Here is a 288,358-nt window from a genome sequence, read left to right as displayed (position 1 = left end):
TGTTATGTGGTGTTGATGAATCAAGTTCTTTGGATAAATCTAATTAAGATTTGTTGCAGTGTGCCATCACATGCTATTGTGTAGGAAACAAAATTGTTTTTGTTATTCTTGCAACATATAATGAAACCATTGCAGTGATAGTCTTGCATATTTGTGAGTTTTTCAAACTGTCTCCAAAGTTGATTACAAATATTCGTCCACTAAGTAACATATAAATTGTCAGATAAGGCACTGGTCTATTGTTAGTTTTTTGTGAGTAAATTTGGTGTGCATAAGGTCCTCATCAGGGAAACATACTTCTTATTCTTATCAGTATTGTTCTTTCACAATTACTTAAGGTTCCAACAACATTCTTTTATAAGCATTCATTCACTACTAATCACATTCAAGTTTTTAGATTAAAGCAAGTTAAAAGCACATAATAAAGCACAGTTGCAGGAAACATTTTGCCATTCTTGCAAACAGCTAATTTAACAAGTTTAAATTCAATATAAAGAAGTCTCTTTGTGCTTTGGAGATTAAGGTATACCCACTTAGGTCTAGTGGAGCCTAAAATGCAGAGTAATTTGGTCTTTGACCATTCCTGTTCATTCGCCAAGGCTGATTAAGATATCAGTAGGAGATTTGGCAAAGCTCTAGGATTTCCAATTTGTGGTTTTGGGAACCAACAGGATCCATGAGGGAAAACATTGTGAAAGAGAAGCATTGTGGGGAATTGGCATGTCATTTTGGAATTGACAAGACCCTTGAGTTGGTTAGGAGATTCTATTTCTGGCCTAAGATGCAGACTGAGATCAAAAATTATGTGGAAGGTTGTGTGATTTGTCAAAGGGCCAAGGGTAGCAGTTCAAATGCAGGTTTGTATACTCCTTTGCCCATACCAAGCAAGCCATGGGATTCAGTTAGCATGGACTTTGTATTAGGATTCCCAAAGACTAAATAGGGTCATGATAGCATCTATGTAGTTGTTGATAGATTTTCCAAAATGGCTAACTTTCTACCATGTAAAACCACACATGATGCATCCCATATAGAAAGTATATTCTTCAAGGAGGTTGTAATATTAAATGGTTTTCCACTGTCAACTATCATAGATGGGGATTCTAAGTTTCTTGGACATTTTTGGTGCACTCTTTGGAGAAGGTTGGTTACCAGTTTGTCATTCACATCAACTTATCATCCCCAATCTGATGGATAGACTAAGGTCATCAATAGGTCACTTGGAAACCTATTAAGGTGTCTGACTAAGGATCAAGGAACTACATGGGATTCAATTCTTCCTCAAGCAGAAGTTTCTTATAATGACTCAATGAATAGAAGCACTGGTCATAGTCCCTTTGAGATAGTGTATGAATCATACCCTAGAGGAGTATTGGACTTGACAGATGTGAAATATTTGGACAAAAGAAGTGCACAAGCATAGGACTTTGTAGAAGTGAGGAGGGATATCCATCAACAAGTAAAGGATAGGTTAGAACAAACCTCATACAAGTACAAGCATGCAACAAATAGGAAAAGGAGAGATTTGTAGTTTAAGGTTGGAGATATGGTGATGATTCATCTCAAGAAGGAGATACTCCCTAAGGAGAAATACACCAAGTTGATGATGAAGAAGATAGGTCCTTTCAAGATCATTCAAAAGTGTGGCAGCAATTCCTACAAGATTGATCTCCCACTAGACATTAGTCTCTCTAACACTTTCAATGTTTCAGATATCTATGCATATAAAGGTCATGTTACTGATGTGTGTGATGTAGGTTCAGATGATTCCAACAGGGAAGAGATGTTACAAGACCTGCCTAAGCAGCCTAAGCTCACAATTGAGCATTTACTTGATAGGAGAGTGAGTAAGAAAACAAGGAGGCATACTTACTATGAGTATATGGTCCAATGGAAGGACAAACCCTTACAAGATGCAACATGGATGATATAGCAGGCTTTGGAGAAGATTGGATGCAAGGTTCCAGCTTTGCCAACTCAAGAGACTTGAGCTTTTTTCTAACCTCGGGAGTATGGTGTAGGGTACCTCCTGGTTTTGGATTTTGTTTATTGTTTGTGTGTTGGTAGATGGTCCTACACCCTAGGATGGTGTTTTGGATCAAGATTGGATCTTTAAATCTTATGAATGTAATAAAGAACCTTTTGTAAGGTCAATTGGCTCTAGGTCATTTATAAACCTAGAAACCAACTTTGACCACGGGTTCATGTAGGGAAGGAGGTATGTCTTTAGGTTGTCCTAAGTTGTTTTAGGCTTAGGGTTGGTCTACAATTCCATTAGGGACGTTGGAATTTCAAATATGACAAGTTGTCAAAAATTGTAAAAAGTTGCAAAAAATGCTAAGCAACTTTTCAAAGTTGCTAAGCAACATTTACCCACCGATTGGTAAAGAAGTTCCAATGGCAATAACTAGTTTGAAATCAATTGTAACTATTGGGGTGAGGCCTATTTGTGCCTTTGAGATCATCTATGAGTATGTTGGAGGATGGGTGTAAGAAGTTGGTGGTTTGAATAAATAAAAAACTCAGATTTTGCCCATTCTTCATTGTTTTTCGTACTGTACGATCTAACAGAGCATTGGTTGGCATGAAATTTTGAATTTTTTGGATTGTGGTGTGAGTGTAGGTTTCAATGCAAGTGGTCTGACTCGAATTGGTGGAGTCTGGAGCAAGTTGTCGATAGTTTATCAAAAACTGTCACTCAAGGACCTGGTACATAGGGTTTCACAAAAAGAATGGCCCTAACTTGCAGATCCTATTGAGGAACTCATCATCCCTTTGGGAAATGCAGGTTGAGGGTTTGTAGATTATGATTCCAAAAGGGTGGAAATTGGGAGTGATTTTTGGTGTGGTTTCCACCATACCCTAGGTTAAACAAAACCATGTGTTTAGCATAACCATGAGGAGGAATGAGAGAACAATCACTTAAGGAGAGTTTGGGAACCAGTTTAATGGTGGATTTGGTCCATTAGGAACCTAATGAACATGCCCAAGGTGTGAGTTAGATTCTGTAACCCCATTCTTAAGTAGTTGCTTTGGAAAATGGACTTAATTAGACCTATTAGTTCTCTAAACCCAGTAGGTGTTTAGGGGTGCTAGAGAAAGTTCATAACTCTATCTCTTGGAATTGGATGTAAGCCCCAAAAGGGTACTCTAAAATGTAATTATTTCCTAGGATTTATTTGAGGAAAATTTGAACTAGGTGGGAAATACCAGTCAGATAGGGCTATAAGGAATAGGTCTAATTGGGGGTTCCTTGACCCGAGTGCAATAGGAAGTCTTCAAAATTGGTTGAAAGGCATAGGATGAGTGTCCTTGGTTTTCAAATATCCCTAACCCTCCTTAGGAAGTGTTGTGGTTGATTGAGTACATTAGTGTGTGTGTAGAACCCTAGTTGTGGGTTGAGATAAGCCTTGTCTAGGCTTAGAAGGGTGAATTGGGTCTTCTTACCTTCTTGTTGCCCACTCTGTATCACAAATGAGAAGAATAAATCCCTTTTATACATGCCTAAGATAATTAATTCATCTCACCAAAGGCTGAAATGGGGAGTTTGAATCCCGAAGAGCAAAATAGGGTCAAGGGTCAGATGGACCTATTTTGGGGCCACACAAAGAGGGAGGACAAGGGCATGGCGCCCCTATCCTAAGGAGGACCAAGGAGCCATGCCTTGGTTCTTCCCTTTTTTGGTGCCTGAAATAGGGTCTAAATAGGTTATAAAGTGTGGAATTGAGGCCCAGTTCCATGGTGGAGGCATAGATGGGTCTCGATCAAGCATGGGAGATGATATCGCCAAGGTAAAGGGCCCAAAACATAGTCAAATTGCAAGGGGTACAATTTTATGACACTACGGTTAGGAAGGGGGTCATTTGTGTTCACAAAAGAATTTTATCATGTTTGAACCATATTTTAGATTCCAAGGTGGATTAGGTTGTTCGAGTTTGTGAATTGTACAAAAGTGTCAAAAGTTGTCATGCAACTTTGACAACTTTTGAGGATGCTTGTTTCCAACAGCTAACTGATTCAAATTTCAGTTGGTGGAAGTTGTATACAAGTTTAGTGTGTCCATAAAAGACCTAAGAATGATGTAAACCAGTTGGACATGGTAAAATAATAAATTTATGATGGACTGTTCTGAGAATTGCAACGTTGTTTCCAGATTTCAAGCATGTAAAAACACTAAGGTGGATTGAAATAGACTTCTAATATATTGATTCATATTGTAGGGTGAATTAATAAATCAATAAAATCCACAAATTTTCATTTTGAAAGGTTTTGAAGGCAGATCAAACAAAGTTTTGCATACCAGCTTTGAAACCCTTCATTTTCTAGGGTTTTGGCCCAAAATGGTTGCAGTATAACATTCCCTCACTTTTAAAGGCTAAAATTATGGGGAATGTTAGGAAGTATGATGTATTATAGGGTAGTGGTGGTATTGGACTAGTTCACCATGGTGGAGGAGTTCTTGAACAAACCCTATGCTTGACATCTTTATGTGGCAAGCAGATTAGAAGGTAGGAGTGATTGGTGGATGAGTGTTTTGATGTAAAGGAGTGTCCGAAATTTTTTGTGCAATGTCCTAATGTGTGGACAAACCTTGAGGGAGGGTTGGAGATCAGGGTAGGCAATTTGAAGTGAGAACCCCAATATACCCCTTTGTAGACCCTAAAATACACTAAATTTGGACAATATCGGGTTGACTAGGTCAAAGACAAAACCCACATCCAATTCTGAGATATTGTTTATAAGAGAAAAATGGGTGTTTGTATCTATAAATTTTTTGGGTACTTGTTGAGAAAATTTGGAACTTATTGCCAAAATACTGAATTAGGAGGGCTAATTCTAGTAGGTCTTCCACTAGCCTAGTTTGCAAAATTTGATGTTTCCAAGCCCCAAACTATGGGAAAGGGGTGGAAATGTATTGGAAACCATGGAGGAACACAAGAATGCATCCAAAACATACACAATGATGTCATTTTGACAAGATCCTATTTGGCTTAGGGGTTGGCAGCTTAGTAGGCTTTGAGGGAACCAGGATTGTTGTGAGAAGTTGTATCTCACAATTGAGTAGGGCATTGTCCAAGTTGTGGTGGACACTAGGAAGTGTGATCCTACAGTATTCCTATTGTGTAGGTACTCATTGGAGATCTAGAGTGTTGACAACCTTGTTTAGGTGTCAAGTGAAGATTGTGTTGAAGAAGTTTGCTACTCCCTCACACCCCTCTGCATCACATATATACATACATGCATACATGTATATATCTATGTATGTGTATATATGTATATATATAAGTGTGTGTATATATATACATATACATATACATACATACATACATGCATGCATACATACATACATATATGTATATATGTATATATTGTTAATTCTACGAGGATCCAGTTAGTACTGAGGGGGGGTGAATCAGTATTAACACAAATTTGAAACTTTAAACCCAAATCAAACTTTCAAAAAATCTAACTTCATTTACCACATATGCCAATTCATTAAACAGTATTGGTAATCACTGATAAATCTCTGATAAATTGCTATAACCAGTGTATTCAGAAATAATGAATAAACTAAGGATAATCAATAACATCACATGAAAATCATTCCACACATGAACACCATATTTTTGATGTGGAAACACAAATAGGGAAAAACCATGGTGGGATTTAGTACCCACAAAGATTTGTACCCTTTTGAAGTACACCCTGTTAGGAGCAGACCATGTTAGGAGTCACCCGGTTAAGGGATTTAGATGTGTGGCCCAATTAGGAGCTTAATGAATTGTTGGGATCAACCTTGTGAGAGGATTTACCACTATTTTTTAGAGCAACCCTGTTAGGGGATTTACAAGATTAGGGCCTATCAAGACATACTAGTTAAGGGATTTAATCTGTTATAATTGTTAGAGAACAATAGTGAAAAAGTGATCTGTTACTTGCACTTCTTAGCTTGCTAAATAAGATCCAATTATACTCCACTATCTACAACTCTCTGGTATATCTAGCTCTTCTCTGGTATGGCTTCACACTCTTCTCTAAGACCAACGACACAATAAACATCAACTAAGCCAACACAAATAATGCTCACCACTAGGTCGGCCACTAAACCCTAAATTAAATCATAGATCATCATAGATATTTACTACTCATTACAGATCCACCTATGGATCATTACAATCAATTACAAATCATTATCAGTTCTTGAATTATCATAAGTCATCACAGCAAGTCGATCTAGTACAAATTCAAACCCTTAGCTCACTTCGCTAAGCACTTTGCACATTCCCTAGAAATTTGCTCTACAAACGCACCAAAACATCTTTCAAACATTTCACGCGGTTTGTGCCACATTATCATCAACACATGAACTTGATGTCGATCACCGTCATACCAAAAGTCATTGCCGGTTTTATGATTTCTTCATCTATTCTAAAACCCTGGCAAAACTTCATTAGAAACTAGAAACATGCCTTTCGATAGTCATCACAAGATGCGGTTCTGATCAGATACTCATTACCATGATTAAAGCTTACATTCTAAACCACAAATCACCAATCATCCACTTCAACTAAAACATCTCTGCATATACTAGTTAAAGTTCTATTTCACAGTCTTCTGTATATTGTCGGTAAACCCTATCTCCGGTAGACTAAATCACTTAGATGACAAACCAAATATCAAGAAACATCAGTTAACCTCATTTAACATTAGTTGCCATCAATGAAAACACAAATAACTGATCAAGTCATCTAATCACAAAATCTCAATCTCTTCATCACAAATAGTCTACTATCCTCTACAGGTTCAGTCACCAGTCTTTAACTGCATCACCTCATCTACATCAATTATGCCAATCATGCCAACAATCTCCCCCTTTGGCATTGATGGCAACACCAATCAGATATACCAATCAGATTTCAACACCATCACTGCTACTTTCTATCGATATCATATCATCTGTCGGTCTCCTCCTTTTGTCTTCTCCCCCTAAACCAATACTTCTCCAACTTCTTTGATCCTTTTCTCCTCTCAAATTTGATCATGTTCTTCTCTCAAATCTGATCTTGTTCGTCTCCCCCTTTGACAGCAATGCCAAACAGGTATATGCATCACTGATCTTCTTTATTGTTTCTTTTGTTATCATCATCTTTGCTAACCAAATCAAAACATTATATCCAATTATATCAGATCATTAAATTGGAACTTTATATCTGAGCTACTCCCCCTATGGAGTAGCTTGCACCTCATCAATCCTTAATCAAGAAAAAGCATTAGATCCAGAGGATTAATGCATCTCCATCAGTCTAGTTCTTCTAGCGTAGGGGTCTAACCCCTAGTTTACCTCTAAGAAACTCAAAGGTAGTCTTTGGTAAGGGCTTAGTAAAGATATCAACTATTTTATCTTTACTCTTCACATATTCTAGCTTGACCTATTTTTCTTGAACTCTTTCCCTTAGAAAATGATACTTCAATTAAATGTGCTTGGTTCTAGCATGAAGTACAATATTCTTAGAAATATTTATTGCACTTGTACTATCACAATAGATAGTCACTGGTTCAGGCATATCTATTTTAAATCCTTCTAGCACATGTCTTATCCATATTATCTGCATGCAATTCATCGATGCAGCAATATACTCTGCTTCAGTTGTAGATTGAGAAACACATGTTTCTTTCTTTCTTGTCCATGCCACTAATCTTCCACCAAGAAGAAAAGCTCCACCAGTTGTTCTTTTCCGGTCATCCACATTACCTACCCAATCTACATCAGTAAAGACATCCAAAGTAAAATCTCCTTTATAGGGATACCATAAACCATAGTCTGTTGTGCCTTTGAGATACCAAAAAATTCTCTTTACTGCCACCAAATGTGTCTCCTTAAGCTCTTTCTAAAATCTGACAACTAATCCAACAGCATGAGCAATGTCTGGCCTACTATAAACAACATAGTGCAACTTACCAATCAGAGACCTGCACTCTGTTTCACAAACAATAGGAGAGTCATCTTTTTTTGGATAATTTGCAGCCTGTCACCATTCAGTGTTCCTACCAGTTCACAGTCTTTCATGTCGAATGTCTTCAATGCCTCTTTGACATACTTGCTCTAACAAATAAAGATACCACCATCCAGTTGTTGGACCTATAAACCAATAAAGATCTTATTTCACCAATTAGAGACATTTCAAATTCCTTTTTTATTATATCAGTGAAATCCATACTCATATCATCATTTCCACAAAAATTTATGTCATCTACAAACAATTCTGCTATTAGCATTTTGTCTCCATCAGTCTTCAAATAAATGTTGTCCTCACTGGTACGTTGGAATCCAATTTTAATCAGATGTACATGTAATCTCTCATATCATACTCTCGATGCCTACTTTAGACTATATAGTGCTTTATGCAATTTACATACCATGTCTTTATCATTAGATAGAGAAAATCCATCTAGTTGTTCAATGTAGACTTCTTCTAGAATCCAATTCACAAAAGATAATTTGACATCCATTTGATAAACTTTGAATCCCTTATATGCAGCAAATGCTAGAAACATTCTCACTCCTTCTAATCTAGCAATAGGTGCAAAGGTCTCTCCATAATCCTCACCTTCTTCCTGTGCATACCCTTTGCAGACTAACCTCGCCTTGTTTCTTACAATTTTTCCTTCTTCATCCAACTTATTCCTAAAGACCCATTTTGTTCCAATTACATTCTTATCCTCTAGCCTAGGAACAAGTGACCATGTCTGATTCTTCTCAATTTGATCCAATTCTTCATTCATTGCATTAACCCAATTATCATCTTTTAGTGCTTCCTTTACTGTTTTGGGTTCTATTGTATCTATCAAACAAGAGTTTTCTCTTATTTTCCTCCTTGTTTGCACACCAGTATTCTTATCACCAATTACCTGCTCTTGTAAATTGTTTAATCTAACATACCTAGGCAATACTGGTACTGAATCTGCATCTTCTACTTCTTGTTCTCCATTTGTCGGTTCTTCATTGTTTTGTACTTCCGGATCAATAATCACAAGTTTCTCACCATCTTTTTCAGGCTCAGATATGCTGGTACCTTCTAACTTTCCAGAGAGATCATCTTGTTGGGATCCAAGAACACTAAGAGGGGGGTGAATCAGTGTTCTACCTGTAAGATAAGATTTTATCCTTTTATACCATACACATATAAATCGGTAAACAAATAAACATATAACTTGAAGCAAATAAACCATCCACATGAATGAACACCATAACACATAGAATTTATAAGTGGAAAACCTCAAAGAGGAAAAATCATAGTGGGATTTGTGACCCACAATATCAGTTCACTGGCCATATGAAACGATATTACATAAAATGGGGACCTGCACATGCAGGAAGGCACACTACTCATCAGTAAAGTGTCTCACTGACTACAAGCTTTTGCTGAAGTAAAACAATGAAAATGAACTCACAAAATGCATCTTCTATGCCAAATAGAGTTCTAGTTCTAGATTTGCTTTGTATTGGTTCATAAACCCTAAATACTATTACCGGTATCACCTTCCCTCTAAAAATGTCTTACAAAACATTTATATATCATTGCACAATACAATGTTCGCATACAAATGATCTTCGCATTCACAATCCACATCCACAAGTTCTATCCTCACATAAAATGATGATGTCTCATAATGACCTAACACACTAACCTATATACCCATTACAAACTATATGCCTTATGTCGGCTTACAATACATTACAAAAGATATCCAATGTTGGGCTTGACAATAATATCAAAATGATTTTCTAAATAAATCTTCCTTGATGTCGGCTTCCTTGAAGTACTTGATGTCAATGCTGGTGTCGGTGTTGGTGTAACCCTGGATACTCCAATGTCGGTGTCTATCGGAAAAATGCCTCCTAATGCCAGTATATGACTTCCATCTGATCTTGTTGCCATCAATGAAAATAAAATGAATCCAATGAGTGTCAATTGCCAACAATCCCCCCCTTTGGCATTGATGGCAACACTCATGTGAAAAATGGATTCCCTAGTGATTCAGCTAAAATATGCTCCCCCTGAGCAATACACTCCTTCTGATATTCATATTTTCCTATCTGATATTTTTCTGATATTTTTCACATATATACACTCCCCCTTCGGCATCAATGCCAAATACTGGTGAAATAATTGAAAGAATTCAGAACAAAAGAATGAATAAATATTGTTTGTTTTACCAGAGCTTGACTAACTTCAAAATTTCTGGGTAAGCCTTATCCAACAACTGTAGGTATGTATCCCAGCTGGTTTTGAAAGTTTCAGATATGGATGCTAGTCCACTTAGTAAGTGTGCCAGTGTTTCCTTCTCTTTGACTTCTGCCAGTGTGGGTTTAGCAATCATGTCCATACACTCTTTTATGTACACCCAGTGAATCCAATCTGGGACTCACCAATCCTCTAAGACTCCTTTCTCTCCAAATGATTTTATCTCTCTCCTTCTCAAAAGCAAAAATTTGGTTCTCCAAGGACAAAATTTTTCCATCAACAGATGTTGTCAATGAGGTTAATCCATCAAAAGAAAGCAATATTTGCAACCTTAACATGTAATTCCTTTAATCTGCTATCTACATTTGCTGTAAGAATTTCTATGTTACAATAGACCCTATAGATATTTATACATTGTTTCAAGCAATTATCAATAAGAATGAGTTTAGATTCAATTTTATTTTTCTTTGTTTCAATGATCTGGTCAAAGGTGGCTTTCTTAGCCACATTAAATCATTCTAATGCCTGTTAGTCTAATATCTGCTGCAGTGATTGAAAATTGTTAGATATGTGCTCTGTTAGTGTTTTAAGCTTGCTAGAAGGGCTTGCTTCATTCTCAATCTGACAATCGGGGATTAATTTATGCAACACTGTAACTGATTGATATATTATTCCCTTATCTGTAGATCCCTCCTTTAATAGTTTTTAAGTAGCCATCATCATTAACTCAATTGGACTCATCTCAGTGACTGGTTTCTTCTCAACTTGAGAAGTGTCAATTGCCAAAACCTTTGTCAAGGAATCAATATGAGCTATCGGTGTAGATTCAATTCCCTTTAACTTATCTTCTTTAGCATCGGTGGCTTCACCACTTGGTGTAGTGTCAATTATTGCCGGTGGAGTATTATCCACAATATTCATAGTATCCTATACATTGCCTTGCTCAAAAATAGTTTGTGTCGGTATAGACTGTACACTTTCGTTTACTGTCAGTTGTGTCTGTATATCTATAGTTACTATCGGTTTAGTAAAAATTGGAGTTGAACTTCCCAAAATACCTTTCCCTTTTGATTTATCTAGAATGGTGGAAGTTGTTACCTTAACAAACTCTTCACAAGATGTAAGAAAGTCTGGATACTTCTAGAAGAATTTTGTCCAACCCTCACTGGTCTCATTTATCACCTCATTAACTCTCCCCATCATTAAGATTATTTGTCAGGGGTTACTACTAAAAATTGTCCTATTAGCAACATCAATACATCTCTTTATTTCATCATTACTAATAGCACCACATAAAGTCAAAATTTCTACCTCTTTGATCCCCCTATCTCTCTTGACTACATCAAGTCTTCTAGCATCTAGTTTATTGTACAATGACAGAGGTATTTCCTTCAAAATTTCTACTAAGGCTTTCTTATAGATATCTATATGCAACAAAATTGCCTCTTCTAACTAATTCTGCTCACTTTCTTCTAAATCCTCATAATACATAGATACATTTTTCAAAATTCCATCCTTTGTAATTTCATCAATTAATTCAGCACACGTCATTTTGGTCTTACTAGACTCAGTATCATCACTCTTCTTCTTTTTACTTGGGGTTGTTGGAGTAGATGTAACTGGTTTTCTCTTTTGTATAGGCTTCCTTTTCGGAGGTGGCGATGCAGTAGGTTTAGTTGCCTTTCTAACAAGTCTCCTCCTAGGCTCCACCTTCTTCTACTCGACTAGTGGCTGATCTACTTTCTTCCTTTGTACCCTTCTAAAAGCTAGAGGTTCATTATCCTCAGGGTCTGAATCAGAAGTGATGGTAGAAATATAAGCTTCGTGCTTCTTTACTTCTGAAGTACTAGCCACTATCAGTTCTGCTATCAGTTTGGATCCAGAACCTAGTTGAGTGTCTATCTTATGAATTACATCCTATATATATGCAAACATCTTGTCTATTTTCTTCTCCCTTCTCTTCCTCTTGAAGCCAATTTTGACTTCAAAGGCCTTCTCTTCTGCCATGCCAAAATTCTATATTTTGTCATCCAATGGGGCATCTAACAACATTTTTGCATAGAGGTCCAGAATGTTATCATGCACCTCATATCCAAGTTCTGTAACCCATATGGTCCTTGGTTCAACTTCTTCCATGAGGGTTTCATTATTCTTCACCATGAAATAGATATCAGTGGAGTACTTCTCCACAATGTTATTTGATAACCTCTCCCTTTGCCTCATGTTTTCTTGGAATGTTTCGAAATAACCCCAAAGTTTCTCATCTCTGTCAGTACCAAGACCGGTGATTGCTTTCTTGATCTTCATACCTACCGGTATGTCATGAGCCCAATGCTTCTTCCCTAGACTAGGTAGCTCATTCAGGAAGTAAAGAATTAAACAAACAATCAAATTTCTATATCTAAAAGTTCCTTTCTTAACTCCCTTGATCTTCCCAAGGTTCTACATCAATTCACTCCTCAACCATTCACATAAATCATATTTCACACCATTCCTCAACATCTAATATGTAGCATGAATGCAAGAACTAGCAATAGAATTCAATCAGCTAGATTAAGTTACCTTATAACCTATTATCATGCTTGCAAATTTCACATCAATGTCAGTGATTTGTTGATCCTCATTGATCTCCTATCATGAGTTGCACCGGTGAGTTTCTCAACCTCCGTGTTGGAAATTTTCTTGCTAGGTTCTTGTCCGACTTTGGGTAAGTTGGTGACTACTTGAATAGCCTCCTTGGTGATCATGTAAGGTTGATCCAGCCAAATGAACTCCTTGTGAACCCTGCTTAGAACGTATCTAATGATCTCATCTTTGAATTTCGGTATGTACAAAATATCGATTAACCCTAGATCCTCAATTGCTTTGTATTCCAGCTTGATGGTTCTGGAGCTACCTAGTATCATGGATTGATACATGCCTTTGATTTCCTCTGTTCCTATATCCTCCAGGGTGCGGTGAAAGTATACCCTCACATCTTTAAAATACATCACGTCATCAAGAACCCTATAAAATGCTCCCACAAAGTCTTCTTTTTTACCAATCAAGGGAACCTCCTTGAATACGGGCCTCAGCTTATCCTTAACTTCGATAATGGTTAGATTTGCAATAAAAGTAGGAGCTAAAGATCCAGATGCCATTTTTGAAGAATACCTAAAAGTGAACACCGGCGGAAGATTGAGTGCTTCTTAGATAACAACTCAAAATCCTTTCAGAATGCCTTTGCTCGCTCTTAATTCGCTTGAAATTCGCCTTTACTTCACTCTGAATGCTTGAATGCACGGTGATTGAAAATGAATCCACTTTCCCCTTTTATCAGCAAATAAAACCCTAATCTTTCTCTGTCATAAATGCTTCGTGATCTACCCTACCGGATGCCAAGTGAACCTTCAACAATGATGAACTCAACTCTCTAGATCTCTTCCAATCTCCTCCAGAGGAATATGCAATATTTGTGATGAATTTGCCAACCCCTAAGGCCTATGCCTCAGTTACGGGTGGAATTTGCTTTCAGTGCAGGAATGCTCTATTCTACCGGTGGAGTTACTGGTGTTGTTGCATTTCCACTTAGTTCTTCAGATTTTCTAACCCATCTCTTGGTGTGATCTTGTTGTATTTCATCTACCTTCTTCTTTCCTTTCTCATTATCTTTATCATTGCTAATCGGTTGAGTCTGTCTTCTGTAGTACTTAGCAATATGACTTATTTTGTTGCATGGATAACATGTAACACTATTCTTTTGAATTTCTTTGACATATCCAGTTTCATTCCTTGACCTACAATGATTAGAAAAATGTCCAAACTTTCCACATGCATGACATTTGACATTCATTCTGCAATCTTCTGATCTATGACCATATTTTTTGCAATTTGTGCATTGACCGGGAACAGAATTGTAGTTTTGATTTGCTCTATTTCTACATTGTTTAGCCATATGCCCAAATTTATTACAAACAAAGCATCTACATTGAATTTATAAGCATTAGATTGTCTTATCAATTTTCTTTGTTCTGATGAGTTCTGCATACTGGTTGTCTGATATCAATTTGCAATACCAGAGCTTTCACCTTGTACAAATCCAAGTCCTCTAGAATCGTCAATCTACCTTTGTCTTTTCAATAAGTCATCCAACTGTGTAGCAATAATCCTGAATTTTTATGTATACTCACTTGCAGTAGTCAGATCATCTCTCAAAGTACTTATTTGTCTTTCAAGTTCTTGTTCATTGTTCTAAGAGTGTGCCAAATCAGTTCTCAACAGATTATTCTCATGACTCAATCTGCCACATTCATCAAATTTGATCTTCAGAGATATAACAAGATTATATTCCTCCTTCTTTCTATCCTCAATATCTTTTGATAATCTCATAGTCAGGTCTTGTATTTCATTCTTCATGAGCATGTTTACTTGACTTAGTTTCTGACATTGTTCCTTAAGTGCATTTTTCTCCTCATCATCCAAGTTTTGCAAAAGTTTCTTTCTCTTGTCTTGAGATGATGATAACCTTTCTTGCAGGATAAGAATGAATTCATTTGCAGAATTCAATTCATCTTGCAGTTTCAAGTTCTTCATCTTTTCAGCATCATAATCCTCAAGAGCCATCTCAAGTTGCTTCTCCATAGCCATGTTCAAAGATTTCGGTTCCGGGATCTTCCTCAAGCTATTAAACTTCTTCTAAGGAACTAATCTTTGATACCAATTTTTGGGATCCAAGAACACTGAGAGGGGAGGGGGTGAATCAGTGTTCTACTGGTAAGATAAGATTTTATCCTTTTATACCATACACATATAAACCGATAAACAAATAAACATATAATTGAAGAAAATAAACCACCCACATGAATGAACACCATAACACAGAGAATTTATACATAGAAAACCTCAAAGAGGAAAAACCACAGTGGGATTTGTGACCCACAATATCAGTTCACTATCCATATGAAAGGATATTACATAAAATAGGGGCCTGCAAATGCAGGAAGGCACACTGCCTAGAGCACACTACTCATCACTAAAGAGTCTCACTGACTACAACTTTTGCTGAAGTAAAACAATGAAAATGAACTCACAAAATGCATCTGCTATGCCAAATAGAGTTCTGGTTCTATCTCTTCTCTGTACTGGTTCATAAACCCTGAACACTATTACCGGTATCACCTTCCCTCCAATAATATCTTACAAATTATTTACAGATCATTGCATGATACAATGTTCGCATACAAATGATCTTTGCATTCACAATCCACATCCACAAATTCTATCCTCACATAAAATGATGATGTCTCATAATGACCTAACACACTGACGTATATACCCATTACAAACTATATGCCTTATGTTGGCTTACAATACATTACAAAAGATATTCAATGTTGGCCTTGACAATAATTACAAAATGGTTTTCTAAATAAATCTTTCTTGATGTCGGCTTCCTTGAAGTACTTGATTCTGGTGTTTGTGTAACCCTGGATACTCCAATGTCAGTGTCTACTAGTAAATGCCTCCTAATTTTGGTATATGACTTCCATCCGATCTTGTTACCATCAATAACAACAAAATGAATCCGATGAGTGTCAATTGCCAACACATCTACCTTCAAATTAGCACTCTCAATAATTTTCTTAGTTTTCTTATTGTAACATTTGTATGCCTTACTCTTAGTAGAGTAACCAAGAAAGTTTCCCTCATCAGATTTTGCATCAAACTTATCAATGTAATTATCTTTCTTAATAAAACATTAACTCCCAAAAATTTTGAAATAACTTACACAAGGAGTTTTTCCATACCATAGCTCATAGGGTGTTTTGTTGTTACCTCTTTTTACTAGTACCCGGTTTAAAGTGTATATAGTAGTGCTGACTGCTTCTCTCCAAAACATTTTAGGTACATTACCTTGTAATAGCATGGTTCTAGAAGCTTCAACTATTATTTTGTTCATCATTTATGCTATGCCATTCTATACACACACACACATAGATATATACATATATACACATATATACATATATATACATATGTATACATATAGATATGTATATATATATATGTATGTATACATACATACATATACATATATGTATATATATGTATGTATATATATATATATTATATATATAATATATATATATACATATATATACATATATATACATACATATATATATTTATGTATGTATATATATGTGCATGTATGTATATATGTATGTATATGTGTATGTATATACATACATATATATATATATGTATATATGTGTATATATGTATATATTTATGTGTGTGTATATATACACACATATATACACACACATAGATATATACATATATACACATATATACACATATATACATGTATATGCATACATACATACATACATAGATGTGTGTGTGTGTGTACATATACATATATATGTATATATATACTTATATATGTATATATATACATATATATGTATACATATATACATATACATATATATACATACATATATCTATACATACACATACATACATATATACATACATGTACATACACACACATATAGGTATTTTTTTCTTGATCACCAGTGGAACTAAAATGTAATAGAGGGATCGTGTATTCAAAATGAGCCCACAACTAGGTCTTTAGTTTTAATTATCGGGATTTTTATGTACACACTGTCAGTTTATTTGTCAATCCTTTTAAGCGGTTCAAATCATAATAATCATGACAAGACAATTTGTTTATTAAATTATTAATGATATAAAATCAAGTGAATTGACTCTTATTGCTGATATAATAAAACATGAGTCAAATTATTAAGTTAGATAAGCCACACTTCTTCCCTTTCATTTCCTTCATAACTAACCATTGCCACTTATTAAAAATGCAAACATTTTGTAAGTCCAAGTGTACAAAGATTATTTATCTACATGAGAATGCAATTTATAAAGAGATATAACTAAAAACCACACAAAACCCTTCACACTAAATAAAATTATTTTTATTTATATAGATAATGCTCTTTGTGTAGCCTACCTGAAAGAGCTTCTGCTTGAAATGCCTTTCCAAGAACAATGGGAATTTTGATTGTAGGAGATGTCTTTACAAAATGTAGCTTTAACATTTGCAATCAACTTCCAACATTCCATCCACTCTTCTTCCTTTAGCTATCTCTAATTTCTTTTGTCGTAGTTAGGGAAAGTATTGGCAACGGTTGTGGTATGTGACTTTACAACTACCAATTGTAACTACTAGAAAGTTTCTAAATCCTTTTCAACAATTCCAATTTGTGGATATCCTATGATCATTATGTTCCATGAAACCACAATTATTTCAATCTTTTTGTCACATATTTTGCATGCATTGTGTATCTTTTTATATTTTGTACACATGTCTACCCAGAATTTGTAACTACAACATTCGACACAACTCCTCCCTTCATTTTTTTTCTTTATGGATGTCCACACCCCATTCCAAAGCTCCCAATCAAGCATTGCCTGTAAGGATACTCATGAGGATACTCATGTCTCATATATGTTGTAAAAATCCCACAAAATACAATGCCATTTCTACATCCTATCAAGTCTCCCCCTAATTCCATCCTTTCCTCCTTATGCTCCTTAATTGACCTCTTATAACCTCTCAATTATACCTTTGTTTTTTGTCCTTCCTAAGAAAGAGACTCTCTATCTCCATTCTTAGAGCTCTGTCCCTTTTCTAATCTAGTCATGGGTGCAAGTTGATGTGGTCTTTGTGCATTGAAATTGTCCCAACAAGTTTTGGACAGCTCTAGGGTAGGGACGCCATGCTTCTTAATGGAATTGCACCATTCCTTCATTTCCTTTGTATCATGATTTGTACATCCAGCATGATGGATGAGAATAAGGGACAACATACTTCTTAATGGTGTGACAAAAATACTATTCATAGTTGTGGAGCCCTCATTTCATATATCCTGCCCATACCTGTGTCAACAGCTTGTCTCCTCGCCTTTTTTTTAAAAGGAAGCGACTAATCTCCACATAAAATGGCATTCCATACAATTTTCAAAATGTGCAAAACAAAATGGATTTGGACGAAATCTTCATGATCTTCATCCCCATTGTTGTAAAAACACAAAAAATTGCACAAAAACTTCTTGTGTTTTGCACATTTGAGACTTTTTTTTTAAAAACCTCAATGTCATTTTATGTGGAGATTAGTCTATTCCTTCTTAAAATTCTATTTACCTCAGTCAACCACCGTGGAAGTCGCTAATGTGGGGATGTGACATCCTTCCTCTCTTAGAATAAGTTGTCCTTAGCTTATGGAAAGGTTTATTTTGTTCATTTATTGTAAATTTGGGTTGCTAGCTACGTTAATTGCTTTTGGGAACTCCTTAACCTTGCTATTTCATGTGGTTCTTTTTCTCGTACTCTAACCAATTTTAAAAAATATTACAAGATTTAAGAGGAAGCATACTAAAATTTGACTCTCCAATTAGCCTTTTCACTCGATCCTATCTTCCATTTTTAACTTTATATGAGTTGATTTTCTTTGGAAATATTAATAATATACAATTGGATACACTAATTTACACCTTAATTTGTGAAAGGTACCAATTATGATTCATAAATTTTCCTAATGGGATCAAGTGGCCTTCGTCAAGCCATGCTCTGAGTGAGTTGAATTCACCTATCACAATGTTCCAACATTAGGGAAATTTCAACTTAAGCAAGTTTATTTAATCATTAGAGCATACAATTGCAAGTATATATACATTATGTGTAAGGTTTTATTCATATGGTTTCATATTTATCCTATTGCAATGCAATCTCATTTCTAACTCAGAGCATGTCATTTGCAATGGAATGAAAGTAGTGGATGCATAATAGTCTTCACACACCTATCATTCTTCCTAGACACTTTACCATTATTGATAAGAATCTCTACTTGCTCATTCAACTTACAATTATGCCATCAAGTATTCAAGTGGTTACAAAATACCCACGAGGGTGTTACCAAATCTATCTTGAACACTTACTAATACATTAAATGGGGAAGCAATTCATTTTCAGATCACAAGAAAAAATCTTCATACTCTTAGATATACCGTGACAGTTACCACACATCACAAGGTTTCAAATCACATATAACAAGAGGGTTATCAAATAATAATAATTCAATACCACAACTTTCCACTACATGCTCTAATATTCATTTACAATTTATATATAAAAACTCCCTTTCAAACCCCCTTAGGTTGTCTTGGTTAACACTATCCAACCAACCTCACAAGCTTAAATTCTATTTAAGAATTTAAAAACTGTTGGTGTAAATAAATATTCACTATGGATATTATTACACTTTACTTGAGTTAACTTAGGATAATGCATCTCTTCGTAGTTTGGATTTGAGACACTTAGGGAAGTGTGCACATAGGGATAGAGCTTGTAGGAGAAATTCCACCTTTTGTGGTCTTATTTTGCTGTTACACTCTACATTCAGTGGGTCATCCACCTCTTGTGGAATATTATATTATTTCTCCTACCTACCCCTAGTATTTCTTACCTACCCTTGTTTCTCATTGAGCCACATGTCATAATTGTGTGCTCGTACATCCATATGGCCTTGCCTATATAAGTAGGCCTATATTCATTGTATTGGTTAATCCAGTTGATCATTTGCGTATTGATGAGAATACAGTTTTGTTCTTGTCATTTTATTGTCTCTCTTTTTATGCTTTTCATTGTGCCCTTGATCTTGGCAAAATCCTACATGGTATCAGAGCTGATAGGGCTTCATTGATTAGTTTTTTGGAGACATTTTGGAGGCTTCAATTTTCGGATTTGGGGATCTTATTTTTTGGGGGTGTCGTACAGTGATTTGGACATCACGGTTGAATCTGGGAGGCCGTTTCCATGAATTTCGACTATAAAGTCGACCTATTTTGGTGAGAAAATTTTTTTGCCCATTTTGGCTATTATTGTACGAATTTCGAAAAAAAATTAATTATTTTTTGAGAAAAAAAATATAAAAATCAATTTTTGGGGGGATCTGCAGACCCCCACCCCATGCTCTCCGTACTTGCGTGTGTTGTAGGTTCTGGAGGTTTCGCTACCAGTTTTTTGTTGGGCCCGCAACCCACCGTCGTCCGTGGACTTCTTCGGCCCGTACCTTCACCGGCTGCTACTCCCTTTCCGACGGCACCCAGCGACCCTCCGGACCGACACCGCTGCTACCTCCGGCAATCGTTCCATCTCCTCTGCAATGCTCCTGCGTGCAGCCACCCGCCAGTCGTCACGCCGCTCCAACGCCACCATCCGCAGGCTGCCACTCATCACGCCGCCCATCTCCACTGTCCGCAGCCCGCGTAGCTCCCGCGCTGCCCATCTCTGCGGCGCCGCCGAGACCTCCATCGCCAACAGTGGCTCCCCCTGATGCTCCAACAAGGTATTAAAATCGGTGGACCTGCACCCGCCATGTGGCAGGCATCCACTGGCCTGCGGTCGACATCCGTACGCTAGCTCACCGCCCGTCACACAGTGCCACATCAGTGTGTCCGTACAGTACGGATGCCACGCAGGGGGGTGAAGTTTTTTTTTTATGGCCAGAAGGGAATCAAATTTAAGCCCATCATTTGATGACATCAGCACCACATCAGCAGACTTTTGAAATTTTTTGACCCCCTCTTCATTGAGCTTTTCAGTTTTGCAGTTCAACTTTGAAAGGCCATATCTTGCTCATTTTTGCTCCTTTTTTGGTGCAATTTTTTTTTAAATGGGCTAAAATTTCATGATCTTCATAGTGGTGTGGTTATTTTATAATTTTGGTACATAGGTTTTTCAGAATTTTTGGATTCTCTCAGTTGTACCTGTCCAATCCTCAATTCTGCAACTTCAAAGGCCTCGTTTGAGCTCATACGACCTCCTTTTCAGGTGTCATTTTTTTTTGAAAGTGCATGTTTTTTCATCTACTTTCATAATCTATGATCAGATTTCAGAGATTTTGAGTGGAAGTTGTACTTTCAGATTTTGGTCTTATTTGGCCTCTTAGGTACTTGTAAAGTGCTTGGATCTTAGTTTAGATCTCTTGCATTATTAGTTTGAGTCTCTTTTTGGCCTTCTTGAGGCAGTTGTAAAATTGAAATCAAAAGCCCACTTTGCCATTTTTTGCAAGTGGCCCATTGTATACGCACTAATTATAAAGTGCCAAATCATCACTTTTGGGGGGGGTCTTTGATTGAGTGAATTTGGGGGGGTGTCTTGTGTGATTGTACCTCTCTTTGTGCTCTTTCATTTTTTTTGCAATGAGTCCTCATAAGTTTCCACCTTTAACTCCACATAATTATGCATCATGGAAAATTAAAGTATGGAGTAAATTAATGGAAAAGGGTCTCACGCATTACATAGATGGAACAATAGTAGCACCACATGATCCTAAGGCTGATCCTAATGCTCAATTAGAATGGCTCACAAAGAATTGCATGGCTCTTGGAACTTTGTGCAAGTATGTATCAGATGACCTCATTTTTCACATTGAGAAGTGTAGAACAATCAAAGAGGCTTGGGATATGTTTCAGAAATTGTATGGTCAAGTTGATGAAATCAGAGGTTACAAAATTGACAATGAGCTCACCAACTTGGATCCCAAGAGTTTTGATACAATCCAAGATTATGTCACCAAAGCAAATGAGCTAAGAGCAAAGCTTAAGGACTGTGGAATTGACAAAAAGGATGCTCAGTTGATATTCAACTTGTTGGACAAGCTTGCACCAGAATATGCAGGATTTGTGTCTAGCTTCCAAACTCATCGTTTGATAGTGGGGAGTTCCTATGTTATGCCTTCATTTGATGCTTTCACAGAAATGTTGATATTGGAACAATCTAAGTTGTTGAACATGGGACTTCTCAAGTCTTCAAAGTCTAAGGCTTTGGTGGCTAATCAAGGGAATCAAGGAAGTCAAGGCAAAGATTCCAACAACAAGAAGAAGCAATCCAAGTCTAAGCCACAACAGGAAAAAGGACAATCATCCTCTCCATCACAAGGTGATTTTTCATCCTCTTCCAAGAAGGGGACACCACCTAAGAAGGATAAACCAACTTGTGCATATTGCAAGAAGTATGGTCATGATGAGCATCGATGCCAGGCAAAGAAAGTTGATGAGTTAACTAATCTTCTTAAGAAAAACAACATCAACTTGCCATCCGCCTACACAAAGAAGGATTCATCTCCTTCCTCTTCCTCACATTCTAAGGGAAAAGGGCAAGCATTTGTGGCTACAATAGGTTCTTCACAGCAATGGATACTTGACTCGGGTGCTTCATATCACATGGGTTCTACAAACGAGTAGTTTTCTTCATTGGAGCCATCTAAAGTACCTCACATTTACATAGGAGATGATACACAAGTAGAGGTTGAAGGGAAAGGTTCAGTTGACATGGATGATGGAACATTTGAGAATGTTCTCTATGTTCCTAACTTGTCTACCAACCTTCTCTCTATCTACCAAATCACTCACTATGGAAATGGGAAAAAGGTTGAGTTTACACCAGATTCAGTTGTGGTAAAGGAACTTGATGATGATGCCTTGGTAGCAGTGGGACAAGTCAATGACAACTCAAGGCTTTATTCATTCTCCCACTTTGTGCCAAGTTCACCTTCTAGGGTCTTGCTTACTCATTCAAATTCAAAAAGTAAGCTATGGCATGAGTGGTTTGGTCACCTCAACTACCGCTATCTTCAACAGCTCAGCACTAAAGACATGTTCACAGGTCTACCTCGAATCAGTTTTTCTGAGGGTGTATGTTCAGGTTGTTCCATGGGCAAACATCCTAAGGAGAAGTTTGATAAGGGGAAAGCTTGGAGAGCTTTGGAAGTTCTTCAACTTGTTCACAGCGATGTAGCAGGTCTATTTCTAGCTCCTTCATTTAGCAAGGCCCACTATGTCCTCGCCTTCATTGATGACTACTCCGGCTTCACTTGGGTCTACTTCCTTATTCATAAGAGTGAAGTATTTGATAGATTTCAGGACTTCAAGACTCGTGTGGAGAAGCAATCCGGGAAAGTGGTCAAGATTCTTCGTACAAATAATGGAAGGGAATATGTGAACAAAAGACTTGAGGTTTTTTGCAAATTTGAGGGAATCGATCTTCAGCATTCTGTTGCATACACTCCACAGCAGAACAGAGTTGTAGAATGCAAGAATAGAACTCTCAAAGAAATGGCTAGTTGTATGATACATGCACGTTCTCTTGATCCCGCCTTTTGGGCAGAGTCTGTCAGTTGTGCCACACACATCCAGAATCGGGTTCCTCACAAAGATTTGCAAGGTATTACTCCTTTTGAGGCTTGGGCTGGTAGGAAACCGATTGTGAGACATTTCAGAGTCTTTGGGTGTCCAGCATGGGCTCGCATACCTCCATAGAGACGCAAGGCATTGGAACCACAGAGTCGGCCTTGCATATTTGTTGGATATCCTGAGGGTGTTAAGGAATATAGATTGATGGATCTTGAGACACATGAGGTGTTCATTGAGAGGAGTGTTCACTTTGAGGAAAGCTCTCCTAGCTTAGCCTCTTTACCTCCTCCACCTTCCTCCATTGTGGATAGTGATGTTAGTGATTCAGATGATGAGACTCCTTCAACTCTGACTCGCAGGGTTACACCTCCATAGGGTCCACTTGCAGTTGAGGAGCCTCATTCTCCACCTCCACCTAGACCTCGTTGGGCTCGACAGACACTTGAGTCCGCGGGTTCTCTTGTTGGGGATCCTTCAGATACACGGAGAACTCGATCATAGCATCAGGATCTACCACATGCATTCATTGCTACCGCTTCCAATCCACAGACATTTAGGGAAGAATCAGGGGTTCCTAAGTGGGACCAAGCTATGGAGGAAGAGTATAGTTCCTTGATGAGGAACAACACATGGGATTTAGTCCATCTCCCTAAGGGGAGAAAGATGGTTCGCTGTAAGTGGATCTATTGGATAAGTATAAGGCTCGGCTTGTTGCGAAAGGTTTCTCCCAGGTAGCAGGTGTTGACTATACTGAGACCTTTGCGCCCGTAGCTAAGATGAACTCCATTTGCTTTACACTTGCTATTGCTGCAACTCATGGTTGGGTTGTACATCAGATGGATGTGAAGAGTGCTTTTCTTCATGGTGATCTTGATGAGGAGATTTATATGGAGCAGCCACAGGATTTCATCTAGGATACTTCTTTGGTTTGCAACCTAAGGAAATCTCTCTATGGCCTTAAGTAGGCCCCTAGGGCTTGGTATGCCAAGATGGATTCCTTTCTTCTCTCCGGAGGGTTCACCAGGTGTCATTCTGATCTGAATGTCTACATTTTGTGACAAGATGACTCTCACTTGATACTTGTGCTCTATGTTGACGACTTAATCATTACAAGGAGTACCACATCCATCATTAGCAGGGTCAAATCTACTTTGCATGACAGATTTGCTATGACTGACTTGGGTTTTTTGCACTACTTTCTCGGGATAGAGATTTCACAGTCACCTTTCAGGATTACACTATCGCAGCCCAAGTATGCTCTTGATCTACTTGCACGCTTTCATATGGCTGATTGTAAGCCTGCCTCGACTCCCTTTCTTTCAGGAGTCAAGGTTGAGGCTCAGTATTCTTCTCCACCAATTGATGCCACTTTGTATCGTCAGTTTGTGGGTAGTCTCATCTACTTGACCCATACATGCCCTGATATTTCATTTGCAGTTGGCATGGTTTCCCGCTTCATGCAGAAACCACATGAGCTTCATTGGAAAGCCGCCAAATGCATCCTTCATTACATCCGGGTACACATCACTATGGGATTCACTATGCAGCAGGCACAGGACTTCGCTTGGTTGGTTACACTGACTCCGATTGGGCTAGCGATCTTGATGATCGTAAGTCTACCTTTGGTTATAGTTTTCACCTTGGTTCGGGCCCCATTTGTTGGCAAAGCAAGAAGCAACATGGTCTTGCTCTCTCTTCGACTGAGGTTGAGTATCGAGGCGCTGTTAATGTAGCGACTAAGACCATTTGGCTCCAGCAGATTCTCACAGAGTTTGGATTCACCACTCCATGGCCAACAGTTCTACATTGCGACAATTAGAGTGCTATTGCGATCTTGCAGAACCCAGTCCAGCACCAGTGGACCAAACACATCGAGATTCATATACACTATATCCGAGAGCTCATTCAAGAACAGGCCATTGATTTGCAGTATTGTCCTACAGCGGAGCAGGTTGCTGACATATTCACCAAACCTTTCACCGAGAGTAAGTTCCAGCAGTTGCGAGATCTCTTGGGGGTGCAGGATGTGTCATTAGGGGGGGTCAGCTAACTTCTCCTTCCTCTCTTATGGGGGGGACTTTTTCCTCTTTGAGGTTTTGTCCTTCTTCTTTGAGAGTCTTTTGTACTTTCATCTCTCTTTTGGGGGGGGAGTTTTTTCCCACTGGGTTTCCTCCTTTTCTCCATTTGTGAGAGATTGCATTGCATGGTTTTGCTTGCATGGGTACCTATCATGGCCTAGTAGCTGGGACCCATCTTGCATTGTTGACTTGAGTCTTCATTCCCCTAAGTTGCACTTAAGGGGGGGTGTTGGTGTAAATAAATATTCATTATGGATATTATTACACTTTACTTAAGTTAACTTAGGATAATGCATCTCTTCATAGTTTGGATTTGAGACACTTAGGGAAGTGTGCACATAGGGATAAAGCTTGTAGGAGAAATTCCACCTTTTGTGGTCTTATTTTGTTGTTACACTCCACATTCAGTGGGTCATCCACCTCTTGTGGAATATTATATTATTTCTCCTACCTACCCCTAGTATTTCTTACCTACCCTTGTTTCTCATTGAGCCACATGTCATAATTGTGTGCTCGTACATCCATATGGCCTTGCCTATATAAGCAGGCCTATATTCATTGTATTGGTTAATCCAGTTGATCATTTGCATATTGATGAGAATACAGTTTTGTTCTTGTCATTTTATTGTCTCTCTTTTTATGCTTTTCATTGTGCCCTTGATCTTAGCAAAATCCTACAAAAACAAATACATATGCATTTGGAGTCCAACTTAGTTATGGTAATTCAGTACTACAAGACTATAACCTAAATCCAAAGTCAAGTGGGTTTCATAGGTCTCTAGTGTTTGAACCTGGTTCCTTTGATACCCATGTTATATCCACCCCTCAGACTGTAGTGCCCCTCCCTAATTCATCTTGTCTTCACGGGTCTGAGTGTGTCTTATCCCAATGCCAAGTTGACTGGAGATGACATGAAAACCCATTCTACACTCTAGGTTTAAGTTGATTACCCTTGTCGATGTAGAATCTTGGTGTGAGTTGATGTTTAACGTCAAGTGGTTTCTTGAGTTATCCTATGTTGGATTATTTTTAGTGTTATGGTTATTGAATGACTTAATTATTAATTAATTATTTGATTTATATAGTTTTAAAACATTAAATTAAATTAATATATTTACATAGTTTAAGATTAATATATTAAATAAATAGTTGATATATATATTATATAATAATGTGTAATTAATAGTTGGGAATTATTATTATTTATCCTTTGGATTTATATTTTGATTGTATATCATTACTATCTATCAAAGATTATTTGTTATTTATTTAATTATTAAGTTGTGGTTATTATATTTATGTGGGTATTTGTTTGTATCCTTTAATTATTTAATTATTGGGATTTTATATTTAATTGTGTCCATAGTTTTATCATTGGTTGTTTATATTATTATTCCTCTTTTTATCCTTTTCGGATTAATTAATATATTTTTTCTATCTACCCTATTTTACTATTGGTTGTGAGTTTGGGGTAAGTTAATCAAATAATATTTTATTATTCTTACCTTGGTTTTTGAGAAGGGTTGGTAAGAAATATATTTTATTCTATTATTTTAATTGGCTGACATTTTCATATAGTTTGCATTTGATTTTCTATTTAATGGATTTCCTATGCATTCACCCGAGTTGGCCTCCAGAAAGATTTTTCGCATATCCAGTTGTGGCTTTGGAGTTGGATTTGTTTTGCTTGAAAATTGTTTGGCTTGGCTGGAAAATCAAATTACCCTTCATCAAATTTCTTTTGGCCATAACTTCTATTGTTTCCAAGTTGGATATTTTAGCTTGCAATCTTCGCATTTGGTTTTCAAAGATTGTCTCCACAATGTCTGTGAAGTTTGCTTGGGTTGGGATAAATGAAGATTCAATTGGAAATTTAACAATATATTTTGAAATAAATTTTATAAGGGGCTTTGATTTATATATATACTGGTTTTCTGTGTATTGTTCCTAGTAGCTATTACAATGGATTTCCTATGTATGATTGTCGTGTATAATTTTCTCAATTGAGTCATGATTTTGGTCTCCTTTGAGATGTTTATCTGGCTCCTTCAATTGGGTATTCATTTGTGTCTCTTTTGATACTATTTTCAGAATTTATCATTGCCCTTGTGTTTTTCTATGTTGATCGCAAGTTTCAATTTTTTCGTTTCTAAGTAAATGCGCTAAAATTGCATATGTGCTAATTCATTTATCATGTGTGTTGTTTCTTGTTGCAAATGTGAGGTTTCTTTTAGCAAATGCACGATTTTGTGTGGAATATGTGTTGTCTGTTTTAACGGATGCACTAAATCTTAACAAATGCACTTAATGATTTGATAAATGCACTACACTATTAGTCAAAGGCACTACAAGAATTAGTAAATGCATTGTAGGATTTGGCATATGCATTGTTTTGTCTATTTTGTCAATTTTGATGATTTTTGAGATTTTTGACTTGGTTTTAAAGATACTCAGAGGCTATTTCCAATACCTAAGGTGTTCCGAGTTTGTTTTATTGATTGATTATTGGTTATTTTGACTATTTGGCTTATGTGTGAGTTTATCTTGTAGTCAGTCTCCTTGGTTATATTCCTTTATGTTAGATTCTTGCATTTGCCTAAGAGGCTTCCATGTTGCATGGGATGTTATTGGACTAATTTGACACATTGGTTTACCAAGTCATGTATTGTGAGCCCATAGTTATGTGGAGGTATTTTATGCATTGCTTTGTTGTTTCCCTAAGGTCTAGGTGCATGCTAGGGGGAGAGTGGGATTCCAAGTGAGTGACTTGGATTGCATGGAGTAGATGGCCAGGTTAACCGGAGTCTGGATCGCCAGAATATCTCATTGGGAGTTTGACTTGTAATCAAGTGATAAATTAATTAATAATTCTTAGGGTTTGGGTAGAATAGTTCACCTTAATAAGATAAGAAATGGTTGGTGGCCCCTTTGCCTTGCCCAATGGTGGCAAACTGAGATAGGATTGGGAAGGCCTTGGTAACCCAGGTAAGCTAATCTCCCTTACTCCATAGAGGTTGAGATGGCTCCACATGTGCATCTAGGATGGTCAAGACAGGTATCCAGGTATGGCCGGGATAGGTGCCCAGGTTCCCATTTGTTGCATGTGATGACACTATTTTCCCTACATGTAGGTCCTAGTGCCTTGAGTCTTGATTTGATGAGTTGCCTCTGGAGGTTTCGTATTGGAGATTTTATGTTTTGCATCCCTATGTTAGTATTGTGTTATCCTTTGGTTGTTAGGTGTCAGCCTAGATCTAGAATGTGAGTGATATCTTGTTTCATCTCCTAGCACGGGGGGTGGTTCCTTATGGTTCCACATGGTCGGGTGGTTTGATGCCTTCTTCCATTGGGATGTTCTTCGTTGGATGCTTTTGCATGGATGTGGATCTCATTTCTTCTCAGCTATGGATGGATACTTGTAGCAGATTGTTGTATATATTTTACATGGAATTGTATGTATTGGATACATGATGTAATTGTATTTGAGATTAAAAGAACTATGCTCCTTGATGTAATTGGTTATTGTGTATTAGATGGTATAGTAGTGGACATATTGATGTATCATGTGTATCTTGTGATTTTTTCATTAATGGAAAATGGAATTGGCTTAATGGTTATGCATTTAGTGTTGTAGGTATGTCTATTAAGGTTTAAGGGATGGATTAATAACATCGTAATTAGTATTGGTAATAGAGTAAGTGATTTGGATTAGGAACATTGGTAATGGTGTTTTAAAATGAATGTAATGAGGTTAATTGGTATTTGCATTAATGAAGATCACATTTTTGATAGATAGATTAGAAATGATCTTGCATATGTGCATGGAAAGAATAGTTGATAATATAAGTAGTGTGTATTGGATTAGTTGTAATTTTGATGTTGTTGCTTATGATTAGTAATGTAGGTAATGACGTTGATTTACCCTAGGGAAGATATATGTTATATTTTGTTTTATTTATGCTTGTGTATCATGATTGGTGATTATGTTCATGATGGGTAATTGTATATCATTTAATGGATGTTAGATGCATATGAGTAGTTAGTTGATTATGTTGCATTAGTAGATGTTTAAAAAAACAAATTGCATGTTAGTGTATTTATCTACAGTATTTTGGCAGGCATTGCACAGACACTACAATTTTTTTTCCAAGTACCAACTTAATCGATTGAGCTTCTTGTTCCAACTTAGAAGTGTTGACTTCATAATTTATTCATTCACCATAGTGGTGACAACTCTATACCACCACTTATGAACACTTAAAGGTGGTAATCTCTTGAGGTTAGGATCCCCATTAGACCTAGACCTAAGCCTCGTGGGTTCATTCTTAATGACCCTGCCTACGTATCCCTTCGAGGGAAGTCAAAGGCTTTGTAGTTAACTCTTGAAGTTTAGATGGAGTTCATTCTTTCCTCTCATATTAGATCTTTGATATCTCTTTAACCATGGCGATTTATTAAAAATTAGCCAAACAATAATAAAGCAATATCTAATTGTGTTCAAATAGTGTACATAGATACACAATTGCACTGGGGGTCGTACCCTTCAAAAAATTTCAATTTCATAAAAAGTGATTCGAGCACACTTCCCATCAACACATGGTGACTAGCTTGTACACATCACACACATGATGAATAGCTCTAGCTTACATCACATATACAAAGTGACTAGCTCTAGCATACATCCCATATTCATAGGGACTAGCTTCAATTGGCATCACATACCTAGTGACTAGCATTTACACAGTGAGGAACTGACATATGCATAATGATTGGCTACCACTTGCCCATAGTGCATCCCAGATAAAAGAAATGTTGGTGCACTGCGCACTACATCATGGGACACATTCTTTTGTATAATATTTTGCACCAACAAGCAAGTGGGAACAAGGTTCGATGTATCCCACACTAGATCGAGTGTCTATCCTCATCGTAACAAAATTGAGTATACCATTTCCACATCAAGATATGCCCAAAATTAGACAATGAGATTGATCCTATTATTACCTACCCATTCTTCATTAAAAATTCTCTTCACTCTAGTCCATCGGATGACTAAGAAACAAGGACATCTATTGCCGACATGCAACTATCCCACAGGCCTACATGCTCTTAGTGGAATCTATCCAATACCCCATATCAGTGCATGGTATCCCTCGCCTCTATGCAACTAGTGATAACCATTTGCTAGCTAGGTGGTATGGCTGGCTGTCTACCAACATATTACGCTCCTTAACTACTGTCAATCTTGAGTGGATAAGCTTATCTTAAGAGGGCTATAGGATTTATCCTTCATTGATCACCTTAGATAGAGAGAACTAGTCTACATGATAGAGGAATACAATCCTCTACCTATGCCCTCGTAGGGTCCTATCTCCATTTGTTGTCATAAAAGTCAACACCTTTACTTGGCTTATCACTATAACTAGAAGAGAGTTTCCTAATTGAAAACAAATAGATCATAATTGAATTATCTAGGAGTATATACACAAGGTCTTATAGGTCTAGGATTGAATTACACAACCACATAAGATAACTTGGATCCAACATAATATTGTCTCTACTCAATAGATAAATGACTAACCATAAAGTGGTCTACCCTTTCACTTATCAAATCATCGTTCAAAACACAATATTTATTAAATGTGGGATATAAGGCTTTCTTAACTCTTCATAATCTTCTAATGCCTATTTGGCCTCATTTGAAGCCTACTAAAGAGGAAAGGTTGACAAGTTAGGAACAACCCCAAACCTTGGAGTTATCCCCCCCCCACCCCCTGCCCCCCCAGATCCTACCACTAGAGACTTGAAGTCATAGGGGAATCCTTCACCCAAGGACTGCCTACATTCCTCCTTCCAAACGGGTCAAAGTCACATGCAGTTCTCCTCACAAGGTTTCTCAAAGGACACCTACACATAAGTTCTTGTAACCTAAGATTTCTCGAGGATTCTCTTTGATTAATACACTCCCCTTTAAGGGTACCAATGTCTCAATTAAACTCCACCTATTAATATTAATGACTCAACATAAATATACTAGAACCCTTTTCGACTCACATTATTAACATAGATACTAGGTTGGTCACCTATCCACAATAAATTCCCCTTGTTTACACACATATTGCAACCATTATCATATGACCCACAATGTACAAATTTCAATATCCAACATCTCATAACTTGCAAGCAACTAAAAAAACACAATTTATGTAAGTTCCTTAAACTTAATGGATCAATTTTATAGGCTAAATTGGCACCTTATTATGAACCCATTTCATACACTACTTGAGCATACAATGGTCCAACCCAATATTCTTGTGTTTAATAATTTCCCATCTTGAAGAATTTATTGACCACATATATCACAATCATATGAGTACACAACTATTTAGACTTTCCTTATGAGTGATGAAATACTACATTTATTAATGGATACATGTATGATATCTATTGTATCATTTTTATGTCAAAGCCATTAAGGTAGAGTTTCACATATCTATATAGTTTGACTTATATAAATACCACTTCATATCTAATCTTATAAAATAAAAGTCGTTTCATTGCTACCCAATACGATTCCTCTATTACTGATTCTCAACCATTAATAGTGCTTAACCATGTGCAAGAAAAGTTGATCTCATTCCAATGTTAATGTAATCTATATAAGTTCTAGACAACTCTTTTTCCACATACCTGAGTAAGACGTTGCTTGAGTTTTCCAAACCCCGAGTAGATAGTTACCCTTAAGAAAACAAAAGATGGTCTTTAATTAATGAAGACCATGTAAAGAAACAATACCAATATATATGATGTTACCATTAATGAATTAGTTCAATGTCCTATATGTTGGCAATTGACACTCATCCAGGCTCATGGTGTCGTCGTTGATGGCAACACACAACATTTTGGGTTGGATATGTTGATGTATGTGGTTAGCAGTGGGAGATATCCCAAAGCTACTAATACACTATGCTTTATATTTGTTAGATGATCCGACCTTGATGAAGCAATTCATATATTAAATATGAAATGAAATCAATTAATTAATGCATGAGTCATGTTCTTAAGGTCCGACCCTTTGTGAAAGGGTACCACTTATGTATATATATATATATATATGAGGTACGACCTCATTCACTCTACGATTTGATTATTCATTTGAATACAAGAGCAGTCCAAGTAAATAGCAGAGCATATCGAATAATAGAAGAGTCATTAGAATACCAAGAAAAGTAGGTCTTTACATAGGAAATGTGCTCGAGGGAGATGATAACAAGATATCATCTATGGTTGGGAAGGCAACAGATCTGAGTCGTTGCCTATGGTTAAATGACCACCTAGTTAACATTTTTGTTTACTTACATCTCTGATCTGAAAACTAACATGGTATTAGAGCCAGGTTCATTTTTTGTGCATATCATTTTGCGATGAGAATATAGTTATTTTTCTTAATGCAGCGATCAAATAAATGAGCTTTGTTGGGGTCCACGTGACCAGTGCCATGAGCAAATGAAGCCGAATCTATGCCTGAATCCGCATCTTTCAGAGTTTTTTTTCTCCCATGTTATCAACACTATAAGCCATGGTCATGATATGTGAACTTGACTCTATGCACATCCATCTCCAGACTTGACGGCCCCGAGGTAGGCAACGAGGATGTTAACACCCGGAGTGATGATGTTGGGTTTTAGAATCTGGAGGAATCCAATGAATCGGAAAGCCTACCCATCATGATATTGTCGCACATCGACTACACAGGGATTGTTATGGATGGAAAACTTGTTGTCATCGGAGGGTCTTACAAGGATGGATAGTGCATGTGCGTGTACACTTCAGATGAGGCATTTGACATGGCATCCGACAGATGGACACTGCTGCCTGATTTATGGGTCATCAAACGCAACTATGTTGAGGAATTGAATGATGCGTAACCGCTAGTTGTAGTGATAGGGGGTCACACACTCTATGCTATACAGTCACACTCAAACGAGTTAATGAGATCACGGGAAGTGTTCAATCCATGAGATTCAAGACTATCTTATGTCAGCGCTGGAATTACCAAATATGAACATGAATCAAAGAATGTCATTGAGCCGTTTATCTTCTCCTTGTAGTCTGTTATGAGAGTTGGAAGGGAGCAGGCTCTGTGTTCAAATCCCACATGCATCCCAAAGAGGGCCCTACACACTTTCACAGTTTGGACTATGACGAACGATATGAGTACTTGAAGGGCATCATTATAGAAGTCGTTCATAACTCAGGGTGCGGCGCTCCCCTCTACCTCATCAACTTCAGGTATCCTTCCCGTTATAGATAGAAAACTAAGCTATTCATCGTTGTCGAGGGTATGTATATTGGCCAATTTATTTACTGTGATAAGAAGGCAAATCTGACTATGGGGAATATCTTGCCTTTGATATCTATTCCCAAGGATGTTGTGGTTTGTAATGTGGAGCAACATGTGAGCGATTGTGGCTTCCTTGCCAAGGCTTCTGGATATTATGCCATTGTCATTAGTCACAACCTTGATAATAGCACTTCCAGTGACAGGATACATAAGTTCTTGTTATTTATTCAATATTTCAAAGGAAGAAGGATGATACAATTGGTGCATGATATGTTGTTCTTATACATGTGATACCTGTGAATGATCTGTTGTGCATTTACATGTGGTTGTTCGTGGAATATATATACTGTACATATACTCCATGCAAACTTAAACTTGGGTTTGGAAGCTTAGCAGAATCTTTTCTTTAATAATCAGAGAATCTTTGTGTTGAAAATTGAACAACCACAAAAGAGCAAGGGAGATCTTAAGAGGAACCATGGAAAAAGGGGAAGTGATAGTAATTACACAATTACAATGTCAACTCTCATTCTCCATAGTCGGGGACTTGGTTCATACTAAATAGAGCATTTCAATTCATCTTTGGTGAAGGTTTGTTGGGTCTAGTGCATACCTGAAAAGCGCTTAAATACAACACTTGAAGAGATTCTGATTTAAATGAGATAAGTATTTCATGCTATAACTTTGATAATGAATCATGTATGCCTTATTAGATGAACTATTATTAATCTCTTTGAAATGCTTTCAAGATGGACCAAGAAGCATAAGAGATTGCATTCAACGAAGGAAGAACTTGATGCTTGTTGCCATGAGACTGAGTTGGTGGCTGAAGACGTTTCTTCGAAGAGGAGGAATCAACATTCAGAGGAAGTTTGACAATCCATCAAAGGCAACCTTGGACAAGGAGGGTCGAAGGTTGATATCAGATTCAGAGGGAGTCTGACACTTCATCAGAAGTAACCTTAGACAAAGAGGTCAGAAGGTTGATATCTGCTTCAAAGGGAGCTTGACATTTCAGCTTTAGAGGGAGCTCGACTTTTTAACTTCAGAGGAAGCTATCTCTTTTGGTTAATGCATTTTTCTCTGTGATGGAGAAATTTCAGGTATCAGCCCTTGTTATGCATTCTTCTCTATGAGAGAAGTTTGAGGTATCAGCCTGATAACTCAATGATGAATGAATAGTACCAAACCGGTACTGAGAGGGGGGGGGTGAATCAATATAGACAAAATCACAAACTTAAACCAGTTTGTCAGCAGACACTATGCTTTGACAGACAAATAGTAACATTGGTCTTAAACAGAACACAACCGGCAAAACCCAGAATAATTGAGACAAGCATAAACCGGTTGACACTTATCTTCTCATTCAATCTAATACTTCATTTCCATTTCATCCTAGTGCATGAATAGGTAATCTATCATCAAGAGATATATAAACAACTTAGATCAACATGATTTACCTTCAGACACACATTACTCAAACCATCACAAGAATATCACCACACATGACACACAATTTTTTTCACATGGAAACCCAACTGGGAAAAACCACGGTGGGGATGAATACCCACAAGATTGTTTTTGAACTCTTTAGAAGTCTGCTCTGTTAGGAGCCTTGTCTGGTTAAAGACTAATACAATAGGTTCTGTTAGGAACCAATCTTGTTAGGGATCACCCGGTTAAGGGATGGCTAGAATACTCGGCTAAGGGTTAAACCCTATTAAAGGTTACCTTGTTAGAGGATTTCAAGAACTCAATGATTTTGAGTCACCCTGTTAATGGATTTATAGCAAGCCAGTTAAAGCTACCCTGTTAAGGGATTTCTCAACTGTTGAAGTGGTTAGAGATCAACAGGTATTACAATGATCTGGTAACAGCACTCAATGCCAATACAGATCTGCTTTAGCTCCTCTTCACCTTCTGCACTTACACTCTGCAGGTATCACTTCTCTCTTCTGGTCTGGCAAGAATTACGTATCTCTTCTCTTGGATACACACACACAAATTTTGCCAACAACCTTAGAAAGAAACACAACATCGACCTTATAGGAAAATAGATAGGTCGGTAGCATAAACCCTAAACCCTAAACCTGTTAGGTTAAGGAATTCAAACGGTTCAATCCTAACCATTGAGCACATTGCATTAAATGCAATAGTCTTGATCCAATCTCAAGATATTCTCCATCGTTCATTTTCCATCGATTTCTTGGCAGCTGATAACCCATCACACATTATCACCATTTACAGACTTCGCACATTCACAAGGTAGATAGGGACAATCTCCTTCATGCAAGATCCTTCATGCGCACAAGGCTTACGTGGCAACACGATCTATTCTTCATTACCATGCTAACTCATCACAAAAAGTCATCGGTTGAGCCACACAGGCTTGAAGCACTTCAACCAGAAACCCTGAAGTTGAGACTACCAACTGGTAGTCATACAAAGCTTCCATGTGTCAGTTCCCATAATCATATGCTAGTTCACCTTGAACAAACACACCTCTTCACTTTGGCACAAATGTCAGTTCACAGTGTTATATCGGTTCTCACATATGTCGGTTCTCACCTCTTCAGCATATTGACATCAATGACAACATACAATGTCATTATGTCCTCATACCGGTTCACATAATGCCAATAGTCTCCCCCTTTGGCATTGATGGCAATATACAAAGATATCTCTCTACTTCACATCTTCTCCCCCAATTTTTGCAGATATCTTCTCCACTTCACTTCTTCTCCCTCTTTGACAACAATGCCAAAGTGGAGGCACAAGCTTCCTTGTTCCATTATGTTGCTCCCCCTGAGGAGTAGCATCCTTCAACACATCAATCTTGAAGAAAAATTTGACTATGCAATACCTAACCTATGTGGAGCATATACCTTTAGTTTACTTCCTGAAGGGGCAACACCCCTAATTCACCTCTTGAGTACAGAAATGTAGCCTTTGGGAGAGGCTTAGTGAATATGTCTGCTAACTGCTCCTTACTGGAAACATGTTCTAGTGTAATCTCTTTGTTTTGAACCTTTTCCCCCAAGAAATGATACATAAGCTCAAAGTGCTTGGTTCTAGAATGTAAAACTGGATTCTTGGAGATGTTAATTACACTAGTATTGTCACAAAATATACTTACCAGTTCAGATACAGGAACTTTGAAGCCATTTAATACATGCTTCATCCAAATTGTCTGAGTGCAGTTCATGAAAGCTGCAACATACTCTGCTTCCGTTGTAGACTAAGAGATACAACTCTGTTTTTTACTCATCCATGAGACCAGTCTACTACCGAGATAGAATGCACCACTGGTTGTGCTCTTCTGGTCATCTACATTACCAACCCAGTTAGCATCTATGAACACTCTCAGGTTAAAATCATTATTGTATGGATACCATAACCCATAGTCAATAGTTCCCTTTAGATACCTAAGAATCTGCTTGACTGCAACCAAGTGGGATTCTCTAGGACTTTTCTGAAACCTTGCAGTAATGCCAACTGCATGTGCAATATCTGATCTGCTATGCACTACATAATGCAATTTACCAATCATTGATTGGTATTCCTTCTCATCAACCAATGTTGAGTCATCCTCTTTGGATAGTTTACAACTGGTTACCATCGGTGTACCAACCAGTTTGCTATCTTCCATGCCAAAGGTCTTCAACACCTCTTTGGCATACTTGGACTGAGTGATAAAGATTCCATCTTTCATCTGCTGGATCTACAGTCTAATGAAGAACTTAATCTCCCCTATGAGTGACATCTCAAACTCTTTCTTCATCTCATCTGCAAACTCATGACTCATCTTGTCATCTCCACCAAAGATAATGTCATCAACAAATACCTCACAAATCAGGATCCGGTCTCCTTTAGACTTCAAGTAGATATTGGTATCTTCACTTGTTCTCTCAAATCCAATCTTCACAAGATGGGAATGCAGGCATTCATACCATGCTCTAGGTGCCTGCTTTAGACCATATAAGGCTTTATGTAGCCTACACAGCATGTCACTATCTTTAGATAGGGAAAACCCATTTGGTTGCTCTATATATACTTCCTCTTCAAGTACACCATTTAGGAATGCATATTTTACATCCATTTGATATACTTTGAATCCTTTAAAAGTTGCATATGCAAGAAGCATATGAACTCCTTCCAATCTGGCTACAGGAGCAAAGGTTTCTCCATAGTCTTCTCCTTCCTCTTGGGCATATCCTTTGCACACCAGTCTATCTTTGTTTCTAATCGCTGTACCATCCTCATTCAACTTATTTCTGAAAACCCATTTAGTACCAATGACATTTTTATGCTCTAGTCTGGGTACCAAAGACCATGTACCATTTTTCTCTATCTGGTCAAGTTCCTCTTCCATTGCCTTGATCTCTTCTTCATCTTTATGTGCCTCTTTGAATGATTTAGGCTCAAATTCAGAGATCATACATGAGTTTTCTCTAACCTTTCTTCTTGTAAGGATTCCTACATCCTTATCTCCTATGATCTGCATAGGATCATGATTCAGCTTGACATACCAAGGAATGGTCTTGATAGATTCCTCTTTCTTTTCTTCTTCATCCTCATCTCCATCAGTATCAGCATCTAAATCTGTCGGTGTAGGAACACTATTACTTGTACTTGGTTGACTGACAACCAGTTCCCAGAAGGTTACGGCTGGTTCATTTACCGCTTGCTCACTATCGATTTCCTCAGTTTTCTCAAAGGTTTCATCAACTCTTACATTGATGATTTCCATAATTCTCTGAGTCCTATTATTTAAACACTTGAGAGCTTTGCTCTTGGTGGAATACCCTAGGAATATTCCCTCATCACATTTCGCATCAAATTTGCTCTGGTGTTCACTCCTCTTGACATAACATTTGCTACCAAACACTCTAAAATAGCTAACCACAAGTGTCTTACCGGTCCAATACTCATAAGGAGTTTTATCCTTACCTTTCTTGATGAGTACCCGGTTCATTGTGTAGACTGTAGTGCTCACCGCTTCTCTCCAAAAGGTGTGAGCTACCTTTCCTTGAATCAACATGGTTCTAGCTGCTTCAACCACAGTCCAATTATTCCTCTCTGCTAGGCCATTTTGCTGTGGAGTCCCAGGGGCAGACAGTTGCCTCTTGATGCCATGTTCTTCACAGTACTTGTTGAATTCACCGGAAGTGAATTCCTTTCCTTGATTAGTTCTCAAGCACTTGATCCTTTTGTCGCTTTCCTTCTCTACTAATGCTCTGAAAGCTTTGAACTTTACAAAAGCTTCAGACTTATCTTTCAAGAATGTCACCCACATCATTCTTGAGCAATCATCAGTGAGAATCATGAAATACCTATCACCCTGCATACTCCTAGTTTTCATAGGATCACACAAATCAGTATGCACAAGATCAAGCAAATTGTCAGCAGTGAAAGGTTTACCTTTAAAGGTTGAGGAAGACATTTTCCCCAATTGACACTCTTTGCACAAGGTATTATCCAGTTTGCTTTGCACCGGCAACCCTCTAACTGCCTTGATCGAACTGGCCTTCACAATGTTATCAAAGTTTACATGGCAAACTCTCCTATGCCATATCTAGCTATCATCAAATTTATCCATAAGACATGCACTTACATTTGCATTCAACTAAAATAGGTTACCTTTGGTCTGCATGCCAGTGGCCACTAGTTCACCATTCTTTCCTTTGATTCTGCACACTCCATTCTTGAATTCCAGAGTGAGACCACTGTCATTCAGCTAGGCAACACTCAGAAGGTTGTGTCTGAGACCATCAACCCAATACACATTGTTAGCACTACTTTTTCCATTCAGATAGATTGACCCTCTGCCTTTGACCATGCATGGTGCATCGTTTCCAAAGTGAAACACACTGCCATCATATTCTTCCAAGGATAGAAACTTGCTCTGGTCACCATTCATATGGTGAGAACAGCCACTGTCAATGATCCACTCATTGGAATTATCAAATCGGGAGACAAGAGCCTTCTTGTCTGACACATCTTCCTTGACAGCAACGAACACAACATCTTCATTTTCTTCATCTTCTGATTCCTCATCTGTGACACCTTCATCAACTGCCACAAAACAATTTATCTGGTTTCCTCCTTTGAATTTCTTGAACCTTTCTGGTTTGTCCTTATTGTCACCATTAGGACAGTTTATAGCAATATGTCCTATCCGATTACAAGAAAAGCATTTCAATGGGAGCTTACCTCTGTATTTGCTGGTCCTTTAGGAAGTTTCCTAGCAAGAAGAGCTTCGAATTCCATCAGAATCTCCTCATCATCCATTTCTCTACTTTGTCTTGTTTCACCACTAGTGCTAGCTTCTTTTCCTTTTCTGCATGGTACAGTAGAAGCTTTAAAAGTTGATTCAGTGTTTGAACACTATCATCAAAACTATTTAGCTCATAGGCTGTCAACTTTGCAATGATGGAGTCTAGGGATACCTTAGTCTTGTCTATTGATCTCAGCTCCTGAATAGCAGCAACCCTTATTGCATAGACCGGTAATAAGGATCTCAGGACTTTGCTTACCACAGTGGAATCTTCCATTTTACCACCTGCACTCTTGATATCTCCAACAATGGTTTTGATTCTTATTCCATACTGTTGAATGGTCTCACCTTCAACCATCTGCATGTCTTCAAACTTCCCTCTAAGGCTTTCTTCCTTAGCCTGTTTTACATGCTCATCACCGCCATAGATATTTTCAAGAGTATCTCATACCTCTTTGGGATTTACCTTATCTTGGACATCAATAAACTCAATGTCAGATAAACTACTAATTAGGGCTTCCATGACTTGCCCATTCTCCTGCATCTCACTCTTTTGGTCATCGATGAGAGTACCGATAGGAGGAGCAACATAGGCATTCTCAACATTGCTCTAGTGTTGAACACCCATGCTTCTGATGTATATCTTCATTTTGTCTTTCCATATACTAAAATTTTCTCTATTAAACTTTGGACCTTCCCTCTTCATCATTAGACTGGGATCTTTACCTCAAGCGGTTAAGCTTATAACACAGAGGACCTGGAGGATGCTCTAATACCAATTGATAACTCAATGATGAACGGATAGTACCAAACCGGTACTGAGAGGGAGGGGATGAATCAGTACAGACAAAAACACAAACTTAAACTGGTTTGTCAGCAAACACTGTGCTTTGATAGACAAACAATAACATCGGTTTTAAACAGAGTACAACCGACAAAACCCAGAATAATTGAGACAAGCATAAACCGCTTGACACTTATCTTCTCATTCAATCTAATACTTCATTTCCATTTCATCCTAGTGCATGAACAGGTAATCTATCATCAAGAGATATATAAACAGCTTAGATAACATGATTTACCTTCAAACACACATTACTCAAACCATCACAAGAATATCACCACACATGACACACAAATTTTTTCACATGGAAACCCAACTAGGAAAAACCACGGTGGGGATGAATACCCACAAGCTTGTTTTTGAACTCTTTAGAAGTCCGCTTTGTTAGGAGCCTTGTTCGGTTAAAGACTAATACAGTAGGTTCTGTTAGGAACCGATCCTGTTAGGGATCACCCGGTTAAGGGTTAAACCCTGTTAAAGGTTACCTTGTTAGAGGATTTCAAGAACTCAATGGTTTTGAGTCACCCTGTTAAAGGATTTACAACAAGCCGATTAAATCTACCCTGTTAAGGGATTTCTCAATTGTTGAAGTGGTTAGAGATCAACAGCTATTACAATGATCTGGTAATAGCACTCAATGCCAATGCAGATCCGCTTTAGCTCCTCTTCACCTTCTGCACTTACACTTTGCAGGTATCACTTCTTTCTTCTGGTCTGGCAAGAATTATGTATCTCTTCTCTTGGATACACACACACAAATTTTGTCAACAACCTCAGAAAGAAACACAACATCGACCTTTTAGGAAAACAGATAGGTCGGTAGCATAAACCCTAAACCCTAAACCTGTTAGGTTAAGGAATTCAAATGGTTCAATCCTGACCATTGAGCACATTGCATTAAATGCAACAGTCTTGATCCAATCTCAAGACATTCTCTATCGTTCGTTTTCCACCGATTTCTTGGTGGCTGATAACCCATCACACGTTATCACCGTTTATAGACGTTGCACATTCCCGGGGTAGATAGGGACAATCTCCTTCATGCAAGATCCTTCACGCCCACAAGGCTTACATGGCAACACAATCTATTCTTCGTTACCATGCTAACTCATCACACAAAGTCATCGGTTGAGCCACACAGGCTTGAAGCACTTCAATCGGAAACCCTAAAGTTGAGACTACCAACCAGTAGTCATACAAAGCTTCCATGTGTCAGTTCCCATAATCATATGCTGGTTCACCTTGAACAAACACACCGCTTCACTTTGGCACAAATGTCGGTTCACAGTGTTATACCAGTTCTCACATATGCTTGTTCTCACCTCTTTAGCATATTGACATCAATGACAACATACAATGTCATTATGTCCTCATACCGGCTCACATAATGCCAACACAGCCCATGTTATGTATTCTTCTATGTGAGAGAAGTTTGATGTATCAGCCCTTGTTGTGCATTCTTCTCTATGAGAGAAGTTTGAGGTATCAGCCCTTGTTGTGCATTCTTCTTTGTGAGAGAAGTTTGAGGTTCCAGCCTTTGTTCCACCCTTTGCGAGTAGGCATGGTGGATGTCATATGAGAGACTCCATGACTTAGCAATTGTGTTTATTCACCCTCTAGGAGTAGCCACGGTGAATGTCATGATGAGATGGAAACATCACGATGAGATGATAAGCTTCTTTCATACACATGAGTGTAGTCATTGTGTTAGTCATTATGATGAGGTGATGTGACTTGTAGATATCAAGAAGGATATCTCCCTAGCAAAAGAGGGAGTGTTGATGTATGTGGTTAGTAGTGGGAGATATCCCAAAGCTATTAATACACTATGTTTTATATTTGCTAGATGAGTCGACCTTGATGAAGCAATTCATGTATTAAATATGAAATAAATTTAATTAATTAATGCATAAGTCATGTTCTTAAGGGCCGACCCTTTGTGAAAGGGTACCACTCATGAATATATATATGAGGTGCAACCTCATTCACTCTACAATTCGATTATTCATTGAATACAAGAACAGTCCAAGTAAATAGTAGAGCAAATTGAATATTAGAAGAGTCATTAGCATACCAAGACAAGTAGGTCTTTACATAGGAAATGTGCTTGGGGGAGACGATAACAAGATATCATCTACGGTTGGGAAGGCAATGGATCTGAGTCATTGCCTATGGTTAAACAAGCACCTAGTTAACATTTATGTTTGCCTGTGGAAATGAGATTGAAGACTGGAAAAAGAATGAAGAAAATATTGCCAAATCTCTGAAAGACAGATCTAAAGAATGCATTAGGTTGGCACATGAGAATGATGTGTTGGGAACTGAATTAGTACAGTCTCAGAACAATGAGCAAGAGTTGGAAAGAATGATGACAGTTCTAAGAAGTGATCTGGATGCCGCAAATGAATACAAAGAAAAGTTTAGGATTAGTTCTGCAAAGCTTGATGAATTATTGAAGAATCAAAGGGACACTAGAGACACTAGAGGTCTTGGATTTGAGCATGGAGAAAGCTCTGGTACTGCAAATCAGGAGAATCCACTAGACAACTGGAATCAGAGGTCACCGATAAGACAACCCAATGCACATAAATTTAATGGTAGATGCTATGTTCGCAATAAGTTTGGTCATATGGAAAGTCAATGCAGAAATAGAGTCAATCAGAATAATAATCCACGTATTGTTCAATGTTTCAATTGCAAGAAGTATGGTCATAGGACAACAGATTATAGAATAAATGTGAAATGTCATGCATATGGAAAGTTTGGGCATGTGGCTAATCAATGTAGGTCAAGAAATGATCAAGGTTACAATAAGGAAATTCAAAAGAACAATGTCACCTGTTATGCATGCAACAAAATAGGACACATTGCTAAATTTTGCAAAAGCAAGAACCCACCAGCAGGAAATGATGAGAAGGGAAAACAAAAGGTTGATGAAATCCGGAAAGAGCATGAGAAGAAGTCGATTAGAAAGTCTGAGGATCAATCGACTGAAGCAAATACCCCGATTACTCAACCGATAGAGCAGAATGTTCCTGCACCAGTAGGAGACTCATCCGGTAACTAAGGCATTAGCCTTGGGGGGAGGCAAATTGATGACAGATATTGCATTACCCCCGGTAGTGGTATGAAAGCTTGTTTCAGACATTGGAGAAGTCAGTCTGAAGATTCACCAGCACAGATTAGATGGATCTTGGATCTGGTATCATATGTCGGCAAGCATTTATGTCAATGAGGAATTAGGGTTTCATAGGTTAAAAGGCAAAAAGTGATTCATTTTTCATCACCAAGCATTCAAAGCAAAGCAGAGCAAGTTGAAGGCGATTTAGAGTGATCCTAAGAATTTCCAAGCGAATACCAATGCATTCAAAGCAAATTTTCAAAGGGTTTTCACCAACAAAGATTCTAAGGTATGTCTCGGTTTTCAAGCTATCTTCGAAATTGCAATGGCTTCTGGATCTGCTCCTGCTTCCGCAGATGTTGTTGTTCTTGTTGTGGTTGATATCAAGGATCGTCCATGCCCGGTATTCAAGAAACACCCTCAGATTACGAAGGTTGATAATTCAGTCGACTCATTTTCTAGGGTTCCCGACGGCATTCTTTATGTTGAGGACGTCAGAGCTTACATTCACTACACTCTGGAGGAATTGGGCACATCAAAGATGAAAACCATGTATATGACAACATTGTTGGATAAGAATGGTGTGATCAAACCGGAATTCAGACATTTGAAGGATCAAGGGTTTACCGAAATTTTGGAGATGCCTGAATTTGATGATGAAATCATCCGGTATGTGTTGAGTCGTGTTCATGGTGAGTTTATGTGGCTAGACCGGCCTCATTAAATCACTAAGGATGTCATTTGGGCGATTACCGGTTTTCCCAAGGTTGGCCAGAGACTGGATAAGAAGAAAATCTCTAACAATGAAGTCACCAAGCTAACTGGTGCTACATTCAACAATCGGTCTATGAGGATTAGTACAATTAGAGATAAGGACGTGCAATTTGCCAGCATGGTTATTGGATATAAGGTAACTCAATCTAATTGGTTGAATTCTTTTTCTAGTTCCTGTTTATACTGTGTACATAAGATGATCAAGGAAAATGAAAAATATGATCTTTGCCAGTGGATGTGTGATGAGTTAATTTTGAATCTTGGGAAAATCAAAGGTGAGAAGAAAGGTGTATTCCGGTATGGTAATCTTGTTGTTTGTTTGATGTTATTCTTTCTCAATGAGACCCCAGGATCTAGTAAAAGGCAATGAGCCTTTGACATTCCGATAGGGAAGCAAATCAAAGATGCCTTAAGAAGCATAGGTCAGGATAGAGAATCCACCTTATGGGGATATTTCAAGGCTTTTCAAAAGGCAATGAAATAAAGGGAAAGAGTGCCTAAGCACATTGTTGATAAATGCTTTATTGAGATATGCTTTATGGTAAAAAAAGATGAAACTTTAATGGAAGAAGTATAACCAAGAAAGGTATGGATAATTGAGATGGGCTATGAAGCTGATGTAAAGATCTTGTATCTATATGCCAAGACACTTATAGATGCCCCGGTAGATGAGTCAGAGAAGACTTTTGTGACAACTAAACAAAAGGATTGGAGGTGAAAATAGGGTTCAGTAAGAAGAAGAGGGAAGGTCAGATAAAGAAGGTTGGACAGGTTGTTCAGAAGATGTCCATTGAGATCAAACAAATTATTGAACTAGCAGAGTCATCTTCTCTGGCAGCAGTTCGGGCCTCACTGGTAGCAGCAACCGACAAAGGTGTGATGAAAAGGAAGAAACCAGAAACCTTTATTGCCCCTATTGCTTCTGGATCTGAAACTGAAGATGAACCTCCGAAGATTCCCAAAATTTGCATGAGAATTCAAAGGAAGAAGCCTGAGGAAGGAAAGCAGCAGAAAACCAAGGTCACCCCTCCAGCAACCCATAAGCAACCTTTGAAGGAGAAGAAGCCTACAGAGAAGAGGAAACCGGTAAAAGAGACAGCTCCCACTCCCAGTAAGAAGAAGAAATCTGATTTAGATATGGCTCTTGAATATGGTAAAAGTATAAAAGTTATCTCTCCTTTATCTGTAGATGAATTGGTAGAACAAATTACTAAGGATGGAATTTTGAGTAATATACAATATTACTATGAAAATATGGATGATAAAGAACAAAAGGAGATTGAGGAAGCAGTTTTGTTATACTTAGATATATATATATATAAGAAAGCCTTACTTGAGATAGAAAAGAAGATTCTGACAGAGTTGTATAACAAATTAGATGCTAGGAGATTATCAACTATTGAGGAAGATAGACATATAAAGGTTCAGGAACTGTTAAGTGTTTGTGGTGTTGTAACTGAAGAGGAGATGCAACAATGCATTGAATTTGCTAATAAAACAATTTTCCAGAGTAAGCACAGGCATATTAGCTTAATGGTGGGAAGAGTGAATGAAATAGTTAAAGAGACTCATGAGGCATGGGTAAAATTCTTTGTTGATAATCGAAGATTCTTTACATCATCGCAAGTCCCTCCTAAGTCTAACATTCCAGACATCCTGACTGATGCTAGGGGGAAAGGCATATGAGGTGAAGACCCACTGGTTTTGGATAAGAAATTAACTGAGGATATAGAGGAAAATAAACCGACAGATAATATTGAGGACAATTCTCATCTAGTTATTGGTGTGGATACAATTGAGATTCATGATGTAGTGGCAGAAAAAATAACTACACCAAGTGGCGAAGCCACCGGTGCCAAGGAGAAAGAACAAGAACGGATTGAAGTTAGGGTATCGACACCATCACCAGTTGTTGGTCCCTCATTGTTGGCACTTGACTCATCCGGTCAAGTAGATTTTAGTCATTTTGAGAAGAACATTGAACAGCTGAGCAATTCTAAGTTAATGTTTGTTGCAGCACAAAATCTTATGAAGGAAGGATCAGAGGACAAGTATGTTATAGAACAAGCCATTCCAATCTTACAGAAGCTTGCCCCAAAATATAAGATTAGTTAGGTAGCTAGTCCATCCGGCAAGCTTAAGGGTTTGACTGAGCACATTGCCAAGGAGTTCCAAACTCTTCATCAAGTATGAAATCGGCAATTGGTGGAGAGGTACAATGCAGCTAGGAAGGTCACTTGTGACAACATGATCACGTCAGACAAGGCCAAGCTGACAAAAGAATTGAGAAGGATTGATGAAGCTCTTCGTCAATGCAACAGTATATAGCGGTCTTGCACTAACACAGCCAAATTAACAGTAGACTTGGAAGTTAAAATAGAGGCGGCTAAGGTCCAGTTGGAGCATCTTGAAAATAATTTTGATGGTACTCAGTCATTGACCAGCTCTGTTGATGGTCAAATTTTTCTTTTTGAATCAGAGATTTCTTCTTTGGAGAAGGATATGGACAGGTTAATCTAGTGGGCCAGAGAATTGAGAGGTTTGGTCAATCCCTGGCTAGGTTAATATAGAACATATGAGTAAGACCACACCGGAAACATTAATAGAAGAAGAATTACATGCATACATTCTTGATGGGTTTGTATCAATTTTGAGAACATTGAAAACTAGCTGGGACAATTACTTGGGATTTTTGAAGAGTGCTTACCCTGATATATTCAAATACATCTAGATCCGGTAAACACAATTTTGATTTCATTCTTTCATTTATTTGCCCCGGCTTTGGCATTGTTGTCAAAGGGGGAGAGGTTGGATGTGAAAAATGTTAAGGGACATAAGAAGTAATGTATAGCTCAGGGGGAGCAGTGTAATGTCCACTCTCAACTTGACTTGTTTTGACTAGAGTTGACTTTTAATTCATGCATGATACGCATTATTGGGCATAGGCTATTTCGGATGATTTATATGATGTTGATACTATCATTATTGATCGTATGATTTATTAGTCACTATATACTTATTATGTGATTAATTATCGAAAGATTATATTGATCATGTGTTTTGATGAGCATAAGTGTTGATGAATTTTACATGCCTTACTATAATCATGAAATATACTAATCATGCACTTGATGATGTTTTTATGTACTAACCATATTTAATGATTATCTATGATGAGTTGATCGTATGTTGTGTTTGATTGTTGTCTGACTATCTTGGGGATAGAGACAATGCCACATCACTCATTGTGAGCAGGATGTGTCGTTGAGACTCTCTAACCCTTGTTTGTTATAATATATATATATGCATATGTTGTATCGTTCTTTGTGGATGCAGGATTTTTAGGTACCAGACATCGACTCCACCTGGCTCCACAGGTCTGAGTGTGTCTTTAAATCCCAATGGTATGTGGTTCAGAGTTGGCACAATTTCCCCTCACATAATCTAGATCTAAGTTGTTCACTGTGAGTCGTCAGTGTCTTGGCGCAAGTCGTCATGATAGTTAGTAAGTTGGGTTTTTTCTGTGTTGTGAGTATGTTAGTATTGGTTGATTATTCCTTTTATGTTGAGATTGACTATTTGATTATTGATGTGAGATTAAATAATTAATGATGTTTATTTTAATTATTTTGATTAATAGCGATTTGATTATTTGGTCATCTAATGTTTAATTTAATTTATTGGATTCTTGCCTTTTTGGTTATTTGATTATTTGATATTTAAATGTTTATTTATTTTAATGATGATTTAATATTTATTTAATTTTTATTGTTTAGCTTATGATGTGTTTTATATTTATTTGTAATTTGACCTTTATTGGTATTTATTTATTTATTTAATCGCCTATGGTTTAATATTTATTTGGCTTTTAATGTTTATCTGGTTCATTAATTCATTTATGAGCCTTTGGTTTATTTAATTTAATTTCCCCATTTGATTTATTTAATTGTGGCTCATGTTTTATTTATTAGTTTGACTTTTATATTAAGTGGGTTGTATAAATATTAAAATGATAAAACATTCCCACCAAATTGTAAAAAGCATGATTTATATTTATCTTACCTACCCTCTTCTCTTATTGGTTGAATTTAAAAAGGGAGGTAAATTATATTTTATGGTGGGGTTGGTAAAATATATTATAGATTGGAATATTTTGATTGGATGAGATTGAGGCTAAGGTTTTTGGTTAATGTTTGTCTTTTTATTTTCTTTCCCGTGATGTTTCGGGGGTTGGTTCCTCTTGGAAAATTTTCTCCAGCAAGTTTTCTTCTTGGTTTTGGTTCTCTTCTCTCTTAGATTTTGGTTGGAGCTTGGGTTGGATTTGGTTTGGCTAGTGGAATCTCTTCTTCAGCTTCTTCCATAACATGGGTTGCAAGTTGGAGATGTATTCTACCTTTTTATATTTTATTTTACAGTTTTTCTGTATGCTCCGTGTCTGCAGATTGAATGTGTTTGCTTGGGGAAATGAATCTAAAATTTGTATAGTGAGGAAGGAAATATATGAAGACATAAATTTGTTGTAAGGTTTTATTCTATAGTTTGTGGGAAATGTTTGTATTTTTGGGTTTGTTGAAAGCCTTATGTGTCTTTCTGAGTCTGTGTCGTGCATGGAGTTTTGATTTAATATTGGCCTTCAAGTATTTATTATTTATTTAATGTTGAAGTGAATTTTATTTATTGGGTAATATTATTTTACTCATTAAGTAATTTAAAAGGGGGTAATTTGTATTCTTTTATTTAAAAGTCATTTTCACCCCAGGTCAATGGTTTAATTTATTTTACCTACCCTTGGATTTGATTGGATGGAAGTTTATGGTAGGTAGAAAACATATTTTATTTTCTTGAACTTTGGGAAGGTAGGTATGGAATATAATATTTTTGAAATATTTTGATTGGAGGATGGTTTTGCTTTTTTTTTTTTTTTTTTTTTTTTTATCGATAAATAGGCCTTCTTATGCATTCACGGGAGTTGGCATCTTTGGTGAATGAATTTAGATTGCTAGTGGTTGGATTCGAATTGGTTTAAAGGCTTGGATTGCTTTTTTGGATTCTACATCAGATTTTCTTCAAATTTCTGCATTTTTCCAGTTTTTCCTGTAAGTTAATTTGCTAGTTGCTTGCTTGTGTGGAACTTTCCGGATTAATTCTTGTACCAGAGGCATTGTTGAGGGTGTTGGTGAGTTTTTTAGTTTTATATCTTATTTTATTTGATGTATTTTGTTGGTTTCAAGCATATTTACCTTCCTATGTTATTGGGGAAAGAATTGTGCTTTCATCCATATTGATGTGCTATGGTTGGTGAGTTGGAAGTGTTGTTGTTTTGGGGCAGCAAGTGAGTTGGCCTTGTTGTGGTTTTACTTTCATTAATGACAGCAAATTTTATGGCTTGATATGCCTATGTTTATTGTTGGCCAAGAGGCTCGTTTTTTTTTATGTTGTTGTAGTTTTGACCGTGTCAAGTTTCCTTGTCATAAGGCTTTATGAATATGAGTTTGGTTGTTGTTTTGTTTTCAATTTTGTCTCAGATTTAAATCAGATTTGAATTAAAAGGCTTTTATGATATTTATGATGCTTTTCATTGATGGTTAATTGTAGTTTTTTGATGTGGTATTGCCAAGAGATTCATTGTGATTTTTGGCTACTTGAATATCCTTGTTTTGGGGAGTAAGCCCTTGGATGCATATGAGTGTTATGTTGCAGATTGGTATTTTGTTTTAGAGCCTCTTGTGATTTATTGTTGGGCCATGTTAGGAGGAGTGGGCTTCCTTGTGATGACCGGGGTCACGAGAGATAGGTTAGCATGAGGTTCCTTGTAAGGATGCATGAAGTCTGGACCACTAGGGCACATTGGAGTTTTCCATGATTTGTAAACAAGTGATAACATTGATAATGAATTAATTGGGATGGGTAATTATAACTCATTTAAACAATATAATGAATAGTTTTGAGCCTCATGGCTTAGTCCTAGGGAGGATGTTTTAGGATAAGCATGAGAAGGTCGTGAAGATGGTAAGCTAATCTCCCTTGGTCTCTCATAGGTTGAGATGGCTCCACATGTCCATCAGGCTAGTGCCCTGTGTTATTATGTTATGAGGATGGCATGTGATGACACTCCACTCCTACATGTATTCCCCCTTTATGATTTATGATTATGCTTATTGGATGCATTTATGTCCTAATGAGTTTTATGCCTCTGGGAGTTTATTCTTGTGGCTCTGTGTGAGTTCTTACTTGAGATTCCTTGTTGGTTAGTCTCTTTGGTTTTGAGTGTCAGCCTAGATGTAGAGTGTGTTTTGGGACCTTGTGTCATCTCCTAGCACGGGGGGTGGTTCCTTTGGTTCCACATGGTCGGGTGGTTGGTGCTTTTAAACCATTGGGATGTTCCTGTCTTTGGATTCTTCTTGTGTGGATGAGGATGCTTCTTTAGATTGTTCATGGATAATAATTGTAGCAAGAATGTAAATGATGATGTGATTTATGTAATGAAATTCTTATGTAACGGTTGTAAAAGAAGTCATGTATATGAGAAATGACTATGCTGTTCTAGTTATAGTGATATCTTTTGATTATGGTAGATGATTGTAATGATGAACCTTGAGTGGTATTGTAATGCATTTATATTAAATGAAATGGATGCATGAGACGTGGGTAAGTATTGTTGTTCGAAACTAAATGATGTATTTTGTATTCTTGATGAACCATGTTAAAAGTAAATCAGATAAATGTTATGATAATGGTATTAGATTTGAAATGATGTCTTTAACTAATGATTTAAGTAGAAGAAATGTTATGTCTTGATAGGATGTGTGAGTTTGAGTAATATTGGAAGATATCTTAGGACATGTTTATGAGTTGTGATTAAAGAAGTTGAAATTATAGTATCATACTTCGTAGTTAGTGATCTAATGGTAGGATTGAAAATCTTATAATGTTTGGGATGCAATCGAATGTTCCTTATGAAAATATTGTATGGATGTCCTTAGTGAATGAATTGCTAATCTTATAAATAGAAATTACTAGTAAGTGTATGGGTAGATAGTAAAATGAATGCTTGTCTTTAGGAAAGGATTATAATGTATCATGTGTTATGGTTTAAGGTTATATCTCCATTTGGTGGATGCTATTAGTGGTTATGGAATTAGGATATTGTATCATAGTTTGTGTTGAGATGAATTCATCTAGTTACCTGATTTGTAATGAGATGATTGTTGGTTAATTGATATAGTGCAAGAGATTTTATGATTATTAAATGAGCTATGGGTTATATTTTTAAGGAGACTTTGTGAGTATTGCATTATGTACTTTTGGAATCATGATGAAGTAATAAGTATGCTAGGAGCATAGAATTATAAATGACTATGTAGAAGTTAATTGTAAACGAAAATCATGTTAATGCAATGTAAGGGATTAATCTTGGTATGTGTATGGTGATGTTTATAGTTAGAGGTTGGTTAATGATAATAGGAACATTTGGACTTGGTGTATAAAATGAATCTAAGTGAAAAAGGAAATAGTGGTGCATTGAAAGATAGAATCTCATATTAAATGAAAGATTAAGAAGGTTGCATATCATGAGTGTTATGTATTTCTATGTTGCACCTATGTGTGTATAATGATTAAGATTGTGAGGTATTGAACTGGAAGAAAGTAAATTCTTATTCCTTATGTAGGTAGATTAAGTAATGTTGTTGAGATACCCTAGGGAGGCAGAAGTAATGATTTATTGTATTCCGCTTGCGTAATTGTTTGAATAGCTTGAGTGAATTATTCTATGTTCATAACACTTAAATGTTGTTGTGTGCTTGTTGCATTTCTTAAGTGATTTTATGTGTTGTATTATTTTTAAAAAAAAATTAATTTGCATGGTTTTAGCTATATTTCTCTGGGGTATTTTGGCAGGCATTACAAGCAACTTTCTGACATCAGTTTTGGGAAGTTTGTGGACAGGAACCGGAACATCACTTCATTGATCCATTTTTCACATGAGTGTTGCCATCAATGCCAAAGGGGGAGATTGTTGGCAGTTGACACTCATCCGGGCTCATGGTGTTGTCATTGATGGCAACACACATCATTTTGGGTTGGATACTTATCTGGTATCCTCCGTTATTCAAGGTTTAACATTCAGCATTCAAGGAAACCAGAAAGCAAGGGAAACCGGCAAACTAGGAACTAGTATTTGGAGGTCGACATATGAGATTGATCCAGCGAAGGTTTTAGCGGCAACGGTCACGAAGATTAATGTTTATATTTTTGTCTAGGCCGACATGTATTTATCTTTTGTAATATGATTGTAAGCTGACATAAGGCATTCATGTTTATGTATGTAAAGGGTATATAAGTCAGTCCGGCTAGGTCACTTTGGGATATAGATGTGATAGGATATGTAATATTATGCAAGCGAGATCTTGATCGATAGAATGCGAATGTAATGATCTATTGTCAGTCTTGGTTATTTGTCAAGAGGACTGGGAAGCAAACAAGGTTACCGGTAAGGAAGGAGACAGTGATAACCGGTACAGACAGTGCTTAAACCAAAACTCATCTAGCATATCAGATGCACACTCAGAGTTCAAAATTTTGTTTGTAATTTAGTATTTTATATATGTAGTCAGTGAGGCTCCTTTGTGATGAGCAGTGTGCTCTAGGCAGTGTGCCTTCCTGTATGTGCAGGCCCCCCTCTTATGTAATATTTATTCAACTAGCCAATGGATAGATATTGTGGGTCACAAATCCCACCGTGGTTTTTCCTCTTTGAGGTTTTCCATATATAGATCTATGGTGTTATGGTGTTGATATTTGTGGTTACTTTGTTCTTCATTATATTTTGTTCATATGCATACCGGTTGTTAATTGGTAAAGTATCTAAAGGAATTAAATTCTACTTAACTGGCAGAACAATGATTCACCCCTCCTCCCCCACTCTCAGTGTTCTTGGATTCCAACAGTATAATGGGCATTACTATGATCATAATCTCCAAACTTCTTCATAATAAACGGTCACCATTGTCAAACATCTTATAATTAGCTAAGTATTAAACCATAACCTATCTTTAAGGAATTGCCTTAGATAATGGGCACTTATAAGGATGACTTGTCCAAATCAAATCCCTACACATAAATTAGGCATAATAGCATAGTTAATATAAAATAAATCTAATTTAACTACAGTGTCCTTTCTTTAGTTCACATGATAATTCCTATATCTAGGTTCTCATCTTTAGGAGGTTGATAGACATTTTATAGTCACATAAAGCCCTTACCATAGTATCAACATCTTACCAAATAGTAAGTTCCAGCATTAATGATGAGTTTAGTAAAATGTCTAAACAAAGTCACCCTCACAATATTATGCAACCAAGATCCAAGATTCATATTAATTACATCTTAACCTTGGTTCATGCTAAAAGGTTACCTTAAAGCCCAAGAATTGATCTAGAACTATTTGCCATACTATTCTCTTAAAATTTAACATAAAGTTATTTGATTTATTATCCCTTGATTATAGTAAGTTCATAGTTAGTAAATTCTCTTGAAATATGCTATATGTCCCTCTCCATCACACCAAGAACAAGAATTACCTTAGTCTACACAAACCATACATAATCATTTGTCCATGACACATACCATATAGAGAATACAGAAACATGAAGTTTCATTACTGCAATCATAATTACCACATCTAGAAGTTATATTGTAATGCACATCCATGTAAGGTTTTATTTGGTTACCACACAAGAATAAACAACACCTCTTAGGCATTGATATTATATCACTTTTACATTTATACAATAAGGTAGAAGTACTCAATTCAATCATTAATTTAATCTTGACATCACTATGGAATACAATTCGAAGAACATTTGCCGATATGAACATTGCAACATTATTAATAGCCATGATATCCTTTTTAAACCATATTTATATTATATATATATAAGTATTTTAGTCTCGATCACTAGTGGAACTAAAATGTAATAGAAGAGCCATGCTTTCAAAACGAGCCCACTACTAGGTCTTTAGTTTTAAGTATCAAGATTCTTATGTACACATTGTAAGCTTAGTTGTCAATCCTTTTAAGTGGTTCAAATCATAATAATCATGGGAAGACAATTTGCTTATTAAATTATTAATGATATACAATCAAGTGTATGGACTCGTATTGCTGATATAATAAAACATGAGTCTGACTATTAAGTTAGATAAGTCACACTTCCTCCTTTTCATTTCCTTCATAAGTACTCATTGCCACTTATTAAAAATGCAAACATTTTGTAAATCCAAATGTATAAAGATAATTTATCTACGTGAGAATCCAATTTATAAAGAGATATAACTACAATCCACACAAAACCCTTCACACTAAATAAAATTGCTTTTATTTATATAGATAATGCTCTTTGTGTAGCCTACCTGAAAGAGCTTCTGCTTGAAATGCCTTTCCAAGCATGACAGGATCCTTAAAACAATAGGAATTTTGATTGTAGGAGATGTCTTTGCAGAATGTAGCCTTAGCATTTGCAGTCAGCTTCCAGCATTTCATCCACTCTTCTTCCTTCAGCTGTCTCTAATTTCTTTTGCCACAGTTAGGGAAAGTGTTGGCAACAGTTGTGGGATGCGACTTTACACCTGCCAATTGTAACTACTCGAAAGTTTATAAATCCTTTTCAACCATTCCAATTTGTGGATATCCTATGATCATTGCATTTCATGAAACCACAATTCTTTCAAGCATTTTGTCACATAGTTCGTGTGCATTGTCTATCTTCCCCATTTTGTACACATGTCTACCCAGAAGTTGCAACTACAACATTCGACTCAACTCCTCCCTTCTTTTTTTTCTTTTATGGATGTCCACGCTCCATTCCAAAGCTCCCAATCAAGCACTGGCTGAAAGTATCCTCATAAGGATACTCATGTCTCATATATGTTGAAAAGGCAATGCCATTTTTACATCCTATCAAGTTGCCCCCTAATTTTGGCACTGGCTATGTAGCAATGTAAACAGCACTACATAGCCTAGGCTCATAGTTCCTAATTTCTATGCCTCGTATACCGTAACTGTAGAGGTCCATAGTTCCTAATTTCTATGCCTCCGTATACCGTAACTGCAGCGTTCCATAGTTCCTAATTTCTATGCCTCCGTATACCGTAACTGCAGCGTCTGAATGAAGTACACCGTCCAGTTTTCACGCCTGCCTAAAAGTTGATGCCTGGTCTCATCGGAAACTTTTCCTCTGCACCCGCTGGCCTTTTAGTGGGATCCATGTCTTGCACTGCGGAGGTGCGATGGTCATCGCACCACCGTAGTGCAAGGCATGGGCCAGTGGATGCCTTTAAAAAAAATTATGTATATTTTTAATATGTATTATTTATTATTTAATATATTTTATGTAATATATTTTTAATTATATTTTCAATAAATTTTTAATATGTTTTATATATCATTTTTTAATATATTTTTTTATTTTTAATGTATTTTATTTATTTATTATTTTTAATGCATTTTTTTAATATAGTTTTTAAAGTTTTTAATGTATTTAATCTTTTTTTTTTTATGTCTTGTATTTATATATATATATATATATATTTTAATGTATTTTTTTTATTTTTTAATGAAATTTATTTATACATATAATTTATTATTATTATATTAGCACGTCTTGTTGATCAGAATCAACACAGTCTATCTTAAACAGTTATGTCATAATATTATGCAATATGACATAATATTATACGAGACTATGATTAATTTAAATTAGAAAATTAATAATAAATTACTCATGAAATAAAAAGATAAATCAAATGTGGATGCCTTAGATATAAGTTATTGATCCATATTTAAATATTATGAAATTTCTTAATTTAAAAAAATAATTTATTATAGAATTATCTACTATTGATTAAAAAAATTATATTTAGATGGTAATTCTCTAATTTTTAATTTTTAAGAGTTAGAGAAATACCATCTAATTATCATTATTGGATTCAAAAAATTGCAGACAATTTAATCTAGAAACAATTTGATCTATACTATGGATTGTGAAAAGTTCTTAACTCTATAGTTAAAAACTAGATGGTAATTATCTATGTTTCATTTTTACACTTCATGAAACATATATTTCTAACCTCTTTTCTGAAGTGTAAAAAGAGGTTGGAAATATATGGTGATTCAATATATTTCTAACAAAGAGGTTAGAAATATATATGTTGATTCAATATATTTCTAACCTCTTTTTTACACTTGAATCATCATATATTTCTAACCCTAACACTAATTGAACTATAACACTAACTTTGTGTTAACTATAACCTTAACTCTAATTGAACTCTAACCTTAAACCTAATTAAATAGTAAATCTAGTCAAAATCTAATAGATAATCTTAAACTTAATACAACTCAAAACCATACTTGAATGGAAACTCAAATTTAAGCATAATCCTAACTCTAAGTAAATACTAACACAATTTAAATTATAACCTTAATACTAACCATAACTTCATCCTTATAATAATTAAACCCTAGAACTATTGTAGCCACAACCTTAAGCCTCATTAAATGTTAGCACATACCATAATTAAATTCTAACCCCAATACTAATGAAACCCTAACCATAACCATAAGTGAACATTTACCCTAATTTAACCTTATTTGAACTTTAAGCCTAACTGTAACCCTAATTTTACAATAGAAGGCGGCTATTTAGATAAAAGAAGATGTGTGGTACTTTGAATATTTAATATATATTCTCTATAGGCATATATTTTACAATAGAAAACTTTTATTTAGATAATAATATTTAGATTTATTTTGCTATGTTAAATATTTTTAAATATGAAAAAAAACCTTAACTATATATGAATGATTAAAACATATAAAAATTCATTACTATTTTATTTTAAAAAAATATTCAAATTGAAAATATATAATTTTATTATTGTTCTACTCAAAATGGACTTAAAATAACTATTAATTCTTAAATTTCAAAAATTTAAAAGAAAATAAATTATAATAAAAAATAATTTATAGATTTTATTTATAGATAATATATATATTATTATATGTAAATAAATGTATAAAGAAATAAAAAGTATCAAGCAATATTTTTATATGATTGATATTTTTCATATCAATTACCATTATGGTGGGAATTATGTGAATTCTAAAAATTGGGAGTTTATGCTCTTAATAACTTCTCATTCAATATCAACATATATTTCTAACCTCTTGATATTTTTCATATCAAGATTATAATTGTGGTGGGAATTATGTGAATTCTAAAAATTGGGAGTTCATGTTCTTAATAACTTCTCATTCAATATCAACCTCTTTGTTAGAAATATAATGAATCTCTAGATATTTCTATTCTCTTTTTTACATTTCATGAAGTGTAAAAAAATGTTAGAAATATATTCAATCAACATATATTACCATCTAACTTTTAACTATATTACATTTCATGAGTAATTTATTATTAATTTTCTAATTTATATTAATCATAGTCTCATATAATATTATGTCATATTGCATAATATTATGACATAACTATTTAAGATAGATTGTGTTGATCCCGATCAACAAGACGTGCTAATATAATAATAATAAATTATATGTATAAATAAATTTCATTAAAAATAAAACAAATACATTAAAAAAAATATATATATATATAAATAAAAAAAATAAAAAAATAGATTAAATACATTAAAAACTTTAAAAACTATATTAAAAAAAATACATTAAAAATAATAAATAAATAAAATACATTAAAAATAAAAGAATATATTAAAAAATGATATATAAAACATATTAAAAATTTATTGAAAATAAAATTAAAAATATATTACATAAAATATATTAAATAATAAATAATACATATTAAAAATATACATAATTTTTTTTAAAGGCATCCACTGGCCCATGCCTTGCACTACGGTGGTGTGATGACCATCGCACCTCCGCAGTGCAAGACATGGACCCCACTAAAAGGCCAGCGGGTGCAGAGGAAAAGTTTCCGACGAGACCAGGCATCAACTTTTAGGCGGGTGTGAAAACTGGACGGTGTACTTCATTCAGACGTTGCAGTTACGGTATACAGAGGCATAGAAATTAGGAACTATGGGCCTAGGTTATGTAGTGTTGTTTACATTGATGCGTAGCCAGTGCCCCTAATTCCATCCATTCCTCCTCATCGTGCTCCTTAATTCACCTCTTATAAACTCTGATTTCTACCTTTCATTTTCTTTCCTTTCTAAGCATGAGAGTCTCTATCTCCATTCTTAGATCTCTCTATCCTTTTTCTAATCCAGTCATGGTGCAGGTTTCTGTGTTCTTTGTGCATTGAAATTGACCCAGCGAGTTCTAAACGGCTCTAGGGCATGGACGCCATGCTTCTTGATGGCATTGCACTGTTCTTTCATTTCCTTTCCATCATGATTTGTACATCCAACACAAAGTTGTTTTTCTTTGGCATAACACAACTTTCTAGACCTTTGTGACTCCCTTTGCAATATGACTCCTAATAAGTATGTAAGGATTCTCGCTAGTCCTAGAGGTCATGCCTGTATTTTATGGCTCCTAGTAAGTTCCTATGGATCTTAATAGCCCTAGATGCCATACTCTTTATTTTTGCATGCTCCATGTGTGTTATACCAATGTTGGTCAAAGTGCTCCTTTTATCTTGATATTTTAGACTGATGATATCCTAAGTCTTGGTGGCCACCACCTTCCAAGGTTGGTGTTGTTTTGTCTCTTTAATGTCTTGATGAAAGTCTTTACTTGCTTATCTTTACTTTAGTGAGAGTATGAATGTAATTTCATACTCTCACTAAAGTGGGGCCTGAATGTACTATCGTAAACTATATTTCTTTATATTTTGGACTCACTTTTGTGGTTGTGCTTCATGCCCCTAATTTATGTATGATTGTACTCAATTTCGAGACCATTTATGGAAGCTCAGTGCGATCCCCTAGTCAAAGAGCTTTTTCTAGGCTAGAATGCCAAGACTAGGGCACCTAATGCCCATATCCAAACATTTTGGCCTCAAATTTGAAATCATAATGATTAGCTTTGCACGTAGTGGGAAAGTGCTCCCCAATGTCAGCCTTTAGCAAAAATTAAGCCTAAAAAGGTGTAAGTTGTATATAAATACAACTCCCTCTCTCATTTGAACATCTATCTATCATAAATAGGTCCTTTACTCCAATTCCAATGCAACATTCAATCAAGCATCTTCAAGGTAATTGAGCACAAGTCTACAATCAACGATTCAAGCATTCAATTTCAACAATCATGATGAAGGTGTGCATTAACATACATCACGAAGCATAAAGCTTTGTGCGAGACTTCAAAGAAAGGGTTTCATATCAAGGGTATCATTTATCATTTCAAGAATTTCCTTTAAGGTTATTAGCCTTTTCCCTACCAGGGTTAAGCTCTCTTTCATACAACATTGTTGTAGTGAAGCTAGAAACACTAGCATGGGTTTTGACTGATGCAAGACCCTATACAAATAGAATTTTTCCCTCTTCTTGTGTATGTAGGTATAGATCCAATAGCCAAAAGTTTCAAATTTGCACAAATCAAATTGAGATGGACAGACCCAAACTTTGAATAGATGAAATCCCCAAGACTATGCCAATTAGCTCATTTGTCTAACACTTTTACGCTGATTTTTAGATGGAAAGATTTACAGAGCCTCCAAATCTAGAATTTGAAGCTTTCTATTGATGAAGATACCTTCAAAATAGGGTGCCTATCTACATAGTCTAGCACATTCAACTACAAATTGCTATCACGAGTTCTTCTCTAACTCCTTCCAGATCCTTTTATGTTGGCTTCTAGTTCTGTATCTTTTTGTTTATGTTGAATGTTGTCAATTTTCTATCATTTTACATAGATCTTGCATGTCCATATCATAATCATTTCTAATCAAATCAAATAAAAAAGGGGGATAATTTATCATAGTGTTCAACTTTCCTTGAGGATTGAAGTTGAACCTAGAAGATTGTTCCTCCAACGAATGATCAAAATTGGAAATGGTGAATGAATGAGTTCCTAGTTTGCAATTTATAGGATAAGGATCCATTTCCACCTACATTTCACTCAATAAATGTAAGTGGAAATTTGATATAAATTCAAATGAGACACAATCCAAAAAAATGAGTAAAAGGTGACAAAAACTCATAAATATTAAGATAATATAAATAATTGCTCATAGATAAGATGCAAAAAATGAGAAAAAAAAAGGAACAAAGAAATATCTAGCCAATAAAATAGAGGAACATAATAGGGTTGGTAATAAAAAACACCAATAATTTACATCTACATGCAAAAAGACCCCTCCAAAATAGAAAGACAAAAAGACTAGTTATTGTAATCTTCATTAGCAACGTGATCTTTAATAGGAACCGAAGGAGAAGGCTCCAAATGGTGAAAGGAAATATGGCAGTGTAGATCAAGGGAATGGTGATTAGAGGATCTTTTATAGGAGCTAGGGGACAATGGTTGATGAGAAATTGGAGGCCATAAACAATATCATTAACCATCTTCAAGAAACCGTCTTCCAATTAATGACTATAGGATTTCATAGCACACATCAAGGCTAATCCATAATTCTTATAGAGGGTTGCAAAAAGAGAACAGTGAATGCAAGAGCCTTCATCTATTAATGAAATTCAACCATTTTTTCATCATTGAAGGCAAAGTCCCAAACATTCAATTAAATCCGTAGCATTTGACAAAAAAAATACACCATATCATTGAAAGGTAGTAATGTGAATCACAAATGAAATAAACATTTATCACCAACATGATGGTTCTTTCCACATTTGTGCAATCAAACTTGAACACCTTCCTTATCCTTGTAGTATCGTAGGGCACATTAGGAGTGATGATTTTTTAGTTTGGCTCTCGCTAGTGGCAAATTCTACTATTAAATACCCCAATTTAAAAATTAACACCAAAATCCTAGCTACTTATTTGATAATAGCTAATTGTGTGTATCGTAATAAAACCAATGATCCAAAGAGATTGGAAAATGAAAGAAGAATTCAAAGGTATGTTCCTCCCATTGTAGATCAAACTCGATTATGGGGAGATCATGAACACAAATTTAGGGTTTGTAGATATTGAATATTTCCACCACAGGTTAATAGATCCTAACAAAACTCCATGGGTAGAGAAAATCATTCTTAATGGATTGGATAACGTAGCAAGTTTCTCCATATCTATTATTGCCCAAAATTGGTGATGGAATGTATAAAGAATTTCAATGCAAAAAACCTAGAAAGTCAAGGTTGAGGAGAGGGTAGATGCTAACCTCAACGAAGATGCAATAATGCAAGCATTCAATATCCCTTTTTGGAATAAGGTAGCAATCATAGAAGAACTCGTTGTAATAGAAGCTAACAATGAACATGTTAGAAGAATGATCAACATAAAGTAGATGAAAAATATGTATAAATCATTATCAAAGTTGTCCAAGACACTCTACAAGAGTGATTTTACCTAAGGAAATTAGAGACATGGTAACATTGCTAAGAAAATTCTTGGGGTAATCTCATTTTGTTGTACTTGAATGATGCACTTATACATTGAGACTATCAAAGGAAGCCAATAGATGTTGTGTTGGTCTAGATTCATTGGTGACAGTCTATACAACCAAATCACTAATTTTGATTCATAGAGGACCTTTTACATGACTTCCTACCTAATATATGCAATAGTTTCCAGAGGGACATTCAATGGGTTAGAAAGAGTGGGAACCTTAGGAATGTGAGTAGGGTGACTACTTGTACATGATCACTACCCTCAGCTAGAGGCAAAGCAATCAATGGTGCACCGCAAGAGCATGCATGATGTATTTTCCATGTGGTTGGTTAGAACAATGAAAGGGGATAAAGCCAAGAGCCTATCTCCTAGGGCACAAGTAGTAGTAAATGAAAAAGGAAATCTGGTTCATATAATTCCTTAAGTTCTCTTACATCAAAATGGAAGGGTTCTCAAGACAACCATTCAAATTACCTAGAAGTCCTACTGACAAGATGATATTTTTGGAATACACAAAGAAAATTATTGACTCATATTACTTGTTGGAATCAAAACATAGAGCAAGTGATCAACTCTCCATCAATATTGTGTGATATAGATGTGATAGTGTAAGTTATGCCATGACATCAAAAAATGAGCTACAAAAACACAACCTAGAACTATTTGATGTAGCATGGACAAAATATGATTCAAATGGAAAAAATGAGACTAAATTTTCCACTAACTTGAGGCATAAGCCTTATATTGAAGACTTTTGGGTAGGTTTTTCTAATTGTAATGAAGTCAAGAAAAGAAGCTACCAAAGGTTAAATATGCAATAAATGAGAACCCTTGGCACACACAAGGACCCAATGTAAAAAAAGGAAGATGGGATGATTTTGGATACAAGTTATGATACGAATCCAGTATATAAAAAACCCATTAAAGATACTAAGTGGACAAATCCAAAGGTATATACATTAGAAGAACTAACTCAAAGAGTCTTGATACATTCGTAACATATACTCTACATAATAGGGAAAAGATCAGGGTTGTGCACAAATTGATTTAAGCAATAAAATCCAAACAAACACTCATGATTGGATGAAAGAGGTCAAACAAGCATACAATTCAACAAAATTATAGTATGTCAAACCTCTTGTTAGAATGATTTTCCCATGATCAATTAAGATGTGTGCTCATAATAATTCAATAACATGATGTTGCTCAAACAATAAGGGTGCTAAGTGTGGAGTGATATAGGATAGCAAGAATGGATGGACGGATAGGATGGAAGGAGACATATCAAGGGCTAGGGATGAGTGTGATCTCTCGAGCCATGAATTTGTGCCAAGTGGCACAATACAATGGCTTAACAGGGAGATTGTACCCTTGAGGTTATCTTGGAGTGTGGAGAGAATCTTGCCATAAAGGAAATCTCTGTCCTCACTCCATAGGCATTGGAGTGAGGGAAAATAAAGGAGTTTTAAATTCCTTAAATGTACTTTTGGGAGATGGATCCATGTGGGGTTCCTTCCCAAAAGAGGAAAGATTGATGTGACAGAGTACTTGGTGGCCTAGGAATAATTGGAAGGGGTTGACCCTTTGCTAATTATGGGTTAGGAATGTGAAAACCATTAAGAGGAGAATTAGGTAAGGGACTAGGATTAGGATTAGAGTCAAGTGGGGGACTTGGAGGATTTGACAAGAGGAGAGAGAGAAATATGAGTTAAATACTTAAATTTGATTCATATTTGGACGAAAATTGGTGATGAAGGGAATCTGGTGAATTAAATTAAATAAAGAGGCATTTATTTGATTTAATAGATGGAAGGGTAAAATAGGCAAAGATAAGTAAATTAATTAAATTAATTATCTTAGGATAAGCTCTATTAAAATAAAACAAAATAGGAAATATTAATTAAAAAAACAAAATATTATTTAATCAATATAGTGATGAAGAATTTAGAAAAAAAAGGGATAAAATTGACCAAATGTGAGTGGTCAATTTTACGTGTATATATTTTTTTCCCTCTTTGAAATAACATTAAAATAAAGATTATTTCAAAGAAAAAATAAATATAGCTGACACAAGGAGAGAGGTGGAAAAATTTCATAGTGTAGAAAGGATAGAAGAAGAAAAACAGGATGGAGAGTGAAACACACGCGCACAGAGAGAGGGAGGAAAACAAAACTAAAAAAAAAGAAACGAGAATTAAAAAAAGTGATTAGGGAACTATAAATAGTAATTAGTTCCTAATTGCTATTCATTTTAACCTAAATAGATAGTTATTCGATGAGATGAAGAAAAGAGGAGCGTAGAGAATGGAAAATACACCGTGGATCACTATGTAGACAAAGTGAGGGCTTCACAATGTAGAGGAGGATGAGGCAATCAGATAGACAAATTGAAAATTGATCTAGTCTAGACAAGAGGGTAATTGATGCTAGGAAAAAGAAAATCACCAAATAGGCAAATGTCTTTAAGAAAAGGAAAACACATACTGCAAATGGGTGAATCCGCCTAGGGAGAAAAAATTATCGAAAAGAAAATACATATAGGAAAAGGTGAATGTTCCAAGTGAAGGGGTGAATCCATCAAGGGTAGATTGAGAAATAAGTTAGTTAGAAATAGAAGAAAAAATGGATTATGATAAAAAGATTGGCTTATGATTTAGATTGTGCATTAGATATTATATGTTGTGAGGATGCAAGAGAGGTTATAGTCAGTGTTACATATAACAAGATGGGTTCTAATATATAGACTAGGTGCACCTAGAGGTGTGTGGAATAGCACACATAACAAGGATGCAACGATTAGGCACATAGAGCCCTACTTATTTCACTAGCAAAGTGGTGGAGGTTTGAGATAAACACCTTTCATCTCCTAATAGGGGATATGATAGTGACCTTAGAGGTTGTATGGCAGATATTATGGGTCCTAGTTATGGATTATATGTGTATGGTATCGAGTGTTGGCAGCAACATTGTACCATTTGTTCTAAAGAGTAGATGTCTCGATGAGGGGATGGCAATTAGATTTGTACTAGAGTAGAAAATTGGTGTCAGGGATGGCACTATTTTTGTGTGAATTGGTGAGTGGCATCCTCTTACCAAATAGGATTGGATGATATTTCACAATAAACCTAGGAGTGGCCAATATTGTCGAGCACCAATAGAGATTTTGGAGGGGACCCTACATACTAGTGCACCTATACAAGGAACTACAAATGATTTACCACAAGGGGCAAAGAATGACCCACATCACACTACTACAGGTGTGGACATGGGAGCACATCATGGTGATAAGAGCAATAATGCAGAGGGTGAATAGGGATGATGATGGTGATGCCTAACCACCTCTTACAAGGCTATGACTTGAGGGAATCTATTGCAAGGTTTAAAAAAATTGTCTTCTTTGTAATTTCTTTCTTTATATGTTAACTGCAAGTTTTTCTTGGTGCTTTGATTTCTTCATTATAGCTTTAACAAGGTCCCAACAATAGAACCAATGTAGCAAAAAGAGTGGAGTCATAGACCAAAGTTGTGAGCTCTAGAAATTATCAAGTGTTGTTTTATACCCCAATTATGGTAATAGGAGAATAATCAAAGAGTGTGCAATGTAAAATACTAATGTTTGGTGCTTTAACATAGATCAAGCACTAGTTATACAAAAATTTAAACACAAATATACACTATAGCCATTAATCTCTATACACATTTATCTTTGTACTATATACAATATCCTATATGATATATTATGTTCTCAATATCTCTTTCTTCTTTACTCTCTTCACTATTCCTTTGTATTTCTGTATACATGTTACAATATTATACATTTATAGGATTGAAGAGATATCCCTTACAAATTATACCTATTCATATTATGTCTAGTTGGCCTTATGTCCACATTATAGTTGTGGTCACTTGCAATAGGTTCAACAATCTATTGCACCTATGCTCTAACCTATCCAAACACTTGAATATAGAAATACCCAATGACTTCATTATAAATAAATAAAAAATTATTAGATTACATGAAATCAATGTTTTACACTAAGATTCTACATTTAAGTGTAAATTATTCCTAGTACCCATCTTATTATTACTTTCAAGCACAACATGTTATATATATATATATATATATATATATATATATATATATAGAGAGAGAGAGAGAGAGAGAGAGAGAGAGAGAGAGAGAGAGAGAGAGAGAGATTTACCACTCACATAGTCTCACCTAGTTCACCCTAGAAAGCTTCTGTTTAGAAACTAAATATGGTACCATGTAGGTCACTCTTCCATGCATCATATCTTCATGGTTTCATAATCGAATCAAAGAATATGATAAAAGCAAATTGTATTTCAGAAATCTATAGATGAATGAATCATTTAATAGAATCACGAAAGAAACTATGGGAACATGAATGAGGCCCAAATGAACATTTTGTGATGTCTGATTGTATAAATCCATACTATATAAACTTATTGTTTAATACTTGGATTTTGAATGGTAACCATGTATATATAGTTTTTTTGCAACCTACCTACCTATGAATGTGTGTGTGTGTACCAGTGGGTGGGTGGGTGTGTCTGTGCGCGCGCGCGCGCGAGAGAGAGAGAGAGAGAGAGAGAGAGAGAGAGAGAGAGAGAGAGAGAGAGAGAGAGAGAGAGAGAGTTACATATAGTGAACAAGTTTACTAATCTTAGTGCAACCCTTTATACAAGTTGTACCAAGAAGGTCATTCAGTTGCACTCAATGTGTTTTAACAAAAGTATCTAAGATAACTAGAAGAATTTGAAAGTTTTACCTATCAGGGTTTCTTTACCGCAACACTCACATCACAAGAAATGTATTGCACATAACCATATTTAGTGATTGGGTAACTATTTCTTGAAATAATCAACCAAAAATAATCTGGAGCACAAAGTTCTTCACAAGTCCAATGTTCCATGGAGACGCGTTGCCCCCCCCTCCCCCCAAAGCCTGTGTCTCTTGTAGGGGGACGTTTCTGAGACTTGGGGACTTGAGGGAAACGTCCCTCCACAGCACCACCACTTCCGCCACCTCCACCACCTTTGGCGAGGACACTGTTGGGTCGCTTGCTATATGTTACATGTCATTACATATTGATTGCAACCTTTAACTTCGTGAAAACTAGTTAGCCTTTCATGGGGCACTCATAGAGATGTTATATTGCAGATTTTTCCTTGAAGATTTCAATTCACCTCTATTTTTTATATCAGCACCACCCCACCACCACTCTGCCGCCGTCCCCCCACCATCCCCAAATTTAAGCCCTTGGTCCCCCGTCCCCGAAACCCATTCCCATGCGTCCACTAGTCAAGAAACTCCGTGGAACATTGTTCATAACCTAAGCCTATAAAACTTCTTAAGGTTGCTCAACGTTGTGCATGCTTTAATGTATTTAAAGTATGATACATTCAACAGGTGCAATTGGATAAAAGGAAATGTAAATTTAGAAATGCTAAATTGCGAGCCACCACATTTGACCAACATCAAGAATAAACTGCACCAATTGCTATTCCAAATAAGAACAGTTCAGCCTATAAGGATTTATAACAACCAATTACTGATCTGCTTCACTTAAAATTAACAATTTGTATAATCAATGTACATACCGAAAAGAGGGTTTTTGTTTATAACCTGTGAGAAAATAATGTACAAATCTAATATATAAACATTTTCTTAAACACCGGGCTAAATCATGTAGTCACTGCATTAGTTGACTTGTAAACACTAATGTAACAAATATAAGAATAATCCTGCAAAGATGTTTGAGTTTGTATATTAAAAATTTAAAGCATTGAAAGTTTCCATATTGCACAGTAGGAAACTTTTTACTAGCTTTTTTGGCACAATATCTACATCAGATCTACAATGACCAGAACCTGTATAGTTCACAAGCTTATTTTAAGCAACAAGAATTCGAGCTTCCTGTCTCTTTTCTTCCATTTGCAAGAAGCAAGCCTTGTGGAGGCTGCATGAGCTGAGCTTGATGTAGTCGTTTTCCTGCAGAAAGAAACAATTACAACTCTGTTCCCAAATCCAAAAAAATGTAAAAGAAAAAAACTAGAAAACTTGTTCACTGAGAAGAAGAAATAGCCCCTACAAGAAACTAAAATTTGAGATTATTTCTGATATGACCGGGTATATAAGATTGAGTTGGTGATTGGTTTTAGGTCTGTACAACTCGTCACGATGGAACCGAAGAGTCACCTTGTTCTCATGAGACGGAAATAAACGCATTTGCACACACTTGTGATTGGAAGATGAAGTGTCTTGATACAGTTTAGGATTCCTCTTCCTTTTTGAGTACCCTTCTTAGCCAAATTCAATGTGAGAAAGGAAAAAGAAAACTAATTCAAAGCAAAGCTTGTATCACCCATCAATGCCACTTGGAAGATTATATTTTGCTTCTTTAGGCACCTATTACAAACATTTTTGGATTAAATTTCAATGTGGAGAACAAAAATTGACTTTCTCTCTAGCATCTGATTTCACTCCACATTTTTTAGGGAATTCACGATTGTGGAACCCCAATTAAGGATGACTTTAAAATGCAAATTATAAAATTTTGATGTTGGACAAGGTTTTAATAGAGCATAAGTAATCATTTCCACCATTTTCTCCAATCAAATCCTTCAAAAAAAAATTCTTAACCATCCCCACAAATGGTAGTACTTCAACATTTCTCATATTTTGAATTTTAAATTTTTTGGCATGCAAATCGCACAACTATCACACCATAAGAAGTAGAGCCCTTGGTAGCTACATAGATATAAATATCCGATAAGAGTCAACCAGATAATGTTTAAGTGCCCAAATTTGGGATTTCAAACCACCCGTTTGTAAGATATCATTTATAGAACATACTGTGTAAAATCAAGCAAATGAAAACAAGGCCGTGCAAAACATTAATTCTACAAGCAACAAGTTAGAATTAACTACAAATTTAAGTCGCTTCATCTTCAAGCAATTGATCAAGACCTCCTTAAAAGTTCCAATCTCTCTTAGCATTCAACATTAGCCTGAAAACTCCAAGGAATACAAATGTAATTTATATTTAATAGAAGATAATTAGCTAGGGATCGTAATGCAGTCATGAGTTACCACAGTAACATATAGTCAGGATTGTCTAATGTAGTTTCTATCCCCAAATTCCTGTTAATTATGGGTAGCTTGGACAGCTGTTCGTCCTTACCCAGAAATAACAGCATTAGTTATGGGTAGTTTTGGACAGCTGTTCGTCCTGACCTAGAATTAGAAAATGGTTGTTTTTGTCAAACAAGTGTTGTTAGGATAATAACAATTGTTATTTAATAGTGGCTCTTTTTAGGTGACACCTCATAGCCAAAATTAGTTATTGGTTAATTGAGTTGTCTTAATCTCAGCCGTTGGTTTGAATTAATCTCGGCCGTTGGTTTTCCAATAGAGTAGTATAAAAAGGGGTCATTGGTCATTTGGAAAATAAGAAGTCTTGAGAAGAATTTGCAGTGATAGCAAATAGTCTTGCAGTGTTAGCAAGAGGCGCAGTGATAGCGTTGATATAGCAGTGGAGGATATCAGCAGGAGATATTAGGAGTTTGTCGGAGTTCTGCCAGTAAGAGGCAAGGAATTCTTTTGTAATTCTTATATTGCTGAAGATTAATATATTTTCCATCTGTAGAACTGGTTTTCCCTTGGGGGTTTTTTCAGGGACGATTGTCCAAAAATATTGTGTCCTTGTGTTGCTTATTTCTTTCCGTATTTTTAGTGAAGTTGCAGTTGTGTTATTTTTCGATATTCAGCTGTAAATTTATTTTCAGCAGTTAAATAATTTTTATGAGATAGGAGATTAATAATCAGTGACTGCAATAGAATTTCTACATGGTATCAGAGCTTTGTTGAGGGTAGAAAAGGTTTACCCTAAGCAAAGGAAAGAAATTTGAGTTTGACCTCTTTCAAGTTATTGTTTTCCTTTATTTCTTTGAGATGGCCTCAGCAGGTTTGAGAGATCAGGACAGACTGGATGGTGCCTCAAATTTTGGTGTCTGGAAAGCTAGAATTTCTTTATTGTTGGAAGAGAATGGTATCAAGGAATATGTTACCAGTACTGTAGCTGTACCTACAGATCCAGTACAACTTGCAGCATACAAGAAGGATGATGCCAAGGCGAGGAGGATAATCCTTGATGGTGTCAAGGACCATGTTGTTCCACATATCGCAGAGTTAGATACAGCGAAGAAGATGTGGGACGCCATTATGAATCTGTACCAGAATGCTACCACTAACCGGAAGCTGATTCTCAAAGAAAAATTGAGGAATACCCGGATGAACAAGGGAGAAGATGTTACAAGTTACCTCACCAGGCTTAGACTTGTCAAGGACGAGTTAGCAGCTGTTGGAGATAAGCCAAATGAAGAGGAGCTAGTAAGAATAGCCCTAAATGGGTTTACTAAGCAATTGGATGTCTTTGTTCAAGTTATTAATGGACGAGACACCTTACCTAGCTGGGATCGACTTTGGAGTGATTTCACTCAGGAGGAGCTTAGACTAAGCCTTGTCAATGGAGCCAACAATAAGAGTCAGAAAAGTGAGGTAGAACAAGAAAATGTTGCCCTAGCGGGAAAGGGGAAAACAAAGAAGGGATCTAGCAAAGGAGCAAATTCACAAATTGAAAAGAAGAAGAAGGACCTATCTAAGGTCAAGTGCTTTGGTTGTCACGAGTTTGGCCACTATGTCAGCGATTGCCCACAAAGGAAGAAAGATAAGAAGGGAAAGAACCAAGTGGCAGCTTCAGCAAGTGCAGAGGAGCTCTCTAGTAGATTGGAGGATGAGTTTGCACTCATAGCCTGTATGATTAGCTCAACCTCACAGAGTGTCTGGTATATAGACAGTGGGGCGTCATTTCATATGACAGGAGTTCGAGAGTACTTCTCCAGCTACAAGGAGGAAAACACCAGAATCCAGATCTCTATGGGGAACTTGTCCAAGCTCAACTCAGTTGGGAAAGGGACTGTTCAACTTCAGAGGGAGAATGGAAAGGTAATTCCTCTTCATGATGTGTTGCATGTGCCAGGCTTAGGTATGAATTTGGTTTCTGTATCTGTCCTTCAGGATAAAGGGTATAATGTTCTCTTTAGAGGGATGCATGTTTTGATTAAGCATAAAGATTGGAAATCACCCGTATCTATTGGAGTTAGGAGTGGTCGCCTTTATAGGTTGCAGTTTGATACTCCTAAGGCACTCATGAGCAGCAGTAACCCTAGAGATCTTGGAGAGCTATGGCATAGGAGGATGGGCCATATTCATCATGGAGCACTTAGATTGCTTCGTGAGACGGTGACAGGTGTTCCAGAGGTGAGCACAGAGCATGATGATGTATGTAAGGGATGTGTGTTGGGAAAGTTTGCGAAAGCATCTTTTCCAAGGAGTGACACCAGATCTACGGGTGTTCTTGATCTAGTACATTCAGATGTATGTGGACCAATGTCGACAAAGTCTCTCAGAGGATATGAGTATTATGTTACCTTTATTGATGATTTCTCCAGGAAGACCTGGATATACTTCTTGAAGACCAAGGATGAGGTTTTCAGTCGCTTCCAAGAGTTCAAGGCTCTTGTGGAGAACTCAACAGGAAGGAAGATAAAGGTTCTTCGGTCAGACAATGGAGGCGAGTACAAAGGAAATGACTTCCAGGATTTCTGTACCAGAGAAGGAATCAAGAGAGAGTGGACTGTTCCTTACAATCCACAGCAGAATGGAGTTGCTGAGAGGAAGAACCATTCTATTTCGGAGGCAGCAAGGGCTATATTACATGACCAGGACATGCCCCGCTACTTATGGGCAGAAGCATGTAGTACAGCAGTCTACATTCAAAGTAGGGTTCCACACAAGGTACTAGGGAAAATGACACCAGAGGAGGCTTTCACGGGGAAGAAGCCAGATGTTGGTCACTTCAGGATATTTGGGAGTTTGGCATATTGCCTTATTCCTGGAGACACACGTACCAAGTTAGATCAGACTGCAGAGAAGGGGTACTTTGTTGGGTATAGTGAAACTTCAAAGGCATATAGGATGTTCATTCCAGGGACCAGAAGAATTATTGTCAGACGCGATGTCAAGTTCATGGAGGACAAGGCGTTTAGAAGATCCAGAGATTTGCCAGCAGATGATCAAAGTGAGCAGCCAACAAAAGCTCCAAGTCCAAGTCAAGGACAACAAAGCTCAAGTACAGTTACTAGTACAAGCATAGACTCAGGTAGTGAAGATTCACAGAGTATGGAGCAACTGGTGCAGCAGGATATGCATCTAGATGATATAGAGGTTGATATTTCATCCTCTATAGTTGGCAGTAGGAACCATGAGGTTCAAGACATACAAAGGGATACTCAGGAGTCTATGGGAGCTCCTAGGAAGAGTACAAGACAGAGGAGACAACCAGCCAAGTTCAATGACTATGTGGCATTAGTCAGCCAGTTGGTAGATAGTGAACCTTCTAGCTATCAGGAAGCTGCAAAGCATCAGGTATGGCGAGATGCTATGGTTGAGGAATATAACTCAATAATGCAGAATGATGTATGGGAGGTAGTGCCTAGACCAACTGATAGAGCAGTAGTTGGATCGCGTTGGATCTTCAAGATAAAGCATGGTGCAGATGGTAGCATCGAGAAATATAAGGCGAGGTTTGTGGCCAAGGGGTTCTCTCAGAAGGAGGGAATAGACTATGAGGAGACATTTGCTCCTGTGGCCAGGTATACTTCTATACAAGCTGTAATCTCATTTGCAACACAGATGGGATGGCAGATCCATCAAATGGATGTCAAGACAGCATTCCTTAATGGAGAATTGAAGGAGGAGGTATACATAGAACAACCAGAAGGCTTTGTAGCACACAGCAAAGAGACCCACGTGTGCAGATTAAAGAAAGCCTTATACGGACTCAAGCAGGCTCCCAGAGCGTGGTATGAGCGCATTGATACATACTTGCAGGAAATGGGCTTTGTGAAGAGTGAGGCTGATGCAAACCTCTACTACTTGGTGGTTGGGGGTGAGGTTCTCATTCTTGTTCTATATGTGGATGACTTGTTTCTTACTGGTGCGCTAGGGCTCATAGAGGATTGCAAGAGGGACCTTGCAGAAGAGTTTGAGATGAAGAATTTGGGACTTATGCACTACTTTCTAGGCATGGAGGTGTGGCAGACTGATGGAGAGATTTTCCTTGGTCAAGGGAAATATTGCATTGAAATCTTGAAGAGATTCGAGATGGAAGATTGCAAAGCCATGTCTACACCCATGATCACTAATTGGAGGAAGGTAGATGCATCCAAGGAAAAGGATGTTGATCCCACCCTATACAGGTAGCTGATTGGTTCGCTCATGTATTTGGTCAACACCAGGCCAGATATAGCCTTTGCAGTAAACTCTCTTAGTCAGTTCATGGTAGAGCCAAAGAGAGTGCATTGGACGGCGGCTAAGCATGTGTTGCGTTATCTTCATGGTACAGTTGAGTACGGGATCAGATATGTTCGAGGTGAAGGTATCAAGTTGATAGGCTATACTGATGCAGATTGGGCAGGTAGTACAACGGACAAAAGGAGTACTTCAGGATGTTGTTTCAGCCTGGGATCAGGAGTTGTTTCTTGGTTCAGCAGGAAGCAAAAATCTGTGGCCTTGAGTTCATCAGAAGCAGAATACATAGCAGCCAGCATGGCGACGTGTGAAGCTATATGGCTCCGGAAGTTGCTAGTAGCCTTGTTTGGTCAGAAGGTTGAGACTACGGTGATACACTGCGACAATCAGAGTTGCATCAAGTTGACTGAGAATCCAGTGTTTCATGATAGATCGAAACATATAGACATCAGGTATCACTTCATCAGGGATTGTGTACAGAGGGGGATTGTTCAGCTACAGTACATACCTACAGAGGAGCAGGTAGCAGACATTTTAACAAAGGCATTGGGGAAGGCAAAATTCATCTTCTTTAGAGATAAGATGGGTGTCGTGCAGAACAGCTTCCTCGCTAAGAGGGAGTGTTAATTATGGGTAGCTTGGACAGCTGTTCGTCCTTACCCAGAAATAACAGCATTAGTTATGGGTAGTTTTGGACAGCTGTTCGTCCTGACCTAGAATTAGAAAATGGTTGTTTTTGTCAAACAAGTGTTGTTAGGATAATAACAATTGTTATTTAATAGTGGCTCTTTTTAGGTGACACCTCATAGCCTAAGTTACCGGGTTCGCCCCTGGGACGCCCTGGTACAGGTCCGGGTTCGACCGGGTCCGTGGTACGGGTCCGGTTCGACCTGGGTTCGACCAGGGTTCAAAAAACCCAGGGTGGGTTCGACCCGGGTCGAACCCAGTCGAACCCAAGTGAACCCGGGCGGACCCAGGCGAACCCCGGCGGCTGGGCGGCGGCTGGGCGGCCCGTAAAGCTAAAAAACAAACCAAATTTTAATTTTTTTTCAGTTCCGCCTATTAAAAAGTGAAAATCATAACCTAAAAAACACTTCTAAAACACTTTATTGACACATTTCACCTCATTTGTGTTGCAAACAAATTTTTTATGAGAGCAGGTTGAAGAAGTTTGAAGAAAATTTGGCTTCCAAGATCAAAGAGGAGGAGTTGAAGACTGATTTTAGAAGCTTCAACAAGTGTTGCAGCATCATTTCCATACATTTTCAAGCTTCCATTGGCTGCAAGAGGTAGGTTTTTAAACATTTTTTTCCAACTTTTTTTGTTTCACAAATTTTCAAACATGAAACTTGAATTTTTTTTCATTATTTAGTTTTTGTTTTTGAATATGTTTATTTTATTTCTTGCCATAGGAACTAGAATGGCATCTACATCTTCCTCCATTGGCAATGAACAAATAATTGCAAAACAAAGAAATGATCCAAATTCTCCCTTATGGAAATATGTGGACATTATAAAACAACTTCCGGGAGGTGGGGGATTCCGTTGGAAATGCCATGGATGTGATATTGAACGTAATAGTTCATATTATCGGGTGGTAGGCCATTTGTGTGGAATAAAAGGAAGAGGCATCAAAAAATGCCCTGGAAAAAATGGTAAACCTATACCAGATGAGATAGTGATGAAATATATTAGGGAGCATGACGCGGCAGAAGAGAGGGAAGCCCGTAGATTGAACCAAACCGCATCAAAGAAAACAAGGGGAATGCAAGGCCCTTCTAATCCCAGTATTGTAGTAGAAGACCACCCCTTCTTTGCCACAAATGAACCTCAAAGTGAACCACCCTTGACACGTAAAAGAACAAAGGGGCCTTTAGAAACCGCATTCCAAAATGAGAGTAGAGACAATGCTGATCAAGATATAGTAAGGTGCATTTATGCAAATGGGTTGTCATTCAATGTTGTTCGCTCCCCATATTGGAAGCAAATGATAAAAAGTGTTAATGAGGCACCAAGAGGGTATAAGGGCCCCAGTTATGAGAAGGTACGTGGAACATTATTGGAGAAAGAGGTGAAGAGGGTTGAAGATGCATTGAAACCCATAAGGGATTCATGGGTTGAGACAGGTGTAACAATTGTTTCAGATGGGTGGAAAGATGCTAAAAACCGTCCCTTGATCAATGTCATAGCGGTGTCCCCTAAAGGGGCAATGTTTTTGAGAGCTGTGGATTGTGAGGGCCAAATAAAAGATGGCCAATTTATTTTAGAAATTCTCATCTCTGCCATTGAGTCTGTGGGACCTTGCAATGTTGTCCAAGTCATAACGGACAATGCAAAAAATTGTAGAGCTGCTGGTTTGTTGGTTGAGCAACGCTATGATCACATCTTTTGGACACCTTGTGCAGTACATTCACTCAATCTTATGCTACAAAGGATTGGGCAAAAAATAAAATGGATCAGAGATGTGTATGCAGAGGCTGAGGACATCCAAATATTCATCACAAACCACCACATGTCTCAAGGGATTTTTAGAACCTATTCAAATTTGGAGCTATTGAAGGTAAGTGAAATAGTAATTTAATTTTACATTTTCTGATTTTTTTGAATTTTCAATGTTAATAATATCATTGTGTAAGCTATATTGTGTATTCTTCTTTAAAGTTTGGCTTTATTTTTTAATCATTTGGCATTAATTTGTGTTATAGGTTGCTGAGACCCGTTTTGCATCAAACACAATCATCTTAAGACGACTTGTGAAAGTTAGAGTGGCACTATGCAATATGGTGATCAGCACCAATTGGACTGTATGGAAGCAAAGTAGCACTGAGAGGGCAGAAAAAATTAGGGATAGAATATTGAATGAGAAATGGTGGGATCTTGTTACATATCTCCTAAGTATCACTGAGCCCATCATGAGCATGATTCGCTATACAGACATGGATAGGCCTTGCATAGGTGAGATTTATGATGGCATTGATTCAATGCTTGAAAAAATAAAGGTCACTATAAATGAAAAAGAGAATGATCCTCAGGAGAAATTCTTCAAAGAACTGGAAGTAATTATTGTAGAGAGGTGGAATAAGATGACCACTCCTTTGCACCTTCTTGCCTATGCCTTGACACCTAAGTACTATAGCAATCAGTTTCTTGATAAACCAGGAAGGATTCCACCATGGAGAGATCTAGAAGTATCTGATGGGTATAAGGCAGCATTTCTTAGACCATATCCCGATGATGATTTGCGAGATGTTGTTACAAATGAGTTCATAGAATTCGCAAATGGGAATGGTCTAAGTGTTGATGCACTTCGTCATAGATCCAAGAAAGATGCTCATAGCTGGTGGTACTTCCATGGCACATGCTTCCAACACCTACAACCCCTCGCTATAAAAGTTTTATCACAAGTAAGTTTAATTAATTAAAATTTTAAATTTACAAGTTTTAGTTTATTTATAGTTTACTTTGTCTTCATAGGTTGCTAGTAATTTTATTTTTATTAATGTATAACTTTAATTGTTTACTTTGTCTTCATAGGTTGCTAGTTCATCTGCTTTAGAAAGAAATTGGAGCACATACTCTTTCATCCACTCAGTAAAGCGCAATAGGCTGCTATCAAAAAGAGCGGAGAATTTAGTATATGTGCATTCCAACCTACGTCTTCTTTCACACAAACAACATGACTACACACAAGGGGAAACAAAGATGTGGGATATAGAGCCAGAGCATACTGATTTGGATGCTCCTGCTTTTCAGCTTCTTGCATTGACACTTGATGACTCGGAAATTGAGCCAACTTATAGTGCAAGTGCAAGTGGCATTGGCTCATGTAATGTCAATGTCAATGAGGAGGAGGAGGAGGATGAAGAATTAGATGATCCATTTGATGATTAAACTTTAAGTTTATATTGTTGAAAGTTGAAACAATGATACTTGAATATTTTGTCATTTTGATATTAAACTTGATGTATATGATGCTATTATCAATTATGGTATGATCATGATGCTATGATTACAAGTTTATGTTTGTTTTGTTGTTCATATGATGCTATGTGACATGCATATTTTAATTCATGCTTATAGGCTTCACAAATATCAAAATATATATATATATAAAAAAAAATTACATGTTTTTGTACTAACGAACCCAAACCCCTTTTCAAAATTTTGCTGTACCGGCGTACCGGGTTCTTCGAACCCGAACTGGAACCCGAACCCGAACCGGCAACTTAGCTCATAGCCAAAATTAGTTATTGGTTAATTGAGTTGTCTTAATCTCAGCCGTTGGTTTGAATTAATCTCGGCCGTTGGTTTTCCAATAGAGTAGTATAAAAAGGGGTCATGGGTCATTTGGAAAATAAGAAGTCTTGAGAAGAATTTGCAGTGATAGCAAATAGTCTTGCAGTGTTAGCAAGAGGCGCAGTGATAGCGTTGATATAGCAGTGGAGGATATCAGCAGGAGATATTAGGAGTTTGTCGGAGTTCTGCCAGTAAGAGGCAAGGAATTCTTTTGTAATTCTTATATTGCTGAAGATTAATATATTTTCCATCTGTAGAACTGGTTTTCCCTTAGGGGTTTTTCCAGGGACGATTGTCCAAAAATATTGTATCCTTGTGTTGCTTATTTCTTTCCGTATTTTTAGTGAAGTTGCAGTTGTGTTATTTTTCGATATTCAGCTATAAATTTATTTTCAGCAGTTAAATAATTTTTATGAGATAGGAGATTAATAATCAGTGACTGCAATAGAATTTCTACAATTCCATCAGCCAATTTACATCTCCATCAGCATTCTAATGAGCACAACACCATAATTGGGGCTTATGATTCCAATAATGACACCCACATTTGTGTACGACCATTATTTCTCAAGGATCGCATATGTCATTCCCATGTTCAACAGTTACTTACTGTTGACACAAGGCCTATATGCCAACGATATGCGCCCCCCTAGCAAAAATGGAATGTGGATTACCAACAGACTTACTATCTTGAGAATCATAAATACTCCTCTAGTTGGTATTGCAGGTCAACAGCTATTTTCTGCATTTGTAGAATTTCAGTCTCTATCTTTTACAATATACAAAAAGTTGATCCATGTCCTCTTAACTTTAGAGGCCAGGATTTCTTGAGCATCATAAATTTTCCTCTTTAGTTGATGTTGTGGGTCAACAGCTATTTTCAGCATTAACATAATTTCAGTAGCTGTTTTTTACAATATACAAGTTATATATCCCCTGTTAACTTTAGAGACTGTACATAAGTAAACTCAAAGATCATTTTACTGACCATGACATCACTATTGTGCAATCTGTTGTGAGCTATTTACACATCACCCCATTGCAAATGGGAACCCCCACTTTTTCGCTTTCTAGATTAGTCGTCTTAGTTTAGTTGTTAGTTGTTGTCGAGTCTTTGCTATTAACCTTTTGTTCGTAGTTGCTCAGGAGCTGATCAAGTCCCCCTCTTAAGAATGAAGTGAGGTTCAACATTCCCTTTGCCCAGCCAAGACATAATCACTTCCAATTCTCCAAGCAGTACCTGCGGGTGCCCAAACCCGATCACTCTCATTTCACCATTCCATTTCCTTCTATTTCCACCTCCCCTACCACGCTTCACTTCCATTTACCATATCCTCTACCCACCTACCTTTCTATACTCCATCTACCCTTCCTTCCTTCCACCCATCCCCATACCCTAACCTACTTCACCTACATAACCTACCTTATATTTCCTAACTTCCATCCCACGTCCTTAACCTACCCCTTCCACTACCTTTACCTTTACCTTTACCTTTACCTTTACCTCCATTACCCCTTCCATCTCATTCACCTCCCTACCTTCACCTATACCCTCACCTACCTAACCCTCTTCCCATCCTAGTATACTCATCCACTACCCTTCACCTACGTATACCTTCATTTTTACCTACACCTCCCTCCCCTTAGCCTACCCTTTCCCTTACCTACCACTTTCCTATCCTATCCTATCCCACCTTCCTTCCCCTAGCCTAAACCCCATCCCATTATAACCTACACACCCTCTGCCCTTTCATTACCCCCATATACCTCCCATTACATTTTACTCCCTAACCTCCCCTAACTCCATCCACTACCCCTTATACCTCATAACCCCACGCATCTCCTACTTCCATCATTTATATCCCTTATGTTCCCCTTTCCTCCAACATCCCATTCCCACTCTTTCTCCACGTAGCAGCTACCCTTAACATTTCCTACCACTCCCCCCACATTTTTCTCTCCACCGTATCGCATTACATGCTGGACCCCACACACTCCAAAATAGAGAATTAAATAAGTTTTTAAAGGACTCTTTGTTGGGACCCACTAACTTTTGGATTGGGAACTTAGAAAAAAAAAATTTCCTTATAATTTTTTTTTTTTTTAATAATGAATTTTAAATAAAAGAGAGAGCATCGACCTCACTCTACCCCTTCATCCCTTCCACCTTATCCCCTCCGTGGAACTTCTTTACCACATCACCCCATCTTCTTTGCCACCATATCCTCTTTTCTATTACACCTTTCCACTCCCTTTTCACACCCGTGGCATATTTGGGCTCCACTAAAACTTTAGGATGGAGAATATAAAGAGCATTTCACTATAAATTTAATACAAATCTCCAGGTTCACAAGAGAAGATTCGCTTCAAAGGTGGTGAAATCACTTTTTTGAAGACATTCACTGAGGATCGCTCAGCTAGTGCATACAGTAGCAACTGTGATATTGATCAAATTCTGATCGTTTTGAGGCAGCAATCTTGATATTTTACTTCAATGAATTCACTTTGGCATTATAATCATCAGAGATCACCCCAAAGGCAATCTGATTCACTCACCGATATATGATCAAGGAGATTTTTTTTTGGAACTCAGCTGAGCTTGAAGGACCACGATATTGAGTTTTGATATTTCAACGGTGATTGAAAGGGCAGTGAATTTGTCACTCTTCAGCAAGTTTGACCTCCAAGGTGGCAATATAAAGTTCAGATCTGAGACTTGAATCGTTTCAGTGGTTATCCAAGTCCAATCAAGGTGGCTTCATTGGAAATGATTTTGTGCCTTTGAAAGTGTAACATACCGGGCCAGCTAGTTGACAAAACTTTGAAGGTTTTCAATTTCACCGATCATGTTTTGGTTTGCAAAGGTCCCCTAATCTGGCCTATCATGTTTGCAAAGCTGCCTGAGTTAGCTGATCAAATAGGGAGATGCAAAGACATTCGAATTAGCTGATCAAAGTGTCAAGTTGCAAAGGAGGGCATTAATGTTGCTCATATCATCAAACTACAAAGCAACATCAAATGGCCGCTCAAGTCAGAGAATGCAAAGAGACTTCAAAGACCGCCTAGCAACCCTGAAACGTGAATGAAGTTAAAAAAATTTGCCTAATGTAATAAAAAAAACTGACTAAGTGTTTGAAGGGCAAATAAGAAGTTTACTTCATGTTCGGGCCAATGAGAGCGCACTTCACAAACTGAAACAGAAGAGCATATTTCACAAATTGGACGATATGAGCGCACTTCAGCACTTCGCAAATCACTACAGATGAGCGCACTTCAGCGCTTCACAAATAGGAAGGGATGAGCGAATTTTATGAACATGTTAAATAGAGCGACTTCACGAGTTGGAGAAATGGAGCGCCTTCACGAGTTGGAGATTTGGAGCGACTTCATGAGTTGACAAATTGGAGCGAATTTCCTACTTCATGACTCAGCCCCTTGTAGCGAACTTGAACTTCATGACTTGCTTCCTTGGAGTGAAATTCATCAATGAGCACACATGAGCAAGCCTACATGAGCAAAGTTGAAAGGGGAGTGAAGAATGATTGATAGAATTTGCCTCGAATAGATCCAATTTGGAGCGACTTCATGAGTTCAACAATTAGAGCGAAATTCCTTGTTTCATGAGTTGCTAAGTTGGAGCGAAATTCCTTGCTTCAGGAGTTGCTGAGTTGAAGCGAAATTCATACTTCATGAATTAAGCTATTGGAGCGAAATTCCTACTTCAAGAGTTGATGATTTGGAGCGAATTTCACATAAAGCAAACTTCATGAGTTGCAAGTTGCAAGTTGCAAGCGAACTTCGTGAGTTTGCATATTGGAGCGAAAAACATACTTCATGAGTTGGAATATTGGAGCAAACTTCAGGTTGGGGAGTTTTGGAGCGGATTTCATGACAAGCAAGCTTAGCAAAGCAAGGTGAATGAGATAAGACATCATGTGCACACCCCTTGGGATGAAATTTATCAACTTCATGAGTAGCCAGTTTGGAGCGAATTTCATGTTTGGGACATTTGGAGCGAAGTTCATACAAATCTACTTCATGAGTTGATGGCTAGGAGCGAATTCCATTCAAATGAACTTCATGAATCAATAAAATGGAGCAAATTCACTATGAGAGTGAACTTCATGAATGAACAAAGGGGAGCAAACTTCATGTTCCGAGCTTCAAAGGTGAATTTCAAGTGTAAAAGTTACGGAGTGAATTTTACTTCATAATTGAGGGTGAATTTGCAAGATTGACTACAGGACCACTACGTTGAAAGAGATTTGATGATTGGAAAGAATCATTTTGAGTTGAAAACATGAAAGGTGAGAATTCAAAGATCACTTCATGAGAAGCAAGGTGAACTTCATGAGCAGAGGCTTGGGAGTAGACTTCAAGAGCTCCTCTTCACGAGCAAAAAGCAACTTCAAGTGTTGCTTCATGATGGCGAATCCTCTTTTTATGCTTTAATCAACCTATATTAAGTGTGTGTAATACTTGCTTGTTTGTTTTGCAGAACATGAAGAGAGTAACAAGAGTTGGAGTTTGGAGTTTCAAAGGAGAAATCAGAAGTAAATCAATACTTCAAAACTAAGATCTACACCTCGCACATCTATGATTGAAGCCTTCAAGAAGCAGATAGTTTCAGAAGAGTTAATCAAAGTTTGCTCCTCATCGTCATCATCACTTGAAGCAAACTGTCTCAACATCTCTTCGTGATGATGAATCAAAACAAGTCTACGAAGTGCAAGATAAAAGTCGCATCCTAATCATCATCACAGTCACTATCTCTACCAATCAGGGAACGTATACTTCAACATGTCTAGATACAATGAACTTGACTCACCTGTGATGGCGTAAACTCCGATGTACCTACCCCTGATGTCTACTAGTCCACATTCCCTGAATGTAATTATTCCATTGGCTAAGCAGAGTTTGTTGTAACAAAACCCTAATTAGGGTTTTCATTGTAAAATCTTAGCCATTGATGGAGATTCAATCCTAGCCATTCATTGTAAATGAGCTCTCTATATAAAGCTCAAACTCTTCATTTGTAAAGGTTAACAGTCAACAAATAGTGAATAGTTGGAAAATAGTTAATAGTGAGTAGAATAGTGAATAGAATAGCAATTAGAATAGAAGTTAGAGTAGTATAAGGCAAAGATTGTTGCCAAACTTTGTTACAAAGAACAATTGATTTCATTGAAGTTATGGTGAATTTGATTTGTTACTTCAACAACTTGCATAGTCTTTGCTTCTCAATTTGTTTTTATGTAATTAGATTGAGTGGAGGAATTTGTTGAATGTATTCATGTGGAATCCACCTAATCCATACCATTAGCCTCTTGTTGCTTGTAAGTGTGCCTTGTGTGGTCAACCGGAATGATATGAGCTTAACTTCGAATTGTTCTACATTCATTGCTTATGCATTAACTTGAATGGTAATTGATGTTTGATGTTATTGATTCGAATATCTTTGAAATATCCTTAGAAGATTGCATTGAGCTTGTGTCAAATTGTTCAAGTTGATGGTGAGACCTCGCTCAGTAGGATTCCATCTAATCATTCACTCATCTTCCTACATTCTTAGGATTAGAATAGATTCTCTCAACCCCTTATCTTTTGCCATTTTTTTTTCAAACTCTAGCTAGTTTAGGATCAAAATCATCACCATATTGTAACATCAACCAACGGAGTTTATCCACACGTAGTGACCCTACATTCATGAACCTTGGAGTCTTCTCAAGTGATCCTTAAGCTAATCTTCAGCATTTGAGAGATTTTGTTCAAGAGAGGATAAGATACTTAGGTATTTTATTCTGTGTTTGCATGTGCCTTAAAAACCCATCAACACAAACCCTCGGCCATTACTAGATTGGCTATTTCACTGTTACTACTTCACTTGCCCCACATATTTTGCTCGTTTCACCAACTAGGGTTTGATTGAGCTGCTAGCCATATCCAAGGGCAATCTTCACCTTCAAGTCATACTGTTACGCAGCATCCTGAACGTTGGAAACTGGTTTGTGGTTACTGCACAAAACCCAGTTGGGATTTGCTACTGATGTACCTGTATAAGGATATTGCATTTATATATTGCTTTATTGTTATCTTGCATTACTAAAGGTTTGGATCATTGATAATGTCATACACCTTACATTACCATTAGGGTTTTTTGATCTCTATTGCATTCAATTTTGAATGTTCATGTGGTAGTCGGGAAACTAAAAAATGCATTCTTTAATCATTAAGATTTTTTTTCAAAAAATTGAAAACTAAAAATGAGATCAAATTTAGGAATATCGATATCTTTGCCACATTGCAGGTTACTGTTTGAGTTTCCATTATATGATTGCAATTAGCATTTGGTAATATATATCTATTGTGCTTAGTTGGGACCTAGACAGCTACGCCTATCCAAACCATAGATCTGCATCTTATCTATTTTTTTCTATTTAGCCCTAAATTGACCTTATCATCCTTAGGCTTTGTCCATCATGGATTTTTTCTTATTGATTCCATCACCACATTAGTGAAAACTCTTGACTGAATCTTGGCTCGACTTTTACTCCATCCTTCTAGCATTGTCTATCTGTCCAGGTTTTTGCAATTAGAGACCTCCCTAAAACAAAAAACTTTGAAGATTACATTTATGCCATTGAAATTGTACTTTTTTGGTTAGTTTGCTTTTTCCAGTTTTTTACCAATAGTTCGAACAAAATTATGGTTTTACTAATCCATATCACCCTAATGTCTATTTTCATGAGCAATTTCTTCTCTCTCGTGCTAACATCACAGAGGTGCTTGTGTGCTTTGTGGGTTCCCTTTTCAACGTAATAATAATTAGCAATGAATAAGGCAAAAAGTCTTAGCTTCTCTCTAATACTAACTTCACAGAGAGGTGTTGTGTGCACTTTGTAGGTCCGCATGCTTTGTAATCAATTGTCAATGTACAAGTGAAAGGTCATAGAATAAATGACTACTCATGAAACATTTCGTCAAATTAGTGTTCCATAGGATGTGTTCCTAAGTGTCTAGATGATGCCCCAACATCCCAGGAATCCCAAAGGATGTGTGTTCCCAAGTGTCTAGATGATGCCCCAACGTCCCAGGAATCCCAAAGGATGTGTTACTAAGTGTCCAGATGATATCCCAACATCACGGGAATCCCAAGGACTTGGGGACTTGGAGGGAACATTCCCTTTTTCAAGACTGGACAGCCTACTCCATTTTGTGCCTAAGAATTATATAGATAATTTCTTAAGAAAAGAAAGCAAAAATACCCTAAAATGTAAAAACCTAAACGGGGGAAGCTTCTCATTGCAAATGCAGCAGATTGCATTGCTTTTTAAAGTTTCAGTTTCTTTTAGTCTGCTTGAGTAATTTTAATAGCAGTACCCCTATCATCCCCAAAATTTAGGAAATATTCTACTGTCCCCAAAATCTTGTACGCTCTTCACAACATCCCTTGGTCCTGAAAACTTAAAGATACATTGTGTCAATGTGGTGGCTTGAGTATAAAAACACTCCACATATTAGTGTTCCATGGGATGTGTTCCTAGGTGTCTTAATGATGTCCCAACATCCCAGGAATTCCATGGACATGGGGGACTTGGAAGGAACATCCCCTTTTTCAAGGACTAGACAACCTACTCCATTTGGTGCCTAAGAATTAAAAAGGTAATTTTTTAAGAAAAAATGCGAAAAAAACCATAAAAACACGAATGTGTTGGAATTGAGGAGTCTCAACCTTTGAGAGTCCTAGTAAATTTTATTGGATTATATTTGATTTATTATTCATTATATCCTAAGTGCTAACTTTATAGGTTGTCTTATCACTTTGTGGGAGAAGAATCCTACATGCAAAGTGAGGAGAGCGTGGGAATGTGCCATTTGTCACTTGGGTACTCAATTGGAGAGGAGTTTGTCAAAACTTCTCGGAGGTGCGCTATGGTGACGTGTCTTGGCATTGTTAAGTTAATTATGACAAGGTCCTCTTGTTTAGGAAGTTGGCGTCTACTTTGAAGAGTCAAATTTGGAAGTTGCTAATAAAGTAGGAGTTATGCATAAATGAAGTTTCTATTTCATGTTGAGTCTTAATGGAATGTGGATGCCTTTGGAGGTGTAGTTACTTATTTGGCAAGTGCAATTTCTTATGCAAGTTTCGTAATAATTGGCAGTTGCATATTTTGCATGTGTTGTGAATTTGGCACCTTTTGCATATTGGCAGTTGCATATATTGAAAGTTACCTTTTGCATGTGTGATGAATTTGGCACCTTCCATGTGGCATCTTCATGCCTAGGCATGGTTTTGGAAACTTGACATTTAATGCATTGTAAGCTCTATAAATACAAGTGTTTGCTAGAGGAGTTTAAGAGAGGAGATTGATTCACACAAGGGTTATGATGCTGGATTTCTTCTAGAAATGGAGCAAAATGTAAATCTCTATATAAAGGCTTAGAGCCTAAAAATGTATTGTAAATTGTTGCTGAATAATACATTGGCTCAATGTTTGGAGTGTGGGGTCTTTTACCCGAAAGAGTTTTCCCCACATATATCTATGTTTTCTCTTCTATCTGATTCTTCTTCTTTTATGATTCTATGGTATTGAATCTATATACCATGATGCTGTTGAAACTTGCTTAGATCTATATATATATGTAAATTGCATCATCTTTCCTTTGAGCTCATCATCTTTCCTTTGAGCTTTAATGTATGGGAATCAACTATGTTTGTTTCCCCTTTTATGGCATGGTAGTATGTGCTTGTATCAACTTGTTGAGATCAATTTTTAAAGAAACACAGGATACTGGGTATGCATACTGATCTCAGAGGTCTTTCTGGGATGCTCTAATTTCCCTTCAAAATGGGAGAGGCTTATCATTGCAAATGCAGAACATTGAATTTCTTTGTAAAGTTTCAACTTATTTAATTTTTCTTCAGTTATTTTAATAGTAGTCCCCCTATCCTCCCCAGATTTTAGAAATTTTTTTTTTGTCTCCAAAACCTTGTACCCACTTCCCAACATCCCTTGGTCTCGAAAACTTTGAGAAACATTGTGTTAAAGTGATAGCTTGAGTCTTAAAATACAATTCATATTGGAAAGTCCCACAAAACTAACGCATCTAAATAATACTGCTGTCTACACTACAAAAGCTTCACTTATTACATAACAAGATGGTGTTTGAATCTTTGATAAGGAATATTACATAAATAACAATTATGATTCGATGCAAGCTTATAATGCATTAAATGCACCAAAAACTTCAACCATGTGGAAGCATCACGTTGAAGTTCAAGACACCATGTGGATGTGTTGACATCCTCCTCTTTGGCACTAACAACACATAGAGGTTCTTGTCTACTTTGAGGATTCTCTTGCCTTATGATCATTACCAATGTGTATGAGTGAACGGTCATAGAAAAAGATACTATTCATGAAAAAAAGTCCTCAAAATGATGAATTGAGTTCTACAAATATTTAAAATGGTAGAACATCCCACAAAAATGAAATACCTAAATAATATTACACAAAAGAAGGTCTAGTTAATCACAAATACATGTTGGGTATCAAATATACCATAGTGATGACAACTATGAGTCAAGGTAGGCTTGCATGCTGTAAATTTTGGGCTATTGTCACAATAACCTTTTGTAAACATAGGTACAAGACTTGCAAGAACACGCCCAAACTCAACGAGCCTCAAACCTAACTACCAAAACCAAGACTCGAAGACTCTAGACTTGAAGATCTAGTGATTCCCAATTGTTGGACTCAGTTGCAATAGGGAAAACTTAAAAACAGGGAAAGAAAAATAAGAAAAATATCAAACTTAAAAACTATCAACTTAAAATGACCTCTACGACTCTAAAAGCACTTATTTCATTTCTAAGCACAAGTAAAAGAAAAAAAATAGTATTCAATCCAAAATCATGTGCTGTAGAAGAAAAAATCAACACACAAGTTGAGCAACAAACATTAATTAAATACCATTTAGGTAGGTCTGTAGCAGCCCTTGGAGCATCTAAAGGAGCCTATGGTGCATTTGGAAAAGGCCACCATTGATTTGAGCAGCCTACTATAAATTTGAAGCAAATTTGAAAAGATAGTTTTTTGTATTTTGAATCATTTGTCTTCTGCAATTTTTTTTTCTTTTTTTATCCATTTCAGATTCATGGAACAAAGTATAAACCCTATCTGTTTTTGTTATTTTTTTCTATTTTATAGCTACAAACCCTAAATTTATTTTCCATTTATTTGTTTTCACAGCATACTTAATATTTATAAATTGTTTTAATGTCAAGTCCAATTAGAAAGGACCTTCGTTAGAAACATACCATCCCTTGGTCATAGAAAGGGGAATTGATTTGTACACATTGCAAAACAAAAATGCTTGGGGAAGCATTAACAGATTGAAATATCATTTTGTACAAATACCATGCCAAGACATTAAAGCATACACATCGGCAGCTCCTGAAGCTGTGTGCAAGGTACAAAGCCAATTAGAGACCTTTGAGCAATAGAAGTGTTGATTAGGTATCCAGTACCCCTAACTACAAGAAGTGAAGTCACTGAGATCATTTCTATCTCTATTGAAAAGTATCTAACTTCTATAAGAAATAAAGACTGGGCGTGAAAATCATACATATATATAAAGGATCTGTTTTGCAACACTACCAATTCATCAATTCATTGATGAAAGAATTAACACACACAACCACTGACAGTAGAGAAATCATCAAAAGATTCTTCTTGAAAATGAAATAGATCATGCAAAATTATTGTATTACACATGAAAATTTCACACATTACCTACCACAATCAAGGACTAGTGAATAATGAGACATTTAACATGCCTTCGACTTCCATCCTTCTCATTGAATTTCGAATTTTGGGTGTTACAGCATAACCCAGTCCGAGATCTTGAGATTACAATAAAAAATTGAGTATTTTTATCTATCCTTGCCTAGCATTTTCTTCTTAAAATTAACCCCATTACAATGCTTTTGATTTTTATATATGTATCCAAACTTGGGTGCCCAAAACTTTTCCGAAGGACTAACTAGTTGGCCTCAATTTTAAAATAATCCACATGCCCCAAAATAAATAATAATTTGAATGTGACCTTTATTTAATTCATAGGTCCAAAATTATCTTGTCTTTATTTATTTCATGACCCCAAGAAAAATTAAATTACAAATAAATACTTCCAAATTAAAAAGCGGTTTTACTAAAATGTTCAAAAAATAAAAGAATGAGAAACACTCCCAGCTAGATACCCAAAACTTCACTGCCATGCTACTGCTGATTGATCTTCTTGCTGTTGTTGCTGCTACAAAATGCATCTTAAAAATTTTCAACTGCTTCCAAGACCGTATTAAGATTTGAAGCACCCAAGTATTCGAAGTGAATCTTCTTGGAAAAGAGGGTCTTCTTGATCAGCTTGGCTACCTACTTTTCCAATAAGCAGTCTTGGAAAACATTGAAGCGACTTGAATTCTCATTAAATTATCTATTGAATGCTCCATCAAATGCTGCTTCAAGGAATCAACAAATTCCTTGATGATAGCAGCAACAAGGACCTTGTTGGGCCTTTCCTAGATGTCACAGGGAATTGCTTCTATTAAGCCCTCTATTTCCACCATTACTGCATCTATTGCCTCATTTCTGGTGGCAGACTTCTTCTTACATCTCTTCAACATTTTGATCCTCCATTTATTTGACTTGAACCACTCTAAGTGCAAGTCAAGGATCCATCAGGAAGAATGTCATTCCTTAGAAGATCTGCAAATGGTACCCTAGCTATTCTCTAAAATATAGGCAAATCATCCTCAAGAGTGATGAGTTCTTCATCAATTGTTTCTACAAACTCTGTCATGGCATTGGCTCCATGACTTCCCTTGTGATAGCAATAAATGGCTTCTCAAATGAGTCTACTTCCTTGGGATTCCAAAGTATCCCTCCAAGTTGTAGTGGCATTGACAACTCCTCCTACATCCCTTTGTTGTGTTCCTTTGTCTAATGTTGCCAAGAGGGTTAGGTCTAGAGTATTTGAGTCCATATAGCCCACAAGGTATTCAATGTAGGTCAATAACTCACCATTTTGAGCCTTGAGTTCTTTTGTCTTCTCATCTTTTCTCATCCTACTCAAGATGGTGGAAATTGATGTTTGCAAGGACAATTTTTCTCCCTCTCATGTTTGATGGATCAAATTCATCCTCTGCACCTAATAGTCTCCTAGCTGTATATGTGCTTCCTCTTTGTCTACCACCAATGTAGCTATCTTTGCAATTGTTGTTCCTTGTACACCGACTGTGATCCTTGCCCTTTTTGGCTTTCATTGGGCCTTGAATATTTCTACAATATTTGAGAAGTATTTTGAATGGGGCTTGTAGGTTCTCCACATCTTCCCAATAGTGGATCCTAGCGACACTAGCAATCTTAAACTCCCTACTAATGTGTCTCCCATAAGTACTCAAGGAGCGCATGCAGATGAAGAAAAGTGAGGAAGACTAAGATGTGGAGAAAGAACCCTTGCAAAGATTAACCAAGGAGAGGAAGGAGGTGAAGGGTTTTGATCTAGGTAGCCTAGTAGGGGTGTATAATTGAGACTATTCCCTAGAACTAGAAGACACATCATAAATTACACCTTTCTCTTGTGATATAGGAGGTGTTTGTATGTTTTCTTGTGTGGGCACTTCTTGTTGTGGTGTAGAACCGTTATTTGATATTAGTCCCTTATTGTTACCTCGCGCTCAAAAAGGTACTCGCCCAATAGTCCTCAATTTCAAATGCATGTCTAAGAAATAAGCCGATCACAAGTCCAACTTTTCTAATTGGATCCAACTTCTTCCTCACCTCATATAGGTCCAATTTATAAATGGACATCTCTTGTTCTACAATTTTTGTGCGGTGCATGCTGGAATAGGAATAGCCCACTTTATGCTTGCCAACTATCATTTTCCGAACTTCCAATAGGTTGTTTGCATATTTTGAAGCATAAGATCTTGTTGGGGTACCTTGGCAACTTGTAAGGAGCCTTGCCTAATCCTCCTATCCTAATGTACAAGAAGGTTCTGAATTGGACGAACCAACTCCAATTAGCCAATTCTTGTATTGCTTCTAGGGACAACCTCTTTGTATGGTCATTTTCCAAGCACCTAATGATGGAGAACACAAATGCATCATTAAAGTAGTTGTAATGCCTCTAGCTTTCTTTCAATTCCAACTGTACGTAATGATCATACACCATAGTTCATCCAAGTTCCATCCAAGTTCCATCTATCCTACCTAAATCAAGCCTAGAAAAATGTTGTAGGCTAGAGGGTAGACCAAGTAGGTTGTGTAGAATTCACTTATTTCCCAATGCTCTAAATTGTTCATGCAATTTGTTATTGATCAATGTCCCCGAATAGATTCTCTTCTTGTCAAGGATGGGCAAGATGAAGAAACACATCCAAGGGTAGAAGTCCTTGGTATTGGCCTATCCAGCCACTATACTCAATAAGGTAATGGCATCATGAGGATCCTCTTTGAATTCTCTTCTTTGGAGGACCTTGGCCATTTTGAGAGCATACTTCCTCCTCTATAGCAGCCAATTGTCATTAATACAAATTCACTATCTCAGTTGTCTTTGTTTCATAATACTTGAGGGCCTCCTTCAAGTCTACTTTGTCATACTAGGCATACAATGGGAGGCCAAAGACCTTATCTATCAAATATAAATTTATATTTAGGTAAGTTTGGTGAATAAGCTCAAACACTTTTTTCACCTTTGGTCATATCTTTGGGCACAAGCCAATAACATCTCTAAAAATTGCATGCAGACTAGGAATGCAACTGCCTATACTAAACTGCTTTGGGCCATGCACTAGGCCCCAAAGGTTCTGTATTTTTTTGAAGATATGAAGTGGGTAAACTCACTAAAGACAATAATTTGGATATCTTCATCTGAAAATATATTTCTAAATGCAGCCTTATAGCCATCAACAACCTCCCCGTCCCTATATGGTAGCCCCCCCCTCAGCAATAAAAGTACCTCTTTGCTATAATACTTTTGTAACAAAGAAAACGCTAAGAGATGGTCAATGATAATCTTTTGTACAATTTTGAAAAGTCATGTTCCTTGGATTCTATATTGCTCTTATTTTCTCCACCATGGAGTCCATGCCATAATAAATTTCACCCAAATAGAGACAATCAATATCAACATACCATGATGGGCTGAGTGAAATTCAAAACATATTCCAGACAATCCCTCCACTCGCCATCTAGGATCAATGCTTTTACTTTTGGGGTTACTTCGCTGCCTCCATACACTCCACAAGTTGTTGATGACCTAGAACTCAAGGCCTCTTACACCTTCACAAGTCGTCTTAAGATGATTGTGTGAGCTACAAATCAAATTTCGGCAACCTAATATGGGATTAAAAAAACATGTCACATACCAACAATAAAAAATAAAATTTAAATTACCTTTAACAACATAAACTTCAAGAAGCAACTAAAGATGCCTTGTGACATATGATTATTAGTCACAAAAATTTGGACCTCCTCACCCTCAATGTAGATTTGTTTGACCCGCTCAATTTGTGCACAATCTTTTGCAATATCAAATTAAGTGAGTGGACTGCACATGGTGTCCAAAAATTGAGTATATGTACCCCCCACTACAGACCCAACTGCCCTACAACTTTTAGCATTATCCATTTTGACTTGGACAATATTTTTTAGAGGCCACCATTTCAATGGATTCTATGAGAATATTGGCAATGAAATTTGCATCTTTTACTTGCCCCTCACAATTTACTAACTTCAAGAACATGGTTCCTTTAGGGGAAACTGCTATAACATTTATCAATGGTCTATTTTGCAATCTTTCCATCCATCAAAAACGATGGACACACCTATTTAGAGCCATGTAACCTTGATTACTCTCAATGATGCCTCTACTGAATTTTTCTCCTTCGCCAATAAGGTGGTTTGCATCTTTTCATACCCAAGAACATAATCAAGTGTGTTGCAAAGGGTCATCACCATTTCCCACTAATAAGGTGTTCTAACAATGTTGAAAGGAATGACATTGTCATAAATGCAATAGGCAATGCTCTGATCTACAACCTTCCTCACTTCATTTTTGAAAGCCTTCTCTAATGAGCCTCTTTCTTGCGAAACAGAAACATTCTCTTCTCTAGAAGATGGTGGCATTGGCATGAAAAGATGTGGGCTAGCCAATTGTGAGAAGCCACCGGAAGGTTTCTGCAAGTTTCTTTTGGAAAGACGATGTGCAAGAGCCTCTGATCTATTACTTGTCATGTCAACATCCTCTTGTTCTTTAACATAAAACCATTTTTGTTCCTTTCGCAACCCTTTTTTATTTGTCCTAGGACAAATTTTTATTCCTTGTAAAGAAATGGCACAAAGTGAGCTTTCACTTGAAAATATGAGGTCTTATAGTCTTTTCCACATTGGTTACAATGCCAAAGAAAATCACTACCACCACCACTAGGAAGTTGAATCATTGTTGTATATCACCAAAGAGGCGACGCTGCATCAAATTTAAAAGAACTCTTTGCATTTTGGGCAACCAAACTAGAACTTCCAGCCATTATGTATGGACTCAAAATTAACAACACTACAATTCAAAAAGATTTAAAAATGGCATTATAACCCATTATTATGCATAAAATGTTCAAAAACATATTCAAAACTTACTAAAAAAAAATTAAAAAATTTTAATTTTTTTTAGAACTTTAAAAATCTTGATAAAATTAATGTATTTTTTTTTAAATGAAAGATTTACTTACTTTTGATGGCTAAATCTTTTTTGTTCAGTGATTCCTAATCTCTTGGTGTAGATCTTACTTCCCTATAGCCCTCACCATTGAAAAAAAAATGAAGCAACCTTCAAAACTCAACAATGGCAACTTGGAGGGTAAAAATGCTCTTCTTTGTGTTTTGTGTTTGTCAAATGAGTTGCAAGCAATGAATACTCTCACTTTAGGGTAAATGGATGCATTGGGGGGATTTTTAGATTAAAAAATCTTTTTTTGCTGAAAAATCAACTTTTTGGTGTCCCCAGCCATGGGTACATAGGTGTCCCCCTCGATTCACCCCCAGTAGACTCAAGTGGTACCCTGGGGTGAACCGGTAAGTCTACTCAGCCTAATTACGCCAAACCTGGTAACATAGACCTGGACTATAAAACCAGCAAGATTTCTACACTAAACTTTGATAGAAGAAACAACACACGTGAAAAAGTTAGTAAAATGATAACTAGTACATCCTATTATTTCTGTGGCATACACATTACCAGTAAAGATAATCCTTCAATAAAATTAAGTCTCTTTTTCATCCACGAACTTTGCTCTAAACTTCTAGAGCTCCTATGAAACTCTACTCCTCTACACGTTTTGAATAATAGAAACTAATAGTCCCACTATTAGTTGTTGGTTGAACTTTATGAAACTTGTTATTTGTCATTGTTTCACATTCCATGTGAATGCAAATGGTCGGAGGCAAAGGAAAAACACTTTCTTGGCTGTGAGAAGAGATATCAGGCAGTGCTGCAGGGTTCTTGTGGAGTGCGAAGGGTAGATAGGAGATATCCAAAAGATTGGGTATGGCTGCGACAGCTCCATGTATGCCAATATTGACATTTTATCTCTTGTAACAGCACTGGAATTAGTACCTGGATGCTAACCATATACCCTTCTTGGAGTTTTACACCCATCTTGGTTTTTACCAAAGGAACCTCGATTTTGTATATTTGTGCCCTGTTTTTTACTGCACAGTCCTGTTATATTGAATGTTTATGTTGTTTTATGTTATTTACCAATAGGAAAACACTAAGGAGAATAGTCAGAACTGATCTAGTTTTAGATACCATTTTTAGTGCATCAGTAGGGTTATCAACCCAGTGGTTTATGGATTAGTTTGTATATCAAATACAATCTAGATTGGATAAATCAGCTTCTATACAACATACAATATAGATGTGCTATGATTATATAACACACATGCACATACATTAGTGCACACATGCACTCACACTCTGAATTAAACGAGGTAATATATAAGTTTGCTTATAGGGAACCCCCCTCCTAAAAACAATTGAGGAATTCTGGAACAAAATACTTATAATATTTTCTAACAATATATTGAAGCATATCAATATATTAAAATGATAATTATACTCTGCTTGTATGGTAAATGAACAAAGCTTATAACAGCATATGTCAAGCTAAAGAACAAGAGGTGGATATATAACAGAAAGCTGCAACACTAAAAGAGACACTTACCAATTTCATAGAAAAGTTCATTTACGTTTTGTGCTGTCTTGGCTGATGTCTCGATAAAGAAAAGCCCATTTTCGTTAGCATATGTTTGAGCTTCCTGCAATATGGATACAGCTTCTAAATTCAACAAGTTGAAAACATTCTAACATAAAGCTCAATAAATTATTAAGTATAATACACAAAACATTGTGATGAAACTGAGAATGAAACATCAATTATTTTCTTGGTATCTATTTATATAATCACCATTTCCAAGTCAAATTAATTATTTGTTTTGATGAGATTGGTTCAAGACAAAATGTTTTGAATCACGCAACTTTCCAGATATTGTTGAAACCACATTTCTCAAGCTTCCAAAGAACATTCACATAAAACCATAGATATGATATTGTCAAAACAACATTTCTCGAGCTTCCAAGGAACATTCACATAAAAGCATAAATATTCATGTGAACCTCAGCAATCATAGAATTTTGAGCATTTGTGAGATTTTATAGAGCGAAAAAAAGAAATCTTCTAGCCTTCTACCCATACATCCAATTATTCTAAGGATCCAACAAAGTATGGAAAAGTGAGTTCCATGTGATGAAGGCAAAATTGTCTCCAAAGAATGGTCATCATTCGGTGGAGCAGAAACATCATCTTCAATTGAAAATCCTTGTACTAGTGGCTTTGGTTTCAAACCTCTTGTGTAACTGAATGGGACTTGAGTCTTGGTAGAACTCAAGAACATTTGATAAGATGACTAGAAACTACATTGACACAACACACTATTTTTTTCACAATTAAAATAAAAATAGCTGAAAACAGTTAAATATTTCTCTGACATCAAAAAAACAATGTTTGGAGTTACGAAGTCCAACCCTGACAAGTCTTCAGCTCAATCTGAATCTTTTGTTTTTGGCACAAATCATGAATTTCCAAGTCACAGAGGAGGGATCTAAATATGTTGCAGAACACAAAAAAAAGATCTTAATAACAAAACCTACCTTCTAGTCAAATTCCAGGCCAAACAGAGTGAGTTGATTCTATGCTTTAGCATGCTCTCTAAGGTAATAAAAATAATAGTATGAAGGACAAACCTAACTGTTCTCCAGACGAATGGAATAGTGGATACAACTATGCATCCTGGACAAATTTCAGACTAAAAGGAAGAACACGATTCCGTTACTCTTGAACCAGAATCAATTCTTAAGAGTTATGAACAATAGACTTTTCTAACAACTGATATTAACTTAATATAAGATTAAAACAGAACATATAGATTAGTTGCAGCTAGACATGCTATATTCTCTTCATTAACATCAACAAATATATAAAATACTAAATTGGCAATGGCATACAACACACATGCAATGCAGCAGTGTGACGTGCAATGCAACTTCTATATATGTACAAAAGTAGACTGTAAAAAGGCTCACTAAACTAAGTCTAGATTTACCAAGTTAGAAAAATAAGTTTTAACATGTAGTTAGAAGGCTGCTAAACTAATTCCAGCTTTTGTAAGTAGAAAAGATGATTACAAAACATTCAGCTGCTGACTACAAACACATAAAGATCAGACTATTCTATATTTTGATCAATGGTAAGTTGGTAACAAGCACCTATGCTCTTTTAATGCAAAGGGCTGGAGATCTTTTTCTTTAGATCATTTTTTCCTATGGAAACTTTACGGTGTTCTGCCCTATCAAACTGTCATTGTGCCTAATTTGAGAAAAATCCACGATCAGCATTTTGTTGTTTTTAAGGCAGAGTCTGTTGCTGTGTTTGTCATACAGGTACTCATACAAAAGCAGAAAACACTATCATAGTGAAAAGTTTGATCTGAAAAAGGTATGCTTTCAGTTACTTTATAACTTTGATTTCTTATGAGTCATTCATTTGGACTCCAAGCAAACTCAAATAACATCCCTATTATCTAATTAGCGTAGCATATTTAAAAGTATCTAATCCATCTGCCAGAGAAGTAGGGCAACCCTATGCTTATTCCAACGCTTTAAATGAAGTATGTTTAAAATACAAAACTCTTAAGCACCATTCCTTGGAGGAACATTCCATCAGTGTTGGTGTTCTCCTCATCCTAGAAAATGAAAGAAAAGAGGGTGTCCCACCCGTTTGGGAAATCCCCTAAGAATGGAGTGTCCCTCAAGATTCCTTGGAACATCAAGAAGTCCTCCACAGCGTATCAGTTTTGACAGCTGTAAGGCATTTTTTAAATTGTCTTTAAAAGAAACTAGAACTTAAATGGCAGGCCCACCAAGCCCTCCAATGTGCCCTTCCCTGCACCCTCTTGCCTCACCCCCCCACCCCTGCCTCTCCTCCCTTCTCCCCTCTTCCCTCCCTCCAACACTAAGGCAAACCCTAAAATTTGCATGAAGAGCAAGAGAAAGAGAGAAAAGGAAGAAGGAAAAGGATGAACAGTATTTGCAAGTCAAACTGTAATCTCTCCAAGTATATCCAATTTTCACTCTTTACTTTGAAATGTCTGTAACATACAAAAATTTTAAAAGAGTTTTCTTTTCAGTTTATAATATAATAAGTGTAAAGAGTAATGCACTGTGATAGGATTAAGTTCAATCATAATGTTTTAAACTTATTTTTTCATGAATAAAGTTTTATTTTATTACTTTATAAAAGGCATAGTACATCATATTCACAAAAAGAGGTATATGGAATGGATTCACACCTTGGAATCTAGCCAAAGCAAAATCCTATAGCAACATAAACAAGTTTTCAACTGTGGATTAGCTGTAGACAGTAAAAAACTTAAGTAGCAAGAGCAATAAAACCAGCAAGTAGTGGATCACAATCTTCAACCCCATCCAATTGGCAAGTCTTGGCCATCAAAGAGGGACTCCCAGCCCTTCTTAGCAGCATCCTCATTAGTTTGCTCCTAGTGAGCTTGACTTGGAGGGGAGTTATCATTTCTAATAGTAAAAATAGCCAAAGCCAATTTGGGAAATTTACTATGTTCCACAGCATTTTGAGGACGAAAACGGAGGGACAGTAGGGGACGCGTTTCAAGGACACCAATCCAAGGGCCATTTTTTGGGGACAGCGGGTGGATGGCGATAAATGATCAATATATATATATATATATATATATATATATATAGAGAGAGAGAGAGAGAGAGAGAGAGAGAGATGTCAACAACTGATAACAAAAATGTAATGTCCCCAAATTATAAATACCAAAATTTTGCCCTAGATCACAAATTTTAATTGAAACAAGGTAGGCTTAGAGCTACCTTTCACTCTGATTGAGACCCTGCAAACAAGTTAGGAATCATTCATAATCACAATTCAAAAAATAGATCTCTTTAATTAGAAAGCAGCAAGTATATATTATGAGTATAGATATAACCACAAGATTGATTAAATCAGTTTGAGAAGGCTCAACCATAGAAGAGCTAAGATAGGGTGACTTGATAGGGTGCCCTAGAGATCATCTACGCTAGGCCCAAGGGCAGACCACTATCCCCCTTGGCCTCATGTGGCCCGTGCCATCCATATGAAATGGAGTACCTAGTGAGGTATCCTATAAACGTTCCCCTCAATCTTGCCACTTCTATCCTACTTCCCATGATTGAACATTCTTAATGCATTCATTTACCATGATAGAGAGCATAAGGAGCATTCACAAAAGGGTGCCCTGGAAGTCCATCCTTTCTAAGCCCAAAGGCAGTACCCTTTTACCCCTTTGGCCCCATGGGACTCCCCGGTCTTATACCATGGGGTGGTGTGCCTAGAAGATGACCCCAACAGCGTTCCCCTACTTGTAATCCTCTCTTCCTCTATCATGGCTGGAAACACCCAGAATATATGAACAGATACATTTTACATGAAATAAATTAACTGCAGATTATTACTAATCAGATTTATATTTATTATGACATATGTGAATAATGGTATCAGAAGTATATGGTTAATCATGAATATGAAGAAATAGATAGATATATATCATTAGAGGACTTATTATGTTTGTACAGAAAATTCATACCAAGCTTCAATAATCAGACAGAATTGCTGACTATTGATATCTTATGAAATGTCAGATCTGAATCCATCAATATCTTCCTTGGACATTAGAACGGTTTCTTATACATCTTCTTCCATGCTGGAAGATCATGTCCTTTCCCTGTGGTCATGTCATTTGTGAAGAGACACCTTTCTATAATTAACTGCTGCCCTTTCATAATCCACATTTAATCATTTTTTAGCCAATCCACTTAATCCTTGTGAATTAATTAATAGTTTGTGAACAAGATCGTTGCACCCTTTAATATTAAGTGAACCCGATATGAGTTAGGTGATTGCAAGCATGATATGAGTTGGATGATTGAACCATAAGGTTCGATTCCATGAAATTGCGACGTCATACTTCATAAGACAATTTCATTGCCTGGATTGGTTCGCTGATTAAGATTATTAAGTTGGGGGCATGACAAACAATATCAATATGTAGATGAACCATGACAGCAGTAGTTTAACAGCAATATAAACTTCAATTAAGTATAACAGCAGTATAAACAGCAATAAAATTAATCATGAGATTTATGACAGCAGTATTAAAGCATTTTGTTGTCCTAAATATAAAATTAAAGTTAAAGTCACTCAAACTCTCAAACTTCAAAATATCACAATCTATGAGACTATGCCTCATTGACTCATTCAAGCTATCAATATCAAAAGAACTATCCATGTCACTGTCACTATTTGCCTAAAGAGGATCATCCAATGGAAGCCCAACTACATTCCACGGGGACACATCTCCTAGCTTTGTACCCTCGTCCCCGTACCAGAAATGGTTTGGGGATGGGAGGGGGGCGGCCAGGAAGCATCCCCTCGCCATCCCCTTTTCTGATTGCAAATAGGAAACATTCCGAGTACGGTTCAGAAACTTGCAGGGGACGTTGGAAACAGCTAGCCATCCCATATGGCCCAGCATTTGTTTGGATGCCAAAATACAAAATAAAAAATAAAAACACATTTTTTAAAGGGAAAAAAGGGGATGGGTGGGCCCACAAGGACCCCCCCACCCCTCTAAACTAAACCTAAACCTAATCTTTCCTTCAAATCAACCAAAAAAAAATAAGTCATTCATTCTAACATTTGCAAACAATGAAAAGTGCAGCAATAGAGGAGCAGCAGGTGGTGAACTATTGAACAGAAGTTGAAAAAGGAGTCTAGAGCATCAAATCTTCTACACTAGAGGTAATTTATTCATCTTTCATTTGTTTTTAGCATTTGTTTTACATTTTATCAAGTTTCTTTCAAATTTTTCAACACATAGTGAGGGCATTGTGAATTTTTTTTTTTTTTATTTGAATGTGCAGCTCTCTTTGAAATTATTATCAAAAAAAATCATGAGCAGCAATGGGAGTAGTGATAGTGATGTTGAGTCCAAATGCAAGAAAGAAGTAGACCTAGAAGTATGGCAGCCATTGGGGAATCTTCAAGTTCAAACCCATTTGACTGTCCTTCCCAACTCCTCAAAACCTATGCAAAAGGCCCATTCAACCCCAAAAAACCTCTATTACAGATAAGAAAGAAAATTCAGGGGGCAGTAGACTAAGGGAGTGCCATTTGTGCCACAAACAATATAGGGGTAACTATACTAGAAATTATTGCCATCTTTTGTGGATAGGTGGTCAAGGGGTGAAAGGTTGCAAAAAAATTAACTCAAGCTCAGAAGATTGAGGCAACTAGATTGCATATGGAGAGGAGGCATCAGGAAAAGGGATTCCATTAGAGAGTGTGCAGCCTAGTGTGTCAATGCCTACAGGATCCATAGATGTTGCTTCTCATGGGGGAGAGAGTTCTACTACTTCTACTAGGGGAAAGAAGAGAAGTGCTAATGTTGCTGATTTGTTTAACATACAAGCAAAAGATGTAGCTCAAACCTCTATTGCTAAGTTTTTTTATGCTCATGCCATACCTTTTCATGTCTCACGTTCACCATATTTTAAACAAATGTTCAAAGATGTTCAAGTTGTCGGTCCCTCATTTGTTCCACCTAGAGAAACTAAACTATGCACCACCCTTCTTGATAGAGAGTAATCCAAGGTGAGCGTTTTAATGATGAAGATATGAGACAAACATGGATAAGGGATGGATGCTCCATAATCATGCATGGGTGGACCAATATCAAACATCGGCCACTCATCAATCTTATAGTCACTAGTTCAACAAGCTCTTATTTTCTTAGAGCTATAAATTGTACGGGGAAAAGAAAGCATGCATCCATCTAATTTCAAATTTTGAGAGATGCCATAGAGGAGGTTGGAGCCTCTAATGTTGTTAAGGTAGTAGCCGATTCAGCCTGTGTGTGTGTTGTGACGTCTTCACACATTGCCCCATTGCAAATGGGGACCCCCACTTTTCACTTTTTAGAGTAGAAGTTTTGCCTAGTTTCCTAGTATTTGCCTTTGCCGATGAGAGGGTTTTTGAATTTTGAATAGGATCATGTGTTTAAAATGTCAAAATGTTGAGTGATCCTGAGTTTTGCCTAAGTCTAGGGGGTTGCCTTTGGGTTTTGATTTATTCTTGCTAAGTGTTGAGTTTTAATTTTGCCTTGACATTTGAGCGTAAATGCGTCTAAGTGTGTATAAGTCAGTGATATTTTTGTGCCTAGGCGTCAAGAGGTCCTTTAGGAGTTGTTTTCTCGCTCATAGGAAGTTATTCAAGTTGATTTTGCACTTTATTCCAATTCCTTGTTTTCGCTCAAATTTTTGATGAATTTGCCTCAATCCAGATGAGTTTTATTGAGTTTTGAAGTTTCCTAGTGATTTTGAGTGGAAAAATCATCATATTCCGGGTGAAAATCCATATTCTAAGGGTTAAAAGGTCAAAATGTCATACTAGAGGTGCTTTTCCCCTCATTCCTGACTACCCATGGTTTTCCCCACTCAAAATCCAAACTGGACATGGATTTCCCTTGAAATCCATACATGACCCATTTTCCACCATTGAGAATCCATACTAGGGGCAATTTTCCACCAGGATGATTAAATTTTGTCTAAGTGTTGGGAATTTTCCTGACTACCTTCGAATTTCCCCTGGGGAGTGTGGATGAAGTTGCAGATGCCTTAAGCGAGGATTCCTGATGACTATCGATTTTCCACCAGGACATTTGTGACAAGATTTCATGGATTTTAATGCGGATAGTGATTCCAGACTTTAGGCGAATTTCCACAAGTGATGATTTTGACAATTTTGAGTCCGGATAACTATCCAAACAGGGGTTGGTTTTCCCCTAGAGGCAAGTTTGATGAAATTTTGTCGGGATTTTAATCCCAACACGCGGCAAATTTCCCCCAGGAGCATTTTAATAAGTTTTCATTGGGATTTTTATCCCAACATGGGGCGATTTTCCCCTCAAGGGTCAATTTTGATCTAAATTTAAAATATTTTAATAAAGTGACCCAATTTAATTGTTTTTTGCAAGTGTTAATGATTATTTGAAAAATCAAAAACAATTAATAAATGATTTGTAATAAACATTTAATGATTAAATACTTCTAGAAGCAAGTTGATTTTCCCAGGCAATTATAAGTATCAAAGTTTTATCCCACATTGCTTGTGTGGTGATGTCTCAAGGTGAAAACATGTTTAAAGAGAGGTGACCAGCATTAAAATATCATTATATTTGCTGAGTGTGATTGCTAAGTTGCTGATTTGGGTGATTTTCTCCAGCTAGGCGATTTTGGTGAAGTGTCTACTTGACACATTTGGAGCTGAAAGTTAGTTTTGTTGTTCATTTTCTGCCTATTCTCAGCTGGGCAATATTTCTTGGCAGCCATTGGAGCAAGTTTTTTAGAGTAATTTTCAGATTTGGGAGGTGGCACCATACCTGAAGTTGGGCGATTTTATTTGGGAGGCTGATTCCTCCATATCTTGATGAATTTTGGTGATATTTTTGAGTGTTAAGGGGCTGCCATTATTTTCAGACCTTGTTGGGCACCATTGCTGGGAGTGATTTGACCTCCATTGTTTGTTGGGAACACATTTTCAGAATTATTCTTCATTGCCCAGCTCATCCACACTAAGGCGATTTTGGTTAAGGGCTGTTTGGAGGAGTTTTCAGTGCATTTTCAAGGGCTTCCATTGTTGTTACAGTCTGAAACTCCATAGTTGTAGGTTATCTTCACTCTTCAGACTGATTTTCATTTCCAGCCACTTGCCAACTTGGAAAATTTTACTTGGGCGTCATTTCTTATGAGTTTTTTGGGCATATGGTGGAGCTTCCATTGCTGATCTAAGTCTGAAACTTCACTTTCAGATTTGTCTTAAGACTTAGATATTTTTTACCAATCTTTTGTTTGTGTCCAAATTTGACAAACTTCACTTTGGGAAAGTGAAATCCATCAAATACAGGTGTTTCCTATGACTGCGACAAGTTTAAATGACTGAATTATTGAAGTTGCAGGTTGTCTTCAGACATTGGGCAGCCATTGTTGGACCTTGGAAGGGTATCTTCAGACTTTAAGAACTAAAAATTAGACTTTTCCACACCTTTTTCCAAGAGTTTTCAAAATTGTGGTATACTTCCGGGCACCATTTTTGACATTTTTCTAAGTATACCAGGTTGTCTTCAGACTGAAACTTCATTTCCAGCCACATAGTTGTGCCCAGATGTGACCATTTCTGAGTTTTGAAGGTCAAAATAAGTCAAATGCAAGCATGTGACATGGTTGTGACCACTTCCAGCCATTGATATTCATCATTTTCAAAGTGTCTTCAGACATTTTGGAGCCATTTTCAGACATTCAGAGGGTGTATTCAGACTTAAGAATCAGAAAATCAGACTTCAATACACCATTTTCTGAGTGTTTTCAGACCTCCAAGTGATATTCTAGACTTGGACATTCATTTTTGGGCTCCAAATATTTGATTTTCTGAGTTTACATGGGTGTCTTCAGACTTAGCAATTATGATCAGACTTATCCTAAGTCTGAAAATCGGGTTTTCTTGAGGAAAATCTTCCAGATTTCAATCTGGACCTTCATATTTTCCAAAATTGGTGTTACAATTTTCTAAGATTACCTATCACATGTTGGGACAAATGTCAGGAACAAAGTCCCTATGAGGTTCTAATTTCCACTCAACACATGATGTTCAAGGACAGTGAATCTAGATGAGGGTCGGATTTCCACTGCAGGGCGGAATTACAAAGGAAGGAAGTTGTCCACAAATAGGCATCAAATTTCCACCAAGTGAAGAATGGACAAAGATAATGCAGATGGTTTTGAGGAATGATTAGTCCATATGCAGATGAATTTCCCACCAAGGTTGAAGTTAAGTTAATCATACTAGTGTTTGATTCAATGCTTATTTGTTTTGCAGGACTGTTATGAGGAAAGGAAGCATGATAGTCAAGGCTTGAGGTGAAGGAAGATGTGCAATGCGGATAAGGAAGATCAATACTTCAAAGATTGGATGGGAATTCAAGATAGAGATTCCAAAAGGTGAAGATGAGGACTAGATCAATCATGAAGAAGACTTCACCTTGATGATGAATAAATGGCAAGTTCAAGACATGAGCACAAGGGATTTCATATCAAGAAATCCGGAACTACATCAAGGAATTCCAATATCAAAGTGTGTCAAGGAAGGAAATATTTCAGGACTCCAAGATTGGGAAATTTTCCAAACATAAGGAGGGAACAGTTCATGGAATTCCTTAACATAGGGATGGAATGTAAAGTATCATAAGGGATTCCAAACATTGTGAAGATGAAGAATGTACAAGGCAAATTGGTTAAGCGTACAAGGCAAGCTGAGGTGGCATCTTAGTCACCATTCGTTCAATCAAAGGGTACCAAATCAACATTCATTCAAGGAGGGAATAGGTTACACATGGGGCTAAATCAAATATTATTTATCTTACCTACCCTCGTTTCTTATTGGCCAATGTAATGGTGGTTGTAAAAACCCAAATTAGGGTTTTATCTTGTAATCTTGGTCATTGATCTTGAATCAATCTGAGCCATTCATTTCTTTTGAGGCTCTATATAAGCCCCATTGCCTCACATTTGTAAGGGAGAGTTTTTGTAGAATTGTTGGTATATGCTACAGCTATTTGAATCTAAATCATTGTTCAATTGTTGGTGATTTTGCTCTTAAAATGTTGTCTTTGCATTCATGGTTCTCAATTCCTCCAAGTTAGATTAAAATTTTAGATTAGAATTTGTTTTCATGTTTATTAGATTGAGTGAAAGATTTGTTGAATATATTTGTGTGGAATCCTTAATCCATACCACTAGCCTCTTGCAGTTGGTAAGTGCGCCTTGTGTGGCCGACTGGAAATTTGAGAAAGCTTAACTTCAACTATTACGTGTCCCTTGACAAGCATCAACTTGGATGGTGTCAACGTTTGATGGTAATAGTTTGAAAATCCTTGAGTATACCTTAGACGATTGCACTAAGCTTGTGTCAATGCCTGTTTGTGAGACCCTGCCTAGTTTCATTCCACTAAACTTGTTCATCATTTCCTACATTCCTAGGCTTAGAATAGATTTCCTGAACCCTATTCCCTTTTGCCTTTTTTTTATTAAGTCTTGTTAGAAATTAAGTTCGGAGCTTCATTGCCAAATCCCAAGTTATCGGCATACCTATCATGATCCATGATAAGATTGAGTATTCATATACAACGTAAGTCCCCTTGTGATTCCAGCATTATTACATCAAACCACTGAACTTATCCACAAGTCAAGACCTGACATTTCGTAACCTTGGAGTTGTCTCATTTGACTGCAAAGCATAGCATATGATAGACTTTGTTCAAGAGAGGATAAGATACCTTGGTATTTTATTCTGTGTTCGCATGTGCATAAAAAACACATCAACAGTGTGTAAGTTAGCTGAGTTAATAGTGGAGGGTGCTTATAAGCACTTTTTTTAGACCCCATGTTGTGTGCATGCATTGAACAATACCTTGAAGGACATTGGGAGGATAGATTGGGTGAAGGCAATGGTTTCAGAGGCTAGAGATGTGTAAATGTTAATTTGCAACCATCATACTTCACTTGCTCTGTTTAGGACAATTTTGAGGAAGGAATTCCTCAATCTAGTGGAGACTAGATATGTCGACTACTTCATTTTATTAGAGAGGATGCTTGAGGTCCAAGGGGCTCTACAATGAATGGTGGTCAATAGAAAGTGGAGTAGATCGCATGAGGCAAGCACACTGGAGGGAAGAAGTGTGAAACAAAAAATCCATGATGATGATTGGTGGTCCACAATGAGGTAAGAAAATTGGCATTGCTGATAATATTATTTGATATTTAAATTTTAAAATGTTAGTTTAATAATTTCATATATGTTTCTAACTTGTGAAACATGTCCATTCTTTTTTATGATTTTAATTTTTGTGACTTGTTTGCATTTGCAAATATGTTTGCTCCTTCATTGAGCGTATTGTGCTAGTGATTAGATATGCTTATACTAACTCTCCTAACATTGGAGAGATTTATGAGACCTTTGATAGCATGCTTGGATAGATCAAGCAAGCAATTCATAGCAAGGACCCTACTCTGGGTTTTTATGAGGAGCATCTTAAGCCCATTGTGACACAATAGTGGAACATTATGAACACCCCGCTTCATATGGCAGCCTATGTTCTCAATCACAAATGTTATGCATTGAGACCTAGGAGAGTGCCTCCATCTAGTGATGAAGAGGTGAAAGATGGCTTCATGAGGACCATTGCAAAAATGTATACTGAAGACGAATCTACTATACTTCGCACATAGTGGCTTGCATTTACCAATCTCTATAGTCCAACCTGTTGATATGTATTTTAGCACAATCAAACACAGAATAAAATACTAAGGTATCTTATCCTCTCTTGAATAAAGTCTCTCAAAAGCTATGCTTCGCGATCAAATGAGACAACTCCAAGGTTTCTATTGTCAGGTCATGATTCATGGATAAGCTCAATGGTTGATGTGATTGCTGGTAATCCAAGGGGTTACGTTGAACTTTGAATGCTTGAATTGCTGGAACTTAGATTCTAACTACTTGCTTGGAGAATAAAAAGAGCAAAAGAGATGACTTTAGGAAGACTACGCTACTCCCAAGAATGCAAGAGACAATGAACGATTAGATGAAATTCAACCAAGCTTCACTTTGCCATCAACGAACAACTCTACAAAGCTAGTGAGATCTCCTAAGGTACGCATGTGATGTTCAAATCACTATCAACAACGAAGACACCATCAAAGCAATGCATATCAAAGTGTGAATAGCAATTGAAGTTAAGCTCATTAAGAATTCCAGTGGACCACACAAGGTAGACTTACAATCCGCAAATCACTAGTGGTATGGATATATGAATTTCATCATTAATCATTCACAATTCCTTTCATTCATCTAATCAACATGGAAGCAAATGAGAAGTAGAAACCATGTAGCTTGTTGAAATAACACATTTCAACATGTCTTCAATGAAAAGAGTATATCCATTTACAAGCCCTAGCAACAATTTATTCTTCTCCTAATCTATACTAACTGCTATCTACTACTAAACTATAAACTTGCCATTGATCTATTAACTATTAGTCTGCTATTAACCTTTACAAATGAGAAGTTTGAGCCTTATATAGAGAGCTCACTACAATTCAAAGGCTCAATCGATTTGAGATCAATGGCCGAGATTACAAGATGAAAACCCTAATTAGGGTTTGTTACAACAAACTCTTCTTAGCCAATGAAATAATTACAATATTTGGACACATGTCCTCTCTAGAATATTTGACCAATAGATAGTGGGGGTAGGTACATTGGTGTTTGCGCCTCCATATGATGCATCCGGTGCATTGTATTCGGACATGTCGATGTGGAACCTTCTGATTAGGTGAGTAGTGGTTGGGGTGCCACCTCAATTTGCACTTGTAGATTTTATTCATCATCATGAAGGGATGTTGATAATTCGGGTAATATCTCTTGATACTCAACATCTCAAGCTCGCTCAATGTGGTGATGGTGATGGGAAGAATTGTTATGGTCAAGCCAATCCTCTATCTTTGTTTGCTCATCTTACCTTGAGATGATTGTATGATCTCTCCTTTACACTTCACGATCTTGACCCTTTTCATGTCATCACGATGCAATGAGAGTTCTTGAATACCTCAAAGTCCTTCTAGTGAAGTCACCTTCCTTGATACCCTTGTGCTTGTCAATGAAATCCTTCCTCTTGAAGACATCTATTTCCATGTTTAACTTTTGAAGTTGTGAGGATTGTTGATACACTTTATAGTATAGACCTTCATGCGGTAGAATTCTAATCTTCCTTGTATCTTGGACCTTGACCTTGATGTGGAAATTTCCTCCTTGGAGTACTGTCCTGATCTTCCTACAATCTGGCCCCCTTTGATTTCCTCCTTTGCTACCTACAAAACAAATAAGTAGGTATCAAACACACATAATATGTACTAAATTCCATCCATCTTTTATTCCTTATAGCTCTGATTTTGTCTGATTTGTGTTTGCTACAGCTCTGATAACATATGGAAAGTTCACTTAGCTCTGCCTAGGCTGCCATGCTGAAGATGAATTCGCTACCATTATGATTAAACTTGCTGCTCTTAGATTAAATTCACTGCTCTGCTCTCAAATTCGCTGTTCGGAGAAGGAATTCGATTTGCTTTTGCATTCAAATGACTGATTTCAACTTGACCTTTATAGGTATTTGAAGGAAAAGATGTTTCCTTTTAAATATAGGCTGACTTCGTTTATTCAAATAAAATTAATATTATCTCCTAAAGGTGGCCGACTTGGTTGGCATTAACATTTTCCTCTTGAATTCAAACTATGGTGCAAAAATACCCCTTCAATCGTTGTTGGGCGTGGATAGGAAGTTCGCTCCCTTCCATTGGCAAAGGAAGTGCATTGAATTCGCCATTTGGCTTGCTCTTAGCAACTTTTTCATCAATTTGTCCCTTTTCATCAATTCATGCCTTAAGGTTTTGTTCTCCATGCATACAAATTCATCAAATTATCTCCAAAGAATGTCTTGGAAGCCATGTCACTCCTTTTCATTGGCCAAGGAAGTAGGTTCGCTCCCTTCCATTGGCAAAGGAAGCGAATTTTCTGCAATGAGAGAGCAAGGGAAATGACTTAAACTTCAAACTTTCCAGCATCATTCCATCATGTCTTTATCAATTTGTTCCTTCATTTGTTCAAGTTCACCAAATCACCTTCGAGCATGCAATGGAAGTTGTGTCGCTCTTTCCCATTGGCAAAGGAGGTCACTTTGCTCCTTTCCATTGGCAAAGGAAGTGAATTCACTCCTTTCCATAGTCAAAGGAAACAAGTTCGCTCCCTTCCAATGGCAAAGGAAGCAAGTTTGCTCCAATGAGGGAGCAATGGAAGTTTTCATATACTTAACCAAATTTAGCCCTATGCGACCTGCCTTTTGACAAAGTGCAATCAACCCTCTTGGATGACAAGGAAATCTTGCATATTTAGTCAACTTCGATCTAAGGGATTCATCCATCAAACTTCCTTCTAATCTTGTTCAAATTGACCTTACTTGACACCTCGTCTCACATCACCTCATTTCACATCTCACAATAAGGGCAAAGGAAGGCAGTTAATGCCAAGGAAGGGCAAAGGAAGGCAGTCAATGCCAAGGAAGGGCAAAGGAAGTGACTGTTAATGCCATGAAAGAGCAAAGGAAGTCACTATCAGTGCCTTAGTCATTCATTTCATTCCTAGCCCTGCAAGCAAAAGATGAGTCATCCATTCCAAAAGCCTTGATAATTGGTTGTCTTCACTCCATCCTAAGGAGACAATCCTGACTTGATCAACTTTTAACTCATCAGCTTCTTCAACACAAAGGTTAATAGCAAAAGACTCCACCACTATCCTAGAAAGTAGAAAAAGTGGGGGTCCTGTTGTGACATATTCACACATCGCCCCATTACAAATGGGGACCCCTATTTTTTTTGCTTTCTGGGGTTTGCTTTCTAGGTGTTTAGGGTTTGTTTGTTAGCCTTTGCATTTTGAGTGTCGCCAAGGGATCAATAGGATGGTAGGCTTTGCTTGAGCCAAGGGAGTCAGCCGGTGCCCCAGAATTAGGGTTTCTTTGAGAGTCTTCCTTAGGGCTTGGTTTTGCTCTCGTTGCTAATTGTGTCTTGCTTTGTAAGTGGGTATCACTCTTGAGGGTCTGAGTTAGGTCAAGTTGGTGAGTGATGAAGTCTAGAATGTCATCCTGATCTTCAAATGCCCTGAAATTTGGCTGATCTTCAAATGCCCTGAAATTTGGCTAAGTCTGGAATACCCTGTTCCTGAAATTTGGCTAAGTCTGGAATGTCCTGATCCTGAAATTTGACTAAGTCTAGAAAACTGAAGAATCCTCCAAAAACTTATGGAATATAACTTAAAGTATAAGAACTTAAATGTTATATTCCATAAAATGATCCTGACGGAGAGTTCAAAAAGTCAAATTTCGCTCCTGACCCTTCCAAAGGGTCTACAGCGAAATTCCCAAAGGCTCTTATTTTGCATTGAAGAAGGTCAAGTTTTTTGACATGGATGGAAGAAGAATAACTTGCTTTTGCCTCTTGAGGTTGTTTTGAACTGAAAACAATGAAGGATTTAGCCCAAATGGAGAATTTCGCTCCTGACCCTTCCAAAGGGTCCAGAGCGAAAATCTCTATAAGAGACATTTCTTGCTTGGTTTGGTCAAATTGAGGTGTCCAAGACATGATGAAAGGAAGAATGAACATATTGAAATCCTTGGGCATGTTTAGAAGTTGTGAAAATGAAGGATTCTGGCCAGGAAAGGAAATTTCTCTCCTGACCCTTCCAAAGGGTCCAGAGTGAAATTCCTTGTAAACCTATTTTTAGCCTTTCTTGGACATGAAACTTTATTCCTAGCACAATGAAATGTGAAATCCTACCTTGCAAAGAAGTTTCAAGTTGAAAAAATGAAGATTTTTGGTCAAGATTGAGAATTTCGCTCCTGACCCTTCCAAAGGGTCCAGAGCGAATTTTCTCAAAACTTCTTTTTGCTATCAAAGTTTTGCTAAGTCAAGTGTGGGATAAGGTAAAATCAAGGAGAAGTTGCCCCTGAGAGTGACTTTAAGTTGCTAGAAACCATGAAAGATGAAGGAATTGAGCCTAAAAGTGATTTTCGCTCCCGACCCTTCCAAAGGGTCCAGAGCGAAAATCCTTAAAATCATCTTTTTTTCCAAATTTTGAGCAAAGCCAAGCTTGGACAAGGGTGTGAGAAGGCATTTGGAATGCCTTAGAGTGGATTTTGGTGGCCAAGAATGCAAATTTTGAAGCCTAATGAAAATTTCGCTCCTGACCCTTCCAAAGGGTCCAGAGCGAAATTTCTAAGATTCCCATTGTTCCTTGCAAATCAAGACAAGATTTTGGTTTTTATACCCTGGAGAGGAGTGAGGCAAGGTGTTCTAAGTCTTGGAGGTGATTTGAAGTTGAAAGGATGGCAAAATAGCCCTAAAACAAGATTTCTCACTCCTGACCCTTCCAAAGGGTCCAGAGCGAAAATCCTAAAATCTACCTATTCCTTTCAAATTTATGATAAGCTATGCCTAGACCAAGGTGAAAGATGCCCTTAAGATTGCCCTTGAGTTGATTGTTGTCTCCGGGAATGATGATTTTAGGCCAGAGAAGGAAATTCGCTCCTGACCCTTCCAAAGGGTCCAAGGCAAAAATCCTTCAATCACCTATTTTGCCTTGCAAAATCAAGTTAAACTTCGGTTGGACGTGAGAGGAGAAGTGTTTTCTAGCCTTTTGAGGTGAATGCAACTTGAAATGATGGAGGAATAAGCCTAAATTAAGAAATTCACTCCTGATCCTTCCAAAGGGTCCAGAGCGAATTTTCTCTAAATCACCTTTTTTCCCAATTTTGTGCCAAGCCAAGTGCTGACTAGGGTGAGTTTTGATGGGAGAGGTCCTCAGGAATGACTTTGACTTAGCAATGATTATCAAACCTGAAGGAATTGAGCCAAAAAGTGATTTTCGCTCCTGACCCTTCCAAAGGGTCCAGAGCGAAAATCTTAAAACCACCTATTTTCCTTGCAAGTCTAGTCAAACGTTAGGTTTTCATGGCTTGGATGGGTGCGAGGAGACATGTTCTTGCCTTTAAGTTAATTGGTGTTGAAAAATGATGGAAATTAGCCCAAACGAAGGATTTCGCTCCTGACCCTTCCAAAGGGTCCAGAGCGAAAATCTTAGGATCACCTACTTTCTTTGCAAGACAAGTTAAAATTTTGATTTTTATGGCCTAGATAGGAGTGAGGCAATGTGTCCTTAGCCTTGGAGGTGAATTGAAGTTGAAAGGATGGAGGAACATGCTCAAATCTTGAAAATCGCTCTTGACCCTTCCAAAGGGTCCAGAGCAAAAAACACTAAAACCATCCTTTTCTCCAAATTTTGTGCTAAGTCAGGCCTAGACTAGGGTGAGAGAAGCTATTTGGAATGCCTTGAAAAGATGTTTGACCATCAAAAGTGTGAATTTTGAGCTAAAATTGGAATTTCGCTCCTGACCCTTCCAAAGGGTCCATAGCAAAATTTTGGATAGGCCCTGTCCCTGGAAAGAGTCTTGAACTAACTTCATGTTAATATCTTTTTGTTGATGATTTAAGTTGAAAATGCTATGTTGAAATGAATTTATCATGTGTCCTTAATCATCTTTTGGTTTGTTTTGGTAGATGAAAGAAGACCAGGCCAACATCAACAAGGACGGCCTTCTCCAGTCCAGCATCGACAAGGACGACCTTCTCCAGTCCAGCATTTGAAGGAAAGACAAGGTGGCATCCTAGTCATCACTCCTCCAGTCGGGTTGGTCCACTTCAGCATGTCCAGATTCAATGTACCTGACTCATCAAAGATGGCACTAACTTCGATGTACCTACCCCGGCTATCCATTGGTCGAATATTCCAGAGAAGACATGTGTCCAAATAATGCAATTATTTCATTGGTCAGAATTAAGTTTGTTGTAACAAACCCTAATTAGGGTTTCATTGTAAAATCTTGGCCATTGATCTCAAATTGATCTAAGCCATTGAATTGTATTGTGGGCACTATATAAGCTCTGGCTCCTCATTTGTAAAGGCTGATAGTTAGTCAGTAGTTAGAAGGTGAATAGTTAGAAATAGTGAATAGTCAGTTGATAGAATAGCAATTAAAGTAGAATAGAAAGAGAAGGCAACGATTGTTGCCAAGATATTGTTGTAAAAGACTTGTAAAAATTCATTGAAGAAATGGTGAAATCTATGGGTCGATTCAACAATTTGCATGGTCTCTATACTTCTCATATTTGATTTAATGTTATTAGATGAGTGGAAAAAATGTGTTTGATTGATGGTGAAATTCGTATATCCATACTACTAGCAGTTTGTTGATTGCAAACTTGCCTTGTGTAGTCAATTGGAATCATTTAGCTTAAGCTTAACTTCAATTGTCGCTTCTTCATTGATATGCATCAGCCTGATGGTGTCTATGCCTGTAGCGATGATCTGAACATCATAAAGCTTTCCTCCGAAGATTGCACTAACCTTGTGGAGATGGTCCTAGGATGTCAAGACAAGACTTAGTTAGAACTTCATTAAAGGTCATTCATTGCTCCTACATTCTTAGTGTCTGAATTAGATCCTTTCCTCGCTCTCACCCTTTTCCTTTTTTTTCCAAAATCTAGACTAGTGAAATCCTGTGTTCCAGTAATATTCAAAGCGAGTCAGACGTTCAGTCATCAAGTGTAAGTCCCCTTGTGATTCCAGCAAAATCACATCATACCACAGAGAGCTTATCCACGAGTAGAGAACCTACATACGAGAACCTTGGAGTTGCCTCGACTGATCCTTCGGCGAGATCTTCAGCAGTCGAGAAACTTTACTCAAGAGAGGATAAGGTACCTCTGGGTATTTTATTTTGTGTTTGGTCGTGTACAAAATACACATCAACAGGTCCCTATTTGCAATGGGGCGATGTGTTGGACCAAAGGCGAGGCCGGAGAGAGCTACATTAGCCCAAATTGACACTAGTGGATGATGAACATGACATGGCAAGGATGCACCGGAGTTGAGAGTACTTGCAGTTTGTCCTCTTTAACAAGTTGTTAATTCCTCTATTGCAGAGAGGAATTGGTCCATATATAGCTTCATCCAATCAGTCAAGAGGAAACATCTTGCCTCGAGACAGTAGGAGAAGTTGGTGGTTGTTCATAGTGTTTTGTGGCAGCAAGATCACCCAACTCCTAAGTATCATCTGACTCCAAACTTGCATTGGGATGTGTTGATGTGTTTTTTATGCACATGCGAACACAAAATAAAATACCGAAGTATCTTATCCTCTCTTGAACAAAGTTCCCAACTGCTGAAGATCTCGCTGAAGGATCAGTCGGAGTAACTCCAAGGTTCTATTATGTAGGATCTCTACGTGTGGATAAGCTCTCTGTGGTATGATGTGATTTTGCTGGAATCACAAGGGGACTTACACTTGACGACCTAAACGTCTGATTCGCTTTGAATATTACTGGAACATAGGATTTCACTAGTCTAGATTTTTTGAAAAAAAGGAAAAAAGGATGAGGGCGAGGGAAGGATCTAATTCTGACACTAAGAATGTAGGAGCAATGAATGACCTTTGATGAAATTCTAACTAAATCTTGTTTTGACATCCCAGGACCATCTCCATAAGGTTAGTGCGATCTTCAGAGGAAAACTTTATGATGTTTAGATCATCGCAACAGGCATAGACACCATCAGGCTGATGCATATCAGTGAAGAAACAACAATTGAAGTTAAGCTTAAACTGAATGATTCCAGTTGACTACACAAGGCAAGTCTGCAATCAACAAACTGCTAGTAGTATGGATAAACGAATTTCACCATCAATCAAACACATTTCTTCCACTCATCTAATAATATGAAATCAAATATGAGAAGTATAGAGACCATACAAATTGTTGAATCGACCCATAAATTTCACCATTTCTTCAATGAAGTTTTACAAGTCTTTTACAACAACATCTTGGCAACAATCTTTGCCTTCTCTTTCTATTCTACTTTAATTGCTATTCTATCAACTGACTATTCACTATTTCTAACTATTCACCTTCTAACTACTGACTAACTATTAGCCTTTACAAATGAGAAGCCAGGACTTATATAGCGCCCTCAATACAATTCAATGGCTCAGATCAAATTGAGATCGATGGCCAAGATTTTACAATGAAAACCCTAATTAGGGTTTGTTACAACAAACTCAATTCTGGCCAATGAAATAATTGCATTATTTGGACACGTCTTCTCTGGAATATTCGACCAATGGATAACCAGGGTAGTGTTGACGTGTATTTTGTACACAATCATACACAGAATAAAATACCTAAAGGCATTTTATCCTGTGTATGATTGTGTACAAAATACACGTCAACAGAATTGGCGCTAGAAGTTGTGACGTTTTCACACATCACCCCATTGCAAATGGGGACCCATTTTTATTTTTTTTTGTTTGCTTTTTAGGGTTCGTTTTTTTTAGGTTTTTAGGGTTTTGTCGGTTAGCCTTTGCATTTTGAGTGCTGTCGGGGAGATCAATAGGATAGAAAATTTGGCTAAGTCTGAATGTCCTGATCCTGAAATTTGGCTAAGTCTGGAATGTCCTGATCCTGAATTTGACTAAGTCTGGAAACTGAAAAACCTCAAAAAACTAGATTTTGCAATATAACTCCTGGAGGTCTGAAACCACTCTCAAACATCCTGAAAGTATATATGGAATATAACTTAAAGTATAAGAAAGAAGAAACATAGAAGGAAATGTCACTTATACTTGTCCTGATAGAGAGTTCAAAAAGACAAATTTCGCTCCTGACCTTCACTGAGGATCCAGAGCGAATTTCGCTCCTGTCCCTCTCCAAGGGTCCAAGGCGAATCGCTCATGTCCCTCACCAAGGGTCCAGAGCGAAAAAGCTTAGTGGAGTCATTCCTGACCTCGTTTGGACAAATTGAGACATCAAAGGCATGATGGAGGACAAAATGAACGTGATAGAGCATCCAAACTTGATTAAGGACGATGAAATGATGGAGTATTTGTCTAGATAGGTAAATTCGCTCCTGTCCCTCACCAAGGGACCAGAGCGATTTTATTCATATACACATTTTTAGACCTTGTTTGGACTCGGACTTTTATTCATGGCGTGTAAAGAGATGATATTTTCCTCAGCGAAGGAAATTTGAAGTGAAAAGTAAAAAGATTTGGCCCTGAGAGCAAAAATCGCTCCTGTCCCTCACTGAAGGACCGGAGCTTGAATTCCAATTTCGCATTATCCTTGCAAGATTTAAGTGGTTTCGCGATTTGAGGAGGTCGAGGGAAGTATGTTTTGCCCGTTGAATATAACTTAAGTACGCCACAATGAAGAAAATCAGCCTAAGTAACAAGTTCGCCCCTGTCCCTCTCCAAGGGACCAAGGTGACTGGCCAGGGCGCTCCTGTCCCTCTCCAAGGGACCAGAGCGATTTTCCCTCAAGACAAGTTTTTGGCAAAAGGAAGGCAAGTTTCGCGTTTGAAGTGGGTGAAGGAAGACGCAATCGATCCGTTGAAGATAAATTTCGAAGCTAGCAAAACACAAGTGAACCTATAAATGCAAAATCGCTCCTGTCCCTCTCCCAGGGACCAGGGCGAAAAATGTATTATCAAGTCTATTCCGCCAAATTTAGGTGAATCCAAGCCAAGGCACATGATGGAGACGATATTGGGAATACTTTAAAGGAAAACAAAGTTGCAAAGACCGCAAGACTGGACGAGTGGTGGCCAAGGCGCTCCTGTCCCTCACCAAGGGACCAGAGCGAAATAGTCAAGTATGCCTAATTTTTAAATGCCTCTTTCGTTTCAAACGTTCAAGATGGAGTAAGAAACAATGTTTTACGCCTTGAAGAAAATTCGATGTTAATATGATTAAGGATTTGTGCCATAAATGCAAAATCGCTCCTGTCCTTCACTGGAGGACCAGGGCGATTTCTACAGAATCAACCATTCCCTTCAAAAGTTACGTCAAGGCAAGGTTACGCAAGGTCAAAAAATGACTTTCGAAGGACGATGAACGTGGAATTAACCTCAAGAATCAACAATTTTGAGCTCAAATGCAAAATTCGCTCCTGTCCTTCAGTCAAGGACCAGGGCGAAAAATCCTTAGGAGGGCTCATTTGGTCTTGGAGAGACAAGTTTGGCATGCATAGAACAAACATGGATCATCAATTGCCCTCACAAGTTGATTTGACGATTTAAAAGACAAGGGCCAAGGAGGAAAAGCAAAAATCGCTCCTGTCCCTCACCAAGGGACTAGGGCGAAAATGGTTTAAAAGGCATTCATTCCAAAGATGGAATAGGTTAAACTCGAAATTCTAAGTAAAAATGCCATCTTGGATGTCAAAAATGAGGTCTTGGACGTAAAAAACAAGAAGTGTGAGGTCTAGAGTGAGATTGCTCCTGTCCCTCACCAAGGGACCAGAGCGATCTTGTTAATAGCCATTATTTTTCATGATTGGGCGCCAAATATCCTTCAAATTACATTAAATGCCAGATTCGATAAAACCTTGAAATATTTTTGGCATTTAATAAAAGCGCATGGTATTTAATAATTACTTTTGAGCCTAAAAAAATCGAATTTTTTAATTATAAAGGCATTTAAAATTAATTATTATTATTTTTAAAAAATAAAATAAAATTGGAGCACTTGGGGTATTATTTAATGTTTTTATCAAGTCGGCCTCTTCTTTTATTAATTTTTATTTATCTTTTGGCCTATTTTTCCAAGTCGGCCCATGGAAATAAAATGGTGAGCGCTCTATATATTTGAGGCATGTTTTTCATTATTCAAATCATTCACTCATCATTTCAAGTGCGATTTGGAAGAGCAATTTGAGGAGCGAATTTCTACCAGGAGTGGAGACTAAGAAGGGCGAAATTCATCTTGAAGGCTATTGGAGAGGTGTATTTCTTGCTAGATTGGAGGATAAATTCCAGATGTTTTGAAGGTATTTGAAGGCGAATTTCCAGATCTTGAAGAAGCTAGTGGAAGATGGAGTTCTTTTCCAAGCTAAAGGGGGCGCATTTTGCTAAAGGGAGTCTTGATCTACATTTTGCCTAGCGAATTCTCCTATTTTTGCATCATTTTTTAGAATTAATTCCCAAGTGGAGGTATGGCGTAATCACCTTGGCACCATTTTTGAAGATTTAAATTTTGCTTTGAAAATCCTAAATTAGGAAATAATAACTCAAGATTTATCATGAAGTTTCCTAATTAAAATCTTGAATCTTCCTTTTAAAGTTTAATTTTTTCAAAGATATATTACTAATTTTGAAATGTTGTGTAGGTACCAAGATGGCAACTCCCAAGCTCGAAAGATCCACAAGTCGGAAGACTCTCCTCAAGGAAAATCAAGCCAGATCAAGGACGGTCAAGCAAGGACAAGGGCGACCTCCTCCAGCCTAGCATCGACAAGGACAGCCTTCTTTGGACTAACGTCATCAAGGGCGACCTTCTCCAATCCAGTATTACAAGGCGAGGTACATCATCATCCTGCACATCAAGGACACAAGAAGTTAGAACAAGGGTTCGTTGAAGAAGCAGATAGTTCCAGATGAATTAATTAAAGCTAGCTTCTCAACAACACCAAGTTGAATATTTACCAAGTTACAAGTGTCAGACGAGGTGGCATCCTAGTCATCACTTCTCCAGTCAGTGTGGTCCACCTCAGCATGTCCAGATTCAATGTACCTAACTCATGGAAGGTGGCACAAACTCCGATGTACCTACCCCGGCTATTCATTGGTGGAATTTTCTAGAGAGGACATGTGTCCAAGCAATACAATTTTATCATTGGTCAAGCATTAAATGTTATGTAATGGTTGTAACAAACCCTAATTAGGGTTTTCATTGTTGAATCTTGGCCATTGATCTCGAATTGATCTAAGCCATCGAATTGTATTGAGGGCACTATATAAGCCCTGGCATTTCATTTTGTAAAGGCAATAAATTAGGAGTTAGAAAATAGTTGGAAGCATTAGATAGATAAGAGATAGATAAGTAATAAGATAGAATAGCAATTAGAGTAGAGTAGAAAGAGAAGGCAAAGATTGTTGCCAAGATGTTGTTGTAAAAGACTTGTAACTTCATTGAAGAAATGGTGAAATTTATGGGTCGATTCGACAATTTGCATGGTCTTTATACTTCTCATATTTGATTTCATGTTATTAGATGAATGGAAGAAATGTGCTTGATTGATGGTGGAATTCGTATATCCATACTACTAGCAGTTTGTTGATTGCAGACTTGCCTTGCGTAGTCAATTGGAATCATTCAGCTTAAGCTTAACTTCAATTGTCGCTTCTTCATTGATATGCATCAATCTAATGGTGTCTATGCCTGCAGCAATGATTTGAACATCATAAAGCTTTCCCTCGAAGATCGCACTAGCCTTGTGGAGATGGTCCTGCGATGTCAAAACAAGACCTAGTTAGAATTTCATCAAAGATCAATCATTGCTCCTACATTCCTTAGTATTAGGATTAGATTCTTTCCTCACCCTCCTCTTTTTTTCCTTTTTTTAAAGTCAAAGTTAGTAAGAGCCTATGTTCTAGCAATATTCGAAGCAGATCAGACATTCAATCATCGAATGTAAGTCCCCTTGTGATTCCAGCAAATCACATCATACCACAGAGAGCTTATCCACACATAGAGACCCTACATCAAAGAACCTTGAAGTCATCCCGATTGATCCTTTTTGCGACATCTTCAGCATTCGGAGGCTTTATTCAAGAGAGGATAAGGTACCCTTGGGTATTTTATTCTGTGTTTGATAGTGTACAAAATACACGTCAACAGGACACATAATAAATTCATTTCAACATAGCATTTTATACCTTAAATCATCAACAAGAAGACATCAAAATTAAGTTGTTCAAGAGTCTTTCCAGCGATAGGCCCTATAGGAATTTCGCCCTGGACCCTTTGGAAGGGTCAGGAGCGAATTTTGCATTCCTGGCCCAAATTCTTCTCACCTTGTGATCATACTTGCTTAGATACATGCCCAAGGACGTCCTCATTCTCAACCAACACCAAGCTTGATGTAAATTTGGGGCAAAAATGGAGGTTTTAAGAATTTCGCTCTGGACCCTTTGGAAGGGATAGGAGCGAAATTCAAACTTTTGGTCTTAATTCCTCATCTCCTTCACTTGAATTCATCCTAACGAGCAAAGAAACATCATTTCAACCCCAACTACGCCTTAGGACTCAAATTCTTGACTTGACACAAGGAGAAAATAGGGATTTTGATGAATTTCGCTCTGGACCCTTTGGAAGGGTCAGGAGTGAATTTCTTGCTTGTAGTTCACTTCTTCATCATTTCAACTTCAATCCACCTCACAAGGCAAGGAAATACTTCTCTTCTTTCATCCAACCTAAGTTTAACTTGATTTTGCAAGGCAAAATAGGTGATTGAAGGATTTTCGCCCTGGACCCTTTGGAAGGGTCAGGAGCGATTTTCCTCCTCTGGCCTAAAATCATCATTTTTGGAGACAACCATCAACTCAAGGGCAATCTCAAGGGCATCTTTCACCTTGGTCTAGGCATAGCTTAGTATAAATTTGAAAGGAATAGGTAGATTTTAGGATTTTCGCTCTGGACCCTTTGGAAGGGTCAGGAGCGAAAATCTTGTTTTAGGGCTATTTCGCCATCCTTTCAACTTCAAATTACCTCCAAGACTTAGAACACCTTGCCTCACTCCTCTCTAGGTCATAAAATCAAAATCTTGACTTGATTTGCAAGGAAAAAGGGGTGATCTTAAGAATTTCGCTCTGGACCCTTTGGAAGGGTCTAGAGCGAAATTCTCATTTTAGCTTCAAAATTTGCATTCTTGGCGACCAAAATCCACTCTAAGGCAATCCAAATGACTCTTCTCACCCTTGTTCACGTTTGACTTTGCACAAATTTTGGAAGAAAAGATGGTTTTTAGGATTTTCACTCTAGACCCTTTGGAAGGGTCAGGAGCGAAAATCACTTTTAGGCTCAATTCCTTCATCTTTCATGGTTTCTAGCAACTTAAAGTCACTCTTAGGGGCAACTTTTCCTTGATTTTACCTTATCCCACACTTGATCTTAGCAAAAAATTGATAGCAAAGAGAAGTTTTGAGAGAATTTTGCTCTGGACCCTTTGGAAGGGTTAGGAGCGAAATTCTCATTCTTGACCAAAAATCATCATTTTTTCAACTTGAAACTTCTTCGCAAGGTAGAATTTCATCTTTCATTGCCCTAGGAACAAGGTTTCATGTCCAAGAAAGGTCAAAAAGTAGGCTTATAAGGAATTTCGCTCTGGACCCTTTGGGAGGGTCAGGAGCGAAATTTCCTTTCTTGGCTAAAGTCCTTCATTTTCCTAACTTCCAAGCATCCCCAAGGATTCCAACATGTCAATTCTCTCCTTCAACATGCCTTGGTCATCAAGATTTGGCCAAACAAGGAAAGAAATTCCTCTTAGAGAGATTTTCGCTCTGGACGCTTTGCAAAGGTCAGGAGCGAAAATCTTGACTTGGGCTAGATTCTTCATTTTTTCAATTCAAAACATCTTCAAGAGGCAAAGACAAGCTATCTCCCTTCCATTCAATTCATAAAAGACCAAGCACTTGACCTTCTTCAATGCAAAAATAAGAGCTTTTAGGAATTTCACTCTGGACCCTTTGGAAGGGTCAGGAGCGAAATTCCCTTTTTGGTCCAAAATCCTTCATTTTCAATGTTTTAAAACATTTCAAAGGCAACAAGAATGTCCAACCTTCCTTCCAAGATACCTTGCAAATCAAAATTTAGTCAAACTTAGGAGGAAATGAGCTTCAAGAAGATTTTCGCTCTGGACCCTTTGGAAGGGTCAGGAACGAAAATCTCATTCCAGGCTAGATTGTTCACTTTTCAAACTCCAAACCACCTCATAAGGCAAAATTAGATCATTTTCCACATTAGGAAAAAGGTTTCTAGTCCATTCAAGGCAACAAATAAGGTTTATGATGAATTTCGCTCTGGACCCTTTGGGAGGGTCAGGAGCGAAATTCTCCTTTAGGCCAAAATCTTGTTCTTCAAAATCAATCAACTCCATCTCCACGCAAAAACATATCAATTCACCCCCAAACATGCCCTAGAAACCAACACTTAGCCAAAATTGGGAAGGATAAATGGGCTACAAAGATTTTTGCTCTAGACCCTTTGGAAGGGTCAGGAGCGAAAATCATGATTTGGGCTTGACTCTTGACCTTTTCAACTCCAATTCTCTTTGGGAGGCAAACAAAGATCTTTCCTCATGCATCTCCACCTTGGTCCTGACTTTGGCTAAAGGAAAAATGAGTGAAATGAGTGTTTTCAAGAATTTCGCTCTGGACCCTTTGGAAGGGTCAGGAGCGAAATTCTCATTCTTGGCTAAAATCTTCACCTCATCCACCTTTACTCTCCTCCTAAGGTTAGAACATTCACAAACACCTCCACACATGCCTCAAAAACTAGGAATTTGGTCTTGACAAGTGATAAATTGAGGTGCATAAGGATTTTCGCTTTGGACCCTTTGGAAGGGTCAGGAGCGAAAATCACAATCTAGGCTCAATTCACCTTCATTTGATTCATCCCTTCCATTCCTTAGCCAAATTTGCTCAACCACTCACTGACTTCCTCTAACTCAAACAGGACACCACCAGCAAAACCAAGCCTAAGGAAGACCTTGAAAAACGCCCTTAACCTGGAGCATCAACTGACTCACCCTAGCTCAAGCAGAGCCTGCTATCCAATGATCCTCCTGACAGCACTCACCATGCAAAAGCTAACAGACTAAAACCTAAAAGATCCAAAAAACAAACCCTAGAGAGCAAAAAGCAGGGGTCCCCATTTGCAATGGGGCGATGTGTGAATACGTCACAATAGGATGTCAATCCCGAAGATGTTATGCAAATTGACGAGGACGAGACACCTGAGGGATCGGTTGGGGTTCCATTGGTTGAGGCAGCCCATTATACTAGCAGTGATTCAGGCTTGAGCTCTGATTTTGATTTAGACTTGTAGACCTGCCATCAAAGATTATGGAAAGCAATATCTTATTTCTATGTTTATTGTTTACAATTTATGTCATTTCATACTTGAAACTTGGACCCTTTGGGCATTTTTTAAATAATTCTTATATAATATGTATGCACATTGATGAAAAAAATTTAATTTGTTTGTCAATTCTCATGTGAAATCTCAACTCAAGTCTAATGCTATGTATTATGCTTCTACGATGTCTATGATGAATTCTTTATCAATGTTATGATATGCATATTTACAATTTCTCTATATTTTTAAAATTTTCCCTATTTTTTAACAACTGTCCCTTGTTGTCCCCTAAAAAATGGCCCAAAAGTACCCTTGTACTGGAAACACATCTCGTTGTCCCTTGTCATTCCCATCCCCGAAACTTGATGGAGTACAAAAGCCCGATCGTTCCCGGTTGCACCTCTACCTCGTCGATTTGCCTTTCATCTTTGTGATCAACATCCCAATGTGTTGGAGTTTCTCAATACTTAGTAATCTATTGATCCTAAAGTCTTGAGGACCTATGAATTGCAACTAGTTTCTGCTCGTTCCGAGGTAAGTTTGTACCTCTTAATCTAGTAGTTGAATCCATAGGTGGACAATTCCTCTCTATAGAAAAGGAACTAGCAATCTGTAAGAGTCAACAAACAACAAGTTGCTTCAACTCTAATGTGTCCTTCCCATAAATTTTCCATTGTCCAATGGGATTTTTTTGTGCAATAATGACCCTTTCCATCCCAACCTCTGGACTGCTAAATGTAGGACCCTAAAGATCGAAAAATGGAAGCCACTACTCTCAAAGTAGGTCGTCTCCTTGGTGCTATACATTTTACAAAGGGTTGCCATAAGCCCCTCTATTACCTTATCACCCTCAAAAGGAAGCATTGCATACCACTTTGGATTAAGAGCATAGGCAGCCATATGAGGGGTGTTCATTGTGTTCCACCTCTTTGTCACAATAGGCTTAATATGCCCCTCATAGAATTTTAATCCAAGATCGTTGTCACAAATTGCTTTCTTCATTTGATCAAGCATGCTATCGAAAATCTCATAAATCTCTCCAAATCTAGGAGTCTGTATCTGCAAACCTGATTATCCCCACAACAAGTGATATGATAGAGAAAATAAATTCGCAAACAATTTTTAAAAAATTAAAAATTAAAAATTACGACATTGTTAGCAACAAATCTGAAGGAGATGGACCAGAGTTTTGTTCCTAAAAGATTTCTCTACTTGTAGTCTAATTACCCTAGACTCGATCCTATTGAGGTGGTATATAGAGATTCTAGATCTATTCTAAGTACTTAAAAAGAAAACATTAGACATTATCAAGCTCGACAATCAGATATCTTTGTATTCATTTATCGGAATATCAAGTACATTGTCATGTCCCCTCTTTAGCTCTGTCTAGCAGAGACATGTGAGTCAGCTTATTATAGGGTCTTGTAGGCTGACAATGATGGATAGAGACTCAGTGTGGTTATACAGTGTTGGGGACTTGGTGTTCTAACAGTAGTTGATCAGTTTGGAGCAGTTCCTTATTTTTAGGAGGCAGTTCCTACGTTTATGGAGGATATCCCTACTATTTAGGAGGTTATGACCATACCCAGGGTTGGGTCTCCTTGAAATTATTCCTTGGGTTCAGTTTCAGAGGATTTGGGTTTGTTTCCTAGTTTCTAGGAGCATCCCTAGATTTTAGGGATGAGATTGCAAGTGGATCCTTGATTTCTGACTTCAGTCACAGACAGGTCGCAGGTTGACTTTCTGGTTTGTGGTGTCATTTGAGCATTTTGCAGCTATTTGGGTTATATTTTTAATATTTCCTAAGTTAGCGTTTATTATTTAAATAAGGCTATGTTTATAGCCATTTTGGAGTAATAAGGGGTTTTTGGCCTCATCTGGATGTGTATCCCTTGGTGTAATAGCTCGTTGGAAAGGTTTTGGACTTTTCTAAATATTTCTCTCTTCACTCAGATCCTTTCGGTGAACGGATTTCTTTATATTTGAAAAAAGGTCGTTTTCTATGCAATTGGCAACTTAAAATGAGAAATATATAACATTTTAACCCTAAACACCACATTGAGTCACTTTTAGGGTTCGAGCTAAGTGGAAAGGTGTTATAAGGAAGTTGAGACCTAATTCTTGGGTATCTTCTACACATTTTACATCTTGGATTTGAGATTTTGGCTCTGGAAGAGCTTTTCAGCATCTAGGACGCCAACCCTAATGCCTTGCCTGTTTGGGACGTAGCCCCCAATACAGTGGTTTGGATTTGCTTGCAGTTATTAGCATCTTGGAGATTGTACGGCACACTTTCTGGAGGTTTTGGTGATTCTGACAAAGTTCAGCGTGGGGTTTGGGGGTTTCTATCCAGTTGGGTGTACTTGGCAGCCGTACGGTTGTACCTGGCAGCCACTTTCCTTCCAACGTGCAGCACTTGGAGGGCTGGAATCTTGCCGCAGCTTCATTCCTGGTTATATTACTCTTTCAACGTCCAGGTTGGGTTCATTCCTGATTGTCATCTTCCTGAAATTATTGGAAATCTTCATCTGGTCAAATATTTGATTTTATATTCAGAAATCTGCCTTGAATCGAATTTGTTTTGGCTGTATATGAACTTCATTTTCAGTACTTTGTTCATGTACTTGTACTTCATTTATTACTTGTTGAAAAATCATCAAAACACAAAAAGAATCCAACCCTTCTGCAACTTCTGTCTATTTCTGAAAGAAAATATTAATAAACGGGAAAAATCAATTTAAAATAATAAAAATTACAGCAGATCAGCAAAAGAGATCCATCGGGGATCTTTCATACATTCCTTATACCTCCTTATATCTTTTCTATTATAGCTTCTAACTCTTCTATCTCTCTTCTATTCTAGTGAATAGACCTCTTATCTATACTTATATCTCCTAATAGGGATGCAACCCTTAGATAATATCCCTAAAACTATTCTATCTTCTAACCTATACTTTCTAGAATCCTGTTTCCGGGTTACACCCTTATATCTCTAGACCGGTATCTGTATCCCATTTTCCCGTCAACACCCCCTCAATAAAACCTTGACTTGTCCTCAAGTCAACTACTTTGTGGCAAAATGTCCTTGTAGATTACTTGCAATGTCTAGAACTAATCATCCTATTGTTACCTGACTATTTGTAGTTGGTGAACTAGGTTTCTACTTTCAAAAGTGATGTCAAAATCTATATTTTTTGGAGAAAGATCTGTGAATCATTGATCAAACCCTACGATATGTGCCAGTTGAATATTAACAAAATCCCTCAACTGTCGAAATTTCTTCATTGCTTTATCCAATTGGTCTTGCTGTTGTTGATGTTGGTCATGCCGACTTTCAATATTTGCCCTTTCTGCCCCATCCATGTCCTGCATGGCATCGTAGTGTTTGAAATTTTGTGAGATTTGTGCCTCCAACTGCTCCATTTTTACCTTGAAAGGTTTCAGCAAGCTAGGCCATTGTAGGTAGTACTAATATAACTCATTAACTTCGCCCTTCGTTTTCTTGGTGGTGGCAAAGTTGTCCTTCTAAGGCCGTTTGAGCAGCATGGACGCAATGTTGTTGTGAGATGTATATTTTAGCATATCTCTTGCAAGTCACCTGGAATTGCCATGGTATGATGTGTTGGGACTTAGTTTGCATATGCTTCTTTGTTTCAATATAATTGTGACCTTTTCCTAGTTTCTTCTATGTCTCGAGTTTTATCTAGTTTGGATTAAGAATGCTCTCCAGAATCCATACTCTCAAGGATGTGACTTCAGGCTCACATTGCATCCATGCTCTTAACATTTCATCACTATCAATGCTACCAATTTGGCTTTAAAGTTACAATTCTCCTTCAGTGTTTAAATTTTCCTCCTTCCATCCATTTGAAAGGCTAGAGATAGCATAGAGATTCATAACATCCTCTTTGGCCCGTTCTTATGTAATCTCCTCAATATAAGTTGTATCCTCCAGGTCAGCTAAAGGAATTCTGACTATTCTAATTTTGTCAAAAAAGGAGATCTCTTTCCAGGAGTCCACAATACCGTTTGAGTTCACAAACCATCTAAGACTAGTAGAGCCCAGAATGTGTTAAAAGGTTCCCTCCTTTGTACTACCTCAAAATTAACACATTGTTTAATTCCTTTGATATTGACCTCTACTTTTTTCCATGTGCCTAGAGTATTTATTTTGGAGCCATCAACAAAACAAACATTCAAGAGTATGTTTACCAAATTTGGTCTGCCTAATTTTTCCCATGTTGTAGAGGGTATAATATTAAGGTTTTCTTCGAGATCAACCAGTACATACTTAACCTTGTGATTATTTAATTGTACATTTGTGAGAAAGAGACCACTCTTCCAATTCCAATCCTTTGAAAGTTGATTTACTAGTGGCTATTTATTCCAATATTTCCCCAGTTGTTATAACTTGACTACCAGGTCTTTCTCCCTAGCCATGGCAACCAAATCCTTTAATATATTGACATCTTGTTCAGTAAAACATGCTACTTCATCCTATAACTATTGTTTTATAGATTGTTTAGCCTCTTCTGCTATTCTATCATGCTTCTTTTTGTCCAGCTGGAACAGTGTTTGTTCATCACCTTCCTTAGTTTGTTTCGGACTATAGTAGTCCTCAAATCCTTCTTCCACCAGGGATTTCTTCTTGTTTTTCCTAGCATTAGTGCCTTGTCTAGTGAGCACATTAGCTTTCTTCTTTCCTGTGTTTTTCGTCTTCTTTTCCACTTCCAACTCTTCTCTTGACTTGTCCTCCTATGAAGTGTCTAAAGTCCACACATCCATTCAATGGCAACCTCTTACTCCTTGTGGTGGTACTCTCTGAATCACGTTGACTTCTCTCTATAGCTCATTGCTCTAAGAAGATTGGTTGCAGTCTTGATTTGTATAAAAAAAATTGCTTTTTCACATGTGAACATTGTATGTTCTTCCCCTTAGCCTTTTCTCTTCCCAACACTCCAATACATAGTAGCCAATTTTCCCACAGTTGAAGCAGGTTGCGTCATTGCTCCTATTTCCTTGGCCTCCTCTATAATTAGAATCTCTATTATCTTCCCGATACCCTTGATTGTTTTGCATTGCATAGGCATGCCGGTTATCCTGCCATGGGGGAATCTGGTAGCCTACTTCATCTATTTCTTCCTATGTACAACTTCTATTTGGAGAACATGAATTACCTCCATTTCATATGGGAAGTCTATTTCTCGGATAGTTCTTGGTGAGATTGAGATCCCACTCTTGACAATACGCACAATACATAGAATTAGGTTTGATTGCTCTTAAGGCATCTAACGTCTTTTCTGCCTTGTCCTTGGGGCATTCATTTTGGATGTGTCCTTTATTACAATAAATGCACCATATACATTGAGGCTCAGATGTCCTTATTTCTTGTTGGATAACCAATTTGTTAACTTGTTCTTATAGGTTTTCTAGGATTTCTGAATTTTAGTCTTTCTTGTTGTCCAATGGAATCTATGCTTCTCCCTCTTTTTCAGAGATCACCTAGCATAACACAATTTGCTAGCCAGTAGAATCCATGCCTTTAACATGAATCACCAAGCACAACACACCTTGTTGGCCAGTTGAATTCATGGTTTCCCATGGACCCATAGCATAACACATCTTGCTAGCTGTTGGATCATGACTTCTTGTCTCATCAATTGGTATATGCTCTTGTTTTTTCTATAGGACCACTTGTGCTCTTGCAATAACATTCCAAGAGTGATATTAGTTGTTGAGACATTTTGATTAGAAAGGTTTCTTCAACTAGTTGACTTGGAGCCTTTGTTTTATGCTAACCTCTTTGTATGTCTTTATTCCTTTGTTTGCCTTTTTGCCTTGTTTTTTGTCATCCTTGGATGTGACTGTCTGAGTTAAGATCCTAAGATTGGGAGCTTGTTCTCTCAAACTTAGTGGAGTACTCTCTCTCTCTCTCTCTCTCTCTCTCTCTCTCTCTCTCATGAAAATGAGCATAAGTTCATACTCCCACTAAAGTGGGGGCTAAATGTAGTGTCAAAAAATTGTAGCCCTTTACAATTTCAAACTCCTTTTTGGGCCCTTGCTTTAGTGTGCCCCCTCATAGCTCATTTTTAGCCTATTTCTAACCTTGTCACTACCAAACTGTCGTCATATGTTCATTTGGTGACTAGATCCTATGTCCTATACTTTTGCACTTCGCATCTGCCTCTCTTTCACCCCTTTCTAGGCGGACTAGGATGCTAAGTGCCATAGTCCTAATGAACTAGGGCACTAGACGGATAGTCCCCAGAAATGGGCCCAAAATCAAATGTGTCAATGTGTCAATTCCCGCCATTTGTTATCTAATCCCAATATTTGTATATGATCGTTGGGAGTCGGCCTAATTTATGAAATACCTTAGGAACCCTATATAAAGGCATCTTTCCTAATTCATTTTAATCCTACAATCATCAAGCAAGTTCCTAATCCTAAGGCAAGCATTATAAGTGAATTTCTTCAACTTTGAGCATTATGGAGTAGCAAGCTACAACAACCTACATGCAAGTGTGTTTTCACGATTGATCTTGTCTTACCATGTCATGTTATTGCATCAACACTTGAGGATCCTATCCAAAGAGCACTACATCACCACCATTATCAAGCTTAAGGTATAATCTTCTCAATTTAGCATTTTACTTTAGATTTAGCCTTTGCCCTACCAAGGGTAAGTTCTATTTTCTAATCATCATCATTGTAGTGGAGGTTAATTCCTATGGGGGTTTGACTTAGGCAAGCCCTTATACAACCCAACACTTTTCCCCTCAAAATCGATGTAGATTTTGAATCTGACGACAAAGAGTTGCAAATTCGCAAAGAGAAAACAAAGATGCACAGTTCCAAATTTTGAACAAATGAAAAACCTAGTCACTATTAGTTTGCTCCAGTGACTAACACTTTTTTGCTGAAATTTTGGGAGAACGAATTGTAGAGCATCTTGATCCGGAATCCACACATCAAGGTTGACAAAGATACCTCTAGTCAGTGATGCCTCACTCCCCAAACCAGCACTTTCAAGCCCAAATTTCAATGACAAGTTCCTCTCTATATCTCACTTCTAGATCTTAGCTTACTTTCTAATCTACAGTTCCACATCTTTCAGTTTATGTTGATTCTTGGCAATTTCCTAGCACTTTACCTAGTTCTTGCATCTAATCATCATCAATCAACAAACACAAAAGAGGAGAATAATCACATACAGCATCCAACTCTCCTTTAGGACTGAAGTTGGATCTTATTGACTATCCCTCCTTAATGAAACCAAGTGGAACTAGTGACCACCTAAGTTCTTAGCTTACATTTCTAAGCTAAGACTCCTACTCCCATCATTTCACTTCCCTTGAAGGAAAATGATCAGGTTACTTTCCTCTGCCTCTATTATGGACAAGCATTGCATCAATCTATTATAATCGTTGACAGAATTGGTGAGTGTCCTACGACTCGTGTTTTTGACAGATCTTAGATAGTCTAAAGTTTTGATATTGTTGGAATAAATATTTTATATATTAATTATTCACTTAATTGCATTAATTCACTAAATAATTTGTGCCTTAATTAGTAATTAATTATTGGCATTTATTATTTAGTGAATTAATTAATTAGGCATAATTAGTTAATATTTATCTCCATGCATAATGCAAACTAGGAAAAGCAAACTAAATTTAGATTTTCGAGAGTTTCATGCATTAATTAGTCTATTATGCTATTTGTGCATACATGACTGATTCATGCATTGTGTTTCAAACTCTCAGTCTATCTTGTAGACTCCATTTAGGGTTTCTATCTTTAGAGTTAGATTTCTTAAGGATGTCATATCCTTCATTGTAACTCAAACAATTTCAAAGCAATTCAATCAGTTTCATTGTTATTGTCTTCAATTTTTTTGTTATTCAATTCTCTCTTTATGTGTGATAGGTATTCTTGCAGAAGATCACTGGGCTTGTGGGATTCGCATTTCACGAATTCTAACATGGTATCAGAGCTCCAGATTTGAAGATTCTTGTTCGCTTCTTTTAGAGATTATTTTGCATACACAGCAAATCGTTCATCTTCGGTTAATTTGGAGCACACCATTAGTTCCAGAAGGCTCGAGAAAGTCTAAATCGCCTTTTGTTTCGCTGAAATCGGATACACGTCAGATTTGCAAAGGTTTGAAAATTTATGCTTTTTCAGATCTCTGGGGGTGCCTGCAATTTTCTAGGCATTTTGAGCCCAAACAGACCTCACCATTGCATCCGCAGTGGCCAAAAACCACTAAATCACCTGTCAAGTCATCAAAATCGAAGGTCAGAAAAAAAAATAATGATTTTTTTATTGGCGCGTTTTTTGAGGCACGAAAATCCGTACGGTCGTACCTACACCTGCATCAGAAATATTTTCCAAAAAAAAATTCAATTAGCTGGTTAAAAAAAAAATTGATTGCTGGTTTTTTATTTTTATTTTTTTTTTAAAATCAAGTGGGTGATTGTTGTTACAAAAAGGTTATTTTTTTTAATAAAAGGTCAACCCATTGCAGCAAAAGTACATTGCATCAGCACCGACGTCAGCGGTACAGTCAGCATCATGGCCCCCTTTCGACCCTCTTTGTGCCCTAAAACAAGGGGTTGGTTTTTTCGCTATAACTTCGTCATACGGAGTTGAAATTGAGCAGTCATATATCGTTGGAAAGCTCTTTCTAAGCCCGATCCAGATATGGAGGTATTTTTTTCTGATTTTACCATTTTGCAGGTTTTTTTGCCGGTTGAAGTCAAAAGTTGTTGTTTGCACTCTCAAGGGCATATCTTGTGCATCCAAACTCCATTTTTTGCAAATGGGATATCATCGGAAAGATGATTCAAAGCTCTATCCAGATCTCAGGTCCATTTTTACAAACTGCTTACCAGACCACTGTCTCTTCCTTCCGAAGTCAACAGTGTTTTCTCTGGTCCTATTCTGCCTTTATGTGATCCGAGCTCCACCTTTCTTGTCTCAATTTTGTACTTTCTTTTTTGTTTCTCTTTTGGAGAGGAGTTTTGTTCCCACTGAGTTTTCTCCTTTGCTTCGTTTTTGAGAAACTTCCATGTTTGTTCATGGGTACTTCATCAGGCTTTATGCTGGGACCCATTTTGCATTCATCTTTGCATGCTTTTTTCCTATATCTTTTTTGCCTCTCTCCTCAGTTGTGCATTCAGGAGGGGGGTGTTGGAATAAATAATTTATCTATTAATTATCCACTTAATTGCATTAATTCACTAAAAAACCTGTCTTAATTAGTAATTAATTATTGGCATTTATTATTCAGTTAATTAATTAATTAGGGATAATTAATTAATATTTATCTCCATGCATAATGAAAACTAGGAAAAGCATACTATGTTTAGATTTTTGAGAGTTTCATGCATTAATTAGTCTATTATACTATTTGTGCATACATAACTGATTCATGCATTGTGTTTCAAACTCTCAGTCTATCTTGTACACTCCACCATTTAGGGTTTCTATCTTTAGAGTTAAATTTATTTATAAGGATGTTATATCCTTCATTGTAACTCAAGCAATTCAATCAATTTCATTGTTATTGTCTTCAATTATTTTGCTGTTCAATTCTCTCTTTATGTGTGACAGGTATTCTTGCAGAAGATCACTAGGCTTGTGGGATTCGCATTTCACGAATTCTAACAGATATGTGATCTCTATGGTCTATTTTTGAGTCAATCAAGGGCATAACCATTTGAATTATTCTCCCATCAGTAATTTTTTTTAAGTAAAAGACAAAAATTTATATATACCTCTGGCTCCACCTTCCTCTTTGCCATCAAATCAGCCTTGTTTCCAGCAAGTGCCATCACCATGTTTGGAGTGCCTGTACATTAAACAACCAGTTAAAACTATGAGCATTCACACATGTAGAAACAAGAACTGTTGATATCTCAAGATAAAATGGAGAAGTAAAGGAGCATCAATTTCTCAAGATGATTTAGGACACAGGTATCCAGCAGAAACAAACTTATCATGGCCTATGTTGTAGCCATAAATTGATGTTTCTGTTACAAAACAATCATCTAATGGATCAGACACTTCAACAACAAACTTGTTTACCATAAGATTGACCTATTATGCCTACACTCAAGTAAAAATTCTTGATCAGACACTTTCACAACAAACTGTCATGGCCTATGGTGTATCCATAATTTGATGTTTCTGTTACAAAAAAATCATCTAATGGATCAGCCAGTTCAGAAACAAACTTGTTTACCATAAGATTGACCTATTATGCCTACGCTCAAGTATAGATTCTTGATCAGACACTTTCACAACAAACTCGACGACCATGAGATTGACTTATTATCCATACATTCAGGCATGAATTCCGAAAAGCAAAGTGACAATATTAACAGACTTGAAAAGTTCTCCAAAAGATCTCCATATTGAACAACAGAATCCAAGTTTCAGTTTTACCAGCCACTTAACTGACCAAAACCAAATGATAGAAACCAAAAAATATAGCTGTGACCCAAAGCTACTGCCTTATCAGACCTTTCACAGCCATAAAATATTTCAAGGCTTCAAGAACTCATGTTCTTAGTTATATTCCAGCCAGTTTCTACAGCAAAGGTGAGTTGCTCAATGAAATATGGATAATAAAAATAGTTACCCTGTCTTTGAAGTTCTTGTATCCATTTCTTTGCACGAATAAATGAATCCTGTGAACACAAAACATCCAGATTAGAATATGGTGCTGAATGTTGAGGTATTTACATGCCTTCTTTCCCAACTTCAAATTAAAAAGAGCGAATTGACAGAAGTTCAAATTTTGAATAAAAAAGGAGCTAGATTTTCACTTATCCAATACATTATACCCTAGCACTTGTAATTGGATTGATTTCTTCACAACATCACTTAATCACAAAGTTTTTACCTAGTATTTATAATTAAAAAAAATACAGCAAATTACTCAAAACAGCCAACAGGCAGTTATCTCACTATTTTTATAAAGCCATACTCTCACAATGACCCACCAAGGAAACACTTCAGATGGATGGTCAGATGAGTTGATATAAACCAAATTAGAACTTCACATGGTTCAATGCATGGTGAAAGGATTTACTGAGGATAACTTTTGCAATGTTCCCTTTTAGGAAATTTTTGTATGTTTTCTAATTTTTATGTGATTTTATAATTTCTGATGCAAAACACAAACTCGAACAGCAAATCAAAAATAGAAATAAATCACTGGAAACTTCTTGTCTAAGCTTCTATAGCTGGAATACCACTTCAGCTTCACCCAAAATAGCCAAATCCAATTTATATATGATAAATTAAAATAACCCATATGAAAGTGCTGGTTAAAGTCTGAAACAAAATGGACAGATGACTTAACATCCGTGAGATACAATTACACTCAGATTTGAATAGTCTATGCTCATATATATCAAAAATCAATGCTGATATTCCTGAAAATGAATAAATTGGGCCCTCATATACCAACAACCACACAACTATGGATTCCTAAGATATCAAACATTCTTGGATCTGATTTAAACACTAATTTATCACCTTCAAAATACTTTTATTTGATTTGCAACATTCTGGAGCAACTTACAATGACTAATATGTACAAATCAAGACTTACAAGAATTGATTTTGGCTGAAAATGATGAATGTGCAGTTACCACACACTATAGGAATCCTATTTGGTGAATATTTGGCAAGTTTATTTTCTGAATCTGACTATAGAAGTGCTGTAGCAGCAGCAATGGCAAAGAAAAAGACCTAGATAGGTAATGTGGCAGCTGGAAACAATCAAAAGGCAGTGGAGCAGACCAAACCCTCCAAAATGCCAACAACAACTCAGAAAATGCCCACAAACAACAATAAATGCTGGCAATACTTGTCCAAACTGATGTTAGACCCTCCAAGGCTGGTACACTCAAATGTAATAATCCAACAGAAAAACTAGGACAGATCTGTACTTCCTAATGTTGGTGCAGCAACAAATAACACCAAAACCATTTTTGAAGCCTCCCAAAGTGCTGGCGCAGCCACTTGGATTGCGGAAGATACAAGTTATGTTGATGGATCTACCCTCTCAATGCTGATATGCCAAGTAAGTGGCTGTATATGCTGGTTTGCTGCAAAAAATGATATCTAGCATCCTCTACTGCTGAAAATTGGGGCTAATGATCATAACACATAATGGGTAAAAGAGGTGTGTTGTATAACAATAATATACATAAGATTAAATGGATGCTATTTTTAAGATGTGTCACATCTTAAATTAAAGAATTGGCTTTGTTCATGTATTGATTAAATGGACATTTGAAAAGACATCCTGCATTGGTCAAGTGTATATAAAACAGCACTTGCTATTGAGACATTCTTGATCTACTCAAGTCCTAGCTTGCATTTGCAGAACCATGGGGATAAGCACTCCATATCTTGCTACCATCCTCTTTCTTTGGTCAACTGGATTGATGTTTCCAACTCTGTGTTGAGAAACATTGTTATTTGTTGTGAGGTGTTTGACAACTTTGTGTGTCATGTGTATGTTTGCAACCATGGAGTTCATCTCTTAGCATAGAGGGGTGAGCCTTCACATCCCACATGGTTGGGTTGCATTGATCACCATTGGGATTGCTCGATGGAATCATGGAAAAGTATTGTGGAATTCTTAAAAGGATCCAATAGCTTTTGGTGGATTCATACTATTATATCGTGCCATACTTGTGAAAATTGTAGTATTGTTATAAGTTGCACCTTGTAATTTTTGGAGGATTTCCAAAAGGGCATGGAAAGATTGTATTATATATTCATTTCATCTTAGTATTGTTATGTGATCCATCCATGTTTGGCATGGAATCTCTACTTTGTAATCTTATAATATTAATGAATCGTGTTTTGAAATGAAATTATTGTTATTTGTGAATAGTCCTAATTGTGATACTTTGTTCTAATTTGATCTTGTTGTAATGTCCCTACTAGTTAGAGATCATTGTCCTGCAAAACAGATTGTTAGAACACAACAAAAATATATATACATAACTAATCTAATTTGCAATTAAAGTTCAATTACTTAATTAACACTACTTTCAATTCTTTAAAATAAAAAGGATACGAATGCCATACGAAGATATGTCCTTAGGCAGCTGTGAAGCTCGCCTTCTTGGAACCCATCTTGGTTCCAAGCCATCCAGGAAATCGAAGGTGAATTTGATTCCTGTCTTGGATGTAATTTCTTATACCCAAGCCATCCAGGAAATCGAAGGTTAATTCGATTCCTGTCTTGGATGTAACTTCTTACACCCAAGCCATCCAGGAAATCGAAGGTTAATTCGATTCCTGTCTTGGGTGTAATTTCTTACACTTACACCCAAGCCATCCAAGGAAGACCATATGTCAACTCCTTGCCTTGGATGATGCATCTCATCATCCAAGTCCATCAAAGGGGACCGGCCAGATCCGTCTCTTCTTGGATGAACTTAGTCAACCAAGCCATATATATGCATATAGATATTCAGTATATACTGCCTACCAGGGATTATCATAATCCCTCCATTAGGCTAAAGGAATTTCTTCCATATAGCCTCCATCATATAATCACATTAATATTAAATTTTATAATTCATTACTGTTTTCCATTCCATAATTTACGTCTTCATTTACATATTCTTTAATCTTTCTAATGATCTTAAATATACATACATATTCTACATAGATTCCTATCTTTATTGCTACATTCATATAAGTAATCATTAGAGATATATGTATTCATAAAAATGCATTAATATATGTGTGTGTGGCACACGTCCACACACATATATACCTTAAGACTTTTTAACCCCTCTTACCTGTACGCAGATTGTAGCCTGCGGTTGGAGTTCACACTGTAGATGTCGCCTACAGATTGGGAGGCATACCACAAAGAACACAAATGTTACTTCCTGTAACTTGATAACAATTCTGATCTGATCTTATCAATGCTGATCTCACTAGATGCTTTTGATTCCTTCCCTTTATATCTCTCAATTTGAGGGAGAGGTCACACCTCTTCATCATGTATGCCCTTTGGCAAGAGACACACCCTTTCACCATTATCACCCTTTGAAAGAGTGCAACTCTTCATTATTTCTACCATTTGAAAGGGACACAACCTTTCATAATCAAATCTGCACTTATTATTTAAATCAGATCTGCACTTCTCATTACCCCATTATCCCCCCCTCAAATGAGGTTTTCTTCTCCCTTTTATATATCATTGTTGAGGGAGTCACAACTTTTCCTTTCATGTCTTTTGACTTTTCATTAACTTAATCAATTTTTAATTAATCATATTTAATTATATCATTTTATATTTTAATTTTATTATTATCATTTATTATTAAATTCTATTTCAAAGTGGGGATATTATTATAATTTATTATTAAATTCTATTTCAAAGTGGAGATATTATTATCATTTATTATTAAATTCTATTTCAAAGTGGGGATATTACACTTGTGATGGAAAAGGATGGATTAAGCATGTTATGTGTCTCTTCAAAATATATGGAAATGCATAATATAATAGTAGTATGCTTTGGTTCTTGTCTCTTGAAATTGGGGGTTGTACTTAATTGCTTGTTTTTGTTGTTGCATCTATTGGTTCCTGGAATCATTGCCCGCATTCCTAGAGGGATCGGTCTGCTTCAAGGCCAAGGATATGTCCTCCCTGAAGGCAGATAGATCAATTCATCAACAGAATGTGGGTGATTTATAGCTAGCTACTAAGAATGGGTAATCTCTCCTTCACTTCGAGCTTAACTAGACCAAGCGGGGCTTCCTAGAGGTATCCTTAATAGGATTAATCAAAACTTGAGACGAACAAGTTGACAATGTTGTAGTAGTACCTAGTGTGAGCTTAGTCCCAAAGGTTGTCTCTAGACCAAAGACCAACCTACTGCACAATAGACCTTATATTAAGTTGATGAGGACATCATTACATAACTGCAAGATGTGGGTATGCAAAACATGACTCTACAAGATAAGAACTCTCAAGGCTTGCAGCAAATATTCCCTTGGCTAATTGTTGAATCATGAAATACATACAAACTAATGACCTACTCTTAATCTATTAATTAAAGATGTTTTATTTTAGAGTGCATGGTGGATCATTTACTTCCAAGACCATGTCTAATCCTATTGAATTACAAAGTCACAACATACCAATAGAAAAAAAAGTATTGAAATCACAAAGAATGAGTTGTGCATAAACATACACCACGAAAGTAATATCAAGCAACTAAGCATAATTAGTTATCCATCCCCAAACTACAAAAATCCATATGTGATAGAGAATCGACCATTACATAGCTTGCACTGAATTAAAATGCTACAATATTCATCAAATTCCTATTACAAACATAACAACACATGTGGCAAGAGGGAACCTAAGCATTGAAGATCTACAAATCGAGTCAAGCAGACATTCAATTACAAAAACCATTTAAAATGCAATGACCCTTGTAATATACAAAAAATGTTGCTCTAAAGGTAAGAAGCTCCTCAACACTTGCAATCACATGGAGAAGTCGAAGCGACCAGCCATTCGAATGACAAGTGAACTAGTATATATATCACTTAGTTTGGTCACCCATGCTTGCAAAAATTTGATGAAGTGGACAGTGTAGCTCTAGAATGCAATGCAAGGTAAGACCCACGAAATCCACAAGATGGACAGTTTAGGTCAAGTGTGAGGACCATATACATCTACAGCTCAACAATCGCATTAATGGTGGTATGGTCACTCTCATCCTCCATAGTCGAAAGTGTATGTGAACCTACGCCTCTAAGATGAATAACGGTTTTCGAATAGGGAAATACTGATTGGGGTAGTTGTAGGGTCAAAGTAAGCCATTAATCGTGCCCTAGGGGGATGTAACAAGTGCAAGAAGAAATCTAGAAGAAATGTGGAAGTTCAAAGTACAACAAGGTATGCAGTATTTCAGGTCAGGACCAGAGGTCAGAATTGGAGGAAGGAATGTCTTGAAGTCCAATGAAACTCTATAAAAGTGGTGAAACAAATAATGAAAGCACCATGGAGAATTGCAAGAAAAGCATGCAAAATTGCATACTAGGACTAGATGTTCAAGTTCAAAAATACAAAGTCTACAAGTCAGCTAGATCTTGTTGGACATTCTGTCATTGATGTCAAAGGATTACTCAAAGGTTTACTATGAGCAAGAGAGCTTTTGGTTGAGCTGTCTGATTGACTGCTTGAGGTGCTTGAGATGCTTGAGCTGTTTGAGGTTGCTGCCTGTCTGCTTCACCTGCTTGTGTGTCTACTTCAGCACCTTGTCAGCTGCTTGTTGTCCACAGGTCAGCTGCTATGTCAGACTTTATGCCATGTTAGCCTCTTATGACATATCATCAGATTTATGAGAATTATGGGACCCGATTCCTTCTATGTCTTGGCGACGTATTAATTATTCAGCATTTTCCTATTGGAGTTGTGCGTTGAATCCTGGCATGTGGTATTAAAGTTTGATGCTCTATTTTATTTTATGCGGTGATGGCTCCTTTATGAGTTGGGAGAGTGTCTTCGGATCAATTTACTGTTTTAACGGAAGCCGCCATTCCTATTCTTGCTGGCATTTAAGTCTTTGTTTTACGAATATGACTATTTTGGGTAGCCGTCTCTTTTATCCTCCCAGCCATTTTTACTTGCGTGATATTAAGTCTTTATCGCTGTGGCTGTCTCAAAATCAGGATAAAAGTTGTTTTTTTCTTTGGTGCGTATCGGTGGAAGTGGAGGTGAATCATCATTTTAACTAGCATCATCTTGACTGGCTTTTGGCGTCGAAAAGTTTTTTTTAGCAGGGCCATGCAAATGAAAGTTCTTGAAAAACACTTTTTTTTGATATACGTTGTCTGAAGAAAGTCTAATCATGGAATCAAAACGTTATGCCTCAGCTGAGTTCGTGCCTAATTAAAGCTCAGAGGTCATGGAATGCTAAATATTATTTTTCAAATCTTTTTAAATATCTTTCGTTACTTGCAAATTAAAAGGGTTTTTGTTTTGATTGAGATGTAGTTGCCTGATTTAAGACGTTTTTTGCATATATGTTGTAAATCCCTTTTTGGCATGAAAAAGTCATGGGATGGTGACTGCGTGGTGCGGATGAAGAAAAAAAATTGTTAAAAAGAAAAAGCACGAACTCAAAAATGTGAGCTTACTTATTTTAACGTGAGTGAAGTCTCTTTCACAAGTGTGCAGAACAACGAGCTTAAAAAGGCAATGAGTTTTTTGTTTTATGCGGATCATGCTTCCTGTTGTAGTCCGTCTTCTTCCTTTTGGGATTCAATTTGGTGTTTAGCCTTTTCATCATAAAGATCGTGTTCCTGAAGGAATTATTTTTAAAATAAGGAGCATTTTCTTTTGTATTTGTTCAGTCTTTAAGGGGTGTGGAAGTGAAAAGTGACAAAGTCTAAGAGGTGCACACTTAGTTGAAAATAATTACAAAAATCAGAATAACCTGTCTGAATATTGGAGTTTGAGTGTGTTGTCTTGAGCTTATGGAGCTAAAAAATCTGTGTTTATGAAGGAGCTTTGAGTTCATATAGTCTGAGTGCTGCTATTTCTATATGTGGGTTGAGCTATTGGATACAAAAGAAGAAATCTGGTTTTGTGCTATGGCCTTCAATTTCAATAATCATTTGTAATAGAGGTTGGTGCCTCATCTTGCTGGAGTTGGTGCTTCAGTTTTTCAGGAATGGGTGTTCTCTGAGAGTTGGATCTCTCTTCTGTAATCAGGGTTGGTGCCCATACAAGTTAATGGAAGTCTTTTGATGCCGTGGTTTTTTACCCAAAAGGATTTTCCACGAGAAAATTTTGTGTTCTTGTTTCTGTGCATTGCTTGCATTTCTATATCTTTGTTTCAAGTGGTTTCATGAGTTATTAGAAGTTTTAAAAAAGCTTCAAATACTAATTCCCCCCCCCCCCCTCTCAGAAATTTGCAGTGTGCTTCTCAAATCTCCACACGAGAAAGTGAATGGAAAAACAATTTTGGGAACCTTGCAAGATTTCAATATGGAACTAGATATTTGGAATGAGATGCGGAACTCAATTTTAAAGTCCGTATGAAAATAGATGAGGAAAAGCGGGAAAATCATGCAATATTGGATGGAGTAAGTGGAGGTAGGAACTAAGGAAGGTGCAAAGGGATTCCATGAGGAATAAATAAGGGAAGATACAAGGAGAACTGATGGAATTGGACATAAGAAGTGGAGGTGGGGCTAGAGGAAGTCCAATGATCCAGAGGTGCAAAGAAAATTCTACAAAAGGGAAGTAGAATAGAATGCACGAAATAGGAGCAAGAATATAGGAGGAAAGTGGACATGGAGAGGAAGAAGATCCAAATTCAATTCAAAAGACCACAAAAGGAAAAAGATGGAAGATTTCGAGTTTGTGGGAAAGGAAAGGAGGTCTAGATGTTTGGTGGAATCTCACAAAAAGAAGGAAATGGGTACTGCAACAAAGGAGCATGAGAATGCAAGGAATGGAAGAAGTTCATATGCAGGACGAAAGGGAGACAAATATCTAAATCCATATCAAAATCTTGCAAATGGATTAAGTGAAGGAAGAAGGAAGGTACAAAGGACCCAATAGAGTTTCAAGGACTTTTATGCAAGAAAGAAGGTCAAGACAAAATAGTGGACAGCCGAAAGAAGTTAGATAATCCATAGAAAGTTTGCGAGTCACAAAAACACCACAAATGACTAGAACACTTTTGGGCTTAGAACCTTTTGGGGATTTTGGTAGCTTCCAACAATTGATAAGAATATGAAGGATGATGAAATTTGACCAAGTCTCATTCAAAGAATTCTCAGATCAATTATAAATGATGGGCAAAATGAAGCCAAATGCACAAAGGAGCCTAGACCAAGAAAATTTTCACACTACAAAGTTGGGCACCAACAACATCTTGAGCAGATGAATGCTTCCATGTGAGAAGTGGCATTTTCGATATTGATGTTTTGTGATTTTTTAGGATGGAAAGATGTAGCTTAAACTCATTGTAATTGGTTATTTCCAACCATTTATTAATAGCTCATTAATCAAGAAAGTTATGGAAAGTTTTGTGATAGTCTTTTTGGTGTTGTAATGGCTTGGTCGTGCACTAGAGTGGATTACATGATCTTCTTTCTTGCCTTGTCATTTTGTAACCTTGTGTTGAGGGTTAGTTATGTTTTGAATTGTTGTGGGTCCTTTATGTTGCCTTGGAACCAATTTTAGTGCCTATACAACGTAGAGAATTTTTTCATTGATGTCATTGTTGGTTGAGTGTTCATTTCAGCTGGTTGTTTGTGTGCCTTATTAGCTTCTCCTACTATGTTGAGCTTCTTGGTTAAGGGTCTATTTTATCTGCTGTGAACTCTCGGCACATGTACATTGATGCCTATATTGTGGATGTTTTCTTCTACAACCTGTCTTTGGTTGAAGTCTTTTGAGAGATGGTCGTTTCTTTAAATTGCTAGCTAGACATCTTTTATGTGGCTGGATTATAAGTGTTTCTTGCTGATATTTTTTCTTGGAACTACGTGTGTGTATGGAGCAGAATCTACTAACAGTGTTGTTAGTATGCGACACTTGTCTGATAAACGTGGCTTCAGGATATACGAATTGCATCCCAGTATTCTCTGTTTCATGTTCTAGATTGATTGGCTCGGGCAGATATGATGGAGCTGTTATGTCCAGAAGTATTGACGTGGATTCTTTTTCTGTGTTTTGATGATGGCTTTATAAAAGTATTGGGTTTACTTCTTCAATTCAATTTGTATTTGTTGTTTTGTGAATCTGTTTTTTCCTGCTGCTGCCACGTGTTTAAGAAGTTGAAAGAGTTGTTAGAACTTTGGAAAGGGATTGTGAGTTCAAACATTTATACTTCTTTCGCTCAGGAATGTTTTATAGAAGAATCATTGTGTTGTTGTGTAGCTAGGTCGGATCCCTTCTAGAGCCGACCTAGTGCACAAAATGCCAAGTGGCCTGTTGGCCTTGGCATTTGGCTATCTCAGTTGTATGAGTCTAATTTGGGGCAGGCCCTATTTGGGCGAACCACTTGTGTGTAACTTGTGATTAAGTTAAATGTAACTTGCAACTAAGGGAGACTCATATGTAACTTGTAATATATAGATCTGACCCTATCCTTGGCGCCAAAAGTATATGGCCGACTTGAGATCTATTAGAAGGTAATGATTCATATATATGCAAGGTCATGATTGCATCAATAGCAATAAATTAAATAACCTGAAGATCATGTAGTGTGCTCGGGGGTGACGATAAGAGCTTATCGTCTATGGTTGGGAAGGCAGCAGATCTGATGTTTGCCTGTGGTTAACGAGCACTACCATAAAATCAACATGGTATCAGAGCGGGTTCCTTCTATAGAGCCTAACCGCTTGAAGGTAGATCCTGTGCTTTTGTGAGGGATCTGAAAATGGAGTTTCATAGTTTGGATTATGTGTATGTTTAGCACGCTTTTTGTTGTTACAGGGGCGATGTGCACTCTGGGAGTACAAAAATGCCATCTGAAATTTTGACCCCAAGGCTTTCACCAGGGTTGGAAACTACCATGGAAGATCTGGTTGTTGATAGGATTGTTAACAATTGCGTGGGCCTCATTTCGCTGGAGCGTGTTGCGGAACTTTATGATGCATTGCACTTGTATTTGTCCCGGGCGGAGATCGATGGCGTGAAGGTCGACGTTATTCATATTTTGGAGTTGCTGAGCGAGGACCTTGGTGGGCGGGTGGAACTGGCTAAGGCTTATTTTAATGGGCTGAGCGAGTCCGCGAGGAAGTACTTCAAGGGAAATGGAGTGATTGCTAGTATGGAGCATTGCAACGACTTTGTGTATCTGGGCACTAAGCAGATCACCCTCGGCCGTGTTGGACGAATCAGAGATTGCATCCAAGGAAGGAAGATTGATTGCACTTCTTCGCAGAGGAAGAATCAACATTTAGGGGAAGTCTGACATATCGTCAGAAGTAACCTTGGACGAAGAGGTCAGAAGATTGATTTTAGCTTTAGAGGGAGCTTGTCACTTCAGCTTTAGAGGAAGCCTGACATTTCAGCTTCAGAGGGAGCTTGAGGAAGCCTAACATTTCAGCTGCAGAGGGAGCTTGACATTTCAGCTTCAAAGAGAGCCTCACATTTCAGCTTCAGAGGGAACCACGTCATCATGAAAATTTTGTTCATGAGTTCTTCTCTGTGAGGGAGAAGTTCAAGGTGCAATCCCTTGTTAATGAGTTCTTCTCTGTGAGGGAGAAGTTCAAAGTGCAATCCCTTGTTAACAAGTTCTTCTCTGTGAGGGAGAAGTTCGAGGTGCAATCCCTTGTTAATGCATTCTTCTCTGCGAGAGAAGTTTGAGGTGAAAGCCCTCGTTCCACCCTCTGCGAGTAGGTATGGTGGATCCACCCTCTGCGAGTAGGCATGGTGGAGATGCATTCTTCTCTGGGAGAAGTCTGAGGTTAGAGCCCTCATTCCACCCTCTGCGAGTAGGCATGGTGGTAATGCACCCTTCTCTGGGAGAAGGTTGAGGTGAAAGCCCTCGTTCCACCCTCTGCGAGTAGGTATGGTGGATCCACCCTCTGCGAGTAGGCATGGTGGAGATGCATTCTTCTCTGGAAGAAGTCTGAGGTTAGAGCCCTCGTTCCACCCTCTGCGAGTAGGCATGGTGAGCCCACCCTCTGCGAGTAGGTATGGTGGATATCGTGGAAGAAATTCCATGATGTGCTTGTTCACCCTCTGGGAGCAGCTATGGTGAATGTATTATTCAGAAGGAATCATCCCTAGATAAGAGGGAGTGTTGTTGTGTAGCTAGGTCGGATCCCTTCTAGGGCCGACCTAGTGCACAAAATGCCAAGTGGCCTGTCAGCCTTATCATTTAGATATCTCAGTTGTATGAGTCTAATTTGGGGCAGGCCCTATTTGGGCGAACCATTTGTGTGTAACAAGTGATTAAGTTAAATGTAACTTGCAACTAAAGGAGACTCATATGTAACTTGTAATATATAGATCTGACCCTATCCTTGGCGCCAAAAGTATATGGCCGACTTGAGATCTATTAGGAGGTATTGATTCATATATATGCAAGGTCATGTTTGCATCAATAGCAATGAATTCAATAACCTGAAGATCATGTAGTGTGCTTGGGGGTGACGATAAGAGCTTATCATCTATGGTTGGGAAGGCAACAGATCTGATGTTTGCCTGTGGTTAACGAGCACTACCATAAAATCAACACATTGAAGGTATGGACACATGCCTGTATCAAGTTTGTCTGATGTTGTGCGATTTTCTTCTTTAGAGTGCCATTTCAACTTCGGTATGTTACGTGTTTGTTAGCTGGACACATGGTTGTAACGTATGTGTTAATTTGTGAGATGTGGACAAGAATAGAGAGTTTTTTGTGTGGCGTTGAGAATTTTTTTTTAATATACAGCTAGAAGCATTCGCATGGTGTTAGAAATATTTTGGGATGTCGTTGTGGAAGGTGGAGTTGCTTTTGTCTAAAATAAGAGGTCGGTTTTTGTTATGATTATTCTAGACAAGTGATTTGAAGAAAACTATTGCATGAAGTTTATAGAAAGGATGCGTTAAAAGTTTGTTTGTTTTTTTTAGATATATGGGTGTGTGAGAGAAGTGATTAAAAAAAAACTCATAATATTTCGATGGGTTGAGGGATGTGAGGATTTTCTTTATCTATTTCTTGTTGAGCACATCGAGTTTAGTGTGTGTTGTAAAAAGGAAGAAGGGAAATCGTATTGAAAATGGAGCTGAATTAGCGGAATTTTAAGTTGAAGGATGCTTTTCATGTTTTCTAGTTAACTGTTTGAATATTGTCTAAAGGTATTACTACTTGAAATCATGTCATCAAGAAGATTTGTAGATTTCAGCTGAGTTGTGCTACAATTATCACAATGTTTTAAGTTTTCAAAAAGTTCAAACTAGGTTTTGTTTTTTGTTTTTTTGCTGAAGATAATGTAGCTGTTTATGTGACAAGTGGTTGATAATGGAGTTTGAGTAAAGCTAAGAACTTCTAATGTCTTGTTTCTAGATGCTGCAGAAAAGTTGTTTTTTTTGGAATCAGATATAATCAAAGTTACTGTGATGAGAAGTCATTCAAGTTTTCAGAGGAGTTGTAATATCAATTTGGTCTGAGCTTATTTCTTCTATTAGAGGCTGGAGCCTCTATATTTCTTTCGAAGTTGGTGCTTCCGTTGAGCAGAGAGTTGGTGCTCTCCACTCTATTTTGGGTTGGCGCCCATTTTGATTATAATAATTATTTTGTGTTGTGGATTTTTACCCAAGAGGGTTTTCCACGAGATAAAAACTGTGTCATCTTTGTGGCTGTTTGTTCTACTCTTTCATTTGATTAAATTTATTAAAAGATCCTGAAATACTGATTCACTCCCCCCCCCCCTCTCAATATTTCTTGGTTTGGTTTTCAATTGGTATCAGAGCAGGATACCTTCTATTTAAACTTAGATGCTTGAAGGTCTGTTTCTGGTAGTTCATAAGATGAATGCCCTTGAAGGTCTTGCAACTAACAGAGCTCCTCTATTCGATGGGTCTAACTACACTTTTTGGAGTATTCACGTGAAAGCATACCTGATGTCTCTAGGATTTGATGTTTGGATGAGTGTTGCAAATGGCTCTACAGTCCCTTTTGTACCTCCTACGGATGCTGATGGAAAGAAGGCATTTGAAAGTAATGTTGAGGCCATGAATGCTATATTATGTGGCTTATCTGAGTCAGAGTTTGTAAAAGTTATGCATTGTGATACAACCCAAGCTATGTGGGATAAACTTCAAAATGCATATGAAGGAGATGAGAAAGTTAAGAATGCAAAACTTCAAACTCATAGAATGTTGTTTGAAAGTCTAAAAATGCATAAAGAAAAAAGTATTGTAGCTTATTTCTTGAGAGTTGATGAAGTTGTAAACTCTTTTAAGGGCTTAGGAGAGAAGATTGAAGATAAGACTATTGTTTCAAAAGTTTTAAGATCACTACCTCTAAGATGTGATGCTAAAGTTTCAACTATTGAAGAAATGGTTGACCTTGACAAGATGACAATGGACAAGCTGCATGGTATCCTAACAGCCTATGAAATGAGAACAAATGCTGAATCTTCTTCAAAGAAAGAAACTGCCTTCAAAGCTTCAAAGAAAAACAAATATAAGGGACATGTATCTAGTGAAAGCTCAGAAGAAGAATTAGATTGTGAAGCAGCCCACTATGTGAGAAAATAATAAAAGGCTCTGGTACATATAAGGGCAAGTTGCCCTTAAAGTGTTTTAACTGTGGAAAGATAGGACACTTTGCATCAAAGTGTCCATACGAGAAGAAAGAGGACATCAACTGTGAGAATGAACCTAAATATAACAAAAAGAAGTTTATGAAGAAAGGAAAGAAATCTCGTCATTCCAAAAGAAGCTTCTATTCTAAGGAGGAAAGCGGTTCATCAAATGGAAGTGGAGAAGAGTCCTTGAATGACGAAACCCTATTCGTGGCTTTGGAAGAGACTTTAACTAAGAATCAAGAAGAAGACTATTTTGATAAAGAAGAGGTTGAAGTTGACCTTGAGCAAAAACTCATTAGTGCTCTTAATGAGATCAAAAAGTTGAGAAAGAAAAATCAGAATTTAAAGCTATTGTTACAAGAGGAAAGCAACAAAAATACTGAAAAATCTCTTGCATTAGAGGCTGCTGAAAAGTTGATTGCTGATCTCAATGTTCAAATTTGTTGACGTGTTTTTTGTACACGACCAAACACAAAATAAAATACCTAAAGGTACCTTATCCTCTCTTGAGTAAAGTCTCCGAATGTTGAAGATGTCGCGAAAAGGATCAATCGGGATGACTTCAAGGTTCTTTGCTGTAGGATCTCTACGTGTGGATAAGCTCTTTGTGGTATGATGTGATTTTGCTGGAATCACAAGGGGACTTACACTTGATGACTAAACGTTTGATTTGCTGGAATCACAAGATTTTACCGACTTAGATTTGAAAAAAAAGGAAAAAAGACGAGGGCGAGGAAAGGATCTAATCCTAACACTAAGAATGTAGGAGCAATGAATGATCTTTGATGAAATTCTAACTAAGTCTTGTTTTGACATCACAGGACCATCTCCACAAGGTTAGTGCGATCTTCGAAGGAAAGCTTTATGATGTTCAAATCATCGCTACGGGCATAGACACCATCAGGCTGTGCATATCAATGAAGAAGCGACAATTGAGTTAAGCTTAAGCTGAATGATTCCAATTGACTACACAAGGCAAGTCTACAATCAACAAACTGCTAGTAGTATGGATATACGAATTTCACCATCAATCAAACACATTTCTTCCACTCATCTAATAACATGAAATCAAATATGAGAAGTATAGAGACCATGCAAATTGTTGAATCGACCCATAAATTTCACCATTTCTTCAATGAAGTTTTACAAGTCTTTTACAACAACATCTTGGCAACAATCTTTGCCTTCTCTCTCTATTCTACTCTAATTGCTATTCTATCAACTGACTATCCACTATTAGCTAACTATTCACCTTCTAACTACTCTCTATTTTCTAATCTATTATCCTTTACAAATGAAATGCCAAGGCTTATATAGTGCCCTCAATACAATTCGATGGCTTAGATCAATTCGAGATCAATGGCCAAGATTTTACAATGAAAACCCTAATTAGGGTTTATTACAAAAAATTTAATGTTGACCAATGAAATAATTGTATTGCTTGGACACATGTCCTCTCTGGAAAATTCCACCAATGAATAGTCGGGGTAGGTACATCGAAGTTTGTGCCATCTCCCATGAGTTAGGTACATTGAATCTGAACATGCTGAGGTGGATCAATCTAACTGGAGAAGTGATGACTGGGATGCCAACTCGTCTGACACTTGGTTGATACTCAATTTGGTAATGTTGAGAAGTTAGCTTTAATTAACTCTTCTGGAATTATCTGCTTCTTCAACGAACCCTTTGCTCTGACTTCTTTTGTCTTTGATTTGCAGGATGATGATGTACCTCGCGTTGGAATGCTGAATTGGAAGAAGTCATTCCTGATGATACTTGACCGAAGAAGGTAGTCCTTGTCGATGCTAGACTGGAGGAGGTCGCCCTTATCCTTGCTTGATCATCTTTGATGAGAACCTGCCGACTTGTAGATCCTCCGGGCTTTGGAGTCGCCATCTTGATACCTACACAACATTTCAAAATTAGTAATATATCTTGAAGTCTAGAAATTAAACTTAAAAGGAAGATTTAAGATTTTAATTAGGAAACTTCATGATAAATCTTGAGTTATCATTTCCTAATTAACCATGCAATACTTAGATTTTCCAAAACAAATGTCCAAAAATCAAAACTTGAACAAGAGTGTTAAGATGATTTTGCCATACCTCCTCTTGAGTATTAAACTCTAAGAAATGATGCAAGAAAAATGAATTTCGCTAGGCAAAGTGTAGATCAAAGCCTTCTTTTGAACAAATTGCGCCTCCTCTAGCTTGGAAAAGAATAAACTCCACTAGCCTCTTCAAAAATCTGGAAATTCGCCTTCAAATACCTTCAAAAAATCTGGAAATTATCCTCCAATCTAGCAAGAAATTCGCCTCTTCAATAGCCTTCAAGATGAATTTCGCCCTCCTTAGTCTCCACACTTAGTAGAAATTCGCTCCACTCCAGCTAGATTCCGCACCTTCAATTAGCTCTCCAAATTCGCACTTGAAAGGATGATTGAATGATTTGAATTGTGAAAAAACACCTCCAATATATAGAGCGCTCACCCCTTTGCTCCCTCTAGGCCGACTTGGCAAAAAGAGGTTAAAAATAAATAAATTTCCAAAAAAAAGGGGGGCCGACTTGGCAAAATAAGTGAAAATAAGGCCTTGTGCGCTCCACATTTAATTTTAATTTAATAAAAATTAATTTTAAATGCCTTCAAAGTAAAATTTCGATTTTCTCAAGGCCTAAAATTAATTTATTAAATGCCAAAATGTTTTTAATTTAATTCTGATTTCCCAAATGCCTCAAAATTAGCATTTTTGGCGATCTAATGCAATTTGGAAAATATTATTTTTTAAAACAAGGCTTAATGATTTTTCATGAGGATTTCGCCCTGGGCCTTCACTGAGGGTTAGGAGCGATTTTTCATTTTTAAGCTTGATTTCTTCACTTTTCTCGCTGAAACCTCTTTGTTAGGGAAGACTTCACCTTGTTTTGTGTTATGAATAGGTTTTTATATCCAACAAGGGGTAAAATAGTGTGTCCACAAGAAATTCGCCCTGGACCCTCAGAGAGGGTTAGGAGCGAATTTGCCTTCTCTAGGCAAAACTCCTTCATCCTTTGGTCTTCAAACGGGTTTGGGGCTTCATCATGCTCATTCCACCGCTCTTCTTGCCTTTAATACCTCATCTTGACCACAACAATGCTAAAAAATGACCTTCATGGAGAATTTCGCCCTGGGCCTTCAGTAAGGGTCAGGGGCGAAATTATCTTTGTTGCCCAAAATTCAACAATTTTCAAACTTTCAAACTTTCAAATGCATCCAGTAACGTCCAATCTTCTCTTCGGGAAACCCTGCACAAAACAAGTTAGCCAAAATTAGCGAGAAATAAACTTGAACCACATTTTCGCCCTGGACCATCAGCAAGGGTCAGGAGCGATTTTTACAATCTAGGCTAAATTGCTCAATCTTTTAGTTTCAAATCACTTCACAGGGCAAGTAAGATCATTTTCAAGGCCAGGAACAAGGTTTCAAATTCAAGCGATTTGGCATATGATGTCTACAATGAATTTCGCTCTGGAGCTCCAGTGAGGGTCAGGAGCGAAATTCCCAATCTTGGCCAAAATTCATCATTTTCTTCAAGGTTTTCAATCAATCCCAAAGTCCAAACAAAATGCTTTGCAAATCAAAATTTGGTCAAATAAGGCAAGGAATGAGTCCTAGATTGATTTTTGCCCTAGACCCTCAGGAAGGGTCAGGAGCGAGATTCGCCTTGGACCTCCTGAGAGGGTCAGGAGCGAAATTCGCTCTAGATCCTCAGCAAGGGTAGGAGCAAAATTTGACTTTTTTGAACTCTCCGACAGGATAATTTTATGGAATATAACATTTAAGTATAAGTGATATACTTTAAGTTATATTCTATATATACTTTCAGGATGTTTGAGAGTGGTTTCAAACCTCAAGGAGTTATATTGCAAAATCTAGTTTTTGGAGGTTTTTCAGTTTCCAGACTTAGTCAAATTTCAGGATCAGGACATTCCAAACTTAGCCAAATTTCAGGATCAAAACTTTCAGACTTTATCACTTATCAACTTGACCTCACTCAAGCAGAACCTGCTATCCAGGTGATCCCCTTGGCGACACTCAAAATGCAAAGGCTAACTGACAAAACCCTAAAAAACCTAAAAACAAACCCTAAAAAGCAAAAAGTAGGGGTCCCCATTGCAATGGGGCGATGTGTGAAAACGTCACAACAAGATTGTAAAAGCAAAGAAAATTGAAGATCTTAGAAGACGGCTTAAAGATAAAGAACAAAACTGCGAAAAGCTTGAAACTGAAGTTGTTTCTTTGAAAAAGCTAGATAAATCTACAAAGTTGCTAAGTCATGAAAACAATCATCAAAAGTGTACTATGTCTTTGGATGGCTTGTCAAATTCTCAGAAGCAATCTCTTGGTAAAAGTGGAGTTGGCCACGAAGAAGGTCGATGCTCAAAATCTACTAAAGTAGAACAATAGAAGTTTGATGCTAATAACATGAGAGATTCAATCTCAAAAAACAAAAATAGTGCTATTTAAAGGTTCCCTACTGCTGGACACACTCATATGGGCAGGTTTTATCACTCTTACTTTTATGGTTATTGCTTTACATGTAATTATTTTGGTCACAAAGCCATAAATTGTAAAGTGTTTGCTAGGAGAAATTTTAGTTTTGTAAACAGAAATTCATTTGCTCCTTTGAAGAACTATAATATTATTTGTTATAAATGCAATAATTTTGGTCATACTACAAAAATGTGTAAAAGTGGCATGGCAGATTTCTCTAAGAAGGATGATGCAAAGAGAAAAGCAAAGGAGACCACTAAAGTGTGGAGGGAAAAGGAGAAGCAAAGTATGGAAACGTCCTTGATTGTGCAAACAGTCTTTCTCGCACATAACGAAAAAGATTTCTGGTATGTTAACAGTGGCTGCTCCAGACATATGACTGGAGATAAAAGTAAATTTCTGACTCTTAAAAGGATGAAGGGAGGTAAGATTAGATTTGGTGGTAATTAATCTCCAAGAGTTGTAGGTAAAGGCACACTTGTGTTAAATAATGGTTAAACCAAGGTTGAAATGTTTTGTATGTTAAAGGGCTAAAATGAAAGTCACATAGCAAATACTGAGAAGGGGAGGGAGGGAGGGGGTGTATCAATATTTGAAACTTTTTAAATCAACAAATAACTCCTGAAACAACTTGAAACAAAGATGTAGAATGCAAGCTAAACACAGAAACAACAACACAATTTTTTTCTCGTGGAAAACCCTTTCGAGTAAAAAAACCATGACATCAAAAGACTTCCATTAACTTCATATGGGCACCAACCTAGATTACATAGCTAAAATCAAAGAGAGCCACAACTCTCCACGCAGCACCAACTGAGACCACTAGAGGCTCCAACCCCCAAACAAAAGAGAGCAGCAAATCCCTTCTAAACACCCAATGTGAACTCTAAATTACAAAAACCAGAACTTTCAGCTTCTCCAGAAAGTTGTATAGAATCAAGACATCAGAAAAATCAACTTCACAAACTTGTTACTATTATACAAAGCTTTATCACATCAACACAGCATGAACACAATGATCATAGTCTTCAAAAGGAACAACTCAGTTAAGAACAATAACCCCCTTCTTTACAAAAACACATACCACCAGACTTCACAATGGCCACAGATATTTTCAGACATAACCACCACCATTGTACGCAGAGTCACAAGAAGAATTTATCTCTAATAGTAGAAAAGTCCATAAGCAGCTTTACGCACACACTTTAAATTTTAAAACATCCAGCACGCACCCTTAATCTCCACACACATAATCTTCACAATATCTTCCATCTATATGACCCTGCTAAAGAATAAACTCACCAACGCCAAGGGACTCAAAACAATGCCAAGAAAAAATTTCGAAGACCACTCGCCATCCATTTTTTAAACGCATGCTCTAGAAAATATATCCATACAGTTAAAAACATAGACCTTCAACTATTAAAAAACGATATATCTTTTACCTCATCCAATTTACACCTAAAACAAAACGCACAATTTGTGTTCAAAGTCATGCACACTTTTTTTTTTTTAATTCAACCTAGAAAGAAATCGAATAATCCTTCCTTTTGAAACTCACCACCTCCACATCAGCATACCACACCAAAAAAATTTATGAAAAAAAAATATTTCTCCTTTTTCCACCCACTTAATAAATGACAGAGATAAATTTGATTCCCACTTCTCTTGAAAATCAGCACACATAATGCATTACGAAAAAAAAAAAAAAAAAAACTTTGCTAGGAAAGAAGAGTAACACCCAATCTGAAAAAAAAAAAGATTACAATAAAAAATCAACACAACTTCCTTCACAAGTCGTATCCCATAACATAGGCGTTAAACCAAGTCCTTCACAAGGACAAATCTTCAAAACTCATTGCCTTACGAAATCTGCATGAATTTTTTTATAACACTCACTGCTACCTTGTCAGACATATTATACTCTGACTCTAAAAACAGCTCTACACAAAGAGTCCACAATGTCACCACAACCACGTCCAGCTTGCTGTCAATAAATAAAAAAATACTCGAACCACATTGACTTCATAAAGTCGATGCCTCCAAATTGGCACCGTACACTTACAACCAATAAAAACAATGAGGCCTTCCTTTTAAAAAAATCTGGAAACTACCACATAGCATACCCAAATAGAAACGACAGCCTTAAATAAATGATCTTGCCCACAATATGCCAAAAAAAAATATTGATTCCACTACACTTAGCAAATGCGATGCATGTTAGAGTACTTAATTCTTTTGAATATTTAAGGCTGATGAAGAAGCTGACAAAAGTGAAAAGTAGGCACACAAGCTGCTGATGCAAACACTCAAGCAACTAAAGCAGGTCAAGCACCTCAATCAGCTCAAGCAACTCAACCAAAATTGAGAAGATCTAATGAATAAATAGAAGCTCGAAAACCATTTCAAACTCAACCGAATATTACTATGAGTAATCCTTTAGCTTGAATAACATAGGCTTGACAAAAACCACTTGACATCAATGACAAAATGTCTAACAATCTCCCCCTTTGTCATTGATGGCAACTCCATCTGCAACTGCCATCTCCTGAAACCAACAAAACAAAATTGCTCCCCCTAAGATACTGCTTCCCCATACTTACTTCTCCCCCTTGACATCAATGACAAAACCAACCTGCAAAAGCTAAAACAATCCTACATAACAAAAATGGGGCTGAAAGAATGTGACAATGAAAGAACTCCCCCTGAGTCCAAGCAAGCAGCTCAATGATGGAGTGGAAACACTCCAAACTTCTCCTTTTTGATATCATCAAGAGTGTATAAATTGTTCGCAGCCTTACTTACATTTGCAATAAGTTTACCAACTTTTGTAACTTCACAACAATTTGAATTAAAACTCAACCTATGTCCTTGATCACACAACTGGCTCAAACTTGATAGATTTTGCTTCAAAACTTCTACATATAAAGCATTCTCAAATTTTGTCACACCATCATTTAAAACAAGTGTACTCATAGCTTTGATTTTTTCTAAAGAATCACCACCAAATCTTACCTTACCTCCATTTGTTCTTCTGAGAGTAAAAAACTTACTCTTGTCTCCAGTCATATGCAAACTTACTCTTGTCTCCAGTCATATGCCTAGAATAGCCACTGTCAATATACCATTTGTCTTTTTCATTTTGTGCTTGGGGGGCTGTTTGCACAATCAAAGATTCCACTAGCACTTCCTTCTTCTTCTTCCAAACCTTAGCAACCTCCTTTGCCTTTTCCACTTTCTCATCCTTCTTGCTCTGCTCAAAGAAATCTGCCATTTCATTTTTACAAACATTTGCAATTTGACCAGGATTATTACATTTATAGCATACCACATTGTAATTCCTTGGAGGAATAAAAGAATTCCCACTCCTAAAACTGAAATCATTTCTTGTATACCTTCTACAATTGATGGCTTTGTGTCCAAAATAGTTCCAAAAAAAACAATAGCCATGGAAAAAGAAATTATTGAGCCTATTCATATGTCCTTGCCTTGAGATAGGCCTCTTGAAAGTATTATTTTTCACTTTTGATGATGAATTCATTGTGCCACCAACATTTGTCTTCTACTTTCCATCTTTTGCAGAGATACAACTTTGACCTTCTTCAAGACCAAATCCACCCTTATCAGAAGATTGCTTTTGTGAGCTCAAGATGTCATCCAATGACATAGAACCTATCTAATTATACTCTCATGATTCAGCAGTGATGAAGATTTATTTAACCTTCTGATAGAGACAATTTCAACCTCAAGTTTCTCACAGCTTACCTCTTTAGCGTGATCCGTTTTTTTAGTTCTTCATTTTTCTTAACTTCCTCAATCTGTATTTTCAAGTTATCTATGAGCTTTTCAGCATCATCAAGAGCTTGTGATTTCCTCATTTTTTCTCCACTTTCTTCATTGAGTAGCAGCTTCAAAATCAAATTTTTCCTTTTGAGACTTTTAATCTCACTTAGAGAACTTAACAATTCTTGTTCAAGATCCACTTCTTCTTCACCAAAAACATATTCATCTTCTTGATCTTCAGCATGAGTTTTTTCTAGAGCCATAAACAAAATCTCATCACTTTGAGATTCTTCATCACTTTCTTTAGATAAATCACTATCCTCTTTTGAATATAGACTCTCTTTGGATTTCCATGTCATCTTATCTTTTCTTCTATACTTCATTTTGTTAAACTTAGGCTTCTTTTCATAACTGCTGTCTTCATAATTCTCATATGGACATTTGGCTGCAAAATGTCCAGCTTTTCCATAGTTAGAACACTTGAGAGGCAACTTCTTCTTGTTCTTCCTTAACTTTCTCATGACAGATGGTTCTTTGAATCAGAATCATCATCTGAACTATCACATGAACTTTGCACTTTTTGCTTGCCTTTCTTTGATGCTTTGTAGGCAGTCTCCCTCTTTGTTGACTCTGAATTTCTCCTGTCAATAGATAATTTATCAAGATCAACCATTTCTTCTATGGCTGAGATTTTTGCATCAAATCTTAAAGGTAAAGACCTTAAGATTTTTGAATAACCAAACTATCATCAACCTTCTCACCAAGACCCTTGAGAGAATTTACCACTTCATCTACTCTTAAAAAATAAGCTGCAACATTCTCATCTTCTTTCATTTTCAGACTTTCAAACTGCATCCTGTGAGTTTGAAGTTTGTCTTTCTTCACCTTCCTAGGCGTTCTTGAGTTTATCCCACATGTCTTGAGCAGTGACACAGTGCATGACTTTAACAAACTCAGATTCCGACAATCCACACAATATAGCATTCATAGCCTTAGCATTGCTTTCAAATGCCTTCTTTTCATCAGCGGTGGATGGTGGATTTTGTGGTGTATAGCTAGTCGTAATAGAATTCCACACATCAAAACCAAGTGACATCAAATAAGCTCGCATTCTAACACACCAAAAGGCATAATTAGAGCCATCAAATAGAGGAGCCCTATTTGTTGCTAGTCCTTCTAGAGCATTCATTTTGCAATCAAATAGAAATAACCTTCAAGCTATTGAGCTTTTGAAGAAGGTACTGGCTTTGATACCAATTGAAAGTCACACAACAAATACTGAGAGGGGGGGGGAGGGGGCAGGGGGGTGAATCAGTATTTGAAACTTTTTAAATCAAAAAATAACTCCTGAAACAACTTGAAACAAAGATGTAGAAATGCAAGCTAAACACAGAAACAACAACACAATTTTTTTCTCGTGGAAAACCCTTTCGGGTAAAAAACCACGACATCAAAAGACTTCCATTAACTTCATATGGGCACCAACCCAGATTACACAGATAAAATCAAAGAGAGCAACAACTCTCCACTCAGCACCAATTGAGACCACTAGAGGCTCCAACCCCCAAACAAAAGAGAGCACCAACTCCCTTCTAAACACCCAATGGGAACTCAAAATTACAAAAACTAGAACTTTCAACTTCTCCAGAACGCTGTATAGAATCAAGACATCAGAAAAATCAACTTCACGAACTTGTTACTATTATATAAAGCTTTATCATATCAACACAGCATGAACACAATGATCATAGTCTTCAAAAGGAATAGCTCAGTTCAGCACGATAACTCCCTTCTTTTCAAAAACACACACCACCAGACTTCACAATGGCCACAAATATTTTCAGACATAACCACCACCATTGTACATAGAGTTGCAAGAAGAATTTAGCAATAACAGTAGAAAAGTCCATAAGCAACTTCTTGTGATATTTTCACACATCACCCCATTGCAAATGGGGATCCCCTACTTTTTAGGTCCTCTTGGTCTTTTGGTTGTGTTTCCTTAGGTCTTTTCACAGCAGTCTCATCAGTCTCCTCATTTTGCAGGTGTTTGGGGGTCAATTTGATCAATTGTGTACCTCGTTTGAGCAAATTTGGCCAAGTCTGGACACTATTCTATCCATTTTAGGGTTTCGCCCTTCAAACTTGAATTTGAGGCCTTTCCTTTAGGGTTTTGGAAAAACTGAGCGTCGCATTGGAATCGAGGCCCTTTAAGGAACCTACACATGAAATTTGAGCGAATTCTGAGCAACTTTCTATTTTTCGAAAGTTGCTATTTTCAGGGATTTCACTGCCTCCCAAATTGGTCTAATTTTGCCAAAAATCAAACTTACTATTTTTAGCAGTTTTCTATTTTTAGTAAGTGTCATTTTGTCCTGTTTTGTCCTAATCTTAACATTTTAGAGGTACTTACTATTTATAGTAAGTTTATTCTTGGCAGGTTCATCAACAGGCAAGGCCCCTGGCACTGAGGACTGAGCATTCCTGAACATTTCTAAATCCTGAAAGTTTGAAAAGGCAAGCTAATTGATCAAAAAATGGTTGTGTGTGGACCTCCATTCCAGAAGTGGAATGCACTGAAAATCCTCTAAGGCACAATAATGATTATTTTCACATCATTATTTTTATCCTTCTACATGCGAATTGAGGAAAACGAAGATAGTGCGAAGTGTGTTTGAAGAGGTGCGAATTCCATCCAAGGTGGCGTAGGCAGTCAAAGGTGGTGCGATATTTAAAGACCTTCATTTGAGCGAATTTGCTAAGAGTTGAAGACCACGCCAAAGGTGAACTTGAAAGATCACGTCAAAGACAAAGGTGGCGAAATTGATTTTCTTTGAGGAGATAACGTTGAAGATTATTTATACCTCAATTTTGCCTAGGCGATCCTTTTCTTTTGCATTCTAGAGTTAGCTCTGTATTGAGGTATGGCGATTTGATTTTTATTGTTTTATTTGTTGATCGTCATATTTTAATATTTTGAATTTTGAATTCCTAGCTCAATCGTTTTATTTTAGGAAATGATAACTCAAAGACTTATCATGAAGTTTCCTAAAATTTCTCCTCTAATCTATGTTATTCATCGCAAAATCTATTCTCATTATGAAATGTTGTGTAGGTATGGCGACCCCGAAGGCGGGAGCATCCACCAGTCGCTCAGCTCTCATGAAAGAAGATCAGAAGACTGAAGAAGTGGAGACTAAGATCGTGTCGAAGTGGAGCCACATTGGAGATACAAACTTGGGGAACTTTAGCACGAAGAAGTTTCGAGAGGTCCCTTACATTGGTAAGCCATCACCTGTCGCCCGGAGAATAATCGAGAGTGGTATCATTAAGGTGGCCGGCTTTCCTCCAGCTATTCAGTGCCATGAATTGATGATCGAGTGTGCCCGTCACTATGATCCACAGTCCAGAACAATCGTGTCCAATGAGGGAAACACTTTGGCATACCTTTCAGAGGAAGCTATAAGTGAAGCTTTCCATCTTCCAGAGCACAGGGACATGATATACAAGAGCATAGAAGGAGCCAGATCAATGTACGAAGATGATCCAGATGCTTGTCTAAGCATTATCAATAAGAACTGGCTACTCAAAAGCCGTCCCCGTCTGAGCAAGGTCCCGAACACGCCGCACAGGATTGATTTCCAGGAGGAGTACAGAGATTTAATTACCTTGCTCAACCGAGTTACAGGAGCCCCTCATGCCTTCTATTTCGAGAAGTGGATGTTTTACTTCATCCAGGTGATTGTTCAAGGGAAAGGTACAATACATTGGGCTAGGATGATTAGCCATTGCTTAGACGTACAGTTGAGGAGACTCAAGGCTACTAAGTCCTTCCACATGAGTTCATATGTCATCTATGCCTTGATCAGGAGTGTTGAATACGCAGGACTACCTCACAGAGGAGTGATTGGAAGAGGACCCGGCGAAGTCAGAGCTTGTGATTCCTATGCCTACTTGCATCATCCGCCAGGGAGCAACTATAAGTTGGTTAATGATACTTTCACGATGAACATCACCAGGACGTTGCAAGGTGGAATTCACAACAGGTTATCTCAGGATGCCCAGGAATTCATAAAGAGGTACGGTGCTTGGTTCATTCAGTTTCCCAAGTTCACTTATATTAGAGTGCATGGATGTCCTTTACCACCATACATGTTGCCGAGATATCCGACAGACAGAATTGTGTTACTTGAAGTAACAAGACAGTTGGCAGCATATGTGAAGGCATTCAGACACAGACATCAGAATGGAGTTCCAGTACCTATCATTTTGGGTAATTCAGTTGAGGTATGTCCTAATGCTTTAGCCATGGATGACGCAGAGAAGGAGTTAGCCTTATATTCTTTTTCATCTTTTGTTTTGAGAGAAAGCTTTGATCCACATGGACATTTAGAGGAGACGGTCGGTAGAAGGTTTAGGCATGAGTATCAGATCGAAGATTTTATGATGAACCTCTTAGATGATCTTGAAGTGAAACGAAAAATGCATTCTAGATTGCCTTTGGATTTCATCAGGAAATGCAGGATTTACAGAGTGGCCGACCAAGCTCAGGACAGTGGCAGACATATCCAGTCTTCCTATGATCGAGAAAGCAAAACAGTAAGGTTAGATTGGAATGAGCCCGAGGTCGTGGATTTAGATACTTTGATGGCACCAGTCTTGTCTTGTACTCGCAGATGGGTTGACATTCAGCATCAGAAGTTAAGAGAACAAGGCATAGCTATGTCTTTCACTTTGGAAGAGAAACCTGCCGAAGGTGGAGCTAGTGTGAGTGAAGGCAATCCTAATCCTAGAAATTCAGGTGAAGGTAACCTTCGATGTGCCAGTGAGGGCAATCTCCATTCAAGAGGTTCGAAGAGGAAAGAGAGAGTCTTCCAAGAAGAAACAAGAGGCTAACAGAGATCGATCATCCGGTACTTCTTCTAGACCTGAGAAGAGAACAATTCAAGTGGAAGAATCCATGGAGTAGATGGTACAGAACGATAGACAGGAGGAAGGACAGGCACAGCATGGTTCACCAGATGGATCTCTCCAAGACTATGAGTTAGATGAAGACAAAGAAGACAATGAAATAACATCTCCTCCCAGACAAGAAGAAATAGTGCATAAAGAGATTCAAGTTCAAGAAACAAGATCGATTATCCCAGATTGGTTGAAGGAAAGATTAACCAAGATGATCGTAATAGAGGACGAAGACAATGCAATTGATTTAGAGAGCCTTGTTGGACGTTCACACGAAGTAACAGAAAAGAAGAAGGCTACCAAGATGTCCAAGATGATTCAAGATGAGACTGGATCCAGAAAACTGCAGATAGCTACACCGGCAGCAGACAAATATGAGGGTGAGATCCTAGCAGAGGATTATGATATACAGACTTTTGAGTTAGGACCACCTACGGCAGAGCAGACTCTAGATGATGCTACCGATTCATTTGAGGCATTGAAAGACAAGCTTAGAGAAGAAATGGAGAAGAACAGAAAGCTTGAGAGAGAGGTCGGTGCATGGAGGACATATTTCAGTCACATCAATGAACCTTTGGGACGTCAGGATCCAGTTAGATCACCAGTACAAGCATTGCCGCTTCAATCAATCAATGAAGCAGAAAGATTCAAGAACATGGTCCAACGTACAAGTAATTGGATGGATAGATCTCATACAGTGGCTGTAGAGTTTGTAACAAGGATGATGAAGTTTATTCATCAAGCTATCCAGGTTCTTGAGATGATCCACAATTTGATGATAACAGTAGCTGCATTCGCCCATACCAAGGACGTTATCATTCCTGTCTTGAAAGTTATTAGACACACATCAAGGAAGATTTTAGCGCAGGAGAGGATCTTGGATGGAGAACCTCACAGTTTGTTTCATTGGTCAACCTTACTCCATATGAAGAATGTTTTCTTTGAGGACATCAGTACTAGATGTAGCCAAGTTGAGGAGGTGATCAATCCGATCCAGGACAGAGTATTTGAGGTACTTCGTACCATTCTTGGCAGAAGGATCGAGGTCGAGACAGATGTGGAAATGCAGGAACTAGAGGATAGAATCAAGGTCATCTTTTGCAAGGACGCAAATGTTACAGATGAACAGTATGATCAGATGTTCGCCATCATGCTCCTGATTGAGAGGACGAAGGAACTTGAATCTACTTGGGACGCGGCTCTTCTAGATGCATTCGATCAGGTCATCCACTTAGAAGAGAGTATGAAGAATCTTCCCGAGATTCCAATCGCAGAAATCGAAGGAATCGTGACAAAATTCATTGCATATGCTAAGAAAGAGCATTGGAAAGGGAATAAGATTCTAGATGAAAGGTTGTTACAGATGACATGACATCTTATTTCTCATTGGTTTATGCCTCCTAGGTTTTTGTGCCAAATTTAATATTTGACTATGTATTTAATATTGTTCAGTAAAAAGGAGGCCATTTGTAACAAACCCTAATTAGGGTTTAGGTGTCATGATCTTGTCCATTGATTTACTTTCAATCTGGACCTTTCATTGTAATTGGGGATGCTATTTATACCCCATTTTTCATTTCATTGGATAATAGAGAAATAGTGGAATAGTGTGAGAGTTAATAGTTGATGTAAGAGAGATTAAAGTTAGAAGCAATTTCATTTTGTAGTAAGATTGAGCTTTGAAGAGAGAAATTCAAGCAATTGTTGTACATGATGACTTGGAAATCAATAAAATATTGAAGTTATGGTGTTTTCTTGCAAATTTCTAGAGTTATCTTCATGGTTGTTTGATCTACTTGAATCGTGCTCAATCAAAGTAGTTTGTTAATTTGAAAGACTAAGTGTGAGATTTGATATTTGGTAGGATTCGTAATCCAAACCACTAGCTTCTTGCTGATTGTAGGAACGCCTTGCGTGGTCGACTGGAGAATACATTGAGTCCTTTAATCTTCAATCATTATTGAATCTTGGATATGTACCTTCGTAGTAGTGTCCTTGATCTTTGATGTATTGAGTATCATTTTATTACCTTAGAAGATCGCACTAATTTCAATTGAGTTGTTATCTTATGGCAAAATTGAAGTTGGTTGAATCTTGCCAAGTCTCATCCATACTAAGTCATTCATAGGGTTAGGCTAGATTAGACCTTTTTTAAACCCTACTCCTTTTGCTATTTTTGAAAGTTTCTTTAGTTTAGAAAATCTTTGAACTTTTGGAATACGTAAGGCCCCTTGGAGGAAACAGCAAATCACATCATACCACTAAAAGCTTGTCCACACGTAGAGACCCTACTAAAAGAACCTTGGAGTCTACCTAACTGATCCTTCGTGCAGATCTTCAGCAGTTAGAGACTATTTTCTCAAGAGAGGATAAGATGCCTATTGGTATTTTATTCTGTGTATGATTGTGTATAAAATACACGTCAACAGGTTCCCGTTTTGACATTTTCAGGCCAGAGTCCAGTCAGTCTTGAGAGCTTTTTTGAGCTTCCTCTCGCAGGATGCAATTTTGAATAAAGTGAATTCGCCAGAGGCTAAGTGAGTTGGTCTATTTTCAATTGGAATTTTGAATGAAGAATCTAAATTTGTCTAAGTATGAATGATGAAATTGCGAATTTTGTCCAATTGAGTGATTTTGACCAAATTTTGAAAATTTTGATATTTGATCCCGGGCATTGGAAATGACTTGTTTTTACCTTGTGAAGTGATCAAAATCCCGAAATCATGATATTTTGGCCTGTAGGAGCAAAATCGCTCCTGTCCCTCAGTGAAGGACCGGAGCTCGTTTTCAAAAATCTTACTATCCCTGCAGGATCAAGATGATTTTTCGAGTGGAAGTGGTAAAGGGAGGCATGATCTTTCCATTGAATATAATTTGAAGAAGTTCATAAGCACAGAAATGCCCCAGGAGTGAAAATCGCTCCTGTCCCTCACTGGAGGACCGGAGCTCAAAACCAAACATTGCCTTGTCCTTGCAGGATTTAAGCAACTTGACGATTTGAAGAGATCAAAGGGCGATATGTTAGTTATGATGCCTTTCCTCCAAGTTCAAACCACTCCAAGTCAAGGTGAAGGGTGGCAAGGACATTTTGAAGCGTCTCAATGAAGAACGAAGTATCAAAGGTCGCCAATATTGAAAGAATTGCACCAAATATCCTAGTTCGCTCCTGTCCCTCAAGCAGGGACCAGAGCGAAAGTGTTCAAATGAGGCCAAGTTTGGATTGCTATCCACATTTTGAATATTTGAAGGGGAGTAAGGAACATCGTTTTGCACTTTGAAGACAATTGCAAGTTAATATGATGAAGATTCTTGCACTAAAAACCCAAGTTCGCTCCTGTCCTTCAGTCAGGGACCAGGGCGAAATTCAATGTAGCTCCCGTCCCTCTCCCAGGGACCAGAGCGAGATTCCTCATGAGGCATGTTTCGGGCAAAAAGCAAGCAAGTTTTGGGTTTGAGGCAAGAAAGGAAGGTGAAATGAACCCGTTGAATACATATTGAAGATTGCAAGACACCTAATGAACTCCAAATTGGCCTAGGCGCTCCTGTCCCTCAGTCAGGGACCAGAGCGATTTTTGCCTTAGGTCAATTTCCTGCCAAGTTTGAATGAATTCCAAGCCATGAACGAATGAAAGGATGCATTACAAGACCGTTGAAGATAAAATTGGAAGTTGGCAAAGTGAGATGGAGCCTACAAGTCTAAATTCGCTCCTGTCCCTCAGCCAGGGACCAGGGCGATATGTTAGTTATGATGCCTTTCCTCCAAGTTCAAACCACTCCAAGTCAAGGTGAAGGGTGGCAAGGACATTTTGAAGCGTCTCAATGAAGAACGAAGTATCAAAGGTCGCCAATATTGAAAGAATTGCACCAAATATCCTAGTTCGCTCCTGTCCCTCAGGCAAGGACCAGAGCGAAAGTGTTCAAATGAGGCCAAGTTTGGATTGCTATCCACATTTTGAATATTTGAAGGGGAGTAGGGAACATCGTTTTGCACTTTGAAGACAATTGCAAGTTAATATGATGAAGATTCTTGCACTAAAAACCCAAGTTCGCTCCTGTCCTTCAGTCAGGGACCAGGGCGAAATTCAGTATAGCTCCCGTCCCTCTCCCAGGGACCAGAGCGAAATCTTCACAAAGGCTTAGATTTTCAAAGGTTTATCAAGTATCAAGTGGCCAAGAGGGATCAAGGGACTTCATTTTACACGATGAAAGCAATGGCAAGTTGATGAAAGCAAGCATGAGCCCAGGACATTGAAGTTCACTCCTATCCCTTAGTCAGGGACCAGGGCGATATTTACTATATTTGCCAATTTATTCAAAAATCATGCCAAGACAAGGTTATGTGAGGTCACAAAATATCAAAGGTGTCTTAAGAAGATGATATGCAAAGAAATTAAGCGTCAAAAGGTGATCAATTTGAACAAGGAAGCTATATCGCTCCTGTCCCTCAGTCATGGACCAGGGCGATTTTTCATTAATCACTCTTTTCCTTCAAGGTCACGTCAAAGCCAAGGTACATAAGATCGAGGATATCATTTGGAAGGCGAAACAAGAGAAGTGAACGTCAAAATATTACCAATTTAGGCTAAGATACAAGGTTCGCTCCTGTCCCTCACCAAGGGACCAGGGCGATAATCTATTTAAGCATCAAAGTGCCTTGTAAAGACCAAGTGAAGTAAAGGTAGAATGAAGAAACAACGTTCTTGTTTGCCTTATGATAAAGATTGGTGATCGAACAAACAAGATCAAGGAGAAAACACCTAGATCGCTCCTGTCCCTCTCCAAGAGACCAGGGCGATATCACCTCAGGAGGCATTCATTTACAAGGTCAAGTTAACCAAGTTTGAAATTCCTAGCAAAAATGCCAATTTCAACGTAAAGATGGAGATTTTGAACGTCAAAAACACTTCCAGGCTAAAATGGTAGATCGCTCCTGTCCCTCAGTCAAGGACCAGGGCGATGAGGTTTGTACTTTTCCACCTTCAAATTTTGGCGCTAACAAACATTTTTTGAATTTTCATTAAATGCTAAAAATCGACAAAATTAAAAATTCAATTAAATAGCATTTAAAAATTGTGCTTGGACATTAATTAATTGATTTTTGCCTTTTAAAAAATCGAGTTTATTAATTAAAAAACGATGGCAATTAATTAATTAATTATTATTTCTAATAAAAAATGGAGCGCTTGGGTTTATTTTACAAAAGTCGGCCTTGTTTTTTTTATTTATTTAAAATTTGTTTTTAATTGCTATATTATAAAAGTCGGCCTAGAAGTAAATGAGGGGTGAGCGCTTATAAAAGGAGGGTGAAAATTTTCATTTTCACATTATCATTTTATCATTTCACATGCGATCTTGGAAGGAGAAGTGTGAATTGTGTTTAGAGAGTGTGAATTTCATTAAAGCATGGTGGTGCGAAGCATTATCAAAAGGAGAGTACGTGCGAACCTTGGTTAGAGTTAAGGCAAGCTTGCCAAAGACATTGAAGATCACGTCAAAGCCATCTAATTTCAAATTTTGCCTAGGCGATTTTCTTCATTTTGCATTTTAGTGTTAGCTCTCAAGAAAGGTATGGCGATATTGATTTATTGTTTTGATTTTGAACGTTGATCGTCATAGCTTAAATTTTGAATTTTGAAATTTTGAATTCCATTAGCTCAATCGTTATTTAGGAAATGATAACTCAAAGACTTATCATGAAGTTTCCTAAAATTAATCTTTAATCTAATCTATGTTATGCATTGCAATATCTAGTTACTTATTATGAAATGTTGTGTAGGTATGGCGACCCCGAAGGCGGGAGCATCCACTAGTCGTCCAGCTCTCATGAAGGAAGATCAAAAGACCGAAGAAGTGGAGACCAAGATCGTGTCTAAATGGAGCAACATTGGAGATACCAACTTGGGCAACTTCAGTACAAAGAAATTTCGAGAGGTCCCTTACATTGGCAAGCCATCACCTGTCGCCCGGAGGATAATTGAAAGTGGCATCATTAAGGCGGCCGGCTTCCCTCCAGCAGTACAGTGTCATGAGTTGATGATCGAGTGTGCTCGTCATTATGATCCTCAATCCAGAACGATCGTGTCCAACGAAGGAAACACTTTAGCTTATCTTTCAGAAGAGGCTATAAGTGAGGCTTTCCATCTTCCAGAGCACAGAGATATGGTCTACAAGAGCATAGAAGGAGCCAGGTCAATGTATGAAGATGATCCAGATGCTTGCCTAAACATCATTAACAAGAACTGGTTACTCAAGAGTCGTCCTCGCCTGAGCAAGGTACCGAACACGCCACACAGGATTGATTTCCAGGAGGAGTACAGAGATTTGATTACAATGCTCAACCGAGTCACAGGAGCCCCTCAAGCTTTTTGCTTTGAAAAGTGGATGTTCTACTTCATCCAGGTGATAGTTCAGGGTAAAGGAACAATTCATTGGGCTAGAATGATTAGCCATTGCTTGGACGTACAGTTGAGGAGACTCAAAGCTACCAAGTACTTCCACATGAGTTCATACGTCATCTATGCCTTGATCAGGAGCTTCGAGTACGCAGGACTACCTCACAGAGGAGTGATTGGAAGAGGACCCGGCGAGGTCAGAGTTTGTGATTCCTATGTTCACTTGCATCATCCGCCAGGAAACAACTACAAGTTAGTTAATGATACCTTCACGATGAACATCACAAGGACGTTGCAAGGTGGGATTCACAACAGATTATCTCAGGATGCACAGGAACTAGTAAAGAGGTACGGTGCTTGGTTTATCCAATTTTCGAAGTTTACTTATATCAGAGTTCATGGATGTCCTTCACCTCCATACATGTTGCCGAGATATCCGACAGACAGAATAGTGTTACTTGAGGTAACAAGACAGTTGGCAGCTTATGCGAAGGCGTTTAGACACAGGCATGGGAATGGAGTTCCCGTACCTATCATATTGGGCAATTCAGTTGAGGTATGTCCTAATGCTTTAGCCATGGATGACGCAGAGAAGGAGTTAGCTTTGTATTCTTTTTCATCCTTTGCTTTGAGAGAAAGCTTTGATCCACATGGATATATAGAGGAGACAGTCGGTAGGAAGTTTAAGCATGAGTTCCAGATAGAAGATTTTATGATGAATCTCTTGGATGATCTTGAAGTAAAAAGGAAGATACATTCTAGATTGCCTTTAGATTTCATCAGGAAATGCAGGATTTACAGAGTGGCAAACCAAGCACAGGACAGTGGCAGACATCTCTAGTCATCCTATGATCGAGAAAGTAAATCAGTAAGGTTAGATTGGAATGAGCCCGAGGTCGTGGATCTAGATGCTGTGATGGCTCCAGTCTTGTCTTGTACTCGCAGATGGGTTGATGTGCAGCATCAGAAGTTGAGAGAGCAAGGCATAGCTATGACTTTCACTTTGGAAGAGAAACCAGCCGAGGGTGGAGCTCGTGTAAGCAAAGGTAATCCTAATCCCAGAAATGCAAATGAAGGCAACCTTCGAAGTGCAAGTGAAGGCGATCTTCATCCAAGGGGCTCGAAGAGGAAAGAGAGACCTGGAAAGAGAGAATCTTCCAAGAAGAAACAAGAGGCCAACCGAGATCGTTCATCCGGTACATCTTCTCGACAGGAGAAAAGGACACTTGAAGTGGAAGAGTCTATGGAGTCGATGGTTTAGAATGATAAAGAAGGACAGGTACCTCAAGGGTCACCAAGTGGATCTCTCCAAGATTATGAGTTACATGAAGACAAGAATAATGACGAAGTAACATCTCCTCACAGAGAAGAAGAAATATTGCATAAGGAAATACAGGTCAAAGAGACAAGATCTGCCATCCCAGATTGGTTGAAGGAAAGATTAACGAAGGTGATTGTGATCGAGGACGAAGACAATGTGATTGATTTAGAGAGCCTTGTTGGACATTCCCATGAAGTGACAGAAAAGAGAAAGGCTACCAAGATGTCCAAGATGATTAGAGATGAGTCTGGATCCAGAAAATTACAGATAGCTACACCGGCAGTAGACAAGTATGAAGGTGAAATCCTAGCAGAGGAATATGATGTAGAGACATTTGAGCTAGGTCCATCCACAGCTGAGCAGACACTAGATGATGCCACAGATTCCTTTGAGGCATTGAAGGACAAGCTTAGAGAAGAAATGGAGAAGAGTAGAAAGCTTGAGAGGGAGGTCGGTGCATGGAGAACATATTTCAGCCATCTCAATCAGCCTTTAGGGCGTCACGATCCAGCAAGATCACCCATACAGGCACTTCCCCTTCAATCAATTGGGGAGGCAGAGAGATTCAGGAGTATGGTCCAGCGTATGAGTACTTGGATGGATAAATCTCATACAGTTGCCGTAGAATTTGCAACAAGGATGATGAAGACTATTCATAGGGCTATTCAGGTTTTTGAGATCATCCACAATTTGATGATAACGGTAGCCGCTTTTGCTCATACCAAGGATGTTATCATTCCTGTCTTGAAAGTAATTAGACAAACATCGCGGAAGGTCTTAGCACAGGAAAAGATTATGGATGGAGGACCTCACAGTTTACTTCAGTGGTCAACCTTACTCCAAATGAAGGAAGTTCTCTTTGAGGACATCAGTACTAGGTGCAGTCATGTTGAGGAGGTGATCAACCCGATCCAGGACAGAGTATTTGAGGTACTTCATACCATTCTTGGCAGGAGGATCGAAGTTGAGACAGATGTAGATTTGCAGGAATTGGAAGATAGGATCAAGGTCATCTTTTGCAAGGACGCTAATATCACAGATGAGCAACAGGACCAGATGTTTGCTACCATGCTCCTGATTGAAAAGACTAAGGAACTTGAACTTACATGGGACGCAGCTCTTCTAGATGCATTTGATCAAGTCATCCACTTGGAAGAAAGAATGAAGAATCTTCCCGAGATTCCAATTGCTGAGATCGAGGGAATCGTATCAAGATTCATTGCATATGCTAAAAAGGAGCATTGGAAAGGGAATAAGATTCTAGATGAGAGGTTGTTATAGATGACATGGCACCTTAATTGTCATTGGTCTATGTCTCCTAGATTTTTGTGCCAAATTTAATATTTGGCTATGCATTTAATATTGTTCAGTAAAAAAGGGGGCTATTTGTAATAAACCCTAATTAGGGTTTAGGTGTCATGATCTTGACCATTGATCTACTTTTGATCTGGACCATTCATTGTAATTGAGGATGCTATTTATACCCTCATTTCATTTCATTTTCATAAGTTAGATGTGAGAAGAAGATTAGATTATTGATGTATTAGAGAGATTAGAGTTTAGAAGTAATTTACTTTTGTAGCAAGATTGAGTTTTGAAGAAAGAATTCAAACAATTGTTGTACATGATGACTTTGGAATCAATGAAATATTGAAGTTATGGTGTTTTGTTGCAATTCTCTTGGTTATCTTCATGGTTGTTCAATTTTCTTGAATCATTTCTCGATCAAAGTAGTGTGTTAATTCGAAGGACAAAGTGTTGGACTTGATTTTTGGTAGGATTCGCTTTCCAAACCACTAGCTTCTTGCTGATTGTAGGAACGCCTTGCGTGGTCGACTGGAGAATACTCGAATCACTTAACCTTCAATCGTTATTGTATCTTGGATATGTACCTTCATGGTAGTGTCTTTGATCTTTGATGTATTGAAAAATCATTTGTTACCTTAGAAGATCGCATCAATTTCAATTGAGTTGTTATTTTATGGCAAAATTGAAGTTGGTTGAATCTTGCCAAGTCTTGTCCACATGAAGTCATTCTTAGGGTTAGACTAAATTAGACCTCTTGCAAAACCCTACCCTTTTGTTATTTTTTTGAAGCTTCTTTAGTTTAGCAAAAACTTCGGCAACGTAAGGCCCCTTGAGGACACAGCAAATCACAACGACCACTGGTGCTTATCCACACGTAGAGACCCTACCAAAAAGAACATTGGAGTCATCCTAACTGATCCTTCTTGCGAAATCTTCAGCAGTTAGCGACTTTATTCAAGAGAGGATAAGATGCCTTTGGGTATTTTATTCTGTGTATGATTGTGTATGAAATACACGTCAACAGGGCCCTAGATGGAGGATGCCAAGGAAAATCAACAAGCATTCTAAATTCCTCCATCATGCCTAAATTCCGCCCAAGTGTGAGGAGTAGCGCCAGAATGAAGAAGAAAAGGAATTTCCTTCTAGGTGAAAATTCCTCCTCATCATGAATTCCACGCTCAAGGATGAATTGAAGGTAGAAATTCCAAGACATGGAAATTTGGAATTGAGGATGGAAATTGAAAGAAAATTTCCCTCGAGACAAATTTTGAAAAATCCTCTTTCAGGCTTGAAAAATCATCCAAATTTCAAAATGATGATAGATTTGGCTTCATGGGAGAATTTTCTCTCGTGGACCCTGGAACCCTAATTTGAAAAAAATCCTAAAAAATAGGAGATGTCAAAAAATTGATGAAAATCCTCCTCCAAGACAAGGCAAATTCAAAATTTCAAGAAAATTCTTTCTAGATTAAATTCTCTCTCTATGAATTTTCTCTCCAAGGGTTTCCCACCAAGTGGCAAATGGGTCAACACATGTTGAATTAATAAAGCATCTTTTTGCATGTAGCCGCCACATTTATGGCATCATGGCTGATTCTTTTGTATGTTGTCGTCGCATGTGGAGATAGTGGTGCATTTATGACATGACGGGGCGATTGAGGAATATTCAATGCATGTTGGGCAAATTTAGTGAAGAGTGGTGCATTTAATGCATTTTGGATACCCATTGCAATGGGCCGGAATTAATTGTATATGGGCATAATGGGCATTTATTTTCTATTCCCACCTTGTTGCATCATGTGTGGGGAATCTTTTAGGGAAAACCCTAATTAGGGTTTTGCATGTAATCAAGGCTTGATGCCTATATAAAGGGGTGATCCCCTCATTTGTAAAAGAGGGAGATTTGTATGAAATTGTTGTTGAGATAATAACAATGAAACATTGTTCTTTGATGGTGTCTACTTAAGTTATTTTTCAAACTTGCATGGTTTCACCTTCCTCACTTAGAGTAGAAGTAGAGTAGTGCTTTGATTTCAATGGAGAATGTGATGGTGTTCGATGAATTTCCATGGTTCATACTTTTTGCATCTTGTTGATTATAAGTTGCAATGTAAAGTTAGTCTGAACCACCAAATTCGTGCTAAGTTCGATTGTGAATAATCATTTGGATTGTGTCATGTTGGGTATTCAAATGCACTTTCTCAATGTGAAAATCCTTTAACATCCTCAGAAGATTGCACCAGTTCTTGCGGAGTTGTAGTTAAACTTGACGAAGCAGAGCTTGGATTATTTTTTATTTGTCCAATAAAGCATTATCTATTGATATCACTGCCCATAGGAGTAGATCTAGATCCTTCTAACCCTTTCCCCCTTAATTTCAATTCATTTTAGTTTAGTTCGTCTGAAGCAGAAGCATCATAGAATTACTATATCCGATGATGAAATTCCAGCCATAGCAAAAAAGTGAAAGAACGATCCAAACATAAGTCCCCTTGGATTACCAGCATATCACATCAAGCCAATTGAGTCACGTCCATTGCATATAGGAACCTTGGAGTCGATTGTCTAAACTTACTACAATCTTAGCATACAATCATACTTTGATCAAGAGAGAGTAAAGTGACTGTTGGGCAACTTTATTCTGTGTTAGGCGTTGTCATAAAAAACATGTAAACACAGCTTTACACACACACTTAAAATTTTAAACATCCAGCACACACCCTTAATCTCCACACACATAATCTTCACAATATCTTCCATCTATATGACCCTACTGAAGAATAAATTCACCAATGCCAAGAGTCTAAAAACACTGCCAAGAAAAAATTTCGAAGACCACTCCCCATCCATTTTTTAAATGCATGCTCTAGAAAATATATCCATACAGTTAAAAACATAGACCTTCAGCTATTAAAAAACGATAAATCTTTTACTTCATCCAATCTACACCTCAAAAAAACGCACAGTCTGTGTTCAAAGTCGTGCACACTTTTTTTTTTAAAATTCAACCCAGAAAGAAATCGTATAATCCTCCTTTTGAAACTCACCACCTCCACATCAACATACCGCACCATATTTTTTTATGAAAAAAAATATTTCTCCATTTTCTGCCCACTTAATAAATGATAGAGATAAATTTGATTCCCACTCTCTTGAAATCGGCGCACATAGTCCATTACGAAAAAAAAAACTTTGCTAGGAAAGAAAAGTAATGCCCAATCTGAAAAAAAAAAAGGGTTACAAGAAAAAATCAACATGACTTCCTTCACAAGTCGTATCCCATAACATAGGCGTTAAACCAAGTCCTTCACAAGGACAAATCTTCAAAACTCGTTGCCTTACGAAATTTGCATGAATTTTTTTATACCACTCACTGCTACCCTATCAGACGTATTATACTCTTGACTCTAAAAACGACTCTACACAAAGAGTCCACGATGTCACCACGTCCAACTTGTTGTCAATAAATTTAAAAAAAACTCAAATCACATTGACTTCATAAAGTCTATGCCTCCAAATTGGCACCACTAAACTTACAACCAATAAAAAAAAATGACGCCTTTTAAAAAAATCTAGAAACTACCGCATAGCATACCCAAATAGAAACGTCAACCTTAAATAAATAATCTTGCCCACCATATGCCAAAAAAAATATTGATTCCACTACACTTACACACCACAAAACCACATGTTAGATCACAAAATCGCATAATGCTTACTAAGGAAGGTGAGGAAATTCGCGGGTAGCTATATGCCCCCCCTATTTCGGCTTGCTCATTGAGAATTCCAATTGACCACGCAAGGCAAACTTACGATCAGCAAGTCGCTAGTGGTATGGATGTATGAATTTCATCATCAATCATCCACAATTCCTTTCATTCATCTAATCAACATGGAAACAAATGAGAAGTAAAAACCATGTAGCTTGTTGAAATAACACATTTCACCATATCTTCAATGAAAAGAGTATATTCATTTACAAGCCTTAGCAACAATTTCTTCTTCTCCTACTCTATTCTAACTTCTAACTTCTAATCTATCTATCCTACTATTAGCTTCCTATTCACGATTAACTATCAATTTTTATTAACCTTTACAAATGAGAAGTTTGAGCCTTATATAAAGAGCTCATTACAATTCAAAGGCTCAGATCAATTTGAGATCAATGGCCAAGATTACAAGATGGAAACCCTAATTAGGGTTTGTTATAACAAACTCTTCTTGACCAACGAAATAATTACAATATTTGGACACGTCTTCTCTTGAACATTTGACCAATAGATAGTGGGGGTAGGTACACTGGAATTTCTATCCCCATGGATGAGCTTGGTTTATTGAATCCAGACATGCTGATGTAGGACCCTCCGATTGGTGGAGTAGTGACTGGGATGCCACCTCAATTTGCACTTGTACTTGGTATATCAACACAAAATGTTTGAGCAATATCTCTTGATACTCAACACTATTCACTTGCTCAATATGGTGATGATGGGAAGCATCATCATGATCGAGTCAATCCTCCATCTTTGCTTGTTTGTCTTGCCTTGAGATAATTGCATGATCTCTCCTTTATACTTCGAGGTTTTGACCTCTTCGTGTTATCATGATGCAACGAAAGTCCTTGAATATCTCGAAATCCTTCCTGTGTAATCACCTTCCTTGATACCCTTGTACTTGCCGATGAAGTTTCCCCTTTGAAGTTGCATGGTGGTGCGGGTCTTGCAATCCTCCTTCTCTTATTCTTTCAGGGTGTTTCTTTGCAATTTGCATCATCATCCTCTCACATCTGCAAAAAAAAATATGGTATCAAACACACATGATATATAACCTTTACACACCCTCTTAATTTGATATGATCTCTGATTTTTTCATTTTTTTTGTGTTGCAGGTCTGATAGGTGCATTTATAGGGGAGGTCGCTCCTTTTATGACCAAATCTGCTCCTTTTAGGATCAAATTCGCTTCCCTTGCTGATTATGATTGCTACTTCTGCTCTTAGAATTTGCTGCTCTACACTTTAGAAGGAGAATTCGATGTTTGGAGGAGGAAAATGTTTTGAAATGATGATCAAATGAGTCATTTTGAATTTCTCTTTATAGGCGTCAAAGGAATATGTGTGTCTTTTCCTTCCTAGGCCGACTTGGTAAGTGTTGATGTGTGATTTATGCACATGCAAGCATCAGAATAAAATACCAGAGTACTTTACCCTCTCTTGATCAAAGTCGCCTCAGATGCTAAGGATAAGATCAACTAAAATGATTCCAAGGTTTCTACAGTCCGGTCTTGATGAGTGGGTAACTCAATGGTCGATGTGAATTGTTGTTTTCACTTGGGGACTTACACAATTGTTCGAATTAACTTTTCTTATCATGAATATGGAATAGGTGTGCTGATAACTTAGGATTTGGCAATGTAGTTTTGGACTCAATTCTAACAAGATTTTCTAAAAAAAGGACAAAAGGGAATAGGATTCAGGAATTCTATTCTAAGCCTAGGAATGTAAGAAATGATGAACAAATTTAGTGGAATCAAACTAGGCAAGGTCTCACCATCAAGTCGAACAGATTTTGACACAAGCTTAGTGCAATCATCTAAGATATATTTCATAGATTTTCAAATTACTACCATCAAGCATTGATACCACCCAAGTTGATGCATAGCAATGGACATATAATAATCGAAATTAAGTTTGCATAAATTTCCAGTTGACCACGCAAGGCACACTTACAATCAGCAAGCGGCTAGTGGTATGGATAAAGGGATTCCACACAAATACATTCAACAATTCTTTCATCCAATCTAACAAACATGAAAACAAATTCTAATCTAAATTCTAGTCTAACTTGGAGGAATTGAGAACCTTGAATGCAAAACAACACTTAAACAAAATCACCATCAAGTCGAACAATGATTTATATTCAAATCTGCAACATCTACAAACAATTCTCAAAAATCTCTCTTACAAATGAGAGGCAATGAGGTATATATAGAGTCTCATACAAAATGGATGGCCAAGATTAAATCAAAATCAAGGACCAAAATCATGCCAACAAAACCCTCGAGTTGCCCTAATTAGGGTTTACATCAAAAATGGAGCCACCAACATATGGCCCAATAGAAAGATACCTAGTCATCAAATAGAGAATCTTCTAGAAGATTCCATCATGCATCTCTTTCTCTTATAGCATAATCCAAGAATCTAGCTAATACAGAATCTAACTCCTCCATGGAAATGTTGGGTAAGGTATCCTGTTGTAAATCAATCACGTCTAGTGCATCCGAGAAAGCATCCAAGGTGTTCTCCCAATCTGGCATGAGCTTCTGCGAATTATAAACATGAATCAACAAAGAGACCAAATCATCGATCTGACTCTTCTTCAAAGAGTCCAACTGATTGAAATACATAAATTTCATTTTGTCTCTTAATTCAGCTAAGTGTAACCCATTGGCTTCACTGACATCAACTCCTTCCTCAATTGAGGTAAGGATCTTCAACTGAATATCATGAATACATCCTTCCGTCTCTGCACAATTCTTTTGTGCGCTCTCATAAGTTGATTTCTTCATGGCTAATGAACAATACCAGCCATGGAAATTGTATCTATCACCATTGTGCACAACATTCTCCCAGATCAATGTGAACATAGGAATCTTTTTCAAAGCTCTGAGGCGTGGAATAATCTTCTCCTAAATAGGTTAGAATTATTCCCAAACTCCCTCCAAATACTGTATCCTGAATATGAGCCCCGTTGCCCTGTCATAAGCCTAGACAAACTAAGTAAGGAAATCATCCGCCTGTCTCTTTGTATTTTCAATCCATTTCTCCACCTCCGAGAGTGTATCTTTCACTACCTCATAATGTGAATGTAGTCCATGATCAATTGCAATAGGGGAAATAAGGTTGGGATTCTCACGCCTTATCCCTGCAATATACTCTCTAAGTCTGATATTATCTTCTTCGTACTTCTCTCTTTTCTCGATCTCTCTATCCAATCTCGCACTGATTGCCTTAAGGGTATCACCAACCTCCTGACATTCCTACTCTTTTGTAGTACGGCCAAGGGCAACTAAAGTAATCTGGAAATCCATGGGAGTAGCAATGTCCGTTGTCACACCTCCAATGGGAACAGCCACCTGCGCAATCCGCACTCCCATCTCATCTCTAGCTATGTGTGACAAAATCTCAGCTTTCTTAGGTTCTTTCTCCTTGTTGCTCCTAGCTAAGTAGTCATCAATGTCATCAATAGGCTGCACCTCTATCATCTTCTTACTTTTCTCCATACTCCTCATCAGCCAATTAGGAATAGCGGCCATCTCCATACCATCATCGAGACATATCTCTCAATCAAGCTCTCTCAATGCTGAGATAACATCATCATCATCATCAGGATTATCCCTGGTCAAATCATATACATTCTTCCCCAAACTAACCTCCAAAAGGACAGTAGGAGAACCCGGCTAATCATCATCCTTGTTAGGTGGAGCAGATGTCGCTGTGGCATGTAAATCCTGAATATTCTCTGGTAATATCACTGTGTTGGAACATTGCTCAGCATCCTTGTTTTGTTCTGGCACTTCAACTTCCTTGATTGATGAGACACTTAGGGAAGGTGAAGGAATGATAGTCTTTTGTGTCTTCTTCTTAACTTCCTCAATCTTCTTCCCCTAAGCCTTGACTTCTCTTGGTGTGTTCTTCCTTCGCTTAAGAGCTTGACTCTCCTCATCCGCATGAATCCTGATATCACTGATAGTTCTTTGATCATCTTCAGAAGAGGATTCCTCCAGTTTCATCTTTTCATAAGTGAAGGTAACACCCATGTCAACTAACCTATTCATCTGATGGTCTACCCATCCTCGGGAGAAATTCAAGACCTCTCTCATCAACACATTTAAATCTGTCTCTTTTAGTTCTAACCAATTAGGCAATAGAATTGCCCTCTTCATTTCGTTCTCATATTGTGGATGCGTACGATCCTTATCATCTAATACATGATCAGGAATGAGGAAAGTCCAAACTTCCTCATGAAATCCACTGACATTCTGAACCACATTCTTCTTTTCACTGCCTGCTCATCCATCAGGTTGGCCCAAAAATATTCTATGTCTACCTTGTGGATGAACCTATCTCCCCTAATTCTTCCAACTTTATTATTCGGATCAAACCTTTCTCTTTTCTTGTATGTTGCAAATCGATAGAATGCAAGTTCCTCACTTGTTGTGCTAGCTGCTGCAGTGGATTGGCAAACCTCCAATGTCTTCCCTACGGAAATAGGAAATGGCATGCCCGTTCTATGTTTATCCTTGTAGATGGAATCATATTCCAGAAGTTGTCTCACCACTTCCAACAGGATCATTCTGTCAGAAGGATACCTAGGAAACCTGTAACGTTCGGATTGAAATCCATGAATCCTTAGGTATGTGAAAGTAGGAAACTGTATGTACCACGATCCGTATTTCTCTATCATCTTTGTTGCCTCCTTGGACAACCTCCTGTGGATCCCACCTTGCAACATTCGCATTATGTACATAGTGAATGCATCATTCACTCTCTTAGAGTCTTCAATTTGATACATGTTCAGCTGTGGATAGCACTCATAACTCTTGAATTGTCCTTGTCCATTCCCGACATCACCTCTGCATATCAATCCTTTGAAGGTAACAAATCTTCCAAGCAGGTACACCAGGTAGGAAGTCATGGCTAATGACCTAGATCTCTCCACATTCCTCAGCTGAAAATCCAAATTGTCACTTATGATTTTCGACCAATTAATCAGTGTTCCTTTCAGACAATCCTGGATGAAATAGAACATCCATCCATCGTATATTGCACCCTGTGGCATCCCCATCACTCGATTAAGCAAGAATACTAAATCCCTATATTCATCTTTGAAATCTGTGCACATGAGTGTCTTGGGAGCCTTGGAATGATGAGTCCTAGGTTCGATCATCCATTCCTTGTTCACTACAGTCTTACATGCATCCATCTTCTTCTTATATATGTCTTCATATTCATCCTTGGTTATATCTTTCATGTTTACTCCACGTGGAATTCCAAACACCTCAACAATCACGTCCTCAGCAAGGTAGGCAATGATGGCACCCTTAGGAGTCTTGATCATTCGGGAGAGAGGATCATAATATCGTGCACACTCCAAGATAAGCTCGCTACACTGTATGGACTGCGGAAATCCAGCAGCCTAATAAATGCCACTCTTCATAATGTTCACATAAGCTGGGGAAGGAATCTGGCTTCCAATTCCGAACATCCGTTGTCGCATCTGACCCATGTTCAGGAAATGCATGTTCGTGTCTGTAATCTCCTTCCATCTGGAGGACATCTTGGATCCTGGATAGAATCTCGTCTCACTATCCTCTGTTGTTCCCTCCTTTCCTTGATTCCGAACTTCAACATCGTACCTGTACGAAGCTAGAAGTTAGAACTTCGGAAAATCAATCCTAATAAGCGATATTCAGAATTGGGAAAGTTCTGATTTCTTATAATGTAGACAAATTTGGGAATAGAAATCAAGAATTTTGTCCATATTAAAAATGAATTCTGAAAATAGAACGTAAATACATAAAATTAGGGTACAAGACCCTCATGAAAGCTCATAAAATTAATCATTTTCAGACTTTAAAAAGTCTGAAGACACCTCCTTGCACTTGGGAAATTTACCAAAAATAGAGCGCAAAGGAGTATACCGGATCAAGAAGTGACTACGGAAAGGTGTGAAAAGGATAACTTTCACACGAAAAATGTCTGAGGACACCCTTCCGAAGTCAACAATGGCTGCCAAAAGTCTAAAGACAACCTGCAACTGTGTAAATTAGTCCTTAAAATCATGTTGCAATTTATGCAAAATCTATGATGAAAATCAATTTCTCAAGGCAAGCATAGGTGAATCTGAGTATGTATGTAGGGCTGGAAATGAAAGTTAACTCTGAAGACAAGTCTGAAATTGGAGTTTCCCGACTTACTAGCACCCTTAAGAATGAAGATAAACTCAGAAAATGGCCTCGGAAAGAAGCAAAAATGCTTCCCAAGTGAAATTGCCGATGTTGACAAGTGGCTGGAAATGACAAATTTCTGAGGACAGACCACTATCAATGGAGTTTCAGACCTACAACAATGTGTAATGGTCTGAAAACTCACTCAAAAATCCACAAAATTCCTCCAAATGCAAATTGCCTAGGTTGGAATTGGCTAGGCAACGAAAAATTAATTCTGAAAATGAAGTTCCAACCGGCAATGGAGGTCACACAAGTTTGAAAATGGAGTTTATCAGGTCTGAGAATGATAACCAGCAAGCCCCCAGCAATGGCATCACCACCCAAGGAGAGTAAGCACCAAAAAATGGAGGTAAAAACCTCCCCAAAACAAAATCACCTTCTTCCAAAAATGACGCCACCCTTAGAAAAATCGCCAAGTCTGAAAAATATGCAAGTAAATCACTCCAATGGAAGCCAAACAAAATCGCCCTAGGCTGGAAATGAGAAAAAATGATCAATGGAAACAATTTTCAGCCTAATGTGTCAACTTGACACACCACCAAAATTCGCCAGCTGGAGGAAAAAATTGCCTAAGTAAGCACACACTTGGCAAATATAATAATATTATATTGCTGGCCACTCCTTTTAAACTTGCTTTCACCTTGAACTTTCACCACACAAGCAATGTGGGATAAAACATTTGTACTTAACTTGCCTGGGGAAAATCGATTTGCTTCTAGAAGGTGAAATTCATTAAATGCTCATTGCAAATCATTTATTAATTGTTTTTATTTTTTAAATAATCATTAACGTCATTTAAAAACAATTAAATTTGGGTCACATTATTAAAAAGATTTTAAAATTTTATCCAAAATTGGACCCATAGGGAAAATCGATCCCCATTTGGATTAAAAATCCAAATAAAAATAATTAGAAATTTTCAAAAAATGCACATTGGGGAAATTCGACCCTTGTCTAGATTAAAATCCAAATAAAATTTCATCATAAATTGTTGCACAAAATTGCCTTCAAGGGAAAATCGACTCAAGTTGGGAGTCAAAATCCCAACAAAAATCATCACTTTGGCCAAAACACACCTCTAGGGGAAAATCGACCCCAGTCTGGATAGCAATCCGGACTTAAAAATCTTCAATTTGCACTTGGTGGAAATCCATACCAAGTCTAGAATCACTATCCGCACTAAAATCCATTAAAAGGCATCATGAAAAGCTCTGGTGGAAAATCAATAGTCATCAGGAATCCTCACTTAAGTCATCCGCAATTTCATCCACACTCCCAAGGGGAAATTCGAAGGTAGTCAGGAAAATTCCCAACACTTGGACAAAATTTAATCATCCTAGCGGAAAATCACCCCTAGTCTGGATTTTGAATGGGGGAAAAATAAGGCATGTCTGGATTCCAAGGGAAATCCATGTCCAGTCTAGATTTTGAGTGGGGAAAATCATGGGTAGTAAGGAATATGAGGGGAAAAGCACCTCTAGTCCGGAATTTTGACCTTTTAACCCTTAGAATATGGGTTTTCATCCGGAATATGATGATTTTTCCACTCAAAACCACTAGGAAACTTCTAAACTCAATAAAACTCATCTGGACTTAAAAAAATTCACCAAAAATTTTGAGCGAAACACAAGGAAACCTATCGGGATAAAATGCAAAATCAACTTGAATAACCTCCTAGGAACGAGAAAACAACTCCAAAAGGTCCTAAAACACCTAGGCACTTAAAAAATCACCGACGTGGACGTTCAAAAACACGTTAACGCTCATAAGGTCTACACTTAGACAAAATTAGGATCATTAAAATCTCAACTTTTACGCACTTGATCCTATAACTTTAAAAACCTTAAATGACAATTAGGCATGATCAAAAATCTGAGACTCGGGCACGCAAAATCAAAATTGCCCACTATGCTGCCAAAACCCTAAACTAACCAACGCAGAAAGCAAGAAAGAGAGGGTCCCCGTTTGCAATGGGCCAATGTGTGAAAAGGTCACAACAGTAAGGTATTGCCAAAAAAACATTGTCTCCTATAGGGCCGACTTGATCGATTTTCAACACATTTTCTTTTCAAATTCAAATTTTGGCACCCAAGTGTGTTTGCTTTTGATGCTGGGCGTGGTTATAGACAAAAAATCACTCCCTTCCATTGGCAAAGGAAGTGAGAGAAGTTGCACATATTTAGCCAAATTTTGAGGTGTTAGTTAAAAAATCAAATTTATTGCTCAAACAAAGGCATCATATCATGATTCAAGACATTTTGGACCCTATGGAAGGCAGATGAGGGAAGTTCGCTCCCTTCCATTGGCAAAGGAAGTGAGCGAACTTCCTGCCAATGGCAAAGGAAGCAAGCATCACTCCCTTCCATTGGCAAAGGAAGTGAGTGAAGTAGCCATCCAGCTTGCTCTTTGAAACTTTTTCGTCCATTTGACCCTTCTCACCAATTCAAGCCTTAAGGTTTTAGTCTCCATATACAAAGATTCATCAAATTATCATCAAAGGATGCCTAGGAAGCCATTTCGCTCCCTTCCATTGGCAAGGGAAGTGGCATCGCTCCCTTCCAATGGCAAAGGAAGTCACTTCGCTCCCTTCCATTGGCAAAGGAAGTGAGCGAAGTTTGCACATAGTCAAATTCTTAGGTTGCTGATTGAAAATCGAATCCATCGCTTGGCAAAAGGCAGCATATGATGTTCAAAGGGTGTCTTAGGCTCCTTAGAAGGCAAGGGGAGGAAGCTTGCTCCTAAGAAGGAGCAAAGGAAATGCACTTTGCTCCAAGGAAGAAGCTATGGAAGTGGAATTTGCTCCTAGGAAGGGGCAAAGGAAATGAGCTCAAATTACTATCCCTAGCTGGCTGTTTAACTCGATCAATCTTCACGCCAATCTTTAATGTCAAAGAAAGGTTGCATTTGTATCAAGGCAAAGAAACATTCAGAAGTCTTGTTCCATTCACCTAAACTCTTTTCTCTATTGCAAGATTATCAAAGCATCACTAGCCATTAACCTTCAAACAGCCTTTGTGCACGCATCAGTCACTAAGGACTCAAAAGAAATATGCTATAGACCAGATCAGTGCTTGCAAGGATCAAGATTATTATTTGCAAAGGAAGTAATTCGGGCTATTTGAAGAGCAATGGAAGGATCTTTGAATAGCTATCTTCCAGCTTGATGTTGTCTTGAAATGTGAGTTGCTTATCTTGAATTTGATCTTCTTGACTTCTCCACGTGACTGGTCCTCCATGCTTCCTTGAATGCTCATCTTTCCTAGCCTTCATCTTCATACCAAACCTGAAAGACCAAGAAAACACTTGGATCAAAATTGTGAACAAAAACACTAGGTTAAGGAAATGTGAGATGATTCACGGGATTCACTTCATGAAATTCTTCAACATCTGGAAATAGCACCAAGGGGTTCTGTACATGATAATTCAAACCTGCAAATGCTCTTTCAGACCTACAAATGACATATCAGATCTGGACCTGCACAAAATTAGGGAGGAAAACACCCGATTTGAATATGAACAATTTGTTTGTCCTCACGAATTGCTTCACTTCTTCTCTGATTTGGCTTAAATTTGTTCATCTTCACAAGATTGCATTAATTTCTGCTTAAATTCATATCAGGACTGCATAAACTTGTTCCCAAAATCTGATGTAGATTATAATTCATGTCTGCCAGATTATTCACTTAGATCTGCACCTCCTGAATTCTCCTTAGAATCTGATTACCTCAATTCAAATATGAATTCATACCTTTGTCTTGTCATTTACTTATACTCTTTTTATGCTCTAGTTTTGAATTTAAATCCTCCAATGTTTTGTTTATGTGACACATCTTTTACTTCAAAGGCCAGCTTCCTTATTCCTTAAAGTCACACCTTGCCTCATGTCTCATCGTGGCTTGTGCTAGAGATATTAGGGATCAAAAGAAATGGTGAGGTGGATGCTCCCCTTTTTTGTCTTCCATCTTAGAGCTTGGTGGGATCCAGCATATTAATATCTATAAAAAAGTTTTAAATTTCCACCTCAAGAGCTTGTGGGCCCAAACAATGATACGGTAGAGAGGGAAAAGAATGTGAGGTGAACTGGGATGTGGAAGTGAAGAGTGGTGGGGAAAATGCCAGGTGAGGAAGGGAAGAAGAGGATGTTGGAAAAAGGGGAGACATAAGGGATATGGATGTGGGGGATGTAGGAAGGATAGGACATACGTGGGATAAGGTAGATTTAGGACGCAGGAGGTATAAGAGGTAGTAAATGGTTAGGATATGGTGGGGAGTTATAAGGGCTGCGGTAGGAGGTATAAGGGGGGTAGGGATGGTAAGTTAGAGAGGGGTGTAAGGTGTGGGTAAAGGGGGGTTGATGATGGTTAGTGAAGGGAGGTTAGGATGTAGGGTGGAAGGGTAGGTTTAGGCTAAGTAGAGGGTATGAGATAGAAGGGTGTGAGATGGAGGTACGAAAATGTAGGTGTAGGTAAAGGTAGGTGTAAAGGTAGGGGAAGGGTAGTGGATGAGTATACTAGGATGGGAAGAGGGTTAGAGGAAGTGGAAGGAGATGGAAGGTAAGGGAAATGGAAGTGGTAGTGGAGGTAAAGGTAAAGGTAGGAAGGGGGAGTGGAAAGGTAGATGGTGGATAGGAAGGTAGGTGGGTGAAGGATATGGGTGAAATGGAAGGCAGAGAGGGGAAGGGGAAATGTGAGGGAAGAAATGAAAGGGGAGGTGGAAATGGAAAGGGAGACGTGAGGGATGTGGTAAAGGCATAGAGGGGTGGAAGAAAGTGGAAAGTAGAGAAGATGGAAGGGCAGTGGGATGGGGAGAGAGATATGGAAATAATGAAAGGGTGAAATGGTGATGGCAAAGGTGAGGAATGGAAATGGGAGTGATCGAGTTTGGGCACCCATTGGCAGTGCTGGGAGAAATGGAAGCAAGAAAACCTTAGTTGGGCAAAGGAAGTGTTGTCAATGCCTCGGTTGCTCTTCCAAGAGGGCAAAGTAAATTTTCCTATACTTAGCCAAATTTAGCATCTCATCCCTAGCCTTGCAAAAAGATGAGTCGTCCATTCCAAAAGCCTTGATAACTGACTGACTTCACTTCATCCTAAAGAGACAAACTTGACTTGATTAACTTTTACCCGCTACACTTCTTCAACACAAAGGTTACTAGTGAAAGACTCTACCACTATCCTAGAAAGCAGAAAAAAAGTGGGGGGGTCACCATTTGCAATGGGGCGATGTGTGAAAATGTCACAACACATGCCATAGCTTGCAAAGCCTTCAGATATTGTCTGAAAAGATTGTCAGATGGGTAAACAAACTAAAGCAAGTTTCAAGTCCAAGGAATTATCCAATACTAGACCTCTAGAGCTCATAAACAGATTTGTGTGGTCCTACAAGGATTGCAAGTTTGCAAGGTGAGAAATACTTCATACTTTTGATTGATAACTATTCACACATGACTTGGGTGACTTTTTTAAAAGAAAAATCAGAAGAATTAGAGAAGTTCAAAGCTTTCAAAGCTCTAGTTGAAAATGAAAGAGACCTGAAAATAAAATGTTTATGTTATGAAAATGGAGATGAATTTACTTCTAATGAGTTTATCAATTTTTGTCAAAAAAATGGTATTAAAAGACAGTATTAAGTAGCTAGGACACCTCAACAAAATGGTGTTGTTGAGAGAAAAAACAGATATGTCCAAGAAATGGCTCGAAGTATGATGAATGTGTCAAAGGTAAGAGACACTTTTTGGAGAGAAGCGGTTCATACTGTTGTCTACATTCTAAACAGAGGGATGATGAGAGAAAAGCACAACAAAACACCATATGAGCTATGAAAAGGTAAGCCTACTACTGTAAAGTACTTTAGAGTTTTTGGTAGTCCCTGTTATATCAAAAGAGAAGAAAACAACCTAGGTAAATTTTATGTTAGGGCAAATGAAGGTATCTTTTTGGGCCATTCTTCTAAAAATAAGGCTTATAAATGCTTCAATAAAAGGTTACATAAGATTGTTGAAAGTGTTGATGTAAAAATTCATGAAATTACTAAAACTTGTGACAAGCATGAAAATGATGGTGATAATAGTGCTCAAAAAGATGAAATAGAAGGTGTTGTTCAACCTTTTTCCTCTCATATACACGCTGGGACAGCAAGTGGTAATGCAAAAAATACTTCATAAAATGTTCAACTAAAGGTAATTAACACTTCCTCTTCAAGTATTCAGCTTGGGACAGCAGATACTCTTTCTGAAAATGAATCTGAAATTGATCATGATAAGACTACTTCTAAAACTACTTCTAAGTTTGTGCAAAGGAATCATACTGTTGATCAAATCTTACCTGAGAATAGAACTAGAGCAACTAGAAGAAATGTAAATTATTATGAAGATGAGGATATTTCTTTACTATCCATGTTTGAACCTAAGTGTTTTGAAGAAGCAACTGAAGATAAATTTTGGATAGCAACCATGAAAGAAGAGCTTGACCAAATATAGAAAAGTGAAACATAGGAGCTCGTGCCTAGACCCAAGGATAAGAACGTAATAGGCACAAAATGGGTTTTTAGGAACAAAATGAATGAAGGCGGCAAAGTGGTTAGGAATAAAGCAAGGCTTGTTTGCAAAGGATATGCACAAGTGGAAGGTATTGATTTTGATGAGACCTTTGCTCCTATTGCACGTCTAGAGGCAATTAGAATGTTTTTAGCCTTTGCTTCTTTCAAAGGTTTCAAACTTTTCAAATGGATGTCAAATCTGCTTTTCTTTATGGAAATCTGAATGAAGAGGTGTATATAGAACAGCCTCATAGATTTGTTTTGTCGGAAAATAATGACTATGTATGTTGTTGATTTATAGCTAGGTCGGATCCCTTGCTTGGGCCGACCAAGTTCACTTAATTGCTAAGTGGCCTTTGGCCTTAGCAATTCGGCTTTATATTTATCTGGCCCTATTTGGGCGTACAACTTATGTGTCATGTAAGTGTTAAGGGGCATGACCTATTTAATATATAAATTGTAAATGCAATTTGGCACCAAGGCCGACCTAGGTGAGAACAGAGTTTGAGGCATATAAATAAGAAGTGACTTGAAGTCACAAATAGAACCTACACACCAATCAATCTATCTCTCTGCTACATGATCAACGAATATCTCCTTAAAGTGGCGAACTTGTCTACATGATCAGCAAATGTCTTCTTGAGGTAGGCGAGCCTGTCTACAAGTGAAGCAAATGAATTCTGGGTGAGCGAATTCCCCGTGGGTTTTAGCTGAAGCGAATTACACTTCTTTCTTGAGGCAAATTACACCTTATGCTTGCCGAATCTGTTGTCACCTACCAGCGAACTTCACTCAAGGTCTACACATAATATTCTGAAGGATTCGGTCATATTCAAATCTCATCGGTGTAAATCATGTTCAATTTTCCATTCAATATGCAAGTTATATTCTAGTTGATATTATCTTGTTCTATGTATTATCTATTTATATTAAAAATCTGACTATCTTCTTTTGTATGGCAAGTGAGAGGAGCATTTATTGATTTCGATATCCTTTCTCACAAATGCCATTTGATATATATATGCAAGCTGGGTACGATCAAGCAATTCCTTGACCGGTCATGTCTTTTAGACATGACCGATCAAGACATTACTTGATCATGCCCCTTTGCTAATCGCAGTAATAACAAACAGTGTATGTTTAACAACCGATACCAATCGGTGTATTTTTAAATTAACAACCGATACAATCGGTGTATGCTCAACTTCACAACCCGATACCAATCAGTGCATATTTACTTTGCCACCCGATATTAATCGGTGCATACATAACCCGATATCAATCGGTGCAAGCTTATATTGACACCTGATACTAATCGGTGTTTGGTTGATCTGATAATCATTTGTTTACTATTAAATATGTTAACCGATATAAATCGGATTGCATTGGTTAGCCCGATTTAATAATCGGTGAACACAAATAATGTAACCGATATTAAATCGGGATTCTATGCTATAGGATGATTATCGATAGTTAAGCATTTAATCGAACTAAATAGATTGATCATATACGAATGAAGAATGGTTATCAAATGAAGGATTAATAGCTTGAAGTTTTTCATCAAAATTATTGATAGGATAAATGATTGAATGAGAGACTTCATTTATCTCTCATTCAATCATTTATCTTACTGAAGCTATCATGCATTAACACTCCCTCTTAGCTAGGTAAGATAAATGCAAACAATATATCAAGCATCACAATTCAAATGATAGTTAGCATTCTTTACACAATCTAACTCTCTAGAAAATCATATCACCTAATCACATGATATGAAGTATCACCTAAACACGTGATACAAATGTCCACGTCAATCTTGTGATGACAGGATATCACCTAAGCATGTGATATCAGTATTGCCTAAACACGCAATACTTAAGGATAATCATATGAAAAAGATTAAATTCTCATCTTATCCAAGTTGTGATATGTGCACTAACACCTTATACAAATGTTTTACCACAACACAATCATGGCACATCCATGACACACCAAAGATCCAACATGATAACTAGTTTGGACATCATAAAATCATTACCTTATAATGTCTTCATACTAGTGTTCATTATCTTTAGAGATCGTCACCTCTTAGATATGAACCCAGGGGATAAAATCCAAAATGTCCTATCATGACAAAGAAGTTTACACATTAAACATCTTATTGATATGCAAATACCGATTTACAAAGCAAATTACCTTTCTATCATACCTAAACCTTTTCTGAAGTGATCAACCTTCACTCTGGAAAGAGGTTTGGTCAGAATATCTGCAGTTTGATCTCCTGTACAAACATATTCTAATTGGATCACATTACTGTCTACCATATCTCGCACATAGTGGTATGGAATCTCAATATGCTTGGATCTGTCATGGAACACTAGATTTACTGAAAGATTTATGTAGCTTTGATTGTCAAAATGTATAACAATGGGTTTCATAGGCTCTCCAAACAACCCCACAAGCAACTTTCTAAGACATACTGCCTCTCGGGCAGCCATAGAAGTTGCAATGTATTCGGCCTCGGTGGAGCTTTGAGCTACAGAAGACTGCTTTCTGCTGATCCAAGATATCATGGCTGAACCTAGTTAGAAGCAACACCCTGAAGTGTTTTTTCTGTCAGTCACACTTCTAGCCCAATCTAATTTGTAAATCCATGTAGGTCTATATCAACTTTCTCATATTTGAGACCAAGTTTTAGGGTACCTTGTAAGTATCTCATAATGTGTTTTACTGCAATCAGGTGGATCTCCTTCGGCTCACACATAAACTGACTCAAGGCATTAACTGCATAACAGATATCTGGTCTCGTATTTACAAGATACATCAGGGACCCAATCATTTGCATATATAGAGTAGGATCTAAGGGTTGTGATTCTACTGTTGCTTCCTTAAGTTTATGAAGGTTTGTTTTCATTTGGAGAGGTCAGGGGTCTGCAGTTTAGTATTCCAAATCCCTTCAAAATGTCCAAGGTATATTTATCCTGGTTTAGTATGATGCCATCAGAGTTCTGCCATACTTCCAAACCTAGGAAGTAATGAAGGAGTCCCAAGACTTCATATCAAATTCTTTAGTAAGGTCTTTCTTACACTGAACTATGAGGTGATCTTTTCCTGTGATAAACAAATCATCAACATATAAAATCAATATTAGCATATCACCTTTGTTTTGCTTATAGTAGAGGTTAGGATCTGCATCATTCTTGGAGAAGCCTAGATTTGAGAGATAAGTATCAATTCTTTCATACCGAGCCCTAGGAGCCTGTTTAAGCCCATAGAGAGCTTTCTAGAGTCTACACACATGAGACTCTGTATCATGAATCTCAAACCCTTCAGGTTGCTCTAGGTATACTTCTTCTGAAGGTTCCTGAAGAAGCGGCATACTTCTGAGCTTCTTCTACAGTTTTGGTGGCCCATAGTGGTCTTTTCTTGAGGTTCCCTCTAGGTGGGTTTTGAGTTTCACCTACATTTTCCTCAAGACTCTCCCTCTGAAACTCAGGAGCATAGTCTTCCTCTATTCTAGGGGTGGGGATATAGACTTCAGGTTCTATTGAGCTTTGGGCTCTTTTGAAGGCTAAGTCTTCTTCAAAGATTACATCCCTACTCAGTTCAATATTCCTCTGACCAGGTATATAGATTCTGTAGGTCTTGGAGGTTTCACTATATTCTACAAGTATTCCCCTTTTTCCAGAAGGCTCTAATTTTAATCTCTTCTCCTTAGGTACATGAGTATAGATAGGACACCCAAATATTCTAAGGTGGCTGATATCTGGCTTTGTTTTAGTAAAGACTTCCTCAGGGGTTTTAGCTTCAAGATGGGAGTGAGGACATCTATTTTGTATATATACAGCAGTGCTTGTTGCTTCTGCCAAAAGGTTGGTATTTAGATTCTGATCAAGAATCATGGCTTTGGCAGCTTCTACAATTGTTCTATTTTTCCTCTCAGCTACCCCATTTTGTTGAGTGTTATAGTAAGCTCCCTCTTAATCCCAGCATTTTTACAAAAGTCTTTAAACACATCTGAGGTGTATTCCCCCCTATTGTCAGTTCTTAAGGTTTTGATTTTATTTCCTGAGTAGTCTTTTGTTAGTGATTTAAATTCCTTAAACCTATTAAGGATCTCTTCTGATTCTTTACATTTCAAAGAGTAGATCCAAGTTTTCCTAGAGTAGTTGTCAACAAATATTACATAATACAAACATCCCCCTAAAGAAGGTACAAACATAGGTCCAGATATATTAGAATGAACTAACTCTAGAACTAAACTTGTTTTCCTAGTACTATTTTGAAAAATACCTTTAGCATTTTTACCTAGTGCACATCCCTTGCATGCCCCTGAATGATATTGCTTTAACTTAGGTAGGCATGTGACAAGGTTTCCCATTTGATGATAAAGCTCTGAGAATTCAAGTGACCTAGTCTTCTATGCCAAACTTCATTAGCATCTGTAGTTTCATGGATTAGGGCTAGGTTGAGCTCTGTGCATAGCTCATAACAAGTAGTCTTGTCTTTGACCAATAGTTTTAGCTTTCTTGATGGATGAATTCTTTGGCCAAGCCAACACTTTGTTGTCCATGAAGGTCACTCTGTATCCATTGTCCTCCAGTGCTGATATTGAGACTAGGTTTCTCTTGATGCCTGGGACATATAGTACTCCTTTAAGTCGTAATGATACACCTGACTTTAGTTTGATGGTGCAGGTTCCAACTCCTCTGACTGGAGGTGTGGAGTCATCTCCGATAGTTACTTTCTCATCATTCTCCTCTATCATGGAGTCTAGCACTTCTCTGAATCCTGTAATGTGTCTGGATGAGTCATTGTCTATCACCCAAGAGTTAACTTTGTTTGATGCTTGGTTTGTGAATGCTGAATAGAGTACATACTTCTCGGGATCTTCTTCCCTTTTAGATCTTCCTGTTTTGGCAAATGTGGCTTGTTGTTTGGCTCTTTCTAGACATTTGGCAACGTAGTGCCCAAATTTGTCACATCTGTAACATTGAATCTATAAAAGGTCCTTCTTGAAGGTGTTCTTGCCGTGACGACCTTTTCTCTTTCTAAATTGCTTCTGCTTGCTTTTCTTGTTTTGAGTTTGTATTTAGAACTTGGAGATCTTCATCTATATTCTTTTGCTTGATCCCTTCTTATTTTGCCTTGATTCCTCTTGGAGACAATCAGCCTTTAGCCTATCGAATTTTGGAAATTCATCCCTCACACTGATGCCTTGGACGAATGTTTCTCATATGCTAGGCAACCCATCTAGAGCAATGAGTGTTAATTCTTTGCTTTGGATCTCATATCCAAGGGTTGCTAGTTCATCCCTTAGGGTTGATATTTGCATGAAGTAGGCATTGACTGATTCTCCTTTGATCATGGCTATGTAATTTATTTCTCTTTTTAAAGCCAAGGTTCTACTGGCATTAGATATCTCAAATGCATCTTCAAGTGCTTTGAACATGTTGTAGGTTGTTTCATGTTTCCTTATGATGGGCATAATATTATTTCTCACCCCATCAACTATGATTTTGATGGCCTTTTCATTTCCCTCTCTCCAAGTTGTTTTGTCAGGTTCAGTCTCAGGTTCTGCAGTTTCAGTTTTTACAAATGATTTGACTTTATTTTCTCTTAGAATCATATGAATTCTGAACTTCCATGCTGAGAAGTCATCACCTCCTCTAAGTCTATCTTCAAATCTGATAGCGCTAGCCATTAGAAGAATTGAGATGTTGAATATATGCTTGTTTTGAATTTTCCGCAAAATTGAACAGCCTCAGGTTCGATTTAACTTGGCTCTGATACCATGTAAATGATGTTCAATTTTCCATTCAATATGCAAGTTATATTCTAGTTGATATTATCTTGTTCTATGTATTATCTATTTATATTATAAATCTGACTATCTTCTTTTGTATGGCAGGTGAGAGGAGCATTTATTGATTTCGATATCCTTTCTCACAAATGCCATTTGATATATATATATAAGCTGGGTAAGATCAAGCAATGCCTTGACCAGTCATGTCTTGACCAGTCATGTCTTTTAGACATGACCGATCAAGGCATTACTTGATCGTGCCCCTTTGCTAATCGCAGTAATAACAAACAGTGTATGTTTAACAACCGATACCAATCGGTGTATGTTTATCTTAACAACCGATACCAATCGGTGTATGCTTAACTTCACAGCCCGATACCAATCGGTGCGTATTTACCTTGCCACCCGATATTAATCGGTGCATACATAACCCGATATCAATCAGTGCAAGCTTATATTGACACCCGATACTAATCGGTGTTTGGTTGAACCAATAATCATTTGTTTACTATTAAATATGTTAACCGATATAAATCGGATTGCATTGGTTAGCCCGATTTAATAATCGGTGAACACAAATAATGTAACCGATATTAAATCGAGATTCTATGCTATAGGATGATTATCAATAGTTAAGCATTTAATCGAACTAAGTAGATTGATCATATACGAATGAAGAATGGTTATCAAATGAAGGATTAATAGCTTGAAATTTTTCATCATAATTATTGATAGGATAAATGATTGAATGAGAGACTTCATTTATCTCTCATTCAATCATTTATCTTACCGAAGCTATCGTGCATTTACAATCGGGACATCAGATTAGTGTGCTAATTTGATATTCAGATTTGTGCCCTAGCTGGGTTAAGTTATAACCAATTTTCTACCCTTGTTAATATTAAGATCTGAGATATTGTAGCTGGATTTTTCACCTCCAAGAGGGAGGTTTTCCTAGGGTATAAGCGTGTTATGTGTGTGCTTTATTTTTTAGTTTGGTTTTTTGTTCTATGCTGCTAATCTAATTGCTAAAAACTAACATATGCAAGCTGAAAAAGGCACTTAACGGCCTTAAGCAAGCCCCACGTGCTTGGTATGACAGGTTAGATAAATATCTACAGCAACAAGGATTCAAAAGAGGAATGGCAGACAATAGTCTCTATGTTAGAGAAGAAGGTAAACACATTCTTGTTGGAGTGGTTTATGTTGATGATCTGATCTTTGGAAGCAACTGTGTAGATATGTGTAAAGCTTTTGCTACTAACATGACGAAGGAATTTGAAATCTCATTGTTGGGTGAGTTGTCCTTCTTTCTTGGGCTACAAATTCTTCAATCTGAAAAAGGTATCTTTATCTCTCAAACCAAGTACATTAGAGAGAAGTTGAAGAGATTTAGAATGGAAGATTGCAATCCTGTAAGTACACCTATGGTAAGTAAAGATGATGAGTTTCCTAATGTGAATCAAACTTATTACAGATCTATGGTTGGCAGTTTGTTATATGTTACAGCCACTAGACCTGACATTATGCAAGTTGTTGGTTATGTTGCCAAATTTTAGGCTACACCAAAGGATACCCATGTTCAAGCTATAAAGAGAATCTCCAAATATCTTAAGGGTAAAATGGATTTTGATTTATGGTATCCTAGAGGTAAAGATTTTACACTCACAGCTTTTACTGATGCAGATTGGGGAGGTTCAGTTGATGACAAAAAGAGCACAAGTGGTGGTGCTTTCTTTCTTGGAAGATGTCTCGTTTCTTGGTTAAGTAAAAAACAGCCTTCTATTTCTTTATCTACAACAGAAGCGGAGTATATTGCAGTTGTAGCATGTTGCACTCAGGTTATTTGGATGAAGCAAACATTAAAAGATATAAATATTGAGTATGATCACTCCATTTCCATTTTTTGTGATGATACGAGTGCTATCAATATTTCAAAAAATCTAGTTTTGCACTCTAGGACTAAGCATATTCCTATTAAATAGCATTTTTTCAGAGAGCAAGTCACTAATCAGCACGTTAAGTTGGAATATGTGTGTTCTAAAGAACAGATTGCAGACGTATGTACTAAGCCACTACCAAAGGAGACATTTGAGTTCTTGAGGCAAAAGCTAGGAGTGAATTCATTTCCTCACTGATTTGCATATTGGACTCAGGGGGAGTATATATTGCTATATCTCATGTCCCTTTTTATTATGAAGAGAATTTTCAAACTTTCTTCAGTTATTGATGTCAAAGGGGAAGTAGTGAGTCAGGAAGAGCTTTGTGGTTCAGTTTGTTTCAGAAATGACTCTTAGTTCAGATTTGTTCAGCTTGGGTTGCCATCAATGACAAAGGGGGAGATTGTAGAGAATTTTGTCATTGATGTCATTGTTAGTTGAGTGTTCATTTCAGCTAGTTGTTTGTGTTCTTTATTAGCTGCTCCTACTATGTTGAGCTTCTTGGTTGAGGGTCTATTTTATCTGGTGTGAACTCTCGACACATGTACATTGATGCCTATATCGTGGATGTTTTCTTCTACAACCTGTCTTTGGTTGAAGTCTTTTGAGAAATGGTCATTTCTTTAAATTGCTAGTTGGACATCTTTTATGTGGCTGGATTATAGGTGTTTCTTGCTGATGTTTTTTTTTTGGAACTACATGTTTGTATGGAGCAAAATCTACTAACAGTGTTGTTAGTATGTGACACTTGTCTGATAAACGTGGCTTCAGGATATACAAATTGCATCCTAGTATTTTTTGTTTCATGTTCTAGATTGATTGGTTTGGACAGATAGGATGGAGCTGTTATGTTAGAAAGTATTGACATGGATTCTACTTCTGTGTTTTGATAATGGCTTTATAAAAGTATAAGTTTACCTAGGTTGTTTTGATTATAATAGTTATTTTGTGTCGTCGTTTTTAACTCGAGAGGGTTTTCCACGAGATAAAAACTATGTCATCTTTGAGGTTGTTTGTTTTTCTCTTTCATTTGATTAAATTTATTAAAAGATCCTGAAATACTGATTCACCCCCCCCCCCCTGCTCTCAGTATTTCTTGGTTTGGTTTTCATGGAAGCCCACTACCTCTCTAGGCCTTATTCCCTAATTTGAATCACCTATCGAGCATTAAGGGTGACTTAAATGACAACATGCAGAATTTACAAATTGCCCAAGAGATTCCTAATTGGAAACAAGGGCAATTTGGAGACAATGAGCATTTCCAAACCCTTTTTCAAAAAAAAAAAATCAATAGGAAGTTTGCTCCCTATGATCTACAAGCATGTGTCTTAGGTTGGAGTCATCATGCGTCCTTTAATAGTTGTGATCTCTTTTGTGTTTAGTTTGTGACCTTGGGTGTACTTGGTATATCTTTAGTGAGACTTAGGTGAGATGTTGCATCTCCCTTGCAACCATCTACTCATGGCAAGTTTGTGAGAATGGTTAGATTGTTGTGAATCCACCCTTTAGGTGTTCAGTTATTGCGTTGAATGTGTTATAAAGAAACTTTAGTATAAATTGTAAATCCTTCCATTCTCCTCCAACATTGTGTCAATTATGAGTCATGTAATCTAAAATTGGTCATGAGAAGGTTCTATTTACATTGTTCCTCATCATGTTGATGGTGTTCCACAATGTTTGAGTAAAGCTGTCACTAGTTTTATTCTATGTTGGTGTATAATGACCTTGTGTTGGCATGCATTTCGTTGTGTAATCATTTGCTTTGGTCACAATGTTGTTCAAGTTCAACATCATGTGTGTGGACGTTAAGATTAAGACATATGTATGTCACAAATTAGAATGCAAAAAAATTGTTTGCAAATGTTTTGTCCATTAATGTCATTATGTAAAAGTTGGTGCATTACAAACCACAACATGCTTACATACAAGGAGAATCCAGTAGCATATAGGGATGTAGAGCAAGAGGAGCTAGCACAGATTCACAATGATGCAACACAAACAAGGTTGGTCAATGTCCATTTGAAGGAGCTTGAGCTCAAATGAGTCTAACAATTCTAATGATGAGGAGTTTGACAAAATGATGAGAGGACATTATGTAATGTCCCCTTCTCATTGATGCTCTTTCACTGGTCCATTAGCCTATTCCTGAGACCCGTAGGCTAGGTGGAATGAGGAATCAGGGTCTAGCATCGATGAAACGAGGACTTACTATTTTTAGTAAGTCAGGGAATGACCATTCTAGTGCCACTGTCCTACTGAGCCCTCCTTGCTTTGCCTCTGGACGCGATGATCATACTTTTCTGAGCATTAATTCTTGACTTACTATTTTTAGTAAGTCGCTGTGTGGCACAATATTCTGCAATAGTTTTGAGGTCGTCCTGACTCAGTTTCATCCTAGCAGTGTTGATAATCAATACGGGAGTCATATGCGAAATAATTGAATATTAATTCCTTATCCTAAGGTTTAATATTTAATTAATCTGATTATTGACGACTGATTTATTAAAATTGGGATTAATGCCTATTTTATCCTAATTGTTTGGCGAAACTCATGTGTAATATGGAATGGCGAAATATTTTAGAAGAATATTATGTTTTAGTGCATCTCCATTATTCACCAAGTAATTAACGTGGGTCCCTTCCCTTTTTGGCGTGGGGTTTGACTTGGGAAAAGTGGCGCTACACTTGGGTGAAATGAAATTCAAATGCAAAGCGTGGAATTTGGAGGAATGGCATTTGAATTTGATGAGTGAAGTTATAAATAAGAGGCTTGGGCTCCCATTTGCATTATCTTTGAAAATTGCATCATTATGCTGCCGGTTTGGCTACTGAAAATCTGAGCTTCGAAGTTGGCTTCCTAGCTGAGTCTCAGTTTCGTACTTGCAATATAGTAACTAGTTGTGCCCTTGTGTTCCTATTGCAGATTGGTTAATGAGTTGCAGAATTATGGAGTGATCGATGATGGATTTGACTGTTTTTGGTTGCTGGTCACGGGACTGCTGAAAGTGAAATTTGCTCATACCTCTCAACCAGGCGACTCCATCCATCTGGGTACCGGCTCATTCTTCCTTCTATGCCATGGCGATACATTGTGTGAGTTTCTACCTATTTTGTTTGAGCATTGATTTTATTAGACAAAATCGAAATTCCTAGTCTAGGCGTGGGTTTTCTGTGTTGCATTGGGATGCGTGCAAAATAAAAATGGGCTTGTTTGGGTTGTGGCTTTGATTAGTTGTCATTGCATTGGATGTACGGTGGGATTGGGATTGGTTTGAATCAATTCAAGTAAAAATTGAGTGAGTTATGAGTTTTGATATTTCCATGGGCTGCTGAAACTGTACTTTCAGCCTGCAGATCAGTGTAACAGAAAATTAGAGTATTGTTGTTGAAATCTGCATTTAATCTTCTCATCTCATCTCTATATTGTAAGGTTGTTTCAGTAGTACTAATCATCTCATTCTATTTGCTTTCATTTGTAATCCCCACTGCATAAGTGGAAGAGGCTGGCTTGCCACCTTCTAAGTTTTGTAATTCAGTTTTGGTAATCAGTCCTCCCATTGAATAAGTGGTCAAGTGATAAGTTCAATACTATGGTCCTCCCGCTGAAATATGTGGTAGAGTGATTGTTTAATGTAATGTCCTCCCGTTGAAATACACGGTAGAGTGATTGAACTTTAATTTCTTGTAATTTTCCTTGGTCGGTTCACCGCCAAGAGTTTAGTTTCTATCCTGCTGGATAAGCAGAAGGGGCTGGCTTGCTGCCCATGCATTGTAATTTTCAGTTTGATTATTGATGTTGACGATCCCCGGAACACCGTATGCTCTCACCCTCCCAGTCTGGGCTCTCGGTGAACAAAAGGTGGAAGGGTTCCCTTTCAGTTGTTTTGCTTATTCCTCTAACCTTAACAGGTTATTTGTTGTGGATGAATTGTTATTGGCCTGAAAAATCAAAAAAAAATTAGTGGGATATTACACATTAGCCAATCTTATTTCAATTTTGAATCTGTAATATCCCCAACAATTTTATTTTTATTTTTTCAACAAGATTACAAACACAACCACACCCATTAGGGTTAGAGTAAGAAATCCAAAACCAGCTAGAAGGAACCCTACACCTTTTGTTCACCGAGAGCCCAAGTTGGGAGGGTAAGAGCATACGGTGGCAGGGGATCGTTAGATACAACTTCAGGTAAATGCTTATTACAATAATGGGCGGCAAGCCAGACCCTTCCACTTTCCAGCGGGTAGAACAAAGAACTTGGCAGTAAACCAGCCAAATAAACAAGAACACACTCAAGCACAAATCACTCTACTGCAATATTTCAGCGGGAGGACTTATTACTAAACAAAATCAACTCAACCGCCTATGCAGCAGGAGGACAATACAAGCAGAAATCACTCAACCGCTTATGCAGCAGGAGGACTATACAAGCAGAAATCACTCAACCGCTTATGCAATGGGAGGACTGAATACAAACTAAATTACAAACACTGAATGCGGCCAAGCCAACCTTTTCCACTTGAGCAATGGGAATTACAATGAGTACTTCAAATACGGTAGAGGTTAGTACTGCTAACCAACAATTACAATGAAGAGCATAATGAAGTACTAAATATCGCAATACTGAAATTCTGAGAAAAAACAAGCTAAAACACAATTAAACAAATCTGATATAAAATACCAGTAGACTCCAGCACTGGACCAGCCATAGTTTTAAAACTCTTTGACTCGCCTCGGACTCGCCACGGACTCGCGAGTCCTTTGGCGAGCCGAGTCGACTCGCCTAGGACTCGCGTGGCGAGTCCAGGCGAGTCCCTGTGAAAGACTCGCGAGTCTTTCGCAAAGACTCGCGCGAGTCTTTCACTCGGACTCCCGAGTCTTTCACAGGGACTCGCGGGCCCAGAAAAAGGGCCCGTGGGGCTTAAAACCAATTTTTTTTTCATTTTTTGACTTCAATTTGGGTTTTTTTTGGCTGGAGCAGGTTAGAAGGGTTTGGAGGAGTAGAGGGAAGAAGGAAAAATCAGCAAGAGAGATCTAGGTAAGGATTTTTCTCCTCCTTTTTTTTTTTCATTTGAATCATTTCATTGTTTTGAAACTGAAAAAAATCTTGAAAAACAAGGGGATATGCTGCCAAATTTTTTTCTATTTTCTTTCCTAAGTTATTTCCTCTTTTTTTTTTCTTGTTTTTGAATGCTATTTTTCCCAAATGATTCATTGTCATTTTTTTTGTTGATTTTCCATAAAACCCTGCTGATTTTTTTTTTTTCATGTTAAATCAGCAATGGCAAGTTCAACTCCAAGGGCAACCCCAAGGTCAGGAAGACAAAGAGATAAAGCTTGGAAATATGGGATTGCAGGAAGCAAAAAGGGGGAGGTCACTTGCACCGAATGCACAAGATGGATGACTGGTGGAATCAATAGATTAAAATACCACCTTGCACAAATACCTGGATATGGTGTGGAGGCATGCCCCAAATCAACTCCTGAAATTATTAGAGAGATGAAGGCCATTCTTGCTGAGAATGATATGCATAAGGAAGAAAGGCAAAAAACAAGAGAAGCCATAGCAGCTGCAATGAATCCCACATTGTCCACTTCGGGTCCCATTGGTCATAGTCGGGGTCGTTAGTCACTTTCATCTTTTGGTGACAATGAGGGTGAGGCTAGTGGCACTCCTGTTAGATCAGACCCTAATTTTTTTGTACCACGCAATGTTCCAGGTGCACAACCTTCACTTGAAGGTACAGGATGGAATAAAGAGAAGCATGAACAAGCACGGATAGCAGCTTCAAACTTTTGGTTTTACAATAATCTATCTTTCAATGCAGCAAACAATGTGTATTGGGAAAGTTTTGTTAATGCATGTACAGTGGCGGGTAAGGGGTTTAAGGCCCCAACAGGTTATGACTTCAGTGGGCCATTGCTAGAGAAAGCTGTGAAAAATACAGAAGGTGTGGTTGATGATCAGAAAAGGTATTGGAAGAGAAAAGGATGCAGCATTTTATCTGATGGATGGACAGATGGACGGAATAGGACTCTTCTCAACTTCTTGGTGGCTTCAAATGGTGCAATGGTATTCATAAAGTCTGTTGATGCCTCAAATGAAATAAAAAATGCAGAGACTTTGTGTAATCTGTTGGATGGTGTGGTTCGGGAAGTTGGAGTTGAGAATGTTGTCCAAATTATCACGGACAACGCAGCTGCATATGTATCTGCAGGTAGAATGCTTATGCAAAGGCATCCTTCGATTACATGGAGTCCTTGTGCTACACATTGCTTGGACTTGGTGCTAGAGGACATTGGGAAGATTGGATGGGTGAAGAAGGTGGTTGAAGATGCAAAAAGTGTCACCAAATTCATCTACAACCATACTTGGGTGCTTGCTTTGATGAGAAAATACACAAATGGCAAGGACCTTGTGCGACCTGGAGTGACACGATTTGCTAGCCACTTCATCACTTTGCAGAGCATTCTTAGTGCCATTCCTCATCTTAAGCAGATGTTTGTGTCAGATGCTTGGTTGGGGTCTGCATACTCCAAAAGACCTGAAGCAGAGAAGATTGCGACCATTGTTTTTGATGATGGGTTCAATAAAAATGGAGAGGAGTTGACTGCGGTAAGTAACAAACACAAAAGTAAAGTTTATACAATCTTGTCTATTTGCTGATTTTATTTTTTAGGGGTTGATTTTGTATTAATTTAAAATTTTTTTTAATTTTTTTAGGTGACAGAACCTTTGGTGAGGGTTCTTCGTATGGTGGATGGAGAGGGCATGCCAATGGGTTTCATTTATGAGGCCATGGATAGGGCCAAAGAGGCCATTTCACATTACTATCGTGGAAATGCAAGAAAATGTGAAATCTTTTGGCGCATCATTGATCGTAGGTGGACAAACCAACTCCACCAACCGATACATGCCTTCGCCTACTTTTTGAACCCGAAATTCTACTTCTCTGATTCATTTAGGGCTGATGAGGAGGTCATGGCAGGTGTTATTACATGCATTGATAAGATGACACCTGATCCTGAGTTGAGAGACAAGGTTCTTGATGAGTTGGAGGTGAGATTTGACATTTGCAATTGCTCTATCTTTATTTATGAATTCGGAAATGTTCATTATTGAATTTGAGTTTGACACTTTGACTATCTAGTATCTATTTCTGAATTTGGAAATGTTCATTCCATTGTTCAAGATCTACAAAAGTGCAGAGGGGAGACTCTTCTCATCACAACTAGCAATTGATAGGAGAGGAAAACAACAACCAGGTAAAACATTTAGTAACTTAGTTCAACAGTGCAAGAAAAAACCTACAAACTTGATTGTTACATTTTTTTCTCAATTCTAATATTTCTAAATGTTTTTTGTAGATTTATGGTGGGAGAATTATGGTGCCGGCACGCCTAATCTTCAAAAGATAGCTATCCGTGTTTTGTCTCAGCCATGCAGTGCTTCTGGGTGTGAACGAAATTGGAGTGTCTTTGAAAGCATTCACACAAAGAAGAGAAATAGATTGTCACAAAAGCGGCTCAATGATCTAGTATTTGTTCGGTACAACCTTCGCCTTCGAGTTAGACAGGTGGAGGGTGTTTCACATGAGGCCATTGACTTGGATGAAATTGATCCATATGGTGATTGGACCATGAATGAACAAAATGATGGTGATGATGTCCTCCTTACCGAAGAAGAAATTGCAGAAATAGAGAGAGGAGCAGCACAAGATGCAGAAGGAGCAAGATTGGATGAAGATGAGGACGAAGATGAGGATGATGATGAGGACTATGACTTTGAAGAAGACTCATCTCACCATTTAGATACCACAACACCCACTGCTACTACTTCTAGCTCAAGGCCTGAAAAATTGAGCTATATTAGGAAAAATACAAAGAGGAAGATGTAGTCTTCTCTTTGGTTTGTTCATTCACATTGCTGTTTTTCACATTTGCAGTTGGACTTGGACATATCATTATATGTAATTTTGTGAACATTTATATACTTATGCTGCCATTATAGTATTATACATTTTAGAGTTGAAACTTGAAACTTGAATATGCTGCCATGAATGATGAAATTTCAAATATTGCGTGTTTGTACTTTGTAGATCATATGACATGTGTAATGTTTCAATTATGGCACTTATGTTCTCTAAATGCATTAATTTCTTTATGTTTTTTTGTAAAACTACGGTTTTTTTTTTTTGCCGAGTCTTTGCCGAGTCTTTGCCGAGTCTTTCGCGAGTCTTTCACGAGTCCGAGTCCGAGTCCAAAATTTTGGTTTGCCGAGTCCGAGGCGAGTCCGAGATTTTCAACTATGGGACCAGCAACACTAAAAGACTCACAACTCCCCAAAAACAGCTCCAAATTGCTCACGAACACAAGCAAATGAAAGGTATACCCAAGACGCCCAAGATAAAATCACAAACCGGCACCAAAATCACCTCCAATGAGCGGCACGCAACCCAAGGCAGCTCTAGGAAAGTACGACCAGCAGCAGTAGTACGATTTGCTACTAAAAATCAGATTACACACCAAAATCAATGCCAAAGTAGAAGAATAATCACCTTCCTCATATGCCTCCAATGAGCTAATACCCAGAATGATCAATTGCACGGGCAAGGAGATACGATCAAATCTTCGCTTCAGCCACACCAAAAATCAGCAACATTGAAAACCACACCACACTACACATTGAAAAACCACACCAAACTGGAAATCTGAAAATGCACACTAAAAACCTCACCAACAATCCAACACTCAACTAGGTACTATGTTTCAAGTACGAAACTGGCTAAACTAGGGAGCCACAACTCTGAAGCTCAAGTTCACTCACCATTCCGGCAACATAACAATATGATTTCTTCAAGATCTTCAAATGAGGTGCCCAGCCCTGTATTTATAGATTTTAAATCTCAAATTCACATGAAATGGCGCCCAAAACTCATTTGAAATTCACTTCGTTTCATCTTCATGTCCCCTTCAAACATGGCATCCACTTTCCCTACTAAGCCTAGGCGTACTTTTCCCAAGGTCCACACTTGCAACAATGGAATATTAGATACATAAAACATATTCAATTTGGACGCCCTTTTCTGACTTGAGAAATAAAACATAACTTAGGATAAATGATATTATATTTCCTTTCCTAAGTTGTTCCTCCAGAATAAATCAGTGAAATAATTAAATATTAAACTTTAGAATAAAGTAATAATATTTAATTAACAATTAAAAATCAACCACTGATTGCTGCCAAATCAACCATGTGAACGGAAGTGCAAAAAACACTAATTTGAATTGGATTGGAGCTTTGCTCAAGACTGCCAAAAATAGCACTACCTGAACTGACACTTACTAAAAATAGTAAGTCATGAAAACATCTCCGAAAGACATGCTCATCGAACCCTGTAAGAGAGCTCGGAATACCCAGAAAAACCTCAAAATCCAATCAGCTGCCACCAATCTGCTAAAAATAGTAAGTTAAGAAATCACTCTGGAACAGAATCCATGTTAAACCACCGTGAAGTTCTCGAAAAACCCAAAAGGAATCCTCAGTTTTTTCTGCCAAATTCCAACCAGAACATCCCTGAAAATTGCGAAGAATCCTCCTAGAAAATAGGAAACCCTAATTCCTCATTCCAATCAACCTATGGGTCTCCAAAATAGGCCAATGGACCACTAATTACTCTTTACTAAGAAGGGGACATTACAGAATGTAATCATCGTATTGACAATAATATATTGATATTTGGCATTTTTCATTGTTCGATGCATCATGTTCACTATTAGGTAGTTTAAAATTTCAAATACTATTTCTTATACATTTTTTATAGCTAATTTTTTTAAGTACCATATTATATTTGCACTGCCATCTCCAAAATTAGGTAGTTGGTCCCTCCATCCCTAATCCCCGTCTAATCATTCCAAAACTCCATGGATCTATGGTATTAAGGGCACAGCCTTTTTTTAATTGTCCCTCTAAAATCTCTGAATAGGACTGCCATGTTGCTCTGTCGCTGGAGTAGTTATGCCTTATTGGCCTCACTGTTGTTGATTACTTACTCAAATTAGCAATTTTTTTGAAGATCTAGATACTGTAAAAAAAATGACACTTTTATTTTACCATTACTGGTTTTTGCATAACAAAGTGAGAAAGGAGGAGCATTTAAATAATAGTGTGAATGTAGAAGATTTTAAAGCAACTAGAGCCCACCATTTTGATGCATCTTGCTTGTAAGAAACCGTTGAGATTGAAGTAGCATGTGTTGGCAAAAGGCCAGCGTCTCTCGCGGGGATTCGCGACATGGTTTAACAGCCTCATGTAGATTCTATAAGTCTAGTGGTTGTATCGAGCATTGACAGGTCGATCTTTTGGTGCAACGGCAACCCTAGCTTGTAACAAGTGGTATCAAAGCTTGGTCACAGGTTCGAATCACACAGGCCGCGGCGAGTGACGCTGGGAGGGGGATTGTTGGTAGTGGGCCAGCATCCCTCGCGGGGATTCACGACATGGTTTAACAACCTCCTGTGGATTCTATAAGTCTAGTGGTTGTATCGGGCATTGACAGGTCGATCTTTTGGTGCAACGGCAACCCTAGCTTGGAACAACATGGTTGTGTAAGGAGCAATATCTTCATCTATGTGCCTGTTAATTAAAGCATGAAATCTCTCCTATTTAAAGGTCAGTTGTGAATAAGGGAAGTGATCAAAATGATAAATAGTTAGCTCCACAGGTAGGGGTGAAGTTAAATTTTGATAAGGCTCTAAAGGAAGCCCAGGTGTGGCTAGGTTGGCTTTCGAGTTCAAAGATTCCCTAGAAGCCTTTGTGATGGGAGGTGCTAAATTCTTACATAATAAGATGAACAATGAAGCAGCAAATGGAATACCTTGTGCTTGGTCTCCAGGCAACTTATGAAGAAGGCTATAATAATATTCAGGCAGAGAGTGATCTACAAATCATTGTTTATGTTCTAACAAGCAATTTCGTCCTTATTGGAAAATAAGGTTACTCTTGAAGGAAGTGTTGACATGGATTGCGAAGTTCTCCTCAATCGTGGTAAGACACTATCTTAGAGAACATACTATTGTTAGGATTTTCTGGCTAATGAGGAGGCATAAATAGTGGAAATTACTTGTATAGTAAGGATAGTAAAGAGTGGCCAAACATCGTTGTGTTGTAGAGAATGATCGGCCCCTTTAGTTTTAGTATTACGTATGGTTCAGTCATGTTGGAAGGATCTAGACTTTGCACAGATTTCATTCCATCTAGAGGCACTTTGGAGGTAGTACATTCCTATGTGTCATTTTAATCATTTTTGTGTGTGCGGGATTCAAGTTGGTTTGGAGCATGTGGTAATAATCATGTGGCATATTGGTTTTGACTTGTAGTCACTGCCAACACCTTATAACTTCAAATACAGCTCCAAATATTTCAAGAAAAAGCTTTCACCAGGCCTCTTGGTGCATATGGGTTTCATCTCTTTTCTTCTTATTCCTTGCATATTCAAAATCACAGTAATCAAGCTCTTTGTCACTGCCAACTATAGAAACAAATGCAAAGATCTCAATCACACAAGAAAATGGATTCATATGACAGTTGTGCAAAGGGGCAATAGCTCGATATATGGTACCAAGCATCTATGATACACGAACAGGGACAACTCCATGGCAAGAACCATAGTTTAAAAACTCTTGGACTCGCCACGGACTCACGAGTCCAGTGGCACCACGAGTCGACTCGCCATGGACTCGCGAGGTGAGTCCTGGCAAATCTTTGTCTTTTTGAAAGACTCGCAAGTCTTTCTAATTGACTCGCGCGAGTCTTTTGCTTGGACTCGCGACTCTTTCTAGACTCATGCAACGCAGAAAACACGTCAAAAAAATCATTTAAATCTTTTTTTTTCAAATCAGTCTCATTCTCCTCATCAGAATATATACATGAAATATAACATTTAAGTTATATTTCATGAAGTATAAGTGGTATTTCAATATGTCTTTTTCCTTTCTTATACTTTAAGTTATGTTTCATGTATATATTGATAGGATGTTTGAGAATGGTTTCAAATTTCTAGGAATTATAATGCAAATTCTAGGTTTTAGAAGATCTTTTAAATTTTCAGACTTAGTCAAATTTCAGTAATCAGTAGGCTCGTATTAGAAGTGCAGATTTGATTTAAATGATAAGTGCAGATCTGATTATGAGAGGTTGTGTCCCTTTCAAAGGGCAGAAATAATGAAGAGTTGCACTCTTTCAAAGGGTGCTAGTGGTGAAAGGGTGTATCTCTTGCCAAAGGGTATATATGATGAAGAGGTGTGACCTCTCCCTCACATTGAGAGATATAAAGGAAAGGAATCAAAAGCATCTAGTAAGATCACCATTGATCAGATCAGATCACAGGCAGTAACATTTGTGTTCTTGGTGGTATGCATGGGGATGTGCTTAATAAGTATGCTTAATATATGAAGCCCAATAATGTTCTTATGCAGAATTAATAGTAATGCTAATAGGGACTGCAATATGTATGACAGTCATACTTAATTTCATATATATATTCATAATACATAAGAAATATATATACTTAAAGTCTAAATCATGTTATTACTTTCCGTATTTAAGAAGATGGGATTGAGATGTTCCAAAGAGGGGCAGTCTAAATCCAAGCAATAGGTTAAGTCCCAAGATAGGGTGGGGATCAGCGACCCATAAGCCTTGAGGGTATAGACCCAAGATAGGTAAGGGCTTGGATCTGTAAACTTTGAGGGAACCTATTGTAGTTGGTCTCTAAGCGCTTTGGTAACATATGTAAACCCTTGTCCCTTAAAACTGAAGTAGTAGCAAGGTTTGATATCTATATTAAGAACTATGAATAATGAAATTAATCAACTAATGAGGAAAATAGACAAGCACTTGTTAATAACTTATTGAAGAAAATCTATCAATTTTAGTATATTTAAATAGATCAGGTAGGGGACATTACACATTCTCTCGCCCTCTCTATCTCACTCACTTTATCTACCCCAAATTTTAGACCTATCTATCTCCCTATCACTCTTCCTCTATCCCCTCTATCTCAGTCTCTCCTCTCTTCCCCAAGATCTAGACCTATCATTATATGTAATTTTGTAAACATTTATAAACTTATGCTGCTATTATACATTTTAAAGTTTGAAACTATGAGTATGAATGATGAAATTTCAAATATTGAGTGTTTGGAGATCATATGACATGCGTAATGTTTCAATTATGGCTCTTATGTTCTCTAAATGCATTAATTTCTTTATGTTTTTTTGTAAAACTACAGGTTTTTTTTTTGGCAAGTCTTTCGCAAGTCTTTTACGAGTCCGAGTCCGAGTCCAATTTTTTGGTTTGCCGAGTCCATGGCGAGTCCGAGTTTTAAAACTTTGGCAAGAACCATACATTATTTCTAACACAGCAGACATTATAGTGTTTACACTTTAAACCCCAGATGGTACCCCTTATCCCCATTCTGATCCTTTCTACCTAATTCCCTGCATTCTTGATCTCCCTAAGACTCACCTAGCCTAAAAACCTAATTACTTGTTCTCTACCTCCTACATCATGCCAAAAAAAACACATGTTCGATTTGATAGCTCTTTTTATCTTTCCTTATCTAGCATATGTCTTAATTTCATGACTATCACTCTGCATCACACCTATAGCTTCATAGATCCAAATTGCTAGCATATTGTTACAGTTCTATGCTTCCATTTCCTGCGTTCCTAATAGTAGCTCTCATTGTCTACCACCTGGGACATCTAAGCTTGACATTATTCCTTACCAGGCTCTTGGTCTATGATTGTCTTACAACAGTCACATATCACCACATAGTCCACCCATGACTTGCCTATGCTCCTTCACAAACCTCTGCTCTTTAATTTCTCCCTGAGCACATTCTGCAACAACCTTCACAGTCTTCATGCCATACCCTCCTTAGCCATACCTCAATTTTACAGATTCAACAGAAATCAAATCCATCTCTAGCTCCTTCGCTGCCACTCTCAGGCATCATAGACAGTTTGACAGCCCATCTATCCATCTGTTACCCATCCTTGACTCCACACAACAAATCCATCTGCAGCCAAACCTGTCATTTTTATATTGCTTACCTGTGTTTACACTTATTTCTATCATAAGTTTTGCAGATACAGTTCACGAGTATACTTTCATCCACAATCACAACAACAACACCTGGCACATTTACAACACAGGCACAATCATTCTTTTTGCAAATTTTCTCAGTCCCTCACAGTAAAGCCTGGGGAGTACTTTATGCGCCATTTCTTACCACATCCAATAGGTTCAACCGTTCAACCATGGATGAACCTGTCCTCTGCAGATTTAGAATCTGATTTCACCATCATGCACTTAGCCTGAGGAACATCACACAGCCTTCTTAATGTATACAAGCTTTTAGGCACTCAAATCTATCAACTTCACATGTGTATTCTTTTCCTTCATTTAAACAATAACATGCACTGTGTATGGGACGTTACCTAGCACTTAGCCTTCATTTCTCCCATATCCATCTCTGCCTAGAAGACACAGCAATACACACTTGCATCTCAAATATATGGAGACATATAGTGGTTTCATTCTCTACTCACATCATGACATCTTTATCTCTAGGGCATTGTGTTGAACTCCCCTTCACAACTTGGATAGCCATCTTGACTAGGGAGCAAATCAACACATACTCTCCATAATCCTCCAGCTTACACATGTATTTAAGAGGCATTCTCCCATAGCCTCCCTCCATCATTGCATCTGCATCTCACATAGGGAGAACGGCATTATCTGTTTTGCATCTCATTCACTTCACATGCACAGCACTACACATTTTGTAATGTCCCCTAATTAGTTATACTTTAAATTAACCTAAATTTGCCCAAATCTAAAATAGGTAATTAAGTTTATGGGAGTACCTTTGTATACTGTTTTCCTATAACACAAAATTAGAGAACACATATGAAGTAATACTTATAAACTGAAACATATACTAATGAATTAGATTGAGTCATACAATTCTTTAATGTATTAATTACCATTAGTGTTATATTTGTTAAATAAAATCAGATTGTACGTTAGTTGCCATTCTTTATTATCCAATTCTTAGTGCACTAGGGTAGGCTAGCTGGATAGGGTGTCCAAGAGACCCTCCACCCCAGGCCCAAGAGCAGATGCTACATCCCTCTTGGCTCCATGTGGCAGGTGTTAAGCATCCAACATGGAGTGGCATACCCAGTGAGGTGTCCTATTGCCATTCCCCTTCATCACAACCATCTCCTCTCTTAAGCCCAAGAGCAGATGCTTCATCCCTCTTTGCTCCATGTGGCAGGTTTTAAGGATCCACTATGGAGTGGCATACCTAAGAGAGGGTCCCTTATATACAATGAACAATCTTGTTTATGATATACTAATGAAATTATATTCAGCACATCACAGATATACACTATACAGTTACTATAACTGTTTATACTTAACATTGTTATCGCAAGTTCGATTATATTATGTAAGTGCATTATATCAAGTTATTATCATAATATCTTGTTATCATCATTAGCCCTTTATTTGCCATCATTTCATTAGAATTGTTACGTTATCCCTTATATTATCAGCACTACATTGAGATACAGTATTATAAACAGATTTCCGTGGTATTATCCATCCTTATATCGCATTAATGAATCTATCTTAATTAGGACCATATGTAGAAATTTAGTTTCAACAATATAAATGACTTTCAGATAGGAATGTATCAGCTGTTACGCTGCAATGCTAAATCAGAATCCTATTCACTGTTAATCCTTGCTGGCAACCTCCCTATCTTACTTGATTCCCTTCTTCCTTCCATGGTAACGTTTTCCTTATGATAATGAAAGCTCAAACTCTTGGCAGTGATCACAGTATCATCTATTGCGATCCTTCAGTCTATTTTCTAACAGATTTGTCTTAATCGATCAATTCAATAGTAAGTTTTGCATCCATAGATTCTAATGTCCTCCCCCCCTTGAATATGATTCTCTTCTTGTATGATGTATTTGGGATGATAAGTCCCCTGATAAGAGGTACGCCCCATGACTCTTAATACTTATCTTTCTTTATACAACCATTAGTAGCACCTCTTGGGATATCGTTAAGACTTGGACTGATAATAATTATCAATTCCTTATTAAGTTAATAGCTATGGTAACCATTGTCAATAACAATATAAATTGCTGTCTATCCCTTCGGTGCCAACTAATGATCACTCTTTGTAATGTCGTCGTATCATAATTGTAGTTTTACGGATGCTTAGTGGTCATTGAGATCATCTATGTTATCAACGCGCCTCCTCATACGGTAGTCGACCTCATAGCTCTATTCCGTGCCAATGTTATTCCTTAGCATTACTCGATATTCATTAAAGTCTGTCTTCATTGCAACCTTCCTTCATTCCCCATTCGGCAATCTCCATTAAGCCAATATTACCACTTGTAGTTTCGTCATTAATATTGGTCAATATTAGTCTTGTATTGGTATCCATATGGGAGCATAAAATTACGTGGCTGAAGGTGGTGATGTGACTGTACATAGTCACAGTTTATACATGACTTTAATGTCTAGTAAATATCTAGTGATCAACCCTATCTGTAGTAGTCAGTTTGGGATCGGTTTAGGAAAATGGCAAAGTCTTACTAGTAAGGCCATTTTCCTTACTGATGCAAAATGATGTGTTTGTATAAGGTGCAATGGAGATACATCACGGCTGGGACATGACACATTTGGGGCATCCTACTCTTGCATACACATTCAGTTTTCCACACACTGCATTATCTGATTGCTTTGTCTAACAACATTCCTAATGACCTTAATGTCCCCAATTTTGTGCATCATTACCTCTCACATGCACACTAGGGAGACCTTGGTATTTCACTTTTTTAACAATTCCTTTTTTTCAGTTTCAGTCATTTCTTTGTACCATTTACCTTTTTTTTTCCACATTTTTTCTTTGAGGCATCTTGCTTCACAAGTGGCAAAACAAGCACCTTGAGAGGAACATATCTGGAATGGAGTAGCTAGCAATCCAACTATAAAACCCGTTAGGTCACCTCCATGAGTCTTTCCCCTTTGCACATACCACTTATGATCTCCTAGTACACTTCACTTATTGGGCACTTACTCTTCCACCTATCTCCTAGCTATGGCTGACAAGTTCAACAACAACTGACCTTGTCTACATTACACTGAGGAACAGAATAAATGGGAAAATATTCAGCCATTTCAAACCAAGCAATTACACACAATGCTCTCACATAATTCGTTCTACTCTGCTCCACTCTTCAATATCTCTCTCTACGGTCCCAGCTTTGGAAGGAGAAGTCATTCTATCAATGCTCACAAGGTCCACATCCCTTCTTGCTAGGAAATCCTTGTATGCCTGAGGAAGTTGCCACTCTTACACTCACTCTATCTCTACACATCTATTCAAGCAGTCTCCCCAAATCCAAGTCTGTCCATTCATCTAAGCGGAGATTGACACATCTATCTATCTTTATTGTGCAAGTTCTGTATGAAACTATAACCAACAAGGAAAATAGTTACTAATGATTGTTTGTTAATGACTTCATATTTGTTTTCTATTGTAATGAAATTGTCAGAGATGTATATTAGAGGGTTCATAGATGTAGCTACATACACATAATGCACAGTAAAGGACTTCCAATGAAATGCATCTTGCCAGTATGAGGATAAGAATCAAAAATTTGGAAAGGGGATGAATGAATTGAAATAACTTGAAGCATTTGAGGACTAGAGCATGAGCTTGCATCCAATTGTAATTAGAAGGGTGTCTCTGATTAATAGTAGACATTGGAGACAGAAACATAGATCAGAATCCTAAGAACAATAAAATTCACGACGAACTAGAAGTGCTATATATTGCTTACCAAGCTTGTAATATCATAGACAATTATAGCAGCAGCAGCACCACGGTAATACATAGGAGCTAAGCTATGATATCTCTCCTGCCCTGCAGTGTCCCATATCTCAAATTTGATCGTGGTCTCATTTAAAGCTAAAGTCTGAGAGAAGAATGCTGCTCCTATGGTTGATTCCTGAAACAATGAAAATGTGTGTTCTATGATATTATCTTCAAGGAAAATAACTTATACCTTTGATTAATAAGATTCTAATGAATGTAAAGCATCTATACAACACCTGATAGTCAAAAAATTGGCCTTTGACAAACCGCAAAACAAGGCTAGACTTTCCAGTTCCCATATCACCAAGAAGCACCTATCAAATTGTACAATTTAATTAACTTATTGAGCTCAACAAACAGAATCATACAACGTACACCCCAAAGTTAACCTGTACCCCAACTCCTCAGTGCTAGTAAATCCAACCACTTATTGGACCGATCCACCTTTGTGCATTATAGGTGTGTAACTCCATGGGTATTAAAAACGTTACCTTTTGCAGCAAATATGATTTTTAACTTCATGTTAACCATAAAAGTTTAAAACTGAAACGACTTGCTATACATTCACTCTATTTCCTCCAGTCTTTTCTCCATCACTTACAAATTGAGCACAAAAGTAACATAAAATCAATGTGCCAATATAGAATAACCAAAGTTTGAATATCTGAAGTTATGACATTTTGTGTCAATGAAAGATATTTAAATACATAGTACAACGCAATGTTTACCTAAACCCTAAAAAATATAAATCCAAGATTCCAAAGGTACACAAGCCTTCTTTTATGCATTGGTTCTCTAACTATTATAGCAAGCTCCTAACTCCTCATCCTTCTCTCCCAGAAAAAAGATACATGAAAGGTAACCAACTCCAAGTTGATTTTACACAAAATTCACAACTTCATCCTGGCAGTGAAGTATGAGACACATAGCATCAATAATATTACTCAAAATATCAATAATATTATTCAAGATGTACAAGAGAAGTAATAGACTTCAATTAAATCGTTCAATTTCCAAGCTCAAAGGTATTGCATTTAAAATTAAATCAAATGCTTGATATTATTAATGAAGAAATTTCAAACTCTATTAATTATAGTAATAGAAAGAACCAATAGTGGCAACTGAATTGTATTTTGAATGATGCTACATTAACTGCAAATAAAGAAGAAACCCCGTGAAGGTGTATAAAAAGTCTTCTTCCTCTTTCTTTTGACATTTGATTTCCTATTCGATTGGCAAATTGACTGCCACACAAGATGGAAGTACAAGCAGTTGGCAAAAAGACAATACTTCTTAATTCATGTATTACTCTAAGCAGTACATATGCTTTTGAAATGAGTTCTTCTAAATGGAACATACTAAACACAGCCCGTGAGTATGTAATAATGAATGCTGAGCAAATTGGCTAACAAAGGTAGATTTTAACAGAGCAATGACTTTTGTTATAACTATCTAAGAGAAGTCGGATTTTGGTTATGAACATTCCTACTACACTAAATTCAAGCTGAAGCATGTTGAATTTACTACACTATACGTAAGGGTGAAGAATAACAAAGGTAGATGTTAACAAGGCAATGACTCTTGTTGTAACTCTCTGAGTGAAGATGTATAGCCAAAACCTATCATAACAATCCTCATTACGTACCATTTGACACTCATCATCAGCCTCCCGTTGAAAATTAGACTTACTAATTCATGACTTCAACCAACTACACCGTATCTATTCTCAAAAAATCCAATAAGCTACACTCTAGTTGCCTAGTGACCTGTCAAGTTGTAACCCCAGTTGCAATGTGTGCCACCAAACTATATTATACATCAGGAGTAGGGCTATTAGCATCATCTCTTAGATTACACATAATGATGTGACTAGGCTGTAAAATAGTGCAGATAGCTGATGCAAGATACATTTTTCAACAGTTTGTGCACACGGCTAGTGCTGTGATCTTTAGAAGTTTGTGCAAGTTTGACCTATAAAATTATATATATAGAAAACACCTTAAAATCGATGGCTACTCCTGAGTTAATATAGTATTAACTATTATATGATAGAAGTGAAGTGCACTATTGCTAAGCCTTAGCAGTGAGTAAGCCTGCAGCAATAGCTGTACAGACGAATTTTGAGCACTCTAACCACCCTAGGGCAGGTTCCATGGAGGTGCACTATTGCCAAGCATCAGCAGTGAGTAAGCCTGCAGTAATATATGTAAAGATGAATGTTGAACACTCCGACTGTGTTAGAACAGGGTTCTTGGAGGGAGCTGTAGATTCGAATTTGATTGTGCAGATGAACCAATGAAAACTTTTGAATGGAATCCAGGCAAAAATGAATTGCGACCAAAAGGACCAATTAGAGAATATTTTGGTGGAGAATTTTTAGTAATCTATGAAAAACCTGCGGCTAATCTCCACACAAAATGGCACCATGAAAAAAATCCCAAATCTGCAAGACACGTCGTTTTTTTGCCCCATTTTTTGTGATTAAACAGCAATGGGGAGGCAGATCATGAAGATTGAACATCTGAAAATTTCATGAAAATCCGCCACGTTTTGCAAATTTTAGAAACTGTACGGCCTGTACAAATGTGTCATTTTGTGTGGAGCATAGTCGCGTCCCTATGAAAAGGTGATGTGCAAGAAGAAGAACAACTTTTAACATCCATGAGGCAAAACATTGAAAGCCTATGGGTTAGTCAACCTTTTTGCATTTTGATTCTTTTTTTATACAAGCTGATGATGAGCTCCCCCAATTTCCCAATGGACTTTCTCAACAGACCCCTCATTGAAAAGACTGAACCAAGAGCCAGCTGTCAAAACATTATCATAGTTGCTCCAGCTTTCCTCCACTTGCTTTGCATCAGCTTTCCAGCTTTCCTCCACCTGCTTTCCTCCACCTACTTTGCATCCCTTTAGCCACGGGGCAGATGCTATATGATTTAAACAAAATTTCAACATCTTTTGCTGGCCATACTCTCTAAAAAACTTCCTAATTTTTCTCAGCAGTGGTTAATTAAGAAATTTCGTAGCAAGTCAGTACGAGTATGTTCGGAAATTCTCTCAGCTAAGAAAATTCTGGTGCCCCTTCCATGGGAGCACGGGTTAAGAGCACATTTTTTCTTCCATGTAGCCCGTTTAGCTCAAGAGAACGTTACCCAAAAAAATCATAATTTGTATACCCTCCTAAGGTCCTGCATTCCAATCTCATTCATGCATTCATTTTTTGGTTTAATAAATAGTTATTGCAAGGTAAACTTCCACTTAAATGCCGTGACCAAAAATATCCATCTCTGCCATCAAAATCACTCTCAAGTTCCAAGGGTCTTAGCCTCGTCCTAATCCATTGAGATAAGCTGCACCCAAGTCACTGAATGCGATGTTTTACTCAAGATAATTATATCACCTTGTCTTGTGGGAATCTCACAAAGGCGTTCCCTTGGGAAAGCCCCCATGATTTTAAGGACATCCGATTCCCCAATGCTTGCATTAATATCATTGACAGGTTTGGTTCCTAATTGATTATAGGAGAAGGGTCATGGATAGTTATTATGAAATCGCTACGGTTGTAATTCAAAATTTGTTTTTGTTTTCTTTGTCAAAAGAGAAACCCTCGCTGAAAACAAAACTACTCGAATTCCTTGCATAGGTTTTTACTAATTAAATGGCACAATTCCAATTCAATGTTTCATAACATCAGTTTCAAAAGCAATTTCATCGTGATAAGATTGCAGTGTAATCAACTTACTAGCTTGGCGGATATATTGTTGGGACTCATTGTAGGTGGCAACCAAATTTGCTGTAACGAACGATGATGGCACGACAACTTTGCCAAATTTGGCCAGAGATGAATAAGTTTTGCAGGTATTAAATTGAGTAAGAGAATGAAATGTTATGGTGTAGCAGATCCGTGTTTAAGGATTATTTTCCCATCCGCAGCCTATGCATAGAAAACCACACGTAGATAAATATGCATATCAGATAAAAGAAATATGAAAAAGTTGTCTGTTGAGTGTGCGGGGTAGATATGCGTATGTTCTAGAATTGCATGATTGTTGATTTGCTACAAGCACGATTCTTTATAGAGCGAGCGCCACTGTTATAGAGTGCCGGAATGGCCCCCTTTCAGCGATCGAGTACCCAGTTTGTTATTTTGTTTGTTTTTATGTACCTAAAGTGGGGATGAGATCTAACAAACAAATTAACGAGTGTTTGTTTTTATTGTACAAGTGGTAATATTATCTTATCTTTTCATACAAGAATTTTTCTAAGGTCAAGTCTAATTTATCTCGAAAAACTTTAAACAATTGTTTTCTCTTATGAACTATTCATTATAGAGTTCTTTTAGCTCATCCAATGACAAAGTAGGTGGTGTTTTTCATAGTGTATCAAATTATGTCATTCAATTAAAATTCAACTAAGTATTTTTTGAGTATAATTTATTGACTTATATTTTATGAGTAGTGGTTCACACAAACTCATCCCTTGTGACCATGAATAGTTCATTTAGCACTCGTTGTACCTAGTGATGCTCATAGGGGTGAAGTATCAAATCTTCCCAAGAGGTCACTCATCCTAGTATTGTTCCAACTCAAGCATGTTTAACCATGAATTTTTCCTTAAGATCAAGCCCACGCACCTTGGTACCACACTTACAAAACCTTTAGACAAACTCCTTTCTCGTTACCATGAATGATCCATTTAGCACTCGTTGTACCTAAGTGATGCTCACAGGGGTGAAGTATCAGATCTTCCCACTCATCCTAGTATTGATCCAACTCAAGCATGTTTAAACATGAATTTTTCCTTAAGATCAAGCCTATGTACCTTGCTACCACACTTACAAAACCTTTAGCAAGTGTTGTACCTGATGAATAATTCATTGTAGAGCCCCTTCAGGTCATTTAATGACAAGTAGGAGGTATTGTTTGTATTGTATCAAATTATGATGGGAAACATTTTATTGAACTATATAGTTTTTAAGTCAAAAATATTAACCTATATTTCATCAATAATGGTCCACATAAACTCATCACTCGTGAGAATGAATGGTCCACTTAGCACTTATTGTATTTTATTATTACTTATAGTGGCATGAGAGGGTTTGGATCATGATTCAGTGGGAGATTTGTGTAGTTGCATAGCTGGGTCTATATTTATAGTTGGATATTTTGCTTCTACTTTATCCTTTAGAGTTGTTGATGATGTGCAATTGAGTGATTATGCATGAGCCATGTGTGATCTTCATTTAGGAGATGGTTATCATCATGCCACATGTGTAGCTCAGTATCATGGCTTAGTGGGAGCTTTGGCAGTGATGTGGATCTACCACTTTGCGATGTCTAATTTTCTATGGTGATTGTTAGTGTAATAGATTGTTCTTGGATCCTATTCCTTGTGTGTAGTGAGAGTCCATTGGCATCTTTAGTTGAATTGATATAGAATGTGTATCTTCGTGCTTTTGAAGATATTGGCAATGTGTTGTCATGGATGACTCTCAAAGTCTTTGGTTGAGTTGTTAGCTATGATCTATTAGTTTATATGGATGATCCTTAGTGTGTGAGGGTGTGGACAACCTATTGTCATGCATAGATTTTGGATCTTTTAGTTGGATTGTGGTAATGAGGTAATTGTGATGTCATGGTAAGTTTTTAGATTCTCTATTATTTTTATAGTGTGATCTTTGATAGCAGTTTGTGTGATCTAATTGATTATTGGTGCGATTATTTTTTTATGAGCTTATGGTTATTGTGGTGTTTATTGGAGTTCAATCTGCATGAGATGATTGATTGTACACCTATTTCAAATTTGGGTGAGGCTATAGATCTCTTGATCTTGTAGATTGTGTATTGAGATGGTTACTCATTATGAGGTTTCAATAAACAGAGTGAGGAGCCTCCACCTAGATAGAGATGTGAGTCCATTGTGGATCTAATGATAAGCTTTCCACTTATTGAAATATGTTATCACTTGGTATTGTATGCATAGAACAATATTATATCCCACTCTTGGTCTACTTAGTAGGTAAATGACTTGAGAGGTTTTCCTATCTAATTATCAGATACATTGTATACTTGTATTTTGTCTCCTCATGTACATTAGTCTTGAGCTTTGTTAACTCTTAAGACTTGTTGAAAATTAGGTGCGTGATTTTATGATTTCTTGTTTTTCTCCTCATGCTTTGGACTTGAGCTATGGTAATTTCTCTAAGGACATGTTTATGTAGATACAAGAAATGGTTTGTGACTTGGGGAATGTTCCCTTTATTGTGGGAATGTAATGAAGTAGGGTTGGATCAGTCCAAAATCCTTCTCAAAACCCTCACAACACTTCACAAAGAAATTCAAAATAACTTGATAAAACTAACAATTTGAGACAAACAAATTCAGAATTTCTCAACGAAATTACACACAACTTTCTGCATTAACTTGTGAATTTCAATTACACTTAAAAATCAGTCTCAAAAGGACTGTGTATAGCATGAAAACCTCTTTTAGAATCTGAAATATTCATCCAATATGCATTCATACATTTAGGATTCCATTGTGCTCACAAGCACTACAAAATTGCAGGCAAAACCTATTGGAACAAGTTGCAACTTGAAGAAAAATACACAAACAAAGTCCCAAACTCCTTGTTGCTCCAAACCTGTAAAAATATAGCAAATACCATGTATATCCAACCCCAAGAAACCCACTTCCAACCTAGCTCAATCTCTATTTTCTCCTCTCCGAAAATTTCCAAACTAGTCAAGCCAGAAATCAAAACAATCTTCCCGAATCTTCCCCAAGTGAGAATGGATTTTTTATTTTTTAATAACTCCATAAGATAGGAAAACCTTGTTGCTACCCCCAAAATTAGATAAAAATCAGAATATAAATTTCTTTTTTTCCTTCTTGCATTATTCCCTTTTGTTTCCTCAACCCGGGAGTTACAAAAAAATTCACTAAAATGAGAAAAAACAACTCTCCATGATTGGACCACTCCACTCCATAACCCCTATTTTTTAGGAGCCACAATAATATTTGAAAATTCAGTATTTCTCCAAGATTTCCATGTTCGTATGCTTTTTCCATCCATTTTCGAACTCACTTATTAAAAATGGCAAATTTGACAATTTTCCAACTATGCCAAGTTTCGATTTTCAAGGGGAATAAATGAGCACACATGGAATTTGAATTAAATGCAATTTAAATGCCAAGTTTCGATTTTCAAGGGGAATAAATGAGCACACATGGAATTTGAATTAAATGCAATTTAAATGCCAAATTAACATGAAATGAAAATGTACACTCAACTAAAGCTAAAAATCCAAAATTGTAAAAATTAAACTAGTATACTTATATTAAAAAAATATATGTAAAATATGTCGAGAGATATCTTATAATAGAAGAGAATCATTGAAAATAAACGTTCTTCTAAAATACTAAACACCAAGAATACAAATCCATTAAACTCCTGCATGCAAAAAGTTGTGAATCTAGTTGGAGACAAGTGGCCAGGGTTCTATTTTATTTGGAGTAATAAAATAACACCTCCACAAAAGTTGAAACATGACATATTTCATGCATTTACCCGTCATTTGCATGTCAAATTGTTTCAAAAATGGATTTTTGTTTATGGACATTTTGATGTCATTGTAGATGCCTCTCGGCATAATAACCTCTTTTTGGTTGATGCAAGATTGCTAACCAACCATGGATGCATAATGATTGGTTTGTTTGATCAACCTTTAGCTTGAGAGGCTTTTGACTATTATTTCCATATTTTTACTTTGACTTGAATAGTTAGATGTTGATATCCTTTTAGATTGAAGTGCAAAAGAAGATATTACTTATCACAATCGTGGAATATGTTAGTGTTGATAAAGGGACATAGTTGTCATTGCAAGTTCTCTTTATAATTCATTGTGCATAAGAGATATTTGGTTCATTTCATCTTGGATTTGAACATTTACTATTATTGGCATTCATTACTTTTTGTAAATAATAAAGAGGATTGGATCTCTTTTTTCTATATGATTTGAATAATTTGAGAGAGATATGGTGATTAGAGAGATTTTTAACAATAGTTGTGCTTGCAAGTTTGCAACTCAATGTGTGTTCTTTGATAGTATGTGAGAGGATTTAACCACGCCTCTTCGTAAGTGTTGTTGGTGGATTCTTTGAATGTTTTTAGTTCATTTTTAGACTTAAAATAGAATAAGTAGTAGTTGTTGTAGGGAGGTATATGTGTCATTAGACTGTGGAACATAGGTCATTAGGTTTTTGCATGTCTATGTGTTTGTTATTGTTGAAGATAGACTTTGTGTGTGACAATGAGTATAGCGGGACTTGTAATTGTGGATTAGGCTATTTATGTTGATAGTATAAGGTCTACCTATGTTATATGTACTAGATTTTTGAGGCGTGGTTAGTTGAATGTGTTGAACACAAGATGCCACTGAGAGGGGGAGGGGAATTAGTGGTTCCCAAACTTTTCCCTTTTTCTATCCTATGTGTATATACAAGTTAACAAATCTAACATAAAGCAGACATATCAGTTACATGGGAGGATAACACAAATGAAACCACACATAAAAGGGACATCTCGTAACACCAAATGTACGAGGAAAACCCAAGATGGGAAAAACCTCGGTGAGAGATGTTGCTAGAGTCTACTGCTCCAATCCAACCTCACAATGAAACACTCGACTACAACATTTAGGGCACCAACCCAAGGAGTACCACTCTTGTTTTAGGGCACCGACCCAAGGAGCACCAACCCCTAATTTTAGGACACCAACTCAAGGATCACCAAACCCTGCATCGAGCTCTAACTCAGTGATTACAAAGTCATATATCAAATACAAAAGTAATATCCTTGTTACAAAAGAACTTTGTAACTCTCACATATGTCTCTCCACCGGTTCACCTCTATACAGATCTTTGTCAGTTCTCTGGTCGCCTCTTCTTTGCTTTGCCTCTTCTCTGCCTTGTCTCTTCTCTGGCTTGCCTCTTCTCTGTCATCACTATATTCTATCAGATGCACTGCAGCTTCCCACCACTAGTACTCTTCACTCTGATCTCTGTCGATTTTCTCCTTACCGATCAGGCTCTACTCAGATCTAACCTTTTCAGATCGTCACCATCACTCCCACAACACTGCTACTCTTTCTCTTTCTATAGGTTCTAGCACCATCGGTTCACACCTTTGCAACTCACTTTGCAATTTATCGGTTACTTTGATCTTGTTGGTTAAGCCACTGCTAAACCCTCTCACCGGTTGTACCTCCTACACTCAGTATTTATGATCTTAGATGAATTCTCTGACTGGTTGGCACTTTGATGATCTTTTACTCTCAATCCTTCATCATCTGGCCTACAGCATCATCAATCCTCTTCAGTCATGAGTCGACATATTTATTCTTGAGTTTTCCCGCCATGATTGACATTCAAACTTCTAGCGCGCTAGGGTTTCTTCATTGACCCCGAGGCAAACCAAATCCAATCATATGTCCTTCCAGAGATTGACCACCTACAATGGATCAATCAAATTCTACCAATCCTGCTGCGTTCAAAACATGTTTTCCCTATTTATCAAACACGGCACCTCTTTCGGTCTGCACTTGTCAAAACACCTATGAAGCGATCATGTTGATAGCTTCACCTACCCTGATCAACACCTAGACACTCGGTCTCAATCATGAATTCATCAAATCAAATCTATGTCCTTTGATCAGTCTCGAGCCGCACCCTTTTGCTCTCGACTCGTGAAACAGGCTATCAACATTAATATCGATCAGTCACCACCTACTTCACCGATAATGCATGGTCCATTGGTTTGACACTTGGACTCCACATGGCGTCTCTATCACCATCCACCTCTGTTGAGTCTTCTGAGTCAGTTTAGACAAGATCATCGACCAACCACACAACCAGGTTCATCTACCAGTTCACAAACCCTACCAGTTATACCCTAATCGATCTGCCTTCAACCTTGCACTTTGCTTCTCTTCCGGTGGAACACCTAAACCAGTCAGCACAACCTACCTCATGCACATCTTCAACAAATGGGAGCCTTTCACTTCTGCACCTTGTCATCTTTATCGGTGGACATACTTACCAGTAACCACCTTGATGACACCATGTCATTAACCTTAAATAAACTCCATCTTCAATCTGGTTGCACTCTTTGTCTGCAACTGCTCAACCTTGCCTTCTTCATCAATTAACCAATTCTCCTATAAACTGGTTTGTCAAAGTGACAAACATATCCTTCATTCTCTGTATCAGCAACACATAATGTCTACCTGACTAATCTAGTGCGTATCTCTGATCTCGTGCACCTAAGGCAACTTAGTTTTTCACCAGTTGATCTGTTGTGAGCCTTCAATCACCTGCCTTCTACTCTTTTGTCTTATCTCAAAGGACTATGATGTATTCCATGCATAATAGGATATAAGCTCCACTTACCGGTGGGAGTTGAACCTTGACATCTACATTTTGCAATGCACCAATATGGCTTCCCTGTTTGAGCAGGCATATCTTCAAATAGCCACATATAATCCTGTTGGGCACATTCTCTGTCAGTCTTCTCTTCTTCCTATGATATCTTCTTCATCTGGTGACTGCAACTTTATCTAGTGGGAGTCTTGTTGTTTCTCATCCAAACATCCAACAACACATCGGTTGGCACATCTGCAATAACTTACATTGCTTGCTCACAGGAGAGTTGGCAACAATGCACTGCCAACATATCGCTTACCAGTTGTTATACCATATTGGTCTCTTGTCCATGTCTTAAACACAAGTCAACACTAACTTGTGTATCGGTGACTCCAATGACCTTTATGCTGGATGACATTAATGACACCATTTCTGGCATGCATCAATGACAACACTGCTCATCAATCTCCCATATCGGTTGCCATCCTATACCGGTTGACAACAATGACAACACAATGCCAACAAAATGAGTTAATGATATGTTGTAATTGCTATTTTAGCTATTATTGAGTATTTAATAAGTACACAAACTTATTTTGAGTGAGAAGGACTTTGGTGTATATTTCCAAGTTGAAGCATGACATTTAGAGTGTGATCTTATCTTTCACGCTTGAGCATGCTAGAGGATGAGATTGTTATAGTCAATATGGATGTCACTTGATGGATGTTGAAGATGCTTGGTTGAGTTCCAATGTGAAGAGCACACAATATACTGAGAGGGGGGTGAATAAATATATACCAATTTCAACTCAATCAAACAGTAATTGTCATTAATGGCTTCTCATATATAAACCCCAAATAATTAAAGAAACATTACTAATATTTCCTCAAAGATAAAGTAGTTAATCAACACAAAAGTATTGCAAATATGATTTTGTGTTTTCATTCATACTTGATGTCATTGATGTCAACCAAGGTTCGAAAGTTGGTTCGGAAGTGTGTGATCAAAGGTGTTGTATCGGGTGTTTGTTCACGTGTTCATTTCGATGTACAATGATTGATGGCTGTTACAATAGATGATATATCTAGTTGTCTTATGGATTTTCTGGAGCATTAAAGATGTATTTAGATTTTTTGCAACAAATTTTGGTTGTGTGACTATTTCGGTGAACAATTTGTTAGACAGGGTTTAGCTTTTTGGCCTGCAGGATTCATCTTTGATTGCAATTGTAATAGGATGTTGGTGGATGTAAAATAATTTTATATCCAAGATTTCATGTTCTCATTTGATTCGCACCTAATTTGGTGTCGGTTTGTGTGTCAATTTTGTTGTGACAGTGTTCCTATTGTAGAAATGCTTTGCAGTCCTCTTCTTTTTGATGTTTTTGGTGTTGTGGTTCTTTTGTATAGTATTGTTAGTGTTAGGTGATGCTATTTTGTGCATTTTCAAGTTTTGTGGAGGTCCACACCATATTTTGAGTATGTTTGACTTGGTTGCTATATTGATTCTATTCTTTAGAGCCAACTTGAGTGCTTTTGGTTTGTGTGGTGTTGAAGGTGATGGTTTAGGATTGTTACGAAGGTGTGTCAACATGGTGTGATGCTCCAAACATCTTGTTTTCCTTCCACATTTCTTTGGAGAAATTTTTTGGGGCTGATTGATTATACTCTAAAAGTTACATCTAATTAGGTCAACCTAATTGATGTATCTTATTTGTGCAGATGATATATAAATGATGAGATCTTTTGGAGGATAATATGACTGTATGAGTTGTACAAGAAGTTTTATATGGTGTATAGTGTAAGTGTGAAGGTGTGCAATTACAGATGAGTAGTAATGAAGTCAATTCCAAATGTTTAGAACAATGAACTATAATCAACATTTTAGAAGATGTGCTTCTACTTAGTTCAACAATAAGTATTATTTATAATCAAATCCATTCTATCTTGCCTTTAAGAAGTAATCTTTAGTGTTTTGCAAGTCCGTTATATCTTTCCCTAAGGTTGTGTGCCTTAGCCTACAAGTCCAAATCAAGGGAAGTGAGCTTCCATGGCCTAGATCCTAAAATTTTGTAATTAGTTTTTCATATAGTGAGAATTATCATCGTGGTTTTTCCTTCATTGAGTTTTCCACATAAACCTTGGTCTCCTTGTGTGATTGATTTATTATTTTTTGTTATTTACTTCTACACATTTGATAATTGAGATAAATTATGAATGAGTGGTTAAGTTTTAATATATGTTGATTCATCCTCCCCCCCTCTCAACATCCACAAGTGTTCAACATTTGGTATCAGAGCAAGGAACCTAAAGAACCAGTCTAACAGCTGAGGTAGATCTGGGATTTGAACACAATGTTTGAATTTGAAGATTTGGATGCTATGGAATCACATGAATGGGACAATGATGCAATTGTAGATCTTGAAAAAGAATCAAGACTAGTTATATCTAATCTAGAGGATTATTAGAAAAAGTTTAAGAAAGTATAAGAACATGTTGTCCATTTGAAAAGACAAATTGATGAAGGAAAGAAGACCATTGGTGATCTTGAAATAAATCTACATAACAAATCTGGAGTGTGTGCCAAGCTTGAAGAAGAAGTGGTCATGCTGAGGAAATAATTCAAAGATGCAAAATAACAAATTGATAAGAACCTAAATGTTAAAAGTGACAATGATCTACTTAATGAGATGTTAAGTGATCAAAAACCATCTAAGGACAAAGGTGACCTTGGTTTTGACAAATAAGAACGTTCTAAAACTCCTAGAAAAGGTGACAAAGGAAAGGAAAATGTCAAGGATGAATCCAAGAAGACTAATGAAAATTAAAATAGTTTCACTTAGGTCCAGAACAAGAGGAACAAGATATAATTTTATGATATATTTATAAACATCTTTCAACCATTAAGTCATATGTAATTATTTTTTTTGGAATTTATATGAATAAATATATTATAAAATAATATCTTGTCAAGAAAGATGTGTAAGAGAATCTAGGACAAATATATGGTGCAAGAGATATTATGATGTGTAAGAGCATAATTAGGTGTGAGATTATAAAGTGGATTAGGAATCCTAGCCTACTTATGATTTGTGTTATGATAGGTCATAAAACATCTTTCTAAAGGTGGTAAATGATAGATAATGGTGTGTGATATGTATTTCTACCATGGTAGTTTGGGATCGCATTGGCAATGTCTTATGGTGATTTTTTGGGCCTTAACGAGTATATATATCGAGGGCTTGAGATGGATGAATGAAAGAGGAGTTTTATGTAAAGTAAGGTTGCCAATTTTCTATTAGAAGAAGAGGATATTGATCTCCATGAAGGCCAAAACTTGATGTTGTATTATAATAGGTTTATTGTTTCTAAATAATACATTGATTTTTGGCTTATACCAAGACAATTTTCCAAGGGTTTATTTTGTTGGAGTTATTGATTCAACCCCACAAGCGCAACAATCACCTACAAGTAAAACACCTAACACAAATGAAGATCAAGAAAAACAAATTTTCTTAACAACCCGAGAATCGTATTAATGCACAAAAGATTCATGATTATAATGAGAGAATAAACTCTTATAGAAAGGATAATGCAACCCTAGATATAAACCCTATAGGAAGATTAAAAGAGAGCATGACAAGTGTCTGCATCATAATGAATGAGGCAACATGTGCTAAATATAGCTTAATCTAAAAATAAAATAAAAAACACTCCTAAATTTAGTTTAAGTGAATAAATTAATAAAGGACCTAATTAGATAATTAATTAGGTGTTTATCCTAATTACTTTAACACCCCCTGTAGACACCTAAAATTTATTATATCTCATAACATGATTAATTCTATTAAGTATGTTTGCCCCCTTTATTCTTCTAAAAATATTAATTAAATTATATTTAATTAATTATGCCCCCTTTTATATAATTAATTTATTAATTAGTTATATAACCATTTCCTCCAAGGTCTGATTTATTTTAATAAATTAAATCCCACTTTAGCTAATATCCCAGTTTTTTCTCTAATCCAAATTAGCTAATTTATTCTCAATTAATTAACTAATATTCTTGATTCCTACAAATCCTCTCACTAAATCAATAATTAATTAATTGATTTGGGCCAATTAATTCTCACTAAAAAAAAATTAATTTTAAATTTTTCACACCTACCTAAGTCCACATGTGACACCTCTCTTAAATAACTTGCATGCATAAGTCACTTTCCCACTTCCAACTCATGCTTTGACCAAATTAAAAAAAGGTTCTCACACATGTGTGAGAATGCTCTTCCCAATAGAGCCACCCTACACTTTTCTCTTTCAACCATTTGTCATCTTCACCCTCTTACACCTCTTCCACTTTGCCAATTTTGTTTCCACTTGTTATTCTCGTGTTCTTCCCAAGATGTGCTCACACATGTGTGACAACACCTTACACTCTTCCCCATGACAAGTGTTCTTCCCAATGCCTCCACCTTGTGACACTTGTCACAAGCCTAAGCCTTCAATCCAACTCATATCCTCTCATTCAATCTTAGCCTTTCATTAACTTCCAATCTCAAATGTCCATTTTCCCTTTCAAAAATCTATGAATTAGAGCCTCCACATTAAAGGAGAGAAATCCACATTCAATCATTAAAAGATCAATTCAAGTGGTCAAGGGTGCAACCACTTTATCTCTATTCATAGAGCACTAAAGGTATAGGCTCATGTTTTGCATTTAATTTTAATGTTAACTCTTGTTCAAGTATTATTTTGATTTGCTTTCACCCCCCTTAATATTAACTTAGGGAGAAGCTAAAACCCTAAATACGAATGTAAGGATGAATGCATGGATGGATCTCAACTACAAGACACATGAAGTATCTATGTACAAACAAATTCAATCTCTCATAAATAGAGAAAAGGAGAAAACCACATGGGAAAAGACTCATCTTCAAAAGAGTGAAAATGAAATAAACTACAATAGTGAGAGAAGGATTGGAGGACTTGGTGTGAATCCCAAAGGACTACTCCTATCACACAAGTATAATAGATGTACCCCCCATATAATAGATAAAATGAGGATATGAATCCACTATAAAGAAGTAGTTCCTATGCCAATGATGAAATCCTAAATTTATATCAATATCAACTACCTACAAACAACATTTTTTCCCTTGGGAAGAAAAAAATTCACTTGGAGATTGGAGAAGTCATTTCCATAAACTGGAAGAATTTCAAATCCAAATCCAAATCGTGTATGCCTCCAAAAAATACTTAAGTGTTACTACTTCCATGAAGGATTATGGTGCCACATACCAATTAGGAACATGCCCAATTAATGCAAAAGGTGACAATCTAAGACTTTGTAAAAACTGATGTAGAACAAGATCCATCGGTAATGAAGATAGGATGACAATACTGATGAGAATATCGACAAAGATGAGATGAATACCATCAAGATGATACTCTAGATCTATAATTTAAGACTCCACAAACAAGGATGATATTCCTATAAGATATGAATCCCAAGTAGCTATGTCTGAAATAAATGAAGATTATGGGCCAATAGCAATGATGTGTCTATTAACAAAGAGGAGATGAATGTCCTTAAGATGATCCTACAAATCTACAATATGATACTCCACAAACAAGCATGATATGTCTACAAGATATGAATCCCATGTAGCTATGTTTAGAAGATGAATATCTTGTTGTATTGAATCAATGGGGGCCATGCATGTGTCAATTCCAAGATAATCATGAACAACAATAGATATAGATGAGATCTAAATATGAGGACTGAAAACTAAGAGACAAGCCTCTAATCCATTAAAACATGCAAGACCTATGACCAATTCAAGCATCTCAAAAGTACCACAATCATAGGTTATACAATATACATCTACAATAGGAATGAGACAATTTAATGTAAGATCCTATGAAAATGGAGAGATATGAGGGTATCCATAGATATCCCAAAGGTGAGTCCAAAGTCTGTGGGGACAATCAATGTTTGATAAAGGACACTTAGTGTTAAAATCAACACAAGATAAAATAACTCCTACAACATGATCAATTATGATCCTCCAAACACAACTACTCCTTTGTGTGGCTGGTTTAGGGTTGATTCCCTATAGATAAGGTAAAAAATCAAACCACCTAAGATATTTTAGGATACCCTTTCACCAAGACTCATAATTACCCTTTGTCAGGATGACAACACAAGGATGAACAAAAAACTCATGATACCTACTCAAATGAAAAAATAGATCCCAATAACTTCAGTGCATGTATATTAGATCAAATAATTCCATCCTCCACAAAAAAATCCTGTACAGGTTCCAAAACATCTAACTAATTGATCGATATGTGAAAACATAAAAAAATGATAAAATGTACCCATGGGAGATTCTTAAAAAAATTGAGTGTTCACCTTTCCAATGCCACAAGAATCACAAAAATTGAAGATATTGGTGAAAAGATCTAAGCGCATTAAAAAAAAATTAAGATCTAATTTTGACTAAGAATAACAAGAACTTTAAGAAAGCTTTGGATGAAATAAGAAACAAGTAGAAGGTTATTGGAATGGGTGGGAACAGGTGAGCTAGGGATTCTAAGGGTGAAGAAACGCAGGCGAAGGGGATGAGGATAACGACACAGACAATTTGGGAGAGGGTTATCTCACTTTGGCTTGTGCTCGATTTTCCCCGTGTGTAGGTTCTGCCCTTTGCAAGAGTCTGAGCGGGTTTGGAAGTGGTTTTGGGAGGGCTAGAGTTGGATGCGGAGGGGAGGGAGTTATTGTTGTGCTTGTAGGATTTGAGGTTGATGGCAATATTAAGGGTGATACTGGTGGTTTTTGCCATTCTACTCCTTCCCTCCAACTTCTTGGGTGTTGGGAGAAGGGCTTTGAATGGTCATGAGAATGCGTGGTTGCGCTGGTGGGTGTCCTCGGCTCTAGGTGTGAGCAGGTTGCCTTGTGTTTGGTTGTTTTTCTCAAGCTCTAATTTAGGTTTGTTCCTTTTGAATCCGAAGTTGTTGATGTCTCCCCTCGACACTCTGCAGATTTGGAGATGGATGTCCCAACCTTTTGGAGGTGGAGTTCTTAGTTTCTTTGGTGGGCCTGCTGCGAATTTTGCTTTTCTCATATTATGTGGGGCTTCCATTCATTGTGGGTGGAATGGCCTCCTTTGGTTGGAATTTATGGCCCATGTGTTGTTTTTGTTCGATGGGTTATCTATGTGGACCCTCTGCTCTATCCCTGTTTTTTCCTTGGTGAGGGTTTCTTTTGCTCCTCTTGGTATGTGTTTGGAATCTCCTATTGAGGTGGAGACAACCTTTGTGGGAGGAGATGGTTGCTTTAGTCCAAAGGCTTTGATGCTGGCCAGCGGCTGCTCTAGAGTTGGAATGCATAAGGTTTGACTTCTCTTTTGGTTGGATCCTTTCTCTTCTCCCCGTATTGAGGTGGGGGTTGACTCTTTGGAGGAGGAGATGGTTTTATCTTATGAGGGGCTCATTTGTTTTGTGTGGACCCTCTGTTCTCTCCTTGTTTATTCCTTGGTGATGGTTTCTTATGCTCCTATTGCTCATTCTCATGGATCTTTATTTGAGATGGTTTTCTCTCCCATGGAGGTGGAGAGGTTGCATGGGTTTTGGGTTGAGAGAGGATTGTTTGGGCAGTCGGTCTGCTCTCCTCCTTGTCCTATTGAGGTGGCTCACTCTCCTATTGAGGTGGAGAGAAGGTTTGAGGGTGCTTTTCAATTGCTATTGTTCATGTTGTTGGTTGAGGGATCTTGTCAAAACCCTCATGGATTTCTTTGCAAAAGGTTTTGGGTGCCTTGTCAAAGCCTTGTTTCCCAAAATGTGCCTTCATGATGTGTTGTTGTTGTATGGGCATTGACTGGTTGTGGGAGCCTTGTAAAACCCACTTTTATAGGTTGTGGGAGCCTTCTAAAACCCACTCTCAAGGTTGAGAGAGCCTAGAAAAACCCTATGTTTTTTGTTTCTTTCAAGGATAGGTTGGATGCTAGTAGTTTTCAAGGGCCCAGTTTGGCCAATGTTTGTTTTTGGTTAGGCTTAGGCTTTGTGATTTTTTGTGGCCTAGATATTCTGTTACCGGTTATGGGAGCCTGTGAAAATCCTTCACGTTGGCTGAGGGTGCCTGAAAAACCCTCGTTCTTTATTTTTTGAGGTCTATTGTTTGTTGACTTAGATCCTTTATTTGGGTCAGCCCATTTTGTAATGTTTTACTCTTGATGTTTGGGCGGTGGTTGGTTGGTTGTGGCTGGTCCGAATTTTTGTTTACGCTTTGTGTAGTCTTTGGGTTTTGGGATCTGGATGCCCGTAAGTCTAGAAGGTCTTAGGTCCTTTCTAAAACCCGTTGTTCGCTACCAGGTTGTCTAGTCCATTATTCAATGGCAACTCCCTGATTGTAAGGGTTTCAAGGCCCCTTCAAAACCTATTTTATCTTGATTAAAAATAATAACTTTAAGAAAAATCTGAAGATAAAAATTTCCACCACCAAAAAGTTCTCAAAACTAGATTTCTGAATATATCCTATTTGTTCAATTTTAACACCATATATAAAAATTATGATTTTTTAAAAAACCGGCTAATTTTAGTTAGTAGATAGCCAATAAACACAACCCTTCTAATTTGATTTCTACAAAATTTAATAACTACATGTAAAATCTAACAAATACTCTTATATTTTTCTTGTGGCTATGAACAAAATTTACAAATATTTCTCCAAAATTCACTGAGCAAAATTTATGGTTGAATTTTTTTATTTTTCTTTTTCTTTTTTTTTTTCATAAAATTTAATGATTTTTGGCAAATTGACAGCTACTCATGGTTTTTGTGTGGCTATGAACAAAGCCAAAATTTCGTTTTTCTTCCAAGGTTGGATCTCTCAAATTTTGAATAGGACCTTGCAAATCTAGAGCTTTGATACCATGTTGGAGTTATTGATTCAACCCCACAAGGCCTAAAACTATTTGCAAGTAAACACCTGTCATAAATGGAGATCAAGGAAGATATATTTTCTCAACAACCCAAGAATTATATTTATGCAAAAAAGATTCATGATTACAATGAGAGAATAAATCCTAATGAAAATGATAATGCAACTGTGTATGCTGGAAATCGAAACTATTTGTAAACTTTAAACAACCCAACCACTAGTCTAGATCTACAAAAACCTATCCAACAACACCAATTAGGTACTTTATCATGAATGCAAATAAAATAAAATAAACAAAAGATATACCTTCATAGGAACAATAGGCTTATCTCCATTGTTCTCCTATCCTCCAAGATCTTGTGAAATGGTATTTGATCTAAGCTATTTAACACAAGCACAAGAGGTCATGAAAGTAATGGACTGTGGTTTCTTGATCATGTAAAAGCTATGATGAAATGGATGTGATGATGTAAGCTCTAGAGAGATTTTTGGCATTATGTGAGTGGACTAATGATTGATTGTGGATGATCAAAATGGAAGGAAGACACCTCTTTTATAAAAATCACAAAGAATTGAGGGTTTAGACCAAGAAGTTAAAAGATGAATGGCCATGATTGCATAGTTAGAAGAGAATCAATAGGATTGAAGGGTAGGTAGAGATGAAGGGAGGAGATTGAGTGGTAGGTAAGAGTGAACAATATTAAGAGGCTAATTTGAAATGTAGGGCTAAAATTAAGATGCGCGTTGACTTTTTGGTTCAATGAATGTGGACATTAGAGAAAGGACAAAGTGAATGAAGAGAAATATGACACTTGTCACATGAATACGAATTTAGATTATGATCCATGCAAACAAGTTTGGGCTAGGATTAATAAGAAGACAATGAATTGATTAAATAAACAAAAGTATTTATTTAATTAATAGAGGAAAAATGTGGGATTAAAAAATAATTAAATAAATAAATAAAAATATTACAAGCCTAGTGGTGGAGAACTTGTGCGCTTGAAATAGAGGTCACAAGTTCAAATCACACAAAGGGGGTAGGGTATGTACACCTTATCGGCTTTAGCCTATTACCTATCAAAAAAATAAAAAAATAAAAAAATATATATATATATATATATATATATATATTTAATTAATAGAGGTGTAGTGTTGTAAATTGTACACCCTTGCTAGGGTGGTACATGTCGTGCCTGTGAAGTGTGATACCTGCAGCTACAACACAAGCACTCAATAGATCATTACAAGCATGGTTAGAAAATAATAAGTAAACAAAGATGAACCATGACAAAGCGACCTATCGCCTCCTAAGAGATGCAAGTATGGAATTGCTCTTAGATCTGGATAAGTAATCCCGGTAACTTGACTACACCTAGATGGAGGATTTGAAATGATAATGATATGCAAAGAGGAGATTGATTATGCTAGATTGATCCAAGAGACTAATTAAGCTAATGATATGCATGATGATGATGCAATTAAGCTAGAAAAGAGATTGATTAAGCTACATGATTCAACAATTATGCTAGAAAATGATCAAATTAAGTTAAATCTAAGATGCAATTGCCTATAACAATAATGCTCAAATTATATGCCTATAGTAACAATGCCTAAATTGATAATGAGATGGGATCCTTTGTGCTCCAAAATAGGGGATATTTATAGGATTTCCAAGGCCAAGGGTGAGGTGGCAGGAATCAACGGTCAAGATTGAGTCTGAAGATATCAAGGGTGAAATTGGAGGAGGTTGGAGAAGAGGTTGGAGGAAGGGACACTTGTCATCTCTGTGGTGACAAGTTTCAAGGAGCTTTGCTCATAAAAGGGTAAGTGTTCAAGAAAGGAGACATGTGGCCAAAGTGCCATGTGTCTCAAGAAGAAAATATCCACACCATAGAAGGTTAGGATAAGGAGGTTAGAATGTGCAAGATAGGATAGGGTTAGTTAAACCCAAGGTTAGGTGGAATGGGTTAGGTTAGAGGGACAGTTAGGTTAGGTGGTTAGAAGTTAGGAGGCATGTGGGTAATTTGAATTTAAAAATTCAAATAATAGGAAAAGACTAATTAATTCTCAACAACTCATAAATTGATTTGTTTTAATTAATTAGAGGATTAGAAGAATTGATTGAAATGGGGGGAAGATTAATTAGTTTGAATTAATTAATCAAAGGGGCTATTGAAATGAACTTATTAAATAAATCCTTAGATTTATTAATAAGTAGATGAAAGGGAGAATTTAGTCAAATTTCCTAATGAATTCAATTAAATTAGGAAGGGGGATTAATTAAATAATTGCTTATTTAATTAATTATCTTCAGACCATTTTTAGGTGTATATATTTTGCCCCTCTTTGAAGCGAGGTGTGATGACACGTTGATTCAAAGAATAATATCATTTTGATGATGATATTGGTTTGATAGGATGCCCTAGGTATCGATTGATAAATTGTGATACAATGATGCCCCCTCGGGAGATCAATTGAGATAATTGACCTTTGGAGGTTTTTGATCTTTGTGAAATTGATACCCCGATTAGAAATTATTTGATGTGTGCAACAGTGGTTGATGAAAATGTGATTTCTACAATGATGGTGATGTGGTTTTTTATTATTGATAAAGCTTGATTGATTAGATTGATAAGATCGAGATGCATTCTTGTTTCAGGAATGACACCTCCTATATAAGACAAAGATGATCAAAGCGTCTGGTTTCAGGAATGATATATCCTGTATAAGACTTTATCATAATGTCTAGTTTCAGTAAATATAAATCCTGTATAAGATATAATAGAATTGATTTAGATGTGATTGGTTGATAGAATTGATAAGGTTGATTGGATAAAGAGCTGACATTTTGTTGATATCAAGTTGCAGAGAGATTCAAATATGCCGATGTTGGTTTTGTTGAGGGGGGAACATAAGATTTTTGCTGGATCGACAATATCTGGAGAGAGATGAGTCATCGGTCTGATTGCATATACACCTATGATGATACCTTGATGATTCCTACGATAGATTTAACCTTGGATAAAATGAGCATGCGGGATCCCATGCAAGAATGAAATGCAAGCTAAATGCAAATGCCAATGCAAAGCTATGACCGAACCAGTCACTGGGTTATTGTGTTTTGTCATCATTGAGATTTTTAAATGTGGGAAGTGAGTGCAAACATCAATGGTATAATTAAACCTTGATGACCTAAGCATGACTTTCTTGGATTTTGATATGGCAAGTTAGCACAAGCATCAAGGTATAATTGAACCAAGATGACCTGAGTGTTGCTTACGTAAAACAAGCAATATTAACCATTTCAATATGCAAATCAGAAATGTCTTCGATGATACTCCGATGATCATGTCCCAAGACAAATTTGCACATATTAATGATTAATTTACAGACAATAGACAAGAAAAATATCATGTTCCTTCCTTGTTCATCTAGTTAGAGACATCCTGGAGTTACTCACAAATCATGATAGCGAAAAATCAAGATAGAAAAGTTGAACATTCATGTTAAAATCATTATCCAAAAGATATCATCCATTGAAAAGTGTGTGATGTGCTTAGACTGACTTTGTGATAGTTTGATGGTTGATAATTTGATCTCATGTTCAATGTTGGATGTGTCTCAATTTTCGCTTGATAAGTGTTGCCAGACTATTTTTCTACTTGTTTGATTAAGCTCAAAATGATTGAAAATTTTGCCCCTAGCTAGGTGTAGGATCCTTCCCTAAGCGTAGAAACAAATTCAATATGATACACCCAATGATCCCAACCATGGCGAGAAGCCATCCGGGATGCTTGCGTATGTACAAGGCTTTATTATGGATATAAACAACGCTGAATGAATGCAAGCGGAAGGATGCATGAACTAATAGATGGAAGAGCTAGCAGATAGATAGCGCCTATTTGCCAAGTTTTCACCATCTATTTTTGTTGCACTTTTTCTCATATTTGATTTTTTTTTTGGATTTTCTGCTTTTTCACATTTATTTTTTTATTTTTCCACTTTTTCACTTTTTTTGGATTTTTCTGCTTTTTCACTGTTTTTGGATTATTCTGCTTTTTCAGACATAAAACTTCTTTAGATGCATGCTATTGATGGGTTTGTCGAGATGATCTCCATCCTGTGTTGATAGCTGATATGCTCCTGACCCAAATATTGATGTGACCATAAACGAACCTAACCAGTTTGGTTCCAACTTTCTTTTCTTTTCTCGATCTGCCTGGTTGCGTGGATTTTCCTTGAGTACTAGTTCCCCAACTTGAAATGTTCTCGGCTTGACCCTGTGATTATAAATCTGACACATTCTTTATTGATATACCTTTAAATGATCAAAGACATTTTGTCTTCGTTCATGGATTAATTCTAACTCCTGTAATCTAGATACTCGTTGTTCTTCATCTGGGATAAGACCTTTTAATGATTCGCGTAGAGAAGGTATCTCTACTTCTATTGTTAGTATTGCTTATGATCCATAAACAAGAGAGAAAGGTGTGGCACATGTTAGTGTACGAATACTAGTACGATAGGCCCATAGAGCATGGTTCAATTGAATATGCCAATCTCTTCTAGCATCATTCACTGTCTTTTTGAGGATTTTCAAAATGGTTTTGTTTGATGCTTTTGCTTGCCCATTCCCTTGTGGATAGTAGGGTGTGTAAAATCTGTGTTGGATTTTGAATTTCTCACATAGCTCTTGGAAATCCTGATTCTTGAATGGTCGCCCATTATCAGTGATAATGGTCATGGGTATTCCATAGCGACAGATGATGTAATTCAAGATAAATGCAACAATTTGTTTTCTTGTGATATTTGTGAGAGGTACCACCTCAATCCATTTTGTGAAATATTATGTAGCTACAAGGATAAATTTGTGATCATTAGATGAAGAAGGATTTATCTTTCCTACTAGATCAAGACCCCATTGACAAAAAGCCCAAGATGTTGCCAAAGCATGAAGTTCTTGTGCTGGTGTCTGAATCAAATTCCCATAGATGTGACATTGTTTGCATGTTCTAGCTATCTGAAAAGAATCTCGTTCCATAGTTGGCCAATAATAGCCCAAGCATATGAGTTTTTTTGAAAGGGTAAGACCACTTGAATGAGTGCCACAAATGTCATTATGTACTTCATGTAAGGCGTTCTCAGATTCTTCTTGTTTGAGACATCTTAAAAGAGTACCATCTAGACCTCGTTTAAATAGGGTATCCGCAATGAGAGTATGATGGGAGGATTGGCAAATAAAGTTTCTTTTTTGATATTTTGATAAGTCAGGAGGGAGGATATTATCTTTTAGGTATGTGTAAGTTTGGCTATAGCGGGAAGAATCATGCCCAACAACGAGACATATAGTTTGGGAATCAGGACAATTATGAGCAGGGTAAAACAACTCTTCCACCAGGAATTCATAACAATGTTGATTTTCCTATGTCTGAAGTAGAGAAGCAAGTGTAGCCATGGCATTTGCTGCTTTGTTGTCATTCCTTGGAATTTGCTGAAAAGTTATTTCTACAAAGTATTTCTTTATATCATCAACCATATTTTTATAAGGTACTAAATTTTTGTCCTTTGTTTGATAATCATCATTAATTTGATTGATGACGAGCTGGGAGTCTCCAAAGACTTGAAGTTGTGTAATGTTCCATTCTATAGCCATTTTGATACCTGTAACCAAACCTTCATATTCTATTGTATTGTTGGTGCATGGGAAGCTTAATTTGTATGATTTTTGAATTGTATGACCTTGTGGTGTGATGAATAGAATACCTTCTCCTGATCCATGTTGTGTTCCATTATTGATGCTTGCTTCTGGACTGATATTCGGGTGATGTATTGTAAGATATGGATCAAACCCTAGAATGTCTATATATGACCATCTTTTTATTTGCCTTCGTTTGAAGAGTTCCAAATATTTATGTTCCTCATATTTTGATAGAGAGATTGTTGGATGTAGATCAATTGTGCCAATGGTAACTGCCTCTGTTGATTCTATCAAAATTGATGACCTTTCTTGATAGTATTCAGTTAAAGTGTCAAATCTCCCATCTTCCGGCACCTCGAGGAGGTTTTCACCGTTAGATGCATCCTTTCTTTTTACTTTTTCTCGGTCTAATGTTGCCAAGAAATGGTTTTCAACATTAGACCTAATATTGTTTTCTTTATTTTCACTTTTGCAACTAGGAGATTTGGCACCCACGTCGCTGAAAGATACGTTATTGAAATCCCTGGTGAAAGTTGTTGCGAGTTCGATTGCATTAAGATATACGGATATGGCATGGTCATTAGGAAAGGTATCAATGGCAGTATGTCCTTCATTTTCCCAGTCCATAAGTTCAAGATGGATTAAGAATAAAGGATCCTCATGTTGAATTATTTCAAAGATATTAGTGGTCATGATAGAGATGTCAGGGCTTTCAATATGAGTTTCAATGTCTAGAACGATACTCTCGTCAAAATGACCTCGCGCAAGTAGCTCCTGGTTGTCCTTGATTAAGTCCAAGTCAATCGAATGTGATTTTGATTCAAGTGGGCTAGTTCTCAACGTTTGTCCTGCATATGTGTGAACTATATTGACACCTACATATTATTCTTCCCTTTCAATTTGAAGTTGCCCTTGTTTGTTTTTCCATGATAGCAAATATTCTTTGTTCCCTCGGTCTCTTAGCTGTATTTGTTTTTCCATGCTTGACAAAATTGATGCAAATGATTGTTCTTTGGATTGTGTGCTTGAAGATGCCGCCTCTCTGTTATGTGGAACAATGACCTCTTGAGCCAGTTTCAGATTACTATAACACTATAATGGATTTGAGTATGTTGAGATCATGATTTCCTGCCCATTGTATGGAAATTTCAAGCACTGATGACATGTTGATGGAATAGCTTGTATGTCATGTATCCATGGTCTTCCCAAGAGTGGGTTGTATGGTAAGTCCAAGTCAAAAACTTTGCATGATGTGTCTTTCTATAAAGGTCTCACTCTGAGAGGTTATATCACAATTTCTTTAGAGGAATACTCTTCTTCATTAAATGATTTGAATGTGATCTTTTTTAGGGGATCAACTGCATCTTCAGAAGAACCTAGAGCACGGACAAGACTCAAAGAGAAAATATTTAAGCCAACTCCACCATCTATTAGGACACGTTTAACAAGCGTTCTATGAATGAGGACTTGAATTTGCAAGGGAGCGTTATGGGGATGTTGCAAGGAATCAATGCTTGGATATGAAGGAGATGAGCTTTGAATAGGATCCTCTAAAATAGGTTTGATGGGTAAATTGTTTGGTGATGATGCTATGGACGGTTCTTGTAAGTTTTCACGAGGTGTAGGAATAGAGGCCTTTGGAGACTCAATTTTCTTATGGGGGGATGAGCCATTTCTAGACATAGGTGCGTGATTTTGATCTTCTTTAGCAAAATCCTTTAGGGATCTCTTTAAGAGTTGCATAAAAGAGCCACCTTTCTTTGGAGATGTATTTGAATCCTTGTGAGGTTTTGACATAGTTGGCTTTTGATTTTGGACTTGTTTGATTGCTTTGATATGTTGTCTTGTTATGTCTTCTTCTTGTATTTTGCTTTGGTATGCCATGGTTCTATGCTCTTTAGTTATTTCCAATGTTTCAATTTATGTTTCAGCAATCTTTCGTCTCTGAGCCCTGGTTAAAACGAGCATACACGTGTGTTAGATATTGTGCTAGGATTCGATTGTTGAAAATTTATCTCGATAAGTGATCAACTGTCAATGTAAATGTGATAAAGTGATATGACACGAAAAGATGATTCAAGTGTTTTAAAAGTTTGCAAGTTTTTCGATCTTCGATTTTCGAGTGCAATGATGATGGTTTTGATAAAAACCAAGTCCAATAGGAACGATATATCCTATGATGTGGGACAAGGTTATCCTCACCAAACATTGTAGTTTCATGATAAAGGATGATAGATCCTGATGAGAAACTATGTTTTGAGTGATCAGTTTATCAAAGAGGGTGATAATGCACTCTGAGATGTTAGATCTTGAACTTGTTGAAGGCGAATACTTGAAAATCTTGAGGTGTCTATTTCTAGAGTCTGATTTGACAGATGATAACTTGACCAAGCGAATAAAGGAGACAATCTAAGCACAAAATGATAGATAATAGGTGTTTATGCTCACTGTAAATTGACCAAGCAAATATGACAGATCTGAAAAAGATATGCAAGAAGACAGTTCTGGGCAGACAGAGACATAAATTTGTACGACAGATTAGACAACCTCGAACGACAATTTAGACAGGCTCATACGACAAACCAGAAATATCGCATGACAGAAGACATAAACTCATACGAGCTTTCTCACCGATGAGATGACAAATGATGACACAAAATTCTCTGCTAAGATGACTCGTACGACAATTCTCACTGGGCCAGATGATGAAAGATAACACAAATTTTTCTGCTAAAATGACTCATATGACAATTCTTATTGGACCGGATGATAAACTAGATGCCTCATACGACAAACTAACAAGCTCATACGATAAAGGACAGAACAAAGACAAAAACTTTGTTTGGACAAATTTTTGATCAATGAAGTTTGATGTTTTGCTTCTGTTTTCCAGTTTCTTAGATGTTTGATTTTCTATTTTAGGGATGAAGACACGACAAACACGTGATATGTTAAGTGACCTCAAGCACAATACACTACCTAAGGAAGTTGGCCGAGAGAGAAAAAATTTGCTTGCAAACTTAGGTACACACCCAATAGCTAATTAGAATACGACCGCTAAGTCTCACACAATGGATTCTCAACGCCGTATTATCTGACTCCAAACACTAATAGGGGCATGATATGACAAGTGTCTTAGGAGAGTTACTATCTCTCTTGCACAAAGATTATCCCCCTTTCAGAGGTGAATCGGGTAGCTTCTAATTTAATTGAAACTAGTAAGGGATCCGTTCAACATGTCGAGATATAAACTCAATTAAGAGGTCTCCCAGCCTTGAAAACCAAGGTTTGATATACCCAAAGCTACGGAGGAGAGCTATTCCCGAGCACTGTCGTTGAATTGGTTTTCATCAAATCATGTTTATTTTATAGTGGGTTGGAGTACTTGGCATTAGCCATTCCCACTTGGGTCGTTCCCCTCTCATCGACCTTAATGGCTTTGGCCTCATAGGCTCCTCGGGACAGCAGGCCCGCTAAAGATATGCACCAATTAAAGAAAAGGATGAGTCTAACATTCTGATCACCTAAAAAAGGTGAGATAATACTCGCCTATCATCAAAACACATAATACATGATTGTTCATTTCCTTTAGCAAAAATAAGTGTGCCTAGAAATTTTAAAGAAGAAATAAAATTTGGTTGAGTCCTCCTAGGCAACCTGCAAAATAGATACATTAGTAGTCATGATGTTCGGATGAAATGAAGCTTTAACAAGCATTATCTTCGACAATCGTCCTACAAAAACCAATTAGGCTGTCAAAAAACTCACAAACAAACCAGGGTTAGCAGTAGTAATAACCAAATTGAAGCATGAAAACCCTAAAATACAATTTGTTTTGAAAACACAGAAACAAAATTTCGTACGACAATTCTCTTTGCTTGTACGAGGACACAAAGGAACTCGTACAAGGCAAAAAAGGAACTCATACAAAATTTTGAATCAGAACTGGCCATAAACCTGATAAATTGGAAATTTGATGATGCTAAGAGGCCAAAAATAAGCTTTCCGACCCCACGGTGGGCGCCAAAATATCATGCCTGTGAAGTGTGATACCTGCAGCTGCAATACAAACACTCAATAGATCATTACAAGCATGATTAGAAAATAATAAGCAAACAAAGATGAACCATGACAAAGTGACCTATCGCCTCCCAAGAGATGCGAGTATGGATTTTCTCTTAGATCTGGATAAGCAATCCCAGTGACTTGACTACACCTAGATGGAGGATTTGAAATGATAATGATATGCAAAGATGAGATTGATTATGCTAGATTGATCCAAGAGACTAATGAAGCTAATGATATACATGATTAAGCTATGATAATGATGCAATTAAGCTAGAAAAGAGATTGATTAAGCTACATGATTCAACTTATGCTAGAAAATGATCAAATTAAGCTAAATCTAAGATACAATTGCCTATAACAATAATGCTCAAATGATATGCCTATAGTAACTGTGAGATTTTGCCAAGATCAAGGGCACAATGAAAAGTATTAAAATAGAGACAAAAGAATGACAAGAACAAACTGTATTCTCATCAATATGAAAATGATCAATTGGATTCACCAATACAATGAATATAGGCCTTCTTATATAGGCAAGGCCATATGGATGTACGAGCACACAATCATGACATGTGGCTCAATGAGAAAAAAGGGTAGGTAAGAAATACTAGGGGTAGGTAGGAGAAATAATATAATATTCCACAAGAGGTGGATGACCCACCGAATGTGGAGTGTAACAACAAAACAAGACCACAAAAGGTGGAATTTCTCCTACAAGCTCTATCCCTATGTGCACACTTCCCTAAGTGTCTCAAATCCAAACTATGAAGAAATGCATTATCCTAAGTCAACTTAAGTAAAGTGTAATAATATCCATAATGAATATCTATTTACACCAACACCCCCCCTTAAGTGAAACTTAGGGGAATGAAGACTCAAGTCAACAATGCAAGATGGATCTCGGCTACTAGGCCATTGATAGGTACCCATGTACAATATGCAAATGCAAGCAAAACCATGCAATGCAATCTCTCACAAATGGAGAAAAGGAGAAAACCTAGTGGGAAAAAACTCCCCCACAAAAGAGAGATGAAAGTACAAAAGACTCTCAAAGAAGAAGGACAAAACCTCAAAGAGGAAAAAGTCCTCCCATAAGAGAGGAAGGAGAAGTAAGCTGACCCCCCCTAATGACATATCCTGCACCCCCAAGAGAGCTCACAACTGCTAGAACTTACTCTCAGTGAAAGGTTTGGTGAATATGTCAGCAACCTGCTCGTTGTAGGACAATACTGCAAATCAATGATCTGCTCCTGAATCAACTCTCAGATATAGTGCATATGAATCTCGATGTGTTTGCTCTACTGATGCTGGACTGGGTTCTTCGAGATAGCAATAGCACTCTGATTGTTGCAATGTAGAACTGTCAGTCATGGAGTGGTGAACCCAAACTCTGTGAGAATCTGCTGAAGCCAAATGGTCTCAGTCGCTGGATTAACAGCACCTCGATACTCAGCCTCAGTCGAAGAAAGAGCAATAGCATGCTACTTCTTGCTCTGCCAACAAATGGGGCCTGAACCAAGGTGAGGACTGTAACCGGAAGTATACTTATGATCATCAAGATCGCCAGCCCAATCAGAGTCTGTGTAACCAACCAAGCGAAGTCTTGTGCCTGCTGCATAGTGAATCCCATAGTGATGTGTACCCTAGATGTAATGAAGGATGCATTTGGTGGATTTCCAATGAAGCTCATGCAGTTCCTGCATGAAGCGGGAAACCATGCCAGCTGCAAATGAAATATTAGGGTGTATATGGGTCAAGAAGATGAGACTACCCACAAGCTGACGATACAAAGTGGCATCAACTGGTGGAGAAGAACACTGAGCCTCAAGCTTGACTCCTGAAAGAAGGGGAGTCAGTGCAGGCTTACAATCAGCCATATGAAAGCATGCAAGTAGATCAAGAGCATACTTGGGCTGTGATAGTGTAATCCCAGAAGGTGACTGTGAAATCTCTATCCCGAGAAAGTAGTGCAAAAGACCCAAGTCAGTCATAGCAAATTTGTCATGCAAAGTAGATTTGACCCTGCTAATGATGGATGTGGTACTCCCTGTAATGATCAAATCATCAACATAGAGTACAAGTATCAAGTGAGAGTCATCCTATCGCAAAATATAGACATTCGAATTAGAATGACACCTGGTGAACCCTGCTGAGAGAAGAAAGGAATCCATCTTAGCATACCAAGCCCTGGGGGCCTACTTAAGGCCATAGAGAGATTTCCTTAGTTTGCAAACCAAGGAAGTATCCTGGATGAAACCTTGCGGCTGCTCCATATAAATCTCCTCATCAAGGTCATTGTGAAGAAAAGCACTCTTCACATCCATCTGATGTACAACCCAACCATGAGCTGCAACAATAGCAAGTGTCAAGTGAATGGAGTTCATCTTGGCTATGGGTGCAAAGGTCTCAATATAGTCAACACCTGCTACCTGGGAGAAACCTTTCGCAACAAGTCGAGCCTTGTACTTATCCACACTACCATCTGCTGCAAACTTGGTCCGATAGATCCACTTACATCAAACCAGCTTTCTCCCCTTAGGGAGATGGACTAAATCCCATGTGTTGTTCCTCATCAAGGAACTATACTCTTCCTCCATAGCTTGGTCCCACTTAGGAACCCCTGATGCTTCCTGAAATGTCTGTAGATCGGAAGTGGTAGCAATGAATGCATGTGGAAGATCTTCATGCTGTGATCGAGTTCTCCGTGTATCTGAAGGATCCCCAACAAGAGAACCCGCGGACTCAAGTGTTTGTTGAGCCCAATGAGGTCTAGGTGGAGGTGGAGAACAAGGCTCCTCAACTGCAAGTGGACCTTATGGAGGTGTAACCCTGCGAGTCAGAGTTGAAGGAGTCTCATCATCTGAATCACTAACATCACTATCCACAATGGAGTAAGGTGGAGGAGGTAGAGAGGCTAAGCTAGGAGAGCTTTCCTCAAAGTGAACACTCCTCTCAATGAACACCTCATGTGTCTCAAGATCCATCAATCTATATGCCTTAACACCCTCAGGATATCCAACAAATATGCAAGGTCGACTATATGGTTCTGTAGCGTCCTAAAAATTGTGACACTTGCAATTTTGATCGCATTTGGGTCTTCACGATGGCGACGCAACACTGAACTTGAATGGAGACCCCGAAACTTGTTCATGACACCAAAAACTGCATTTTTCCAGCACCCTGCTTGATCTCTCCTTGCACCCTGCTGTCCTAGGAGGTGGGACCAGAGCGCCCAGTGCCCTGGTCCTTCAGGACCATGGCGCCCAGCGCCCTGGTCCCCCAGGACCATGGCGCCCAGTGCCCTGGTCCCTGGCCCTATTTTGGGCCTGGTCTCCTATGGGACTTCGGGCCTTTTTGTTTGCAAATTGGAAAATAACATTTCCTGGTCGGCCTAAGGTCGGGAAAATAAGTCTTTTAACCCTAATTGGCAAGTATATAAACTACATTTCCTCTCTCAAAAAGAAAGAAAAAGGAGGACATATGTGTACAAGAGGCGAAAATGATATTCAAACATTCAAGCATTCAAACATTCAAGCATTCCTTCAAGCAATTGATCATTCTAGGTCTCCATTCAAGGCTAAGTGTTGCATTCAAGACAAGGATTCAACCATTGAAGAGGAGATCACATACTACAACATACAACATACAACAAACAACAACATCTATACCTTCGCATATAAGGATACAAACATCCTTACAACAAGGTATTAGTAATTGTTTTACATTACAGTCATTTACATTTACAACATTTCTCATTTCTTGGTTAATTCCAAAACTGGGGTTTGACCTAAGGGCAAACCCCTAATCCCTAACCCCCAATCGTCTTCACTTTTCTGTGTGTAGGTTGCAGGTACGTGGCTGAAATTGAAGATTTGGAATCCTTGTGCAGAGACGAACAGATCCCCCTTCGTTTCGCGGATTTTTCGGAGGACCGTGTGCACGTCGGGCGCCATCGTCCCTTCAACTTTTGCTCAAATTTGCAGGACAGCGTCGTCTCGACATTTTACTGCTAATTCCAGGTCCGCAGCTTCATATCATATCCCTATCTCAGTTTATAAGCAAATCTTTCTCACTTTCTATGTATTCCTAGCTTAATCTTTCTATCTACATTCTTTACAAAAGAGGGTATCCTTGCTATCACAACCCTTGAAACTCATATAGAATCCAATCTTGCATTGCGTGGGATTGGATCTTATGGGTTTCAACCCCTCTTTTGAATGTAAAGTCTCTCCTAAGTGAAAACCATCAACCCTAGTGACTCTCCCTTCTCTCTCCTCGGAGTTGGGGAGGGGAGGACGACTAGGGTTCGATTTTTCCGCTTTACATTTTGGTGAACCCGACGTGAACATCCTTTCTGATTATTCATAGTTAGATCTGAAAATTGGATTCCTTGATTACATTTCCATGTTTGATCTTTTGCAAAATTTTAGAGGTTAATTGCATAAAAACCCTAAATTTTCTTTTTAAGTAATTAAACTTGTGAAATGTTTAATTGTTAATGCTTGTTTCAGATCTTCCCTTCTATTACAAATTATCAATTCATATTTGTGCTTTAATTTTGAAAATTAAGTGGTTAAGTGTCAAAACCCTAATTTTTGAAACCCTCTTGATTCGACCTTTGTCCGACAATTTCACTGATCAAAACATCTCCAAATCAGCTGTAACTTTGGATTCCGCAATAAAATCACAATATCTTTCATCCCTGAAAATTTGGAAAAAAGTTGCGAGGACCGTGTGCACCCCGAGCGCCATTGTCCCTGACATTTTTTCTGAAATTTCGAGAGCTAGATCTTAATGTATTTTTCTGCTAAAATCCAGAATTTTGGCTGATTTTATCAATTTCAACACCTTCAAAATTACAGTCAAAGTTGGTCTAGCGATTGCTTGGATTGAGGCTTCTAATCATTCAAAAATTGTTGAAACTAAAATTCATGTCAAAATTGTGTTTCTTACAGTCCTAAATCTGAAAAGTGTGTTATCATTCATTCGAAATTTCAGTGATTTATTCAAATTTTTGCAATTTGTGACTTTTGAGATTAAGTGCTTAATTACAACAACTTTGATTTCCGCTTCCAAAATTGAATTTTGCATGAAATTGAGTCAACTTTCAAATTTCAAAACTTGCATTGCTTTTGGTATTCCCTCTAAAATGATAAAATTCAAAATTTCAGTTTCCCTCTCTTTTTCAAAATTCAAATTTTGCATTTTTCGACAATCTTGGTAGGGTTCAATTTTGAGATTGCAACTTTAATTTGGCCTGTCTATAGATCGTAAAATCACTCAATTTTTTCAGGTTAGCTGTAAAATCATCATAACTTTCATCCCTGCAAATTTCAAAAAAAGTTGCGAGGACCGTGTGCACCCCGAGCGCCACGGTCCCGGACATTTTTTCCGAAATTTCAGGAGATTGTCCTGATTGTATTTAACAGCTTAAATCTAGAAGATTGGCTGGTTTTACTGAAATTTGCTACCTCTAAAATTCAAAATCTTCTCTCTTTCTTTAGTGCATGAGTTTTACAACAATAAGCCCTACTTACACTATTCCCGTTAGACGAAGCCTTAGAATTAAGTCTTTCCAAGGTTTAATTACTGAGGAGATGGAACCTAATTTGAATGGTCTTTTTAACGAGGACATGGGTAATTCCTCTAATCCTCTTAATGATGAAGAAGCTCTCCATGAGGTTTCTGTAGAACAACTTTCAAAATTGGATAACCAATTTGACAATTTTCAACAGTGGATGTCTCAAGAATATCCTGATAGTGAAGCTCTTTCATTAATTGAGGGTCTAAAATGTATGGTTCAAAGTGATAAGAATGGAATTGATATTTTACGTGGTATTGCACACATTGTGGATTCGAATGTGATGCCTATGAAGAGTTGTGCCGAAACTTTAGGTTATACACAACCTCCTACTCAAGTCAATCATTCTATTCCTTTGACGACTCCTATTGCTAGTATACCTACTTTTACATCAAACATAATGACTACTTCAACACAAGACATCTCTCCTATGATCACCAGTCATGGGGGCAATCCCTCTTCTTCAATCAACCCTCTTCCTTCATTCAATCCAACTTCTTCATTCATTCCTTCAGTGAGTGTTCCTCTTATATCTCCACAAATGAACATGACACAAGGGGGCAATTCATTTTCCATTCCTCCTTGTAGTGTTCCTCCTGTCCAATCATCTCCTATGACTAACTATCATAGTGTGCCACCACCCTACTCTCTACCTTCTTTCAATAACATAACACCTCCATCACAATCTAACACGTCTAATATGAACTCTTCGACTGAAGCGACCATTAACAATCTTGCACAAACTGTCTCTTCTTTACAACAACAAATTGCCTCTATGAATCAATCTAAGTTTAGTGTGCCCACATTTGATGTTGCAAGCCCACTTTCTCTTGATATTGTTCGAGCTATTCCCCCTAAACATGTTGAAATTCCGCATTTGGAGCTTTATAATGGTAAGGGTGATCCTCTAACACATGTTAAGACCTTTCAAACAATATGTACTGATTTTGCTTATGACCAAAGGTTGCTTGCAAAACTGTTTACTAGAACATTAAGAGATAAAGCCCTACAATGGTATTGCTCGTTACCTTCCTATTCTATTACTTCTTTCGAACAACTAGCAAATGCTTTCATTCAACAATTTCAAAACAATATAAGTCCTAAAGTTACTTTGATTGATTTAATGCATTGTAAACAAGCTGTTAAAGAAAAAGTGACTGATTTCATTGGTAGATATAAGCATTTGTATGCTCAAATTTCTTTTCCAGTGCCTGACAATGATATTCAAAGAATCTTTATTTCTAATTTACAAAAAGACATTAGAGAAAAACTCTTGTTTTCTGAGTTTACTTCTTTCCAACAGTTGTGCGCAACTCTTCACAATTATCAACTGACTGTGAGTCAAATGGAACAATCACATCGTATGGCTCCGAGTGATAAGGGTGATAGTAGTCAACAACCATTTGGGAAGTTTAAACCGAACAGAGAGTCAATTAAATTCAATGAAAACATCATCAACAACAATGTGAATGCAGCATCAGGTGTGCCTCCTATTTCTAAGTTTTTCAAGAAAGAAAGAAAGTTTACTCCTTTGAATGAATCATTGCATAGTATTATGAATAAGTTATTGGAACAAAATGTGCTTACTCTTCCTCCTATAAGGCAAATTGATCCTGCAAAGATTACTTCACCTTATTTTGATAACAAATCTTTTTGTCAATTTCATCGTCATCCTGGGCATGATACTGAAAAATGTTTTGCTTTAAAGGGTAAAATTCAAGATTTGATTGATAATAATACTATCTCTATTTCTGGAGTGAATGATAAAGGCAATACATCTGTAGCTCCTCCTAACCAAAACCTTCAGATTTTTACTGATCCATTGCCTTCTCATACCTCTAATGTGATTGATACTACTGATTCCTCTGTCTCACCTGATGATCTCGTGTCTATGACTCCGAATGTGATTAACTTTGTGGAGCAGCAGAAAATCCCTAAAGAACCTTCCATCACATTTGATTCCAGTGAAACTATCAGGGCACCTGATGGTCCTTTATATATAGTTGCAAAAGTCAAGAACACACCTTGCCGTGGAGTGCTTGTTGATCCTTCTTGTGTGGTTAATGTCATTACTAAAGAATTTCTTTTTACTTTGCAATTGAATCAAGTGATCTATGATGAAACAAATGTGGTTGTGAAACTATTTGATGCATTTTATTCTCCTGCAATTGGTTCTATTACATTACCTATTGAGGTCCATAACAAATCCCTTGATGTGGACTTTGCTATTATTCCATCATCCGAACAATTTCGTGTGAAGCTAGGCTATCCTTGGCTATCTTCCATGAAAGCTATTGCTTCTCCTATTCACAAGTGTTTGAAATTTCCCCATAATGGTGAAGTTGTTATTATCAATCATAGTCTCTTTAAACCAGCTGAAAGAATTCCTAGTGTTCCTATTGATTATTTTTGGCCTAAACAATTCCAATCTCTTCCTCCACGAAGTGATCATCTTTTCAAATCTTATCAAAAGTGGAAAAAAGATATGATCCTATCTCTAAGTGAACCTAGAACACCCAAACTTGATATTCCTATCATTCTTGAGAAGGAAGTTCTTCCTTTGAAAGATAAAACTAATGTCTTTCCTCAAGAAGATTCCCAACCCGTCCCTATGGATGTAACTATGCCTATATCTAATAAACTTCCTAAAAGTAGACCTATACCTCCTCGTCATGATGGGTTTGGTCTCCTTCCTAAACCAAATATTCCTCCTTTGTATGGAGTAGTTCCTCCTCCTTCCTCTTATGGAGAGAAGAGACCTTCCTCTTCTCCTATGGTCCAACCTAAGAGACCACAACCTAAACACCCAAGTGATAAGGATGAGAACATTCCTCCTCCTCAATCTTCTCAACTTCCTACTAAGACTAGACGAAATCGTTCTGCACATGAACACCGATGAAAGCGTCGTCTTAGAGCTTAGGCAGCTGCCTCTCAAACTTTGCAATCCCCAAAAACACCTTCAGCTAGTATTATTCCATTTTCTCCTCAGCCGACGATTGAGCCGAAATCTCCTAAACATAAGATGCATGACGGTCTTGATCCTGTGTGAGTTAAAGATCCTATTTTCATAAATCTTGATGATGATATAGATGAAAATGTTATTCATGATGCAAATGTTACTCCTATTCATTCTGATTGTGAATATGAACTTGTTGATATTGATAACCATTTATCTAATGAATTTTCTAAAGCACTTATCCTAGCTCCTAGACAAGAACAACGTGGCTTGGAACATGAACATAGCCCTTGTTTGGATCTTGTGATAGCTCCATCTGCTGTGTTGAATGTTCCTCCTCTAGCGTGTTTCCTAGCTTCCCGAAATACTGATCAGCAAGATCGGGGGGTAGATGACGTGCTAGACTAGTTTCATTAGCATAGAAGATTCTCTCCTCCTCTCTTTTGTTACTTCTTCTATGTGTTATTCTCATTCTTCTATTTGTTGTCCTTGGTGTTGTCTACTTGAGGACGATGCAAAACATTGAGATCTCTTTTGGTCTCTCTCATGTTGACTCAAAAGACACATGTGTTCCCTTCTTCTAGGTGACCTTCCTTGATTGGGGAATGAAGAACAATTATGCATACATACATATGATATACATGAATAATCATACAACATACTGACCCCAAGGAAAGCGAAGTCACCTTGTGCTTTGTGTTTTGTGTCTATTATCCTTGGGTTTATCTCACACTTGGGGGCTAAATCCTTGTGATAACATGCTCCTTTCCCTTCTCATTCTTATATGTATCACTACCTTAAAGCAATCACCCCCGGTGAGGCATGTGCGATCGCTTTAACGTAGGGGGGCATACATCCCGTTCATATCTTTTCAAGATACTTGAAAATTTCTTGACAAATTTAGCTTTGCCTTGAAAATTTTTGATATCTTTCTTGCATGACTCATAGTGAGGGAACCTTACTACTGACAGTCATGGTTCTCCCTCGTGATCTTCCCTTTTACTTTGTCAATCGAAGTCGTAAGATCCTTAGTCCACTGGGGGCTTGGTGTATCTTGCCTCCTTGACGCGGTGAAAGTTTTTTTCAATGTTGTTTCCTTGTACTTTACCGAAAGTATGAGCGTACGCTTATACTCCCGCTAAAGTGGGGGCTAAATGTAGCGTCCTAAAAATTGTGACACTTGCAATTTCGACCGCATTTGGGTCTTCACGATGGCGACGCAACACTGAACCTGAATGGAGACCCCGAAACTTGTTCATGACACCAAAAACTGCATTTTTCCAGCACCTTGCTTGATCCCTCCTTGCACCCTGCTGTCCCGGGAGGTGGGACCAGAGCGCCCAGCGCCTTGGTCCTTCAGGACTAGGGCGCCCAGTGCCCTTGTCCCCCAGGACCATGGCGCCCAGCGCCCTGGTCCCTGGCCCTATTTTGGGCCCGGTCTCCTATGGGACTTCAGGCCTTTTTGTTTGCAAATTGGAAAATAACATTTCCTGGTCGGCCTAAGGTCGGGAAAATCAATCTTTTAACCCTAATTGGCAAGTATATAAACTACATTTCCTCTCTCAAAAAGAAATAAAAAGGAGGACATATGTGTACAAGAGGCGAAAACGATATTCAAACATTCAAGCATTCAAACATTCAAGCATTCCTTCAAGCAATTGATCATTCTAGGTCTCCATTCAAGGCTAAGTGTTGCATTCAAGACAAGGATTCAACCATTGAAGAGGAGATCACATACTACAACATACAACATACAACAAACAACAACATCTATACCTTTGCATATAAGGATACAAACATCCTTACAACAAGGTATTAGTACTTGTTTTACATTACAGTCATTTACATTTACAGCATTTCTCATTTCTTGGTTAATTCCAAAACTGGGGTTTGACTTAAGGGCAAACCCCTAATCCCTAACCCCCCAATCATCTTTGCTTTTCTATGTGTAGGTTGCAGGTACGCGGCTGAAATTGAAGATCTAGAATCCTTGTGCAGAGACGAACAGATCCCCCTTCGTTTCGCAGATTTTTCGGAGGACCGTGTGCACGCCGGGCGCCATCGTCCTGTCAACTTTTGCTCAAATTTGCAGGACAGCGCTGTCTCGACATTTTACTACTAATTCCAGGTCGGCAGCTTCATATCATATCCCTATCTCTGTTTATAAGCAAATCTTTCTCACTTTCTATGTATTCCTAGCTTAATCTTTCTATCTACATTCTTTACAAAAGAAGGTATCCTTTCTATCACAACCCTTGAAACTCATATAGAATCCAATCTTGCATTGCATGGGATTGGATCTTGTGGGTTTCAACCCCTCTTTTGAATGTAAAGTCTCTCCTAAGTGAAAACCATCAACCCTAGTGACTCTCCCTTCTCTCTCCTCGAAGTTGGGGAGGGGAGGACGACTAGGGTTTGATTTTTCCGCTTTACAGGTTCCAATGCCTTGCGTTTCTGCGGAGGTATGCGAGCCCATGCTAGACACCCAAAGACTCTGAAATGTCTGACAATCGGTTTCCTACCAGCCCAAGCTTCAAAAGGAGTAATACCTTGCAAAGCTTTGTGAGGAACTCGATTCTAGATGTGTGTGGCACAACTAATAGCCTCAACCCAAAAAGTGGGATCAAGAGAACGGGCATGAATCATACAGCTAGCCATTTATTTGAGAGTTCTATTCTTGCATTCTACAACTCCGTTCTGCTGTGGAGTGTATGTGACAGAATGCTAAAGATCAATCCCCTCAAATGTACAAAAATCCTCAAGTCTTTTGTTCACATATTCCCTTCCATTATCTGTGCGAAGAATCTTCGCCACTTTCCCGGATTGCTTCTCCACACGAGTCTTGAAGTCCTGAAATATGTCAAATACTTCACTCTTATGAATAAGAAAGTAGACCCAAGTGAAGCGAGAGTAGTCATCAATGAAGGTGAGGACATAGCGGGCCTTACTAAATGAAGGTGCTAGAAATGGACCTGCTACATTGCTGTGAACAAGTTGAAGAATTTCCAAAGCTCTCCAAGCTTTCCCTTTATCAAAATTTTCCTTAGGATGCTTGCCCATGGAATAACCTAAACATACACCCTTTGAGAAACTGATTCGAGGTAGACCTGTGACCATGTCTTTAGTGCTGAGCTGCTGAAGATAGCGGTAGTTGAGGTGACCAAACCGCTCATGCCTTAGCTTACTTTCTGAATTTGAATGAGTAAGCAAGGCCCTAGAAGGTGAACTTGGCACAAAGTGGGAGAATGAATAAAGCCTTGAGTTGTCATTGACTTGTCTCACTGCTACCAAGGCATCATCATCAAGTTCCTTTACCACAACTGAATCTGGCGTAAACTCAACCTTTTTCCCATTCCCATAGTGAGTGATTTGGTACATAGAGAGAAGGTTGGTAGACAAGTTAGGAACATAGAGAACATTCTCAAATGTTCCATCATCCATGTCAACTGAACCTTTCCCTTCAACCTCTACTTGTGTATCATCACCTATGTAATTGTGAGGTACCTTAGATGGCTCCAATGAAGTAAACTGCTCCTTTGTAGAACCCATGTGATATGAGGCACTTGAGTCAAGTATCCACTGTTGTGAAGAACTTGTTGTAGCCACAAATGCTTGCCCCTTTCCCTTAGACTGTGAGGAAGAGGAAGGAGATGAATCCTTCTTTGTGTAGGCGAATGGCAAGTTGATGTTGTTTTTCTTAAGAAGATTAGTTAACTCATCAACTTGCTTTATGTGGCATCGATACTCATCATGACCATACTTCTTGCAATATGCACAAGCTGGCTTATCCTTCTTAGGTGGTGTCCCCTTCTTGGAAGAGGATGAAAAATCACCTTGTGATGGAGAGGATGATTGTCCTTTTTCCTGCTATGGCTGTGACATAGATTGCTTCTTGTTGTTGTTGGAATCTTTGCCTCGACTTCCTTGATTCCCTTGATTAGCCACCAAAGCCTTGGACTTTGAAGACTTGAGAAGCCCCATGTTCAACAATTTAGATTGTTTCAATATCAACATTTCTGTGAAAGCATCAAATGAAGGCATAGCATAGGAACTCCCCACTGTCAAATGATGAGTTTGGAAGCTAGACACAAATGCTGCATATTCTGGTGCAAGCTTGTCCAACAAGTTGAATATCAACTGAGCATCCTTTTTGTCAATTCCACAATCCTTAAGCTTTGCTCTTAGCTAATTTGCTTTGGTGACACAATCTTGGATTGTATCAAAACTCTTGGGATCCAAGTTGGTGAGCTCATTGTCAATCTTATAACCTCTGATTTCATCAACTTGACCATACAATTTCTGAAACATATCCCAAGCATTTTTGATTGTAGTACACTTTTCAATATGAAAGATGAGGTCATCTGATACATACTTGCACAAAGTTCCAAGAGCCATGCAATTCTTAGTGAGCCATTCTAATTGAGCATTAGGATCAGCCTTAGGATCAGGTGGTGCTGCTATTGTTCCATCTATGTAATGCGTGAGACCTTTTTCCATTAATTTGCTCCATACTTTAATTTTCCATGATGCATAATTATGTGGAGTTAAAGGTGGAAATTTATGAGGACTCATTGCAACAAAAATGAAAGAGCACAAGGAAAGAGAGGCACAATCACACAAGACACCCCCCCAAATTCACTCACTCAAAGAACCCCCCCAAAAGTGATGTTTTGACACTTTATACTTAGTGCGTGTACAATGGGCCACTTGCAAAAAATGACAAAGTGGACTTCTGATTTCAATTTTACAATTGCCTCAATAGGGCCAAAAAAGACTCAAACTAATAGTGCAAGAGATCTAAACTAAGATCCAAGCAATTTACAAGTACCAAATAGGCCAAATAAGACCAATATCTGAAAGTACAATTTCTACTTAAAATCTCTGAAATTTGATCATAGATTATGAAAGTAGATGAACAAAATGCACTTTTAAAAAAATGGCACCTGAAAAGGAGGTCGTATGAGCTCAAACGAGGCCTTTGAAGTTGTATAATTGAGGATTGGACAGGTACAGCTGAGAGAATCTGAAAATTACGAAAAACCTATGCACCAAAACCAGAAAATAACCACACCATTGTGAAGAGCACAAAAAATTAGCCCAAATAAAAAAAATTGCACCCAAAAAGGAGAAAAATTGAGCAAGTTATGGGCCTTCAAAGTTGACCCAAAAATCCCAACTGCTCAACGGAGAGGGGTCTAAAAATTTCCAAAGAAAATGTTGACTGGGCACTAACTGGGTGCTGCTGGCTAGGCGTTGACTGTGCACTGCTGACTGGGCGTTGACTGTGCGCTACTGACTGGGCAGAAGGTACGGATCCCAAAAATAATTTTCAATTTTTTTTTGGAAAAAAATCCAAAAATTCCGTACCGTACCACCCGAATTGGGTAGAAAATTTCCTCCACACTCAAAAATCGATTTTTGTCAAAATAGGTCAAATTTATACTTGATTTTATGGAAACGGCCTCCCGGATGCAATGGTGAGGTCGAAAACGCTCCAAGATGCCTCCAAAAAGCACAGTTCCTCAGATCCAAAAATAGAAGCCTTCCACGATGTCTCCAAAAACCAATCAATGAAGCCCCAATGGCTCTAATACTATGTGATATTTTGCCAAGATCAAGGGCACAATGAAAAGTATTAAAATAGAGACAAAAGAATGACAAGAACAAACTGTATTCTCACCAATATGAAAATGATGAACTGGATTCACCAATACAATGAATATAGGCCTTCTTATATAGGCAAGGCCATATGGATGTACAAGCACACAATCATGACATGTGGCTAAATGAGAAACAAGGGTAGGTAAGAAATACTAGGGGTAGGTAGGAGAAATAATATAATATTCCACAAGAGGTGGATGACCCACCGAATGTGGAGTGTAACAACAAAACAAGACCACAAAAGGTGGAATTTCTCCTACAAGCTCTATCCCTATGTGCACACTTCCCTAAGTGTCTCAAATCCAAACTATGAAGAAATGCATTATCATAAGTTAACTTAAGTAAAGTGTAATAATATCCATAATGAATATTTATTTACACCAACAGTAACAATGCCTAAATTGATAATGAGATGGGATATTTATAGGATTTCCAAGGCCAGGGGTGAGGTGGCAAGAATCAACGGTCAAGATTGAGTCTAAAGATATCAAGGGTGAAATTGGAGGAGGTTGGAGAAGAGGTTGGAGGAAGGGACACTTGTCATCTTTGTGGTGACAAGTGTCAAGGGGCTTTGCTCATAAAAGGGCAAGTGTCCAAGAAAGGAGACATGTGGCCAAAGTGTCATGTGTCTCAAGAAGAAAATATCCACACCATAGGAGGTTAGGATAAGGAGGTTAGAATGTGCAAGATAGGATAGGGTTAGTTAAACCCAAGGTTAGGTGGAATGGGTTAGGTTAGAGGGATGGTTAGGTTAGGTGGCTAGAAGTTAGGAGGCATGTGGGTAATTTGAATTTAAAAATTCAAATAATAAGAAAAGACTAATTTTTATATCAACAACTCATAAATTGATTTGTTTTAATTAATTAGAAGATTAAAAGAATTAATTGAAATGGGGGGAAGATTAATTAATTTGAATTAATTAATCAAAGGGGACTATTAAAATAAATTTATTAAATAAATCTTTAGATTTATTAATAAGTAGATGAAAGGGAGAATTTAATCAAATTGCCTAATGAATTCAATTAAATTAGGAAGAGGGATTAATTAAATAATTGCTTATTTAATTAATTATCTTCAGACCATTTTTAGGTGTATACAGTACAATTTCACACTTAGGTTAGCACTGGCCTTAGTGTGATTTGCATCTTGCATATCTCATTCCCTTTTAAGCATTTAATTAATTAATTTAATTAAATCTAAGGTTATGTCTCATCACTTTACACATTACAAAGTTGGGCCCTTTACCCTAAGTTTGCCCCTTTTCATCTTATTCCTCCAATGAATCATTAAATCATAAACCCTAATTATGTCTTATTTCGACCATTTAGGCCCGATTTCAAATATCAAAACATCTCAGAATTGGTTGTAACTTTGGTATGCGCTCTAATATCATCATATCTAATGGCCCTGAAAATTCGGTGAAAAGTTGGTCAGACCGTGGAGGGAATGCACATGGTCCATGACTTTTTGCTCGAAATTTCGGGAGCACAATCCTATGATATGATAATGCTCAACCCTGAAAGATCAGTGGTAAATTCAAATTCTAGATCAGCCTAAACATGAAATTAAGATCTAGGGTTTCATACTTAAGAGCTCTCTTTCTTCATTTGAAGGGGTCTTCTTCTAAGAATTTAAGAACGGGTTTTTGGAGTATTAGAGTCTTCTTTGCAGCAGAAGAGTAGATCTTTGAAGTCTTCAACAACATTCAACATTCATCCAACAAACATGCATCAAGCATCATTTTATCAATTGGGGGCTTTTAAAAATGTAGAAGAACAATAGGAGATCACCGATTGACGATTGGCTTGTACCTCTCCCCTAGGGTTGGGTATAGTTTCATATTGTTTTTCAGATCTTTGCATAAGCTTTATTTTGATTCATATTCATGCTTTAGATCACTTTGTATTATGGATTTAGAGAATTTACTTTGTCAATTATAAGCAATTAGGGTTTACTCTTTAGGGTTACTCTAGGTTGTTTACTTTCATTCTTAGGATCTTGCATATACACAAGGTTCTTGCACACACATTTTCAGTACATTATCGACTATTAATGGAGGTGGAAATCACTAACACGGGGGTTTGACTACAACAAAACCCTATATAGCCACCCCAAACCTTCTTTTTGAGATTGCAAGTGTAGAAACAGGAATCTGGAAGTAGGTACAGCTCTGGAACATGCATCTAGATCACTCAAAAAATTCAAAAGTGCAGGAATCTTATCAAGGGCAGGGGCGTGGTGCCATGAACCTACCCTCTATCAGCAAGACTTGGCAGAACAACAACTCACAGGTCTCAGAATCCCTCCTGTCAGTTACAACTCCAGAATTGTAGAATTAGGACAGTGGCGTGGCACCTTGGTCCTGGACATATGTTCTCAGATTTTAGACACAGGCGCACCTTTGATTTTGCCTTCTGATATGTAATTTTTCATAGTGTATCAATTGTTCTTTAATCTGCATTCTCAGATTAGGATTTGTTTGCTTACTTGCTTTCTAGGCTAGATTGCATTTGGCATCATTTTTCTCTCCCGTTTACAACAAAGGAATAGAAAACCTAAGAGGTAATCCACAACTCTCTCTTTCTCATAAGAAGTAGTCGATGCGCATTACCTCTCTAGGCTCTTTCATATTCCATGAGTGTGTATGAGAGTGGGATTAGGGTTTTCATACTTAGTCTCATTTTTTCCCCTACACATCTTTGGTGAACCTGACGTGAATGCAATTTCATTTGCATTAAATTGCATTGCTAGGACTAGATCTATTTTATTTCATTTGCTTTCAAAACAAAACAAAAAAAGAGAAAAGAGAAAAAAAAATAGGTTTCTTTCATTTTTCTTGCATTGTGTGTTTAAGTTTCATGCAATTTTCATTTCAAAATGTCAGATTTTTATTTGCAAGAAGTTCATGCTTTTGATAATGTATGCAATTTTGTTGATTATGAGTTTAGTAAGGATGAATTATATGAAGCTATAGATGAGTTTTTGAACCCTAAGCCTTCTAAACTCTCATTTTGCCAAAAAATTAATCAACTTTGTTACTATGTCATTTTGTGGTGATGAGAAAGATAGGTTGAATTATCCCTCTCATGGGTATATTCCTATCAAATCCTCCACTAGATTTAGCAACATAGTTGATTCCCATGATTCCCTCTATGATGTTATGTCTCCTTTTGAATCCAAGGATAAGCCTTTCAATCACTATGACCATACTTTTTTGGATGATGCCCTTGATGACTTTATGTCTCTGCCTAAACTTTCAAGCAAGAATAATGCATCTAAAAAGTTAATCAACATGATCAATGTGAATGAACATAGAAAACATCTTTTTATTGTCCAAGGTGCTTATACTTCTCCAACTTCACCTCTTCTTAATCAACCTCTTTTCATGGTGCAAGGTAGATATGGTCATGATTCCTTTAGCACTCCAAATAAACCTATCATTATGTTTCAAGGAAGGAATCCCACTAAGAGTCCTTATAGCTATGCTAGACAACTTACTAAGGAGAGTTATAATGCAGTTTCCCATACCTATAACACAAGAAACAATAGGCAACCTAACCCTCCTTTGGTTGTCCCGACTCCTCTACTTGATCCTCAACTCATTCTTCCTCGAGCACCTCGTATTTCACAAACTCTTGGTAAGGAATATGATCTTGTTAAACAACTTAAAGCTACTCCTGCCAAGATATCCCTTTGGGATTTGCTTCAAACTTCCTTGACTCATCATGGAATGTTACAAGATGAATTGAAAACATTGAATGTCCCACCTGTAGTGACATCTAATAATATGGCTTCCTTGATTCACTCTATTACATCACCTAAGGCTCATATTGTGTTTACACAAGATGAGCTGCCTTCTAGTGAAATTCAACAACAATATGATCCCTTAATGATTGTGGTTATCATAAATGATAGTGCGATAAGACAAACATTAGTGGACAATGGTTCTGGCCTTAATGTTTATAGCGTTAACTTGTTGCATAAGATCAATGTTGATACATCTCTTATGAAGCCTAATTCTCTCACTATTTGTGGCTTTGATAATGTTGCTAAATATTCACTAGGTATCATCACCTTTACTGTTAAGGTAGGTCCTGTTACTTTACCTACTCCTATCCATGTTATGCCTAGAGAGTTGACATACAACTTGTTGCTAGGAAGACCTTTGATTCATAGCATGCAATTTGTTCCCTCTACATTGCATAGGCAAATCAAATTAATTCACAACAATACAACATATACCTTGCTAGGAGACAAAAGCTTTCAGGCTTGTTTACAAACATCAAGTTCAAAATCCTCTTCAATCGATTCTTCCCCAACTATCTTAGACAATTCCTCTAAAGCTTCTACTTCAATTGGTGTGAATAGTTCATCAAACCTGTCTCCTATATCTGGATCAATCCCCGATGCTTCCTCAAGTGGACCTAAAGTTCTTGAGGAAGAATCTTCTCAACCTGACTCTACAATTGAGAATACTTTCTCTCCTGAACAGATTCTTGCAAAAGATGTTTGGGGAACCCTTGATTTGAATCCTACGTTCATAGGGGAATATCAAATTCCCCCTAGAGAACCTAAGGTCGAAAAGAAGAAAGAAGAAGAAGAATCTAAAAAGCAATCTACTTTATCTGGGCCATTGAGTAATAACTTTGTGGCAGCTTCTCAAATTTCATCTCCCTTAGTTTCTGGTTTAGAGGATTTTGATCCTTCACTTTTTGAAAATCCTCCTTCTTTGAAAATATCTAACCTTTATGGTCCTGGTTTTCACATCCTAGCTAGGTGTGGATATAATGGAAATGGATGTGGTGCTCAAGAACAAGGGATTAAAGTTCCCTTGGAAAACAACTTTCGTGATATGACATTTGGGCTTCGTTATGGTCCTTTCAAGTGTACTAAAGCCTCTAAGAGACCATCTATTAATGTTAATGTCATTTATGCTTCTCTCTCATTAGAATATCTAGAATATATCGACTTTGACCCTTCTTGTGTCTTTGCTTTGGATGTTTTTTCTACTGATGATTCCTTAGTTGAATTCTTGGGAGCTTATGACAACCTTCCTCATTATCACCATAATCATAGTTTTCCCTACTGTTTAAATGTGAAAGCTTACTTTGGGAAGGAAAGAAATAACGATGAGATAGTTAAGGAATTTCCTCAATTGAGAGATTCTCCTCAACAAAGTAATCTCCTAAGAAATGACACCATTGATATCAAGATGGATCCTTGTGTCGAAGATAAGATCATCAAGATAGGGAAATGTCTTGACGAAGAAGAACAAAAATAATATGTCGAGTTGTTACATGAATTTCCTGAGATCTTTGCTTGGATATATTCTAACATTCCTGACATAGATCCTAAGATTGTCACTCATAACATTGTCCTAGTTCCTAATGCTAAACCCGTGAAGCGAAATATTCGAAAGATTCACCTAAAGTGGCATTACTTGTTAAAGTTGAGATTGAAAAATTGTTGGATGCTAGATTCATTTGTCTTATCGATTATTCGCCATGTATTTTGAACATTGTGGCGGTGGTTAAAGATGCAAATAAGATTAGGATGTGTACTAATTTTTTGTGATTTGAACAAAGCCTCTTTAAAAGATGACTTTCCCCTCCCAAATATTGACATGATAGTGGATTCGGTAGCATGGCATGCTTTACTATCCTTTATGGATGGTTTCTCAAGATATAATCAAATCTTCATCAATCCCCAAGATCAATATAAAATGGCTTTCACAACTCCTTGGGGTACATTTTTTTGGATTGTGATGCCTTTTGGATTGAAAAACGCAGGCGCAACCTATCAACGTGCTATGACTCTCATCTTCCATGATTATATGCATAAGACCTTAGAAGATTATGTTAATGACATCTTAGCCAAATCCATCCTTTGTACAGATCATGTTAAGATCCTTCGTCAAATCTTTGAGAGAATTCGTAAGTACAACATGCATTTGAATCCCCAAAAATGTGTTTTTGGTGTGGATAGTGGAAAACTATTAGGATTCATAGTTTCTCATCATGGCGTTGAGGTGGACACGAAAAAAGATAGACGATATTGTTAACATGCCACCTCCTAAGAACATTTCTCAACTAAATTTTTTAAAAGGAAAGATCCAAGCTATTCATAGGTTCGTCTCTCAGCTTGTGGATCGTGCCTTTCCTTTAACACAATTGCTTAAAAAGAATATCACTTTCCAATGGAATGAGGATTGTCGCCAAGCATTCGAAGGTTTAAAAACTTATTTGGCCAATCCTCCCATTCTTCAACCTACTGATCCTACTAAGCCTTTCCTTCTATATCCTGCTGCTTCCTCTCAAGTTCTTGTAGCCTTATTGGCACAATGTGATAAGGATGGTAGAGAATTCCCGGTTTATTACATAAGCCACACTCTACTCGATTATGAAGTCCAATATTTTGCGATAGAAAGATAGTGTCTTGCTTTAGTCTTTGCAACTCAAAAGTTGAGGCATTATCTCTTGAATGCTGAGATTTATGTTATCATTAAATTTTATCCTCTTGAACATCTTTTTTCCAAAATTGATGTTTCCGGACGCTTAGCTAAGTGGGTTATGATGTTGACCGAGTTTGACCTTAAGTTTGTCTCACAAAAGGTAATAAAGGGTCAAGTATTGACTTATCACTTAGTTGATGCTCCTTTACCCTTCTCCCTACCTAATCCAAAGTCTTTTCCCAATGAATGCATTCTTTCCATTGAGGTTGATGAGACTTGGGAACTATACTTTGATGGCTCTAATTGTCGTACAAGATCGGAGGTAGGGGTGGTTTTAATCTCTCCTAAAAAGAAGCCTATTCCTTTATCATATCGTCTCAATTTATTATGTATCAATAACATTGTTGAATATGAAGCTCTTATAGCTGGAATTAAAGTAGCCTTGGCATTGAGTGTGAAGAATCTACATATTTATGGAGATTCTCAACTAATCATAAGACAAGTGACATGAGTTTATCAAGCTAAACAAGACAAATTATCGCAATATAAAGCTCTAGCTTTATCCTTGTTACAAAAAATTGATTCTTACACTATGGAGCCCATTCCTCGAAAAGATAATCAACATGCTGATGCGATGGCATGTGTTGCCTCTCTTATGTCTCTAGAGGACCCCATGGTAGATCTTCAATTCACTATTCACAACCTTACTTCCCCAACTATTACTATTAACCCTGGTGATGTGGCATATTGTTGCATTATAAATTCTGATGAATGGTATTCCCATGTTGTAAGATATTTGAGTAATGGTACCTTTCCTAACTCTGCAAATAAGAATACTAGGGCTAGGGTTTACAAATTGGCTGCTAGATACATTATCCTTTCTAATGTTTTCTATAGGAGGGGTTATAATGTTCTTCTCCTTCAATACTTAAACAAGGCTGAGGTCCGTATCGCTCTCGAAGAAGCGTATTCAGGTGCTTGCAGGGGACATTTTGGGGGTAGGTCTTTAGTTCAAATATTGCTTCGAATGGGATATTATTGGCAAACCATGGAAAATGATTATTTTGCATTTGTTAAACGATGTCATCAGTATCATAAACATAGCAATTTGATCCATGCCCCTGCCCAAGAGCTTCGTTCACATGTAGCATCTTGGCCCTTTTCTACATGGGGTTTGGATCTTGTTAGTAAAATATCTCCTCCTTCATCTCAAGGATATACTTTCATCATAACCGCCACTGATTACTTTACGAATTGGGTGGAAGCTGTTCCTCTTAGATCCACCACTGCTGAAGTAATTTGTCAATTCATTTTGGAAAAAAACTATTTCTCAATTTGGGATACCTTCCGCCATAGTTTCAGATAATGGAATGTCATTCAAAAATAAGGATGTGAAGAAGTTTATTGAGAAATATCATATTCAACATAAAGTTTCTACACCTTATTATCCTCAATCAAATGGTCAAGTTGAGTCTTCTAATAGGATAATTGAACAAATTCTTTGAAAGACTATAAATAGGCATGGTAAGGATTGGCATACTCAATTAACCTATGCTCTATGGGCTTATCACACGAGTGTACGTGTTGCTATGGGTTGTACCCCTTATAATCTTGTTTACGATTTTGATATCATTATGCCTTTGGAGTTAGAAATTCCTTCTTTGAGAGTTTCTCTTAAGGGTATAGTGGATGATGATTCCTATAGAGAGCAAAGAATTCAACAAATTGAGATGCTCGATGAACGGTGTATCAATGCCCTCGAACACATTCAAGCATATCATAAAACTTTGCAATGAAGCTACAATGATAAGGTCATTCAACGTTCCTTCTCGGTAGGGGACTTAGTCCTTTATGAGAATAAGTGCAACGTGAATGCCTTGCCTGAGGAGAAAGGAAAGTTTAGTCCTAATTGGCTTGGACCATACATCATCATGGAGTTCTATGGATTAGGTGCTTATAGGATAGAAAATGTGGAAGTTACGCCTCTCAAGGAACCCATAAATGCTATGCACCTTCATAGATACTATGCCTAGTTCTTCTCTGTCTCTGTCTCTGTCTCTGTCTCTCTGTCTCTGTCTCTGTCTCTCTCTCTTTCTAGTCTTCTTTCTATTTTCTCTCTATATCTTTTTCTTCAAAATTGGGTAATATGTTAGCATGTCTTTATTAAAGTATGTAAGATTAAATGATGTTATATTATTTGGTCTATATTACTTCATTCTTAACAAGCATGTTTCATTACTATATTGTTTGTCTTGGATTCTTTTTATGTAAATTGCAATGGATTTACATTTTCATATGTGCTAGCATGTTATACAATTTTAGGTGTTAAGTAGAATTATATCAGGTTGTGTTTAATTAGAGTTAATTAAATCACATTAGTCATATAGTTCTCATGCTTAATACATTCTTCTTTTACATCATCAAAGTAACATTTGATTAAATACTTAGTTATTTAATTAAATCACACATGTATCAATTTAATCATGAAGCATTTAGAAATCAATCACACGGAAATTAAATCAGATATACATGCTCATTACTCAATATGTTACTTCTAATCTAAGCAATGTGTACATTGTTTAAGCATTAAAAATAGTATAATCATGAGTATCATCATATATACATCAATACATCAAAATAATCTCCCATCCCTAGGGCTAGTAGCAGGAGGATGGTGGCTAGATGCCCCCTCCTAATTTGCCGTGCAGGTGGTCCCATGGGGGTGTATCGTGATACAGACTGAGAGTGACTCTGCGAGGAGCTCCTACGATCTTTCTCCATCATGATCCCTCGATATGTGGCTGCCTCTATCTGCACTACCGCTAGATCTCACTCTGTCTATCGTAATCTGTCTCGTAGGTCCTCCACCTCTGTCTGAATAGGGGATAAAAGGTCCCCATGTCGTCTTGCACTCCTCTGGGGTTTGTGCAGTATCTGTACATGTACAGTCACAATAAGGTCTATCACTGCATTCTGAATCAGAGAATGCCACTCCTGGATGCTAGCTGAGAGATTGAGAGAACCATGGTGCCCAGAGGGGACCATGGTGCCCTAGGAGGACCAAGGCACCCTAGGACCCCTAGGTGTCCAAAGGGTAGGCCCCGACTCAGACTAGGTGATGACATCATCAATTCTAAAAACTATGAAAACATGACAAAGTCAAATGCAGTTAACAGAAAGTCAATTCACCTGGTTGAGCGGTCGATCGACAAGTACAGACTGGTGTAGGATCTTCATCCGCGTAGGTTGCTCAGGTCGGTGTCGAGGCATGATGGCTTGTATGTGGGCTCCTCTGCAATGAATAGAGACAAAAAGTTAGAAAGTGACAAATGAAGGTGTCATTTTCATATTTATGTATTATGCACTTTTTGACTTTATGTTTTTAAGTTAAAACCCTGATTTCTGCACTTTTTCTTCAATCTATCATATTTTTAGCTAGGAAAATCCCATTCTCACACCGTTGGTGGTGTTGGAATCATGAGTTTGCCCTCTCACTCTGTGTTAGTTCCATAATGCGCTTGGATGAGTAATCAAGCCTTATTGTGAACTTTCTTCATCACAATTCACTGTGGAAAACATGATACCCTATTTCACCTCACAAATAAGCAAGTTGAAACAGGGGGGCATATAGCTACCCACAAATTTCATCACCTTCCTTAGTAAGAATTAGGTGATTTTGGGATCTAACATGTGGTTTTGTCGGGTGTAGTTTATAACTGTGTACTGCAAATACCGTTGGGGGCTTCATTTGACAACTTATGGATATATCCTTTTTCAAATGATGTTTACTTTTTTGTACTTTAGCTTGCATATGCACATAGTGTCTTATGACCGCTAAAGTGAGGGCTAAATGTAGTGTCATAAATTGTACACCCTTGCTAGGGTGGTACAATTTCATACTTAGGTTAGCACCCACCTTAGTGTGTTTTACATCTTGCATTTCTCATTCCCCTTCAATCATTTAATTAATTAATTTAATTAAATCTAAGGTTAGGTCTCATCACTTTACACATTACAAAGTTGGGCCCTTTACCCTAAGTGTGCCCCTTTTCATCTTATTCCTCCAATGAATCATTTAATCATAAACCCTAATTATGTCTTATTTCTATCGTTTAGGCCCAATTTCGCATATCAAAACATTTCGGAATCAACTGTAACTTTGGGATGTACTCTAATATCATCTTATCTAATGGCCCTAAAAATTCGGTTGAAAGTTGGTTGGACCGTGGCGGGAATGTACATGGTCTACAACTTTTTTCCTGAAATTTTGGGAGCATAATCTTATGATATGATAATGCTTAACCCTAAAAGATCTACAGGAAATTCAAATCCTAGGTCAGCCTAATCATAAAATTAAGATCTAGGGTTTCATACTTAAGAGTTCTCTTTCTTCATTTGAAGGGGTCTTCTAAGAATCTAAGAACAAGTTTTTGGAGTATTAGAGCCTTGTTTGTAGTGAAAGAATAGATCTTTGAAGTCTTCAACAACATTCAACATTCATCCAGCAAACATGCATCAAGCATCATTTTATCAATTGGGGGCTTTTGAAGATGTAGAAGAACAATAGGAGATCACCGTTTGACGATTGGCTTGTACCTCTCCCCTAGGGTTGGGTATGGTTTCATATTGTTTTTAAGATCTTTGCATAAGATTTATTTTGATTCATATTCATGCTTTAGATCACTTTGTATTATGGATTTAGAGAATTTACTTTGCCAGTTATAAGCAATTAGGGTTTACTCTTTAGGGTTGCTCTAGGTTGTTTACTTTCATTCTTAGGATCTTGCATATACACAAGGTTCTTGCACACATATTTTCAATACATTATCGACTATTCGTGGAGGTGGATATCACCAACATGGGGGTTTGACTATGGAAAAACCCTATATAGCCATCCCAAACCTTCTTTTTCAGATTGTTGGTGCAGAAACAGGAAGCTGGAACCGGGTACAGGTCTGGAATAGGCATCTACATCACTCAGAAACTTTAGAAGTGTAGGAAACCTATCAAGGATAGGGGCGTGGCACCCTGGTCCTACCTAGGATAGGGGCGTGGTGCCTTGGTCCTGCCCTTTGTCAGCAAAACTTGGCAGAAAAACAACTCACAGGTCTCAGAATCCCTCATGTCAGTTACAACTCTAGAATTGTAGAATCAGAACAGTAGTGTGGCACCCTAGGCCTATACATTTCTGCTAAGATTTTAGACACAAGTGCACCTTTGATTTTGCCTTCTGATATATACTTTTTAGCAGTGTATCAATTGTTCTTTGATTTGCATTCTCAAATTAGGATTTGTTTGCTTCCTTTCTTTCTAGGTTAGATTGCATTTGGCATTATTTCTCTCTCTCATTTATAGCAAAGGAATAGAAAACCTAAGAGGTAATCCATAACTCTCACTTTCTCATAAGAAGTAGCTAATGTGCATTACCTCCCTAGGTTCTTTCATATTTCATGAGTGTGTATGAGAGTGGGATTAGGGTTTCCATACTTAGTCTCAATTTTTCCCCTACACAAGAGGAAATTATTATAAAATAATTATATAAATAATAAATATCTATTTAATTAGGTAAGGATAGTTTTAGGTGTCTACATTTTGCCCCTCTTTGACATAATGACTTAGTCTCAATTTTTCCCCTACACAAGAGGAAATTATTATAAAATAATTATATAAATAATAAATATCTATTTAATTAGGTAAGGATAGTTTTAGGTGTCTACATTTTGCCCCTCTTTGACATAATGTAGTTTATCACATTGTTTCAAAGAAGATTAAAACATAATGGGTAGGAAAGGGAGGACTAGAAGCATGGTGCTCTAATCATGGGAGGAATGTCGAGTTAGTAGGATGATACCCCCTTGAGAGGATAGGTGGGTTATGAGAGCATGTGCGCTCTCCAAAGGAAAGATGGGGGATAAGCTAGAATAAAATGAAATAGATGATGATGAATGAAGGGGGGGTTATGGCTAAGGAGATGGTAAATTAATGGCCATAGAAGTAGTTATGGATGAGAGTGGATATGAGAGATAAAGAGGATGATGGTGAAGATGACTTGTGCTTAATATAGTACTATATCATCATCGAGCTTGTTATTTTGCAAATGGATATATTTTCACCAAGGTATGGAAAGACCAAGGTGATGATGTTATCCCTTTGCATAGATAGACACATTGCAAATAGATGATAAATATCATGTTCCAACCTTACTTTTCTAATCACTTGTGGAAATCCTTGAGTAGCATAGGAACATGATACAAGAAAAATCAAATAAGATAAGATTCACTAGACCAAACAAGTCAACAACCATTTAGACTTCTTGCCAGAGTTAAGTGTTCAATTGCTAGTATGGTAATAATAGTGTTTAGTTTTAGGAAGGAAGCATCTTCTAAAAGACAACTGTCTGTTTTTGAGAATGCAACAACCTATATAATACAAATGATAGATCAAAAGGACAATGTTTAGTTTCAAGAATGAAACATCTCATATAAGATGATAGGTGTGGTTTTGAGAATGTAACAACCCATATAAGAAAAATGATAGTTGATAAAGATTGCTAATGTTGATTAGGAAATTGATTGATTAGGTTGTAGGCTATCTTGGTAGTTTGTTTGTTGATTCATGATTTATTAAGCTGAATGTTTTGTGTAATCTTTTGATTGTGCTTGTTAAAAATGTTGGTGTCTTAGCAAAAGACAATTTATTGTGGATTTAGAATTTTTTTTAAATATATAAATATATATATATATATATATATTTTTTTTTTTTTAAAAGTTTTTTTTTGGATTTTTAAAGTTTCTTCGTTTTTTTTTTCAAAGATTTTGAAAGCTGTCTTGATCACTAATTGAGGTATAAGACATATATTGAGATTTATTCTCAAGAATGATGTATTTTTTGGCCCTAGTGTCTTGAAAGGCATAAAACATTGCAAGTGGATGGATAAGTTGATAGGATGGGAATGGATAAGTGAAGGATGTAGTCAACTTATTATGGAATCAAAGCTAATTTGATTTTGAGGATTTTCTTGAAGATTTTGAGGAAGAACACATAAGAATAATTTTGAGTCGAGTCCACAGAGAGAATATATATTTGGAGAGGACTCATACAATAATCAAGGAAGCTATTAGGGTCATAACGGGTTATTTCTCAACCGGTGAAATTCCTGTGCTAAGAATAATTTCAAAGGATACTTACTGTCTTCAAATTAACTGGTTCTATATCTGATAAGCATGCTTTTTCTATCAACAATATTAGAGACCCTACAGTGAAACTAGCAGCAATGGTGATAGGCTACCGGGTATTCTACTCCAGTAGACTTAACAGTGTTCCATCTGCAGCAATTCACACTGCACATAGAATGATTGTTGATAATGCAGATTATGATATCTATGAAGCCATCAGAGTGCAATTATTTCAAAATTTGCAATCCATTAAGAAGGACAACTCACAAAAGTTCAAATATGGTCAGCTATTAGCCGGGTTATTTTTCTATTTTCAGAACTTCCTACCGGGTATTGGAGATATTGAATGGTCCAAAGACCTACAGATCAATGCACAGATCAAGAACAACATTAAGGCTATGAAGAATACTTTTTCACATGCCATGAATAAGTATTTTAATGAATTTCAGAAAAAGATGAGCATGAGAATGAGGTTACCCGAAGATGAGGTAAAACACTTTGCAAAAGACATAGTCTTCACTATTACCACTGACTTTTGCTTGATGCAAGCAATTGAGCCTAGAGAGGAAGAGATGGAAGATATGAGCTATGAGGTTAATCATGATTTACTGGTTGGCTATGCTAATACCCTATTAGCATCGCCTAAAGATAAAAAGAAGGCAAAATTGGACATTGTGGCAGTCCAAGTTGCACCAACAGAAACCGGTACTGCACCTGTAGCTATTGTGAAAGGAAAGAAAAAGAAGTCTGATGAAAAATATCCTATGAAAAAGGCCACAAGGGTGAATCAGAGTGTCCTAACCAAGAAGGAAAGAAAACCTAAAGTATTTGTAAAGAGGGAGAGTGCACCAAAGAAGAGAAATCAGAAATTGATTTTGCAACCAGAGTTTGAGGGTATAGATTCTGAAGAAGAACCAAAAAAGGAAAAAGCAACTGACAGAACACCCAAGAAGGTAAAGGTAGTGTTGAAGGCAGCTACACCTATATATATTTTTACCTACAAACCTGACACAGTTTTTTGAGAGGACAATGAAGACATTAGGAAGAAATAGGTTTGACAATGTTAAAGAATATTTTGATTCTTTCACTGAAGATGAGAAGAAGCAAGTAATCCAATAGGTAATAACTTATTTGGGTCATTACAATAGATTTCCGCATGATTTGGAAAAATATATTTCAATCTCTTTGTATAATACTCTTTTAGATAAATGGGAGGAAGCAATTCAATTGGAAAAGAAGATTATTGATGAAATATTTGTACAATATTTTCCCAACTTATCATCGGATGGAATTAGTGCTTTAGTTGAGCAATACAAAGTATATTTTGATTTTAAAATGAGAAGATTGAAGCTTCTTAATGCAAAAAGGTTAGTTATTGAGTCTGAAACACATTAGATAGCCCGTGTAATCAAAAAGATTGAAGAAGTCGTCCACTCTAGCAATAAGGATGATACTACAGATGATGTTCCTCGACCGGAAATGGATGAAGAGGAAATTGTTCAAGCTGACATATTCTATCCAATCAAGAAGAAGGATGATTCCATTATTCTTGTTGATGAAGATGTTCAGGACACAGTAGATCTATCTGGAGACATCATTGCACCAGATATGGAGCCTCCTACAATCACTAAAGTACAGGTTACATTAGTTGAACAACCGGGTATTCAACTAACAGTGGACAATGAACCGGCAACAAAATAACTGGAGAAACCCCAATCTCCATTGGTCATTGAAAATACTCAAAAGGAGTCTATTGAGAAAGTTATCACTTAGTTACTTGGAGAAACAACAGAACTGAACACAGATAGAGCTATCATTAAAAGTGTACCCCCTGAACCGGCGAAGTAGAAACTACTTGAAGATGATGATGATTCTTTAAGTATTTCCAGACCCATTGACATGAACACCTTGAGTGCATTAGAAATGATGAAGATTGCTAATGTTATGCAATCTTGAGCACACAAGAAGAGACTGAAAGAGCAAAGGATTGAAGCAGAGAAAATCCAGAATGCAGTAGAAATTTTGTCTGGTTTACTACCGGAAACAACTGTTGCACATCTTCCTACATCCATTAGCAAACTTGGTCAGTTAGTTGCAGATGCATGTGATAAAATCAATTCACTTGAAGATGCTACTCAAACTGAGAAGAGCCACAAGAAGAAATATGGAGATAAACTAGCAAAGAACATTGAAAGTGGAAAAATGGCTTTATCTAATGATGGAAGTCTGTTGAAGAAAGCTATTGAATCTAGAGGAAAGTTTCTTGCCTCTACCTCCAATGTTTCTTTCTTTTAGTCTGACATTTCTAAGAGTCAAATTGAAACCGAGAAAGAAATGGAAAGGTTATGCAAGGCATATGTCCCACTCTAGGACTCCATTCATGCCTTTAACCGATCTGTAGATGATTTGCATGACAGACTGAACAAGAATGATAATGAGAAGGCTAAGAGATTCCGATCTCTAAGATAGCTCAAGAGTCAACTCACCTCACAGGTCAACATTCTTTAGAGAGCCTACTCCAATGCAGAAGCTATTCTTGCTACTCCTGAAACCTGCACACTAGACTTAATGAAAGAATTTCATTCTCAGTTGATGTCTACATCTGATTATGCTACTAACATACTGGAATCATGGGAAAATGTTTTATCCTAGATGAAGCAAAACTTCAATGATATTTTTATAAGATTAGCCAATGCATGAAACTTTTTTTAAAGTTGTAATATATGTTGAACACTTTGATACATATTTTCTATATATATGTATATATTTTACTTTATCATTTTGGCATTGTTGTGAAAGGGGGAGTAATAATATGTATGTGTGTTTTTGAAAATTTTGTATTTATGCATGCATTAAAGGGGAGTATTGCATTAAAGGGAGTATGAACACCTGTAAATATGTTGTGTATGCACACTTAGCGGTATTGTATTAATCTAAATTTTTTGAAGTGTTACCATCAATGCCAAAGGGGGAGATTATTGGCTTGATGTTAATTGTAATATATTCATCACTTGTTGTCATTGATGAAACACTCTCACACACACATATGATTACATTGACTACCAGTGTAACTTCAATTGGTTTACACTGTCAACCGGTATGTCTAAGGTTCATCTCTAACCGATACTCTGTGTCAACTAGTATGTGCTTAAGAGATAACCTATGGCTACACTAAGTCATCATCAAAATAAAGATGAAGATGAAGATGGAGATCAAGTCGAAGATTCAGGACAATGGATCACATGTTTTGTTCCAACCGGTATTGACTGTTCTAACCGGTATCTATTTTTGTGATGAGTTACTAGCACCATTTTCTTGGTGGTCATTTTTGTGATGAGTTATGTTTACTTGTCTAGATACACCGCACCTAGGAAATTGTGTTTTGATTTCCTATGGTCGACATAAGGTTTGTATGTCTATTTAAAGACATCTTAGTGAATCATTTGAAACTAATAACTGATAGTAATGGAGAATAGATTATGCAAATACTGATATTCATAAAGAGGGAAAGCTTTTGTTGAAGAGCGATAAGTGTTTAGATGAAGAGCAGTGTTGAGTGCACTTAGACTGATTTGATCAAGAAAACATTGTGCTACTCAGAACAGATCAAACCATTCTTGTTGTTTTCTAATCATTACAACATAATCAACCCCCCTAACCGGGTAAGCTCTAACAAGCTTCATTGTACAAATCCTCTAACAAGGTGATCCATTAGTTTGGATTCTCAAATCCTCCAGTGAGGTTACTCCTAACAAGGTAGTACTCTTATCAGGGTATAAGCTTCTAATCAAGCTTGGGATCTCTAACAAGGTTCGCTCCTAGCAGAGCACTTTGTAAGGCCTTAACCGGTCAGTTATCTATTACTGTAGATAGTTAACTTGTGAGTTCCATCTCACCGTGGTTTTTACCTATTTGGGGTTTCCACGTATAAACACTTGTGTTATGGTGGATGTTTTACTTATTGTGGATGTTGTTATATCATATTGGATAGCATATATTTTGTTTAAATGCTTGACTAAGTTCATCTACCGGTTAGTGTTTGAAGTAGTCCCATTTTATTTGGTGTCATTGATTCACTCCCCTTCTCAGTGATTTTCAAGCCCATCATGCTGAACACATATTCACCCTCATTTAATTAAAAGCAAATTTAATTTGTCCCTTGTACAAAATCCATCAATTACATGCTCATTGCAGCAACTGCGCACTGAGAATCTTCACAATCCTTGATCATTTTGATTAAAATGACAATATGCAACATTGAGGAGACATTTACAATGGATTATTTACCCAATAAAGCTCAAATTAAATTGTTTGCTATTATCTAAGAAAACACTACATTAGTGACCACAATTTCAAGAATTCACAGATCCGAGTTATCCCTTTTCCTAGAACAAACCGCACCCAGGAAATTGGAACCCTTACAAGAAAACAAGAGAAAATAATAAAAGGAAGAAGAGAATATTTGAAGCTAAATATGTTGTTGACACATGGAAACATCTTCTTTGTCCAATTTTGGACTCTTTGTTTTTTTTTTCTCTCTCTTCAAATGCATACCCTTTCTTTTCTCTGTAGACTTTATTTGTATTTGTAGATAATAGTTCCCTACTTTTTTTATCTGCACACTTACTTAACCCTGAACAAATAATTTTGTCTTATTTCTCCCTTTGCATTGGACTCCTTCAATTAGTGTTTCTCATGAAAATATTCTTTTCCATTTGATAGATAAAACATAATTTCTCATTTGTTGTATGACTTTTCTTTATACATGAAACATATGTCACATAAACACTTTTCCCATTATAATAAAATATTAGTTCACCCTGTCACTGTACTTTTAACATGGCCCTTTGTCTTATTCATCTTGGCAAAAACAAGTTCACCAAGTAACTTCATTTGGCCTGCATTTGGCTCTGTTGAATGTGAAAAATATTTCACCTACCCACAAGTAAACTAATTTTCCTTTTATTACATCTTCCCATTTTACATTTTATTTTCATTGAATTGAAAATCAACTCAACTAAGCCTTCTCTGTAAAAATAGTTCATATGGTGATAATTAAGGCAAATGGCTACATTATCACATTTCACCCCTCTCTATGGAATCACTTTATCTTCAATTGAAAAGAACTCATCTTGCTTCTCAACACTTGAGAAGAAAAAGATTAATCTCCTCACCTTGGGTGAAAAAGACAATTCATTTAACATCATATCAAATAATTGAATTGTACTACTCCATAAAACAATCCCCACTGTCGACAATAATAATTACTCGTGCTTATAAAAATTGTGTTAATTTTCCATGTAAACATTTTGCCATTATATGGAACAAATATTCCAGACTTTATGCAACATGCTCTATTTGCTTTCATTTCGAAAAATTATTATTTCCCCTCTCTGTCTGCTCTATACCCATGAATGTGTTTAATATTTGATGTAAATGTATTTGAAAAATACACAGTTGCTCCTCCTTTGACAATAAAAGTGATTTTTCCATTCCACTTACCTCTTATTTTCCAATCCATTATATAACATTTACAATGGAAACATTTGGATGAAACACCTCATTCTTTGGGTAAAAGAATTTGCCTTATTTATTTTATTTGCAAATGTATCTTTAACTTTCTATCGCTGAAACCAAAATTCCTTATCGCTACAAGATAGAAGCAAAGTGCCTTGTGATATTTGTCAGTGAAACTTACAATTTGTAGGACCCTTTGGAAACTTGTATTCTCCCTCAGGAAGTTCACCATGCCCAATACGACACTGGATGCATTTCAGAGAGAACAAAACAATTTCATAACTCTTCTATCACTACATTTTACATACACAAAATGCTCAACAATCAACATCCCTACCTATCATGCCTCACTGTAATCACAACTTGCCCCTTCATGATCGAACCTATATGCATTTCTGTGTGTGATCCTTGTTGGGAAAATGGTGTTGTACACCTTGCATAATAATTTTTTGTTGTTGTATTATATTATTATTGTGTGAGGCAGACATGGAATCATATTGTATTGTTGCACCTAGGAGCACCTAGATGGACATGCAACATGTAGAGATTCCCTTGGAATATTCTTGTAACCACTTGATGAGTTGTATTGACACATTGGTATTATTATATTATATTTATTTAATATTAGGGAATGCAATTGTGATGAAGTACCCAATATTAAATGTGGGTCAAGGGTAGGTAGGAAAAATATCATATTTTATTGTCCCATGGTTTTGATGTAATACCACTTAGTGGTTTTTTGGGAGCTTGTGTTTATAAAAGCAACCACAAGGGTAGTTGTTTGGGTTAACCAGGTTAGTATTTGTGAAGAAGGAAGCATGGCATGGGATGTGTGGATTCATGCTTGGTCACATGGAGTGCTTGGTTCTGGCTGGGTTTTCAAAGGCTTTCCATAGTTGTATTGTAATGGATGCACTGCTAATAATACATGGTGGATGATGATTTTGGAGGGTGATTTTTTCCCTCATGAGGGTTTTCCCAGGGTATATCTTGTGTCACATTTTCATGGGTATGTTGTCTATTCTTTGCATATGGATTCTATGTGTTGATTTGTTTAAGATTTTAAATGGACTATGTGGAAATTGTCATAAAGATGGCTGCAAGTTTCCTTACAATCCTTTTCATGAAGTTTTGTTATCTTGGGTCAAAGTTAAAGCATAGCACAAGCACTCTGGAATACAAATATGAAGATAGGCGGTAGAACAAATGCCCTTTGAAGAAACACCAATTCCCATATGGTTTAGCCCATAGATCAAGAAATAGAAATCTACATCTCAACATGCCTTTGTATAGGCAACGATTCTTGCACACATATTTGCTGATTTGGCTCGATGTTTTCCAACTTATTGAGCGATCTATTTTGTTTGATTCTCTTCAAGAATAACTTGCTTGATTACCTGCACCAATGTGTATATAACAAATTGGGAGATCAGATTTTAAACAAACAACTATAGTACCAAATAAATTTTAGGGTTTTCTCACATTCTTGCAAAGCCTATGGGTTGCTTCCTCTATTTCCCGTGGGTGTGCAGGATAATACCAAAATTTATTAAAAATTTGATGCTTTCTTTCAACACCTGTGCTCCCACATTAACTTTAGGTTCTCTAATAATTATTAGCGGGTATGTGGAAGCCCCCTTTCGTTGCATTATAATTTCCTGTAAATGCCTTAAAATGTTTATTTAAAAGCATTTAAAATAATTTTAATATTTGCAACAAACTATAGAGAAATAGATAAAAATTTAATTTCTCCTGTGGCCTTTCTGGGGTAATTTCACTTCAAGTTAATCGAGTATCTTGGATCTGTGAAAAATTGCAAGTAGCTATGATAATTAAAATAAAATATGTTTTTTTTGTCAGATTTTGAGCAGTGCGCAAATTTGGGGTACTTCCTTTGTAAACTGACCTGCCAGGATGAGTAGCGACAAAATCTAAACTTTAAAATAATACATCAAACGAGCTTGAAATTTGAAAAAATCAAAACTAGAGACTCCTGAGACCATACCAAGAGTTGTGACATTCTCCATTTTTTGAATTTTACAACTTTTTTGAGACGCCAAATTTAGCTCGGGAGCAATCATAAAATAATCAAATGTCATACCAACCTTCACTTGTAGACCTCGAAGCTGAGCATACATATTCTCCTATACCTCTAAAAACACTTTGCCAAAGGTATTTTATTAAAGTGGCCCGAGTTGTAAAATTTTAAAGCTCAAATTTGCTAACTCAAACATTTTCTAACAGTGCATATGTTGAACTTGTCTGAGATCCTTCCAATCACTGTTTTGAAAAAATATGAAACCTTCGTTTCAGAGGCTGACACTGGGGGAATCACTTTATCTGAATATATAGTGAGCCTCTGTGCCAAGGGGTTTTGCATAATTCCATTAGATGTGTTAAATATTAATCGCCAAAGATGCCTCTGAATTTTCTGAGAATGCTAATTTTTAACCCTCACAAAGTCCATTTGGATTTTGCTTTGAAAAAATATCAAATGAGGTGTTGGGGTGTTGCAAACTAGAAAAATGGTAGATTAATATACATATAATCATGGGGAACACTCACTTAAGCATGCATGTCAATAGGTCATGAAATAAAAATTCGAATGAAGGGCTACTTTAGCAAATTTTACACTGTCCAGTCTGCAAATATGAACAAATTACATATGGATTTGACCTAGAAAACATGTTAAATGGATTCATGGGGATTTTAAAACTAAAATGGGAGTTTATTAAGATGTAGAAAATCACCAAAAAATATTGTTCTGACATGACACTCAACTGCCAATAAATTGCAACTCTGCAAAGATGGGCACTCAAAAAAGTTTGATAGTGTGCAAACAACAAACCTACCTTAGGACCCTAGAAAAAGGACTTCAAAAGATCATCAAATATGATCTTGGAGAGTTACAAATGAACATGAGACATATTTAATAAGAGGCTAACAACACCCCCAAGTGGTTCCTCATGAAAATCAATGGGTATCAAATTACTCACCCTCAAAGTGGGCTACTTGCATTGAAATTGCAGGGGTGTTTCAGAGTGCCTCAAGAAAATTTTCACAACATAGGACCTCAAATTTTTTGCAAATTTTAGAGGTCCCAACATAGTCTCTTGCTCGGGGATGTATGCCCCTTGTGAGAATGGCAAGCATTCAGATCTTCGGTGGAAGCAGACCATGTGCATACTCCATTTGGCTTCTCAACCAATGTATGCCTTATTTTGAAAATCAAATTTCGAGCTTCGTTGGGTGGCCTCAGGCCACCAAACACATAGAACCAATACTTACCTTTGTCCAATACATTATTTTCATCAGATAACTGTATGACCAATTTGAAAGTATCATTTATCAACATCTTCTCATACACATTACCAATGACACCATTCATCCACCTACCATACTTAGCATTGTTAGAAAATTTGGCACCCACTTGTATCAAGATTACATGCATATAAGGAAAATCATCATATTCTGAAAAACATTTTTCATACCCACCATACAGTACATGTCCACCCACAATGTGATGTCTCTCATTGTCAACAGGATTGCCATGCTTTACAAAAGACTCATCTAGCTGATCTGAAAAATTGATCACTATTGTTACAAGCCTCACAATTATCTTTAATCTCTATCATGTTATCCTGAAGCTCAAAACTATCACTAACCACTATATTTATTTAGATTCTTCATAGTAACCACCTAGAGTTTCAACTGACTTCATCTCATTAAGTTCATCCTTAGTCCCTTCCACTTCATAAGCATACTCATTATTTACCCTATCTTCTTCACACAAACAATTTTGAGCAAGAGTGGATACAATTTCTTGATCAACCTCAAAGTCCTTTTTCTTCCTTATAGAAACTATGCCTAGGCTCATATAAATTATATTTATCTTCATCAAATTGAGTGTCACAACCATGTGGATGACCATCAAAGGTAGACAAATCAAATATGCCAATTTCATCAGCATAATTATCTTCTTTGCAAGATGACAAAGTATCTATATCATCTAAAAATGTTCCATCCTCATACAATAGATTTGAGAAATGGTGGAAACCATACCCAAATGCTTCTTTGCTGAACATTGTCTGATTATCTTCCATTACTTCATCATAAAAGGGATTTAAAGAAAATTGAAAGTCACTTTTTGAATTACTGCGGCAAGCTATCAATTGTCTTTCCTCTATTGTCTCTTTATAGAGTGGATTTAAGAACTCTTGGAAATTATTTTTAGGTACACACAATGTTTCTATTTGCTAACTCAACATGCATCATCACTTGTGTCAAGAGACATCTCTTCTTGAGGGACATTCAACCCTTCTACTTGTATGCCATCATGATTTCAAAAAAATTAACTCATAATCAACATAGTCAGTCTTGTAAGTAGAAAAGACGTGGGGTGATTCCACACTTTCATTTACATCACCAGTAAGAATCTCAGCATCACCATCATATTTAGAAGTTACATGTGATTTCTTTTCAAATTCATATGGAGTACCATGTGCATTAAGACAACAAGTAATTTGGTTCATATCATTTGATGAAGACCCACAAGGTGAGTTAATACTATCACATTAACTACTCTCACCATTAGTATATACCAAAGCATTACTAATCAACTATTTCTCACTTGTGAAGGTATGCACCACCTCATTTATACTAGTATCCTTCTACTCTTCATTCAGACCATCACCATCACAAGGTTGCAACTGAACTACTGCTAGTGTAATTTATTCACTCTTAGCAATCCTTCTTTTTTTAATGTCAAACAATGCTTGGATAAGTGCTAGTGAGCCAGGGATGTTTGCATGTTGTTGATCAAATGTCTGAAAGTTGCTCATTAGTATAAGCTATTTGTGGAGGTACAAAAAATTCACATTTATTTGAGATGATTATTTCAAGAACATACATGTCTGAAGGCTACTCATATGTACTTGAGACTGAAACATGAGGCATAATTGTTGATTGAAAAACAATTTCTTCATTCATGTTCATCCCATCACTAAATGGATCATTAATAACATTTGAAAAACCATTATTATCATTTTGGGATGAAATAAAACTTGGGACAATAGGCTGGCAATTATTAGGAATGTCATTATTAACCTTTGAACTGCATTTTTCACTTGCATACGAGGCTTGATTCATGATCTTGATCCTTCTAATCATTACATACTTGGAAACCATTTCAATGTTCATTTCAATATGAAAGTGTAATGCCCACCAAAATACCCCAGAGAAAATAACTAAACTAACCAAAAAATAGAGATAATTTTTTTTTAAGACATTAACTAATGCAACATAGTAATTATCTTTACTACAAATCATAGATTTACATCACATGAATGCATATAACATCGTGAATATAACCATACCCATAACAACACATAACACAAGTGGAAATAATATCATAACAATTATCATCTCAATGCTTACATCTAGTCTTTCATTCACTCATTCACTTTCTCCCTAGGGTATCTTAATGTCACTACTTGCTAGCAATTACACATCCATATCATGAAATCATTAGAATCCATTTCATTTAAGTTCTACTCAATTACTTTTTTCCTACCATGAGATTATGAGTTATCAAATGCATATCTACATAACCCCATTTACTTTCTAAGTTCATTTTAAAATACCAACTCAAATGTTCATAATTCCCATACCTTCTATTTTTCATCTGTCACATAATGAATCTATATATATAACCTTCTCCTACAAATAGAACTAGAATACTTCCTTAAGAATAACCATTACACATTTCATTAAGATTACTACCCACAAACATATGCAAGATTATAACAAGTACTAATCCTCTTTCCATTTAGGATCGCATGCCACTAGACCAATTCAAGAACCATATAATACCACAAGTATGCACATAATATAATTATTCAATTTCCTAATCCAATGTAAGACCTCAATCTTTACATAATGAACATTCTTATTATATGAACCATATAATGAATACATCATCCTATTCCTTACAAGATCATAGTTTCTAAATCTTCATGTCCTATTACATAAGAAAATATGGCATAAGAATACACAATCTCTCTTACATTTACAATGTCATCATGATACAATATACTATCTCAAATACATAGAAATCATCTCCACAACTATTTGCTCAATGAAGAACCGCAATGTCCATACAAATCTACAACTATTCATTCATTTCCATATTACAAAGATAACTAACAATAAGGATTAACATCTTTCACATAAAGGCATACAAGATTGTTAACATTGTTGGCAATTGCACTCATTCGGTGGTTTCTGATGCTTGATTTATGGTTTAGGTTTGTCATTGATGGCAACTCTTCTTGGAGATTGGATCCAGTGGTCATGATTTCTTTTATCTAGAAGCAAGAGTTAACCGATAGCCAGTCAACCAGTAAATCAAGGTTATTCCAATGCATTTTTGGTCAAGAAATATTTCTGGTGATTGTGGTGATTTTGGTGATTGATTTTGTGATCTCGGTGAATGGGGAGATCCGTAGGAAGCATGTGATTATACTCTTTTGGTCGGGTGCTATGTTTTGTTAGAGATTAAATCCGACATCTGACTACACACTACACTTCTTGAAGCCAACTTGGAGAAGGTTACTTTTGTTATGATTGGATAATAAGATTGATTGGGTGATTGGTTTTTAGTGTGATATAGTTATGGTGATCCATTTTGGTAAGATTGAGTGTAATTTCACGTGCGCATTTGATTTCTAGGTGATCCGGTAGCTGACTAAGACAAAAACATAACATATTGTAAAGTGAGTATAGTCAGAGATCTTGTGCTTAACTGGAACTAATTTTTGCATTGTCAGATGCTATTCTAGTATTCTTTAACCATATTTCATCATTGTAACTGAATTATAAGTCAGTGTGACTTCCCTGAGGGTTGTAGCCTTCTGGGTCATTGTAATTGAGCAGTGAGCTCTAGGTAGTGAGCCTGAATACAAGTGTATTCCCCATCTATGTAATATTTATGTACTCCTAGCCATAGTATATGCATATTGTGGGTTCCAGTCCCACCATGGTTTTTCCCTTTCTGGATTTCCACATAGATTTTTTGGTGTTGTGGATCTGTGGTTTATTTATTGCTTGTTTATGTTCTTTACTGTTATGCATGCCAACTAGTGGATAAAGAATAAGTTTGTGAATTTGAATTTTGATAGAACACTGATTCACCCCCCCTCTCAATGTTCCTTGACTCTAACAAACATAACCACTACCGTTAACAAGATATACACAAAATAATTCCATTTGTATCACTCAATCTTTTAATTTTTTTCTAATCTAGAATTACATACACATTGAATATCCATTTACAACAATCTTGTCCAATACATCTCATTTTGAAATCAACCTAATACAATTCCTAATACATATGCTCACAAGATACTAATTACATAGTCTTCTTTACTATTACATCTTTATTGAGATACAAAACACATGATACCAATTCCAATTACATAGAATATGCTCCAAGATCCATCCGCATGTTGAGATAATATAAATCCATGTCCATGCACACAAGCATCCAATGGAGGACATCCCAATGGAATAAGGCATCAAACCACCCGACCATGTGGAACCAATTAGGAACCACCCCCCATGATAGGAGATGACATGGGGTTCCAACTCACACTCAAGACCTAGGCTGACACCTAAAAACTAAGGGACTCAACAAGACATCACAAGATAACAACCAAGAACAATGAATCAAAACACATCACAGGTTTCAACACAAATCAATAAACTCCCAAAGTCATAATCAACAATCAAGACATAAGGATAATGGACACATGTAGGGAAGAGTGTCATCACATGCTATCCTCACAAAGAAGGGCATAATATGTAACTATCAAGATCTTCACCCGACACTACAGGATCTCCACCCACACCATTGATAGACATGTGGAGCCATCTCAACCTATGAATAATCAAGGGAGTTTGGCTTACTATCTCCATGGTCTTCCCAAGCTCATCCCAAGTCTCCACTCAAGGGATATGAGATGGGGAACCAAAAACCAATTTTATTATCTTTATTAAGTGAATTCCTAATTACCCAAACCCAATAATCAATTATTAAGGTTATCACTTGCAATTACATAGGAAAACTCTCAATGTGGTTCCTTGGCTCGTCTAGACCCTAGTGATCTATTACTCACGACCTCGGTCCACTAATGCAAGAGCCCACTCTCCCTAACCATGGACCAATACCTTAGAGTGAAAGAATAATAAAAATAACATCACATCAACATCTTGGAGGCTCACCAAAGACATAAGTGTAGTCACAACATCATTGATACAAACTGAAGCATAATATGAAGCATATACCCAAATACAAGAAAGAGCCTTCATCAAATCAATACAACAATGAACCAAGGCCAATGTAAGAAATCAAAAGATAATACAAAATCATTACTAATCCTCAAAATTGAGGCATGAACATCCCATTGGATCTCTCATAGTCATTCCTCAACAACAAATTGGCATGTATCCTCTTCTTGGAGCTAAGCATCACATAAGCACAACCCTCAACAATAAGGCACAAATCATCCTACCAGAGCCATATAAAACCATGGAAGTATAATTATAAAATAAAATACACCTTTGAGAACCTCAACATCAATCACAGAATCCTTTGGTACAAGCCCAAAATCCGAAAAAGCATTTACACTGAGCAAAACTGACAAAACTAGCAACTCAGGCAAAATTGGACAACAAAAACCTAATTTAGTGCATCTCAGAGACAATTTAGCACATCCATGACATATTTTGGCATTTTGGGGTCTTCTTTTGGTGTTTTGGTGCCATATTTTATCATTTTGGGTTCAAAGAACAAAAAATAAAGGAAAATAGACAATACAAGTGACGAAACTTGCCCCGTTTGCACATAGGCCTGTAAAATTGATAAATATCTCGATCGGAAGATGTGGGAGGACAAAATTGGAATAAGACAACATGAAACTGGATTCACAAGATCATACAAATGAATTTTAGTATCGAAACTATGCACCCCTTGCACACAGACTTACATAGAACACACCCAGATTGCACAAAACTTCACCAATGGATTCACTGGGGTAAAAGAAGGACTCTCGCACCATAATGAATGGCAACAAAGAATATATAAGTACAACATAAAGGAAAGTAACAAGAACCATACACACAACAAATGCAACCACTTGCATCACAATCATTACATAGACACATTTTTCCATTTCTTTTGAACATATGGATAAATGGAATCCTGGAACTTTTCCCCAATCAAAATATAATAAAATATTATCAAATACCCTAAAGACAATATTTTAAGAAGACACAGAGAAAACAATTCCATTTTGCAAATCAAAATCTCAAGAATAGGGGCTCATCTCCAACTTGGAGAAATTAAGTGATGGCCAAGGCAATCGAAGAAGCACAAAAATTCCAATCCAAATCTTTAGCAAACCAAATCCAAAACTTCCAAAATGAAATCCAAAATTATTTTGGACGGTAACCCAACAACATGCCAGGAGACTCCAATAAATAAAAATCAAATTCAAACTATAGAAATCCACCGACCAATCAAAAAATTCCATAAAACTATATATTGTACCTACCATGCATGAATACGAGGTATAAGATATAAAAGTATATTATTTACTTACCTTCACAGAAAACAACCAATCAAAATAGAGGGTAGATAAACTTTATATTATAACCAATTATGCAAATAATAATTAGTAATATAAACATAAATGGGATAATAACAAATCAAATCCCAATAGTAAATAAATAAGTAAAAGCTAAATAAATAGAAACTTATAATAATATATTAAATAAAATCAACAATAAAAAATAAACAATAAATAATTAATAAATCAATAAATAATAAATAAATGTAAATCTTGATGGTTCTTGGTTGGGGGTTGGCTTTAGGTTGGTCGTTGGCTGTTCTTTTTGTAGGTTTTTGTCTTTGGTTGTGGGAGCCTATTATAAAAACCTATGTATATGGATATGGGAGTCAAATTAACCCATGGTTGTCTAGTGCTTTCATGTTCCTTTTGTTAGGACAACTTTCTAGTTGAGGGTTCCAGATCCATTCAAAATTTGATTGTAAAGGGTTTTAGGTCCCTTCAAAACTTGTTTTTGGCTCAATCAAAATAAATAATAAATAAATAACCATTAAACAATAAATAAACAATTAGATAATCAATTAAGAAATAGATCAAATAAATCAATAAGTTAATCTTAATTAAATATCAAGTAATTAATTAAACACTAAATAAACCAAATAAATAAATAGCCATGATATATAATACATTGATAAATCATAATCTCATTATTAATTAAATAATAACCACACAACCACATCAACCCAAGCAACCTGACAAAAGGGTCAAAAATTGACATAAGACTCTAACCACCAACTTGCACCACAACACAAAACTGAGAAGGTGAATAACTTAAGCCTATAGTGTAAGAGGGAAACACATGCCATCTCCAACAACTTCCCATTGGGATAAAGACATGCTCAAACCTGTGAGACCAGGTGGAGTCAATTTCTAGTACGTACAATCTTGCATCCACCATTAAACACAACACAATATATATACAACACATATACATCATAAATAATCAGGCAAGTGATAGAGAATCGTAGCGTCATATTGTGCTTGTAATGAGTGGTATGGCATCGTCTCTAATCACGAAGACACTAGAAGACAATCATAATCATTGTAGCATCGCTCAGTCATCATGATCATACAGTAGGGTTAGGATAATCGTATTATCATCAAAATCGCATAAGCAATATGATCCATCATTAATAACGAACACATATAAATCATCAAATATAGGTTCATCATCAATATAGTCCAAGATGTATCAATCATCCTCATAAGTCATCAAATAACATATGTCCATATAAAGTATCTAGCATCACATAAGAGTCTATATATGCCTATAGATTCATAAATCAAAATTCAAGTCTAAGAGGGACTAATGTCAAAGAGACTACTAGAGCACAAATCTAAAAGTGTTTATCACATCCTCTCACAAAGGATGAGTCAGGGAGGGGCACTACAGAAAGGCTTCATGTAGATTTTTTGGGTCTTCATTTCTCAATTTGTAACTCATCTTTTTGTCAAATGTGCCCAAATACACCACTACCACCATTGCATCTTGAGGTCTACAACTCTCAAGGATCTTCTTCAATGCCTTCATGAATCTTCGGTTAAACTCAAGAACCAATTCACCATTTCTGATATGAATATCCATAAATTCATTAATGACCAAAAAATCACACTCTTTCACTAAATTTTTCATTGAAGACAACCTTAAAATCATTCCAAATGCTGATTGTATTTGGTAACAAATTTGAAAACCAATCTCAGGCATCATCCTTTAATTATTACACAAATAACCTGATGATCACATCTTCATGATCAATTTCATAATCATCCATTAGGGCACTGAATCTCTGAAGGTGCTTGTTTGCTAATTCACACTTTTTCCACTAAACTTGGGTAGCTTATCTCTGATTTCAAATGACATGGCATTTGGAAAGCCATGGATACCACTAAAGTCTATGGGCTTATATCTTTCAACTTTGAAATCTCTTTTCACATTACATAATGGAGATTGATTACAAACCATGATTGCACTTGAAACCATGTGAGGATACATACATGGTAACATCTTGAACTAGTTCTCTTACAATTTTCTCATACAATCAAGAGGCTTTAAGTTTACATGATACATAAAACATGACTTACTACAACACGACTTTGAGACCTCATTCAAGAAGCATAGATCTAAAGAACATACATACTTCTTCAAACACATAATACAAGTAACATGCTGAAAGTACTTGTATTTTTTCCCTAACTTAGTGCTTAACTCACTTGAAGGGAACATCTGACATCTTCATTGAAATTCTGAGGAATACCTAGAGTATTATAGCTATTTTTCATCCTTTTCTTGTCTAAGAATTTTGTAAATCTGTAACATTCTTTACATCTCCATTTGGTTCTTCATTTAGAGTCACCACCTTCTTTTAGAGGAATAATTTCAAACAACTGGAGGCCATTTGAGACACATCTTCATTTTGAGTTTCTCCCAACAATAGAGTCACACTTTCCTTCTCAAATTAACTGCAACAAAATTTTGTCTAGGTTGAAAACAGCAGATCTAAAACAAGATTTTAGATCCTTCAACTTTTGGACTCCACCCTTAGTGGATTTAGCAAATTATAACCAAATTTCTTATCATCATTCATCCCAAGCAGAGTCACCATTTTGTTGGTTCACCAAATCAACAAAATGCTAGGATCGAAAAGATAGCCAAACTTTATGCTCAATCCTAACACTGGACTTGGCCAACTAACATGAAATAAACATTTCCCCTACACTTCAGGCTCTATAGGACCTAGGGGGGTCACCCTTTCAACAATACCAAAGTATTTAACCACACACTCAATAGGGTATTTTTTAATAGATAATATTTTCACCAAATTATGCCAAGAAACATGAAATATTACTCAGAATTGGCTTAGATCTTGGGCAAACTTCATTGACTTGCATGGAGAATATAATAATTATAATAATTTATAAAGCAAGACAAAACAGAAAGAAAGGCAAAGATTTATCAAATTTTGAAGATGTTTCTAGCCAGGGTTTGATAAAGAAAACAAATCAAACCAGTGCCTTATCCATTAGGCAGTAAAAAATGGAACAAATTCACAAGTTACAGCCTAAACACAAGTTTAATGGCTATTAAAACATTATTGCATTAAAATAATGAAGCCAACTACAAGAAACATTGCAAATATTCTTCATAATCCCAAATTCTTAACACAGTAACCCACATTTAACTGAAAGCAAATTTAATTTCTCCCTTGAACAAAAGCCATCAATTACATGCTCATTGCAACAAATGTGCACTGAGAATCTTCACAATCCTTGATCATTCTGATTAAAATGATAATATGCAACATTGCGGAGACATTTACAATGGATCATTTACCCAATAAAGCTCAGGTTAAACTGTTTACTATTATCTGAGAAAACACTGCATTAATGACCATAACTTCAAAGAATTCTGAGATCTGAGTTATCCCTTTACCCAAAACAACACGCACACTAGAAACTGGAACCCTTACAATGAACAAGAAAAAGAATAAAAGGAAGAAGAGAAGCTTTAAAGATAAATCCATTGTTGACACATGGCAACATCTTCTCTGTCCAAGTTTGGACTCTTTGTTTTTATTTCTCTCTCTTCAACTGCATGCCCTTTCTTTTCTCTATAGACTTTATTTTTGTTTGCTACTTAATCTTGAACAAATAATTTTGTCTTGTTTCTCCCTTTGCATTGGACTCCTTCAATCAGTGTTTCTCGTGAAAATATTCTTTTCCATTTGATAGATAATACATAATTTCTC

General features: G+C 37.2%; 3 protein-coding genes across 4 annotated transcripts; 2 read left to right on the top strand and 1 right to left on the bottom strand.

Annotated features, from left to right (window-relative positions):
- Positions 1-68,114: 68,114 nt before the first annotated feature.
- On the bottom strand, positions 68,115-216,609 carry LOC131062325 (ras-related protein RHN1). Of its 2 annotated transcripts, XM_057995960.2 has the most exons (7): positions 216,197-216,606; positions 212,691-212,768; positions 212,420-212,587; positions 134,209-134,257; positions 133,343-133,416; positions 95,471-95,564; positions 68,115-68,508 (listed from the first exon to the last, which is right to left on the bottom strand). In XM_057995960.2, exons 1-7 carry the CDS (start codon positions 216,224-216,226, stop codon positions 68,405-68,407), a joined length of 597 nt encoding a protein of 198 aa, XP_057851943.2. In that variant the 5' UTR covers positions 216,227-216,606; the 3' UTR covers positions 68,115-68,404. The 2 variants fall into 2 exon arrangements, with proteins under 2 accessions (XP_057851943.2, XP_057851944.2); XM_057995961.2 differs by lacking the exon at positions 212,691-212,768 and having other exon boundaries at positions 216,197-216,609.
- Positions 76,345-77,943, top strand: LOC131876345 (uncharacterized). The gene is made up of 2 exons (XM_059221475.1): positions 76,345-77,294; positions 77,425-77,943. Exons 1-2 carry the CDS (start codon positions 76,671-76,673, stop codon positions 77,779-77,781), a joined length of 981 nt encoding a protein of 326 aa, XP_059077458.1. The 5' UTR covers positions 76,345-76,670; the 3' UTR covers positions 77,782-77,943.
- Positions 201,640-202,560, top strand: LOC131876346 (uncharacterized). The gene is made up of 2 exons (XM_059221476.1): positions 201,640-201,748; positions 201,851-202,560. The coding sequence occupies exons 1-2, from the start codon at positions 201,655-201,657 to the stop codon at positions 202,378-202,380; spliced, it is 624 nt and encodes a 207-aa protein (XP_059077459.1). The 5' UTR covers positions 201,640-201,654; the 3' UTR covers positions 202,381-202,560.
- Positions 216,610-288,358: the final 71,749 nt, after the last annotated feature.

The sequence above is a fragment of the Cryptomeria japonica genome, chromosome 5 (genome assembly GCF_030272615.1).
Source record: "Cryptomeria japonica chromosome 5, Sugi_1.0, whole genome shotgun sequence".
NCBI classification, from domain to species: Eukaryota; Viridiplantae; Streptophyta; class Pinopsida; order Cupressales; family Cupressaceae; genus Cryptomeria; species Cryptomeria japonica.
Note: the sequence above shows the minus strand (reverse complement) of the source record. Positions and strands in the feature narration are given on the sequence as shown.

Excerpts from the sequence above, each read along its gene's own strand:
- LOC131876345 (XM_059221475.1), top strand. The coding sequence starts at position 76,671 with ATGGTGATCAGCACCAATTGGACTGTATGGAAGCAAAGTAGCACTGAG. Across the intron at positions 77,295-77,424 it reads CTATAAAAGTTTTATCACAA|GTTGCTAGTTCATCTGCTTT; the intron begins GTAAGTTTAATT and ends TTGTCTTCATAG.
- LOC131876346 (XM_059221476.1), top strand. The coding sequence starts at position 201,655 with ATGTTCATTCCATTGTTCAAGATCTACAAAAGTGCAGAGGGGAGACTC. Across the intron at positions 201,749-201,850 it reads GAGAGGAAAACAACAACCAG|ATTTATGGTGGGAGAATTAT; the intron begins GTAAAACATTTA and ends TGTTTTTTGTAG.
- LOC131062325 (XM_057995960.2), bottom strand. The coding sequence starts at position 216,226 with ATGAGTCCCAACAATATATCCGCCAAGCTA. Across the intron at positions 212,769-216,196 it reads ACAATATATCCGCCAAGCTA|GTGCTTCTTGGTGATATGGG; the intron begins GTAAGTTGATTA and ends ACAATTTGATAG. Across the intron at positions 133,417-134,208 it reads ACAAGAACTTCAAAGACAGG|GCACTCCAAACATGGTGATG; the intron begins GTAACTATTTTT and ends TTTAATGTACAG.